Raw genomic sequence first — 288358 nt, 5'->3', positions numbered from 1 at the left:
CGCTGACCCAAAAGTCCTTGGTATTGGCATAGGTTCCCTGGGATTTCCGAGTGGTTCCCCCTTCTCTGCTGTGCTCTTCCAGGACCTCTGCTGAGGGAGGGAGGGCCGTGCCACGTCACAAGTGTGCACTGGCTCCAGGGAAGCCCTGGGACTCCGGGCTGTGCAGGGGTGTTCCCAGTCCGCTTCAAAGATGGTTGAATGGGACGCATTACCTTCCCCGTTTCCGCACAGCTCCACGCTCCCAGCTCTGCGACAATCAGGCGTGGCTGTATGAAAGGCCACTGTCCACAGCCGATATTGTGGCCTGTGAGCAGTGCTGTGGGAAAGACTCCCTGTCGTGCTGGGTTTCTTGGTGCGGCTCTGTGCTGTGGGTTCGGCCCCGGGCAGGAGTGCCCCCGCCCACCGGGGAGATGGCTGCAAGTCGTGTGTTTTTTTCTCCTTTTGGCTCCCCTTTGCTCCCCTGGGCCTGAGACAATCAGCAGTGGGTGTGGGAAGGGGTATCCTCCACGCAGATACTGAGGCATTAGCCCAGCCCGCTCCTGTTGTATCTGCAGCTGCTCCCAGGCTTCTTTTTTTTTTTTTGAAGAACTAGTCCATCTCCAAACGCCAGCCCTCCACACCGCAGCATGGCCGAGGGACTCTCAGCCGACTCACTTACTCGTTTCATAATGCAGGCTCCTGGTTTCACCAAATGCACGTTCCCTGTGGATTTAGCAGACCTTGTCTGGCTGGTGCTACTCTGGAAGTGGTGTTCTTGGTCACTTTCTGGTTTTTATCTAGTATTTTTCACAGAGGTGTTTTTTTGCCCTTTCTCACGTAGCTGCCATCTTAGGTTCTCCCATCATTTACTTCTAAGGCCTCATTGTAACTACCTTTAACATCCATATTTCTACCAACAGTCTCTTCAAAGCAATCTAGGTTTATCTATCAAGTGCCTCAAAATTCTTCCAGCCTCTACCCATTACTCAATTCCAAAGCCGTTTCTACATATTTAGAAAATTGTCATAATAGCACCCCACCCCCAGTACCAACAACTATTTTAGTTTCCTAGCTGCTAAAACAAATATAGAGTGGGTTTACTTCATCAGTGGGAATTTATTGGCTCAAGGTTTTGTGTCTAGGAGAAGTCCAAATTCAAGGCATCAGCAAAGTAATGCTGTACACCTGAAGACTGTGGTATTCTGGGAACTGGTACAGGTGATCCTTGGTCCTTGGCTTTTCTTGCACTTGGAGGCATCTCTTCCTTTCTCTTCCTGGTTCTGTTGACTTCCAGCTTCTTTGTCTGACCTTCACTCTGCTTACAGAGGACCCTAGTGCTCTGGATTAAAGCCCAACCTGCATCATTTGGGCCACACCTTAACTAACATCGTGAAGAGATCTTATTTACAAAGGGTCCACCCTCACCAGAGTGGCAACCAAGACCAAGAACATGTCCAAACTGGGGTACACAATTCAGTCCACCACAGATGGTATCATAAAATGTTCAGAATATATTGTTAGTTGATGAAAGGGAGATTATGAAGCACTAAGTAGAATGAGATCCCCATGTTGTAGTAAAATGCATATGTCTGTCTTCTAGAAGCAAATATATCAAAATGTGAACTGTTTACTTCTCCTTATTGGTTTTATTACAACAAAAGAGGAGATAATTGCACATGTTTTGGGTATTGAAGGAAGGAGCTTGGGGAAGGCACTAAATGGTGCGCATATCCCAGTTGGGCTTTGGAGGGTAGGCAGGACCAAAGAGTGAGAATAATGCCCCCACTTTTCAATTCTGCAGTTCCAAAATAGTCAATTGCCTTAGGATCACAGCTTTGGAATCAGGCAAAACTAAGTTTGCATCCTGACTATGGCCTTTAGTTACTGTGTAACCTGAACAAATCATTTAAACTCTCTGACCTTTAAAATCAGAAATGTGATATTTATCTCATGTATTTGGTAGGGAGATCAAATGTCAGTGTATATAAAGTGGCTCACAAAATTCCTGGCATAGAGTAACTGCCTAATGAGTCACAATGGTTCAATGGTTATTATTAGAGTGCAGTGAGTAGAAGTGCATGCCCTGGGCTCAGTTCCGGACCTCTCCATTAACTAGCTCTCTGTCTGTAAAATGGGAATGAAAAAGAATATCCACTTCATTCACTTGTTCAAGGAATAACAGAGATGATGCATATAAATACCCAGAAACTGCCATTAGTGAGTGCTTAGCCAATGTTAGTTCTGATTATTATCACTCAGAGTTTCTGTTTACTGAGTCCTGAGAACGATATTGATAACTATGTTATTTATTTATTTACTTTTGTTGATAAACAACTATTTATTTTAGAGGGAAAAAGCAAAAAGCAGAAAGGATCACCGGTAAGGTAATGGCATTAATGGCATATTGATCTTTTTTTTGTTTGTTTGTTTCTCCCCATTCTTTTTATTTAATTTTATTTTTGAATTCAATTTTATTGAGATACATCCACATGCCATAGATGCCATCCAAAATAGACAATCAATGGCTCACAGTGTCATCGCATAGTTGCACATTCATTACCACAATCAATTTTTTTTTGAAATGTTTAAACTCATTTCTAATTGCTCTTTATTTAACTCACAGTGATATAGAACAATTTAGCTTTAAAGTCTTCTCTCCTCCACCCCAGGTAGTTATTGATTTTTTTTTATTGAGATTGTTCAGATACCATACAACTATCCAAAGATGCAAAGTGTACAATCAGTTGCCCATGGCACCACCATACAGCTGTGCATCCACAACACAATTTTTTTTTCAATTTTTAGAACATTTTCACTACTCTAGAAAAGAAACAAAGACAAAAAAAGGGAAACTCACATCCTCCCGTACCCCTAACCACGCCCCCCTCCATTATTGATTCATAGTTTTAGTATAGTACATTTGTTACTGTTGATGAAAGAATGTTAAAATACTACTAACTGTAGTATATAGTTTGCAATAGGTGTATATTTTTTCCCTATATGCCTCTCTATTATTAACCTCTAGTTATATTGACATACATTTGTTCTAGTTTGTGAGAGAGATTTCTAATATTTGTGTAGTTAATGACGGACATTGTCCACCACAAGATTCACTGTTTTATACATTCCCATCTTTTAACCTCCAACTTTCCTTCTGGTGACATGCATGACTCTGAGCTTACCCTTTCCACCACCTTCACACACCTTTCAGCACTGTTAGTTATTCTCATTACATGCTACCATCACCCCTGTCCATTTCCAAATGTTTTGAGTTCACCCTAGTTGAACATTCTGCTCATAATAAGCAACCGCTCCCCATTCTTTAGCCTCATTCTATATCCTGGTAACTTATATTTCATGTCTTTGAGTTTACATATTATAATTAGTTCATATCAGTGAGACCCTGCAATATTTGCCTTTATGCGTCTGTCTTATTTCACTCAATATAGCACCCTCAAGGTTTCTTCATCAACCCATTTCTTTTAAGATGTTCAAACACTGTACATTCCATCCTAAGTAAACAATTATTGGTTCCCCATATAGTCATGTATTTATGTATGGTGCACCATCGCCACTCTCTATATAAGGACATTTCTTCCACAAAGACGGAGGAAGAGTCAAAGAAGGCAGAGAGGCAAAAGGAAAAGGCAAGAGAAAGAGAGAAAAACAAACAAACAAACAAACAAAAAAAACCTTGATAGCTAGAAGGTGACAAAAGGAAAGATAGCATTAACCTAAAGTAGAATAAAGAGTCAGACAACATCACCAATGCCAGGAGTCCCATACCCTTCCCCTATCCCCCCCCCATATGCATTTAGCTTTGGTATATTGCTTTAGTTGCATTAAAGGAAGCATAATACAATGTTTCTGTTAATTCTAACCTCTAGTTTGCATTGATTGTATTTTCCCCCAATCCCCATCCTATTTTTAACACCTTGCAATGTTGACATTCATTTGTTCTACCTCATGTAAAAACATATTTGTTCCTTTTATTACAATTGTCGAGCATCCTAGGTTTCCCTGAGTTACACCGTCCCAGTCTTTCTCATTCATCTTTTGTTCTGGTGACCCACATGATCCCAGCCTTCCTCTTTCAACCATATTCACAGTCATCTTTGTTCAGTGTACTTACATTGCTGTGCTACTATCTCCCAAAATTGTTTTCCAAACCTCTGACTCCTGTCTTTTTCTTTCTGTCTGCAGTGCTTCCTTTAGTGTTTCCTGTAGAGCAGGTCTCTTGTTCACAAACTCGGTCATTGTCTGTCAGAATATTTTAAACTTTTCCTCATATCTGAAGGATAGTTTTGCCGGATATAGGGTTCGTGGTTGGTGGTTTTTCTCTTTCAGTATCTTAAATATATCACCCCACTTCCTTCTTGCCTCCATGGTTTCTATTGAGAAATCCACACATAGTCTTATCAAGCTTCCTTTGTATGTGATAGATCGTTTCTCTCTTGCTGCTTTCAGGATTCTCTCTTTATCTTTGATGTCTGATAATCTGATTATTACGTGTCTTGGTATAGGCCTATTCAGATCTATTCTGTTTGGGGTATGCTGCACTTCTTGGATCCGTAATTTTATGTCTTTCATAAGAGATGGGAAATTTTCATTATTTCCTCTATTATTGCTTCTGCCCCTTTTCCCTTCTCTTCTCCTTCTGGGACACCAATGACACATAAATTCTTGCTTTTCATTTTGTCCTTAAGTTCCTGGAGATGTTGCTCATATTTTTCCATTCTTTTCTCTATCTGTTCTTTTGTGTGTAGGCTTTCAGGTGCCTTGTTCTCCAGTTCCTGAGTGTTTTCTTCCACCTCTTGAGATCTGCTGTTGTATGTTTCCAGTGTGTGTTTCATCTCTTGTGTTGTGCCCTTCATTTCCATAGATTTCTCCAGCTGTATTTTGAACTTTCAATTTCTACCTTATGTACATCCTGTGTTTTCATTATACGGTTCATCTCTTTTGCCATAGCTTCCCTAAACTTTTTGAATTCACTTATTATTAGTTGTTTCAATTCCTTCATCACAGTTGAAGTGCAAGTTTGTTCCCCTGACCAAGCCATAACCTCATTATTCTTGGTGTAAGTTGTAGTTTTCTGTTGTCTAGGCATGGTTTCCTTGGTTACCCCAATCAGGCCTCCCCAGACCAGAATGGGCTAAGGTCCCAGAAGGAAGTAATATTCAGTATCCAGTTTTCCTGAGGGTGTGTCTTAGAAAATTGGTACACCTTGTGATGCCTCAGGTCACTGTGCTGTTCTGCCTAGCAGGTGGTGCCTGTTAGCCTATAATTCTTGACTGGTGTGAGGATGTGTGGCTCTTTTTCCCCAAGTTCTGAATGAAAGGCAGGTAGTAGAGCTGGGCCCTGCCCCTTTCCTCTTAGAGAAGATAGACCCCCTAGAGGGAAGTCATTAGCATTTCAATGGTCTCTCTCTGCCTGTGCTATACCCTTGTCTGGGTCACAGAACTGGGAACTGAAAATGGCTGAGGCTTTCTCCACTGAGTCGAAAAAGGAACAGAGCTAGTCCGAGGCAACCCTCTGGCTCTCCAAGGTCAGTCATCACCCAAAGCCTCTGTCTTCTTGTTGGGGATTTGTACCTCACAGTGAGCAGTTCATACTCACTAATTAAAACCCAATTTGAAGCTCAGCTGAGCTATATTCACTTGCTGGGAGAAAACTTCTCTCTGGCACCAAGAGGCTTTGTAGCTCAGGCTGTGGGGGAGGGGTCCCGATTTGGATCCACAGTTTTTACTTACAGATTTTATGCTGTGATCTTGGATATTCCTCCCAATTCAGGTTGATATATGATGAGTGGACGGTCACGCTTGTCCCCCTGCAGTTTTTCTGGATTATTTACTAGTTGTTTCTGGTTTTTTTTAGTTGTTCCAGGGGGATTACTTAACTTCCATTCCTCTCTATGCTGCCATCTTAGATCCTCAACTATGTTATTTTTTATGAGGAACTGCCAAGTGGCGGGGTTTGGTGAGCACTGAATGTCTTCTGTGGATAGGTCCAGGAGAAGTTCTAACCTCATGGCTTATACCCAGGGTCTGTACCTTTTGCCAGTCCAAACATAGCTTCTCCATTCATTCAACCAACATTTACTAAGAACCAAATAGTTACTGTTAGGTGATAGGTTTTCACCGGGTGCTCAGAATACTGGGCATTGGTCCTACTCCCAGGGAGCTCACCTTTCTAGTTCCAAACTCACTCTGGTAAACACCTAATTTTTGGGTGGCAGAGATACCTGCAAATCACTCTCATAACCTAGGGAAAGCAAGATTTGTGCTACCTGTAGATTTGGGAATGGCTGAACAAAATCAATATCAGGAGTCTGCATGATCCATGAACATTGGGATGAGAGTTGGATGAGACTTCAGAGGTTTTCATAGTCAATAACTGCTGAGAGAGAGAGAGAGAGAGAGAGAGAGAGAGAGCGAGAGAGAGAGAGCGAAGAGAGAGAGAGATCTGCAGGATCTGCAGTAGAGCTTCCTGAACTGGGTGCAATCTCCAGTGTCATGGAGTTTGACTCTTCTTGAGTTGGTCCCTTGCCTTGATGGAGAGTTCTGACTTCAGAAGTTCCTTCCTTATTTTCAGACAAAATCTGCATCCAAAGAAACAATAGGTTTTATTTTTACTCCCTGGAACAAGACTTCTCCCTTCTCTACCAAACCATCCTTTACATGTGCCTCCCCCTACAATCACACCCCCATCTACAAAATATTTTATTCACTGAATAAATGTTTCTTGAGCTCCACAGAAAGCATTGTTTAAGAGAGGGGATGTTGGAGCTAGTGGGCAATCCACGTATAGCTTCTTGAGTGTCTCGTGGCATGTTATATGGATCAATGAGAGCTACTATTTTTACTAAGTGTCTAGCACTGTTGGGTGCTGGACAGGTAGAGGAGTTTATAAATGAGGAGACTTTTGTGGAAAGTGTGAGATAAGCACAGAATACAGTGTGCTTCTGAGCACCCAGAATGGACAGTAAGAGGCTCATTTTTTTTTTCCCCCAAAGGATACCTTAATCAGTGACTTAAGCTAGAACTTTCCCTTGCCTACCTGGGTGACTCTTCCATCCTATGTATCTCCTGTGTCATCACTTATCTGGCAATTTCTCCTTTTAAACTTCCTTTTTATTTCCATGCTTCAAATTAACCAAGACATTAATAATAAAAAAAGGGAGAACCATGGGCTTGTGGAAGATGATGACTGGAAAAGAATGATTAAACATATATATGACAAAGTGCTCTGGGATAACACGTTGTTATCCACCATCCAAAAAATAATTTACATTTCCAAGGAATCAGATATAAGATCATGGTGGGAGATATCAGGCAAGAAACCTTTGTGCTGTGTGTGCCTGTGTTCATTTCAAACAAAGGTGTTGTGAGTCAGTAATGTGTTAGCATCGAGCCGCCCTTCCCTCCACGTCCCACGTATGGCAGGATGTGCAAACGTGCTAGGGCCTTCACCTGGAGGCGGCTCTTTATAGCTCAAAGGTGGTGCTGGGAGTGGAGGAGGGACAGAGATGCCAAGAAAAGACACTGGTCCTGCTAACGAGGTGGGTGTGTCTGACACCAACCTGGAGACAGCTGCCAGCTCCAGTGGAATTTTGGGCGAAGTCCAGCTTAAAGCAAACATGCTGCCTTTAGGCCAGTGGTTTAGGGGCTTTCCAGGGGCCATGGAATCATGTTTTTACTCACAAACCCTCTTGTAGATGCTGTACGATCCATGGGGAATAATACACATAGAGTAGGCGAATAATACACATAGAGTAGTCCTTTCCTCATGGCTGTTTTACTCCAGGAAAATTTCTGATTGCAGGTAGAGTTTCTGACTCATGTCTTCCCTCTGGAGCCTGATCCCCCTCCCCCATTCCTGTGCACCTTGGTCAAGTTCCTGAACCTTTTTCCCTCTCAGATTTTCATTTGCAAAACATGGGAATCATAGTAGAATAAAAACGTTCCTTCTCTGCCTGTTAGAGCCATGGCTGACACACAGACTCCCAGCTGCCATCGTTTTCCTGGGTCAGAATCTGTCTCCTCCTCCCATCAGCTCCCATTCAGGGCTCCTCGTTGTCCATGCAGGGACCGTGGATCTGTCAATACACAGAAACAGGACGTATAATATACATATATAAAATACAAAGAGATTTGTTATAAGGAATGACGGGGCTGACAGGTCTGAATTCCCTAGGCAGACCACAGCTGGAGATTCCAGTAAGAGCTGGGCTGAAGTCACGAGGCAGCACTTCTGACATCTGGAGCCTTCAGCTCTTGCTGCTGAGCCTGTATGGGTGAGGCTTTCCCATGTTAGGGAGGGAATCTCCTTTACTTAAGGTCAACTGATTACAGATGCGATCACATCTACAGAATGCCGGTGCAGTCACAGCAAGGCCAAATTTGACCAAACAGCTGGACACCATGACCTGGCTAAGTTAACACCTAAAAGTAGCCATCACCCAGGGTGCATCTTTGTGCTTTTGACCACACTATTCCTTTTGCCTGTAGCTCCTTTCCCTATTCTGTTGCCAAGTCATTCTGTGAGACACAGTGCCAAGTTTATTTTTTCCGAAAGCGTAAGGAAAATTGTGCTTTAAGTTCAAAGAGAACTTTATGAATACACCTTCATTAAGAAATTTATCACAATGAATTGTGCTTTTTGGCCTTTTTCCAATATTGAAATTTTAACTTGTTGATGGCAGATATTTATTTCTGTGTCTTTAGCACTTTGCGTTGCACCTAACAGAGAGTACATACTTACTGCATTTGTTTCCTTTGATTTTATTTGACTCATAAAAAATAGATACTATGCAGCTTGTATTTGAGTGGGGGAAAAAACCAAACCTATAAAAAGATTAAGTAAAAATACTCCACAATGATAATGATTGTGGTTATGTTAAGATTAGTGAATTTTAAATTTTTTACATTTTTTGGTAACATAGTTACGTTTTATAATTAAAAAACAAAAAATATATCATGAGGGAAACGTTCTTGTACAAAATTCTTACAACATTCCCAAGCATACTCATTTCTATTTTAGTTTATTTATCCATTTATTCAGTAGACTTTTGTTGAATGCCTGCTACGTTCCCTGCTTTAGAGTATTGAGCAGATAAGGTAAATAACTGAAAGCCATACCAGAACACTGCCCAGCACACAGAAGGTGCCAGTGAACATTACTGAATGCCAAACTAGTGAAGGAATTAATGATAGATGCCTCCTTTTTTATCACTCAAGTCAAATGTGGTGGAACAACCCACCTGAAATACGATTAGTGGCGGAGCTGGGTGAGATTCCATGTCTTCTAATGAAATTCCCAGTTTTCTTTCCACGCATTGTGCTGCTTGCACATTCAAATATAAACAACTAGATACTATAAGTATTATTTAGCAGGACCATGAAGCAAAGGGAGGACAGTGTCTTGGTGTGGATATTTCTAATAGACGGCTGGTGGGGTTGGAGGCAGTGATGCTGAGAGGAGCACAGTGAAAATAAACGTGGGACATCAGTCACCCAGTGCAGCCTTTCCTTAGTGTCCAGATACCACATGCACATCATCTTCGAAGAGAGGACATACGTTTTCCAAAAGCCCATGGTGTGTTTAAATGAGAGCAGGAGGGCAAACTGGATGGTTCCTGGGGAGGACACGCATTTGAGGTCAGATCCATCTGAGTTCAGATCTTGGATCTGCTGTTTACTAATAATCAGATTGTGAGCAAGTCTGTTACCCTTCAGGAGTTTTAAATGTGTGCTTGTTTCTCATCTAGAAAATCTGTTTAGACGAAGATGCCCCTTTCCTTCTTTCTTGGATACAGCTCACTCAGCAACTCTCTATGTTCTGGAAAGCCCTGCGCTGGCGTGAGGCTGAAGAGTGGACAGCCCTGTCCTCCATGGGTTTATGTTCTGAAGAAGCAGTTGTCACTGGGGTGTTCCCTCACTGGTACCCCTAACTTTTCCATCATGAACTCCTCACAGTTTCTGTCATGACTCGCTCGCTCACAGAACGGCCATTTACGTGGAGGCAAGGGTGCTGTCCATCTGCTCACCCCTTAAGCACTCTGCTTACCTCATAGTAGATGTTCAATACATATCTGTAGAATGAGCAATCAGAAATTTATCTCCACCTCAGCCACTACCTCTCAGGTTATGCAGAACTGGAGAAAGAATGGAATTTGAAGCGAGAAGTCTGGAGTCTTCCTGTCTTCAGTGGCTGTGTGATTGTACAGATGTTGCCTGTGGCTTGAGGATTATCAGGCCCTCTTCTGTGAGGAAAGATAACTCTGCCCTTACAGTGCAGTGACTCAGGATAATTGGACCCTATGAAGAGAAGTGAAAAGTCTCATCAGATGCTGATGTGGGACCTTTGGTTACTAAATTCCTTGTTGCCTCACTAAACCTTTCCAGGACTTGTCCCTGGTGCTGTGACAGGTGAAGTAATTCTGGAGGTTTTTATACACCAGGGGCATTTGGTGTGGCAAGAGTAAAGTCCCTGGGAACAAAATAACATAGTTATGTTCCTGACTCTAAGTTATTGGTGCTCGTATATCTGGAATGTGAAATGCAAGGCAGGGAGAGGTGAGATGTGAGCTGTGAACTAGAGTGGGCCCAGATCAGACAGCCACTTATAGGTAAAGGGGCTTGACTTTATTCTAGAGGCAACAGGGCCCTTGGAGGTTATTGCACCTCAAGCACAAACCAGGAGAGGGTCCACTTACACATGGATCACTATCTGGTACTGTTATAATTTTGGGTACTTGCTACTCATAACCCTCCTAACATCTGACATTTGCAACATCTTTTGCAGGTTATGAAGTACTTTCACAGTTGAGGTTGGTGAAGCAGCTGTTTCCTTTTGGACTTGTTGAACTTGGTCTCAAAGAGGTAAACGACATGGCCCAATGTTAAGAAAATCACTCCTCCTTTATCTATCTGGAACATTGTACTCAGAGTTCAAGACAGCTCATATGTAACAGATCCTTTAAGAAGACATCGTGCATCCTTGGTTGACCTTACTGTCATTGCCCAGGCCCTCCCAGTTTCTTCATTCACTGCTCCTTCAGCACACTGTGCTAATCTGAGCCAGGCGCTTATCGTATTGATCTGTTCATCCAATTGATTTCAAGCTTTCTGAGCATAGTGACTGTGTTTGATCTATCTTTTTGGTTAGAATATTTCTGGGCATATAGTAGTTCCATAAACTTTGGTTGAAGTAATTGGATGAATGTCAGTGAGAACTAAGCTTTTGACCTTTAATCTAAAGCACTTTCTACTATATCATGAAGATTTTCCCATTGCTTCCTATGTGTGATTCTTATCATTGCAGTTAATTTTAAACTTATTTGGAAGAAGGTTTGTGTCTTACATTCAACCCTTTTCTGTTAACATAGCCGGTCCCAAGCTGGGTGTGTGGTGTGCAATGACTGATTGATTGATTATGATTTTGGAGCTTTTTCAGGTCAATCGCATCCCTCAGAAAATGGAATTCAGTAAAACTGGGTAGATCAGAGTCAAGCGGCTTTATAGACCCCGGATTAAGGCCAAAATTTAGAAAAAGATTTGGAGAGTAGTATGGAGGGCAGGGTAAAAAGATTCTGAGAACTGAAGATGGGACTCTCTCCTCAAACATGCAGTTTCGAGCAGAGCCTAATGCTTAGGCTGTGGAATACACAGATGGTCATGGACTTGCTGATATCCGTAGGACTCCAAAAGCCACTCCTTCCCCCTGCTGCCACCACATCACATTTTGAATATATTTTGTGGCATCTATCACATCGTTTGCCCTGATTACAGAAGCTGGTTTCCTAAGTCCCTACCCAGAGGAAGGCATTGCATGCCTTGGGATTCCCAGCTGAGCAACATGGAGAAGTAACTCTATTAAGTCTCAGTCACCTCTGCTGGATTTTCTCTATTTTGCTTTTCTTTAGCCTCATCTCATAAAGAGACCATCTCTTTATGTTCTCTTTCATCTCAGATCTGAGTCTTCTTTGCTTTGGCAGGCTTTCATCCTCACAATCCACTGGGGCATCGCTTTCTGGCTTCCTACCAGGTGATAGCTTATTTTAGAGTTCTCTGAGGTCCTTCATTCTTACCCAAGATGAGAGAGTCACCCTCTGCTCCATGTAAGTACTACAGTTGGATGTCCTAAAACTCGTGCTATAGACAGTTTTCTCAGCTATCCTCCATGTCACTGGCACCCTGTTCTCTTTGAGGCATGGACCCCGTATTGCCATGTCCTTTTCTTACAAACTTCCTTACAAATGGTCTGTAGGGCCAAGTCCATGGTCTTTTGGCTCAGCACCATTCAAGACTTTGCTCTACTGCTCCTCCAGCCTCATCTCTTTACATTTTGTTCACAAATACCCTCTGTTCCACCCTCAGTGACCTTCCTTGGTCTTCCAATGCAGCAGGCTCTAGAGTGCCTGGAATTTTCTCTGGTCCTCTGACTGCTGAATTGCCTCCCACTCTGTCAGAGCCCAGCTCTGATGTCACTTCTCTGAAGTCTTCCCTGATTTGCTGGCTTGGAGGGGCCTTAGGAGAGCACTGTTCCATGATTTAAATTAATTAAATTAATTAAATTAACCTTGTTTCATTATTTAAATAGAAAAAATACACATACCTGTGTAAGTACATGTGTGTATGCATTTGTTTTTTTTACAAAAGTGACATGTGGACATCTTTCCATTATAAAATACCCAAGGAATACATATAATTGGAATAAATGTGACAGTCCCCTCCAACACTGCCTAACCCCATGCCCCTCCCCAGAAGTAGTCCCTGTTTGCTCTTTGGTGACTATTCATTTATTTTTCTATGTACTTGCATGACTAAATTTTCACTTATGTTGGAACACATAACACACTGTTTAGAGATTATATGTTTTGCTTAATAATCTGCCTAGGAGGTATTTCCATGTCAATACAAAATGACCTGTTTTGTTCTTTTTAATGGCTACAGAGTATGCCATGCTATAAGTTATGAAACTACCTCCCTTTTAATGAACATTTAAATTGTCACTAAAATTTTGCCCTTATGTAGAGATTTAGGGGAAGTCTCACCAAATCCCTCAAAGAGCAGGGGTGCAGCAGGGTGCCAGGGCCAGCTGGGACCAGGACAGACCCTCCTCTGCTGTTCTGTCTCACCCCTCATCGTCCCAGTGGCCTCCCATGTGGGGTTTCTTCCACAGAGCTAGAAAGATGCTCACTGGTGGCTCCCACAACCCACAGCTCACAATTCCAGCACCCTTCCAGAGAAGGACCCTCAGCAGCCTGCTCTGACTCACAAGTGCTTCCTGCCCTGCACCCTGCACCCCCAATTTCTCCGGCTTCCCACCGGCTTCCCGGACTAGTCCCCTGAGTCATGGCAGTGGCGGGTCCCTGAACACAGGCTGCCCAGCTGGACCACCTGGGTTCAGTTAGAAGCAGCACCTCCTGCCACTACGGGAAATAAATGCTTCCACCGGGTAAGGGAGGAAAGCAGAGCTGACCAGACAGTAAGTGTCTGTAGCAGACTTTCTTTCCCTTATGTGAATAATTAATTAAATTATTAACATACACAAACCCCAACAATCTGCCTTCCTTCAACCTGAGGTGGTAGAAAGAGATATGGGAGCAAATTCTGTTTTCATTAATTGTATTTGACTCTGGGGAAATAATTTTACTTTCTGAGTCTAATTTCCTTATCTATAAAATGACAGTGGAAATAACATCATGCTAATTTTGTTGTGGAAGTTCCATTTAGATAGTGTACATTGGTGCCCAGCTTGGGGCCAGATGCAGTATAGATGATCAGTAAATGTTAGTTTTCTTTGATCCTTCTAGCTTCCCTCTCCTGCCTCCCCTCCACCAAAAAAAAAAAAAAAAACCCTTAAACCACACCAAACCAAAGCACAATTAACATTTCTTCCTTCTAACTACCCTTTGAGGTTAGGGAAAGTGTTGTTTTCACCATATAACAGATTAATGGCACTCAGACAAGGAAAGTGGCTCATCTATTTATTCATCCACTCAGTCGTTCTTGTAGTCATCAAGTATTAATTGAATACTGAAGGGTGCGCAAAGATCAGTAAGTTGGGGTTCTTTCCACTGAGTAACTAGTAAAGGCAAAATAGAACTTGACAATAGCACAGGTACTCTCCCTGGGGACTCCACGTTCTTTCTACCTGAATGTATGCCAGTGCTGGCGATACAGCCAAAAAATGCTTTTCCCTTTGGGGATTGGCAAAAACAGTTTAAATATGACACCAAAAGTAATCTTAAAAATATAAGATTAAATGTAACATTTTAACAAAGATTATCAGAAATGCACAAAGTTGTATCTCATTAGGCAGTGGTGCACTGGGGTTATTTTAAAGCTTAAAAATGACAAAAAACATAACAAAAAACATAATTTAAAATTAGGGAAGTAACTGATGCAAATTAAAAATTAGTGTAACTAAAGATGTCAAAGAGCTGAAGTTTGTTACACACGTATCCTGATTATTTAATGTTTAAGGTTTGCATCCTTTAAATTGTAGACATCCTGGTCCAACTCCAAGTTCATTCGCACAAGGGGGATCTTTCACCTCAGCAATGAGCAAGGCCAAGTCCCAGCCATTTCCCTAAAGTACATAAGAAGACTTTCATGCCTCAAGTTCCTAAGGAAGATGTGCAGCCCTTCTCTTTTCACATCTGTTCCCTCCCATAAATAAACAGTCTTGTTCCCAGGGTCAGAGTTGTTGGGTGACTGGCTGCTGTGTCTGCAGTGATTCATCTGTGGAAGTGTTTCTGGACATGGTGGGACTTACATGTTGATGCAGTTTAAGATACTGAAAGAGAAAAACCATCAAACAAAAATCCTATAAGTGGCAAAAGTGTCCTTCATTTATGAGGGAGAGCTTAAAATATTCTCTGACAAACAGACAATGACAGAGTTTGTGAACAGAATACCTGCTCTATACAAAACAGTAAAGGAAGCACTGTAGACAGAAAGGAAAAGACAGGAGTGGGAGGTATGGAAAACAATTTTGGGAGATAGTAGCACAGCAATGTAAGTACACTGAACAAAGATGACTGTGAATACAGTGGAAAGAGGAAGGCTGGGACCATGTGGGACACCAGAGCAAAAGACAAAGGCTAAAGACTGGGACTGTGTAACTCAGGGAAACCTAGGGTTCTCAATGATTGTAATAAAAGGTACAAATATGTTTTTACATGAAGTAGAACAAATGAATATCAACATTGCAAGGTGTTAAAAATAGAGTCTGATTGGGGGAAAATGCAATCAGTGCAAACTAGAGACTATAAATAACAGAAACATTGTATTATGCTTCATTTAATATAACAAAGGTGATATACCAAAGCTAAATGCCTATGGGGGGGGGTGGGGAATAGGGGAAGGGTATGGGACTCCTGGCATTGGTGATGTTGACTTGTCTCTTTACTCTACTTTAGGTTAATGCTATCTTTCATTTTGTCACTTTCTAGCTATCAAGTTTTGTTTCTTTGCTGTTTGTTTTTCTCTCTCTCTTTCCTTTTTCTTTTGCTTCTCTGCCTTCTTTGACTCTTCCTCCGTCTCTGTGGAAGAAATGGAGATGTCCTTATATAAATAGTGGCTATGGTGCTGAATACACATGGGTGATGGTAGCACAACAGTGTAACTACACTGAACAAAGATGACTGTGAGTATGGTTGAAAGAGGAAGGTTAGGAGTATGTGGGATACCAGAAGGAAAGAGGAAAGATAAAGACTGGGACTGTGTAACTCAGTGAAACCTAGAGTGCTCAATGTTGCAAGGTGTTAAGAATGGGGTGGTATTGGGGAAAAAATACAATCAATGAAATCTAGAAACTATAGTTAACAGAAACATTGTATTATGCTTCCTTTAATGTAACAAAGGCAATATACCAAAGCTAAATGCCTACAAGAGGGGGACACAAGGGAGGGGTATGGGAGTCTTGGCATTGGTGATGTTGTCTGACTCTTTTATTGTATTTTAGTTTAATTCTATCTTTCCTTTTGTTGCTTTTTGGCTGTCATTTTTTTCTTTCTTTTTTTCTTTTGTCTCTCTACCTTCTTTGACTCTTCCTCCATCTTTGTGGAAGAATAGGAGATGTCCTTATAGAGATAGTGGTGATGGTGGTGATGACTGACCTTATATAGGGAACCATCAATTGTTTACTTAGGACAGAATGTATGGTGTGTGAACAAAGCTAACTTAAAAGGAAAAAATGGGTTGATGAAGAAACTTTGAGGGCACTATATTGAGTGAAAAAAAGTCAGACACAAAGGACAAATATTGAACTAATAATAATATGTAAACTCATAGACATGAAATATAAGTTGCCAGGATATAGAATGAGGCTAAAGAATAGGGAGCAGTTGCTTATTATGAACAGAAAGTTTAACTAGGTTGAACTTAAGTGTTTGGAAATGGACAGAGGTGATGATAATGTTATTGTGAGAATAACTAACAGGGCTGAATGGTGTGTGAATGTGGTGGAAAGGGGAAGCTTAGAGTCACATATGTCACCAGAAGGAAAGTTGGAGGTTAAAATATGGGAATCATAAAACAGTGAATCTTGTGGTGAACAATGTCTGTGATTAACTGTACAAATATTAGAAATCTCTTTCATGAACTAGAACAAAAGTATGACACTATAACTAGAAGTTAATAACAGAGGGGTATATAGGGAAAAATATACCTATTGCAAATGGCATACTACAGTTAACAGTATTTTAACATTCTTTTATCAACAGTAACAAATGTACTAAACCAAAACTATGAGTCAATAATGGAGGGGGAGGTGGTTAGTGGTATGGGAGGATTCGAGTTTTCTTTTTCTTCTTTAATTCTTTTCTGGAGTAATGAAAATGTTCTGAAAATTGAAAAAAAAATTAATTGTAGTGATGGAGGCACAGCTTTTGATGGTACCGTGGACAACTGATTGTGCCCTTTGGATCTTTGGATGATTGTATGGTATGTGAACAATCTCAATAAAATTAAAAAAAGAAAAAAGAGATCCTGCAGCATGGGAGAAAGTGGTGGTGGTGGTGGTGGGTGAGCCAGGTGGACTCACCATCCAGATGATGGTCACTGACCACGAGCCCATGGATAAAGCCCTTAATGAGCATCTTGTTCAGCCTCAGTTTCCACACTTGTTAACTTTGGAAATAATTTTTACCCTAAAACTTCCACTGGGTTCTTTAGAGGATCAGATGAGAAAATAGATGCAGTTCCTCTGGGCAAAGTGAATAGGAATGCAAATGCGAGGGCTTACTATCAGAGAAAAACTGGAGTGAGGTCAAGGAAATTCTTGCTAAAGCTAGCATGTCTCTCATCAAGGAATTACGTGTCAGGGTTTGAAATGATGCAGAGGTGATCCATGGGCAGAAACCTTTCCATTTCTGACATTTTCTATTCTTTTTTCTTTCTCCCACTATACCTAAATAAGACACTGTATTCTGCAGACAGAAAAAAAGAAAATCTTAACCCCTCCATTCCTCTGAAGGCACAGATAGATGGTTAGAACCTGAGAATGACTTCAGCTCCTGGCAAGATCATTTCATACTGTTCAGAACCTACTCTACCCCCTGCAGGGCAAAGTTAAAAAACAGCTCTCTCTGTTTTTCCCACAAGGTGAGAAATTATCAAACAAAGATAGAGACAGAATAACACAACTGGAAGAAGACAGCCAAGAGCTCAGAGACTCTCAGGCTTTGACCTCGGAGATGAAGTTGGGAAAAGACACTGGGTGTCTGGACTGACCCTCAGGGAAGGGGTCTGTATCACCAAATTAACAGGTGAGGAAAGCCCATAGCCGTGGTGGTGCCCTTTACCCTGATTCAGAACCCATGCACTGCCATATCATTAGCTAATGAGCACTGGGTGTTTGATTATGGAATTAATCATGGTAGGAGGTGCCTGGTAGAATGTAAGAACACAGGTAGAGAGGGTGGCTCAATGAAAAGCACAATGTATTTGAAGGCAGAAGCCCAGGATTTATTTCTTATTTTATGCACTCAGTAAACTTTTATTGACTGCTTCTGGGTGTCATGCATTGTTGTAGGTGCTGGGGATGTAGAAATTGCTAAGACTAGGTCCATGAGTCTATGGGAAATGAATTCAAGAACAGACCACTGAGCACACCATGGCAGGTAGAACAGATGAGGCAGGTGCAGCAGCAGGATAGACGGGGTTAGGGGAGGGAGAGGCAACCAGAGGAGCCTTCCTGGGGAGGTTGGTCTGGAAGGATCAGCACCATTTAGCAAGGGCAGACATGCCACTGGGGCCTAAAACACTGTCCCCCTTCTGTATTCCCAATCCGAGGACATACACCCTCATTCACCCATAAACCAGAGTGTGGCCCTGACTCCTTCCTTCCCTTCATCTGACACATCCTCCACACCTGGGAGTGTCCAAGTGGATGATGGGGGCTGACTCAGAGTGGCAAGGACTAAGCTGGATCGATAGTGTGGATGGAACCACAACTCCAGGGTTTGGGTTTTCTCTGTGTATATACTGGTGACCTTCACTCTTCACCCAGCTTGGAAAGAAATGTTTTAACAATATGTGAAGCAAATTAAAAACACCCAAGGATCTGTCAAAAACAAAAGCAAAAAGAAAAATCAATAACAACAAAAAACCCCACAAAGTATTATAAAACGGGTGTGTCAGTTTGGATATATTAAGTTCCCCACAAAGCCGTGATCTTTTAATCCAGTCTTGTGGGATATTTGGATTAGGTTGTTTCCATGGAGGTGTGACTCTCCCAACTGTAGGTGGTAATTTTGATTATATTATTTCCATGGAGATGTGGCCCCGCCCAATCAGCGTGGATCTTTATTAGTTTACTCGAGTCCTTTAAAAAGAGCTACACAGGCCCAGACACCTGCTGATGCTGATGCTTAGACGTGCTTGGAGATGCAGACAGAAGGATGTTCAGCTAAGAGATGAAGCCCAGAATTTGTCCCAGGATATGCTAAGACAGGACCCCCAGGTGCTCAGAGAGGAACGTCCTGGGAGAAAGAACCAAGAGCACGCAGGAGCTGAGAGAGGAGCTAGAACACAGCCTGGAATCAGCAGGCGCCAGCCACGTGCCTTCCCAGCTAACAAAGGTTTTCCGGATGCCATCTGCCATCCGTCAGTGAAGGTATCATCTTGTTGATGCCTTAGTTTGGACACTTGTATGGCCTTAGAATTGTAAATTTGTAACTTAATAAATCCCCTTTATAAAAGTCAATCCATTTCTGGTATTTTGCATAACAGCAGCATTAGGAAACTGGAACAGTGAGTTTGAATAAAACTGAAAGAAAATGAAAAGAGGACTCGCCTTTTTGTGCAAGGGATTTTATATCCTTCGATGCATGCCTCAAAACAGCCCCAGGAAAAGGTAACATCTTTGTGTCATAGGAAGTTAGAGTCCACTCAGCTAACAAATGCAAAAACTGGACCTAAAAGGCAGGTCATCATATCTTGCAAAATACCATGCAGTTCCCAGATTAGCATCATAGCCTTGGGGAACATCAAATCATCTAACAATTGTCAAAGCCCTGGAATAAAATTGATTTTTGCCATACAAAATGTTCAGAGCCTCCCATGCAACAATCTCTTGAAAATTAGGCATGACTGAGACTGCAGACAGGTGAGCAGGACGTGATAGATAGCTCAAGAGCAGGCAGCTGCGTTTGCCCTGTGTTTCAGGGTGAGATTGTAATGAATTCTATTGTTTGACATGATCAAGGATTAAGTATTGTTGCCATGTATAGAGTGATAATAAGTGCAGCCCATGACAATGGCCTTGTTACAGAGACTGTGCCTCCCAAAGATCATCATTCCAGCTGAATTCTGAGCCCCACCAGCTCCAGCTGAAATATTCTTGGAGACACAGAAGATTGATGTCATTTTAAAAAATCTTCCACTGCCTAGCTCTAGATACTTCAACAAGCCTCCTGAATCCTAGTTTCTCTGCATGTGAGAAGCTTCATAAAGACTTGTTCCCAGGGTTATTGTCATGATCAGATGAGATGATAAGTTTTGGAATAAATGTATCAGGTGGAAGGGAAGTGCAATTGGGCACTGACTTCAAATTTTTGTGTCCAAGCATCAGACTTTTTGACCCTCAGTCTCCTTATCTGTCAGAAGGCACTAATAGGTGTGCATCTCCTAGAGTACCTGTGACGACAAAGATGCTGTATGTCAACAGCATGCCACAGAATTTGGAACTAGTAGATGCTCAAAAATGGTAGCTGATTTCAAAATTAATTAAAAGTGCTTTGTATGCTGACAAGAAGTTCACAAGTGTTAGCCCTCATTATTATTATCAAGGCACAAGCAAGATTATATCTCAATTACATAACATTAATTAATCTACTCATAATAAAAAATTACTGGAGCACCAAGAATGCACCATATTTTTCCTGGGACGATATTTAAGATAACTGAAAGAAAAGACATTAGGCCATCCCTGAGTGGCACCTTTTCGTCTGCCTAATTCCAGAGAACAAAATTAACTCACGGCGATTATAGTTAAAAACTGCAAAAACATTTAGTTTCCTTATTAGGTAGCTCTTTCAAATCGGCTTTCTTATTTGGTTCTTCACAAGAACAATGAAAAGTGGCTAATGTGACAATATTTCTTACTGGACTGAGGATCAGTCGTACTAAGCCCAGAGAATTCTTTTGAAGGTCCACAGGCATGAACCTCAGATCTTCTGATTCAAGGTGTGTGCCTTCTACATGAGCACGTCCTACCTCCCACTGTCTCCCTGCAAGGGACAGAAAGAGAGTAAACCAAAGCAAAGAGGAATTGGGAATGGATGCCTGTGATGATGGCGAGTCCCCTATCAGTGTGAGGTGTTCACAAGAGGTGGAAGAAAAACCTAGCAGGGATGTTGTTACAGGGATCAAAGCATCAGATTCGCAAGGGGAGAAAGTCATTCATTCAAGACATCTTTGCTGAGTGCTTTCTGTATGTGGGCTGCTGGGGATAAAAAGATGAGTAAGACAAACCTCCCTGCCTTCAGGGAGCCCTTGTCTTGTGGGGGCAGATGGAGGCATTAGTGGATGACTCAATGCAATGTGGATAACAGTTCAGGTCTGCAAGGGCCAAGGGCACTCTGCCGGCAGTGACGAGGCGCCCTGACCCTCTCTGAGTTTGAAAGGTGCTTAGATCTGAACCAGGTGATAATGGTCCGAGAGACAGGCCAGGCATGGGAATGCACAGCATGAGCAAAGCCGTGGCAGTCAGGAGCAGCACGGTGCAAGAGGAGGGCCACGGCAGGGCCACGATGCTGAGAGGTGCAGTGTGTCAAGGAGCCAAAAGAGTGCATGCACAGGAGCCTTGTGTTAAATTTCAGTTTTTCACCTCGAGTTCTGCTTATCTCTCTTGGATACCTTGTTTTCAAGGATCTTACAGGTTTGATGAAGAGAGGAGGAGGAAGAGGGAAACGGACATTACATTTTTTTTTCCACTCTACCAGTTCTTTTAACTGTCCACTGTACAAAAATGAACTTATAATAATGACATGGGAGGATTTTATTCTAGATTTGCTGTCACCCCCCCCCCCCCAGCACACCCTCATCCAGTCCACACACTATGGGTTGACAAAAATGGCATTCTGAGGCATAATTCACATTTCCTCCCTAAAGATAGCTTAGGTTTTTCACCTACACTTAGCTTTTGGCATCTCTTTTAAGATATTTTTCTACTTAGCTGAGAAAACATGCAATGTGCTAAACTGAGGAAAGACAGTGGCTCTCCAGTTTCAGTCTCTGAGCTTCAGTTTCCTTAAATCCTTGGCCAACTTCCCAAGAAGTGACAGATTTACATACATATATATGTAAGGTGGGTACTCAAAAATGGTGGCAGTTATTATAAAGTTTGTATTAGAGGTAAGTGGGGAAAATTTGACCCAAGACATCAGTGATTGTGCAATGAAGATTCTGAGAAAGAGGCAACCCTCATTTCTTCATTGTTATCCTTTTTTGCTATAAAATTCAGTGGTATAGCTTCCCTTAATGGGAAAAAGGCATTTGGTTTTTACTCCTCATTTTGGTCTTTCGTTTCTTAGCATCACCCCCCACATTCATAACTGTCATGTTCATGTTTTCACTTTGACATTTGAAAAATATCAGGGAATATCCATTGCTTGTTTCACACATGAGGTTGTTTAAGGGAACAAGCCCTGCTATTTCTTTGAACCTGGTTATGATTCACTTTTCTGAAATTTAACCAGAAGTACTGAAAATACACAGAAGTTATGTTTCAGGGTCTTATTTAGCCCCATATTTCCTGCAACCAATTCAAGTCTTGATTATGTTATGCATATAGCAAAAATCTCTTCAGTGAAATAGCTCCGTGTTATTCAACAGATAGTCAGAGTAATGTATTTGACACATGAGATACATGGACACCAAAGAGCTTATATGATTATATCAGTGTTCAAGCTGGGGATTAGAAATAGGCTTGAGCAAAGGAGGCTGAGCCTGGGTAAGTTATGTTTGGCTGAGCTGGGTCAAGATGGGGGGATTACCTCAAGTTTCAGGGGCAGGGAGAACTAGAGGTAAAGGACAAACTGTGTGATGATGGAGTGAGAAGCATAAAGTGTAAAGGAGGAGGAAGACGGTCTCATAATTCGTTCAGTCCACAATTAGCTGAGCAGCTCCAATGTGCCAGGCAGTGTTGCAGGCACTGGGAACTCAGTGTTGAAGTGGACAGAGGCAGTCTCTTCTGCAGCAGGTTGAATTATGTTCTCCAGTGATACGCAAGTTCTTAATCTTACTCCACATTCCTTTAGGCATGAGCTCATGAGTAAATAGGACCTCTGGAAGATGTGATTTTTAATTAAAGTGTGGCTAACTGAATTAGTGTGGGTCTTAATCCAGATGCCACTGGAAAACATAAAAAAGAAGAAACCAGAAGCCAGAAGTCAGAAAAGGTCACAGGGGAAAGCCAGAAGTCAGCAGAAACTGGAAGAGCAGACATGAGGAGAGAGATGGCCATGAGCAGGGAGGCTGAGTCACAAGTCAAGGAACCCTAAGGATTGCAATAAGCCAGTATAAAATATGTCATACTTTTAGGTAGAAAATGTGCTGATGCCTTAATCTTGGACTTACAGCCTCTGAAAGAGTGAGTCAATACATTTCTGTTGTTTAAGCCAATCCATGTGTGGTATTTGGCACAGCAGCCTTGCAGATTAGGACAGCTTCCTTCATCAAGCTTACAGTCTAGAGGAGCTCCTAGACAAATGCAGAGAATAGAGCTGGAGTGCATGCAGGGTATCTGGGGGGGGGGAGGTTCTAACTGCTTGGATGGGTTTAAATGACTAAAATAAGTAGAAATGGTTTAGAAAAGCATTCATATCTTTCAGCCAGGAGTTTGTGTTTCTTCCTTTTTCCCAAAATGAGGTTCAAAATATTTAAAGATAAACCATCTGGACCACTAGAAGAAAGGAAAATGACACGATTGCAAATGTGATTTCTCATTCATTTGGAATACAAATCACCACAAACATTTAATATCTGCACCATTTCTCCATGGGGAGACAGCATGAAGAAACTGCACAGAATTATGTTTGCAGTGTTGTAATTTTGATTGTGTACCTTGTGGCCTGACCACATCCATGGTTCTTGCTCTCTGATGTTCGCTAGCCCCAGCTCTTGCCCTGTCATTTGTGTGTTACTAGTGTCTGCCGAGCCCAGGATATAAGAAAGCTTCAGAGATAAAGTGTGTCTCATACAGAATCCAATAAACATTTAATGAATTAATGAATGAATACATAGGGAATAAATGAACTAACAGATAAAATACCTAAAAAATATTAGCTACCAACAAAGATTTTTCTCCATGAGGAATCTAAAAAACTGAAATTATTAAAAGAGAGCTTTCAAGTAAATTTTGTATCTGAAAGAATTACCCAAAATGGTCTTGATTTATTGGGCCCTCTACAACTGAATCTTACCGTAGGCAGTATGATGGGTGACTGATGCTCTAAGGATAACATCAGATATTTTGGTGTCAGAAGTAAGCTCTGAATTCTCGAAGAGCCACTTAGGGGAGCATACTTAGGGGTTAACTGTTCTCTGCACTTTCCCATCCTTGTTCCTGATAATCCACTGGGTGGGGCCTCTCTTTCCAGAGAAGGTGGAAACACACATTCCGAGGCAGGAACTCAGGCCTTGAAAATAGTGTGAGACACTGAGACCACAACCTGATCACAGGGAGAAGGACTCACCCCCATGGGTCAAGTACACCCCACTTATTCTCATACCTCTTTGCTTTGGTAGCCCATGATGGAAACGTGGGTATAATTTCTGAGGAGAAAAAAGAAAGATCCTAATTGCCCACTGAAGGTTCACTATTATGTTTAGGAGCCACCAGACACTTTCCCAAGAGGAAGCCAGTCTGAATAGCTCAACTGGCTCCACTGCATCCTTTTATAAATGACTTGATTTCCCTTCCTTGAAATGGAGAGCATTGGCAGTTTTCTTTAACACTTAGGATCGCAGAGCTCTTTAAAAATATAATAAAAAGTATAGACCTGTTCACTCCCGAGGGAAATGCACAAGCATCCAAATTGTGAATTGAATTTATTAAGGTTCCCTGTAAAGTCCATCTATGTCCAGTGGTTAAAATCCTTTAAAATCCTTTAAAGTAAAATATCCAGTAAGGAAAAAGTCAAAAGCTTTGGGTTTACAAAATGAGATCTTGTGCAAGTTACAAGATCTGTGTATGTGACGAAACATGTGGGGAGGTGGAGAGAGACTCAGGAATTTGAAGCTGACCTCTGCTACCTGTTAGATGTATGGCCTTGACAAAAATACCTAGACACTCTGAACCATACTTGTGCAAAAAAAATGACAATACCATTTGCAGCATAAAGATAAAGAGCCAGGTAGAGGGCCTGTTGGATAGTTGGTACCCAATGCATTTGTTCAATGGAAATCAAAATTGAACAATTATTTCCTGAATATATTCTCTCTTGTCTAGCTCTATGGTCATCACAATAAGAGACATGCATAAAATACTTGGCATATGGTAGGCACTGAATGTGTTTTTAAGCTGATCTCATCCACATCTGTAAGGCATTGTTTTTGCTCACAAAAAGCTAAGGAAATAATGTAAAAACATGCCAGTCCTTAAAGAGACTATAAGTATTACTTACAGGTGATAGAAATTAAAAAAAAAATGATACTAATAGTTAGCACTAATTGAATGCCAGGCCCTATGTTAGCACCCCAGAGGTCTAGAGTGCCTTCTTCAATCCATGTTGGAATGTCGGAGGTGGAGATGAGATGAGAACCCAGATGTCCAGGCCCTCTGTAATTTTCCGTTCCAGCATGTTGCCAGGATGCTGAGACTTTGCTTCTTCTCCATGGATCGAGGAAAACAAAATACCAATTAAGATACTGGAATCTCTCCTGAGAGATTCTGCATGATATTGATGTACATGCCAAAGGGACAAGAGATCCCCACTATAGTTTTAACTCTTGCCTCAAAGATAAAGACTAAAGAACTATCAGTCCAATGAAAAAGAGGCTGGAGCAACCACTGGGAATCCAGATTTTTGCTTTTTCTGAAAATTGATGTTTCCAGCTTAGTCCTGAAGCATTACTTAAACTTTGTAACCTTTTGAGAATGTATACATCATAACTGGTTAAGAAGACAATGATGACTCCCTCACCTACTCATGCAGTTTCCTGTATGACAGGAGTGAAGCCCCTTAATTGATGATGGCTCCTTTTCCTGTATCAAGGGGCTAGGACATTGAGAGCATTTGACATGCGTCCTCCCCCATGGTGTAGCCTAGAGAACACCGTAGCTTCAAGTGGAGATAGGTGGGAATGCCTGGTGCGGGATGACCCTAAAACTTTTTTTGACACACCTTTTCAGGGGGTCCCATTTATTCCTCTCCATGGCCTTATGTATATCCAGTGTTTTCAATATATCATTCAGCTCTTTCTCCATATCTTCCCTAAACTTTTTAATCTTGTATCCCACTACTTTGCTAAATTTGTTTATTAGCTCTAATAGCTGTATCATCAATTTCTCAGGGTTTTCTAGATATAAGATCATATCATCTGCAAACAATGACAGTTTTACTTCTTCCTTTCCAGTTTGGATGCCTTTTATTTCTTTGCCTTGCCGGACTGCCCTGGCTAGCACTTCCAGCACAATGTTGAATAACAGTGGTGATAGCGGGCATCCTTGTCTTGTTCCTGATCTTAAAGGATGGCTTTCAGTCTCTCGCCATTGAGTACTATGCTGGCTGTGGGTTCTTCATATATGCTCTTTATCATATTGAGGAAGTTTCCTTCAATTCCTACCTTTTGAAGTGTTTTTATCAAAAAGGATGTTGGATTTTGTCGAATGCTTTTTCAGCATCTATTGAGATGATTTGATTTTTCCCTTTTGATTTGTTAATGTGTTGTAATACATTGATTGATTTTCTTATGTTGAACCATCCTTGCATGCCTGGAATGAACTCCACTTGGTCATGGTGTATGATTTTTCTAATGTGTCTTTGGATTCGATTTGCAAGTATTTTGTTGAGGATTTTTGCGTCTATATTCATTAGGGAGATTGGCCGGTAGTTTTCCTTTTTTGTAGCATCTTTGCCTGGTTTTGGTATTAAATTGATGTTAGCTTCATAAAATGAGTTAGGTAGTGTTCCATTTTCTTTGGTGTTTTGAAAGAGTTTAGTAAGATTGGTGTCAGTTCTTTTTGGAAAGTTTGCTGGAATTCCCCTGTGAAGCCATCTGGCCCTGGGCATTTATTTGTGGGAAGCTTTTTGATGACTGATTGGATCTCTTTGCTTGTGATGGGTTGGTTGAGGTCTTCTGTTTCTTCTCTGGTCAGTCTAGGTTGTTCTATGTTTCCAGGAAATTGTCCATTTCCTCTACATTATCCAGTTTGTTGCCATACAGTTGTTCATAGTATCCTCTTATAATTTTTTTAATTTCTTCGGGATCCGCAGTAATGTCACCTTTTTCATTCATTATTTTGTTTATCTGGGTCTTCTCTCTTTTTGATTTTGTCAATCTAGCTAGGGGCTTGTCGATCTTGTTGATCTTCTCAAAGAACCAACTTTTGGTGTTATTTATCCTCTCTATTGTTTTTTTGTTCTCTATGTCATTTATTTCTGCTTTAATCCTTGTTATTTCTTTTCTTTACTTGGTTTAGGATTGGTTTGCTGTTCATTTTCTAGCTTCTTCAGTTGATCCATTAGTTCTTTGATTTTGGCTCTTTCTTCCTTTTTAATCTATGCGTTTAGTGCTATAAATTTCCCCCTTAGCACTGCTTTTGCTGCATCCCATAGGTTTTGGTATGTTGTGTTCTCATTTTCATTCATCTCTATATATTTAGCAACTTCTCTTGCTATTTCTTCTTGAACCCACTGATTGTTTAGGAGCGTGTTGTTTAACCTCCAGGTATTTGTGAATTTTCTAAGTCTCTGATGGTTATTGACTTCTAATTGTATTCCATTGTGGTCAGAGAATGTGCTTTGAATAATTTCCATTTTTTAAAAATTTATTGAGGCTTGTTTTATGTTCCAGCATATGATCTATTCTGGAGAAAGTTCCGTGATCACTAGAGAAGAATGTGTATCCTGGTGATTTGGGATGTAATGTTCTATATATGTCTTTTAAATCCAATTCATTTATCAGATTGTTTAGGTTTTCAGCTTCTTTATTGGTCTTCTCTCTGGTTGATCTGTCTATAGGAGAGAGTGATGTTTCGCAGTCTCTGACAATTATTGTGGAAACATCCATTGCTTCCTTTAGTTTTGCCAGTGTTTCTCTCATGTATTTTGTGGCACCTTGATTGGGTGCATAGACATTTACGATTGTTATTTCTTCTTGTTGAATTGCCCCTTTTATTAGTATGTAGTGGCCTTCTTTGTCTCTCATAACATTCTTGCATTTAAAGTCTATTTTATCTGAGATTAATATTGCTACACCTGCTTTCTTTTGACTGTAGCTTGCATGAAATATTTTTTTTCCATTCCTTCACTTTCAATTTCTTTGTGCCCCTGTGTCTATGATGAGTCTCTTTTATGCAATATATTGATGGGTCATTTTTTTGATCCATTCTGCAAATCTATATCTTTTAATTGTGACGTTTAATCCATTACATTCAACATTATAACCATGAAGGCATTTCTTGAATCAGCCATCCTATCCTTTGGTTTATATTTGCCATATATATATTTTCCCTCTCTCTATTAATATCCTTTAATGTACCCATATTGAATCTCTTTAGTACTGAACCTTTCTCCATGTCTCTCTCTCCTTTCTTTGTTTCTCTGTCTGTAGGGTTCCCTTTAGTATCTCCAGTAGGTCAGGTCTCTTGTTAGCAAATTGTCTCAGCATTTGTTTTTCTGTGAAAAATTTAAGTTCTCCCTCAAATTTGAAGGAGAGCTTTGCTGGGTAAAGTATTCTTGGTTGGAAATTTTTCTCACTCAGAATTTTAAATATGTCATACCACTGCCTTCTCGCCTCCATGGTGGCTGCTGAGTAGTCACTACTTAGTCTTGTGCTGTTTCCTTTGTATGTGGTGAATTGCTTTTCTCTTGGTGCTTTCAGAACTTGCTCCTTCTCTTCCATATTTGGCAGAATATGTCTCGGAGTGGGTTTATTTGGATTTATTCTATTTGGAGTTTGCTGGGCATTTATGATTTGTGTACTTATGGTGTTTAGAAGATTTGGGAATTTATCCCCAACAATTTCTTTGAATACTCTTCCTAGACCTTTACCCTTCTCTTCCCCTTCTAGAATACCAATGAGTCTTATATTTGGACATTTTATATTATCTCTCACATCCCTGAGGTCCATTTAGATTTTTTTGTTTTTTTTCCCCGTTCTTTCTTTTGTCCTTTCATTTTCCATTCTGTCATCTTCCAGGTCACTGATTCATTGTTCAACTTCCTCTAGTCTTGTACTATGAGTATCCAGAATCTTTTTAATTTGGTCAGCAGTTGCTTTAATTTCCATAAGATCATCTATTTTTTTTATTTAGTCTTGCAATGTCTTCTTTATGCTCTTCTAGGGTCTTCTTGATGTCCTTTATATCCTGTGCCATGATCTGCTTCATGTCCATTATATCCTGTGCCATGGTCTCGTCATTCATCTTTAGTTCTTTGATTGATTGCTCCAGGTACTGTGTCTCCTCTGATCTTTTGATTTGGGTGCTTGGGCTTGGATTATCCATATCATCTGTTTTTTTTCATATGCTTTAAAATTTTCTGTTGTTTTTGGCCTCTTGGCATTTTCTTAACTTGATAGGGTTCTTTTAGGATTTGTAGACCAATTGAAATCCTTGTCTCTAAGATGTCAGATCTACGGCTTTGTGGAGTACACTTTCTCTAACAAACCAGCAGGTGGCGTCCACGAGCCACCTGTTCCCCTGAAGCCAGTTCTCCCCCGCTTTGTCTTTGTGGTGAGTGGGGGAATGAGTCTTGTGGGGTCCAATTGGTATACCAAGCTTGCATGTGTAGTTGGTGTTGCCCTCCCTGTATATGGGGCGTGTGTCTGGGTGGTCGGGGGTGGGGCGGCTCTAACAATCAAATCTCCCTGGTGATCCTGGAGTTTTAAAGCTGCTGCAATAGTCTAATCCTTCAGTTCAGTCCTGCCACAGTTTGTCTCTGCCGCTGACCCACAAGTCCTTGGTATTGACATATGTCCCCTGAGAGTTGAGAGTGGGTCCCTCTTCCAGGCCGTGCACCCCCTGGTCCTCTGTTGAGGGATGACTATGCTATGTCACAGGTGAGTACATCCCCCTGGGCTGTAGGGCTGTGTAGGGAGGCTCCCAGTCTGCTGAAAGGGTGGCTGAATGGGGCATGTTAATTCAAACTGCTCTGCATTCCCAACTCTGGGACAACCAGCTGAGGGTGCAGGGAAGGTTAATGTCCACACCGGATATTGTTGTGTGTGTATGTTATTAGAAGCACTTCCATCACACTGGGTTGTCTGGGGCAGCTCTGGGCTATGGGGCTGGCGATGGGCAGGAGTGTTCCCTGTCTACCAGGATGATGGCTGTGAGAGAATGCCCCACTTTTCTTGGGAAGTTGTGGTGTTTAGTGAATTTTCTCAGCCACTGGATTATTGCCTTTTGTCTCAAAGTTCTCTTAGTTCTGCTCTTATCTTGACCTACCCAAATTGCAGGTCTTTGAGGCTTTCTGTATTGGGCTTAGATTTCGCTGATCTCAGCAGTTTGACGTGTTCATGAATGTTGTATGAAGTATGCCCAAAGTCAAATTTCTCTGCAGTGTCCAGTCCACGCAGTTCCTGGCTTTCTACCTACTTCCCTGGAGGATTAACTAAAACATACACCTCACCACTCTTCCCCATAAACTTTTTGAATTGACTTATTATTAGTTGTTTCAATTCCTGTATCTCAGTTGAAATGTAAGTTTGTTCCTTTGACTGGGCCATAACTTCATTTTTCTTAGTGTAGGTTGTAGTTTTTTGTTGTCTAGGCATGGTCTCCTTGGTTACCCCAATCAAATTTTCCCAGACCAGAATGGGCTCAGGCCCCAGAAGGAAGAAATATTCAGTATCCAGTTTCCCTGAGGGTGTGTCTTAGGAAATTGGTACACCCTGTGATCCCTCAGGTCACTGTGCTTTTCTGCCCAGCAGGTGGTGCCTGTCAGCCTGTAACTCGAGACTGGTGTAAGGAGGTGTGGCCTGTGGCTATTTTCCCCCAGTCTCTGGGATCTGCTTCTGAATGGATGGCAGGTAGTAGAGCTGAGCCCCACTCCTTTCCTCTTAGGGAAGATGGACCCCCTTGGGGGAGGTCATTAGCATTTCAGTGGTCTCTCTCTGCCTGTGCTTTCTCCACCCTTTTCTGGGTTAGAGCACTGGGAACTGAAAATGGCTGAGGCTTTCTCCACTGAGCTGAAAATGGAACAGAAATTCCCCTTCAGGGCTAGTCTGTGGCAACCCTTCGGCTCTCCAAGGTTAGTCATCACCAAAAGCCTCTGTGTGCTTATCAGGAATTCATAGCTCATAGTGAGTAGCTCACACTCGCTAATTAAAACCCCAGTTGGAGCTAAGCTGAGCTATATTTGCTTCCTAGGAGACAGCTTCTCTCTAGCACCATGAGGCTTTGCAGCTCGGGCTGTGGAGAGGAGGGGTCTCCCGGCTTGGGTCTGCAGTTTTTGCTGACAGATTTTATGCTGTGATCTTGGGCATTCCTCCCAATTCAGGTTGGTGTATGATTAGTGGATGGTCACATTTGTCCCCCCACAGTTATTCTGGATTATTTACTAGTTGTTTCTGGTTTTTTTTCAGGTGTTCCAGGGGAGCTAACTAGCTTCCACTCCTCTCTCTGCTGCCATCTTAGATCCTTCCCAACAATATAATTTTAACAAGGTGTTTTAAACAGAAACACATGTAAATCAAGATTACCTGTTGATAGTTGATGAAACTGTGACCAGAGGCTCCCAGGGACCTAAGCCTGCAGTTCTCCTAGGAGCAATGGTTTAGTAGTCACTAATTTGGTGTCCAAGTTGACTTTATAAAACATAACTACCATGGATGATGAGAGTCGACTGCATATAGGTTCAGGAGTATTGCAGTAGAATGGGCAGGATGCCTGTCTGGCTGGGTGTGGTGGTTGACCCCCAGCCCCCCTTTCTGATTTCCAGCTAGGTGAATGGAGAGATCACTTGAGTTCTCTCTCCTGCAAGGAAGAGCAGGGTGAAGAAGTGATGGGTGCAAATTTGGCACTGTGGGGCCAAATTAATGATGGGGGAGTTGCTTTTCCACAGAGTTATGGAAGCCACTGGAGTCCAGAGCCACACTGTTTGCATGGTGAGCAAGGTTTATAAGCTGTAGAAAATATTCAATCCCATTGTCTTGGGAACTGTTTCGGAAGTCTGGGAAACTTCTTAGGGCAAATAGATTGGGGAAGACCCATGATGGTGACTAAGTAGAACAAGCAGATGTTTCTTTCTTTTGTTTTAATGCTCTCTGGAGTGGCGGGTATGAGGCGTTGCATGACAAGTTAGCTCTGGGTTTCAAGATGGAGCTGACATCACACTGTCCCTGCCCCACCTTCTTCAGGGAACCTTTGATGTCATCCAGTCCATGTTCCTCTTACCTCTCCTTTCTGCAAATGCCCATGGGAGTCATTTTCTGCCTCTCCCATCTTCATTCATTCATTTACAAATGTATGCATTACAAACTACAAATATTTATTGAGTATCCATTGTATTCTAGGCACTTTGTATGCCTAAATGATAAGGCGTACCCAAGGCAGAGCAGGGGTGGGGTGGCGCTGCCTTGCATCCCAGAGAGCCACGTGGGGAGTAGAGTCCAGGGAATGAAGGATGGCCCTGGAGGCCTAGGATACTTGTAGGAAGAAGGTAAGTAAGCCTGGTAAAGGCACAGTGAGGTTAATAGAAATGGTCTCAAAGCAGATATAGGTAGTGAAGCTGAGCATGTAGGGACAGAGTAGGAAGGCAGGGGTTGCTCAGGACAGGGGAACCCATGCTACTGGAGCACAGTGAGCTAGTGGTTTCTCTGCTCACTGGAAACAATGGAGATGTGGTTTTTACTTATCCTCCTAATTGGCATCTCCATCTGCATCTTTATCACTTTCATTAGCACCATTAATTAAAATGTATGTTGCTCGACCCAGCCACTGCCCCACCCCCCCTTTTTTTAAAAGAATTCCTCATTCAGAAAGTAAAGTGTAAGTATATCATGACAGGGATATAAAGATATTCATTGTGGTACCTTGGGAATAGCAAAATTCTTCATTCAAAATAAGAATAAACTGCAGAATATCCACACCATGAATGTAATTGTAACAAAGAAAACTGCTACTTGATCAGTAGATTTTTACCCAAAATATAATGAAAAGGGAGCAGAGAATTCACATAATCCTCAAAAAGCAGGTATAATTGTTACCGGACCAAGGCAGTGAGTTCTTTGCCTGATTAGCTCAAATCACCAATTCCTGAGACACTGGGGTTTCAAAGAGAGAAAGAGTTTTATTGCTAGGTGTGAAGCAGGAGACCAGATGGCCTATCAGCCCCCAAATCTGTCTTCCTGAATTGTAATAATTCTGATACTTCTATAGTATTGAAAGTTATTCTTATACATTATACACATAATTGCTTTTTAATTTCTAGTGTATTAGAATAGCTAAAAGGAAATACCTGAATCTATTCAATGATAATCCAGTAGACTTGATTCATGATGATAATTGTATAATCATATAGCTTTAATCGTGTGACCTTGTGATAGTGAAAACCTGGTGACTGACATTCCCTTTAACCAGTGAATGGGCAGATGAGTAATAAAATAATGACAAAAAATGTATAAATAATAGGGGGGGATAAGGGCTCTGGTATAGTTTGGGTGTTCTTATTTATTTATTTTTCTTTGTCTTGGAGTAATGAAAATGTTTGAAAATTGATTGTGGTGATGAATGCACAATTATATGATGATACCATGAGCCACTGATTGTATATTTTGGATAGATAATATGGTGTGTGAGTATATTTCAATAAAATTGCATTTAAAAAATGGGTAGGTTTTAGGATAATGACACAGTAGCTCCAGATGCATGTAATTAGAGGTGATTTATTTACTGAGCATGCACAGATTGATTGCATGCGTAGTCACAGAACAAATGTAAGAAAATGGTGGCCTTATGATGATGGGTGTGATTTTTAGTAATATAGTGAGGTATAGGTGACTTATAGGTTACAGTCTAAACTACTGCACACGTCAGGCAGACCGATTTTGGTTAGATCCTGCTTTGGTTATCAACATAACTTTGGACTTGGGGTGGGTTAGTTCTAGGCTGATCCAAGATCCTTCAATAATAAACATTAGGAGTTGTATTTAGTGATTATAAGACTCTAAAGTTGAAAACCAGAACAAAATGTGTACAAATGAAGGTTAGTTGCAAGGTTTTACAATCACAAGGGCACAAAATAAAGGCTATACAATCATTATCAGAGATCAAGGCAGCTGGATTAGAGTTCAGAGATTTTAGGTATTTCCCTCTAATTAAATATACCTGAAAGTAAAAAGGAATATTTATATAATGATTCAGTCATCACAATCATCCTTGTTCCAGTTTGCTAGAGCTGCCATTATGCAAAATACCAGAAATAGATTGGCTTTTATAAAGGGGGTTTATTAAGTTACAAATTTACAGTTCTAAAGCCATAAAAGTGTCTAAACTAAGGCATATGGCTGGCGTCTGCTGGTCCTTCACTCTTGGGTTCTGGTTGCAAAATGGCTTTCTCCAAAATGTCTCTGGGCTTCTGTCTTCACTCCTCTCTCTCAGCTCCTGTGTGTCCTTGCTTCTTTCTCCTAGGGCATTTCTCTCTAAGCATCTGGGGGTCCTCTCTTAGCTTCTCCAGGGAAAACTCTGGGCTTCATCTCTTAGCTTAGCATCTCCAAACATCCTTCTGTCTGTATCTCCAAGCATCTCCAAATGACAGCATCTGTGTCAGCTCTTGAGCTCTCTTAAGGACTCCAGTGAACTAATCAAGACCCACCCTGAATGGTCGGGCTCCATACCTCCATGGAAATAATTTAATCAGAGTTATAACCCACAGTTGGGTGAGTCACATCTCCATGGAAACTCTCAATCAAAAGGTTCCACCCTAATCAAAAGACTAATAAGTATGCCCCTACAAAATTACATTAAAGAACACGGCTTTACTGGGGGACATGGTACATCCAAACAGGCACAGTCCCTTAAATCCTAACTTCTCAGTTACAACTCCTTCCTCTCATTTGACAATTCTATCAATGTTGAGGGATATCTTGGTGACAACTCTTCTAATTTCTTCATGCTGACAAGGCGCTTCAACATTATGGGGCAGAGGAATGAAACTTGTTGTTCTTGGAGAGGCCAGTACTTCTGCAATTCAGGGCTTATATCTGGCATAGGAACAATCTGGAGACTTTAAGTCCCTGAAAAACAAACTTAATAAGTAAAACTTTTATAAAGCCCAGAGTATCCTTTAGGGTGTCCAGGAACGCTGTTGATTGGGGCTTGCCATACTGTGGCAGTTTGCAATATCTGGATGAAACTTGCAGAGGAGTAACTTCCAGAATGACCTCTCGACTTGACTTGAAATCCCTTAGCCATTGAACCTCTTTATTTCTTTCCCCCTTTTGGTCAACCAATCCCACAATGCCAGGTCCAGGTTCATAACTGGGAGTCATGTCCCACATTGCCAGGGAGATTTACACCCCTGAGGGCCATGTTCCATGTAGGAGGGAAGATAATAAATTTAGCTGCAGAGTTTGGCTGAGAGAGAGAGAGAGAGAGAGACAGAGAAAGAGAGAGAAAGAGAGAGAGGCTATATCTGAGCAACAAAAGAAGTTCTCTTGGGGTAACTTTTAGGTATTAATTATAAGTAGGCTTAGTTTTGCCATTACATAAATAAGTTTCATAAAGGCAAGCCTCAAAATCAAGGGCTTGGCTGATTGAACTAGGAGCCCCTGTGGTTTAAGAGAGTATTAAGAATTCCCCAGGTGGGGAAGTTTAATATTTCTATTTTTTCTCCAGTCCCTCAAGGGACTTTGCAAATCCTTTCTCATTTTCTGCCCCCAAATACTCTGCAATTCCTCAAGGTATTGCATTAACCTGTACAGAATATCAAGATTTTATTCCCTATTCTAGGTTTCATGCCAAATAAAGCTGAATTAGGTGTTTAAACCGAACAGGCAGGTTAAATTAGTATGCTATAGAAAATTTAAATTTTGAACAAAATAAACATTTCTTCTTTTGATCTCACACAGAAGTTAAAATTTTAAGGTAGAGACAATATTTTTTTTTAACCTATATTCTGATTTACCTTAGTTTTAATCAGATCAGCTTCATTCATATCTTTAATCATTCTGGTCTCTTTTTCCATGTCCTTACAGTTGCTGTATGGTGTAATGCTGACTTTCAGAGCTGGAGAACTCTAACTCTGAATCTCAGGTGTCACAGAAATTCATAAAGTTCAAGGGAACTACCAGGTTATACAAAGAGCAAAGTGTCTCAGAATTTAGAAATAACAGTTAAAGCTCAAGAGTACATGTGGGGGGGCGGGGCAAGATGGCGGACTGGTGAGCTGTATGTTTTAGTTACTCCTCCAGGAAAGTAGGTAGAAAGCCAGGAACTGCGTGGAATGGACACCACAGAGCAATCTGACTTTGGGCATACTTCATACAACACCCATGAAAACATGGAACTGCTGAGATCAGCGAAATCTGTAAGTTTTTGTGGCCAGGGGACCCGCACCCCTCCCTGCCAGGCTCAGTCCCGTGGGAAGAGGGGCTGTCAGCTCCGGGAAGGAGAAGGGAGAACAGCAGTGACAGCCCTTATCGGAAACTCATTCTACTGATCCAAACTCCAACCATAGATAGACTGAAACCAGACACCAGAGAATCTGAGAGCAGCCAGCCCAGCAGAGAGGAGACAGACATAGAAAAAAACAACACGAAAAACTCCAAAATAAATCGGAGGATTTTTGGAGTTCTGGTGAACATAGAAAGGGGAAGAGCAGAGCTCAGGCCCTGAGGCTCATATGCAGATCCCGAAGAAAAGCTGATCTCTCTGCCCTGTGGACCTTCCCTTAATGGCCCTAATTGTTTTGTCTCTTAGCATTTCAATAACCCATTAGATCTGTGAGGAGGGCCTTTTTTTTTTTTTTTTTTTAATCCTTTTTTCTTTTTCTAAAACAATTACTCTAAGAAGCCCAATACAGAAAGCTTCAAAGACTTGCAATTTGGGCAGGTCAAGACAAGAGCAGAACTAAGAGAGCTCTGAGACAAAAGGCAATAATCCAGTGGCTGAGAAAATTCACTAAACTCCACAACTTCCCAAGAAAAGGGGGGTGTCCGCTCACAGCCATCATCCTGGTGGACAGGAAACACTCCTGCCCATTGCCAGCCCCATAGCCCAGAGCTGCCCCAGACAACCCAGTGGGACGGACGCGCTTCAAATAACAGGCACACACCACAAAACTGGGTGTGGACATTAGCCTTCCCTGCAACCTCAGCTGATTGTCCCAGAGTTGGGAAGGTGGAGCAGTGTGAGTTAACAAAGCCCCATTCAGCCATCATTTCAGCAGACTGGGAGCCTCCCTACACAGCCCAGCAGCCCAGAACTGCCCTGGGGGGACAGCACTCACCTGTGACATAGTACAGTCATCCCTCAACAGAGGACCAGGTGGTGCACGGCCTGGAAGAGGGGCCCACTTGCAAGTCTCAGGAGCCATACGCCAATACCAAGGACTTGTGGGTCAGTGGCAGAGACAAACTGTGGCAGGACTGAACTGAAGGATTAGACTATTGCAGCAGCTTTAAAACTCTAGGATCACCAGGGAGATTTGATTGTTAGAGCCACCCCCCCTCCCTGAATGCCCAGAAACACGCCCCATATACAGGGCAGGCAACACCAACTACACACGCAAGCTTGGTACACCAATTGGACCCCACAGGACTCACTCCCCCACTCACCAAAAAGGCTAAGCAGGGGAGATCTGGCTTGTGGAGAACAGGTGGCTCGTGGACGCCACCTGCTGGTTAGTTAGAGAAAGTGTACTCCACGAAGCTGTAGATCTGATAAATTAGAGATAAGGACTTTAATTGGTCTACAAATCCTAAAAGAACCCTATCAAGTTCAGCAAATGCCAAGAGGCCTAAAACAACAGAAAATTATAAAGCATATGAAAAAACCAGACGATATGGATAACCCAAGCCCAAGCACCCAAATCAAAAGATCAGAAGAGACACAGCACCTAGAGCAGCTACTCAAAGAACTAAAGATGAACAATGAGACCATAGTACGGGATACAAAGGAGATCAAGAAGACCCTAGAAGAGCATAAAGAAGACATTGCAAGACTAAATAAAAAAATGGATGATCTTATGGAAATTAAAGAAACTGTTGACCAAATTAAAAAGATTCTGGACACTCATAGTACAAGACTAGAGGAAGTTGAACAACGAATCAGTGACCTGGAAGATGACAGAATGGAAAATGAAAGCATAAAAGAAAGAATGGGGAAAAAAATTGAAAAAATCGAAATGGACCTCAGGGATATGATAGATAATATGAAATGTCCGAATATAAGACTCATTGGTGTTCCAGAAGGGGAAGAAGAGGGTAAAGGTCTAGGAAGAGTATTCAAAGAAATTGTTGGGGAAAACTTCCCAAATCTTCTAAACAACATAAATACACAAATCATAAATGCTCAGCGAACTCCAAATAGAATAAATCCAAATAAACCCACTCCGAGACATATTCTGATCACACTGTCAAACACGGAAGAGAAGGAGCAAGTTCTGAAAGCAGCAAGAGAAAAGCAATTCACCACATACAAAGGAAACAGCATAAGACTAAGTAGTGACTACTCAGCGGCCACCATGGAGGCGAGAAGGCAGTGGCACGATATATTTAAAAATCTGAGTGAGAAAAATTTCCAACCAAGAATACTTTATCCAGCAAAGCTCTCCTTCAAATTTGAGGGAGAGCTTAAATTTTTCACAGACAAACAAATGCTGAGAGAATTTGCTAATAAGAGACCTGCCCTACTGGAGATACTCAAGGGAGCCCTACAGACAGAGAAACAAAGAAAGGACAGAGAGACTTGGAGAAAGGTTCAGTACTAAAGAGATTCAGTATGGGTACAATAAAGGATATTAATAGAGAGAGGGGAAAAATATGACAAACATAAACCAAAGGATAAGATGGCTGATTCAAGAAATGCCTTCACGGTTATAACTTTGAATGTAAATGGATTAAACTCCCCAATTAAAAGATATAGATTCGCAGAATGGATCAAAAAAAATGAACCATCAATATGTTGCATACAAGAGACTCATCTTAGACACAGGGACACAAAGAAACTGAAAGTGAAAGGATGGAAAAAAATATTTCATGCAAGCTACAGCCAAAAGAAAGCAGGTGTAGCAATATTAATCTCAGATAAAACGGACTTTAAATGCAGGGATGTTTTGAGAGACAAAGAAGGCCACTACATACTAATAAAAGGGGCAATTCAACAAGAAGAGATAACAATCGTAAATGTCTATGCACCCAATCAAGGTGCCACAAAATACATGAGAGAAACACTGGCAAAACTAAAGGAAGCAATTGATGTTTCCACAATAATTGTGGGAGACTTCAACACATCACTCTCTCCTATAGATAGATCAACCAGACAGAAGACCAATAAGGAAATTGAAAACCTAAACAATCTGATCAATGAATTAGATTTAACAGACATATACAGGACATTACATCCCAAATTACCAGGATACACATACTTTTCTAGTTCTCATGGAACTTTCTCCAGAATAGATCATATGCTGGGACATAAAACAAGCCTCAATAAATTTAAAAAGATTGAAATTATTCAAAGTACATTTTGTGACCACAATGGAATACAATTAGAAGTCAATAACCACCAGAGACTTTGAAAATTCACAAATACCTGGAGGTTAAACAACACACTCCTAAACAATCAGTGGGTTAACGAAGAAATAGAAAGAGAAATTGCTAAATATATAGAGACGAATGAAAATGAGAACACAACATACCAAAACCTATGGGATGCAGCAAAAGCAGTGCTAAGGGGGAAATTTATAGCACTAAACGCATAGATTAAAAAGGAAGAAAGAGCCAAAATCAAAGAACTAATGGACCAACTGAAGAAGCTAGAAAATGAACAGCAAACCAATCCTAAACCAAGTAGAAGAAAAGAAATAACAAGGATTAAAGCAGAAATAAATGACATAGAGAAAAAAAAAACAATAGAGAGGATAAATATCACCAAAAGTTGGTTCTTTGAGAAGATCTACAAGATTGACAAGCCCCTAGCTAGACTGACAAAATCAAAAAGAGAGAAGACCCAGATAAACAAAATAATGAATGAAAAAGGTGACATTACTGCGGATCCTGAAGAAATTAAAAAAATTATAAGAGGATACTATGAACAACTGTATGGCAACAAACTGGATAATGTAGAGGAAATGGACAATTTCCTGGAAACATATGAACAACCTAGACTGACCAGAGAAGAAATAGAAGACCTCAACCAACCCATCACAAGCAAACAGATCCAATCAGTCATCAAAAATCTTCCCACAAATAAATGCCCATGGCCAGATGGCTTCACAGGGGAATTCTACCAAACTTTCCAGAAAGAACTGACACCAATCTTACTCAAACTCTTTCAAAACATTGAAGAAAATGGAACACTACCTAACTCATTTTATGAAGCTAACATCAATCTAATACCAAAACCAGGCAAAGATGCTACAAAACAGGAAAACTACAGGCCAATCTCCCTAATGAATATAGATGCAAAAATCCTCAACAAAATACTTGCAAATCGAATCCAAAGACACATTAAAAAAATCATACACCATGATCAAGTGGGGTTCATTCCAGGCATGCAAGGATGGTTCAACATGAGAAAATCAATCAATGTATTACAACACATTAACAAGTCAAAAGGGAAAAATCAATTGATCATCTCAATAGATGCTGAAAAAGCATTTGACAAAATCCAACATCCATTTTTGATAAAAACACTTCAAAAGGTAGGAATTCAAGGAAACTTCCTCAACATGATAAAGAGCATATATGAAAAACCCACAGCCAGCATAGTACTCAATGGTGAGAGACTGAAAGCCTTCCCTCTAAGATCAGGAACAAGACAAGGATGCCCGCTGTCACCACTGTTATTCAACATTGTGCTGGAAGTGCCAGCCAGGGCAATCCGGCAAGACAAAGAAATAAAAGGCATCCAAATTGGAAAAGAAGAAGTAAAACTGTCATTGTTTGCAGATGATATGATCTTATATCTAGAAAACCCTGAGAAATCGACGATACAGCTACTAGAGCTAATAAACAAATTTAGCAAAGTAGCGGGATACAAGATTAATGCACATAAGTCAGTAATGTTTCTATATGCTAGAAATGAACAAACTGAAGAGACACTCAAGAAAAAGATACCATTTTCAATAGCAACTAAAAAAATCAAGTACCTAGGAATAAACTTAACCAAAGATGTAAAAGACCTATACAAAGAAAACTACATAATTCTACTAAAAGAAATAGAAGGGGACCTTAAAAGATGGAAAAATATTCCATGTTCATGGATAGGAAGACTAAATGTCATTAAAATGTCAATTCTACCCAAACTCATCTACAGATTCAATGCAATCCCAATCAACATTCCAACAACCTACTTTGCAGACTTGGAAAAGCTAGTTATCAAATTTATTTGGAAAGGGAAGATGCCTCGAATTGCTAAAGACTCTCTAAAAAAGAAAAACGAAGTGGGAGGACTTACACTCCCTGACTTTGAAGCTTATTATAAAGCCACAGTTGCCAAAACAGCATGATACTGGCAAAAAGATAGACATATAGATCAATGGAATCAAATTTAGAATTCGGAGATAGACCCTCAGATCTATGGCCGACTGATCTTTGATAAGGCCCCCAAAGTCACTGAACTGTCATAATGGTCTTTTCAACAAATGGGGCTGGGAGAGTTGGATACCCATATCCAAAAGAATGAAGGAGGACCCCTACCTCACCCCCTACACAAAAATTAACTCAAAATGGACGAAAGATCTCAATATAAAAGAAAGTACCATAAAACTCCTAGAAGATAATGTAGGAAAACATCTTCAAGACCTTGTATTAGGCGGCCACTTCCTAGACTTTACACCCAAAGCACAAGCAACAAAAGAAAAAATAGATAAATGGGAACTCCTCAAGCTTAGAAGTTTCTGCACCTCAAAGGAATTTCTCAAAAAGGTAAAGAGGCAGCCAACTCAATGGGAAAAAGTTTTGGAAACCATGTATCTGACAAAAGACTGATATCTTGCATATATAAAGAAATCCTACAACTCAATAACAATAGTACAGACAGCCCAATTATAAAATGGGCAAAAGATATGAAAAGACAGTTCTCTGAAGAGGAAATACAAATGGCCAAGAAACACATGAAAAAATGTTCAGCTTCACTAGCTATTAGAGAGATGCAAATTAAGACCACAATGAGATACCATCTAACACCGGTTAGAATGGCTGCCATTAAACAAACAGGAAACTACAAATGCTGGAGGGGATGTGGAGAAATTGGAACTCTTATTCATTGTTGGTGGGACTGTATAATGGTTCAGCCACTCTGGAAGTCAGTCTGGCAGTTCCTTAGAAAACTAGATATAGAGTTACCATTCGATCCAGCGATTGCACTTCTCGGTATATACCCGGAAGATCGGAAAGCAGTGACACGAACAGATATCTGCACGCCAATGTTCATAGCAGCATTATTCACAATTGCCAAGAGATGGAAACAACCCAAATGTCCTTCAACAGATGAGTGGATAAATAAAATGTGGTATATACACACGATGGAATACTACGCGGCAGTAACAAGGAACGATCTCGTGAAACATATGACAACATGGATGAACCTTGAAGACAGTGCTGAGCGAAATAAGCCAGGCACAAAAAGAGAAATATTATATGCTACCACTAATGTGAACTTTGAAAAATGTAAAACAAATGGTTTATAATGTAGAATGTAGGGGAACTAGCAATAGAGAGCAATTAAGGAAGGGGGAACAATAATCCAAGAAGAATAGATAAGCTATTTAATGTTCTGGGGATGCCCAGGAATGACTATGGTCTGTTAATTTCTGATGGATATAGTAGGAACAAGATCACAGAAATGTTGCTATATTAGGTAACTTTCTTGGGGTAAAGTAGGAACATGTTTGAAGTTAAGCAGTTATCTTACGTTAGTTGTGTTTTTCTTACTCCCTTGTTATGGTCTCTCTGAAATGTTCTTTTATTGTATGTTTGTTTTCTTTTTAACTTTTTTTTCATACAGTTGATTTAAAAAAGAAGGGAAAGTTAAAAAAAAAAAAAAAAGAAAAACAAGGAATAAAAGATGTAGTGCCCCCTTGAGGAGCCTGTGGAGAATGCAGGGGTATTGGCCTACCCCACCTCCATGGTTGCTAACATGACCACAGACATAGGGGACTGGTGGTTTGATGGGTTGAGCCCTCTACCATAGGTTTTACCCTTGGGAAGATGGTTGCTGCAAAGGAGAGGCTAGGCCTCCCTATAATTGTGCCTAAGAGCCTCCTCCCGAATGCCTCTTTGTTGCTCAGATGTGGCCCTCTCTCTCTAGCTAAACCAACTTGAAAGGTGAAATCACTGCCCTCCCCCCTACGTGGGATCAGACACCCAGGGGAGTGAATCTCCCTGGCAACGTGGAATATGACTCCCGGGGATGAATGTAGACCTGGCATCGTGGGACGGAGAACATCTTCTTGACCAAAAGGGGGAAATGAAAGGAAATGAAATAAGCTTCAGTGGCAGAGAGATTCCAAAAGGAGCCGAGAGGTCACTCTGGTGGGCACTCTTATGCACACTTTAGACAACTCTTTTTAGGTTCTAAAGAATTGGGGTAGCTGGTGGTGGATACCTGAAACTATCAAACTACAACCCAGAACCCATGAATCTTGAAGACAGTTGTATAAAAATGTAGCTTATGAGGGGTGACAGTGGGATTGGGAAAGCCATAAGGACCACACTCCACTTTGTCTAGTTTATGGATGGATGAGTAGAAAAATAGGGGAAGGAAACAAACAGACAAAGGTACCCAGTGTTCTTTTTTACTTCAATTGCTGTTTTTCACTCTAATTATTATTCTTGTTATTTTTGTGTGTGTGCTAATGAAGGTGTCAGGGATTGATTTAGGTGATGAATGTACAACTATGTAATGGTACTGTGAACAATCGAAAGTGCGATTTGTATGACTGCGTGGTATGTGAATATATCTCAATAAAATGAAGATTAAAAAAAATAATAATAAAAATAAATAAATAAATAAATATCACGTATATGCCAATGACTCCCAAATTAATATCACAGCCTGGGTTCCCCCCTAAAATTCAGACTTGTATATTTAATTACCTACTTGCTGTCTCCCTTGGATTTATAACAAAAATTTGAAACAATCTGTAAAAATTATGTTTACCCCAAAATCTGTTCATACTTCATCCCCCATCTCAAAAATAACTCCGTTATTCCAGTTGCTCAGGCTAAAGCATTATCATTATTCTTGAATCTTCCATTGTTTATGCCCCACATTCAATCCTTCAGGAAATCCTCTTGGCTCTACCTTCAAATATACCCAGAATATAATTATTTCTCATCACTTTCATTGCTGGAGTCCTGGTCCAGCCACCGTCCCCTCTAACCTTCTACCGTTGTCCCCCTGCAGCCTACTTTATCAACACAGCAGCTATACTGAGTCTTTAAAAATGTAAGGTCACGAGACTTCTCTATTCAGTGCTTTCCAAGGATTCACCATCTCATTAAAGTATAAAACACAGTTTTTACTACAAGACCATACATGTTATGGTCCTCCCTCACTTCTCCAACCTCATTTCCTACTTCTCTTCCCCTCACTCCCTCTGCTGCAGTCCCACAGGTCTCCTGTTCTTGAATAAACTGGGCAGGCTCCTTCCTCAGGGTCCTTGTGCTTGCTGATTGCTCTACCTGCAATGCGCTCTCCCCAGATAGCCACTGGAATTCAAATCTCATAAAGGCAGGGTTTTGTTTTTTTGATTTTTTTCTTTATCTGTTTCATTCACTTCTGTATTCCCAGTATACATAGAACAGTTCCTGGCCCACAGTAGATGGTCAATGAATATTTGATGAATGAATAGATTCTTATACTAAACTTTAATTGGGTTATCTATAGAATTCCAAATTTGAATTTGCTGTAACCATGTTTGTGACCAAACACTGTCTCAATTGGATCTATGTTAATGCTTATATTAATCTAGATTAGTTTTAATTTGAAGCATTAAAAAGCTGATGGAAAAAAAAAAAAAGAGTACATGTGACTACTTTAAGAGTTTACAAGCTAAGCCCTAATTTTCTCATACGCATTTTTAAATGAAGCTACTTTCAGAAATAAAAAAAGATTTGACAGTTGTCTTATATTGTCAAACCATAGCAGAGGTTTTGTCCTTTCTCACTTTTACATATTTACCAGAGTTATGCTAATTAACAGGTAGAACATAATTTATATGTTTATCCTGTCTCTCTTTTAAAGTCTTTCCTTGTTGCATATGAAGCTCTGACTTATAGCTGACCAGATATACTTTTAGGGAAGCATTAGAGCAAAGCAGTGTGTCTGACAAGTAAATTTGGGTGTTTCCGTGATCTGTAGCCTTTTCTAAGTGTAACTAGAACCATGACTAAAAATATCATAGCTTGTCTAATCTGACTCATACAGATCAGTATCAGGATATAACAGTGACAGTGAGAACATTGTCAAGTCTTCAGGAATTTTTGTACAATTTCTAAATATATGATTAGTTTTTTACCTATACAAATATAGCTAATGGAAAGATTTAAAAAAATCCATTTTAATTATTGTAATACTTTCCAAACACCGCTTATGTAATATGTTAAGCTATTTTAGCACCTCACTTTTACAAAGTGAAAGAACAAATCTTTTGTAAGTCTTCCATTAAAAGGGAAGACTTTTCTTCTGAAATAAAGGGTGATAAGGTATGACATAAACATTAATAAGGATATTGTTCTGATATAAAATCTTTGTCTTCTAGACACAGTACTCAGATGGTTAAGGAAACTTTTGATTATTTTTCATTAAGAGCAGACTACAATCCACATTATTTTAAATGAGAGCAAAATAAACAGTATGACACAAAAGCTCTTTTTAAAAAAAAATTATTAACAGGCTTATCATATTTTTGGTTAGCATTGACTATGACAGACTATGGCAGGCAGAATTCACTTTCATAGACTCTCTGCAACTTTCCATCTTCATTTAGGGCTTGTAGTAAGCAATGACTACAATAAACAAAATTCATTTTCTCAAACCTTCTACAACTTTCCATATCCATTCAAGGCTTATAGTCAGTTACAAACAAAAATTCCCTTTAATCAGAAAATATGTTCATGTTTGTATGGAAAATATTAAAAATACTATCCATCCCACCTAGAGTCTTTATTTATCCAGACTGCATACAATAAGAAATAAATTTGATAACAAATTTGCAAAGCTCTTTCAACATGCATACTACCTTCCAATAACAGTATTCACGAAGGGGAGAAGAGACAGAGAGTACAAAATAATTAAAGAAGGAAGAAATTTATGCTTGGGTTTAGAACATAGCCAGGCATTTATATACTTTACTCTCCCAACACATAAAGGATTGCTTTACAATATGCCAAAAATCTCTCAGTCCAAACTAGTACTACCTTCAAAGATCAGAGGAGTCCAAGTTTGACATATAATCAGCTCTTCAATAATTAAGGGAATTATCTCCAGAAAAACACTGAAATTTTTCTCAACATTATTCCCAAGTACTAAATAATACCAGGAGTGTGTCAGTTCACAAATTAAGTTATGGCTTCTAGAAAACTAGTTCAGAGCTCTGTTTATTCAGATGCTACTTTCTTATTTGAAGGTCTTACAAGTGTCATCTCTTCTATGAGGTCTTCTTTGGTCATTCTTTATCGTCTGCTCTTTAAAATTCTTCCAGCATTTTTATTCCTTTATTACACTGTCTCATGCTATGCCCTGGTGCATGTATATTCTAACTAGAATATAAACTTTTTGAAGCTAAGAATTGTCTTCCCCACTCATTATAACATTTACTAACAAAAATATAACATTTACTAACAAAGTCACAACAAATTCAAATTCTTCCACATACTGGGGTAACAAATGGCAAAGTAATTAAAAAGCCAGATTCTTTGAAATCCAGGTAATCAAGATTACAGAAACCTCATTTATATTTCTTACCAAACTTAACTGATTTATTAAATAGGATATATTTGAAGCATCAGCATATAATCAAACTTCGCTTTGTTACTGCATTTTTTTTTTTGCATCTGTATTTGCTTTTTTATTCCTTCTATTGGAGGTTAAAAAATCTCTTTGTTTTCATAATATCCTAAAATTGTGAACAACCTCTAAAGTACATTGACTATCAAGTTCTGGAAAATATCTTGCAATTGTTTAATTTGTCCCAAGCCTAAATCAAGGAAAACGTTCCCAGAGCTCTCAAGGACCTTTCATATTACTTACTGAAATTTGGCAATTAGATCTTATTTAATTACTCCTATCCCAATGCTATGTATATTTCAATAATGATTTGTTTACTACAATTACCATTGCAAGGGTATTATTCGAAAAAATAATTTTAACAAACATACGGCCTGTTCTGCAGCATTTTTTCTATGCCTACCATTTCTAATCTCCAGACCCTGTAAAAATATTCTAACCTACACCTCCCTGGTCACTCTGCACCCAGCCCTTCCCCCACAGCTGCCCTACGTGGTTAGGCCCGGGGGTGGGGGCAGAGATGGGTGAGACAGAATGAGGTCTGCCCTGCTGAGCTTGGATTTAGCTAGAAGTAAATATCTGAAACTATCAAACTCCAACCCAGTAGTCTGGACTTTTGAAGACGATTGTATAACAATGTAGATTACAAGGGGTGACAGTGTGATTGTGAAAACCCTGTGGATTGCACTCCCTTTGTCCAGTGTATGATGGATAAGTAGAAAAATGGAGGCAGAAACTAAATGAAAAATAGGGTGGGATGGGGGGGATGATTTGGGTGTTCTTTTTTACTTGTATTTTTTATTTTTTATTCTTATTCTGATTCTTCTGATGTAAGGAAAATGTTAAAAAATGGATCGGGGTGATGAATGCACAACTGTATGATGATACTGGGAACAGTTGATTGTATACCATGGATGATTGTATGGCATGTGAATGTATCTCAATAAAACTGAATTTAATTAAAAAAAAAGTTTCAGGTGAGGGCAGTGGGATTTGAGAGTTCCTATGCCCTTCTTTTAATTGTTTCTAATTATTAGATCTATTTCACTTAAAGCTGTAACCCAGACAATTGGAAAAGGTCTTTGTATTTTCCCTGAGGCTGCCCTCTGTTAGCCTTCTGCTGCCTTAGGAACATTCCAGGGGCAGTTTCTTTGTAATTCCCAGGTTTATTTACAGTAATTACAAAGGCTAAGACTTTGAACTCTGCTGCCCAGAGGGTATTTTCTTTTTCTCTGGGACTTCAGGAGTACTAATTTATATATTTATATAAAAGCACTTATTTATTTTTAAGCAATTCAAATAGAGCTCTTTACATATTTTTTTTTTTTGCTAATTTGCTATTACCATCCAGAGGTGTGAAAATATACTTTGAACAAGCAGACAGACTCAAATAGAAAGTTAGTCACACACACAAAAACAGAAATATAGAGATATACCTTTGAGAGGGACAAATAAAGGATTGAACATGCATTGCTTTATCCTATTTCTGTCCTTTTGCAGAACAGTTTTAGAGCCATTCTCAAGCCCCATTTCTCCCCTGATTCTAAATCATGTTGAGGCCAGATAGTGTTACAGAAATAAACCTTTTTCTCATAAACTCATATCTAAAATCTTTCCAATTTTTCAATACATCCTACAGGTTCCCATTTTAAAGAATTTCTGTAATCAGTGACCAATTAGGAAAACTTGGCCAGTACAAATGCAGTAAGACATCAACTAACAAATTTAAAGACATGTAACACTTACTATATATGCATTAATGCATTAATACCTAGACCAAACACAGCATTTAACAATTAAACAGGCATTAAACACTTCCTATACCCAGTAACACACCAGTTAACAGTTAAACAGGCATGCTTAATTTCATTGATCACCAGTTGATTGTTGGATTACTTATTTTCCAGAAGTATACTCAACAATCTCAGGTCAGGGCCTCAAACTCCATACAGAGTGGTTCCCAAAAAAACAGGTAGGTGTAGAGGTCAGAGCAAGAGGGATTGTTTTGGAAACAGGACCTGCCTTACTAACTTCCTGATCCACTTTTATCTCCATGGCCCACTCACCCAGTCATGCTGCGACTTGGAACTGGAAATGGTTTCTCTCTTTGAAGCTTTTTAAAAGTGTTATGTATCCCAGGAAAGGCCATGTTCTCTTAATCTACTCTTGTGGATGCAGACTTATTTATGGATGGGATCTTTTGATTAGGTTGTTTCCATGGAGATGTGACCCTGCCCATTCAGGGTGGGTCTTGATTAGTTTACTGGAGTCCTTGAGAGAGCTCAGGGGCTGACACAAACCTGACACTTGGAGATGCAGACAGAAAGATGTTTGGAGATGCAAGCTAGGAGATGAAGCCCACAGTTTGCCCTGGAGAAGTTGAGAGAGAACCCACAGGTGCTTAGAGAGAAACACCCTGGGAGAACAAGCAAGGATGCACAGGAGCTGAGAGAGAGGAGCTAAGACAAAAGTTCAGAGACATTTTGGAAAAAGCCATTTTGGAAAAAGAACCTAGGAGCAAAGGACCAGCAGACACCAGCCACGTGCCTTCCCAGCTGTCAGAGAGGTTCCAGATGCCGTCAACCTTTCTTCAGTGAAGGTATCCTCTTGTTGATGCCTTGGTTTGGACACTTTCTTGGCCTTAGAACTGTAAATTTGCAACCTAATAACCCCCCTTTGTAAAAGCCAATACATTTCTGGTACTTTGCATTTCGGCAGCTTTAGCAAACTGGAACAGGCACCAAAAGGTCTGGAGCACCCGTAGAACAAAGAAAAACCCGATTGCCAAGCCTCTGGACTTAACAACATCTAGCAGCCACAAAAGGCTCCGGTTATCACACTTACCTGTCCTACGGGGCTCAGGAGCCTCCAGCAGCATCCCATCTGGGTTGCCAAATTGTTACCGGACAAAGGCAGTGGATTCTTCGCCAATGCGCTCAAATGACCAATTCCTGAGACACCAGAGTTTCAAAGAGAGAAAGAGTTTATTGCTAGGTGCAGAGCAGGAGATCAGATGACCTATCAGCCCCCAAATCTCTCCCAAACTGCAGTAATTCTGATAGTTTTATGGTGTTAAAAGATGGTCAGGTTTTAGGATGATGAGCACAATAGCTCCAAATGAAGTAATTAGAAGTGATCTAATTACTGAGCGTGCTCAGATTGATTACATGCTTAGTCACAGAACAAATGTAAGAAAATGACAGGCTTAATATGATGATGGGCATGATTTTTAGTATTTTAATGAGGTATAGGTGACTTATAGGTTAAAGACTAAGCAACTGTGCATGTCAGATGGGCCCATTTTGGTTAGATCCCACTTTGGTTATCAAGATAACTTTGTGCTTGGAATGGATTCATTCTGGACTGACCCAGGACCCTTCATTAATAAACATTAGGGGCTGTCTTTAGTGATCATAAGACTCTAAAGTAAAAAAAAAAAACAGATAAAATGGGTACAAGTGAAGGTTAATCACAAGGTTTTTACAATCACAAGGGCATAAGATAAAGGCTCTACGATCATTATCAGAGATCAAGGCAGCTGGATTATAGTTCAGAGATTTCAGGTATTTCCCTCTGTCACCTTAAATATACCAGAAAGTAAAAAGGAATATCGATACAATGATTCAGTCATCATAATTATCCCTTACATCCTAACTTCTCAGTTACATGATGGTTAAGTTTGTGTGTTAACTAGGCTAGGTTACGGTACCCAGATGTTTGGTCAAGCAAGCCCTGGCCTGATTGTTACTGTGAGGGTATTTCCTGGATTTAAATCCTGTTAGTCAGTTGATTGCATCTGTGGCTGATTGCATCTGCAGTCAGCAGAGAGTGCCTTCATCAAGGAGGGCAGTCCCATCCAATGAGCTGAAGGCCTTAAAGAGAGAACTGATGATTTCATCTGTCAGAAAGAAGAATTTCTATCGCTACTTGAGCCAGCCGGCTTCTCCTGGGCATTCATCGAAAACTTCATCTGAGTCCCCAGCTTGTAGCCTGCCCTGCGGTAGCTTGCCAGTCACCAGTCATGTGAGCCAATTCCTATAATAAATCTCATAATCTTTAAATGTACAGTGGGGAGAGATGGAAGAGCAAGAATTTGTCATTGTGGATTTAACACCATACAGTGGTTTAATACTCTGACCAAGTAACCTGGGCAGTCCCTGCAGAGAAAGTGAATGTTCCAGACTCTTCTGATCCATGAAGAAAATCACTGAGACTATCCCACTCACTCCCCTCGCTCTGAACAACCTTATGTTGAGAATGTTGCTTCTTGTGTAGACTCTTGTATAGGAGAGGGCTGAACTGATCAGCTTGTGTGAGTTGGACCACCTGGTGTCTTCATTTTCCAGCACAAATCCTTAAATCAACATTTGATTTCATCATCTTTTTCATCTGCATTTGGTCACTGTGAGTCAATCTGTGGGCACCGCTCACCTCTACATGTCTCTCACAATTGATACTGGACATTCAAATAACCAAGGGAAAAACTCCGTATTGGTAGGATCCTGCTGCAGTGGTTTTGAAAGGGGGGTAGTTTCATCTCCCAGGTGACACCTGTCATTTGCTGTAGACATTTTGGGTTGTCACAATTTGGGGAGGAGCTACTAGCATCTAGTAAATGGAGTCTAGGGATGCTGCTAAACAAACTCAGTGCACAGGACGTCCCCCAACAACAAATAATTACCTGTTGTCAGTAGTGCTGAGATTGAGAAACTCTGAGTTAGAGAAATTCCAACTTTGGTCCTGATCTGAACCACACGGGGACATGTTCTCTCTGGAATCATTTTGAAGCTTTAATAAACACAAGAGCTTTTGGGCATGCCCATTCATCATTTTATTTTATCTTCACTGGCATCTTGTATATGGAAAGACTCACAAGCTCCATATCTCAGATGCATCAGCCATGGAAGAGATACTCTGATACTTGTTCAGCGTGTCATATTTGTACAAAGCGTACAAATTAATAGTTGTGTTGGGGCTGGGACTCAGTTTCTAGCCCCCATAATCTGGTGTTCTTTTCCCTAGTATGCACTTTCAGACAACAGCGCCTTGACTTTTTTGCCCCAGAGTTATACCGGAATGAGCAATTTGAAATTTGGTGTTCTGCAGTGATTAAAAAGATTATTATTTGTGAAACATGCCACATGTTTACTGTCAAAGCCATATATTGCAAAGAACAGAAGGGGGAAACAATTCACTTTATATTTCAGCATCAGCTGTGGTTTATGTGCTCTGAAGTCCCATTAGCATTTAATCTGATACTTATCTTGTGGTGCAAAAATGTTAGTCTCCTAGATCAGAAAGGACACAGCTGAGGAATCTGAGCCATCTGCTAAAGAATTCCCTTGTTTTCTTCCTTTGCCTCTGATTTATATAGTGTGAACAAGGCAGTGCTGCCATTTGGATGGAGGGTGAGTGAACACCACTGGAACTGTCCGAAGTACAAATCACAGGCAAAGTGTGGGATCCTCTTCTCTAACGTGAATTGCAGATATTTCATCAGCCTGTGGCTCTGAAGTACAGAGATGGGTTCCTTAGCTTCGGCAGCAATCCTTCCTGAATGCAGGCAATCCCGAGCTGACCGTTTAGAATGGAAGAGCCAGAATTATGGATATAATAGCTGAGACTGAGAAAGTACTTTGCCTTGGTCCCACAACTAATAATTGCCAGAGGTAGAAAGAAAACTTGTATCCTGCCTACTCTACCATAGATAAGGAGTTTTAGAGATGGAATGATCTTTAAGATATGAAAGCCCCTGTAAACACGATCCAAATTATTGAATGAATGGATGGATAGACATAGAGCAAAAGATTTGTGAAACCAGTGTATGAATGCAGGAAGGTATTAAAATCTGGAAGTAATGCTCACAGCAGGAAGCAGAAGGAAGGGTCACATCAGGGATGTTAGCTCAGAATTGTTGCTGGGGAATCTCCTAGGGTTCTGTGTAGCAGGAACCCAGGGGTTCGAGGTCCAGTTGAGAAGAGAGGTTTGTGCAGACACTATAAGGGATATGCAAGTGTATAAAGAGGGGAAAATATCAGCATGTTAGAAACTGGGAGTACTGAGATGGATGATCTAGGTCTCAAATGGGGTACATATGCCATTGTGCCTGCTTTCTGTGGTGCCCAGTCTGAGAGTTCTCTCTCCAGGCAAGAGAGGGGTTTCTGATTAGCGGTTTCAAAGGGTTGTAATGCACCAAACAAATGGGAAAAAACTGTCATTTAACTATTATGAGTTTGGTTCAATTCTTTAGCAAAGGCAGTAAGAACACACACTTAAGTTAGTTTTTTTTAAACAGTTTTGCACTTTATAGTTATTTTGGGAATAAAAATTACCACTTGGGTAACAAAGAGGCTTCTCAACAATGTGTGATTTTTAATAATGGCAAAAACATAGGCAGGAAGGAGAAATTTGATTTTGATATAATTATGAGACATTATCATAAAGATTGGAGTTGGGCATTTTTGGTTAATATGTATAAATTAAACAAAAAAATGTTTCAGTATTCTGAATTAGGCTTGTGATTATGCCAGATCAGATCGTTTGATGAAACTCCAAGTCCTCTCTGTGGCACACTGACCCCTGTTTATGTCTCTGACCTTCCTGCCAGCCTCTTTGACTCACAGCATCCGCCAACCAATCAAAACAGATCACCTGGCCTTTCACGACTTCCTCGGTTTTGTCCTGACTGCACTGCCTTTCCCACACTTGATCCCAGTGAATTTCTCCTGCCTGATTTTGGTGATCAATCTTAAATGTCATCTCCCCTGATTAAAGGGCAGACATCTGATTATAGCGCAGGTCACACCGTGTTTAACAAAACCTCAACATCTCACTCCTGCAAAATAGAACACACTTACTGATTTCTTTCATTTTTACAGTTCTTTGTGTTTCTAGAGAGATCTTGTTTATGTTATCTCCCTTGTCACTCAATTTGCAATAAGTGGGACCAGTTTATTAAATTCATTTTCTAGACAGGCAGCTGAGGTCACAGCATGACTTAATGCATGCACAAGATTTAAATGCAGTTTTTCTGAATATTATTTCTATTTGGAAAGGAAGCAACGTGTAGACCAAGGTTCTCAAACTTGAGTATGCATCAGAGTTACCTGAAACACTCAGATTTCTGGTCCCCACCCCCAGAGCTTCTGATTTAGTAGGTCTGAGGTTGACGAGTTGCCGGGTGAGGAGATGCTGGCGCGGCTGATCTGGTTACCTCACTTTAAGAACCCGCAGGATGGAGCGTGGATGTCTGAAATCTAAAAGCACCGTCTGCCTTTGAAGCCCAGATCTCCCAGGTAGAGTTGTGTGACTCTGTAAAGTTACTTAACAAGCCTGTGCCTCAACTTCCTTGTCTATAAAATCGGGGAGATCATAGTATCTGTTATGTAGGGTTATAATAAAAATATTTATGTAATGCCTAGGACAATTCTTAGCCCTTAGTAAGCACTATATATGTTTTTTGTTAATGATGTTAATCCTGAAAGGTAGCAAATATAAAGCACGTGTTATTTTTTTCCTCCAGGAATGTTGTGATAATAATCACAAGAATCTATTTAATGAGCACACTGATTATTTCTATTTAAAGTAAATTATTTAGTGATAATAGAAGGTTTGGGAAATATGGGCAAGAATAAAGCAAGTATTAAATAGTATTCCGAATCCAAACACATTGGTGTAAGGACCCATAGCCACATAATTATAAGTCTATGTCTATGTCTGTGTCTATAAATATAGCTCTATCTTTGTGTTTAGCTATAGCTATCTATTTATATATCTATATTATCTCTATATAAAAGATATTTATGTATAAATGTATTTGTTTGTATCTATCATCATCTGTATCTAAATCTATATCATCTTCTGTATCTATACATCTATGTATCTATATTTATAAATCTAGTCTCCATAAATACCCAAGTGGGTATTTAGTTGAGATTGTATTGTACTATATACATAATTTTAAAGTTTGCTCTGTGCCCTTTTAGCAACTGGATAGTTATCTTAAATTTTTCTTTACATTATTTTTTACTTTTTAAAAGTTGTTTTCAGGAAACCCTGTCACATAAGTGGACTCATTGAATTGACACAATAGGCTTGTAATTTAGGTTTTGCATTTTCATTCAGTAAAAGTGTTTTTAAATGGCTAAAATGTTCCAGTCATCTTGTTAGATCTGAGAGTACGAAGTTGATTAACACACATACTCTGCCCTCTGGGATCTTATTATTAAAGTTTAATGTGCAAGGCAATGTGCAAATTGGTAAAACGGAATCAAGGTACTGTCATGTTACAGCTTAAAGAGAGGAGAAGTTGCTTTTCCAAAGGATTCATTATGTCTTCTTTGCAGAGCTTGTTTTTGAGGATGGATAGTCACTGGCCAGGTGAAAAGAGTGGGGTGGAACATGTTGGCAAATAGAACTACTTGTGCAGAGTCTCCAGCTCCTGAAAGTATTGGGTATGCTACAGGAATGCTGAGAAATGCAGTGAGACCAATGCATCTGAGAAAATAGGAGACTATGCTGTTTTTTTTCTTCTTTTTTTTTCCCTTTTTGGCTTTTCCTTATTTCCTTGTTTGTTGTCTATCTTCTCCTTCTAGAACGTGAGTACCAAGGAAGCAGGAATGATATCTGCTTGTTCAAGGTGGCATAATGCCCAGTAATTATGCCATCTTGAAAAGAAATAAGTATGTGCTTATATGTTAGCTTAGTCAAGGTGGAGCTTGGGTAGAAGTAGGCTTAGTCTAAACTATGCTGCAATAACAAATACCTGCCAAACCTCGGTGGATTTCAACAACAAAGATTAGTGTCTTATTCACACTCCATGTCTATTATGGCTGTAGTCTGCTGCGTAATGTATTCATACTGGGTCAGAGACTAAAGGAGCAGTCTATATGTGCTAGTCACATTACAGAGAGAAAAGAAAATATGATGGGACCCCAAGATGACTCTTGAAGTTCCTTTTCAAAATTAGCACGTATCACTTCTACTTACTTTTCATTGGTCAAAGAAAAGTCTCATGACTGAGTCTGATATCAAAAAGGTCAGGTGCTATTGTCACCCACAAAGAAGGGCGATTATTATTTTAAACAATATCCATCTATCACATTGTCATACAGATGAGGGTGCTGAGACTCAGTGAGATAAATTAACTTGCTCAACTTCACAAGATTGGCAAATCCTAGAGCTTGGATTTGAATCTGGGTCTTCTGACTTCCGTATAAATTATTTTTCCCACTACTGCTCATTGCCTCCACTCTAGCTTCTGCCAGTTAACCCTCCTCCAAAGCAACCAAAAATATTATATGGTGATGATAATGCTAACTTTTCTATATTAGATCAGAAATTTTAGTAAAGGCACAAGAAACTCTTCACCTCACCTGGTTTTCAGAGTTGGCCATGACATTGATTTAATAATATTCTGGAATGATCAACATCATATATAGGCCTTGAGCGACTAGGCTGTAAGAGCTATGGCTTCCTCCCTGATGCCTGTGGGCTGTCCCCAGGCCAGAGCCTCAGGCAGTTGGAGCAATAAATACAGCAGATCAGTAGGGGAGAGACTCCTTTAGGACAGCAATCCCCTTTGTAATCTTTCACTCTGGTTCCTGTGACATGGCTTTGAGATCATGTAAGGAGCTGTTAACCTCAAAGAGGGTGCCTAACCTCTCTAAGCCTCAGCTCATCTGTAACATGGATGTTAAATCCCCACTTGCTTAGAAATGTTGCAAGTAGTAAAGGAAGAAATGACTGTGAAGTTCCCAGGACACACTAGGTGTTTAAGAAATGCTTGTACCCTTCCATCTTCTTTTCCACCTTAGATATCCACTTGACCAGGCTGAAAGGAAGCTAAACACAGAGGAGAAAAGGAAAAGGCTCTGGGCTGAGATGCAAGAGTCCTCATTCTCCATTCTCATCCTGGCCAAACCACTCTGGGCAAGTCACATATACCTTCTTTTCCAGTTATCACTTTATTGCCTCTCAGCTCCAAATCCACCTTTCAATAGGTTCTCTGTGACAATGGACAGAATTCCTGTAGAATTTCTCCCTTACAGTGAGCATGATATTAAACTTTCTTGGGAAAGGGTGTTGGAGGGACCTTGAGGAGGAAGGGACTTCTCTTACTGGCGGCACGGTTGGCCAGTGGTGTGAGTGTGGGGCACCTGGTGATTTTCTGCAGCTCCGCAGAACACCTGCTGCCTTGGTGGTCTCAGCACATCCCGTCCTGGTGTTCACCTCCCTGCAGCTCTCTCAACACAGACACTGAGCCTTCCTGGCCTACTACCTGCACTGGTGCCCTCACTTCCTTGGCTCACTCTCCCCTATTAGAGGCTTGTCTCCTGGGTCCCTCTTGATGTGGACACCAGGTGCTCCAGGCCTGTCATCCACAGTGCCCCTCCCCCAACTTCTGCACACCCTGCACCTGCCCATTAGCCCAGTGACTGTGGCCTGGCAGCCCAGGTGCTTCTGTTCTGCCCAGCGAGCTGCATCACACCTCCACTGAGGTCTGAAACCCAGCCATGGAGAGGCTCCCTCCACTTTCTGAGATGGTTCTTCCCTTCATATTCTTCGTCAGCTCTAGGGTACCATCTAGAGTCAAAATTTTGTAATTATTTATATTCAACTTCCCTTGCTTAAACCATTGTGTGTTTCTCTCTCTTGATCGAACAAAGACTGATACTCCTTCTGAGCCTGAATGATCTCATCTTGAACATGAGGTAATTGCCTATCTGTCCATTCTAAATCCTTTCTGATCTCATTCTTCTATGATATTTTCATTGTATTGCAACATATGTGGATATTTTTCATTCAAACTGATGACATACACAATGTCTAAAATTTGCATTTTCGTTCTTGTTTTCACCATCAAGCCAAAGCCTAACCTCCTTCCCTGGGAAAACTATAGGACAATCATGCAATTTTAAAAAGGAACTGAAATTTATTGAACATGTATGTGTAACCATAAAGCATTTCTGTTCCCATTAGTAACATGCTTTGTGTTGGGGATAATCTGAAAAGGAACATCTGGTATTAATAACTTTGCAACATAAAAAAGATCACCAAATTACAACCCATTATATTGGGCAGATGGGCTCAAAATAAAATATATATAGAATGTACATACACTTGACACCAGTAAGATCAATTTTCTACTATATGTCTACTGATGGAAATCAAACAGTGTATAATACATTGTTAACAATAGAAAGCTTTTGGAATCAGTCTTTTCATATTTAAATATATTCAGTAATGATCATTCATGTAAACAGATGTTTTGTCTAAATTTAATATTGGAATTGTTTAGACTGCTGATGCATATGGCCAAGCTGAAAATAAAGCTACTTAACTAGGGTCTCCTCTGGGCCTTTCATCCCTCTTAAATAACACAGTCCTGCCCCTGAAACCCCACTGGGACCCAAGGTTCATGGTTCCTGGATATGTGCAGACAGACTACCCATGTACTGCCTGATAGAATTTCTGGTTATTTTTGCTTTCAAACATTTGTTCACCCTTTCATTTATTTATTAAGCCATTCATTCACACACTTAAAACTCAGTTGACTCACTCACTCATTTTTCATTTTTTTATTCACCCACTTTTCACTTATTCTTCATCATTAATCATTGTTTACTTCCTTCATTCATGAGACAGGCATTTCAACCAACTCAGTCCCCACTATGTGGGTGTTTTATTCCACTTCAGAAGTTGCACTTTTTACTAGGTTATCCCTTTACTTTAGGGCCAGGAACATGGGGAGCATGGTCTGGGTCATACCCAATATACAGACGTTACGGATGAAGATGTTACAGGACAGATGTTACAGGAGGAAGCCTTGAAATCTTCTGGCCTCTGGCAGTAGGCAGATTAGAATTGTGATTGGACCCTGAATAGATAGTCCATATTAGCATGGGTATTAAGGCCAGGCTAACAGAATGAACTTAAGCCAAGTGCATGAGAGAAGGCAGGAACTAGAATGTTCAGTTATAAAAGCAAGTCCTAGTTCGTAAGAATAGAGTATGTGGAAATTGGAGCTCAGAGTTAGGAGCAGCAGGGAAGCGTTTTGAAATGGCTCTTAGTGGAGCAGGGTCTGGGAAGGGACTCACCGCATTCAGCTGCCTCCAGTTTGCCCTCACCGGGGAGTACCCTCACAGGTCCCATATGGCAGCGGCTGCAGGAAGTCACTGGGCATCTGCTTAATTCCCCGGGGCTGCTGGAACAAATCACCACAAACTGCGTGGCTTAAAACAACAGAAATTTATTGTTTGACAGTTATGGAGATGAGAAATTAAAAATCCAAGTGTTGGGAGGATTGTTTCCCCTGGGAGGTTCTGAGGAAAAACTCATTCCTGCCTCCTTCCTGTTCTAGTTGGGGCCGGCAACCCTCGGAATTCCTTGCCTTTGGAAGCGGAACCCCAGTCTCTGACTCCCTCCTCCCATGTGTTCCCCTCTGTGTCTCTGTGTCTTCTTTTCTGGCTCTTCAAGGACATTCATAATCTGACTTAGGGCCCACCCTGATCCAGGGTGATCACATCCTGAGTTCTTTCTCTTCATTACAGCTACAAGGACCCTTATTCCAAATAAAGTCACATCCTGAGGTTTCAGGTGAACTTATCTTTGGTGGCCACATTTTACCCCACAAGTACATCCTAGGGTGTAAATAATAAACCAGGTTTGAAAGCAGTAATAGCCAGCAGTCTTATCAAGCAGAACCTGGATGGTCTGTCTGCACATATCCAGGGACCATGAACCCTGGGTCCCTGTTGGGGTTCAGGGGCAGGATTGCATTATTTATGAGGTATTTGAGAATTACAAGCCTAGACCATAGCAATAGGCCAGGAAATAGTATTCAAGTGCAAGTAGTTTCTTTGACATGGAACACTGAAAAACACCTTTAGGCCAGTCAGAATGTAAGAAAGGGCTGGAAAATAGACCAATACTAGTGAGTCATGAGGCAGCTAACACTGGGGATACCTGGAGCTTAACTCTGCAGGGGACACCTGGTATCCAGCACATCTCAGGGTTGGCCCTGCTGAGAGGCAGGGGAGCTGGGGTGTTTCTACACCATCCCTCATCAGTCATTGGGTGAGAGTTCTTGGCCGAGAAGGTGGCAGGTTAATTCTGGGGCACCACTGGCTTGTCATTCAGGTACACAAAGTGGGTTCTGGCATCGAGAGAAATTACTTAGACAAAGGAATGCCGATGCTGTGACTCAGAAGGCTCAGCAGTGTGTTCCACGTGGAAATGCTGAGGGGATACGAGCAGGGCTCCAACGGCATCTCACACACTGATTCATGATAACTTTGTAATCATGATTATTTCTTTTCTGTTTATTGTTAATAAAGTGCAAGGGACAAGGTTGTACAGAACAAAAAAGGAGGCAAGAACATTTGCAAATTGCATGACATGTAGTAGGTGCCCAACAAATGCTTTTCTTTTTCTTCTCCCACTCTTCACTTTCACAATCTGTATTATAAGTTTTTGCTGGCCTGCCAGCTTTGCCCATTGGCTTGTGAACCCTTGGGGGTAACGTGCAGAAGCTCTCAGAATGGTATCCGTCCTATAGCAGGTGCCGAGTATACTTTAGTGTTTCCCCTTCTACCCTCCCTCACCTGCTTGAAATAATTTAAGTAATGTGTACAAAATGGATGCAAAGAAGACCAAGCAATTAAGACTGGGGTGATGGGAATCCAGTGGCTTTCTTGTTAAATGTTCATTATTCAAGGCGTCTTCTCAGAGGCTCTGGAGACAGTTACTCTCTATCCGAGACTCCCCTGGATGAGCTCCCAGGGCCAAGTCCAGCCAGCAACGGCCGCATTATCATATCCAACACCGCATGCAAATTCTATAGCCTCCCTGTGTTGGACTCCAAAGGGAATTTCTGCTCCTGGGATAAGCTAAATTGAGGGCGACACTCCTTTTAGTGTCATTAGGGTAAATGAGGTGGTAATGGAAGTGCAGATTATAGCAACTTCAATAATTTATTTCCCACTCTCCCATCAGGATAGCTTTTACAAACAGCCAGCGTCCTTAATTGAAATGTAAATGAATGATAAATTATGAAAAATGTATTATGAAAAGTAAAACATGGTCCAAATAAAAGATCAGAAATGAAAGTTTCATGAAGTTGAGAAAATGAGTCTGAAATGTTAATTGCTTGGCAGGGAGCAGCTCACAGCACAGGGCACTAGGGTGTGACTGAAGGGAGGAAAATCTGCCCCCTCTCCCCCTGCCCAGTCCATGGGATTCGTCAGTGCCCTTTTGTTCTGGAAGAAGTCAGTGTGCAGACAGATCTTTGCCAAGTTTTCCTCCTGGAGATTAAATGCAAGGAAAATAAAAGGAAGTTTTAAAGTGAAAGGACGGTACTGGGGGAGCTTACCAGGATATTTTTCTCCCTTTTTTTTTTTTAAACAATCCTTTGGATTGCCTACAATAATTTAAAACTAGACAGAGAACAGCAGCCAGCAGCACAGTAGGAGATTTTATTGACCCCTGCTGCTCCCCTCATCATAGCTGGCAGGCATTGTCCTTGTCCAAACCTGAGTTAGAAAGAAGAAAGTTCACAAGATTTAAAATATCACAGCAGTTTGTTCCTCCCCATTCCATCTCCTTCCATCATTCCATGAGAGTGTCCACAGAAGGAGAGGGAGCCAAGTCCTAGCTTATGAAAGGAGCCGTTTCCTAGCCTTTGAAATCCCGTGATTCATAACACCGACGTTAGAGAGAGAAGTGCTTTGTGAAGGAAGTGCACACGTTTCCTTTTGTTGCTCTAACAACTGAGAAGCTCCGCTTCTGAAAGCAACACAGATTCATCATCTTGAAGTTCCGGAGGTCAGAAGTCCAGCATCAGCTGGAGTGAAGAAGTTGGCTGCAGGCTCGCGGAGAACCTGCTCCCAAGCCCTTTCCATCCCCTGGAGGCTCCAGAATTGCAGCCCCTTCCTCGAATCTTCCAGTACCTCTGTCTGTGTCCTCACATTCCTTCTCTGGGACTTTGGTCCTCTTGCCTCCCTCTTAGAAGGACCCTTGTGATTATATTGTGGTGCCATAGAAAATCCCAGATTCTCGATTAATCCCATCTGGAAAGTCCCTTTTACATGTAGGTAAGACATTCACAGGTTCCAGGGTTAGGACATGGACATCCTTGGAGGCCGTTATTCGACCTGCCACAGAGACTCTCTCAGATGTTACCCGTCAGTGGAACTGACTCTAGGAAGATGGCGGCCTCTCTGTGTTCACCTACAGCAACTGGATGAAGTCAGAGTAAAAGGAAAGGGAAGGCAATGGTGCAAATGCACGAGCATTCCCGATGTCTCTACCTTGGGAGGCTTCTTTTGAGACTGTGGATGAGGAGCAGATTCTCAAGTTTTTGTTTTTCCAAGTCATTTAACCTCCTGATCATCAATACCAGACATTGACAACAATTTTGATATGTTGAAATCCAAAGGTCATTCAGCAGAGTAATTTGTTGTCAAGTGGGAAGGTAGAGATAAAATAAATGCCTTCAGTGTCTCATGCCAAGTGTTGATAAAAGAACTAATCCTGTAAAGGAGAAAGGGTTTAAAAACAAGGGGCTTATCAACTGTGCATGTGGGTAGGAGAGCATGGAGGCAAAGAAAGATTCATAGAGAAATGGATATGTCTTAATGTCTTAGTGTAAATGTAAGGATTTGCCAGCTTGCAGTGAGGGCTGTCTGCTCCACAAACTTATTTGTAAACATTTTGAAGGACACACACTGCAGTCTGTTATAGGTTTGCATCTTACCCCACTAAGGAACTGGTGATGTTTGTTAAGCAGACTGTCTGAGAGAATAGTCATGGTCTGGTCTGGATTATTCCATGTAATAGATGTTTTTATCCTACATCATCTGCACGAGGACACCCACTCTTGTTTCACAGTTCTTATTACTAAGGGCAGAAAAGAATGCTTAAATGCTTAAATTGCAATCTGTATGTCTTGAGGCTTGATCAATTGATTTTCACCAACAGACAAGATGCTCAGAGTAATAAACATATGATAATTTGGGAGGCAGATGATTTTTGTTGACTGTGCCCTTTGTTTACTTACTGACCACATGATCTTGTATAAATCGCCTCACCTCTCTGCAACTATGATTTCCCAGTCGTGAAATGGAATTGTTTTGAGGAAAACATAACATAGTCAGTGGAAACACTGATAGTCACAGTGTTCTAGTTTGCTAATGCTGCTTGAATGCAAAACACCAGAGATGAATTGGCTTTTATAAAAGGGGGTTTATTTGGTTACACAGTTACAGTCTTAAGGCCATAAAGTGTCCAAGGTAACACATCAGCAACTGGGTACATTCACTGGAGGATGGCCAATGGCCTCCGGAAAACCTCTGTTAGCTGGGAAGGCACGTGGCTGGCGTCTGCTCCAAAGTTCTGGTTTCAAAATGGCTTTCTCCCAGGACGTTCCTCTCTCGGCTGCAGTTCGCCAAAAATGTCACTCTTGCACTTGGGATATTTATCCTCTCTCAGCTTCTCTGGAGCAAGAGTCTGCTTTCAACGGCCGTCTTCAAACTGTCTCTCATCTGCAGTTCCTGTGCTTTCTTCAACGTGTCCCTCTTGTCTGTAGCTCCTTTTCAAAACACCACTCACAGCTGCCCTGAGTTCCTTTTGCTTGTCAGCTCATTTATATGGCACCACTGATCAAGGCCTACCCTAAATGGGTGGGGCCATGTCTCCATGGAAATATCCAATCAGAGTCATCACCTATAGCTGGGTGGGCGCATCTCCAAAGAAACACTCAAAGAAATCTAATCAAAACTGATAACGTCTGCCCACACAAGATTACATCAAAGATAATGGTGTTTGGGGGACACAATACATTCAAACTGGCACCGACAGTAAACTGCAGAGCACCCAGCTAATGTTGGTTTATTATTGTTGTTGTTGCAGCAAGTATCTGTTTGTGAGAACTAAGCAAAACAAACAAAAAAATAAAAACTGTGAGCAGCATCAGAGACTGTCAGATTTCTGTCAGGACTGAAGTACAACTTTAAACAGTGATTTTGGAGGTTTCTGTTCCTATGGAGAAGGAAATAGAGCCAAGAACCAGGGTCCAAAATCAAAGGCCTGGGGGCCTTTGGGAAAGATCATTCTTCTAGAGTAAATGGTTATGGAGTGCGTGTGAATGGAGGAGGGGGAAGAGAAGGATTAGGGAGCAAGGCTTCACTTCTACATTTGAAAAGACCTTAGGGCCTGTGGACACTGCCAGTCTGGCAATGTGCTGATCTGCAGGATAAGATGGCTGTGATCCATGGACTCTTGGTTAGGAATGTAAAGAGTCTTACATAAAACCCCCTGAGAATGGACACAGAATAGGGTTTGATCAGAAACCAGATAGGTGGTCAAGCCACAGAGGTGGATGATCATATTGATATTTAGGATAGTGATGACTGGTGCAGATGAGAGAGGATGAAACATGCCCTTTCTCCAAGCATCCATCTCATCAGGATGGGGGTCACAGCCACGGGAGAGGAGAAGGTTGGAGAGGAGGTCAAAGCTATGAGCTTAGCTGTCACAAACCTGCGATCTCTGACAGCCAGCTGCAAATGTCTCTCTCATGTCTGTTTCCATGCACAGGAGTAATAGTTGGAATCTAGCCAGGTTGCAGTGATTGGTAGCTCAAACTCTTCTACACTCCTACTGAATATCCAACATGGAGTCTACTTCCAAAATAAGTGAGGTTTTTGTTCTCGGCTAATCTTTAGGTTATGGATAATTGGCATTTCCCGATCCCAGTGAGAAATCAGCCCTCCTGCCAGATTCAGGTTACAATTTTGACCCTTCCCCAGATCCTTTTGATAGCCTTTATCTTAGATATCTCCCTGTGTATTATTGACTTCTCCGACCCCATCGGCTAAGTGTGTACAGTGCCAGAGGTTACTCGGCAGCCCGTATTTACTGAGCACCTACTGTATGCCGTGTGCTGTGCTCAGTGCTGGGTGTGTAGAGATGAATATAACTGAGTCTCTCTGCTTCCTTTACTGTAATGACAGTGAGAGGTTCTTCTACCAGGGAAAGAGGGGAATGAGTCTCTCCTAGTGAGGAAGATGACATAGCACAGATTTTCATTAGAGTAGCTCAATGCTTGTTTCTCTCTGAATTCTCCAGGGTTTACTCCATTACACAGTGCCTCCTGAAGAAGCTGAAAAAAAAATAGACCTGCATCCCATTGACATGGGGACATTGTACTTTCCATCCCACTTGCAAAGTTTTCCAGTCATTGGCGGAGGAAGTCTACAACCAACATCACAATGGATTTGCCTCATAGCCTCACTGAATGTCCTCTTCGTCTGAAAGGGTTATTTGATGCTGGCAAAGGAAAGGCACCGGACTAGGAAAAAAAGAGAACTGATCTTGTTTCTGTTCCTTTAACTGAGACCTGTAAAGGCTAACAGTCTCATCTAAATCAGATACCATTTCTTGTCTGTTCCAGCACAATGACTCAAGCCTCTCAGCTCCATCCGTTCAGAGGATGGACTGCATCTGCAATAGAATTCTCACAAGTAACTCTGAGTCTCCGCAATCACTGATGAGTCCATCAATTTGATCAAGTCAATCAAACAGCATGGCAATCAGGATTTTTTTTTTTTTAAGGCCAGTTGAATCACTTGTTTGACTGAATTGTCCATTCAGTCAAAACAGTCTGTTGAAGCAATCTGAGCCATACGGAAGAGAAAGCGTATTCCCCCCTGGGTAATTGTTAAATGGAATTGCAAATGCCTCATTAGCTACATTTTTTGAAGTATTTTTTGTTTCTTTGACTGGCTGTGAGACTTCCTTTCTAAATTTAGTCTTATTGAGATTTTACCTTCCCCACCTTCCCACCCCAGGTCTTTATATAATTCCTTTGCTTTATTTTCATTTAAGTGTATCAGAAAAGGAAGTTTTCACAATGTGCTAAAAAATACGTGAACTTACAAACAAATCTATTCTAGCTCTTGGAAACATTATGATTGTAATTGGGCATCACCCTCATGACAACTCCTTAGCATCCTGTGAATGGAGCTCTATTATCTGCATCCCACTGACTTTTCTTTATGTTTCATGTGCAACTCTTCCCCACGCACAGTCTGTCTCCCAGACACGTCAGGGTACTTGGTGATTTTTCCATACTGTACCTGGATGGCTCATAAATATTTGCTTGGGAAATTCCTGATCGTTCAGCTCATTCTTTATAATACTGAATAAAAACCCCATTAGAGGCCACTTTAAATAAAGATAGATAGATATACTTCGTAAACCATAAATTTATCCTTTTAAGGTATGCAATTAAGTGGATTTTAGCATATTTGCCATCACCACTATCTAATTTCAGAACATTGTCATCACTACAATAGGAAACCCTTACGCATTAGTAGTCACTTCTCACTCCCTGACAATTACTAATCTGTTTTCTGTCTCTATGAAGTTACAATATGTGACCTTTTGTTTCTGGCTTCTTTCACTTAGTATAATGTTTTCAAGGTCCATACATGTTGTAGTTTGTATCAATACGTCATTTCTTTTTTTGGATGATTAATATTGCATTGCATAGAAATATCACATTTTCTCATCAGTTCATCAATTGATGGATATTTGGTGTTGCTTCCACATTTTGGTAATGAATACTGTTTAATACTGCTATGAACCTTCATGTCCTAGTTTTTGCATATACATATATTCTTGATTCTCTTGGGTATATACCTAGAATTGAAATTTGATAATATGGGTCACATGGTAACTCTTTGTTTAATTTTTTGAGGGATGCAAACTACTTTGAATGGCCACTCAAGTTCGTTTTAGCTCATGAATCAGGTTGATAAATGTTTTCTGTGGGTGCCTCATTTTGGGGAACTCAACCCAACTCATCAATACAGAGCCCATCTCTGATTCCCTTTGCTGGCAGTATCCTTGGACTCAGACACCAGATACCCTGAATGTTTGCATAGCAGTGAGGGCAGCAGATCTAATGGAGTAATATCAGATGCCTTTCCCGTGGATGAAACGTAGAGCAGTATTCCTCAAACTTAGGTCAAACCCCTTTGGAGTTTATAGAAGGATTTCTTATGGATCCCTAAATCCTGTATAACGAAATTCTTTATTCTCATTTTAGTGATAATCTTAATATAAAGACATTGTGGGCCACTGGGATAACTACCTTTGATCCAAGGACTGCCTTGCTATTTCAGAATCTATTTGTATTTGTGATAGTAATGTAACCTAATAGTAATATCTTAATTGCCATTACCTAATGAGATAAAAAATATAGGAAGCTTAATAAAATCATGACACATTGTAGGAACAGGCTTTTAAAGTGGTGGGGAGACTCAGTTATTCCACAGAATATAGCCAGGGAAGACTCAAAAGTGTTTCTGCCTTGGATATCTGGACTATATCCACATAATGCATTGTAGAATTGCTTCAACGAAACATCATTTGTCCCATTACTTTCATGTTGTTTCTTTTAGTTGTATTAGTTTATACTTTGGTTTATATTTGATTGGTAAATCTGTTTTGGCTGGAGAGCTACAAATGAGCTAGAAGTATAAAGAACAGGCTTAAATGTTTTGTTTTAAAATAAATAACATTTAAAAATTCAGGAAGCCATGAAAATTTTCCCTTTGAAAAGGATCTGTAAATTCTTAAGCTTGAATATCAGAGATTACTTCTGATGTATAATATTTATTTCTGTTAAAACTAATACATTATTTTGAGGAAAAATAAAGGAATCTAAAAAAAATAAAGGAATCTGAGATTGCTATTTTCATATTCAGCAACCTTTAGGAAGTATAAATCCTCATGGGATGGAAAGAAATAATTCATCTTTTGAATAAATCAAGGTTGTCATTTTATGTCATAAGGTCATATCAATGAATGAAATGAGGTGAATGTATTTCTTTGACATTAAAAAGAAAAAACAAATGGGAAGTTAATTTGCAGAGTAGCTCTAGGAAGTAAGTATTATAATATATTCTCATTTTACCAATGAAGAAACTGAAGCACAAATAAGTATCTTCCCGAAAGATGCACATCCTGTAAGTGGAAAAACTAAGATTTGATTCCAGGTAATGAGACTAAGCAGTCATTTTTTAACCATTTTTTAAGGATCCAGTAAAGAGTTGGGGAGGCAGATAAGCATAGGACATTCCAGTAAGTGGGGACAGACAGAGCAAAGACTCAGATGTTAGGCAGCAAAACTTGAAGAAGATGTACTTAAGGGAGGTGGAGAGAAGAGAAAATGGATGGGGAGAGGGCTGGTAGGAATGAACCTGGTGAAGAAATTGATGGATCTTGAATGTCACATGGCTTTATCCCACTGCTATCAACATATTTAAGCAGAAAAAGGAGATGGGTGATTTTCCACAGTGGTGATTTTCCACCGTCTGTGGGTGTATTAGGGTTCTCTAGGGAAACAGAATCAATGAGAGATATCTATAAATATAAGATTTATAAAAGAGTCTCAGGCAGCTGTGGGTATGCACGAGTCCAAATTCCATAGGGCAGGCAACAAACTGGCAACTCTAATGAAGAAGTTTGATGAACTCCTCAGGCAACGAACTGGCAACTTTGATGAATTCCTTAGGAAACGCTTTGCTGGTCAGCCAAAGAAGTGAAGGTCCTCTATCTGTCTCGCTTAAAAGTCTTCAACTGATTGGATTAAATCCAGCTGATTGAATTCTCTCATTGTGGAAGACATGCCCTATGTTGACGTCATCAGTCACAGCTGCCGCCAATTGACTGATGGTTTAATAAATCAGCCTTTTGGTTTATTAACCAGCCACAAATATCCTCCTAGCAACAGTTAGGCCATGTTTGCTTGACCAGACAGCTGGGTACCATCACATGGCCAAGTCGACACATGAACCTAACCATCACAGTGGGTATCTGCATTCTGTCTCATTCTTTCGACACAGCAGTTACAGTGTTTTTTGAAACATCTTGCATTAAATGTTGAATGGATTAGGGCTGTGTTGTGACCCACTGCCATTATCTTTATATCTTTAAGTTCTCACAGAGTTCTGCATTGACAAAGCAAGGTTACTTAAAGTCACTTTTTTGCTGCAATAAAAATCATTAAGTCATATTGAAAACTTGCTCATGCCTTTCTTGCTTTATCTCATTGACAAATTAGCTTTCTCTTTCCTTTGGCTGTTTTTTTTTAAATCAGATATTTAACATTTAGAGAAGTTAACATAAAAATGTCATAAGTGACTGAGTTGGAAATAGCCTTGAAATACTCATTAGACATCTGAGCACATTCCTTTTTCAAGTTAAAAAAAAAAAAAGTCAAAAAAACCAAGCAGATGTTGGCCTTGACTCTGAGTAGCCAGAAGCCAAGCTAGGATGTGACTTATTTCCAGCACTTACAAAGTCTATTGAATTGCAATAGAAGAATAGCCACCTTTACAAAAAAAAAAGAAAAAAAAAAATCAGATTCTCTTCTAGAGGAAAAGTACCTGTCAAATATTTGTGAGCATGTGACTGTCCTGCTTTGAAAATATCAAATACTGAAGTGATTTTAAATATATTTGTAGTCATACCTTACCTTTCTGAACAGTTCCCTTATCCTCAGAATGGCCACTTTCTGGAATTCCCAAGCTCCCAAGACCCTTGCTTCAATTTATGTCACTTTTGCTAACATGTGGCTCCAAATTCAAAGATGGGGACGTGAAGAGTTAGAGCAAGTTCCAGACCCAGTAATGCTGCAATTTGGCTCTGCTTGATCTTGACCCAGGTCAGAGCAACTGCTTTGGGCAAACTTTAAATGTTATAAAAATTCCTCATTAGAGATGGAATGTTATTAAATAATAATTGCCCCTGGCAAAGGTGAAGAGAGGGCAGAGGAAGAAAAGAATAGCATCATTAAGTTGGTGAGTCATTTACCAAACCATCAGACAGGGGTGTTATCAGGGAAGCATCAAATTTTGGACCAAGCAAAGGTCTAGAAAGCAAAAGCTCTGTCCAACTTTCCACGTGAATGTGTGACCTGGAAACACTGTGGAAATCAGATTCAGTTTCTGGATAAGATTCAGCTGCAACTGATCAGCTTCAGGTGGGAGGACCTGCCAAACATTAAATAATGATGTTTGGGAGGGTGAAACAAGAATGGTTGAATAATGACAGTGAATAGCATCTAAAATCCAGACTTAGAGTCAGTGAAAGGAGAAAAGGGAAATAAGTACCAGATGGATAGAAAATGTGGTTCAAGGGCACTTGTCACCAGGAATTCTACAATTCTGTATAATTTTCAGCCATTGTCTCTTGGGATAACTTGTTTCCATGTTTTCTCTATTCTCCCCTTCTATCATGTACATAAGACATAAATTGAAGTTAATCAAACTGCTCTGCATATTATCTCTCTTTTGTCTTTTCTATTTATTAATTTTAATGTTGTGCTTTCAAGAATCCTAAATTCTAAATTCCAATTCACTGATTCTCTCTTCAACTAAGTCTGACTTGTTTATATCCCTCAGAACCATTTTGTTTCTTTATTTAATGACTTTAATTTTCTCCCATTTTCATTTGTTTCTTATTTACTCTTAGATTGTTCTTATTGAGTAAACCCCATCTTCTTTGCAAAATTGCTATTCCGTCTTGTGTCTTTCAAAATTCTGTGTGTATTTATAAAGTCCTTGTAGATTTACTTCACAAGTTCTAACACAGGAGATGTGATTTGCTTCCATTTGTACTTTTTATGGTACTTCATATATTTTTATTTTATTTATTTACTTACTTATTCAATTTTGTGACCTGAATGGGAGTTCCATTTCTCCATCATGTTTTCTCTTTCCCTGTGAATTTGAAGTTGTATAGCTTTCCTGCTGCATTTCGGAGTCCTATGCCTTGCATTATTACTGGGTTTCTGTCTTTTGTCTGTTTTGAGTATTGCTATTCTTTTTTGTTGTTGTTGTTGTTTTTCTTTTCTTTATTATTATTACAGCAGTGTTAGGCTTACAGAAATATCACATGGATAGTTCCAGGTTCCCTCATACCCACCTCACACATGCAGTTTTCCCTTTTATTAACAATTTGTGTTAGGATGATACCTTTGTTACAATTGATGAAACAAAAATAATATCATAATTTTATTGTTAACTATAGTCCATAGTTCACAGTTCACTCAGTATTGTATAAGTCTGTGTGTTTTTTTATTACTTTTATTCTGATAATATATATACAACCAAAAATTTCCTATTTTATCCGCTTTGAATTATACATTTCAGTGGTGCTAGTTACATTCACAATGTTGTGCCACCATCACCACCACCCCTTACCAAAGCGTTTCCATTATCCCTAAATGTACTTTCCAGGCACAATTCAAATGAAGTTGCTGTGTATACAATTGATTCTGTAAGGCACACACACACAAAAAATTGGCATTCAAGTTTTTGCATAAATTTATTTTAGATCCAGTTCACTAACAGGAATATGGTCCAGGATCCTAGCTTCAGGCAAAAATCTTGGAAACTAGGAGAAACAATATTTTGCATTTTTGACAATATTTTTAAAGTATATGAACTGCTGGCCAGTATGAAATGTTGGACAAATGCTCTTTATAATCATAATGTGGTTGTTACCTGTGTCCTCAGAAGAGGCAAACATGGCATGGGAATGCTTGTGTATGTACGCTGCAACTAACATGCAGAATCCCAGCTCCACCACTACCTATAAGATTTGGGAATGTTGCTCAAGTTCTCGTAAACCTTGGTTTTCTTATGTTTAAAATGGAGATGAATATTGTCTATGTCAGAGAGTTATTCTGAGGATCAAATGAGATATTTGAAGTAAAGCACAGGGTCTGGTCAAGTAAGCACTCACTAAGAAGCTAATGAGTAAACAAACAAAAGAGAAGATTGTCATTTTCGTTTCAGCTGTTGCATTTTACTAGCCATGGCACCTGGACCAAACCACCTCCAGAATGGGGAGACCCACACCTGACCAGAAAGCGTGCTGCAAGGATGAAGGGGGATTAAGTAAGAGATGAAAGTGCTTTGTAAGTTGGAGGGTCCAATGCCCTTGTCAGGGCCGGTTCTGACTATAGTCATTCATAAAGCTGGATAGTTCTTGACCTCTTTCCATGTCATCAGATGCTGTACCCTTCTATTATACTGGCAGGATTCTTCTCCATTGGCCTGGAATGCCCCCCTCCCCACCTCTGTTAATTCCTAATATATCCTTTAGGTTTAATTTGATGTGATGTACTGAATCTAGAATGTTCCTCCTCTCTCACAGATTGGGTTAGGTGCCCCCTGGCCCCCATTCCCTGGTTCTTAGCTCTGACTCCACTTCATTCTGATTTTTGATATTTGCAGTTCTCTAAGGAACCGTATTGTAAATTCCTTGAAGGCAGGGTGTATTAATTTAATCTTGGCTTCCAAAACAAATTACCACACACTGAACTTAAAACAACAGAAATTTGTTCTCTCACAGTTCTGGAGTCCAGAAGTCCAGAATCAAGGTGTGGGGCGGGCCACGCTCCCTCTGAACTCTGTAGGGGACAATCCTTCCATGCCTCTCCTAGTGTCCTGGTTGCCAACAATCCCTGGCGTCCCTTGGCTTGCAGCTGCAGCACTTGGTCTCTGCCTCATAGTCTCATGGCATCTCCTCTTGTGTGTCTGTGTCTCTTCTCCCTTATAAGGAGACCATCATTTGGGGTTAATAGGATGACCTCCTATTAACTGACTCCATCTGCAATGACCCTAAGATTATACTCTCAGGTACTGGGGGTCAGGATTTCAACCTAGCATTTTCAGTGACACAATTCAACTCATAATACAAGGTCTGGCTTATTAATCTCTTTCCCTTCATGGAAGAACAGTGAGGAGGCACTGAGTTAACATTACTTGGATTTAAATTCGTTTCCACTTTCTATTTGCTGAGTATGACACATGAAAGCATGACATTTTCTCAATGGAAGCACAGACAGCAAATCCATGTGCTAAATGCCCTAGCTCATCTGGAGCCAGGGAAAAAGAGAAATGCTAAAATACCTTTTCTTGGGAGGAAATGCATATTTTGGATTTTGCCTGACATTTAGAGTGAGCATCCACACAGCCCTCACCAGTACAGATGGATTGGTTGCTAAAGCATGGGAATACTTCCGTATACTGCTTGGGAAATAGTCCCCAGCCCCTGAAGTAAACCCCATCCCACAATGCTAACCCCGTCCCCTGAAGTCCTTTCAGGATCCTTTCACTGTCCTATGATCCAGCAACAAAGGGTGACCCCTGGCTCAGCTGAAGGTCCTAGCCCAAGGTCAGTATCTCTGTGGACTGGTCAGGGCTCATGCTTGGCCAACTGGGAACTATGTTGAACATAAGCTCTGTCTTTGAGGGTCTCCATTGTCTTCAAATAATATTCCTCCCCATTCTTTTCTGATGGGAAAGAAGGGCTTTCTGTTACTTTCTGTGATTGCTTCCAACCAATGGAATGGATGCACATCCACATTTGCTGCATATTTATCATAAACCAAGTGCGCTTTTCTCAGGGATTGAAGCTCATTTGGGGCAAGATGACTGGTCCCAGGTCAGGTTCACATTGACCTTCCCGGGCCCAGGAGGTCTCATTTGTCTCTGAGCAGGAAGTCACCACAGATATCAGGGTCCCCAGGGCAGCCAGAGGCAGCTGCACCTGCAGTCTTGAGCATTACCAGCCTTGTCCTCGGATCAATCATTTCCATCCGTCTGATGTCTGTTGCGTTTTTCTCTTTCTCTGGTCTCACGCATTTTCCAGGCACTTGCTTTTCAGACCCAGGCAGTCCCATACTCCAGAGCTCCAATACCTATTAGTCACCTGCATTGGAAAATTAAAAGCCAGTATTTAAGAATTGTTATTAGGACAGTGAGCCCAATTATGTACATGCTTTTTTTCTCATTTCTCTAAACAGGAAATCAGTATGGGTTTTGTGGCATCTTTAATAGAGATTGAATGACTAGCAAGAAGGCTTTACCTGATTTGAAAGCTGAGAGTTTTTTTCAGTGTTAAATGCACAAAGTAGCAGCACACATGCACACTCATGCTTCAGGTGTCATGATTCAGTTTTGAAGGACAGGTTCATGGTCACTTACCCAGCTGTTATTGGTTTTACTCAGCAACATAAGGATGAAGATGCCTTCCCTCCCCCAAATTGTTTCCTTAGTAAACCTGTACTTCGCCTTTTCACATGCTGTGTCTTCTGCCTGGTCTAGTTACACTTGTGTTCCAACAAGTTCCTTTGTCCCACCAAGCTTATTTCCACTTCATAGCCCTTGTTTTTGCAGTTACCTCTGCCTGGATAGCTCTTTTCTAGATCCCTTTCCTCACCTTATCAACATTTCTGCTCAGAGGTTACCACTTTTGAAAAGCCCTTTTACTATTCTAACAAAAAAATCTCCCTCTCTCCTCCCCACCACCTATCACTCTGCATCTGCTGAAATGCCAAAATAGTATTTGTTTACTCCTCATGACCCTCATTTCATCAAGCAGAAAGTTTGCCTTCACCGAGACTTCCCCAGCATCTGGAAGAGGGCCTGGAACATAGTAGGTGTTCAGTGGTATTTGCTAAATGAATGTTGTTAATTTTTTAGATAGAGCAACTCTTGCAATAATAGAAAAATAACTAACATTTTCCTATTCAGTGGCTTGTTAGACAGCTGTTTTTTTTTTTTTTTTTACTAAGCATATAACCATCTAATTAGATTTGCTTGTGTTCCCATCGTGCCTTTACACCAGCCTCCTCCACAGTCCCTCTAGAAGCCCTGATCTCCATCCATTTATATTTTTTTCTCATTTTTAAAGGCTAAATTCCAAAGTCATCTCTGTCATGATGCCTTCTCTTTACTCCATCACTCCAGTGGGCACATTTCGGGATATCTATTTAGCCCATGGGCCAGTAAGCTTCATCTCTACTTTTGGTCTTGGAATTGCCCCAGTCTACAGAATGGAGCCACACCTACCATAGATAATGGACCAGGTTTTGGTATCTGCCCAAGCTGTGCCCTTCACGTTCTTCTTTAAGAGAACCAGAGAGAGTAAAGTTGATCATGTAGGGAAGCTAGAATCGAAACACATAAACTCCAGAGAAATGAGGTGGCTATAGTTTGTAACAAAGATTAAGGAGCAGAGATTCCAAGATAACTCTTCAGAGACAAAGAATAAAGCAGAAATGGAGAAACCAAGACCCAAGAAGGAGAGAGAGGCTGAAGGCTGCCTAGTTTCCAGAGTTGGCTGGGGTTTCCTCAAGGAAGTCCTCATCCTTATCTAACTTGATGTCAAAATGAAATGTTTTTTGCCTCACCTTAGATTAAAGCATGATGGCACCACACATGCGATAGCAGTGAGGGTTGTGAGCTGTCTACCCTTGAGGATTTGCAAAGTGTGATTTAGTCATGAATACATGACTCTTGCACATGTCACCAGCATTATGGATAATAAGGTTGAGAGAATGAGAATCAGAAGATGATTTCTAAAAAAGGGTTACTTTGCTTCCAGCCCCACTATCCATTACCAAAACTTTTCATTGTGAATGTAATTATCACCACTAAATTATATATCTGAATCTGATCATAAGGGAAAGTTGTAGGTTGTAGATGTGTTTCTAGAATAAAAACAAACAGGAACAATAACAACATAGGACTGTACAACACGAATGGTGAACCCTAAAGTAAACTATGGACTACAGTTTGTAGTGAAATTATATACTTTCATCAGTTGTAACAAATGTGCCACACTAATGCAAGGTATTAATGCTGGGGGAGGGGGAATGAGAACTCTGTATTTTCTGCATGAGTTTTTGTGTTTTTTTGTAAACCCACAACTTCTGTAAAAAAAAAAAAAAGAAAAAAGTAAGAGAGAAAAAAAAGGATTGCTTTGAAGGAGTGCTCCCTCCTTCTCCTTCTCCACCCTCCTGGCAGGGTATTTGGTCCTGTCATTAAACTCAGGCCTTCTGAGAGGGGTTTCAGTGGGACCATCAAAGAGCTTAAAGTGTGTGCTTTGTAGCTGGACAGTTGGAGTGGACCACTGTTGGACTCTGAGCTGGCAAATCTAAAGCCTGAGAGCTGGCTCACTGCTGTGCTGGTGAAGGTACAAAGGTGAGTTGCTGCTCTGTTGGGATCAGGTATCACTCAGGCAAAGAGGCTGCAAGCCACAAGCCACGTATGTGGGAGCCCGTGGGGGTTGCTTAGATCCCGTCCGCTGGGGTTGAAAGCAGGGTCAGCAGAGGAGAGGGTAGGGGTGCAAGACAGGGTTTCTGGGGGCTGAGGAGGAGGTAAGCGATCACCACTAAATTCAGTGTATTTGCCCCGTGTAGGGAACTTCAGCTGAAAGACCGTTAGTGATGGGGTGGAGAGGAGATTAAAAAAAAATCACATAATGAGAGAAAGAATTAGAATTGGAGACTTGCCAGGCTTAGAGAGTGAGGAGCCAGCTTTTGATGGTGACAGCCAAGTGAGAAATGTCATGTTCCCCTTAGCTCTCCTTGTCTCAGCTCTCTTCCTTCTGCACCAACCTAAGAAGGGATTTAGAAATAGCAAGAACTGCCTTTTACAGGTGCTTGCTGAGGGAGGGAAACCACAAGTCCAGCTTATTTAATTCTCCAGCCACATTTTTAATAATCTCTCCACTTTTCCTGAAAAAACATTCAAAATAGTTTCTGCTCCTTGACACCTAGTGGTTTTGACTGGTGTACCTTCCATGCCCTCCTAAAGATTTGACTCCCCTACAGTGCTTGATGTGGTATGTTTCATTTTACAATTGCCTTTTTGGTATGTCTCCCATCCCCTCCAGAGGTTTGGAATGATGACTTAGTCCTGGACTAGAACTTGTCAAATTCTACTCCTTGGGTCCATCCTAGAGCCCATGATAGGTTTGACATGGGTGAGAGGAAGCACTCAAGTACCGACATTGCCCTGGAGAGCAGGAGAGTTGGTGGAGAAACCCAGGTGGACATGGCGCCATAGACATTCTCAGGCTCACAGGGAGGATGAGAGTCGTAGGGAAAAGATACATTGTCTATTCTCCAACCCCTATGGACAGTCAAAGCCCTAATGATGTCTCACTTCCCCTGAATGCACATTACCTGCAAATAGTATGAGAACACTTTGGAGGGTTTTGCTTATATATTGTAATAGCCTTAGGAGGTGGTTTTCAGCATTATTATTTGTTGTTCAGATGAGTACAGCTAAGTAACTGTATTTATATTAACAGTGCTGGGCCCAGAGGAAGTCCTATATAATTTGTTAGTATGTATGTTGTTTTTATTTTCAACTGCTCTAAGTTAATAGAGCTATCATGTGGCAGAGAAAGATTTTAAATCTAAGTAGTTTAGATTTAGAGCCCTTTTCTTTGTTTCAAAATCGTGATTCTTTACTGCTTATTTACATCACCAAATCTTCACAGCAAGTCTGAAAACGCTGGCACTGTTATTTCAGAGCACCAGTGGTAAGATGTTCTGTGCTGTGGTGTTAGGAATATTTGGTGATCCATGGACTGCCCCACACATAATCCTGACCCAAAACCTGCACTCTGTCCACTGTTGAGAAGATTGCCGCCTGGGATGAAGGGATGCAGCTTGCAAATGAAAAGAAATGGACGTGGAGACTAACTTTGACCACTTCCCATTTGTTCTTTAGATGGTGCTTCTAGACAGACCAAACTGAAGCTGTAGAACTTTCTCTTCCTTTTCTCATCGCCAGCTATCAATCAGCCTCTTGATCAACTCTGCCTTTTTCCCATGAATATCATTTATCTTTGTCATTTTCCCTGGAGTAATTATTATGATTTCTCTTCTCAAAAAGAGCTATTACTGTCAGTCTGTAGCAAAAAAATAATTAAATAGAAACATTTCAAAAAATGTCACAACTGATTATAGTTCTAATTGTGCTTGTTCCCAAGTTTAGTACGACATTGCACATTACTGGGTAGAAACAAACCATAAATTATTGTATTTACGACATGCATTGCAGCACAGACTTGCATACCAAATTCTTATGACAGGCATAAAAGAATTATTCAGAAATATGGCTCTGTTTGATGCCAAATTTAGTGATAATTTATAGCAGTCTGAATTTCCCCACCTGCTGCAAATTCCCTCAGGTCCTCAAGTTTTGCTGATTCCCCACTGTAGAATTTGAAGAGCATCATTTACCTGTGAGGAAATTATACCTCCTTGGTGTGTCCTTCAATAATGGAATCCTTCAGCCCTTTCCAAGTCTTAATCATGGCCATATGGAAACACAGGCCATTATCCTATGTCCTGGGAGGGGGCTGAGTTATCTGATATGATGGCCAACTTCTTCCATCTCTTATGGAAAGGGGGAATGCTCCGGGAGTGGTGCAATGGAAAAACAGTGATCCTTTCTGCCTTTGGTTTGATATAAAACCAACATTCTTATAGCCAACAGAGTTACTTAAAAATATAAAGCTGTTCTTCAGTGAGCTTCATGACTTGGATCTTTGTTTGCTTATCTATAATGTGGCAATAATTATGGTGATGATTTTTTTTTCTATAGTTTACTGATCATCCACTTGGTTCAAGCTGTTCATGTGTTATATCCAGTACCCTCACTGCAATTCTGCAGAGCTGGTCACATTGATCCCATTTTACGGAGGACAAAACTGAGAGTTAGTAAGATTATGACACTTTCCCAAGGTATCATTGCCAATGAAAAAGAGCAAGCATCGATTGAATGAGAACAATGAGCACAGGGCGGTTACCTGATTCATCCCAAATCTCACAGCTGTCTGGTTTCCCATCTTTGGGAGAAGCTGTCCCCTAAAACCTAGTATTAATCAACCGAATAGAAATCCTTAATATTTTATGTGGATTGGATGATACAACATATGGAGAACATTGTTTTGGGCTCCCAGCCTCTGTGCTCACTCTGTTTGGGACCCACACTCTGATTTTCCTTTGAGGAGCCACTTCTGTCTCCTTGACTGGCAGTCCTGTTGGACATCAGTGAGTGGTCAGAGGGTGGGCCTGTGGCACAAGGTAGCCCAGTCAGACTCCCTGTCCATGGAATTTAAATCCTGACCCAGTGGCATAAAGAGCATGATGAGAATAAATGCATCCCAATTTTGGTGACATGAATAACATGCTCTTTAATCTCTGCTAGGCCAAGCCCCAGGCTGCCCTGGTTCTAGTCCTTTATTTTATTCATTTATTTGTGAATGCTTCCATACTCCTTACCATATGCCACTGTTTAAAATGCCTTACAAATATAACTCATATAATCCTTAATGCATATATTCTTTTCTGAAACCTGACTTCAGTTCTTTGAGCTAGCCCTTTTCATCCCAATAACCCCCACATAGCACTTTCCCCTTTAAGTTTGCCAGAGCTAGCCTCGATTTCCCCCAACTAAAGAATCCTGTGTAAAGACTAAATAAACTGGTGCAATGACATTGCTCCATAAATATTAGTTTCCCTTCCTGCACTGCCACAATTTAAACAATCATGAAACGGACACCAAGAATAGAAAAGAAATGATACCAAGTTAGGAGTATCCTAGATTTGTAGAGTTAGATGACAATTCAAAGGTCATTTAAGCAAAACCCACATTTTACACTGGAGGCTCAGGTGATGAAAATGCGCTCACCATGGTCATTATTCTTTCCCAGCGGATAGAGTGGGTATGAATGGGGCATGAAGTGCAAGGATGAATTAGTTATAGTTGGTGCTTGGTCTTGAAGTACTTTGGTTAATTCAGCTGAAATGAGGTGGTAGAGGGGGCCTGGGCTTAATTAAATAAATTAATGAAATTGTCATTAGAAGGTACATGGTCGAGTGGAGAAAAGATTGGACTAGCCCTTGGCTCTGGCTCAGGCTCTGGGATTGTCTCACTGGTTGAGTTTAGGCAACTCACGTCCTCTCTCCGCACTTCAGTCCTTTTGTCTGCAAAATGAGTGTTTGATGTGATAATCTCTGAGATCTCCACTTCCAATCTCTAATATTCTGATTTTATATGTTTTACTTCAAGAAAAAGCAGGTACCTTAGAGAAGTAGGGATCAATGTAATTTACCATGGATCTGGCAACTTACACAGCTTTTGACATTTTACAGATCCCTCCCACATAAATCTCATTATTAGATGCTTATTATACCTTGTGGGGTTGGGACGCATGGCATGGCATCCCAGCCACTTTAAAGGGAGGGAGTTTAATAAGAGCTGACTCTGTGCTGAGTGCTGTGTTATCCAAACAGTGCTGGCTTTGGGTCAGACATAATTAGATCCCCATTACCTCTGCCACTTGCCAGCTTTGCCATTCCTTTCCCGTTGAGATCTGCAGTCAACTGCTGGTGACCGTACATACCTCAGGGGCTATGGAAAGGTACCTGAGGGCACAGTCTGGCTCCTGTATTCTCTCCATCAATAAACATTTATCCTCCATACTTCCTGAACAATTAACAAGGTGATCACAGTCTGTGAAATAAGAGTCCTCAGTAAAGATTCAGGATTTGTTTTCTTTTAAATACACAGCATCTCGAAAGAGATAAGGAGGTCTGGAGAAGAGGTGTGTGCAAGGGCCTATGGGAGTGGGTGCAGAGTGTATGGGCTCTTGGGCTTCATGAGGATGCTCCATTGGGACCACATGCCACAGAAAAGACACGAAAACATAGAGTGCACAGGATACATGTGTCAGCAGATGCAGGCCACCTTCGCCCTTGGAAACCCCAGAATTTACGTAGGGGACCCTAAACAGTGTAGCCGTACATCAGTAATGGATGCTATGCATGGGCCAGCAACAAGAACTTCCCCTTGCAAAGCTGATCCTGCTACAGATGCTGCCAAATTCTTGGTCTGCCAGCATTGGAGACCAATGCTGAATCTAAGATATGGTATAATTACTAGCTCAGTCCAGTGGGCCACTTGGTAGTAAATTGATTATATAGAACTTATAGGCCATTACAAAGACTTTTATTTTTGCACTGAGTGATAGAGAAAGCCTTTGGAGGGTTTTGAGCAGAAAAGCATAATAATCTGGCATGTTTTACAAATATACTACTTGCTGATTTTTTTTTTTATGGGGAATAAATTTGAATAAAGGAAAACAGTAAAGAAGCTATTAAAACAATTTTGGTAGATAGTTGGACTTGAATGGTAAGAAATGCTCATATTCTAGATAAACTTTGAAGGTGGGCTAAAGAGGATTTGTTGATGGTTTAGATCTGGGGTTTGAGAGTATGAGAGAAGTTGGGGAATATCTGATTTTTTTCTTTTCTCCTTTTTTTTTTTCTTGATCACATAGAAGAGTGGAATTTCCATCTACTCAGATGGGGAGTGCTACAGAAGAGGCAGTTCTGGGGGATAAATATAGGACTTTAGGTTTTGCTGCTTTAAGTGTGAGATACCTGCTAGACATTATTGGAAATGTTGAGTGGTCAGTTGGATACTGAGTCTGGAGCTCAGGGAAAGGCACCAACTCAGGATATAATCTCAGGAGACATCAGCATATAGATAGTGTTCCAATCTATGGCATCATCGGGAGTAATAATACAATTTTTAAAAATATAACAGGATAAGATCAAGTACTGAGGCTTGGGGCAATCCAGTATTTTAAGGTTATGAGATAAGAGGAAACAATGAAAGGTAAATTGGAGAGTGGCCAGTGAGGGAGAAGTTTAGCCATGGACATGTGGCATTGGGGAAGCAAAGGGAAGAAAGTGTTTTAGGAGGAACTCTACCCGATATTGTTGATAAGTCAAGTAACGTGAGGAATGAACAATTAACCACTTGATTTAGTAAAGTGGCAGATATTAGTGACATTGACAAGAACAGGTTAGGTAAAAAGGGAACAACAGCCTGATGGGCGTGGGTTTAAGAAAGAATGAGAAGAGACAAGAGTTTTGCTCTAAAGAGGAGCAGAGAAATGGATGTTAACTGGAAGTTGCTATGGTGTTAAGGGTATTAAGTTAGGAAAAATGACAGCATGCCTTTAAGTAATGACTTGATAAAAGTAGAAAAAATATTGAGGAGAGAAGATAATTGTTGGAGCAATGTTTTATGTAGGGAATATCATGAAAAAAACTTTTTTATTTCATTTTTTTTCATGTATAAAATTGGGAAACAGTGCCTATGTGGCATATTGTATTTTCCAAGGATGGTCATGCAACATACCCCGTTCCATAAGCTCTTCTGAAATGTGACATTGCTACACCCACCGATAGAACCCGCTGCTGTGGGTTCTATGCTGCACTGACCAAGCAAGCAGCAGAAGTGACCTTGTGCTAGTTGCAGGCATAGCCCTTGCCTGGCCTGCTCAGAATCCAGCCTCCACATGGTGAGAAGTTCAAGCATGACTAAGCTCACCGTTCAGCAGCCCCAGATTAGCTGCCAGCCTGAAGTCAGAGGCCTGCAGCTGCTGTCTGAGCGGTACAGCATGCAAGGCCCCAAGTGAACAAAATCCACCAGAGCCCAGACAGCCCACAAAATCGTGAGAAAGACGAATATACATTTTCATTTTAAATTACTGGGTTTGGGGGTGTTTTGTTATACAATTTTAGATGACCAGTACACAAATTGGTATCAGAAGTGAGGAGGTTTGGTGTTGCTGGAGCAACAATTTAAAACAGGCTTCATTGGATTTAGGCCTTAAATTAAGGATTTAGGTCCTTAAAGAGACTACTGGTGGATTCTGGAAGTATTGAGCAAATCATTTTAGGAGGCTAGAGGAACATGTTACATGGTAATGAAAAGTTAAGGAAAATTTTTGCTAACAGTAGCATGCAAAGTAGAATATACAAAGAGAAAACGGACATATTTGGGTAAGAAGATTATCAGACACAATGGTGGAAGTGCCAAATTCTTTCTTTTAGCCACATATTATAGGGTATGGATAGAAAGAGATGAGCTAAAAAAGGAACTGCTCAACTTTCAAGCCAAATTTATAAGGGATATAAAAGTCCCACGACATGGTGGGCTAGAAAATACCACTGTTTCTCAGACTTTCCAGATGGCAAATAGCTACCAAAGAAAGAAATGGCCAGAGGCTCGAGATCCTCTCAAGTGTGTGGTTGTAAGACTTCAGATATATATATATAGAAGTTCTTCATAGTCTCCTCATCATAAAAAGCTTCTAGAACGCTAACAGCATTTTCCCATCGCACCCTGACTCTGAGTCCAAGCCAGAGGGAGAACTGTCTCAAAGGGACCTGCTCATGTGACTTTTCTTTCACAGACTGAGCCTCAGTAAAATTCTTTATACAATTTAGTTTGTTATTACTAATTTATTATTAATTATTATTCTTTTACCAGCAGAAGTGCTATCAGCTTGGACAATAGGAAACAGGAATAGTCCGAAATGGAGAGAAGCTTATGGACTGTGGACGTTCCATGGACAGGCAGCAGGCTGAGGAAGCTTCTCGGCTGCAGACACAGGCCGTTTCCCGAGGAGAAGGACAGTGCCTTGGATGGTGGAGGCAAGGACCGCAGAGAACGGCCCAAGAGCAGGATGGTTCCCTCAGCAAACACTGGCAACCAGTGCTCAACTGGGTTTCAGAGTCACCACGGAGCAGTAGCTAGCATGCATCTCCTATTCGTCATCGTTTTAAGGAGAATGTCTATTGAGGGAAAGATATTGAGAAGAACTGTGCTCAAGAAGATGATTCAAAGCATTTTGATCCAGTGATTCAAATCCTCCTCCTAGGAGATCAACCACATCTGATCTGATGTAGCTGATGGGACTCTGGGCTTTGAGCTGATGCCTAATGAGATGAGTTGAGATCCAGGATTCCTTGGGGGATTGGTAAATATAACTTGCATGTGAGCATCACATGAATTGTTGCAGATGATCGTATTCTCTAAATATGGCCCCAGGAATATCTCCCATCCTACATACTCCTATGCAATCCTACCTTGCCAGTCTCCCATCAAGAGGTGGAGTTTATTTCTCCACTCCCTTGAATTGGGTTAGCCCTGGGATTGCCTGGACCAGTAGAATTCAGTGGAAATGATACTTTGCCAGTTTTAGGCATAGCCTTAATTGCCCCTGGAGTTTCTACTTTCTTCCTCTTGGAATGCTCGCTCTTGGAGCAAGTTCTCTCAGAACCCAGAAGCATGGTGCTGCAAGAAGCCCCAGGGAGTGGCTGTAATGGTCCTCTTTTCAGTGGCTCCATCTGAGCTCCAGTCATGTGGACGAGCCATCGGATGTCCAGTCTAGTTGGCCTCAGAGGACTCCAGGCACAGTTACTGTCTGGCTGCACCCACGAGACAGCCCAAGTGAGAGCCACTCAGCTGAGCCCAGTCAGCTCACGGATGTGTGAGGGAAAAATAATAGATTTTGTTTAAAGCTGGTGAGTTTTCGGGCAGCTTATCATGCAGCAATAGATAACCAAGCAGCTTCCTCCACTGTGTCATAGTGAGGAAAAATGAGCTAATGAATGCAAAATGCCTAGCACATTACTTGACACAGAAGCACTTAAAAAAGGCCCTTTCCTTCCTTTTTAGTTCAGATACAGATGGAATAAAACTAAATATGATATCACAAGGACCTGACCTTTTTTTTTTTTGTTTTTAAATCTCTTTCTCTTAGTATCTAACTGCTGCTTATGGTCAAGTGAATATTCTCCAAGTCTCAAATATAAAGCTAAAATTTTGGAATAGAGTTCTCTCCTTTCCCTTATATATCTAACGACACAGGATTCTGGGATTCAGTCGTGGTGTCACCATCGCTGATGATAGAACCCTTTTGTGCTTACTATATATTTGAAATTCCTTGGGTGGATGGCACTGTACATTTAATGCTTTATGCAAGTTGCACCAAATGATATGAGGGTGGACTTTGTATAGATTTGGTAGAAAGCCTCAGAAATGGGAGGACATATTCAACCAGCATTCTCTCTGAGTCGTATCTGAAGGCACAAGAAACACTGAAGGAAAAATAAAGCATATTTTACGAGATAATGGAAACTTTTGCTCTTGTGATATATTGATATAGATACTGAAGTCTGGACTGAGTTCTCATTTTCTTGTTATAAATGGAGTTTATTTATGGAAAGTCTAAGTAAAGGCCCACTTAACCCCACCTGAGGAGTTGTCACAAACCACTAAAGGGACTCTCCCTCTCTACATAGCCATGCTACATTTTCAAGTGCTTTTCACCCAAAGGTCAGAACGTTCAGTGCCTCATCAGTTTCTCCAGCCACAAAATTCTGAGAATAGCAAAACCCAATTCTGAGAAAATATAATCCAAAGGGTAGGATTCCTTTCAGTTTGCAGTTGCTTCTGGGCCCACCTTCCGAGTGGGGACCCTCATTGCTTGTACACCGGCATCCTAAAGGACTTGATGAAGCTTATTGGGATCAGGTTCTATGAACGAGAGGCCCCAGTACTTCTCACCCAGATCAGTGCCTCTGTTTTCCCTGCAAAGCTGCCGAATCCTCATGTTACGTAAACCTGTGGGTGAAAAGACAGAAGGTTCTTGTTCAAGTGTAAATGACCGTAGATGCAGGAATCCGCTTTTGGCCGAGCCCTGGCAGGCTGAGAACGGGGCAGCAGAGGGCCACGTTCCTCGGCCGAGGCCCAGCGGGTCCTCATCCTCGTCTTCCACTTGGTGAGCCCTGTAGGTGTCTGGATGCCAGGCTGGAGGAATTCCTGGTCTGATCCAGGCTGGAAATCCTGGTGTTCTTTGTTCCAGTCTCCATTTAGTTTATTTTCGAAGGAGTTAATTCAGCTTTCCTTTTTCATTTGTTCATTCATTCATTGACCCAGGAATTTACCTTCTATTTAGGTAGAAGGCACTGTTCTGGGCACCAAGTCCACAAAACACATCTAACCGAGCCCTTTCCCTTGAGACCCTGGCAGTCTAGTGGAGTTAGGGAAAAGGGGACATGTAGAAAATCAGGACCTATCTGGGTCCAAACCTTGCTTTCCTGTGCATTTACTTAGCTGCATGGCCTTAAGCAGACTACCTCCCAGGTGCTGGGAGCTCCTGGACATACCCCCCTGCCATGCCACCTGCTGTGACCTCTGATCCAGGTGCAACGATGGCCACTCCTAAGTTCCTGATGACTTCCTGGGGTCAGGATACCACGTTCCTTCCCGGGGGTGGGCGCTCAGTGCATTTAATCACCAGGCAACCCCCAGGGGCCCACTATGTGCCAGGCACTCTCCTAGACCTTGGAATTCAGCAGCGATCAATACAGATGGAGGGGCTGGTGCATTGATAACTAGTTTCTAATGTGAAAGGGGAACAATACCCAAGTACAAATAAATATATAATGCATCAGATGGTGATAGGTGCAGAGGAGAAAGAATAAAGTGGAGCCAGGCAGAAGAAGAGGGAAATTGTCATTGTTATTGTTACTCACTGTGGTGATGGCTTTAGAAAGATGTCTACATACTCAATTGCAGTCACTAGGAAGGGTATAGCAGTAGACATGTACTTCCCCGTTAACCTGAAATCACAGAGTTGGTGTTTAATTTTCCCCAAATGGGAGGACAGTGTGCAGGTTCCTGGGTGAGGAAGACAGAGAACTTGAGCTTGACCTTGAAATCCTAAGGAGGAATGTGCTATCTGGAAAATGAAGTGGGGTTGGGGGGTGTGGAGCCTAAGAAGCAGAATGGCAGATGGGATGGTGGGGAGGTGTGAGGAAGCTTGGAGTGTCCAAGAGCCGTGGGTAGTGGCTGTGATGAGATGAGGAGTGGACAGAGCCGAGGCTACCCGGGGACCAGGTGGTGGGTCTAGCCTTCATGGGGGTCCCAGTGCCTGCCAGGCGCTGCCGTGGGGGCTCTGCCCACACTGACTCGTTGAAGGCAGATGGTATCCTCATTCTCACACAAATTTGAATTTTCATCTATATATCATAATCTTAAAAATTTACATCTATAGTTAAACAGTGTTCATAGCAGCACTATTCACAAAAGCCAAAAGGTGGAAGCCACCGAAATGTTCAGCTACAGATGAATGGAGAAACAAAATGTGGTCTCTCCGTACAATGTATTATGATCCAACAATAAAGAGGAATGGAGTTCTGATACATGCTGTAACATGGATGAACCCTGAAGACATGCTAAGTAAAATCAGCCAGACACAAAAAGAAAAATAGTATATGGTTCCACTTACATGAAATATCTAGAATAAGTAAATTCATAGAGACAGGAAGTAGACTAACAGTTACCAGGGGCTGGGGTGGGGGTGAGGAGTTATCGCTTAAAAGGTAAAGGGTTTCTGCTTTGGGTGATGGAAAAGTTTTGGTAATAGATGGCAGTAACGGTAGCACAGCATAGTAAAAGTAATCAGCACTCTGAATTGTACTCTTAAAGATGGTTAAAATGACAAATTTTATGCAATGTATGTTATACACACATACTCAAAAGCTAGGATGTATAGACAAAGCCTTCTAACTAGGAAAGTATATTTGTGTTCTTGGGTATGTGTGCAGGTTCACCCAGTCTGTCCAAAGCAGCTCCTCGTGCCCTACTAACGTCCCCCCAATGGCCCGATTGGTATTCTTAGATGTTTCCTTAAGGGCTCATTGTGAGCCCACAGTGAAGGCCTTGGATCAGGCCATGGGACACTTTTAATATCACCTGCCCAGGCCTGTTGGACTCTGCTCCAGACTCCTCTGTGAAGTCCTTTGGCTCAACTCCCACCTTGCAGCTGATCTTCAAAGCAGCTGTCCATGTCCTGTCTGCAAAGAGAATTTTAAACAAGGAGCACCGTTGTTCTTATTGTGCAGGGGACAGAGAAAGTGGCTCCGCGGGAGAAATAAGAAGTCAGCAGTGGGATGAAAGGGGAGTGAAAGAGAGCATCCCACAGCCTGGAATGGAAATAGAAAATTGTATGGGAGAAGTTGCATTGATCTATTTATGTATTTGTTATTTATTTATTATAGATCTATTGGTCCATTTATTTGCTTATATTAAGTGTTGTAGTCCCCAGGCACAGAAACCAAAGGGACACATTTTCTGTCTTCAAGGAGTGCAGAGTTTACCAGGGGGAAACAGATGTGTAAACAGACAATTATGGTATCTATTTGAGAACATTTATACAAAATTTAATATTTATGTGAAATTGTATTATGTGAGCTTTGGAAATTTATTTAACATCTTTGTATCTTGGTTTGTTTAACAGTAATATGGGGAAATAATAATAATGGATATGGCATGGAGTTATTCTGACAATTAAACAAGGCAATACAAATGAAGTATTTGGCTGTCTTTTGTGACACGGTAAGTACTCAAGGAATATTTGCTACAACAATTATTGTTATGAATATTGTGCGTTGACATATGTATATGGTAGGAATATAGAATCATAGAAGAAATTAAGCACAGCAACTTCATGATAATTGTTTGCCCTAAGAATGGAGGGAGGAGAATTGCCCTAGGGTGCGTCTTCAGGGACAATGCATCTGTAAGATTTATTTCTTGTAAAGTTCTGAAGAAAGAGACCTACTGTAAGCATATGTTAATTTAGGATGATGGGTATATGTGTTACTATGTATTTACACTTCTGCATGTTTTCATTTTTACAAAGTTGAAAGAAACCTCACAAAACAATAAGAGTGGGGTGTTGTAAGTGTGAGATATGTTACACGGCAGTCTGGGTTATGTGGGGTTGGGGGTGCTGGAGGAGGAATGCAAAAGGAATCACATTTGGGATATCTACTACATGCCAAGAACTGTGTTGGATTCTTTTTTCTATTAACTTGTTTTAAGAGAAATGTAGCAAAGATGCAGAAACATGCATGACATAAATGTACCCTTAATCAATGCTGTACTGTGAACTTCAAATAAGCCAGTTGTTCTCAACTGGTGACAGCTTTGCCCCCAGAGGACTTTTGGCAATGTCATGAGACATTTTTGTTTTCACAATTGGGGTGGGGGTGGGGAGGTGCTATTGACATATAGAAAATGGAGACCAGGGATGCTGCTAGACATCCTACAATGCGCCGGACAACCCCACAGCAAAGAATTATCCAGCCCAAAATGTCAGTAGTGCTGACCTTGAGAACCCTTGAGGTCAGTACCACTCAATCATTAAATAGGATGTTGAGAACTCTATAGCAACCCCCCTCCTCTTCCCAATCAAAACCTTTCCTTACTACCCTTCCACCCCTGTCCCTACCTTGACTTTTATGAGAATCACCTTCTTACTTTGCTTTGGAGTTTTCCCATCTGAGTATGTATTCCTAATGTATGTCTGAAGTTAATCCAGGCTCTTCCACTAACATATTGTTTGATCTTGGACAAGTTCCATGAGCTCCCTGTGCCTCATCTGCTCCATCTATAAAATGTGCTGATTGATGCTGACCGTCAGGACAAGGTGGAGCTGCCTTTATATAAAGGGTGCAGGGTGTCTGTGTACATCCTCCTAAATTGATGCCCTCCTATAACCTGAGAAGGGCAGGGGACTATGGTCTCTGGCACTTGACAGATGAGTTTCTAGATCACAACACAAGGCAAGCTATACATAGCAGCAGAGAGTAGCCAAGTAGGAGAGAAATCTAGAATGGGTGGTAGAGAGATGATGAGTATCCACTGTGACATAGAGTCTAACTGCAGCCATGGGGCTATAGTGCATCCTGGTTACCTTCTTCTACTTTTTCCCCAGGAATCAAGACCAGTCAGTTTCCTGAAGGAGCTATTCTGGATGGAGTACACTTATGATGTGTGGTAAGTCTGAGCAGCAAAAGGGGTGGACTGTAGTGGATGCTGTGGTTAGCTGCATCTACACCTCCTTCGGGACTGAGGCACTCATTCTCCCAGCAGCTGAGAGTGCTGGATGCTAACAGCTTACAGCTGAATCAATCCCTGCAAATTGCTCTTAACTGAAGGGTGCTTTCTCCTCAAGGCTATGACATCTCAGAGACAGCTTGAACCCAGTTAGTGGTCAGGGCAGCAGACTAAATGCCAGCCCCTTTTCAACGTGTAACAGCTTTGAAGGGCCACCTCATCTCCAGAGTTCACTATAGAATCTGCTGAGTTCTTTTTGTAACCAAATCTTAGTTCAACCTCCCCCTCTGCCCAACCCTGCTTCCTTCCCTCCTTTCCAGGTGTTGATCCTGAGAATGCTTCCCAGTTTACCTCCAGCACACTAAAATCCATCTCAGAGAATATGGCCTAGAAGCTTGGTTTAGCATGTAGACTCTGGCAGGTTCAAGTTCAGCTCTGACATTCTGAGTGACCTTGGGCAAGTTGCTTAACCTCTGCATGCCTCAAGTTCCTTATCTACTAACCGGGGCTGAAAAACCTGCCTCACTAGGTTGTTATGAGAATTATAGGAGATATAAATTAAGAGGTTAGAACAGTATCTGCTACTCATAAGCACTATTGAACTGGTCTCCATTATTATTACTATATTAATAATTATGATGATTTATTGCTTTTATTATGGCGGTAAAGGATATTTGTTAAGAATGGGGCTCATGCAGTCAGACTTGGTTTAATTACAGGTTCTGACACTTAGGGGCTTTTTGAGTGTGGCTTTATTAGCCTCACTGTGTCTCAATTGCCTCCCCTATAAAATGGAGATAATAACAGTGCTGAGAGAATAAATTTGTTACTGAGCCCATTCATTCAGTTCTCCTTAGGAAAAAAAGAAACTGCTCAGCTAATTAATTACTTTACAGTTCATATCTCGTTTAACTCTCATAGCCTTATTTGACAAATAATTTGTCACAACATTTTTAAGTTGCCATAGATGAGATTCAAACCCAGATGGTCTTGAGCTGGAGTCACATTATCGGTGTTGCATTACCTGCTGCCGGGAAGTCTTTTTGGATGGACCTCTCCTCCTTCCTGCCCACTGTGTCTCCCACTGCACCTACTGGGTTAGGGTTTTCCTGTCTTCCTGGTGTTTCCTAACCCCAAGTGCTGCCTACATCTTGAATCTTCTCACTCTTAATTTTCATGGTGTCTTTACCCAGTTGACTATTGGAAGGCAGGACCTCTGTTTACCACGGAATTTCCAGTTCTTGGCCCAGCACCTGGTGCAGAGCAAACATTCCACTTACTAATAATTCAGTGGAATTGTATTTCATCACCCAAATCTAAACCTTAGACTTGTTTTGTGTGCGCTTTGGGTTTCTCTTTAGAGCATCATGTTGAATTATCTTTTATTGAGAACATCACAGATGGTGATCCCCCTCCCCACCATTATTAAGATTTCTCACACATGACTCACTGTCAAACCCCTTATCTGCAGCCAACACCTATCACAAAGCTTGTCCTTTGAACTTGGGAGACATACTTTCTCCAATGCACCCTCCAGAAGGGTTTCCATAGCAACCACTGCCATTTCAAAGGTGACAGAATGTCTCCCTCCTACATCTGACTTTCTCCCTCCGTGTGCCATTCAGGTGACGCCCGGCAGTTGGAATGGGCCTCAGGTCGCCCTACCAAATGTTTCACAGCTGGCAGGAGCAGGTGCACCTATTAAATAAATTACTCAAGCTGCATAAAAGACTGGTGCATAATCTTGCAAGTCCAGGGAGAGGCCTGCTGTCATCAGTTCTACCATCCTCGGCTCAGTCACAGGGCTCATTGTCCAGGGAGAGGCGCATGGGTGATCTCCACTAATACTAGTCAATGATTTTCTTTACTCATTGTTTATTTCCTCCAGGATACATTCATCTTTATGGGGTTTAGAACACATACGAGTTGTGTAAGGACAGCCTAGAGGCCAACAAAACTCGATGGTTCAGGCACAAATGCTGACATTAGATTACCTAACTTGGGAATCTGTCTATTTCACTTACTCGCTGTGTGACCCTGGGCAAGTATCTTAACTTTTCTGTCTCTTAGTTTCTTCATCTGTTGAATTTAGATAATCATAATAATCCGATTCATAGGGCGGTTGCAAAGATTTAGCTGGGTTAGTATTGGCACAGTACCTGGTACACAGTACATGCTGAGAACGTGTTGTTTAAATGAGTAAGGGTCCTGCGTGACTTGAGTCGCTTTACATATCAAAACCAGAGTGCATCTAAGTTAAACTTCACCTTCTCTCTGGAACCTCCCCCAATAGTCTCCTTTTCCTCAAGGCACAGCCCTCAGCTTACAGGACTTGTTTATCTGTCTTCACCTTTAGACTGTGACTTTCCCATGGGTGGGAATCTTTCCAAACATCTGCTTTTTCAACATAGAGTATATTGGTGGAACTGGACTAAGGCTTCAGGAGTGAGCCGAGGAGTGGACTGAGACACAAAGGGCATCGGAGGGTTTTCCCCGTGGGGCCCCTCTGGGCGTGCAGCCTCCTGGCCCCCCCTGAAGTTCTTTTTTCACACGCAGGATACCATGAAAATTGAGTGGGTTCGTTAATCCCAAAGAATCAACTGGTAATGTCATTGAACCAAAAAGAAAATGTAGTAAAGTTACAATATTAACATTAAAAAATATATACATCTGCAATAATCATATAGGAAATGTTATTAGAATATCTTATTGTCAGTAACCACAAAGAATAAAACATCTAGGAATACAAATAATGAGAAATATGTAAGACGTAAATTACGTGTTTTAAAACAATATTAAGGGTAGACAAAAGATTCTGGGAAAAACAAACAGGAAAGCTATTTACAAAGTAGAAAAAAAAAGCAATTTTGTTCTGCGGCAAATTATTACAGACCTAATTACACATTCAATGTAATTATAATCAAAAGTCCAATAAAGTTTTGGTCCTCGACAATTTCAGTGGGAAACATTATCTAGGTTCACAATATTCAAAATACTATGTAGTTAGTTAAAATAGATGATACTAACTCCATGAACAGGTAACTAAAGGAAGTTCCTTTATATATTGAGATATAAATAAAATATTTGTAGTGTATTATGTTACATGTGTGACATATAAAACAACATATATATCATTTTAGAATAAAAACAGCAGGAAATTCCATAAAGATAGAAAGTTAGACTATTTGGAAGTAAAACTTTTTATCTTTACCTCACACAGATTACAAAAGTAAATCCCAGAAGGATTAAAGAGCCAAACATCAAAAGTAAACTGTATACATCCTATAAGAAAATGCAGATGTTTATTTTTATGGTATTTTAATGTGGTAAGACTTTCCACGTAAGCCATGAAATGTAACAATCTAAAAATGTATGTCAATTTGACAACCCCAAATTTTTAAACACAAAAGTTCTCTGTGCCAAAAGATTTTATAAACAAAATTAAAGCACATTGGCAATACTTTTTTAACACATAGTTTTATCATAATAAACAATGATGATAATATGCAAAGAGCTCCCCCCAACAATAACGTAACAAACAATCCTGTAGATGGATGAGACATTGGCTGATAAACATTTAAAACCCACCCAGCTTCACTACTGATCAGAAATCTACAAAGTAAAACAACAGTGAGCTATACCCCTTTCATGTATTCAAAGATTGAGAAAGCAAAGTAAATATTCCTCTTGTAACCTGTTGGAGGGAGGATGATTAATACTTATTTTTAATATATTTACCTTTTATTCTGAAATTCCACATCCAGGAGTACAACATTCCTGCATTATTTATCATATCAAATACCAAAGACTCCAAAACAGAATGGCTTAGTGACTAACAGTTTGTTATTGCTTACGAATCCACGAATTGCCTGTGCAGTTCACGTGGTGTGGGTTGGACGCCCTTGCATGTCTGCTTTGTGTAGGTTACACTTGCACCCTTGATAATTCTGGTTTGACAGTATCTTGTATTTGGGCATCAGTTACCTTCCTCACTGCTCCGCAGCCCTCCGGCAAGCTTCCCTCGGCTTGTTCCCGGGGCCCAGGCTGCGTCCAAAGAGAAGGAGTAGATGTGCTCACACATGTTCTCAGGCTCTGCTTGCTGCAAGCTTGCTTCATTTGCCCGGCAGACCCCATGTCAGCGTGGGGGGCAACAGCAAAGGACATGGGCCCAAGGGGTCAGAACGTGCAAAGCTACCAGCACAGTCAGCCTCCCACAAATGGCTTGTAACATCACTGTACCGTGGTCAGAGAATGTTGGAAAATCCCAGTTATTTGAAATTCGTTGGATTTTGCTTTATGGTCTAGAATGCAGAGAAATTTTGTTGCTTTTTTTTTTTTTTTTTTTTTTTAATTAATATTCCAAGTGTACTTGAGAAGGATGTGTGTTCTCAGATTGCTGGGGCAGGTTTCCATAAGTGTCCATTAAATGACTTCTTTAATGATATGTCTCAAATTTCGTCTTTCTTCATTAAATTTTTGTTTGCTTGACCTAGTAAATAATTGAGGGGTATATGATGTTGAAATGTCCTACTACGACATTTTTAATTTTGTCAATTTCTATTCTCCATATTATGTACATTGAGGCTAATTTATTAAGAGCTTACAGATATGGGATTGTATCTTACTTTCACCTTATGCATTCATAAAAATTCTTTTGTTCTTAAAGTCTATTTTGTGTGCCATTAAATAGCTAAGCCAGATTTATTTTGGTTATTATTTGTCTGGTATATATTTTTCCATATTTTTACATTCAGTGTTCCTGGAGTATATCTCTTGAGAACAGAGCATCCTGGGATATATTTTATCCTATGTAAAAATCTTGTAAGTAAAGAACTTTGTCTATTTATAATATGTACAGGATTTGCATTTTTTAAATTTTCATGTATTTACATTTTGTCCATTTTTTTTTTTAAAGATTCATCTCCCTCCTCACCTTTACTAACCTTTTCTTTGACTGAACACTTTTGTTTTATTCATTTTATCATTTCATTTAATTTTTTCTATTGTTTTTCAAATTATAGACTTCATTTTGGGGGGGGGGGGTTGGACAATCACCCTTTAATACAAAATCAATATATCTACAAATACAGACATGGGAAAGCCACCCAGCTGCTTCTGTTTTAATAAACAAGTGATGAAAACAAGGACAGATTTGCTCTTGCACAGAGAGAAAAACTCACCTGCTCAGGAGAATCCCATTCATCTGTTTTTGACCCAAAACTTCCCCAGTGGTCCCAGGGGGGCATGGTTCCTCCATGCAGGCAGCGTGCATGCAGCTCTTCCCCCACAGAAATGGGAACCTCTCCCTTTTGCTCAGCCCCCTTCCTGGGGGCTGGGGTCCAGGGGTTCAGGCTGCTGGGGGCTTCTGCAGTCCTGGTGGCAGCGCCCTTGCCGCTGGGGCGAGACCCGGTGCCGGTGCCTCCGATCTCCCCACCCCCGCCCCCTCCCCTCCAGAGCTGTGCTTCTGAGAATTTAATTTAAAAATTATAAAAGGAAATAAAAAAAGAAAACAAAAATAAGAACAAAACAAAAACCAGGAGCGAAAGGAGGTTCCACTGCTATGTGAGCTAGGCTGCTGCCCGCTCCTCCTATCCCCCCTCCTTTTCCTCCTCCTCCTCTTCTTCTTGCTATTGAGAAGTCACTATTAATCTAATTGTCATTCTTCTATAAACAACTGTCTTTTCTCTTTGAATACTTGTGCGATTGCCATTTCATTTGTGCTATTCTGCTGTTTCACGTCAAGGTGTATGGGTTTGGGTTTCTGTTTAATTATTCTTTCCAGTATGCCTGTTTCCCGTATTTGTGGACTCATGTCTTTAACAGGTTGAGAAAACTATCAGCAATTCTAACTTTAAATATTACGTGTTCTCTGTCCTCTCTCTTTTCTACTTCTAGGATGTCAGTTAGATATGAACATACATTATGAATGTGTATTCTGTCCTCAGTGATACTGGAGTCTCTTAAATTTTCCATCTCCCCATGTCAGCATTAAGCGTTCTGGAGAATTTCTTCAGGCCTGTGTTCTGTATACTAATTCTATCTTCTACAGTGTTTAACTGCTCTTTAGCCTCCTCCCTCTGTTGGGTACTAATCCTGCATTCTAGCCACCTTCTAGCAGGGAAACTAGAAAAGCTAAAGACTGTATTTTAAAGATTCTATTGAAACTAGGTCATAAATACATTCTTGCATGAAATTTAAAAAGTGGAATAGAGGTGGGTTTGTATGTTGACACTAGTTATTAGGATTGTGAAAATGTGAAGGTAACGTATGACATTCTGTTGTCCTTTCTCCAACTTCCTGGGAGCGGATAGTCAGTGTCAATGCTGGTGGCAATAGATGCTGCTTCTTGATCTGTTGCCCTAATCCTGGCTTTGGAGTTCTGGGTAGCCCCTCTCTGGCTTTCTGAAGGCAAGTGGTGACTGTGGTTGTGGTAGTGGAGGTAATTTCTTACTCCCGGAATAGCTCTAGTGGCAGCCTCTGGAAAAGTTCCAAGTGGTTTGAGGAGTCATTTTAGGCAAAACAATTATTTGAAAAGCAACTGATTCCTTACATTAAATCCTTTCTTCATGCACTTAGAGTGGTGTGTTTTCTGTTTCATGTACATAATCCTGGCTGAAGTGCTACTTGTTGTGTTTTTAATTTAGGAAAAAAACTTTATTTACAAAAGTTCTATTCATTTTTTGAGTCAGTAACTAGACTACAGGTTACCAGGGGCTGGGGTGGGAAGAGGAAATGGGTAGTTAATGCTTAATTGGTACAGAATTTTTGTTTGGGAGATAGAAGTGTTTTGGTAATGGATGGTGGTGATGGTAGCACAATATTGTAAATGTAATTAGCACCACTGGATTACGTATTTGAATGTGGTTAAGTAGGGACATTTTAGGTTGTATATATGTTAATAGAATTGAAAAAGAAAACATAGAGCTATACAACACAAAGAACCTTATTTTAAACTATGGACTATAGTTCAAAGTACAAATATGATAATAGTCTTTCATCATTTGTAACAAAGTCACGACACTGATGATAAGTTTCAGTAATGGGGTGGTATATATGGGAACTCTGTATTGTCTGGATGATTTTTCTATAAACCTAAGACTTCTCTAATTAAAAAAAATTAAAAAGAAGTCTCCTTGGTTGTTTTGGACAGTAATTCTTTCTTGATAATTTTCATATCATTCTTTATTTCTTTAAATATTCCATAATAACTTTACTTTATATTCTGTATCTGTCATTTCCAATTTCAGAAAATGTTGTTGGGGGCAGTCTTAATTTGTTGTTTGTTAATTTCTGTTTACCATTTTCTTAATATTTGGTGACTTTTGTTTGTAAAATCATGCTTGTTGAATTTAATCTATGGGAATTCTGAGGGCCCGTATTTTCCTCCCAAGAGGAATTGCTTTTGCTTCTGCCAGGAATAACTAGGTGGAACCTTTCTAAGACCACTTTAATATCATTCAGGTGTCCTTGCTTAATGCCAGAGACAGCATATCAACTGCCCTTTCTTAGTGTGGGCTCCAGGCAGCGTCCTTTCAAGTTTCTGTGTGTTCCTGACTCCTAGAGAGCCGGCTTCCCTGGTGTGGTGTGGGTTAGAGGACTTGATGAGTCACTCCAGGCTTTGTTTCCTGGTCCTGGTCTTTGGTTCAAAGCTTCAGCAATGACTCTTAGGGTATTGTTTTTGTTTCCTTTCTCTCCCACTATCCACACTGGCTTCTGGTTGTTCCACATCCTTGCTTGGAAGTCAACATAGAGGTAAGACATTGATAACGGGATGTTTCCTGTCTTTTCAAGAGACCACCCATGATGCCAGCCCTCTTGATTCCAGTGAGGAAGATTCAAGATGTGTGCCTCAGAGTCTACTCATATCCAGCAGAGTGCAGCACCCGTTAGTAACACTTTGTCTTACGTCTACTTACATATTGTTTACTTATTGTTCAGCAAATGCTGGTAGAGTCACATGTTGCCCCCAAATTCTCTTTCGATGTGAAACAAATTATATTTATTTGGAAATTATCTTTGGCTTCTAAAGCTTACCATGTGACATTGTATCATGATAGATGAGGTTTTCTTGTCTAATTTTGTTTCCTTTCTATTTCAGTGAGATGGAGAGGGCATGGTTGGAAATATGATAATACTGTGCTTATACAATGCTTATGAAATGGCTGACAGCCTTTGACATCACCCCAGAGAGAAGCTTGATTTGTAAAAGAACAAGTCAGGGAGACAGAAATGAGGACAATAGAAGTAAGAGTGTAATGAGAAAGTTTTCCTGTAAGGAAAAGAATTCTGAATATAAACAGGGAAATTTACCTATTTTACAAAATGTATTTGGATAAATTTTGTGGAACAGGCATGTATAGGTAAAAAATGTGCACATTGCTATGTAATTTAACTTGTATGACCAGTTTATTCAAACAACATAATTACATGGAACCTTGAATAGGGGGTGAGAGCTGGTTGGTTTGTACAGGTTAGTGTGGAGCCCCAATACATCCCAGAGTAATTTGGGTAGAGGATAAAAAAAAAACAAATTTGAAAAGACCCCTTGAGGGACTGGAGAAAAGTGTAGAAATATTAAATTTACCCACCTGAGGAATTCCTTATATTATTGCAAACATTGGGGATTACCAATTTAAAAGGCAGAGTCCTCAATCTTGGGGCTTGCCTTTTACTGCAAAGGAGAGGCTAAGCCTACTTATAGTTGTGCCTAAGAGTCTCCCCTGAGAACCTCTTTTGTTGCTCAGATGTAGCCTCTCTCTCTAAGCCAACTTGTCAGGTAAACTCACTGCCCTCCCCGCCTACATGGAACATGACTCCCAGGGCTGTGAATCTCCCTGGCAATGTGAGGCATGACTCCCGGGGATGAGCCTAGCCCTAGCACTGTGGGATTGAGAATGCCTTCTTCACCCAAAGGGGGAAGACGGATTAAACAAAATAAAGTTTCAGCAGTTGAGAAATTTCAGACAGAGCTGAGAAGTCATTCAGCATTATATAGATATCCCTTTTTAGATTTTAGTGTATTAGAATGGCTGGAAGGAAATACCTGAAAATGCTGAACTGAAATCCAGTAGCCTTGATTCTTGAAGATGATTGTATAACTATATAGCTTATATGGTGTGACCATATGATTGTGAAAACCCTGTGGCTCACACCCTCTTTATCCAGTGTATGGACTGATGAGTAGAAAAATGAGGACAAAAAAGTAAATGAATAATAGGGGGTGTGCCGGTTTGCATATTTATGTCCCCCAGAAAAAGCCATATTCTTTAATGCGTTCTCGTGGGCAGATGTATTAGTGTGGATTGGTTTGGAATCTATTGGTTCAGTGTCCATGGAGATGTGACCCACCCAACTGTAGGTGATAACTCTGAATTATTTCCATGGAGGCATGGCCCCGCCCATTCAGCATGGGCCTTGTTTAGTTTCCTGGAGCACTATATAAGCTCAGACAGAAGGAGCAAGCTTACTACAGCCAAGAGGGACACTTTGAAGAAAGCACAGGGGCTGGAGCTGAGACAGACATTTTGAAGATGGCCATTAGAAGCTGATGCAGACATTTTGGAGAATGCCATTTTGAAACACAACTTGGGATCAAGCAGATGCCAGCCACGTGCCTTCCCAGCTAACAGAGGTTTTCCGGACGCCATTGGCCATCCTTCAGTGAAGGCACCCTTTGTTGATGGACACATTATGGCCTTAAGACTGTAACTGTGTAACCAAATAAACCCGTTTTATAAAAGCCAGTCCATTTCTGGTGTTTTGCATTCCAGCAGCATTAGCAAATGAGAATGGGGGGTAAGGGAGTATGGGTTGTTTTGGTGTTCTTTTTTTACTTTTTTGGGGGGGGTAATGAAAATGGTCAAAAATAGATTTTAGTCATGAATGCACAATTATATGATGATACTGTGAACAATTGATTGTACACTTTGGATGATTGTATGGTATGTGACTATATTTCAATAAAATTGCAAGGGAAAAATGTGCACATGCTGTTGTTTATGAGACTACTAAATGCAGAATATCTTCCACAATGTCCAAGTATTTAGAGCTAATGTTATAATGTATAATACTTATATCACTGTAAGAGTTCAACATTCCCAGATATGAATTGGAAATTTCTTATTGACTTCTAGTAAAATTCTATAAAACAAGAGCTGCCACCAGTAGGGTCAAAGTTGTGGTCCTTGGTTTTTGAGTCAGGAAGTCCCATAGTGGTGGGAGTTAAAGACGGCATGCTATAGGCCACATGAATTAAAATAGAAATCTGAATTCATTTGTTACAAATTCTAATTCCAACCCAGGTAAATGCCTAGGTTCCTCTCTCACTAAAATCTCTCGAGTCACAACCTTAATCAAACGTTGTTTTTCTCCCAAGTGATTCCTACCCTGAATCTCTTAACTTGGAGGTAGAGTTCCCTATCAAGCTGTGTAAATCAGAATCTTAAGGAATTAAAGCTGCTTTTAATTGCCTGCTTATGATGTGTTAAGGACAAGTGTAGATTTAGAAAATAAAGCTGCATCCCCTAGAGTCAACTGGAAAGCAGGGTACTTCCTTCTCCGTGCAGTAAACTTGGATTTTCTCTTCTAGTGGAAATCTTGTAGAGTAGTGAATTGATGTCTAAGGGTATGGCTGCAAAAGCACCTGCTTTGTTTTATTACCTCCTAAACCTAGGTCCTTCCATATATCTTTCCATCTGAGACAACCCATTGTATTTGCTCTATTCATATAATTTTCATTTGTTTGAACAAGGTACAGCTGATTTTGAGAAAAAGGTTTTAGGAATGTAGCCTGACTCTAAATGCATTTGCTTCACAATAATTAATTTGAACAAACTCCAAAATTATGCTTAATAACTTTTCAGATCCCAATTAGGGCCAAATAAATGGCTTCCATTTATAGCAGAACCAATCTGATTAGATTTCTTGTTTGGTGTGCTACAAGCATGCAAAATATCCACCCTGAGGGGCACTGAGTAAAATCCAAAACTTCAGATTTATTTAACCATGATTGCATATTTATAATTTGCAACAGACTTTCCTAATTAATTTTGCATCATGCTAATGATCTTGCTTTGTAATAACTGGTTATATTAGTAGGAATCACAGCCAGATCTGGAGTCATTTGTAGTCACTGTTAGTTAGGATAGAAATAAACAGAAACAGTGAGGAAAACAACTTTCATGGACATGGCTCCTGAGAGGTAATTACCAATTCCACCAAATGTCTACCGACACAGTCCAATCAATGGCCATCATGTAGTAAGACGCCACTATGTTAGTTGTTTTACAGCTACAGTTACTTGCAACTGAAATGTTTTCTTCTGCTAGGAAAATATTATCCCAACGTCTATGGCAAGACTAGATATGAAAGAGTGTCAAATGGGTCCAGATTTTGAGGAAAAAAGGGGTATGGACAGATGATCAGGCAAATATAAGGTGTCATGGAAAGGACACTGGACAAAGAGGGTGGAGATCTGAATCTTAATAGAATCTTATTAAGATTCTATTGCTTAATAAGATTAATTCTAAGTTGGCCAACAGGCGATGCTGCTGTAAGTAAAAGAAAAATGGGTGCTGGCAGAGGGAAAGAAGGGACTAGAGATGCGAATGGGAAGATAGAGGCAGTTCAGAGTGTCCTACTTGATTCTGCTCAAATGGAGTCATAGCTATGTTTTAGAGAAGAGGCTTCAAGAAGCTCCTGGAAAGCAGCTTTCAGTTAGTTAAGTTGAGACAAGGAGGTAAACACATGATATGCAAAGATTTTCTGAATGAAAAGCTCCCAGTGTCACCTGGTATCTATAGCTATGACAGGTGCAGGGCTGTCAGCCCACAGTTAATGTTGGGTCTTCTAATCAACATCACTTGTGTAGCTGTTTTTCTAGAAAAATATATGGAATAGCTCTCCAAAGAGAAAACCTGTTGGCTTGTTGGTGAGATGTAAGGATTTTAGGCTCAAGTTGTGTTTTCAAAAGCTCCTACAAAGTCTAGCATGTGGGAAGAGTCTTGGATTTCAGAAAGTTGATAGTGTTTCTCAAGCAATCCTTCAAGAGTGGAATTTGAGGATTTCAATTGAGTAAATCAGGCTAAAGGACATATAGAGATGGGATACATTTCCCAAACCCATCTATTTTTCTAGACCCAATCTGCTCAAGAGGACTTTAAATTGACGCATGGGGGAAGCATGGAATAGAAAAACAAACAGACAAAGTTCAGGTTGAATTTGGTCAGTATCTAAGTTAATATTCTTTAGGTGCATATGTTAGTAACCTGCTTCAGATTTAAGAAAAAGAAGGAATTGAATCCATGGCTATGGGAATAGCTCGTAGTATCCAAGTTCATGGCTATCACCGAGCCGTGAGTCTGGATTGAAATAAGGGACCAGTCTGTGCTTGGTATTCAGGAAGTCCTTTTTATCAAATCAGCAGATCACCAGCCATAGTTTTTCAGTCAATGTGGTAGAAGGTATCTGCCAATAGCCACTCAATTTGGCAGCTAGACTAGTGGGCTGAATTCTTTCCATCCAGATTTCTGATTGGCTCAGCTTGGATTAGGGGCCCGTTTCTAGATTGATCCCTAAAGGGGGTGGAGAAGGAGCAAGGTCACAGTGTGTTTTTTTACATGACTTTTTTCACTGTAGCCACATAGACGACAGGAGAGTAGGGATTTATGGAGAGGCCGTGGGGCAGGAGTGGGGAGACCTAGAAAAAACTATGCGTGTTCACAACACATGGAGTCAGTGGCAGTGGAAGAGGTGCTTAGTAATCCAGCAAAGTAGGTAGCAAGACACAGGGCACAATAAAAAACATCTGAAGACAAAAATCAATTTGACATAGACATTTGAGCCCCTCTAGAATAGGGAACGGTGAGCTCTGGGCAGCCTAGTTGCCTAACCTAACTACCTCCTATCACTTAGCAAAGTCCCAGTTGGGAATCTTAGGGGCCCAATGAAGATATGTTGAAAGAACGTGTGGTTTATTGGAAAGTGGGGATAGCTTGAGAGCTTTAACAAGGAAAAATTTTAAGAAGGAAGGATAATTAGTTTGTGGAGAAGAGTGCATCAGTGGGGCTGAATGTGGAGCAGCCTTTGGCAAATGCTTTTCGCCTTGACATGAAGCAATCACCCCCTTAAATCAATCACCTGCTCAAGAATCAAAGGCGCTTCAGATGCCAGTAGCTTAAATCAGCATCCAGCCCGACTCCAGGTGAAGAAGTTGGATCTTTAATTGTCGGATTAGCAGACCTGTCTGGTAACAGGGTTCGTTTCCCTAGCTGAGATGTGTGCATTCACCATTAGATTCCATCTTTCATTAAATGCATTTTCCTTGAATCCAATTTCACCTGGTCAGATCAGTACCTTCCACTGGACATTGGTGGTTTGCAATTTCTTCCTAGTGATTCCTAGAATGGCTGAGGGCAAGCTTGCTCATTCATTCATTCATTCATTACTTGATTTTTACTGCTTCATATGTTTTACCCTGGTCAGCACATCCACCATCCTTAGAGGGACTATAATTTATTGGGGACCTTGCTGATTGCATCCAGAAGAGTTACTAGGGAGGGAGAATAGGATAGGGTCATTAGTTAGAAATTTTCTGGGATCCCATTCTTTGTGCTCACTGCTATACTTTGACTCAGCTGAAATGGCATTTCTCTCTTTTAAGCCACTTTAAATTCTAGTCTGAGTTTTCAAGCATCTAATAAATGTCTATTTTGAGCACGCTATCATATGAATATGCTATTCACACATGAGTGTCATGTGATATGCACCTTAGGGAGTTGGAGGGATTGCAAATATTTTAATTTCCTTTGGTCGAGCAAAATAAAGACTCAGAGAGCTTAAGGAATTTATTAAAGGTTATCAAGCTAATAGAAGGAAATAATGCCATCCAAAATTGTTAAAATAATCATATTTAACTCTATCTATATGTTCTGAAATTGAGTTTGAATTGCATACACACATTCCACCGAGATATTTCTAGGGCCAATCTTATCTGAACTTCTTTCTTCACTTAAAACCTCCTTCACCTTCTTATCCCAATGGTAACTTGACTCATCAGAAGTTGAATTCTTTGCTGCAGCCTCTCAACTGAAGATTAACTTCTTCTATATTCTCTGCACAGCAGGGTTTGGGGTGATGTGTGTGTCCTTTTTCCTTGCATTGCTGCTTCCAAAGGATTTTCTCTTCCCCTGCCTCCACCAAAAAAAAAAAAAAAAACCCTCCTTAGAGGAGATAATAATGGTACCCACCTCATGAATTAAGTTATTCAATTTGTTGCTGTGCGTTAAATGCTTATCAGGGATTACTACAATGTTAGCTAGTATTCATAATATTTGAATTATTATTATTAACTATATATAATTTTTTAAACAGTGTAACTATTAGCCTGGTCATATCGAAAAGCCAGGATCCTTTTCCGAAAATAAACAAAACAATTGCTTAAATGTGCATATAACATTTGGAGCAATTCTTATTCAGGGAAGCCGGTTTTATATTCATGACAAGCATTTTCAATTTCAGTATGTTTGCTTACATGAGATGCAGATTGTAATTTAATGGTAGGCTGTTTAATTATGCCTTCATTTGTATAAATTGTAATGTTGCTGCTGAATAAATGAAATAAAAATCTCTTTAATTTCCTTCTCAATATTTAATTTAAATCAATGATAAACAGTGGCCTTCTCTTTGAAACAATGTTAATGAATATTCAGAAGACTAAATTTATCCTAGGATGTAAGGTATGTGCAACATGTTGGTACCATAATTGAACTGGAAATAAGATTGATAGAGAGGAAAAAATACTATACCATTCCACTGGATGCACTTTTACCAATAGAAAAATTTACAATACGGGTTTTATATTTTCAAAGTGTTCATATAATTGTTATCCAATATATAGCTCAGGATTTAGCTTTAGAAATAATTTATACACATTCTACCTAATTATTTAATGTATTGATCAGGCCCATGTGTGCATCCTATTAAAGAATTAATAAGAAGAGTTGGGGAGGGAGGAATATGATATTGCTAAGGCTTTATATACCAGACACCATACTCAGTGTCAGGGATATAAAGATGAATAACAGAAGATGGCAGCTCTCAGTGAATTTGCAATCTAATGCAAAGGAGGGGACACATAGACAGTTTCAATCCTTACAGAATGATACATGCCTTTGTGGAGAAGAATACAGGGTTAAGTGCAAAGGGAGAAAAGTGGGGCACGATTAGCATTGTCAAAGTCAGCATCTTTAGCCATCATCTTCTCTATTATTCACTGAGTAGCGAGTCTCCACCATGTGGCAGGCAATGTTCTAGGTGATTCGTATGAACTCATCTATTACTTATAACACACACATTTGTGGAAACCAAGGCCCAGAGATGATCAGTAATTTCATCAGAAGACAGAGTGAATAAGCAGCAGATAAAGAAAGTGAACCCCAATAATCTGCCTCATAGTCCATCTGATTAGCTCTTCCATTATCCCGGAAATTTTGCAAAGTATGCTTGGGGTCTTGTCAAGAGTGACCGGACTTGGTAGGCCCCTGGGTTTGCCATGAGCATAGATTACAGGAGCTTGTTTCTGAGACACACGCTGCTAAAGGCCATGGGAACAGAGCAAAACACAATTCAAAGGCAGTAGCTACTAGAATGGTTCAGGAATTATCAGCACCACAAGATTTTATTCCACAGGTGGCCAAAGCAGTGGGGAGTCCAGGGAAGAGTCCAATATGAAGGCCAGAATTTGAAGACTCCAGGGGCCACATGGGCATGGGAGAATTCTGTCCCTGTTGAGAGCAACCCTCACTGATAAGTTGAGAACAGAGAAAGAACTGGAAGAAGCAGTTAGCAGGGAAATGGGTCAGGTCCCATTGAGGGGATGAGAGCAAACTGAGCCCATGAGGCAGATGATGCCAGTGAGGAGGGTGGTAGAGGCATTGGAAGTGTGTTCAAGGGTTACCCCGTGCCTTAAACCAGCTCTGCATGGTGTCCTGTCAACCCTGCACACGTCCACACAGGCCACGTGGCTGCAGGGTGGAACCACAGCTGATCTGAGCCTGGAGAGAACATGTGATCCTCCCAGAGCAGGAGAGGATGAGAGGCTTGTCAGGAGCTTCTCCAAGCCTGTCTCCAGCTCACCTCCCTGGCTGCCCTCCGAGGCTGTCCTGAGAGCGCTCATCGCCTCCCAGGTTCTGATGAGAGATGGGGCTTTCAGCCCTGTTGCCCTTGGAATGTAAAACCTCCCAACTGCACTTGGGAATTGGTGCCTCAGCAACGGGGTGTCTCACAACTCAGTTGTGAGTTTCAGGGTTGTCCTTTGGTTTCAGGGTTGTCCTTTTTTGCTGTCTGGGACCAGGGCCATGGAGAGCTGCCATCTTTGGTTAGTCTTCCCTTTACTATGTAAGCAATAAGCTGTCTGAATCGAAAAGTGACTGGTTGTATTTTTACTGGTTTATCCAGTAAGGTCTGGGCTTGGCCTTGCCGTGTCTTGTGTGTGCTTGACAACAATCCGTCCAGAAACTCAAACTGTCAAACTCAAACTCGTAAGCCATCCAGCTCTCCTCCCTCCTTCCAGGGCCCTGTTTCTAACCGTGGCCCATCCTTCACCCTTTGAATTGTACCCCTGCTTTCCATTCCACTCCAATGTACCCCACTGCTCTCTCATTTTCCTCCATCGTTTCTTGGCTGGCTTACTGCTACTGCTTCCTAAATGTTTTCCTGTCTTGTCTTACTCCATTCTAATACATCCTGCACACTGTGGCTAGATTGATTTCTCAGAATTTCAAAAAAGCACCGCTATACTCCTGTGTTTAAACCTTTTAATGACTTTTCCTTGCCTACAGAATAAAACTAGGTAACTTATTGCACAAGTCCTAGACCCCCGTGTGAGCTGGTGGCTGCAGACAAAGCCCAGCATATCTCCCCCCACACTCTCACAACACACCCTCTGCCTCAGGACCACCTGGCCCACAGTCAGCCTGCACATCAGTTTATTTTCCTGTACACCATCCTCTTTGCAGCATTTTGTATCCCCAGACTGCTGACAATTATTTCTCCTTTACAAGGTTTCGTGAGGATTCAATGTGATAATGTGCTTGGTACACAGAGGCCATCAAAAAATACTGGGTTTCTTTCTCATCACTGTATCTGACCCAGCCATATGTCTTCCCTGTAGTTGATGTTCATTATGTTTGTAGATCAGTTGTTGAAACAATCAAGACCTCCATATCCTTTTGGAAGCAATCACCATAAATTAGCTTTATAATTCTCAAAATAGCTAAATGTCAACAGTGAGCTCATTCTGTTTTTTTCTCCTCTAATTTCCTTGTACTTCCTCCTATTTTGAGAGCACCTATCTCCTTTTTCCCCCCTCTTCTAGAAATACTAGATAGCTTGCAGCATTTTTCCAAAGCTGTTTGTCATTGTCTTCTTTTCCTTCTAATTCCTTCACTTTCTCCTCCTTCACCTCCTCCTCCTCTTACTTCTCCTCCTCCATATTTTTTGCTTTTCTCCATTGAAAAGTAAGAGTCATTGATGATCTTTGATGCCAAGTCTCACCTCCCACCTAGTGCAAGAGCCGTCTTTCTAGAAGGCATGGTATCACATCCCTTGCCACATGCTATTGCTTCATCTTACAGGCACTGTGTGCAGCCCTCCAATGGTCAGGGGCTTAGCTGGGTGTTCTGGATCCAGGGCTAAGTAGTATCCAAACCTACGTGGTCTGGCCGTGCCCTGGGCCTTTTCCCTCACCATCTCCTTTCTCATGTTTACTTTCATGCACTGCATTAATAATTCTGGACTCTCTTCTACTTTGAAGAATGAGTTAATCTCTGAGGAGTCAACTTAGATGCCAGCTGTGTCTGATGCCACTCTAGCAGAATAACCCATGCCCTCCTGTGTTTTCCACTGCACGTCTTGGACGCGTCTGTTTCCAGGAGCACTGAATTGTATTCATACTCACTTATAGCCCGTGAGCAACTCAATGGCACGTGTCCCACTTTGCCAGAATGAGTTGCAGTTCCCTTGTCTTCTCCAGAGCAGCTCAGGGAGCGTAAGCTTAGACTTTAAGGACTGCTACATTCACTTGCTGGTTTCCGGAAGGAATGAGCAACGACTGTCAAAGGAGCTGTGAGAGCCTCAGAAACTTCCTACATCATAGAGACCTGCCCCCAGAAGGGGAACATCAGCCTGCTTTGGAACAAATCATTCAACTTGTTGGACTTTATAAATGTGTCTCTTGGGACAAAACACTGCATTCCATCCCTAAGGTGTGGTCTGATGTCAGAAGAAACTAGAATTGTGTATTTGGCTCTCAGGATAGTGGAAAAATGGCACGCCCAGTAGAAACTTTCAGGAGACACATTGGGAGATTCATGTCTGACTTTAGATGGCATTAGTGCTTATTTAAGTATACTGGGCAAGTGGTAAATCTTCAATGGACTAATAATTTTATTATTATATATTTACATATATATAACAAGATTCTGTTCCACTTGCACTAGAATGGTAACTGATTCTGGGTAGTTTCTGTACTCTAGCTCTTCATCAGTTGCTTCAGGGGAGGAATGAGTTACCTGATCGATGAGTCCTACTAGAGACTCAGCCCCTTCCCCTCTCTTGGTTCTGAGTTCCCTGGTTTTCAGGAAGAACAGGATCCATGGGAGAGGGTGTGTCAGTTCAGTTCAGAGATGTGCTGTTATCATGTCCCCTTGGCTAGCAGCCCTGAGCCCCACCCTCCAATAATGCTTTATCAGGAAGAAAGCTCTCTCCTTGGCTCCATGCTCCAGTTGTAAAAATCTACTCCTTTGTCTTCTCATCTGCTCTGGTTTCAGGCTGACTTTTCCTCAAACAGACTTCTCTGCCAGGAATGCCTTGTCTGCCAGACCAGTAACTGATAGTTTTTCAGAACAGCTCAAATACTTCTCCCTAAGGCTTTCTCTGGCCCTGTCCTCTCTCACATAAAGTTCATGACTCCCTTCTGTGTACTCCCACAAAACAGATTTCTCCCACTTTTTCTACAGTGTCCGAGCTTTCTGTCATAGTGCTGGTGTCACTGGGTGGTGATTATCTGTCACTTTCTCTCTCCTTCCCTGTTGCTCCATGAGGGCAAATACTGTCTGATTTATTTTGAAACTCAAGAGTATCCAGTGCCTGGAATATAGTGGGCACTCAATAAATGCTCTTTAGGGAAATAAGTGGAGCAATTGTTAGTGAACTCATGTGGCCACACAATTCACTTCTTTTTGTTTTTTGTTTTTTTTTTCCATTCAGTTATCATTAATGGGATTCCTACCCAATATCAGTTCCTACAGAATTGTCATAACTCTGAGCAGCTTTACTCTGCTCATGCCTTTTATCATTTTCCCCATTCCCTTTTATTAAATATAATCATATGATGATTTCTTGACCAGCCTCCAGTTCTAGGCATCACTCTCCCATGGGCTTTTTCCTTAGCTTCAATTTGCATTTTCTGAAAATCCAGTCCAACCACATCAAGCTCTGCTTAGGAATTGAATGCCGTGTGGTTAACTCTGACTCCTGCCAGCTTTGCCCATCCCCTGAAAAGGGACTCAGGCTAATTTCTGACTTACTTCCTCTGCATTTCCAAATTGGGGGCACTTATAATGAACATGATCTGAATGTGGTTTAACCCAGGCTTTCCAAGAGATTACAGTTCATGAGGAGAGATAAGTAATGGCCATAAGTCTCTGTTGGTTGCTAAAATGCAGTGCCATAAAAAAAATGCACCAAGTCCACAAAAAGACAAGAGACAATGGTTGCAGATAGTCTATCTGATGGGAGGGTGCAGGAAGGATGTGAAGATTCCAAGCATGGAGCTGAAGGCATGTGAACTTGGACTTAAAGGACTTATGGGGCTGATAGGGCCAATGTGCAAGAAGCAGGAGAAGCCTGGGCAGGGAGATTGGGGCTGGGAAGGCCAGGGTATAAAGCAGGTGAGCCAGCACTAGCATTTGTTGAGAGCCTTCCACAAGCATTTTTTTTTTTTTAATTGTGGAATATAGGGTCATTGTTTTATCTAGCACCCACAGTAAAATTCCACAAATTAACTATTATATCCACTTTACAGGTGAAGAATCAGAGGCTCAGAAGAGTCAGTTAATTGACTTGCCCAAGATCACATACCACATACACTTGAACAAGGGTCTGTCTGACCCCAGGACCCCTCACCCCCCCCCCAAAAAAAAAAAAAATCTGCAGCTGGTAGAACCAGCTAAGAGGCACTCTTGTTTTAGGAAACTCCTTCTGTATTTTAAATATCTATTGATGTTGTCTGTGATCCTAAAAGTCTAGCTCTTTCTTTTTTAAGCCACCCCTGCCAAATAAGAGCCTTCCACTTCAGCACCAAGACTGAACAGAAACCCATTCTCTGAATCTCTTTCCTTTGTTTCATCAGGGTCAGCCGGTGATTCTTATGACACTTCCTTCATTAAGCTTTCCTTTTCTTCCCAAGCCAATGTAATTGATCACTTTCTTTTCTGAAGCTACCAGGCACTTTCTTCATTTCCTTGGTATATTTCATTTCTCTTTTTGTTTCCACAGGGGCTCCTGTCACACACTTGTCCAAATCTTGACCATCTGCAGGGCAGGCAACCTTCCGCAGGTGCAAGGCAGTCTCTGCAGACTTTGCCCTGAAGCCCCCTCACTTCTAGCCTCATGCTGCTCCATCCTTCCTCCTCAGGAGGCTGCGGCCATTTATCTCACCTCCCAGGGTCTCTCATGATGAGCTTTTCCCTGGGTCTCTACCAGGCGTGTTGTGCATTCCTCATGGGAAAGGAGCCTTGTCTTTCACCCCGACACTGTGTGCGTTCAGAGGCAAGGTGTGATCTTCTGAATTAATGTGAACCATTTATTTTAAATTTATATCTTGCCTACTTCTGAAACAAGTATTTGAGGCAACCTAAACTCAAAAAGATGTACAAGACACCTACAACAGGAATTTAAAATCAAAGACGATATAAAGAGACTGAGACTACATAAGCCAAATCCCCAGGTGATGTAGTTTTATATAGCTTTTGCTGTCAAAGCTCTAAATTTAATTCTGAAATTTCTAAAAGCCAAGGTAGAAAAGAGAAAAGATGAAGTCTCACTGTTAGGATTTACTCTGTTCCTGTCTTATTGCCACCCCCATCAGCATTAGATCATAATGTTGTGTTAGGTAAGTACCAGCACATGCCTTTTTCCTCCTTGTGTTCTCAATAGGGCTGGACAATGTCCTTTATAGTTTGCTCAGCTGAGGTCTCTGCAGACTCAGTCCTTCCTAATCCCAGGGCCAATCCTGGTTATAGTTGGTGATATTTCCACAGGCATTGATGCAACATTATGGGATCTGGAATTTGTCATCCTCCCTTGCCTTGCATGTTGCTAAGGTTAGCCAACACCTGTCACCTTTCCCAGAATCCACCCCCCTGGCTATTATCTCCGAAAACAACTGTAATTCCACAGGTTTAATTTCTATAGCTATATCAGTTTAGGTTTAGGTTTATGAATTATGAAATCCAACTTGACTTGGTTAGACAGAAAATACATTTCTTGGAGGTATATCATAGAGCTGGCAGAAGAATGGCAAGACAAAAGAGCTAGGCTCACACAATGGACCAGAAATTTAGGTATTGAGGATACTGGGAACACAGAGATCTCAACCCAGGGATGGTCTGCTTAGAACACCATTGTCATTGGACTTCACCACTCTTAAATGAATTATCTCTCACTCTTTGTTTCATTTGTCTCATTCTTTCCCAATCACAAGTTAAGGATGGAGCCATTGATTGGACAGAGCTGTGGTTATTTGCGTGAGGCTTAGCTTCCAGGAGATAGGGAAGAGGAAGATCTGGTCTTCTGTGGTGGCACCTGCCACTTACAAGAATTCAAACCCCAGTAGAAAAAAGAATTTCCATGGTGGGCAGAAAATACCCAGCAGCTGACAATAAGTAGCCTTGGTTCTCCTTGGTGTGGTTTTATCCTGTCTGAATCTAGCACAACCTTACAGGACCCGGCATGCTTCCCTGACACACTTGTGTGAGTTGGGGCACACTCTTACTCAGCTCAGAAATGGGAAGGACTGACAGTGCCAGAGGCATTGCTCTGTGCATTGGGAAACAATGAAAGGCAGGACTGTCAATAGAGGGAGCTGCCCAAAGATGGAATGGGATGCTTGGAGGAGGGCATTCAAGTTGAAGCTGCATGATTTAGCAAGGAACTTCTAGACCTGTACTATCCAATGGGCTGATTTAATTTAAATTTAAATTAATTAAAATTAAAAGAAATCTAATTCCTCAGTAACACTAGCTACATTTCAGGGCCCCTGAGTCATATATGGTCACATACACTGTATTTGACGTCACAGATATTGAGCATTTCCACAATCACAGAAAGTGCTGTGGGACTGGTTTGTAACAGAGGCCTTCCAGCATCAATTGCATTGGACTAGATGGAATTAAAGCGCTTTCCAATCCTAGAGGTATAAATGAAGTGGTGTACCTTAAGTTAGATACTGTTAGGTGCTATTCATTTTCAAGAGGGGGCAAACACACACATTCCCTCACACACAACACACACATACACACACAACACACAAACAGATATCGCAACCAGGCAAGGCTTCCTGAAAGGAGATAAAAACTTGGGAGTGGCCTAAACCAGGAAATAGACTTTTTCTGTAAAGCGACAGATAGTAAATATTTTAGGCAATGTGAATCCTTACAGTCTGTGTTGCAAGTATTTAACTCTGATGTTGTAGGGTGGAAGTGGCCATAGACAATGAGTAGATGGCTGTGTTCCAATCAAGTCTGAATTTTGAATACCAGATAATATAAAGTTTGCAATCTGAATACCATATAATTTTCATGTATCATGTTTTTTTAAAACACACACACATGCACACACAGTCTATATATATATACACCATAGCATAGCTTGCCAGCCCCTTCCTTATGGGATGTATCATACTTGGAATGGCTAAGAGGCAAGGGTCCTATGGCCAGTCCCCCCAGTTTTTACATTTGCCAGAATTCCAGCCTAGAAGCAACTGGGTTATTGCAGAGATGGTAAGTACCATTGCGATGATTGTCTATAGCCCTGTTCCACTGCACCATCATCGATTAGCCCTAAATCAACACAGCTTATTAATTGAGAATGTAGACTAAGCAGCGAAACAGATCCATTTATAAATACCAGTTTCCTTACTGATTATGGCTTGTTGGGCAATTTACCGATTCCATTTAAATCTCCATTTTGTTGCTGCTGCTGTTGTTTTTCATTGTAAAATGTTGTTAACATCATATACCTCCCAGAGAATATTGATGATTAAATGTCCTTAGGAAAATATCTGGCCCCCAAATGTTATAAATGGAAGTCATTGCTATCCATGCTCATAAATACAAGAATGAGAAGAGAAAATGACTGCATTGATATCAAAATATACAAATGTCACGACGTAAGAGTGGGTAGAGAAAAATAAGTTCCAAAGAATCTAGGAAACAGAATTATATTTCTACTGCAAAGATTCCTTCACAAAGGGGTGTTTTTGAGGGCAATGCCAACTGCTAAATGTCACATAACACCAGGGAACTTGACTCAAAAGGGAAGGGGGATTATGCATTTGATTGGAACTGCATTTCCTTCGATTTTCAGGAAACCATGATTAGTTTCCTGCAAATGAGGCTTTAATTGGACCCACTTTGAACTGATGAGCAGATCATGGAAATGCTTATTGTGTCTCACAGGTGGATTTGGTCACACTTCGGTAACGAGTAGAGATTAGTCTAGGGCCCAGCTGTGCCCAGGCATTCTCCTTACTCACTCACTACTACAGGGCAGAGCATATGGAGGGACGGGTGTTTAGGTTTCCCAACCTTAGGGCAAAAATCCCCTGCAATCATTCAACTTATAAAAAGCACGTCATTAGTGTCCATCATTCATTTATTCCTCCTTTTATGGATGATTTCATTTAAAAGGATCAGTTCCTGGTTTCAGTAAACCATTTTGTTTTAAGCATACAAATAAAAAAAAGTAAACTACACTATAAAATTCATCAGAATGACATAAGATTATTAAGAAACATAGAATTCTGTAGTGAATTGTGTAGTTCGATAAACATTTATGGAGCTTAAATGCCAGGCACTGTGATTTATATAAATGATCCCAAGAATAAATAAGACACAGCCCCTACTCTCTAGAAATTCATGATTTAGTGTAAAGACTGATATGAACAAAATAATTTTGAAAAAGTGGGAAAATGATAAAGCAGCACCAAGTACAAAGCCTCAGTAGTGTCTAAGAAAAAGGTGACCCCTCGTAGGATTCCAGCTATAACTGTGTGTGTTGTTCCCTGCTTTAGGATAACTAATTCAAGGGTGACTGTAAAGTGCTGTCTGTCCCCAGCCACTCATGCCAGGCTATGGGTCCTGGCACCCATTGTATCCACCAGAAGAGGGGACTTCTTTCTAATTTGCAAAAAGTTTCAATGTGCTTGCCCAGACTTTTGCTCATTATAAGAAAAAAAAAAGTGGGGTGGGGGTGGGGAACAGCAATTAAAAGGCATGAGGGAGGGAGAGAGGAATCAATGGCAGGCCTAAAAGGATAAGATGAGATAGAGAATTCTCACCTAAATTAGTGCTGAAATGGACCTTATTGATCATCTAACCCAGGGTCGGCAAACTTTTTTTCTGTACAGAGACACACAGTAAACTTTTGGCTTTTAGACCATACAGGATCTGAAGCAGCAACTCGACTCTGCTTTACCTTCATCGTTTAAGTAAATGAATGGGCGTGGCCACATTTGATGAAATCAGGCAGCCTCCCTGCCGGCTGTTGTTTGCTGATCCCTGCATTCTAACCCATTCTTTTCTACTGTGAAGCTGAATACCTTGGCACCTTTTGAGCCCTTGACCAGTTTCTGGGTACTTTTGCATACATGATCCCATTTAATTCTCAGAAACAACCCCGTGAAGAAGTCACAGTTCTGCTTTGTTTTGCTTTCATTTTATCACCGAAGAAGTTCAGAGACATTTAGCTTGAACAAGTTCTCCTAGTGAGAGTGACTGAATGTTAGGGGTTCCCTTTTCCATTTTCAGGCACCACAATATTTCTCAACCCTCTGGAATACGTAATAGCTGCTCTATCCTGCAGAGGAGGAAATGGAGTCTTGGAGAAATTAGGTGACTTATTCGGGCTCCTTCAGTAAACTGGAGCCAGAGTTGGGACTTGAGCATAATTGTTCTGCTCTTACACTCATTCTTTTCCTAAGGGACTAGATGGGTCCATTATGTTCAAGCTTTTAAATCCTGCCTCGTTTTACATCCTGCCTCGTTACTGACAGGTGTGCATGGAAGACATCTTTCCTGGAAAGGCTGGCTTATTGAATTTGGCTGGTCCAAGTATTATTTCAAATGTGAAGTTTTAATTTAACTTTTTTAAACTATGAAAAACATTTTTCCTGAGCTGTCAAAATAAGACAATTGTCTTGAATATTGTGAGAAGCTGGCAGAGCGCCAGAGAGAACAATGCAATGCTAATTTGGTGGGTTTCCAAGTTTTCTCATACAGCTCACCAGGCAAAGATGCTATATTTTTCTTTTCTTTTTAAGCAGGAACTGAATATTTGCAACCTGAGATGACAGTTTTGGCCATTTGAGACGAGTTCATCTCCAAGTAAACCTAATTTTCAGTATCATCCAACAGTCACAATCCATTCGTTCTGACCATTAAAACAAATGCCAGAGAACAATGAGCTTCACAGTTCAGGAATTTGGAAAACTGTTGGCATGGTCAGAAGGGGGCACTGCTACCTAGCAACTGGGTCTCCTTTCTTACTTGGTGAGGATTTAGAACATGGAAAGACAATCAGACAAAATAAGCAAGCACATGCATGAGGACTTTCAGATCATATTGAGAAACAGACAAACCTGGACTTCAGTGCAGCCTTTCTGTCCACTCAATTTGATTCGATTCAGTTCAATTCAATTCATTTCATTGTAATTCAATTTAATCCTTTCAGTTCAATTCACTGCTATTCTGGATTAGAATGGTGGGGAGAAACAGAGAATAAAACAGGGGTGAATATTGGCTTTGACATCAGACCTGGATTTATTCCCAACTTTTTCTCATATAAGCTGTGTGTCCCTAAAACATTTATTTAATCTCACTTAACCTGATTGTCTTCATCTGTAGAATGGTAAAAATGATCCTTGAAATATTGAAATTGAATTTAAAGCAGGTAATATGGACAAAAAATGGCTGACTCATGCACAGTCAATATTATTAAAAATTACTTCACATCCTTTTTTGACTTTGACAGAAATAGACCGTGGAGAGGATACCCTCCCAGTGATGAAAAGAAGATGTAGACATAGTTAAGTGTTAAATTGAGGTAAAGCTATGGAGGCCCCAAGGAAAATTTGGTTGTTCTTCCTGAGACAATCAGGTAAATCTACACCTACAAGATGGTGTAAGAACTGAGCAAGCAAGGCATAAGGAGGACAATTAGGAAATAAATTAAATTAGGAAATTTTCCTAAGGAAAATTAGGAGACATTTTCGGTAGAAGGAGAAGCCTAAGACGCAAGCAGATGTGTGGCTGCAGCAAAGAGTGTGAAGAGGAGGCAGTGAGGAATGGAGCTGCAAAAGCTACACAAGCTACGTGAGGTTCTGGAAAGCCTTGGAAGCCAGGATTAGGAGGTTTTGCTTTATTTTCTGCATGATGTTGCACTCAAGGACTTGACTTAGGACAACAAAGAGTGGATTTGAAAGGCAACGGATGAAGGCAGAAGACTATTTGGCAGTAACTGCAATGGCATAGAGAGATTGTTTTTTTTAAAATGCATCCCATATGCATTATTTGCATACCTATGCACTGTTCTGGGTGCTGGGTTAGAGTGATAAGCAAGACAGACAAGATTCCTCCTTTCATGAAGTTTACATCTTGTCAGAGCAATAGAAATTAAATGGAGAATAAATAAAAGAAGACTCCGGTACTTAAAAAGTCATCAGGACAAAAAGTATCATAGAGAGTGCAATGGTCATGGCTCACTTATTTAGATCAGTGTATTTATGATAATACAAAGTCCCCCTGAATACATCCCCTTATATAAGTCTGTCAACATCTCAGTGAGTAAGAGATTACTTATTCCCATGTTAAGGATAAGGAAATTGAGCCCCAGAAAAACAAATAACATTGCCCAAGTTTCTTGTTAGAAGTGGAAGGGTCAGGAGACTAGGACAAGTCTGCTGACCCAGGGACCACTGCTCATCTTAATGCAACCCAGCACCAATTAATTAATCAGACATCTCAGGAAACTGGAACCCATTTCCTTAAATGCACCAGTTCCAAAAATAAATAGGATAATGCAAAGAGGCAGGCTTTAGAGTTAGAGAAATCTGACCTCAAAGTCCATATCTGTCAATTCCAAACTCAATAACCTTAGGGAAAATTTTAGCTTACAACCTCTGAATTGAAGGGTTACTGTGAGAAGTCATCAGTGAGTTCATATAAACTACCTAGCACAGTATTCGACACAGTATATAGCTCCATCCCCTTCATTTCCAAGAACCCACAATACAAGGAGATTTGTAGCTCAGGAGTATTATGATGGTTTATGTGGCTGATGTCAGCACAAATGCCTTACCTCAATTAAAATGACCAAGGACTTACTGTAAATGATAACAATAATGCTAATTATGATGGTGATAAAAATTATTAAAAAAAGGATTTAATCAAAAGGGGCATATTTTTTTCCCTATGGAATTACAAATATTTCTCTTGGCTATGATTCAGCATTACTTTGAAAGTGAATCTAGAGGAAATATGATAATAATCATATTAATAATAATGGCTAATAGTTATTTGGCTTGCTATATGTCTGTTGTTGTGCTAAACTCAACATTACTTCCTTATAACAAAACTCCATGGAGGAGTTTCAATTATATTCCTCATTTTGCCGATGATGAAATTGAGACACAGAAAAGTTAAGTAGTTTGTTCAAAGTGACAGATACTAAGCATGAGGGTCACTATTTGACTTTGCAGTGTCCACCCTGTGGCCTAGTGCAGTGGATGGATTCGCCTTTGTGGCTTGCCCTACATACAGTCCCTCTTTAGTTTAATGTTCTAAGCCTCCCACATCCCTCTGATTCTCTTAAACAAGAAGAAATCCCTTCCAGCATGAGCTTTCTTGATGCACAATCCCTAGATATTGAAGCACTAATTGAGAGAATGTGTCTTGTGAGTAGCGAATTATGATCTGGTATCTTCTATACTGAGCAAAACCAGATACACAATAGGTAATATATGTACTAAATGCATTTCTAATTGCAAAGATTTAAGTCATTGATGACACCTAACATTTCTAAAATTTTTCTTTTTCCTAAAATCAAAATTAACTGTAGAATACAAACATAGTGATTAAATGCTTAGCTCTGTTGTAAGGAGTGATCACTATAAGGATTTTCCATGCTGTGGTAAAACTTGAATTTAATATACTTAAGGGATCTTCAGTAAGCAGTTAGGATATGCAAATGGAAGGGTCTAACTCAGCACCCATTTTTTAAAAATTAAATTCAGTTTTATTGAGATATAGTCACATACCATGCACTCATCCATGGTGTACAGTCAACTGTTCATAGTACCGTCATACAGTTATGCATTCATCACCCCAATCTATTTTTGCACATTTTCCTTGCACCAGAAAGAATCAGAGTAAGAATAAAAAATAAAAGTAAAAAAGAACACCCAAATCACCACCCCACCATCCCACCCTATTTTTCATTTAGGTTTTGTCCCCATTTTTCTACTCATCCATCCATACACTGAATAAAGGGAGTGTGATCCACAAGGTTTTCACAATCACACTGTCACCCCTTGTAAGTTACATTGTTATACAATCGTCTTCAAAAGTCCAGGTTACTGGGTTGGAGTTTGATAGTTTCAGGTATTTACTTCCAGCTATTCCAATACATTAAAACCTGAAGAGGGTTATCTATATAGCACATAAGAATGTCCACCAGAGTGACCTCTTGACTCCGTTTGAAATCTTTCAGCCACTGAAGCTTTATTTTGTTTCATTTTGCATCCCCCTTCTGGTCAAGAAGATGTTCTCAATCCCACGATGCCAGGTTCAGATTCATCCCCGGGAGTCATTTCCTGCGTTGCCAGGGAGATTTACACCCCTGGGAGTCAGGTCCCACATAGGGGAGAGGGCACCCATTTTTGAGCAGCTTCTTTTTGCTCCTGGAGATTGTATCCAAAGTGTGTTGATTTGGAAGTAGGGTATAAGTTTCCCAAAGATGAAAATACTGTCCACGGTAATTCTTTGCCTTGAACATTACCCAGATCAAAAAGTCAGAGAAAATCAACTGAACTAATTGCCTGTGTTATGAAATTAGTTCCTCCTTGCCCAAAATGCTGTTCCTGTCTTAGACCCCATTAACTAAAGCACTATTGTTAGTTGCATCATGGATTTTCCAACTTTTTTTTTCTGGCCACTTTTTGTATTTCTTATTTTCCCAAATGGCTGATTCATCTTCCTAGATTGTTACCCATTACCAGCTATTTGACTTAGCAGTAATGATAATTCTGGTCATTTTATAAGCACCCAGCATGTGTCCTGGCAGGATTGTAGATGATTCACACACATTATCTTACTTAATTTCCAAGGCAACTCTGTGTATAATGTAATTCCAGTTTGCTAGATTTTTAATGCAATTTTATAGAGATCTATTCACATACCATAGAATCATCCAAAGTGTACAATCAGTTGTTGATAGTATCATCATATAGTTGTGCATTCATCCATCACCACAGTAAATTTTTTGAACATTTTCATTACTCTAAAAAATAAAAAAAATAATAAAAATCAAAGTAAAAGAGAACCAAAACATCTCATTCTCCCCTGCCCACCATTATTCATTTACTATTTGTCCCCCTTTTTCTACTCATCTGCCCATACACTGGACAAAGGGAGTATGAGCCCCAAGGTTTTCACAATCACACAGTAACCCCATACAGCCTGTATAGTTATGTGATCATCTTCAAAAATCAGTGATACTGGATTGCATTTCAGCAGTTTCAGATATTTCCATCTAGCTATTATAATGCACTAAAAACTAAAAAGGGATATCTATATAGTGCCTAAGAATAACTTCTAGAATGACCTCTTGACTCCAGTTGAAATCTCTGAGCTACTGAAACTTTATTTTGGTTCATTTCTTGTCCCCCTTTTGGTCAGGAAGGCCTTTTCAATCCCATGATGCCGGGGCCAGGTTCATCCCCGGGAGTCATGTCCCACATTGTCAGGGAGATTTAAACCCCTGAGAGTCATGTCCCATGTAGGGGGGAAGGCAGTGAGTTTACTTGCTGTGGGGGCTTAGAGAGAGAGAGAGAGACCATATATGGGCAAAAAAAGAGGTTCTCTGGGGGAGACTCTTAGGCACAATTATAAGTAGCTTTAACCTCTCCTTTGCAGTAACAAGCTTCATAAGGGCAAGCCCCAAGATTGAGGACTTGGCCTACTACAATGGTAGTCCCCAGTGCTTGTGAGAATATGAGGAATTCCCCAGATGGGGAAGTTTAATATTTCCACATTTTCCCCAGGCCCTCAAGGGGGCTTTGCAAATACTTTTTATTCTCTGCCCAAATTACTCTGGGATGTAGAGGGCTTCATGCTACCCTATACAAGCCAAACAGATCTTGCCCTCTATTTAAGGTTCCATGTAATTACGATGTTTGAATAAACTGACTACGCAAGTTAAATTATGTAGCATGCTACAGAAAATATAGAGTTTTCTCCAAATAAACATTTTTTCCTTTGGTTTCACATAGAAGTTGACTTTAAAAGACAGTCAGTATCATCCTTTTCCCTTTAGTCTGGTTTACCTTAATTCTAGTTGAGTCCATTTTGTTCATATCTCTAATTGAAGACTGATCTCTTTTTTCAGACTCTTTAACAGTTGTTGTATGGGATAACGCTGACAGTCATAGCTCTTGGACTCTGGCTCTGAGTTTCAGGTGTCCCACAGTTACCTGAAGTATCAGTACTGACCAGGTTATATACAAACAGCTCAGCACCTCAGGATTTAGAGATAACCATTACAAATCAGGAATACAAATCAGCTTACAATCTAGGAACCTTTACAATAAGCCTTTCCTTGATAACCTGTGCTCTCAGATTCATTTCTCAGTGTTTGCACATTATAGTTAGTCATTATTAGTGAGGCATTATAATATTTTTCTTTTCAATTCTCACTTATTTCACTAGACATACTGTCTTCAAGTTTCATCCACCTAGTTACATAACTCATAACTTCATTTCTCCTTGCCACTACTCAGTATTCCATTGTATGTGTACACTACATACAGTTCACCATTCTGTTAATCAGTCACTGTACACTTAGGCCACCTCCATCCATTGCGAATTGTGAATATGGTTGCCATAAACACCAATGTGCAATGTCCACTCATGTCTCTGCTCTCAGTTCTTCCAAATATATACCCAATAACAGGGTTGCAGGACCACATGACAACCCCACAGTTAGCCTCCTGTGGAACCACCACACTGCCCTCCAGCTGGGCTGTGCCATTCTACTTCCCCACCACAGGGAATAGGTACATCTCTCTCTCTACATTTTCTCCAGCACTTGTATCCCTCTATTTATTTTGTAAATAGTTTTATCCACACACCATAAAATCCATCCTAATTCAACAATCAGTGATTCCCAGTGTAATCACATAATTATGCTTTCACCACCACAATCTATATGAGGACATTTCCATTTCTTTCACAAAGAAAGAGGAAAGTGAGAAAAAAATGAAGAATAGAAATATAAAAGATAGAGGAAAAATGAAAATAAAACACACCACCACCAAGAATCCCACATCACTCCATTATAGCCCCTCTTATAGATAGTTAGCTTTGGTATATTGCCTTTGTTATAATTAATGGAAACATCTTACAATGTTACCATTAACTATAGACTCTAGTTTGCATTGATTGTATTTTTTCCCCTATACCATCCAATTTTCAACAACTTGCAATGTTGGCATTCATTTGTTCTCCCTCATTTAAAACCATTCTTATATTTGTTTATTTAATCACCATTATTGACCACTTAAGCTTTCACTAAGTTATACATTCCCAGTCTTTATCTTTCATCTTTCCTTCTGGTGTCATACATGCCCCTAGCCTTCTTCTTTCAACCATACTCACATTCATCTTTGTTCAGAGTACTTACAATACTGTGCTACCATCACATAATATGATACTATCCATTCCATTTCTGGATCTACGCAATCAATATTGTAGAACCTTCTGTATTCCCTCAGCATCAAATACCGTGTCTCTAATCTCTTTCTATCTCCTGATAACCTGTGATCTCAGCTCTCAAATTTCACTCTTCAGTGTTGGTTCATATTAGTGAGACTGTGTAGTATCTGTCTTTTTGTTTCTGGCTAATATCATTCAACGTCATATCTACTGTCTACCATTTTGTCTTTTGGATTTTATCTGTCATATCTTATTTTATTTTTGTTTTCTTTTCCTCCCTCTCTCTTTTTACCCTTACTGATAGTCTTCATTTCTACACTCTTCTCCAAACCTCTCTCTCTCCTGCCTTTTCCTATCTGCCTGTAGTGCTCCCTTTAGTATTTCTTATAGAGCAGGTATCTTGTTCACAAAATCTCTCAGTGTTGGTTTGTCTGAAAATATTTTAAACTCTCCCTTAGTTCTGAAGGACAGTTTTGCCAGAAATACAATTCTTGGTTGGCAGTTTTTCTCTTTCAGTATCTTAAATATATCATACCACTGCTTTTTTGCCTCCATGGTTTCTACTGAGAAATCCACACATAATCTTGTTGAGCTTCCCTTGTATGTGATGGATTGCTTTTCTCTTGCCGCTTTCAGAATTCCCTCTTTATCTTTGACATTTGATAATCTGATTATTAAGTGTCTTGGAGATGGTCTATGCAGCTCTCTTTTGTTTGAGGTACACTGTGCATCTTGGGTCTGTAATTTTGTCTTTCTGAAGAGATGGGAAATTTTCAGTGATTATTTCATCCATTATTCTTTCTGCTCCTTTTCCCTTTTGCTTTCCTTCTGGGACACCCATGACACACATATTCATGTGCTTCATGTTGCCATTCAATTCCCTGAGAACCTACTCATATCTTTCTATTCTTTTCCCTATCTGTTCTTTTGTGTGTAGGATTTCAGATGAGCTGCCCTATAGCTCCTACATCCTTTCTTCTGCCTCTCCGAGTCTGCTGTTGTATGTTTCTATTGTGTTTTTCATGTCTTCTATTGCGCCTTTCATTTCCCAAGTTCTGCCAATTGTTTTTTCAAATTTTCAAGTTCTTCCTTATGTTTGCCCAATGTCTTCTTTATATCCTTCATCCTTTTGCCATATCTTCCCTCAACTTGTTGATTTGATTTTTGAATTGATTCAGTATATTTGTTTGAAGATCTTTAATTAGTTGTTTCAACTCCTGTATCTCATTTGAAGTGTTCCTTTGGCTGGGCCATATTTTTGTTTTTCTAGTGTGGTTCATAATCTTTTGTTGTCTAGGTATCTGGTTTTCTTGATTACCCAAAAAAGATTTTCCCAGACCACAGGCCCAGGTCTCAGGAGAATGTAATCAGTATCGTTTCCCTGAGGATGAGACCCAGAAGATTGTCAGACTTTGCTGTGAGGCCTCTAGACTCTGTGTTTTCTTATCCTGCCCAGCAGGTGGTGGTTGTTAGCCCACAGCTCCCCACTGGCGTAAAGAGGTGGGGTGCCTTTAATTCTCAGTGGACCCTGTCCCTCCTGGGGCTGAGGGTGTCAGAAGCCATGCTTAAGCAGTTTCTGTTTTTATTTCCCAGTCCCTGGGGCCTGAATTCCCTGAGAGAGGGCTTCCACTTGAGCTGGGCCCAACCACCCCTTTTCTTAGGGAAGATAAGACCTTTAGGGGATTATCTCCTACACTTGAGTTTTTCTTTTGACTCTCTGACTATCTTAACTCTACCCTTGCCTAGGTCAGTGCTGACAATTGAAAATGTGTGAGGCTTTCTCTAATGAGCTACTTAGAATGAGAGAAAAAAATGGAAAAAAAAGAAAGAAGTCCCCTTTTCAGAACCAGTCCCCAGCCCTCGAATTCCCCAGGGGAAGTTCACCGGCCTTCCAGTTTGTCAGGTACCTGGTTCTGTGTGCCCCTTTTCTTGGTACACAGCCCTTTTCTAGTATTCTGAGCTCAGCCTGCTCCACAATCCTCTGTTTTTATTTATTTATGTTTTTTTTTTTTCTTTTCCATCAGCTCTGCCTCCTCTCTACTGGGAGAAACCTCTCTGTTCCTTTCCTGCTTGCTCTAGGTTAATCTGTGCTCATAGGATGTTTTCACTAGTCCAAATTTGTTAATTAAAATGGCAGTTGGAGCTTAGTTATGTTACTTCCCCTTGCTCCTAGCAGACTGCTTCTTCTTTTCCACAGGGAAGTCTTCTGACTCAGCCTGCCATGCTGGTGGGGGAGGGGCACCAACTCCACAGTTTGGGGAGCTTTACTTACAGTTCTATGCTGCAGTCTCAGCTGTTCTACCCATTCCAGACTGGTGTACGATATGGGAAAAGTTGGGGAGATTTTATAGAACAGTTCATCCTACAACCCAGACATTTCTCAATCCATACCATCACATTATCCCCACGACACTGAACTACTTCAAATGCTCAGAGGCTGTGTCCTGCACCTCTGCAAAGGCCTCCCTGCTGCCTCACTCTTTGCCTTGCAGAAGGCTCACAAGAGTGAAGTTAAAGGAAAAAGTGAACTCATTGAGCTCCCTGATTAAAAATCCTTCAAAATGTAGCTTCTCCACTGTCTGCACCATGTGGAAGAGCCCGGGTTAGCCTGTTGGAAGCTGAGAAGAGATGAATCATATCGGTTTTAGAGAAGGGGCATTGAACACAGGCGAATATGGGTTCATGGAACTTCAGATCTGCCTCTTAAAGCTGTGTAGCTGTGGGAAAGTTCTCTAACTTTTGGGGTTCTCACATGTTTATTTGTGCATTTAAATATCAGGGAGGTGGGGCAAGATGATAGCATAGGGAGGTGTGGAATTTAGTTAGTTCCCTAGAAGAATTAGCAAATATCTAGGAACAACTAGTAAATAATCTGGAATAAATGTTAGCGGGACTTCTGTGACCAGACAACATGACTATGTTTCAGTAACACTTAATTTACACAAGCAGTCAGCAGGCCACATTTGACTCACAGGCTGTAGTTTCTGACCCAGTTCTAGACCTACCAGATGTGCGAGTGAGGCGATCTGGCTTATCCAGTTGCCAATCAATCTACCAGTTGACTGTTGCTAAAGAGAGGCCAGCAGAGATGAGTTGAGCAGTGGAGGCCAGAAGAATCTGTTGGATTGCCCACAGTACCTTGAGCTGGATAAAACCATTGCATTTTTAAACATTAATTTGGCAGGGGCAAGGGGCAATTTGTTACATAGTACGCACTGACTGGAAAACATAATGCTTATGTTAACAAGGGGAAAAGCTGCTGTGAGTTGAGTTGTGTGTATGTGGGGATGGTGGAGAAGAAGCTACATTTTGAAGGATTTTTAATCAGAGAGTTCAATGAGCTCATTTTTTCTTTAACATCATCCTTGTGAACTGTTTTAGTTTGCTAATGCTGCTGGAATGCAAAACACCAGAAATGGATTGGCTTTTATAAAAAGGGGGTTTATTTGGCTACACAGTTACAGTCTTAAGGCCATAAAGTGTCCAAGGTAACACATCAGTAATCGGGTACCTTCACTGGAGGATGGCCAATGGCGTCTGGAAAACCTCTGTTAGCTAGGAAGGCACGTGGCTGGCATCTGCTCCAAAGTTCTGGTTTCAAAATGTCTTTCTCCCAGGACATTCCTCTCTAGCAAGCTTGCTCCTCTTCAAAATGTCACTCACAGCTGCACTGAGTTCCTACTCTTTGAGACAGCTCATTTAAATGGCTCCACTGATCAAGGCCCACCCTGAATGGGTGGGGCCACGCCTCCATGGAAATATCCCATCAGTTATCATCTACAGTTGGGTGGGGTGCATCTCCATGCAAACAACCTAATCCAAATGTTCCAACTTAATCCCCACTATTATGTCTGCCCCACAAGATTGCATCAAAGGATATGGCTTTTTCTGGGGGACATAATACATTCAAACCGGCACATGAACCTTCTGCAAGGCGAAGAGTGAGGCAGCAGGGAGGCCTTTGCAGAGGTGCAGGGCAGAGCCTCTGAGCATTTGAAGTAGTTCAGTGTAGTGGGGATAAAGTGATGGTATGGATTTGAGAAATGTCTGGGTTGTAGGATGAACTGTTCTATAAAATCTCCCCGACTTTTCCCATATCAAGTGCAAATGTTTCCTCCCTCCTCTAATTCTTCTAGACCCCTTTATTACACTTCAGCACCAGCTGAGGTCTTTCTTGAATCACAGTTAAGTCATGCAAGCCCTTCTCCCCCACACCTTGGGGATTGCCTAGGGAACAGGGAACACACCTTACAGATCCTTGTTATCCCACACTCAGCTGTATTCCTTGTAGTTCCATAAATGCCTGATGTACATCCTAAGTTAAGTGAGTTATCTGTCTTCATTTTTTTTTTTTTTCATCTTGTGTCTGTTGTGAAGAAAATAGGTGAAAACGATCTCCTGGCGTGAGCCCAAAGTTTGAGCACTGCCCGCCCCCAACTCCCCACCCCCATGGTCTTTGACTTTGCTGCTAAAACATCTCACAATCCAGTGGAATAAATGCCCCACAGCTGTTTCTCCCTTTAGAAATTTTTTTTTTCCTCCTCTTGAATTTTAAGTAGTTTCAGCGGCTGTGGTTTGAAGTCATGCCATTCTGCACCTGAAGGCAGGCGATTCTAATATATTTGGTCAGGGAGACATGAGTTTTTCTTTCAATCCTGAGACTCAGCACTCCAGAAAATTAGACACAAACTCAATATACAAAAATAACTCTGCAAGGAAAATGCTTCTTTGACTCCATGTCTGGATGGAGCTGGGCCTCCTGGCCATGTGAAGGAGACTATATATATATATATATATATGTACACACACACACACACACACGCGCACACACACACACACACACACGTACGTATTTGGCAGATCCAATCATTGCAAAGACAGCCACTGCATTCATGTCTAACCCTCCCAAACTGTCGTTTCCCATCAAGGGCAAGAGCTTGCCATGAAATTAAGAAATGCTGGAGAGGGTGGAGCCTGGAGGGAAGAAGGGTGATGTATCAGAATTTTAACAGGCTGGGATGAACCCTGTTGCAGCTAGTCACATATTGGGATAATTGCTTTAGAAATGGGCAAGTCATCTTTTATTCCTTATGAGATATGTTTGTGTGTTGTGTTACTGTGTGCGTTGGGGGTTGGTGTGTAGAGAAAGACTAGAAGGAGGAAGTAGGGGAGCTGGAGGAAGAAGAGAAAGATGGGAAGAAGAGGAGGAGAAGAGAGAGAAATTGAGATAGAGAGGAAGAGAGAGAAAATGTATAATGTGATGGTGGGAGGCATTTTTCCTTCTAGGTAAAGAAGTCCTATCTTCCGTTCTAAAATCTCCCACCTCATGGCATTTCCCAGGTGGGTGACTTTATGTCAACCTGACCTCTTTGTTTCCCAGACCTCTTTGTCCTACTGAATGATTGCAGATGGCAAATGGTGGTTTGAAAGCAAGGATGCATTAGCAACTTACTTTTTGTGTAAAAACACAAAAAATATGGTTATTTGTAGCTAGTAACTACTTTTATCAAATAGACAAATCTGACTCCACACGCAGCTGAGCATCAGCCTCAGTCTTGGTGCAGGCTGAGTTTAGGACCTGCAGTCAAGCCTTTCCACTTAATGCACAGAAGCAGAACACCGAGCTTCCATTCCTGGCTGCATCACTTCCTAAGTGGCCTTGAGAAGTCATAACACTTCTATGATCCATAATATGATTGATGTTATTGATCAAATCTTAGCATTTATCTCACAAGAATATTGAGAAGCTCAAATGAGTCTGGATGAGCAAATGGGGATTGTCTATGTAGATGTTTGCTATTGACATTGCTAGTAATCAGAAAGCAACCCTATTTCAGATGTGTTTTGTCTGCTGTTGCATGCCTCCCCACCATGATAAAAAGCCTCCTCATCATTGATGAAATATGTATCAGGATTCCACCTTTCGTTTGAAAGGTGTGGAAATGGAGCAGATACAGGAAGTTAATGAGGAATGGTTGAATGTGGAGGGTGAGAGAAGAGTATGTGTTTCCTGGTGCTGGGAGGAAGGGGAGAAGCTAGTTTCTCCCATGGATGTGTGGGCTTCTCATCAAGTCCTTCAGTCCATCACATACTGAAAAGTCTGGTAAACACAAGTCAGTTCTCTTCCGGATGTTTGATATCTTATGGACAGCTCTTGGTCACATTTACTTTGCGTGTAGCTATGCTTCCAGCAGTTCGATATCCCAATTCAAGGGTCTCCTCTCTGCGAAGCCCTTCTGAACGCGTGTCCCTCTCCTAAGTGGAGGGATTGCACCATTTATACCAGGGCTATTCCAGGTGCTTGGCACATTTTTGTTGAAGGAATGATTGAATGAAGATGTAACTAAAAGGCATTGAGCACTTAGGTTGAAATTCTTTGACTTTCTTGAAATGACACATTCACATATGTGAGCTTTATTTGATTTTTTGGCACCTTTTTTGGGAGGAAAGAGCTGTGACTCTTTTATTATCTGGATGAAAAATAAACACACTGCTAACAATGTTGACTGCCTTAGGTCTTCTTGCACTCTATACATGTAAGTACTGGAAGGGGATTAAACTCATTTAAGGATTTAATCCATTCAAGAAGATGAATGTGCATTACAGATGAGACTTTTGTCCTGTACTATGCCAATGCTCTGGCAGAGCAGACAACACTCTTTAGAAATTGGATATAGATGGTTACTCTGCACAGCATCTGTGATATTATGCCCAGAAAGCAGGCAACAACCAGCAGTTCTTCAAACATTGCTTATTTTATGAAAACATGCTATTTTTGTATTGGATGTATTGCAAGTAATATTATTCTATATGTTAGTTAATAAAAGGAAACATTTCTGCCTTTTAGTTTCTCTATACACGTCATAAATATTACTTTACGGTATTGAGAAAGAATTCCCCAAGTCACATTGGATAGGGTCTCGAAAGCCCATTGTCTCCGGGCTCCTTGTTTTCCAGCATGTGATGCTGGGTGTGCTAAGACTGTAGGGCTCTTACTGCTTTTTACCCAGACTGTTTCTCAGGATTGTTTGTGAAGCTGGTACCCTGGAGAGAGGAGGTGACATTTCCTCCTGGACAAAGTGCAGGTTTGTTTACTCCTTATTATGAAAGCACTGGATTCCCCAAACCCAGTGTTCCTCCGCTGGGTCGTGAACCGGCTGCACGCGTAGAATTCATCGGGCTGTGCTGTGTGCTACTTCCTTGTGTGACTCGGAGCAGGTGAACTAAAGCCAATAGGCTTGTGGGAATGAATGCTGCGTGCTTCTTCATGAGTAATGGCGGGGGCTGGGGGATGTCTTGTGTCTTCTGCCAGCACCCATAAAGCGATAACAGGCTGTTAGTTTGTAAATAGAGTAAGTTCAGATCCCCAAACTGACATGCTGTTGGTCTGAAGTGATACAGGGCATCTTTCTGCAACCTATTTCTAGAGGGTACAGTCTGCCTTGCCACAGGCCGTGGTGTGGCCTAGGACAAAGTACTTTTCTCAGATCATTAGCATCTAAGCTGAAGGACAGGGCTCAGCTAAAATGTTCTGCCGAACCACTGCAAAGAGTTAATGAAGTAAATTGAATAAAGTGCCTGGTAGTTTTTGCCATATAGACTGTGATCTTTTTAAAATGGTTTTATTATTGTGTCCTAATGTACTCTATCATCGTAAACCAATGACGGCGATTGTAAGAACTCTGCAAACTGTGAAACATCCTCATTTTTTTGTCCATTGCTTCCTCAGTGGTGGTAGCAGCGAAATCTTCAAAATGCCAGAAGGCCTGGATGTTTTGGGGGTGGGCTCAGGCGAGTGGGCGGCCACAGGGCCAGCTTCCCGCTTCACGCTTCGCCTCAAGGTGGGGCAGAATCTCGAAAGGAAGCAACGGTGGCTGTTGAAGGAGAGCAAGTCCAGCTGAGGAACTTCCGTCTGGAGCGAGGACGAACGGTAAGCCCAGGAGGAAGCCCGGACTGGGGAAGAGGCTTTGGAGCTGAGCACTTCTTGTTGTCTTTTCTGTTGCTCATGAGGAGAATGAATTGGAACCATGGACTTTCGATAGGGGAGTCTTCAGATTAGCTCGTGTCTCGCCCAGACAGAATCACCAGCCACAGCACTGGCGGAGGTCAGGGCACGAGCCTCTTCCTCTCATTACCCTTCTTTATAGACAGTCATCGTCACCCTTCATTACAGACTTAAAGATGGAGGCATCTACTGGCAAAAGCCTTAATGTTAACTTAATCCTATCCCTTGCCAGGTGTTGGCTCTGGAAGAGTCACCCCACTTCTCTAAAACTCAATTTTCTTATCTGTAAAATGGGGGAAATAATGCCTTCTCGCAGGGTGGTTGGGTAGCTAAGAAATAATGTATGAAAAATCCTCATGCTGACATACTCCAAGCAGATGACAAGTTGTTGCTGTGGCCTTCCCTGGGCCACGTTGGTGCAGATTTTTGTCCCTGCCCTTCCCTTATCCCTCAGGCCTCACCACTCCAGTGGGTTCACACTCACTTTCAACTCCTAGAATGTGAATTTCATTGACTGAGGGATTTCTCCAGAGCTGGGGAAGCCACTCTCCCCATGCACGAGACAGGCCCCCAGCAGCCCTCAGCCAGTGGTTGATAGGAGTTGGGGCACTCACGCTCCAGTAGCCAGCCTCTCGGGTGGGGTAACTCCATGGTGTTCCCCAGAGTTTCCCCAACAGATGAAGATGCAGTAGCCCACAGTGACTTAATAACGCATCCTTTTTTAGCTGGAGGAACACACTCCTCTTGTTATAAGTGCTCAACTCTTGTATTCTATATCTTCAAAATATACATATATACTTGCATTTGAATTCTCATCTTAGGTCTACCTCCAATAGAACCCAAGCCCTCAACACACTCCTTTGGAGTTTATGCAGGTTATAGGCATCTGATTAATCATAGAAAGTAAGGCCTGGAAGAAAACTCATGGACTAGAACTCAATTCTGTGAATTCTGCTATTTATGGCGTGTCTTAATGTGACCTATTGCCTTGATATAAGGAAGGCAATCTCATTCTGAAGATTTGATGAATTGCCTCTGCTGTTCCTACCAGATTTCTTCCTTTATGGCTTTGGCATCAGAAAATGGGAGGATAGTGTTGCAATAAAAGAAAGAGTTTAATTGTTCAGGGGCTGAGAATCCTGGTGATTTTGAAGTACATGAGGGTTGGGGTATGGGAACCCGCCCAAGCTGGTAGGGGTCAGGTTGGAGCAGGTTATCAATAGCAGGATTAGGAAACTAGTCAAACTTAGAAAATAGTTACCATTTGATTCAAAGAATGTTAGAATATTTTATTGACTGTATAAATACTGTACAGTATGTTATGTGGATCAGGTGATGTCCTGGCTCAAGAATAAATCAGAAAAACTACTCAGAAATATTCCAGTACTTGATATCGCAGCATATTCTCCAGTTCCTTATAATTTCAAAATCTTTACATTTCAATGGCAAACTGTATTACAACAAATGATATTTTTGATGTTCATCTTGTCAAGGAGTCTTTTATCTTTTGATAGATGGCTTATTATTTATACAAGCACTGTGATCTGACTCCTGAGACCTGACTCAAAACCCCTAAAATACCTGGATTTTATATATCTGATACTCCATGTTTTCCTTGTCTATATATCATTATTCATAATGGGCTCTAACTGAATCCTAGCAAAGATGATCCTGGACCTCAGAAGATGTGTTCAGAAGCAACTGGTTGAGAATACCAGGAAATCCATTATACAAATACGAGAGCTTCCATGCTCAATACACACACTTTTTCACATTTCACCCTCATTTCAGAAGCTTCCATTTCCTCTTCTCATTTACCCAGTAGTTAGATTCCTAAGAACTGGAGGGTATTTAATATTGTTTCAATTAAATGGATGTTCCAATTAGGTACAAAGATAAATCATAGAGATAGTGGTTTTTTTTAAAAATGTTTGCAATAAAGTTTTGATTTTCCTTTCAATTCATTCCCAAGATGATGTGTTCCTGCCCCATGGCTTTAAAAATCAAGTAAAGCCCAGTGACCCCGATTTTACATCTCTAGCCCCTACCTTGACTTTGTATTTGAGCACAGAGTAGACGCTTAATAAATATTTTTAAGTAAAATGAACAAATGAATGAATGTGACCAGTGAGCAGGTTAGAGAATTGTAGTGTAAACAATATTTATTCAAGAAACAACCAGATCACTGACAATCTGTGACCAGGTGTATTAGTCAGGATTCTCTAGGGAAACTGAATTGACAGGATATATATATATATAATATAATTATATTATATAATTATATAATTATAATGTAAATATAATGAGTTTTTATAGGGATTGGCTCATGTGACTGTGGGGATGGGCAAGTCCACATTCTGTAGGGCAGATGGCAAGCTGAGAACTCCTCTGAAGGTTTTTGCTGAATTCCCCGGGAGAAGCTGGCTGGCTCAAGTAGAGATGGAAATCCTCTCTTCTGACTGCTGAAATGGCCACCTCTCCTTTTAAAGCCTTCAATTGATTGGATGAAACTTGCCTCATTGTTGAAGGCCATCTCCTCAGTTAATTGTAGATGTAATCAGGCATAGATGCAATCAACTTACTGACAATTTGAATCCATGAAATTTCTTTACAGTAACAATCAGGCCAGAACTTGCTTCACCAAAGAACTGAACACCATCACTGGGCCAAGATGACACATGAACTTATCCATCACACCAAGGGACATGCATATGGCAGCCCACATTCTTTACGCGTGCTCTTCTCCATTGCGGACGCTTCTGTGAACAGTCTCGGTGATGCCCAGCAATATTTCAGAGTGGCACTTTGATTTCCATGAATTTGTCACATGTCAATCTGATGGTTCTGTCAGTGAGGGGAGGCACCCAGTCTAGCATCAAAGATCTATTGTTTTTCTGTATGTCCTCCCCGTGTCCATGCGCGATGGGAGGTAGAGACCCTGCTTCCTCATCCTCCTTCACTTGGCTTCCGTGCTTCTCTCACCTTGTTTTCTAGTTTTCAGTTCATTTCTGTTTTCTTCACTGTTTTTATTTTATTTACCATCCAATTTTATTTTCCAACTCTTCTTAATTTCTGTATGCTGCTTCTTTTATTTCCCTCTTGTATTTTATTTTTGTGACTTTCAATAACCGTTTGTTTCTTCTTTCATGTCTTTTAGTTTCTTCTATACTTTTCTATTTATGTTTACTATTTTTTAAAAAATCTATATTTCCTTGCATTTCCTACATTCTTATATATTTCACACATATTATTTTTACTCTAAATTATGCATTTTAAAAATAAGCTTTCATTTTCCTTTATTTCTTACTCTAATTCTCTATTTGTACTGCTTTTATATTTTTATACTCTTTTCTTTCCTTCTTATTTTTTTCCTCTTTGTCTTTCATTTTCTCTTTCTCAGTGCTTTTTCATAGTTGTCTTCATTCATTCATCAGCCTCTACTTTACTTCATCTTTTATTTATCCCTTTTATTTATTCTTTATATTTGTTTTCTATATTTCCTTTTTTTCTGCCATTTTTTATACTTTAATTTCTTTCACCTTATTTTTCTTTATTTTGTGCTAGTTTCTGTAGATACATTATTACTTTTCCTTTTGCTTTTCATAGATTTGTTCATAATTGTTAATTTTTCTAAGTTTTATGTAACGTCTTTTTTTCTTTATTTTCTTTACATTTTATTTTCTCTGTATTATTTTTCACTCCTCTATTTCTTTTCTCCTTTCCTTTTACTATTTCTTTTCCTTCTTCATGTTATAGATTTGTTTTTCTTTTTAGCTCTTTTCTGTAATACTGTTTGTTTTCTTATTTATCATTTATTTTTACATCTTTACTATGTTTAATATTAATTATTTAACTTATATTTGTGCTTATTTTACTTTCTGTATTTTATTTCATTATAGTACTTTCTATTTTCCTTTAGGTCCTATTCTTTCTTTTTTTGTTAATTTCCTTATTTTCTCCTTATTTACTTGACTAAAATGGCCTTTTTAATTTCAAAATTTCATAGCTTTGCTTTTTCTTAAATTTCTATAATTTTGATTTTTCTTACGTTGTTCTTACATCTAACGTTGTTTCCCTTTTTGTCTTGTTTTTCATTCTTTTATAAATGTAATACCTTTTCTTTATTATCTCTGTTTTATTTTTATTTTAGGTTCTTTATTTTATGATCTCATTTTTTCCTCTATGATTTTTGCATACCTTATTTTGTTTTTTTCTTTACTTATTATTATTTTGTATTCACTTTCTATTATTGTTCTGTATGTATTTTAAATACTTTCTAAATATCTTGGAGTTTATTCATTTTCTTTCTTGCTGGTATTTTTTGTATTTTTCATTACTTTTATTTTTTCTTCTTTTTCCTTATTTTTAAACTTCTCCTTTTCCTTACCTTTTAAAGCATCTATTTTCATTTCACTCTCTTTACAATCTTTCACTTACTTCCTTTATTTCCTTATTAGAATTGCTAAGTTATTACTCATTAACATTTTAAATTTCACTTTCATCCTTTCTATCTACAGTCATGTTCTATCTTTTAGGTTTTTTTTGTTTGAATTTTATTTCCCCTGGGTTTAGACTAATTTATTCAATTTATATAAAGTGAACACTATTGAGTTATGGAAAAAGTTAAGAATAAAACAATGTATTATACAACTTGAAAACACATCAGAGATTAAAATAAAAAAAAAAAGGCCTCCACAAATAGTCAGTATTATGGCACACTGAGTTCATAAAACTTACTTCTTAAGAAATAAAATAAAAAATCCAAAGGTCCATGTGGGGAGATGATGTTACTTTTAGTGATAAATCATGATAGTAGTTAGGATGACAATAGACAGCAGATAAAAAGGATATTGCATGCCTTAAAAGGTGCTGCCCCTTTTGCAACATTCTGCACAGTAATTATCTATTTTTATTTTCATTAATTTTGAGGGGGACATAATTTGTACCCCCTTGTATATAAGCAAATTGATGAGTAAAGAAATGATGTATCATATTGAGTGTTACACAGCTAATAATGTGATCAGGAAGAAAGTACAGTGGACATGTTCCTCAGTACTATGTGAACTTATTTTAATCATAAGTGTATCACACAAATATATTTCGGCTTTGAAAAAAATAAGGATAACTAAAAAGAAGCAAAGGCCAAGATCTGGTGATTCCCAAGACAGTAGATCCACACGACCAATACACACACAAAAAGAAGCTCCTTTTCTTTTTTTAATTAAAGCAATGGGCTCCTTTAGGATGAAGATTTGAAATGCGTGTAATCCTCAGAGAAAGGGCATGTGTGGAAATAGGCCTCTCAGACACCACCAGGAGGAGCAGTCTTTTCTCTATTTTGTGGTTGTTCATGAGTCTCAGTGTTTGGTATTTTGGGAGGGTAGAGAAGACTTTAAGTTATCTTCTCCCACACATGAAGTATGTGAGCAGGATGTAACAGCTAAAGGATCTCACAGAGGGTTGTCAGTCTAAAATCCAACTCCGAAAAGAACCGTCTGAAAAGTTTTTTCTCTGTTTGACCGTGTCACCTTTGAGCTCCCCATAATATCATAAGGTGTACTTTAAATGAAGCAAAGCTGAACAGGTTGAACTGACTTCAGTGGGGGCAAAGTGTTGGTCAGATCTCACGGGACGGAGTAGGGAAGGTGGTATTAGGGTGCTTCGGGGTCAAGGACAGTAAATTGCTGCTTTGAGGCAGAGAATTGATCAAGAGAGGACCAAGTTTGTGATGTCAGGCTCGTGGGATGGTGGACACAAGGTGAGGCCTCAGTGTGAGTCTTCATAAATAAACTGTTGGGGTTTTCTTTGTCATTGTTTTTTATTTAAGCAAGCTGTTGGCTCAGGCGAGCAGACTGTTTTCTCTGATAAATTAACCTGTAGATTTTTCCGGAAGCAATGAAGTTTTTTATTGGTTTATGGTGCTATTTTCCAAGAAAAAAAGCTTTGACTGAGGCATTCGTCATTCACAGTCCACAGAGGGGGGTCTAGAAAGCATCTTGTGAGACATAGTAAGATTTGAAGGTTTCTTTCTTTGGAAAGAGCTGTTTTTCCATGAGCATTTGATAAAGGTGGGGGAAGGGGATCATAGCCACGCACCTCAGCCTGGGGCTACGGAGATGCCAGATGAAGAGCTCACGACTGATGCCATGGTGCAGTCTGGCGAGAGTCTGTCCTGTGTCCAAGAGGCCGTGTGTCACCGGGCGGAGAGCCCAGGGCAGACAGACGAGCCGTGCCAGGAAGTAGGATGGTTCCCTCGAATGCAAACATCCACCTGCCATGGGAGCCAGCAGAGGAGCTGCAATGGGGATGTTGGCTGGGGGCAATCTGAAATGGGATCCAAAAAGGGGGAACCCAGTGTGGGTCTTAGTACAAGCAGCACACCTGTGGAACGATCTAGAGAGGTTGGGTAGCCCAAGGATGGGGCTGCCCTTAAGAAGTCTGGTCTGTCCATGAATACAGAAGGGTTGAGGAATAGAAAAGGCATTTTCACTTCTGAATCAAAATGCTAATTTAAGTCTTAAAGTGACAATGAATTGTTTTCGATATTACGATTATTATCATTGCTGGGGAAATCTTAGGGCCTTCTGAACGTTTTACAAGGGATCAGAGGAAGACATTCTAGAAACGTTTTAAAGTGACAGTGGGAGACAAGAACACAACTGTGCTTTGATTCCTCAGCACACGTCATTGGAAGGTAACACTGGGAAGAGGAAGGAGCCGGGTGGTTTTGAATACTGTCTTCTCTGTCTCTGAGGCTTCAGTAGTTAAATTGGATCATTTCAAATCTAGAGATGAAGCTTAGATACCTGCACAAACTTTGACTCAGAGCAGTTTATTATTTGAAGCTCTAGGAAATGCTGTGAAAGGCAAGTCCAGGGTGACGTCAGAGCCTTGTGAACAGGATGTCATCATCATGGAGAGCTTAGAAAACTCTCAGTGAGGTTCTGATTGCAAAACACCATCCTGGTAAAAAGTCAGAAGGAAGGAAGGATCCCATGGCACTCACCCTGTGTACCTCAGAACCCCATAATTGTAAAGAAAGGAACCTGGAGCCTGAAGACCCATAGAGAAGATTAGCATAAAGCAGACTTGGGTTTATGCCCTGGCTCTGCCAGCAGTAGCCCTGTTACTGTGGATCTTTAGCTCGGACCTGTTAATTGTGAGTTTCCTTATTCATAAACTGGAGTTAAAATACCCAGTAACCCAGTGCCTTTCTTACTTGACTTGAAGTGGTTTCTCTCAGTGAGCGAGAGAGTCTTAACATGATTCAGTGGCATGAATCCAGTCTTTTCTAGGAGGTGACCCACATAGCATTGAAAGGGGCCCTGGAATGTGGTTGTGATCCTCGCTATCACACATGAGCTTTGAGAATATTCTGCTGGGTAAAAGCTGCCAGACACAAAAGGCCCTATAGTTATGATTCCATTCACATGAAATGTCCAGAATAGGCAAATCCATAGAGACCAGAAAGGAGATTTGTGGTTGCCAAGGGCTGGGGGGAGAGGGACAATGGGAAGTGGCAGCTAATGGGTACAGTCTTTTTGGGGCGATGAAAATGCTCTGGAGCCAGATGGTGGTGATAATTGCACAGCATTGCGAATTTGCTTAATGCTGCTGAGTTGTACGGTTCAAAATGGTTAAAACGCTAAATTGCATGTTATATATATTATACTACAAGTTAAAATAACAGCAAGAAAACAAAGGCAGCCCTGGGTCAATTCTCCCACCGCTGAAAGGTTGGAAACCGATATGCTCTGAAGCCCCCGTGAGACCAACTCTGGAGGGGCTGCTCCCACTGTGAATGTTCAGTGTCTGTGATGGTTCCTGAGGCCAAAACCTTCTTTGCAGTCAACTAGAAAGTCTTTTCCCTCTTTTTCTGAGTCATTGTCCCATAGAAAGCCCCAGATTCCCACTATTTGTGTCCTCTTAAAACTATTGACAAAAGCATTTGATGACCTCAAGGCCACCAGGGTGGCAGAGCAGAGGCAGCCACACCCTCTGCTCAGGCATCCCACCTGCCTTGTCAGGGCTCCTCCAAAGTCCCATCCTTCCTGGGGTACCTGATTGTGCTTTTCTTCATTTGGCAATTGCAGGGGCTGCTGGAGGTTTTGGACAAGTTTTTCTACTTTTGGCATCAGTTGGGGTGAAGGTGGGGTGTAGACGTACCTCAACTCTGTTTCTCCCTTGATGAATAACTTCACCGACAGGTATGGAAATTCACGGTTGTGACCACATTTGCGAGGGGAGGGGTACAGCCCGCCTGCCCCCAGCGGCCACGTAGAAATGACTTGCTGTGAGGGAGGTGGTGCCGATTCAAACCCTCAAATGACCCAGTTCCAGCCTTCCCACTGTGGACACACCAGGCGTCACTTTAGTGACCCAATGGGGGCGACCGAGATCCCTAAGCACAGTGCGTAGCATAGTCCATGCTCAAGAGTAAAAAAGTCCCATTATTATGATAAACTGTGACTCGTCACTTCTCCTTGTCTGTTCCTTCGTTCTACATTCCCCTAAACATCAGTAGTAAATCCCAATGGGCTTGTTTGCTTCTCTTTGGGCACAAATGAAATCAAGGGGCTACAGTGGCTGCACCCCACTCCCCTGACTAGTTTGGATCATGGGGGAGGGAGGATGTGGGTTATTGAGCCAGGAGAGAAAAGCCCCGAAGTCGCCTGAGGTCTCTGGTCCAACAGGGAGGAAAATGAAGAGCCTGGGGCATGCCATGGTGCAGACAAAGTTCTCAGGATGCTACTTCCCTGCAGACCTGAGAGGGAGGATGCTCTGCTCTCAGTTGTTCTTCTGCTGTCTGTCCTCCGTGGTGTACGTGTTCAGGGAGTGAGGCAGACCCCACTTGCCTTTCCAGTGAAATGTCCACCCAGATGGTCCCACCCCACCCTGCAGCAAGGCCTGAGGGGCGCCAGATTGGGCATCCATAAACCTGCCCCTGTGTTCATCTCCATCACCATGTGGGAACCATGTGAATTAGGGAAATCCTCATGTCCTCTCCCTGAAGCCAGTGACTTTTACCTGTCAACTAAGAATAGAATGCCTATTTCCAGGATTACTTTAAGGATTCAAAACAATATATATGTGACATCCTTTCACTTCCCATAATCACTGATAGGCAGAGAGTAAAATGCTTAAACATGGCATGTGTCAATATTTATGTTTTATGGTTAAGTGCATTGGGCAGTGGTGGCACAGATGCACTGTGATGACAGGACAGTATCTTGGAGAACAGGAGACCACCGTGCAGGCCCTCCCGCTGCGGTCCACAGGGCTGGGAGGAGAGGACGGGGCCTGGGTCTTCCCGTTCACCGTGCTGTTTGCTGAGATGAAGGATTTCAGGGGAGTGTGAAATTCTGCTTGGTCCTAAACCAACCTCGCCACCTTGAAAAAAAGGAAACTCCTGTACCAGAAGATGGAACATTTTATCTCAGATGGAATCTGAAGTATCTAATACATTTATCTCTGTGACAGCAGGTGCCCCACTGATGTGAAAGCACACTGAGGAGTGAATAAATGACTATCATACCTATTTCTACTAGCCGATGCCTTAGGGGAAAGGACAGAAAGCTTGAAGACCTGGAATTTGAAAGACAGAGACAGCTTTAGGAGGAGCAAAGGACAGAAGACAAGAGCTGAAGACCAACTCCTTCCTGGCTGGCGGGCACGGTGAGATGCCAGCCGGATTCGTTCCAGACAGCTGCCATGTTGAGAGTGCTGAGTGCGCAGGGAGCATCAGCACATGCTATATTGCATTTATTAAAGTGGCTTACAACCTCGACCTCCTTTAACAAATATTGTTCAAGGGTATGGTAGGCAGGAATATAATGAATAAATAAATAAAAAGGCAAGTCCCTGCCCTCACAGAGATGGATATATTATGTTTGACAGATGAGAGAGAATGAACATATAATTGTGTGCTGTGTCACAGGGAAGAAATTCCGTGGCAATGAGGTGGAGCAGATTAAACAGATGGAGTGACATGCAGTGGAAGGAGCTGGACTTTTTTTAAAGGGTGGCCGGAGAAATTCCTGAGGGGGCCACATTTGAGCAGAGACCGGATGGGAATCAGGGGAGGGTTCCTACATGTGTCTGTAGGGGAGAAAGTTCCCAGGGCTGGGGAGCGAGTGTGAGTTCTCCTGGTGACAGATCCTAAAAGCAGCAAGGGGGTCAGTGTGGCTGAGAGTTTCAGCACCTGAGGCTGGGGAGGGGCAGGTGTTGTGGGGCCAGCCATGCAAGGTCTAGAGTCCCTAATGAGGATTTCAATTTTTTCTCTGAGACGAAAACATGTTTTCAAGCGTTTTAAGCATAGGCGTGACATGATCTGAACTTCAATATAAAAGGAACCTTCTGGGTGCTACAGGAATAGAATGAAGGGGGCAAACCTGGAAGGGGAAGCAACTTGAGGGGGCTATTGCCACTTCTAGGTGAGAGATGGTAGTTTGAACTCAGGAGGACAGGACTGAGAGCTGATTTGATTCTGGATATCCTTTGGAGATGGCATGAGAAGAATGTTCTGGAGTACTGGATAGATTATGAAGATGGGAGACAGAAGAGAGTCAGGGATGATTTCAGAATGTTTGACCTGAGCCCCTGAGAGGGTAGGGCAAACATTAGCTAAGTGGTGAATGCAGTTAGGGAGGAGAAACCAATAGCAACAGATCCAGATTTTGTGGGGACCAATGGCTTGTGCAATTTGGCAGCACTCTTAAAGAAAAAAATATTACAAAAAAATGAATTCCCACTGAGGCATTGGGGATTGGAAGGGATCCATGGAAGTGAGAGCCCTGGAGCTTAAGCCTCATTAGCTCCACACTTAGTCTGCCTCTGAAACCACAATTTCAGGTTTGGGCATTTAAACTTGTGTTACTATCAAATATCCAAATAGAGCTGCTATTTGACAGCTCTTTGTTTGAGTCAAGTTGGTCAGTTTTCATGTGACAGTCTTCAGCAACTAGAGGGCATTAAAGCTCTGACACCAGAGTGAGTGTAGAAGATGAGAAAGCCAGAAATGTGAGCCTTGGGCACTCCAAGCTTTGGAGGTCAGGAGGAGGAGGAGCCAGCCATTAAAGTAGAGGAGAGCCAGCAACCTCCAATTTTGAGCAATCCACAGGTCAACTCTTGGGCCATAAGTGGAACTCAGTTCAGTAAATCATACCCACCCTATTGAAATGCTTTATTTCCCTGGCTTCCTACTTCTCTGGTCACTTCTTATCATTTTACTCTTTGGCTCTGCTTCCTCTGAAATAGTGCTGATTTCTCCATTATACTCTGTCCCTACATAATTCCATCCAGTTCCACAGCCTAAAAGTGGCATCAGCACCTACCCAGGACTCAGGTTTCTCCCCCCAGCCCTCACCACTCCTGAGATCCAGACTCATTTATACAATGTCTTCCATGACCTTTCCACACACGATATAAATGCACCTCAAACTTTAATGGTCCAAAATAGAATTCTTGCTTTCCCTCCCTGAGACTATTCTCTTTCTTCCCCATCTCAGTAAACAACTTCATCATCCACTCATTTACCCAAACCCAAAACCCAGCAGGCTTTCTTGATCATTCTTTCTTCCACTAAAAAATGAAAATCTGCCAGTAAGTGGTCTTTGTTCTGCCTTTAAAGTATCTCAGAGATCCGTCTACTTCTTTGCACCACCACTGTTAACACAGTGGTCTGAGTCACTGTTGTATCTCACCCAGACAATGGCAACATAACACAATAATCCTGCTTCCACCCAACTGCCCTAAAGCCCATACTCCACACGGCAGCCAGGGGAATCACTCAAAATATCACTGGGGTTATGTTGTCCCTCTCCTTAAAACCCTTAAATAGCTTCCAGTTTCACTCACAACAGTGCCAAATTCCTGGCCATGGCCAAGACACTCCTGGCATAACCAATGACCCATCTCTCTGCTTTTAGTCACTTACAGACATCCCTACTGCCTGTGCTTCCACTACTTTGATCTTATTTTCATTTCTTGATCAAGTCAGCCAAGGAGATTTCTGCCCAAGAGCTCTTGCCAGCGCATCCCCTTGACTGAAAGTCTCATCTCCCCAAATATCTTAGCTCAAATGCCAGGTCCTCAGGGAGGTCTCATCTGGCATCCAGTAAAGTGGCTTTTCCTGCCTCACCCCATCGCTCTGCCATGCTATCCCCTTTTATTGGAGTAATAGAATTTATCCATTTCTAAATGTATCTCCTTTAGCTCTTTGTTGCTCATTAACTTGTTTATTGTCTGGGGCCGTCTCTGCTTTTCTTTCTGCTGACTTCCCAGAGCTTAAACACTGAATAAAATAGAAATTTAAAATATGTATTTAACAAATGCACAGCTATCAAGTGGAAGAACTGGAAAAAGTTCAAACTGTGTTAGTCAGACATTGATCATTTTTCAACATAATGGACACTTTATGTGGCACCAGAGATATATTGGAAGGAAAACCCAGTTGTCCAACTTAAAGTCAGGTTTGGAGATATGCACTGTGCCGGTTTGAATGTATTATGTCCCCCAGAAAAAGCCATATTCTTTGATGCAATCTTGTGGGGCAAGCATAATAGTGGGGATTAAGTTGGACCGTTTGGATTAGGTTGTTTGCATGGAGATGTGCCCACCCAGCTGTGGGTGGTGACTCTGGTGGGATACTCCCATGGAGGCATGGCCCCACCCATTCAGGGTGGGCCTTGATCAGTGGAGCCATATAAATGAGCTGGCTCAAGGAGAGGAAACGGAGTGCATCTGTGAGTGACGTTTTGAAGAGGAGCAAGCTTGCTAGAGAGGAACGTCCTGGGAGAAAGCCATTTTGAAACCAGAACTTTGGAGCAGACGCCAGCCACGTGCCTTCCCAGCTAACAGAGGTTTTCCGGACGCCATTGGCCATCCTCCAGTGAAGGTACCCGATTACTGATGTGTTACCTTGGACACTTTACGGCCTTAAGACTGTAACTGTGTAGCCAAATAAACCCCCTTTTTATAAAAACCAATCCATCTCTGGTGTTTTGCATTCTGCAGCATTAGCAAACTAGAACATGCACAAATAAAAAGGCTGGTAAAAACTAATGTATTAATTGCAGCCAAATGATAAGTAAAGCTCACATGGGAGCACAGAGAAAAAGGGCTTATTCTGTCTTGGGAAGATTGAGGAACTTTATGGAAAGAAGTTACATCAAGTCTGGGACTGTCAGATGGGGGTGAGTTTTCAGAAGAAGGGATTGTTTTGGTTTGGGGACCCATTTTAATCAAAGGGAAAGCACGTGCAACGTCCTACGTTTAAGAGGGAGGCTGGCCATTTATGAGCATGTTTTTCGTTGTTTCCCATCAGAGGTCAGTAACAATGAGGTGAGTCTAAAATTGCCACACTAAGCAAAGGATCTGGAAAGTGACATGGTGAGAGGATAGGGCATGTACCAGGGATATAAACAATCCAAGCAGGAGTGACAGCTCAGTGGGAGGCCATTGGAGGCTAAGTGCAGGGGAAGCAGACAGGAAGAAGACGTGGGTGTGGGTCAGACCTTATCAACGACAAAACTTTGGAAGCCCATAAGATTTCCTTTGCGACATTTGCCTTAAGTCTCCCCCATAGGGACAGTGCAGAAACTGAGAGGTTAAGGTGGCCTTTGTTGTAATAGGCTCAGCAAAACCAGGCCAGAACTCACAGGGTTACAAGGAGCAGGGCAAATAGCATCTGGGGTTTCTGTCCTAGTGCTGCCTCTTTGTTGGGAAATTCCAAATTCCAATCATAATTCTGGCAGCTTGTGGCCTTGCTGTTGTCTGATTTGCTTTGTATGTTTGGAGTCAGCCAAATCCCCATAATTTGTAGTCTAATTTATAGAATTTATTTCAGTCCTACATCCATGTAGGAACATTAGAAGCATTTTGCTTCTTCTAGTAATTTCCTATTGCACTTTTAAGGAGAGGGCAGGTGTGAGGGCTGGAAAGTAGGCAGAAGGAGGTTGTTAATCATAACGCTATGATCTCCAGTCCCTGCTCTGCCTTTCGCTGGTTCTGTGCTCTTGAGCGGGGGCCCCAGGTCCCCACTGGATCCCAATTTCCTAAACATGAAATGAATGTCTGGATCAGATGCTTGCCAAGCTCCTTTCAGATTCTGATGTTCTAGGATTCCAAGTACAATTGCCCAGATGCTCCTGAAAAATGTGAGCATATGGATGAATTTCTGACCTGCTGGAATACGAGCTGCCTCCTTAGTTACCAGGCAGAATGAGCTCATTACCCAGGATTTCACAGATGCTTCAGGTCTTCATTAGGCAAACTATTTGGATCCCAATTTCTTAAAAGCTTTTCAAAATATTTTGCTTTGCCCGCCCTTTGATTTCTGTGCCCTTCAGCCTTGAATGGGGGAAGGGTAAAATTAGGAGATAAAAAGCAAAACACTACCAGCACTTGCTAAGAAAAGGAGACTGCCTTAAATTGTTCTCTCTGGAAAGTCTTGCAAAGGTATCAAGGTCCAGATTAAGGAATATTAAAGACCCCCTGCTAGGTAACCAGCTCCATGCCAGATATTGGAGTGTCAAAGGTTAATAACACATGGGTCTTCCAGGACCTTACAAGTCAATATGGAAAATGGACATCAAGAGATTAGAGACTCCTAAGTGTTGAGGCAAAGGTAATTGTGATCTCACAGGGGGTCAAATGGCCCTACTCTCACTTGGGTGTTCTGATGTCTGCCCAGGTCCCATCCTGTCAGGATGATCAGATGAGGTCATGTGTGCAGGGTGCCATGCAAATTGGGGAAGGGACAGCTCTTAATCATTGTCATTATGATATATTAATTTTGCAAATTTTCTCAAAATATATGACTATGTAAACACATTGCTAATGCCCCTCCCAAGGACTTGGAAGGTGCCCATGCAAATGAGATGCCTTATAATTTTCCCGGTAACTATACCCAGGGATAGCTACAAAATTGCAGGGTCCAGTGCAAAATGAAACTGTCCTTTCTTCTTAAAGTAGCAATGAAATGTCATTAAAATGTATTATTGGTTACAAAATCTAAAAGGACAAGATTGGTACGTAAATGACAACATAAGCTTGCAAATTGCAAAAATACAGTATTTTGGTACCACAAGTTTATATAATACAATGATACTAATACTTTATTAATGGAATTTTTATCAATTATAATAATTTGTCTGGCTTGCCATTACTTTCTTTTGGCACTGGGAACAAGTTCTGGTTTGAATGGTAAGGACTGTCATTTCTGAAGACCCACCACATGTCACACACTCTGATGGACAATAGGGCTCTACAATGACAGATATATCCTTGACTTTGCAGAGTTCACAATCTACTGGGTGACAGTCAAATTAACCAACAGATAAGGTTCAGAGAGCTGCCTGCTGTGACTGAGATGAGCTAAGATTACCACAAGAACCCAGAATCAGGAATCATTTTGTTGTTATCACTGTTTTCAGCACTATGTCCCAGCATCTAGAACATATAGTAAGTGCTCAATAAATATCATTGCATGCGTGAATGATTAAATGAATGAATGAACAGACTAGAGCACAATTCTGGGTTCACTTTGTCATCAGCTATTGGGTTCTGTTGAGTGCCTTTACTGTGTCAGGCACCAATCCAAATTAGGAAATTGTTCCAGTGCTAATCTGGGCACAAAGAATGCTGGGATCTCATTGATGAAAGCCAGGGCACTGCAGTGATCCTTCAGTCATGGTGGGCAAACAAGGAAGGACTTCTGGCCATGGACTGGAGAGTGGAACCTCTGGCAGCAATTGGCTTGCATTCCATATACAAAAACCCTTGGCGTGTGAGGATTAGTGATTGAGTCTAAGACAGAAGCTTCAGAAATACCTCCTAAATCTTTTCTGTTTGGTCTAGAAACTTGACCGGGTGGACAGGGGTGATGCCGAAACTCCAGGGGAAAGATCAGAGATCACTTAAATCCATGTGCATGAAGCATGAGTTGCACTGATTGGCTCCCATGAGGCTTTGTGGTAATGTAGACCTTGGTTTGACCCATGGATTAACAAATTTTGTGCTGTGAAATGGTTGCTAAATAATCTCCATAGGCCTCAGAGTCTTCAGTTGTAAATTGGGGACAACTGCATTGGCTTAGCCTGGACTTCTCTGAGAGCAGAACTTGAAACAAAGGCTAAAGTATAAATATTTTATTTGGGAAGCAGAGGTGTGGACAGGAGCAAAGCTGTGAAGGAGAAAATGCCAAAGCAGAGATGCTTTACGGAGTTGAGAGACTGGTTCCTTGATCCCAGGTAACCACTTGAAGAGCCTTTTGAAAAGCATCTCAGGACCTCTGTTCAAGAGAAGAAATGAGGAAGCATATATTCAACATTTCTTACCTCTCCCCTCTCACTCAAAGCTTCCCTTCTTGGGTTGCTAACTACCCTTCAGTCCTGTTTGCTTGTAGATGAGTGCCTGGGGAGTCCTGTGATGTCCCCTGCAACAGTGTCAACACAGAAGTCACAGGAGATGAAGCAAGATGAGCCAGGACCTAAGGCAAGGCACTGGCAGGCTGCACCTGGCAGGAAAGACCACTGCAGAGGTGACTGGAACCAGGAACAGTTGATGTGGAGAGAATTTGAAATGCTACATAAGACATATTCGATAAAGGACCTATTTGCAGGTTTATTCTGAGTATTAATGTTCAAAAACAAAGGTAAAAAGGAATCATCTAGTACTGACTAAATGTTGGCTTCTTGCTCTAACTTCTCCCCTTCTGTCCCCAGACACCTTCCTCATTCCTTACAATTAAGGTCAAACTCCATTAGAGGAGCAACCCTTAGAACCAATTCTGAACTGTTTACAGATGATGGAGCCAAATCATTCAGAGTAATTACAGGACCTATGAGTTCATCTTTCTTTAAAGTGTGTCATTAATAATCGACACATTTGCTGCATTTTAATAATTTTCCAATAACTGTCATCCTAGGAGCTTCTATTAAGGCTGTATCACAGTGGGCTCATCCACATGAATGCTCTCCACCTCAGTGACAATGCCTTCAATCCAATTAGTCTGTGCAATTTAATTTGTTCAGTGCAAATCACAGGAGTTTAATTGAATTCAATTAGACACAAATCAATAAAAGTCAATTCCAAGTGATTAGTTTCCACATTCATCAATAGAATTCAATTACAGTGAATCTAGAGATTTACCTGAATGACTGCAGAAAACCATGGTATCAGGTTGTGGTGGGCATTTTGGGTGGTGGGTCTGGACTCCTGATGAGCTGCTGTCCCTGTTGGAGCTGGGGGAGTACTTAGGAAAAAAACAGATACAAATTCTACTCTGTAATTTTAAAGAACTTCACGAACAGAATGTTCATCTTCCCAACACCCAGAAAAAGTAGGTCAGATTAAGTTGATCTTTTAAAGTGAGGCTAATGCTGGCTTACACTGGGTGACTTTCTACATGTCCCAAGCGTGTTGGGATGTTGAAGTCCCTCTGATGACAGTCATGTCTCCACTGCCCATGAACCCTCATCTCTTACCTCCACCATGGAAAGAGCTCCCAACAGGAGCTTGCTTCAGTTTTTATCCTCTAGCTCTCTATCTTGATAGAGAAGCCAGGGTGCTCCTTTTTACAACATAATCGTGATAACTAATTTTATGGATTGCTTACAATGCATAAGGTACTGTTTTAGATACTTTATATATTAACTTTTAAAAAATTTAGAGCTATCTTATGAATTAAGTGATATTACTATTTCCTGTTCCCTAGTTGGAAAAGTAAGGTGCAGAGTGGTTAAATAACTTGTCCAAAGATACAAGGGAAGTAACTGTCAGAGTTGGGATTTAAACCCAAGTTCTGGAGCCTGTGTGTTTATCCTAAAGAAATCATGTCACTGCTTAATGCTCACTACTGATTCCCCATCAACATTTAGAAAAAAATCCAAACTCCTTGTACAAGTTCCATCTTTGGCTGATGCTGTCTCTCTGCTCCCATCTTCAATCACCCCTCACCTCATCTCCTTTGGCTCAGCCAGATTCACCACCCCGGAGTATTCAAACCCCTGCCTGTCAAGTTTATTGCCACCTCTGGGCCTTGGGGTGTCTTCTTTCCAAAATTCAGACAGTGTGGCCCAGGCAGGAAAGACATGGCATACTAAGACACGATAATTGTTAAGAGTTCAACAAAGAGAATATTCACAAAGTTATGAGCAGGTTAAGGAAAATAAGAAAGGTAGGTGAATCTCTCTAGGATTGGCCAGAAGGGAAAGTCATGTCTACCATTATCTCTAAAAGAGTAAGGCAAAGAATCATTGCCAGAACTTGACACAATCCCTGTAGCTTTTGGGGCTGAGCATTTGGAGAAAGGTGCCTTACATTGAAAAAAGCAGTAGCTGACCAACCTGGGCAAAGGAGGGGATCTGGGGGCACAGTTACCTTGCCTCATTCTTTTCCCTCCCACTGACCTCATACTCTTTCCTCCCAGTGTCAGGCCAGAGAGCCTCAATGATGTGGCAGGAGGAGGTGGGTTGGAAGAGTGAACACATGCACAATAAATGGGCACCATGTGTCTATGGAGGGGCAGACAGAGAAAGTTCAGCATAAAGACTTTCTTAACCATCCTTTTCTACGAGAGGCCACTACCCTGGTTCAGTGAGTCTCTACTTAAATATCCTGCCAGACTAGACAGCAACCATTCACATAGTCCTCTTGTAATATGCCATGTTGAATCAAATTATTGCTGTACCAATTTCCCCACTGTTTCACCCTGACCATGAGTCCCTCAGAGATGCGAATGACTTTCTGTGACTTGTGGCTCGGTCCCTAGATCAATGTCTAGTATTAAAGGAGGCATTCAAACAGGGTTCTTGATCTCATGAGTGAATGTTTAAAAAGAGGACAAAGAAGGAGATGAATGGAGCATGCTTCCATGCATTTAACTCAACAAATATTGATAGAATGCATAAGTACTGCCCACGGCTCCAGAAGTTTAATAAAAAATTATACACATTCCCAAATTTTGAGCAGCACCCACCAAAGCAGAGTTCATGTACTTGTGGTTCAACATCCTGGAGTCAGCCCTGAAGTTTAGCACCCAATCTTCAGAGTACAAAGCACTATAATGCACAGTCAAATAATTGAAAGGGACTTTGAATTTGTATTTTCTGGGAAGCTTATTAAAATGCACATTTCCTGGCCACACCTCTAGAACTTCTGTTTCAATACATCTGCTGTGGAAATTAGAAGATTTTATATATATATATATATGTATATATATATTTTTTTTTTTGTAAATTCAATTTTTTTTTTTATTTTGGCTTTTATAAAAGGGGGTTTATTTGGTAACACAGTTAACTGTCTTAAGACTGTAAAGTGTCTATCAACAAAGGCTACCTTCACTGGAGGATGGCCAGTGGTATCCAGAAAGTCTTTGTTAGCTGGGAAGACTCATGGCTGGTGTCTGTTCCAAAGTTCTGGTTTCAAAATGGCTTTCTCCCAGGATGTTCCTCTCTAGGCTGCAGTTCCTCAAAAATGTCACTCTTAGTTGCTCTTGGGGTGTTTGTCCTCTCTTAGCTTCTCTGCAGCAAGAGTCTGCTTTCAACAGCCATCTTCAAACTGTCTTTCATCTGCAGCTACTCTCTTAGCTTCTGTGCATTCTTCAAGTGTCCCTCTTGGCTGTAGCAGCTTGCTCCTTCTGTCTGATCTTATATAGTGCTCCAGTAATTTAATTCAGACCCAACTGAATGGATGGGCCAACACCTCCATGGGAATTATCCAATCAGAGTCATCACCCACAGTTGGGTGGGGCACATCTCCATGGAAACACTCAAAGAATTACAATGTAATTAACACTGATAGCTCTGCTCACACAAGATTACATCAAAGATAATGACTCTGGGGGGACATAAAACATTCAAACTGGTACATTCCATGCCCTGGACCCCAAAATGACATTATCTTTCCATATACAAAATACATTCATCCCACAACAATATCACAGAAACTTAAATCATTTCAGTAACAATAAGATCCCATCAAAATCAATTATAGGCATGGTCAGTCCTAAGGCATAATTCTCCTTTAGCTATGGATCTGTGAACTTAGAACAAATTATGTGCTTCCAATATACAAAGGAGGGACATTCATAGGATAAACATTCCCATTGCCATAAGGAGTATGGGAAAACAAGGTTAACAGGACCAAAACAGTTCCTAAAACCCACAGGACAAACTCCATTAGATTTCAAAGTCTGAGAGTCATTTTTTTTTTAAAAGAGCCTGTCAGGCTCCAAATGCCAAACCCTGGCTTCCCCAGACTGCTGTGCAGCTGCAGGTCTTCCAGCCAGCTTACTCACTCGTTTCAGAATGCAGACTCCCAGTTTCACCAAGTATACGGCCCCTGTGGAACTAGGAGACCTCATCCAGCTGGCGCATCGCTGTAACCGGTATTCTGGGTCACTTTCTGGTTTATATCTAGTGTTTTCTCACGGAGGTGTTTTTTTGCCCTGTCTCACCTAGCCGCCATCTTAGTTTCTCCTCTGTAAATTCAATTTTATTGAAATATATTCACATACCATACAATTACAATTATCCCTGGTGTACAATCAATTGTTCACAGCACCATTATATAGTTGAGTCACCACATTCAGTTTTTGAACATTTTCATTACCATACACAAAAAAAGAATAAGTATAAAAGTTAAAGTGGAAAAGAACATCCAAAACATCCCATTCCCTCTCCCTCCCTATTATTCATTTACTTTTGTCCTCCCTTTTCTTTTCATCTGTCCATACATTGTATAAAGGGAATGGGAGCCACAAATTTTTCATAATCACACAGTCACACAGTGTAAGCTATATAGTTATGCAATTGTCTTCAAGAATCAAGGCTACTGGATTGCAGTTCAACGGTTTCAGATATTTCCTTCTAGTTATTCCAATACACTAAAAACTAAAAAGGGATATCTATATAATTCATAAGAGTAACCTCCAGAATGACCTGTCTACTCTGAGATCTCTCAGTCACTGAAACTTTATTTTGTTTCATTTCGCTTCCCATTTTGGTCCAAGAATGTTTTCTCAATCCCTCAATGCCAGGGCCAAGCTCATCACCATGAGTCATGTCCCACGTTGCCAGGGAGTTCCACACCCCTGGGAGTCATGTCCCACATTGGGCGGGATGGGGGGCACATCTGAGGAACAAAAGACATTCTCTTGAGGTGACTCTTAGGCACCATTTTAAGTAGGCTTAGCCTCTCCCTTGTAGTAACAAACTTCATAAGGGCAAGCCCCAAGGTCGAGGGCTTGGCCTTCTAATTTGGTAGCCCCCAATGCTTGTGAGAATATCATTAATTCCCCAGATGGGAAAGTTTAATATTTCCACATTTTCCCACAGTCCCTCAAGAGGGCTTTGCAAGTACAGCTTCATTCTCTGCCAAAATTGTTCTGGGATGTATTGGAGCATCACACTAACCTGCACAAACCAACCAGACCTCACTCCCCAATCAACACTCCATGTAATTATGTTGTTTGAATAAACTGACCATACAAGTCAAATTATATAATGTTTTACAAAAAATGTAGAACTTGCACCTAATAAACATCTCTTTCACTGGTCCCACACAGATGCTGAAGCTTCAAAAACACTGTCAATATCATCCTTTACCCTTCAGTCTGATTTACCTTAGTCATAACCAAATCCATTTCATTCTTATCTCTAATTGAAGTCTGATCTCTTTTTTCAGACTCTTTAACATTTGCTGTATGGGGTAATGCTGATATTCAAAGCTGCTAGACTCTGGCTCTGAGTGTCAGGTGTCACACAGATACCCAAAGTTCCAGGGACTGACCAGGTTATACACAAACAGCTCAGCATCTCAGAGTTTAGAAATAACGATTACAGCTCAGGGATAGATGTAACCACTGTAAGAGCTTACAGTCTAGAAACCTTTACAATAAGTCTTCCCCTGATAACCTATGCTCTCAGACTCAATTCACAGAGTAAGCACATTATATTTAGTTCATATTAGTGAAGCATTATAATATTTTTCTTTTCATTTCTGGTTTATTTCACTCAATATACTGTCCTCAATGTCCATTCACCTCACAACTTCACTCCTTCTTGTAGCAGTTCAATATTTCATTAACAGATCACCATTCCATTCATCTGTCAGTGTACACTTAGGTCACCTCCATCCACCGCAAATCGTGAATACTGACAAAATAAACCCTACTATGCAGACACAAATGTCCCTTCATGACCCTCTTTTCAGTTTTTCTGAGTATACACCCAATAACCAAGTTGCAAGACCATATGGCAACCCCAAGCTTGGCTTCCTGTGGAACCACCACACAGCCCTCCAGATGCGCTGCACCATTCTACTTCCCCACCAGTGGAGATTAGGTACATCTCTTTCTCCACATTTTTGCCAGCATTTATATCCCTCTGTTTGTTTTTTAGATGGTTTTATTCACACACCATTCATTCCATCCTAAGTAAACAATGACTGGTTCCCTATATAATCACATAGTTATTCATTCACCAACACTATCATATAAGGACATTTCCATTTCTTCCAAAAGAAAGAGGAAGGGGCAAAAAAGAGTAAAGAGAGAGAGAGAGAGAGAGAGAGAGAGAGAGAGAGAGAGAGAGAGAGAGAGAGAGAGAGAGGGAGAGAGAGAGAGAGAAAGGAGACAACTACAAAACAACAAAAGAAAAAATAAAATTAAAATAAAATACAATTAAAAATTCAGACAACACCACCAACACCAAGAATCCCCACACCCCTCCCTTATATCCGCCTCTTATAGACATTTAGTTTTGGTATATTGCCTTTGTTACAATTAGTGGAAACATATTATAATGTTACCATTAACTATAAACTCCAGTTTGCATTGATTGTATTTTTTTCTCCAATACTACCCCATTTTTAACACCTTGCAAAGTTTACATTCATGTGTTCTCCCTCATGTAAAAACATATTTGTACATTTAACCATAGTCATTGACCACTCTAGGTTTCACTAAGTTGTTTAGTCCCAGTGTTTGTCTTCTGTCCTTCCCTCTGTCATCCTACCTGCCCCAACCTTTCTCCCTCAACCTTCGTCACAGCCGTCTTTTTTCAGTGTACTTGCATTATTGTGTTACTGTCACTCAATATTGTGCTCCAAACCTTTCTCTCCTGTCTTTTCCTATCTGTTGTAGTGCTCCCTTTAGTATTTCCTATAGAGCAGGTATCTTGTTCACAAACTCTCTCAGAGCCTGTCTGTCTGAGAATATTTTAAACTCTCCCTCATTTTGAAGGACAGCTTCACCAGATATAGAATTCTTGTTGGTAGTTCCTCTCTTTAGTACCTTAAATAAATCACCCCACTTCCTTCTTGCCTCCATGGTTTCTGCTGAGAAATCCGAACATAGTCTTATTGAGCTTCCTTTGTATGTGATGGCTTGCTTTTCTCTTGCTGCTTTCAGGATTCTCTCTTTGTCTTTGACATTTGATAATCTAATTATTAAGTTTCTTGGCATAGATCTATTTGGATCTATTCTGTTTGGGACATGCTGCACTTCTTGGATCTGTAATTTTATGTCTTTCATAAGAGATGGGAAATTTTCAGTTATTATTTCCTCCACTATTGTTTCTGCCCCTTTTCTCTTCTCTTCTCCTTCTGGGACACCTATGACATGTACATTCATGTGCTACATGTTGTTTTTCAGTTCCCTAAGAAGCTGCTCATATTTTCCCATTCTTTTCCCTGTCTGCTCTCTTGTGTGTAGGATTTCAGATGTCCTGGCCTTCAGTTCATGAATCTTCTCTTCAGTCTCTTTAAATCTGCTGTTGTATGTCTCCATTGTGTTTTTTCTCTCTTGTATTGTGCCTTTCATTCACATAAGTTCTGCCAGTTGTTTTTTCACACTTTCAATTTCTTCCTTATGTTCGCCCAATATCTTCTTTATATCCTTCATCTCTTTTGTCATATCTTCCCTCAACTCATTGATTTCATTTTTGGATTGATTGAGGAGTTTTGTTTGATTAATCATTAGTTGTTTCAATTCCTGTATCTCAGCTGAAGTGTAACTTTGTTCCTTTGACTGGGCCATATCTTCATTTTTCATATGATGACTCAAAATCTTTTGTTGCCTAGGCATCTGGCTTCCTTGATTACCCCAGTCAGATTTTCCCAGACCAAATGGGCCCAGGTCTCAGGAGGAGGGGGTAATTCCCAGAGCAGCAGGTTGTCAGACTTTCCCGTGAAGCCTCTAGACTTGGTGCTTTCCCTACCCATCCCAGCAGGTGGTGCTTGTCATCCCACAGCTCCCACCAGTGTAAAGAGGTGCGATCCCTTTACTTCACAGTGGAACAGTCCTGCCCAGACTCAGGGTGTCAGAAGCCAAGCTTAAGTTGTTTCTAGTTTGTTTGCTTTCCCCCAGGCCCTGGGGTCTGAGTTCCCTGAGGGAGGGTCATCACTTGAGCTGGGCCCTGCCCCCCTTTTCTTAGGGTAGATACACCCTCTATGGAGTTATCTTCTACACCTGAATTCCTCTTTGTCTCTCTCTCTCTCTTAACTCCATTCTTGCCAATTGAAACTGCCTGAGGCTTTCTCTAATGAGCTGCTTAGAATGAGAGAAAAAAAATGGAAAAAGAGTAAAAGCCCTTTTCAGAGCCTGTCTCCAGGCCCTCAGTTTCACTGGTTGACCATAATTTTACCCAGTTCTCTGTCTCCCCTTTTTGGGGGCAGCTCTCTGAGCTCAGCCATCTCCAAAATCCTCTGTTTTTATTTAGTTATGTGTATGTATATCTATAGATAGATAGATGATAGGTAGGTAGATAGATAGATTTTTTTTTTTCTTCCTCAGCCCTGACTCCTCTCCTGGGCGGAACACAGATTCCTGTTTTCTCAGGGCCTATCTGTGCTTGTATGTTGTATTCAATAGCCCAAATTTATTAAATTAAAACCACAATTAGAGCTTGGCTGAGCTGCCCCTCCCTACTCCGACAGGGACTGCTCCTTTCTCACCCAGCAGAAGTTTTGCAGCTCAGCCTGCAGTGCTGGTGATAGGAGCACTAGTCTGCAGTTTTTATTTAGTTTATGCTATGATTTTAGTTGTTCCACCCATTCCTGACTGGTGTACAATGTGTAAGCAGTCACGGATGTCCCCCAATAATTGTTCCAGACTATTTACTAGTTGTTCCTGGCTACTTACTAGTTGCTCTAGAGTACTAACTAAATTCGACACCTCCCTGTGCCACCAATTTGCCCTGCCTCAGAAGCCTATATTTTCTTAAGCTCCCCTAAATGATTCTGATATTCACAGTCATCACACCACATTTCAAGAAATGCTCATCTGGACCAGTCCCCCATCCACTGTTGGAAATCCGTCTATATAATTTTTGTGGAAGGCTGGTTACTCAGCTTCTCTAAGTGATACCAAGTTCAGTAGAGTATGCCGTTGGCATTTCTAGTCTTAACTTGTGTGGCACTGACTCTTGAGTGAGACTCTGAAATTGCATGACATGCACTTTCAATGGAATATTCTGATAATTTTCAGCTGAAGGCATTCCTAACTGAAATATTTCAGAGTATCAGTCAGGAAATAATGGAGGTTTAAACTAGACATTGTGTATCAGGGGTACAGAAGAATGGTTGAATACATAGGCCATGAAAAACTGAGTAATAAGCTTTTGAAAGGAAGGTGTATAGGATCATGTGGTGAAAGTTATGACTCTTACAAGGTATTTCTCATTTGTTCTTTCATCCATTGAGTCATTTGAAGGATTCAGGATAAAATGCAATATTAGACTTGGTCTAGAGAAGGTAAGACTGAACTGATATTAGCTTCCTCTAACTCACACTTGCTTCTTCTGGTCTAGTCATCCAGAGCTATATGAAATACATTGAATTTTCTAACATTGCTCAAATACTTGAAAATAAATATCCCTGTTTTATAGATGAAATATTTGCAGACTTTTATATCACTGCTTATATACCAGTTTTCACTCTTCTTAGCACAAACTTCATTCTTCTGAGATTTTACACTTAGCAAACACCCCTACCTGAACTCCAAACCCAAGGTAGAGCATGAACAAAGGGGAACAACACGTACTTCTTGAACTTGGGCATCTGCTTATCAATCAGATTACCTCCAAGCATCAAGAGATTTTACCCTGAAGCAGAGAAGATAGTTGGAATGTTAATTATTTTCAAATATTTGCAAGACTGCCATGAGGAAGTAGAGGAAATGTTTAACTAGAAGTAGAAAAAATTGCATTCAGTAATAGCTTTGTCTTTGTTCTACTGTGACCTTGGGCAAGCTGTATAATATGCCTGGGTCTCTGTTTTTTGGAGAAAGTGATAAAACATCTATCTTAGTTTCAGGTGAGGATAAAAATAGTTTGGATTTGCAAAGTGAAATGTGCTGTATGCATGTGAAACAGTTTTTTAAATTTTATTACCTTTTTCTTTTTGAAACTCCAAAATGCAGGAAAGGAATAATACAAGATATTAGAGAATAGTTGTTGGGTCGATGTAAAATTGAGCTTTCTAACATTTGAAGCTGCCCACTAACTGGCTGGACGATCTCAATAAAATGTGAGCACCTCCTCACAGTGAACGTAAATGGAGAGTCTAGACAAATTTGTCCATGTTCCCATATTGTAGTGATCATTTTACACAGGTAAAATTTTACATTATTTATTGTCAGGTAGGTTTCATACTGTCTTCTCTTCTTGTTTCATGATACATAGAAAAAGTAGGCAACATAGTTAAATTAATGAGCTTGGTTTTCAAAACATGAAAGATTCAGTATGTTGGGGAGGTAATGTAGATTTTTTAAAAATATGTTCAACTTAGTGTGTTGATACCAGTGATATGGGGATTTATGGTATCAGAGACTGATTAATGCAGTTAAAACTTTGTATTAGGAGGAAAATGACGAGCGATGCTGAGCAGGAGAGGCAAGGATGGCTTTATTGCAAAGCAGCAGACATCAGTAATGATATGAATAAAGGCAAGGAACGAACTGGTGGTACAGGAGCTGGAACATCCCAGCAATTATCTGCAGGGCTCAGATAAGAAGGCAACCCAGAAATATCATAAATGTGCATGCCTAAACTCCTGTTCTCTACTTCCAGAAATAGTATAGAAAGGTAGAATACGGTTCGAGGAAATATGCTGGGTAAACAAATATTCGGGGATGTGCTGACTGGTGTGGTTACAGAGATGCAGGTGGAGAAGGAAAGTTAAGCCAGAGAGGGGGAGGTCTAGAGGAAACATGAAGCCTTGGGTGGGACTGAGAATTGAGGACCTCGTACAACTGAGGGAAGGGGGAGTTTCAAAAAATGAGAATTGCCTCTCCTTGTTCATCCTTCTTAATTCCCTGCTAGAGAGACAGTGAAACATGGTGGCCAAGGACATGATTTATCTTCTGGTGTCACTATTACTAGATGCACTTTGCTTTGGGAAAGTTACTTGACTTCTCTGAGCTTCAGTTTTCCTATCTGTAAAGATGGGAATTCCACTAGCATATACAAAAAAAGATCTCATGTGGTTTAACAGAGATTTTAAAGTGTTTAACTCAATACTTGACCCATGGTCAGCACTCAAAAACGCTAGCTAAATAACAATAATAGTAATAATATTAAAACACCAATAGTAAGAAAATTCAATTCTAGGTAGTGTAAATTCCCTCTGAGTTGTGTTTTATAAGAAAACATATTTCCCCATATTTCTGTGAAATTATGCAACAACAAAGCATTAGCCTTTATGGATGGTTTCATAGTTCATAAAGACTTTTATAAGCATATCACATATCAGAGCAACTCAGTGAGTTAGGTCTTATTATTAATAAATTTCCTCATTTTAGAAATGAGGTAAGTAAGGCCAAGAGAAGGAAAGTACTTGATCATGGATGCATTGATAACAAGGAAGAGGCCAAAAATTCTTACTTGATGTGCTATTTTTCCCAAGCAGTAACTATAATTATATAATGGATATGGATAAGAATATGGATATGAATATGGACAGATGATATAGGTATAGATATAGATATTTTGATTTACCCTGTGATCCACTTTGGATACACTCCCATATTAAGATATCCATGGCTCTCATGCTTTCTTCCTGTATCTCTCCCTGTATTCACTCAATCACATGACACAGAAAGTGAGCTCTGCACTGAACTTTAGATAGCATTCAATATAGCCTACTTACATATGGAAATGAGAAAGGAAAAATTAAAGGACTTTGTCAAGGTCACTCAGCAAGACACTGACTTCCTTTCTGAGAGGGACCTGTTTTCCTTCACTTTTTATAACTGCTTCTTGCTTCTTTCATCAAAATTGAACTACTGATTCTTACTATTTCATATCCCAGTTGTCAGCAAGTAACTCATATTCAGAAACAAAATATATATACTTTTTACTGCCCAATAAGCAACCATTGACACCACACTGACATACCCCTAACTGGGCTACCATGATTTCCTATATCTCAATTCATAAGCTAAGAGGAGCAGAAGGCCATTGAAGCTAGCATAGCTTAATATTTTCTTTGTTCACTCATTTGTCCATTTATTCATTTTATAAACATTTACTGAGTATCTAGTATGTACTCAGGACTGTTCTAAGCAATGTGAATATAGCAGCAAACAAATCAGATAGGGTTGATATTCTCATGGACCTTACATGCTGGGGAGGGGAGACAAATAATTAATTAATTGCTTAATTAATTCAAGCTATACTAAGTTTTTAGAAGGGAGCAGGTGCATGCACATATGCATGTTGCTCTGCACAGAGAATGTGTTCTTCTGAAGGTGAAATTTGATCTGATATTTGAAAAATGAGAAAGAATTAGTAATTTGAAGAGCCAGTAAACAAAAGTACTGCAGGTATGGGACACAGCCCATACAGGAATTAACTTTTTGTGTTCACAGAACAGAATGGCAGTCAGTGTGTGTGGATCATGGTGGGACAGTGGAGGCATGTGTAGAGCTGAGTGAGAGGGGTAGAAAGGGCCAGATCATGTGTGGCTTTGTAGGCAGTGGTTTAAATTTTATTCTAAGTGCAAAAGAAAGCCACTTAATACTATTTAGTAGAGAAGTACAATGATATACATTTTGTGAAAGAAAACTGTATCGGATAAGACTAGAAAAAAAAAGACCAGTTAGGAGACTATTGAAATTGTACATGTGGGACATGGTAATTTCAACTAGGAAATAGAGGTGATTGTAGCAAAAGAAGACAGGCTCAACATATGTTTAGAGGATAAAACCTTTAGCACTTTTCAGTGGACTGCATATTGGTGGAGAAGTGGAGAAATTGAGGTGTTTCTTAGGTTTACTACTTCAGCCATTGCCAGAATGATGGAGCCATTGAACTGAAGTGAGATGTCTGGTGGGAGGAGTAGGTAGCAGGGGTGTAATGGGATAAACGACTGAAAGAAAACATTTTAGTTTTAGTGGAGAAGAGAAAATAAAAGCCAGATTGGAATAGTTGAAGAGTGCAAATATAAGTAGGACCTTAAATATAAGCATACAAGAAATTTTGTAATGTTATGGAGACTTTCTAGTAATGAGCTAGAAATTGATAGTGTTGTAGACAGAGGGCAGCTGTCAGCAGAAAGCTCTTGAGTTGGTAAATTAGTTCCTTAGCTTCTGAAACAAATGCCAAATGCTGTACAATGGGTTGTTTTAACAGCAGGAATTTATTGGCTCACAGTTTCAGAGGCTAGAGGGTTTTCTTTCTCCCAGAGTCAGTATCTTCCGGTTAGCCAGCAAACTTTGGGGTTCCTTGGTGTGCCGATTTGGATGTATTATGTCCCCCCTGAAACCATGTTTTAATCCACATTTAGATTAGGGATATTTAGATTAGGTTGTTTCCATGGAGATGTGACCCACCCAATTGTGGGTGGGACCTTTAGATTAGATTATTTCCATGGAGGTGTGACCTCACCCATTCAAGGTGGGTCTTAATTAGCTTAACATAGTCCTTAATAGAGCTCACAGAGAAAGAGAGCCCAGAGCTGACAAAGACCCAGACACTTGGAGGTGTAGACAGAAAGATGTTTGGAGAGAAGCAAACTGGAACAACTGTGATGATAAGATCTAAAGTAGGCTCACGTGAAGGCCAATGAAGAGCTTCAAAAATATGTTTTCCCAATCTCTTTCTCCTTTCCTTCAGGGATTCTAAATGATTTAAATTAGGCTTATTTTATATATGTATTTCCTTATGTATAATTGCTATTATACATATTTATATAATTTCTTTTTATGCATAATTGCTATTGATTTATGTCTAAATTCACTGACTTGTTTTTTCCTGCTGTTAATCTCATTCAAGGGATTTTTCACTTCAGATATTGTACGTAGGAGTTCTATAAAAAGAAATTGCTTCTTTTTCTGTAATTTCCATTTCTTCTGAGCTATCCTATTTCTTTATTCATCATTACATATTTGAATTTACATACATTAACATACTCATTATTTGGACTTTAATGTCTTTGCCTGTTAATCCCAACCTCTGGTCATTTCAATGGGTTCTCATCGACTAGTAACCAGGATATATAGTTTCTACAATTAAGGGGGGGGGGGGGGCACTATTTAATGTAACAATTGCTAATGACATGAACAGGTAATTTTTAGAAACATCAAAAATGACAGACACTTGATATGGAAAATGCACTAGAAATCAAGGGTATAAAATTCAAACTCTTAGATACAATTTTCAACCCATAAAATGGGGGATTTATAAATGATTGAAACAACTTGAAACAAATCGTGTTTTGGTGGGGAAATAAGTTCACTAATATAAGAAGAGAAGAGAAGAGTACCAACTCCAAAAGTGTTTTTGGAAAGCAATGCTCTCACCTTTTGATTTATAAATTCCTTTTCTTAATCGCTACACTTGGCAAATGCTTAGTCTTTCTCTCACACCCTTTACTCTTACTGGGAGAGGAGAAGAAAAAAGAAAAAACGAGATTGAAAATTGTTTCTGGCTTTCTTGGAGGGAAAAACAATCTTACGGTGCCTGTTGTTAGGGTGCACATATTGTAATCCACATGCAGGAGGAAAGGGCTATAGATCAAACTCTCCTAGTCTTTCATGTTTATTTCTGTTTGTCTTAGGTGAGCTAAGCAACTTTAGAGAAAATAGTGTCAATTGTTCCTCTAAAGAATTTTATATGGCCCACTGCTTTCCTCTCATCTGCTGCTGGCATGCATAACGCTACCTATTAAACTAATTAGTTGTGATCCTTTGGTATAATTAATAAGCAATAACCATACTGTTGTTTGAGGATGTTAAAATTTTAATGGTCTCTTGTTATCTGTCTCACTTGAATGCTGAGGAACATAATGTTTCCACAGAGTCATAAAGTAGCCAGGATCACTTTTAGCTTTATTGTTATTGCCAACTCTAGTCTATGTTTTGACTGTGGTATTAAACCATTTCCGATAATAGAGATAGTTACAGGCACTGGGTAAGAAATAGCTTTGACGTGAAAGTGAATACAAGGTGATTACATTTATTGCTTGTGTCTTCACAGTTAGAATGGGGAATTTAGGGTAAGGAATTGTCCTGAGCTTAAACTCTTCTGGCTCTTCAAGCTGATTCATGACCCGGAAGACTCAAGTTTTGTTCTGGCATTCATTAATCTACAAGTAAATTTAGGACACCTGCCAGATATTCAAATTACCTATAGGCTGGGACAAATCAGAAAGTCTAATTCACTCCTTACATGTCTACTTGATGAGTATCCACTCTGAGCTGGAGCCATGTCCTGAAACCTGAGGACACCGTATCTGTCTTCTTGTGGCTTTCAGAGAATCAGGGATTCTCAGAGTTGGAGCTAATGTTGAAGGATGTCTATGCTAATTGAATGCTGGAGTAGTGACCCAACAACCTCACTAATGGCTTTTCAGCCTGAAATTGGGCATCCCAAGTATTGGAGAACATATTATCCCTAAGTCATCCCATTCCATTTTTGCTCAGTTGTAGATTGTTAAGCAATATTTAATGAACTACATTATGCTTTGTTTTGTTTTAGCTTACAATTTTCTTTCAAACACTCCGAGGGTTGTGCTTCTATGTTGCAAGAACAATATTCAGTTCATATGCCATCCTGGTTTTCCACTTTCCTGTTTATTCTTCTCTTTCTTACGCAATATGCTCTCGACTCCCTTCAAGACTCTTCTTATTTGGGTCTGTATTTAGGTCTGTGTGGCTTCTAAAGTCCAATGCCTGAAACAGAAAGTTATCCTGGTAGGATCTGTCAATAGAGATAGTGACTATCAACTCCCATACTCTAGATGCCTTTTTGTTTTTTTATTTATTTTTAAATTTTATTTTATTATTTGGGGAGGGGATTCTGTTCTGTTTATTATTTTTTTTATTAGAGAAGTTGTGAGTTTACAGAAAAATCATGCATAAATTACAGGGTTCCTATATATCACCTATTATTATCACCTTGCATTAGTGTGGTGCATTTGTAACGATTGATGAAAGCACATTTTTATGATTGTAGTATTAACTATAGGCTATGGTTTACCTTAGGGTTCACTGTTTGTGCTGTGCAGTTCCATGGACTTTTTTTTTTTTTTTTTTTAGTTATTTTAGTAGCTTATATACAACCTAACATTTCCCCTTTCAATCACATTCAAATATATAATTCAGTGCTGTTGATTACATTTTGAAATGTGCTACCATCACCACCATCCAGTATCGAAACTTTTCCATCATCCCAAATAGCCTTAACTCACTACTCCCTACCCGTACTCTGCCCCCTGGTAACCTATTGGTTTGGTTTGCTAACGCTGTGGGGCTGCAATGTAATAGAAATCGGTTGGCTTTTTCAATGGGGATTTATTTGGTTACAAAGTTACAGCTTTAAGGCCATGAACATGTCCAAATTAAGGCATCAAGAGGAAGATACCGTCTCTGAGGAAAGGCTGCTGGCATCCGGGGTTTCTCTGTCACTTGGGAAGGCACATGATGACATCTGCTAGTCCTTCTTTCCTGGTTTTGGTTTCAATGACTGTCTCCAAATGTCTCTGGGTGTTTCTCTGTAAGCTCTCTGAGCTTTTACTGTCTTTTAGCCTCTTCACAAAGGATTCCAGTAAAGGATTAGGACCAACCTAGAATGGGCTGGGTCACATCTCAATTGAAACAGCCTAACCAAAAGGTCCCACCCACAATAGGTCTGCACCCACAAGAATGGGTTAAAAGAACATGGTCTTTTCTGGGGTATATAACAGATTCACACCAGCACACCTATATTCTATATTCTGACTCTATGGGTTTGCTTATTTTATTTATTTCATATCAATGAGATTATATGATATTTGTCCTTTTGTGTCTGCTTTTTTCACTCAACATGATATCTTCCAGGTTCATCCGTGTTGTCGCAGGTATTGGAACTTCATTCCCTTTTATGGCTGAATAATATTCCATTGTATGTATATACTACGTGTTGTCTGTCCATTCTTCAGTTGATGGACACTTGGGTTGTGTTTTTTTTTTTTTTTTAATTAATGTAAACCAAGATCACATTAGAACAAAAGAAAAACCAACATATGCACATGTGACATGGAACATAGTCATACAAAACAATCACATCAACTGTGCCTTTCAGGTTGAGAGGGCTCTTGACTGGGGTATGAGGGCTTCCTTGAAGGGATCGGGTTAGCCGGTCCTGACAACAGGGGCAGACTACAGGGATATTTTAGAGAGTGGGGAACTTCTGAAAATGTCTGATCCCAATGATAGAGGTGAACAATCCTCTCTGGATTATTCTAAAAGCAAATAATAATGATCAGGATACACTGATCTTCCTGGGACACACAAGGTCCTCTTGTCGTCTACAAAGACTGCAGCCCACTGGGAATGAAGACATGAGGGCATCTAATTGAAACAAAGGACAGGAGCAGCTCATTATTAGCTATTGTTCTTATGGAAGCACTCAGCTAAGAGTAATTAATTTTCCCTGGAGAAACTGGGAATGGCTTCCCAGAAAGTGAACAGTGCTGGTAAAAACTAGCTAAAATATGTTTTGTACTTGCATTTTATCAGCAGTGAGCTAAGAGCAATGCATGTTGTATTTTATTTCCCAAACTATAATGAATAGGTATTATTACCTTCCCTTCTTTAAAGATAAGGGACGAGGTGGTTTCAGGAAGTTATATAACTTGCCAGGGTTGTACAACTAGCAAGTGACAGAGCAAGGTAAGAACCTGGATAGTTTGACACAAGTATCTTCATTCACTACAACAGCATAATAACCCTGCATCATGCATGGCTGGTCAATAACCAGTGGTTTATATGATTGCCATTAACTCTCAATTTAACTGAAATTAGTTTTGATGGAGACATATGGTTCGTAGGATGACAAGGGGATCTCTGCCAACAGAAAGTAAAATTCCTCCAGAGGTTGGTAAATTGCTTTCATGTTGACTTTCTGGATTTAAGTGTGTTACAGAGCCTTGGCACTCAGTATCAGCAGCCTCCACATCATGTGGGGGCTTGTTAGCAATGCAGAAGCTCGGGCCCCACCCCAGAGATGGTGAATTTGCACTGTAACAAGATTCCTGGGTATTTTACATGCACATAAAATTTGAGAAGTGCTGCTCTAAAGCACAAGTTGGTAGGCATAGCCCCTAATGAGACTGTGATATACAGGGACGGTAAACACAACAGTATCCCCTTTCCAACAGGCTCATGTTCCAGGAAATTAGGCCCTGGCCACAAAGGGACATGGAGTTGAAGGGATCAAGGTTTAATTTAATTTATTTTTATAAAACTATGATGAGTTTATGCCACTACCACTAAAACTACTAATAACAAAACAACCACAGTTAATTTAATTTCTGATAATTATGAACCAGCCCCACCGAGGGTGCTAAGGATATTAGAGGTGAATTAGACTTACTTCTTGTCTTCAAGGGGTTCATGGGGAAGTCACATCACATGGGATTATAGCTCTTGGTTCACTTATCCTTTCCAGAGATATATAATGAACGCTATTGGACTGGAGAGAAGGGAAAACCCACTCTACTCACAGACGTCAGGGAGGCAGGGATGATTTCAGAGATGTGCCATTTGAACTCGAGGTTGAAGGATGGGAGGAGGCATCTGTGATAACCACATGTCAGTGAATTCATACCACTCCTCCTCTCTCTCCTTTTCTTCCTTTCTCCTTCCTTCTGCAGTTTCTTATTGAGCACCCCCTGTGTGCATTCAAATATACACATAGGTAATGGCTTACCATAGACACCTACATCAAGAAGAAGATCAAAAACATGGTCTTTGCCTTTATTAAGTTTCCAGCCTAGGGAGAGTGACAGTCAATAAAATATAAACAAACGATGAATATATAATAATAGGTTGTTATAAATGATAGGAAGAAAACAAACATCACCCATAATAGACACCAACATAGTGTTAGATAGGATGGTTGAGATGAGTGACATTTAAAATGAGAAAAGAAAATGAAAGGGAGTGAGCTACATGGAGGATAGGAAAAAAGTCCTTCAGGCAAAGGGAGAGTTAGATGTCAATGCATAAAGGTGGACAGAGTTCAAAAACTGAAACAAAGCCATGGAGCCTGTCCCAGGGTGTGAGGGAGATGATGTTGGACAGTTAGCTCATGAGGGCTGGGTCACAGACTACCTGTCTATGTACCTGTAGGACCAAGGTACAGAATCTGTAGCAGGTGAAACCCTTCTATGTTACTCTATGTGAAATGGGAAGACACTGAAGAAATTTGAGAAAAAATGATTTCCCGAATCATTTTTTATTTTAGAATGACACAAGGTGGTGAATGGATAAGAGGGAGCCAGGAGAGAATTTGAGAATAAGGTCGGTTTAGAGGCTGTTCTGTCAGGGCATCTACCTTTGCTCCCCATCTAATGTCTTCCCAATTACCAAGTAAAATAGTCAAAAGCCCTCTGGAATGATGTCTGTACTTTGAAATATTAGTCTCCTCAGGGTCCTGACACATGAGCTCACCACTGCAGTGTGGTGTAAGCTTTGTGCTATGTGCAATCACAGAGGTTGGCATTGTCCAGATATTTCTCCTTTTACTTAGAGAGAAAAAGGGACTTGCATTTATGACTTCGCCTTTCTCTACTCCATTCCACATAATGCCCTTCCACACCTCCTTCCCAAGGGAGGGACGTTTGCAAAACGGTTTACTTAAAGGGCCAAATTTGACTAATATGTAGGGTTATTGTGCCTTAAAGGCGGGAACCAGGTACAACCCTTCTTATTTGTTCATTTATTCAATAAATATTTTTGACTGCCTGCTATGTGGTAGACTGTATGAGCCCTGGGGTACAGCAAGAATGAGTCAGGCAAGATTCCTGCTTTAGGAAGCTACCATTTTATTACTGAAAACATAATTTCATGCACTGACAACTATTATAAAAACAAAGGAAGATCAGTTGGCAGGGAAGGCAGGGAGGTGAGGCAAGGCTCTTTTGAGGAGGTGGCATTGAGAGGCATGAATGAAGTGTGGGGAGGATCATGTGGTGGTCCAAGGAAAGAACATCTCAGACAGAGAAAGTGCAAAGACCCTGTGGTTGAAAAGAGCTTGTTAGGCCCAAAGAATAGCAGGGAGGGTTTGAGAGAGTGGCACAGATGTAGAGCAGTAGGACATGTAATCTGAGGAATAGAGTGGCACCAGAAAACGTTTGGAATTTCTACCATGATAAGGAGTTTGGATTTATTTTAAGTGTGATGGGAAGCCATTGGAGCCTTTGGAGCAGGACTGCTAGGAGATATAATATGTATTTGTAAAGATTACCCTGGCTGTGGAGAATGGTCTGTAGCCATGTACAAGTGGAAGTATCAAGACACTACTTAAGAAGATATTTCACTATCAGTCCAGAAGGTGATGGTGGCTTGGACAATGATAGAAGTGGTGAAGGCAGAAAGATGAGCTCCCATTAGGGATAATTTTGAAGGTTCTTGCAACATGATTTGCTGACATGTTGGATATAAGGTGAGAAAGAACAAGGAACCGTGGGTGACTCCTAGGATTTTGTCCTGAGCAACTGGGTTAGTTGGGCCATTTACCAAGGGAAGATGAGCTTCCCTCATGGATAAAGGGAGTTGGTGGGCCTAGACTTGATTTTTTGTTTGTTTGTTTGTTTGAGATGCTGATTTGGTCACTAAGGGGAGGGATCAAGTAAGCATGTAGATATGAACCTGGAATTCAAGGGAGAGATCAGGACTACAGTATGGGTATATGGCTCTTGTACTTAATGTTATTAAACTCAACAATTTCATAGGAAGTGCATGGATACAGAGAAGTGGGCTAAGTTCGTATGCCTAGGGCACTCCCATGTTTAGATCCTGGAGAAAGAACAGCAATCAGGCAGACACTGAGAAGGGTTGGCCATCGAGGTAGGAGGAAACCTGGAGAGAGAGTGTTCCTGAGACCAAGGGAAGAAAGTGTTCCAGGAAGGGGGGGTTGGCAATGAGGAAGGGGAGATGATTGCAGAAGTAAAGTCCTTGAGACGTGTACAAGGGAAAGGATCCAGTGCCAACAAAGAGAGTTGGCCTCAGTTGGCATCAAGCTAGATCATCAAGTACACATACAGGAAGGTAGATTAAATGAGCTCCAATGGCCCTTGGCTGATGGATTCTAGATTGGTGGAGGGAAATAAGGAAGTTCTCTTCTGAGTGCACATAAGAAGCTGTGGAAGAATAATGCCCCCTACCCACACACCCACCCATCCCACCAAGATGTCCAAGACCTTGGTTCTGGAATCTGTTAATATATTAGTTTATATGGTGAGGGGGAATCAAGGTTTTATATGGAATTAAGACTGCTAATCAGCTGATCTCCAAATAAAGAGATTATTTTGGATTATTTGGTTGGGGGTCATTGTAATCACAGGGGTCTTTTAAGTGTTGAAGAGGGTTGCAGAAGAGAGAGTGTCAGTTTGATGCAGTGCAAAAAAGACTTGGCTGGCCATTGCTGACTTTGCCAAGGAATGGGGCAGTCTCTAGAAGCTGAAACAGATTCTCCCCTAGAGCCTACAGAAGGAGTGCACCCTGCCAACCCCTTGACATTAGTCCAATGAGACTCATTTTGGACTTCTGACTTCCAGTACTCTAAGACAATAATTTAGTGTTGTTTTAAATCACAAGTTTGAGGTAATTTGTTACAGTACAGTAGGAAACTAATAGAGAAGGAAATCATCTTCTTGAAAAGAAAAAGTGGAGGGGACATTTGGAGACTTGAGGAGAAAGGAAAAGATATGAAACACACACTCACACACATGTAAACACTCGTATGTCCTCACACAGACACAACACATGGACAGAAAGGCAGACTGGTAAGTAGACAGATATAGATACAGGTTTAGGCATAGATAGATATAGATATAGATATAGAGACAGATAGAGATGGAAATAGATATATAGATAGGCTATGGGTGTGGTTATGGATGTAAAGATACAGAGTTAGAGTTAGATATAAATTGTTCTGTTCCTCTGAAATACACTGGTTGATACATCATCCATGGGCTGATTTTCTTTGACACCTGAGTAGTAATTTCCAAAGGGACAAGATTATAATGATAGAATCAAGCCTTGGGAATGTCATTCCATGCCTTGGGCTTTCTGGGAACCTAGTATCTCTGTGTGGTCCTTATACTTCTATGTAGAACTGATGTGTGCCTTTATAGAGCTATGTAGCTTACCAAGTTCGGTTGTCACTGGAGTGGAAATTAGGGTAAAAGCCTTTTTGTATTAAATACAGAAATTCTTACTAAAATTTTAGGTAGATGCATATCCCTTGAGAAAATCTGGACATAGTACTTGGTTGATCAGTGATTCAAGGATGCTAAGCCATGACCGAATTTTATTTCATAAAGATCAGTACTGCTTCTGACAGCTGTGTGCTGATTAATGAGCTCTTCTCTCCAGTCCTGGGGTCCACAGCCAGCTTGGATTTTCCAGACCTTTCCTCATCGAGTCTTGGGTCACTACTTCTCTGGAAATGCTAATATGGCTGGCTGGTTCCAGATCCCTTGCCTTTGAGTACCATTTGATCAATAATAGATAATAATGCTTTGCTTATGTCAGTCACAACTATAATTATTTATATATATTAACTAATTTAGTTCTGTCAACCTCTCCATGATCTCAGAAATCTTAATGTTACAGCTTGATGAATAAGGGAGCTAAGAACTAGACAGGTTAAATTGCCCAAGGTCACAGAGCTAGCAAACAGGAAGGCCCAGCTTTTTTGATTCCACGGTTAGTAACGTTAGTCAGTAAGCTATAAGAACAGTAATACCAAAGCAAGTACTTTTACATATAACATCTCTGTTTCAAAGTGAATTTTAATTACGCAGGGTGAGACTGCTCAAAAGCAGTGCAATTATTTGATTTCCAAGAGAATGTTTGTTCTAATTTTGCATTACTACCCTGAGGATTAGTGAGGCAATAAAATTATAAGGGGGTGCTATAAGTCACCCTAGCCATGATCTCTGAATGATTAAATAATGCAACAGTCATTATGCATTCCTACTTTTTTGATTACTTACCTTTCTAAGAGTTTTCACAGGCAGCAGTTCAGCAGAAGCTCCCCCATCCTGAGATGCACATATGGCAGATCTCTGTATACCCATTAGACTGATGAGGCCACTGATGCCAACGGTCATTATGGAATATAGGAACTCACAATAATTTCTATTTACAGGGATGAAAAATATGTAAATCTTGGGTTGCCACATGTCCCCTTTATCACATCTCCTTCCCATAACCCTGGAAGTTATCACTAATCCATCAGAGGATTCTTCTGCCAAGCTCAGATGCAGCTTCCAAACTTTATATATAACCCTTCAGATAATTATTACCATCAAACAGAATTGGACACACAAATCAAAATGCATCTGCTATTCTTGGCCTACTGTGTGCTTGGTATTGGGCTGGGTTCTTATACATGCTGTGTTATTTAAACCTCGTGACAGTTACATAAGTGGCAAATTGTGCACTGTTCTGAAGTGTGGCCAGAATGAGGCTAGACTATAGGTGTTTGATCCTTCAGCCATTTGTATTGTCATTGTCAGCGGTTTTATGGAATGCAAACTTCAGCTAATGTGAAAAGGCACTTTCAACCTTAATTTATAATTAGTGCTTAGAATTTTAAAAATAGTAAGATTATTGGAAGGAAAATAGAAATATTATTTTAAGCATTAGATGTGCCTCTTTCCTGCTTAAATTAATAAACTTTCTCAATTGGCATGATTTCTAACTACATAGGGCATTGTATATGGTACTTAACCTTTTTTTTTTTTTTTTTTTAATATGGGGGCACTGTGGTTCTCCAAGCCAATGTCCAGCACATTTTAGATGGTGACCAGAAATGGGTGATGATGTCAACAAATCCGATGAGACCTGTTGCAAGAAAGTATATCCTCAAGGGAGACATGACCACTGCCCTAGCTGGTCAGAAACACATTAGAGATGCCCCAGTTGAAATCTGACATTTCAGTTTGTTTGATACAGTCTAGGCTGCCTTGGGACAGCCGCTGTGAACTCATCCCTGTCCCTGGGCTGTAGAGGCCCAGGAGAAGAGCAAACACGCATTGAGCACTGTCTGCCAGGTGCTTTAATACAAAGTGCACTTGGACTTGATCCATCGATAAGAGACAAAGAACCGGCCAGCTCAGACGCACGTGTAAAGAAAGCTCAGATTTCTCAGATACTTTATGCTGGCGTCACGCCCCAGTGTAAGTCATACCAGAGTGTCATGCAGAGAACAACAGAGAGACAGAATGATAGTCATTTCTAACGCAGTCATTCATTTATTAAAGTAGTATTTATTTCTTTACAGGGAGGAGGGGTTGTGTACGTGTGTGCACGTGTGTGTGTATACACATGCCTGTGTGCACCGTGGGTGGGGCTGGGCTGTGTAGTAGTATCTTCCCTTGCACAGGGGATTTTTAAAGATACCATTTATATATTTTTTTCCTTCTTCACTTCATCTATTCAGGTATGGAAAATAGAAATTCACCTCTACTATTTCAATACATCTCTAATCTTATTCAATCCTTCAGAAATAGCTTCCCACTGCCATTTTAGCTTATTCCTTCATGTCCTTCTTGGAGAAACCACGATTTCATCAGAGAAGGTTTCACTCACTTAATCTGACCCATACCCCCAACCCTTCTAATTACATCCTGTACCCAGGCTTACTAGCATTCATAACTGATATAACCTGCCATCTATTTTCATGATTATTCATTGTTTTACTATTTGCTGCCTTATATGCTATCATATTACTGTCATGAGAATAGGTGTGTGACACTTGCATAGTTTACATAGCAAGCACTCAGTAATTATTGCTTACAAGAACAAATAATTGATTAAAAACATATACTTTTATAGCTAGGAAATAGACTCAATGTAATTACATAGGATACTACCAGTTGCAGAATTCATGCATGGCAGAGACTGAATTAGAACCTGTGTTTTTCATGGTTCCAGAAACACATTTTTTCCTTTATATTATGGTACTTTCTTTCGGACCTTCTAACTTCATTATTAAGAAGAAACCCGACTTTGATAGGTACTGGTGAGCCGGATCAGGAAAGGAGACCCCATCTGGTGCACTAACCACATTAGACCCTCAGGTTTTTTCCCTTAGGGCGTGACCTGCAGAGAATGTTTCTTTTTCTGGGAGCTTGTAGTGAGGCTGGGGGATTGTGGCAGGTCCATCCTGTGGCATGTGGATGGAAACAGCACCCGCCACTCCCAGGCCAGGTCCCAAAAATGTCCCTGCAAGCTCCCACATTTTCTCCCCTGTGCCTGTGCTGTTGGAAATACAGCACTCCAAGATAGCAGCATCGCTCAAGGGCAGGATTCCGGGTTCCGTGGCCACTTTAGAGCACAGCTGCCTCAGAGACTGTCCAGGGGGGACAGAGTGTGAACTGGGGGAGAAATAAACATTTGCTGTGCTATGTTGTTCATCGTTCTGCCATTATTTGTTACTAATGCTTATACTAATCTACTCTGATACACCCATGTGCTTTATAGGCTGGTGATTGGACTCAAATGAGAGTTGAATGGGAAGGTCTCTCCGAACCCTAGATGAATTTATACATTAAAATACTGTCTTTAAAAGACTATCAATAATGTTTCATTATCTGACAATAATCCATTAGTTTTTAGAGATGAGGGAGCTGGGGGTGTCAAATGTAAATAGAATTGCAGAGAACTAATCACAAAAATTTATGGGCAGGAAGCTTGAGGGAAATGTGTGGCCCCTGCTCCCCGTGTGACTTCAGTATGGGTGATGAGACTCAGATGCATTCCAGAACGGAAAATGGGGGGTTGGTCTGGATCCTGGGGTGGGGGGGGGTCTGCTCTACAGCTGCAGTGCTGGACCACATTTCATCCTGTGGACCTTTGGCATGACAGGATTGTCTCTCATTGCTCATTTTTAAAAAATGGACTTTTTTTTTTCCACTGCTCACTAAGCCCATCATCTCCTTATAAAAGAATAGACTTTTGGATGCAAGACACTTAAAAAACCCCTGGAGATTGGAGCCTTGGAAGGCAACTGGGGAAAGCTCTGGACATCTTATGCATCCTCACATTGTTGCAGGCACTTTCCCAGGCTTTACAAAATACTTTTCCAGAACTCATGAAGCTGGTGAATAGCATATATTCATATATTGGATTCAAAAGTGGTGTTTTTTCCCCATGTCCTCCTCATCAGTGTGGGGCAGGAGGAACAGAAAGATTTAAGGACTGGAAGTGTTGTGTTAAGCATTGGGGAAAAGAACAACAGTCAGCACATCTGAAATACTACCTCTTGTTTCTTAAAAGTATATTTAACCATCTAGAGAAGTAGAGCGAATTCATTCACTGATTCATCAACTACTTGTTAATAATGACTGATAATACCCGGTCTAATCCCATTTCAACTGACACCTTGATAGCTGCGTATCTTAAAATATGGTGATGCTGTAATAAGTGACCTCAGATGTAAATTATGCATTCAATAAGTGAACTATATTGTCAGTTTCTAAAACAAGCAATTAATTGCTTGACCAATCAGTCATTCAACATATAGGGCACTTGGCCTTGTCCCCTGCACTAAGCTGTGGTGGATCCTCTCAAATAGCTACAGATTGACAAGCATCTACAATGCATAATATACTACATACGTGTGTGTCCATGTATGTGTACATACATATGTATATATACATTTATATATAATGTATTTTGATTTTATCAACAATTTCCTTAGAGTAGTTATTTTCCTAGCTTTAGACGTGAAGAAAACGAGCACAGACAGGTGAGTCACTTCCCACAAATCACATAGTAAGCGATGGAAGTGGGGGTAAACCCAGGCCAGCCCAGCTTAAAAATTTGAACTATTTCCACCATACAGAGTGGTTGACAAACTAATTGGCAGAGTACTTTATAAGGCAGATTTTAAAATCAAGTGGAGATGCAACTGAGGTGCGGCGTGAACCTCCCTAGGGAGGGCCTGGGTCGTCCTGTGCCTCATCCCAGACTCTTCCTCTCGCCTGGGGTGTGGTGTGGAAACCAGGCACCACATTAACTCATTCCATCCTGTGGACTTGGAGACACCATCTCCCTCCCACTACTATGGAGGTGCACAAGGTGCTGTGAGCATTTTGCCAATTCATAGATCCTAAGTTTTTTTGAATCAATAATGCAAAAAACTTAGTTTTATATTGCTGGCAGGCATAGATCATTGCCTTTAAAGAAAGCTTATTGAAAAGGCCACCAGTCTTTTCAAACTTCTCTTTGGCTAAGCCCACTGCTTCTGTGACACTCCTTGGTTTAACCTGCGATACAGAAGTTGCCGTTTCTAATGCAAAATGCTTCTAAGTTATGAGTATCTCACTCCATTAAGTTTGCAGGCTGCTGGCTAAAAGGGTCTGCCTCAGAAAGGCTCTCCCTGTTTCTAGATCTCCTTCTGGTAGCCAGACCTGGTGTATTAGTTAGGGTTCTCTGGGGAAACAGAATCAACAAGAGGTATCTATAAATATGAGATTAATAAAAGTGTCTCACATAACTGTGGGGATGCATGACTCCAAATCCTGTAAGGCAGGCAGCAGACTGGCAACTCCAGTGAATGTGTTCGATGAACTCCTCAGGCAACAAACTGGCAACTTCAACAAACTCCTCAGGAAACACTTCGCTGGTCAGCTGAAGAAGAAGTGAAGGTCCTCTATCCGTTTTGCTTAAAAGTCTTCAACTGATTGGATTAAATCCAGCTGACTGCATTCTCTCATTGTGGAAGACACGCCCTTCGTTGATGTCATCAGTCATAGCAGCAGCCAATTGACTGACGATTTAATAAACCAGCCTTCTGGTTTATCAACCAGCCACAAGTGTCCTTGCAGTAATAACTAGGCCAGTGCTTGCTTGATCAGACCGCTGGGTACCATCACCTGGCCAAGTTAACACATGAACCTAATCATTCCACCTGGAATCTGTGTTTTGAAGCATTGCTAAGAGCTATCTGAAGCCCAGATCTCCTCTATTCTCCATGTGTTTTACCTTTCCCCTTACACTACAGACTTGGACAGAATGTGGTTTTGGTCTCAAGATATGGTAAGAGATATTTTAACTAAGTGTGTCTCTGCTGCAGAACCGGGATCACCTACCTTCAAGTCTAGTGAATTCATGTCTATTGCTAACAGATTACTACAATTTAGGAGCTTAGAGGAATGCCAGTTTATCATCTCACAGTTTGCATGGATCAGAAGTCCAGCATGGTGTCAATGGGATCTCTGCTGGGATGCCACACCTCGAAACCAAAGTGTTAGGCAGGACTCTTGTTCTCAATGGAGGCTCTAGTTCCTCACCCAAACTCACAGGATGTTGGCAGAATTCATTTCCTTCCAGTTATAGGACTCAGGTCCCTGTTTTTCTGCTAGCTGTCTGCCAGAGACTGCTCTCTCAGCTCCTAGAGGCTGCCCACCGTTCCCTACCACCTGCCCCCATAGGTAGTTCCCAATATGGATGTTTTCTTTCTTCCAGGACCATCTTTCTAATGTCTTCTCTGTGACCAGCCAGGGGTAACTCTTTGTTTTAAAGGACTCATGTGATTAGGTCAGGACCATCCATTTAATCTCCCTGTTTCAAAGTCCTCTGATGTGGGAACTTAATCAAATCTGCAAAACACTCTCACAGCCTTTCTCTCTTTTGTAAGACTTCAATAGAAATTTAGGGATAGTCTAGAGTCATTTGAGGTTTTACAGAAGGCTTAATCTCTGTGGACTTAATGAATATATATTTTTGCATCGTTAAACAAACTAAAAGTCTCCACCAGTGTTTTGTTTAAATTGTTAGTTTATAGAAAGCATATAGAGCAGTGTCTGTCACATAGTAGCTCCTTACCAACTTCAGCAATTGTTGCCTAACCTGGGCCGTGCCTTAGTTTTCTCATATGCGAACTGGACGTGCATATAACTGGCTCATCAGCTCATCCAGGTGTGATGTTTCACGTGGTGAAGAGCAAATATGACAACACATGTAAAGCTGTGAGTGGACACTGGCATAAATTAGTCAATCAAACCCTGGTAGCAATTATCTGGACTGTTTTTCAGTTAAAGTAATGTGGAACATAGAATTTACATACAGCTTTCATGTTCCCTTTTAATTACTGTATTATGAATACTTTAACAATGAAAATTTGTTACCCCTGAGGCAAAGTGGATGGATTTAAGTTCAATTCAAGGCCAACCTAACTTTTCAAATATCTTACATTGGATAGTGAGACAATCAGCTGGTAAATGTAAAAGATGGCAGGTGTTAAAATGTCAACAATTAGCTGTCCATGTTCTTTGGGTTATTTCCCAGAAGATGTGGCATTGAGTGGGCTGGAACGGATGCCTCTGTTTTTAGATAGTTTCATACTTGATCCCCGCTTCTTTTTCAGAGAGGTCCTAATTAGATAAAATGCTAATAAAGCACTTAACATTTCTGGCCATAAAAATGAAACTGGGAACTACATTTTGAAGTTCTTTGAATGTCTCAGGGAGCTCCACTAACATTTGTGAAACTCCCCGATCTTTCCATCATGGCCATTCGACGGTCTTTAGGAAAGGAATATAATTATTTCTCATTGACATTGAAGCACCTGAGGAAGGGCATGCCAGCAGCTGCACACATCCTCCTTGGATTTCAGCACAGAACTTTCTCCCTTGACTCACCCAAAGCTTCCTCCTCATCCATTCATCTCTCTGCACTCCAACCAAGCAAGTATTAATTAGGTGCTCATTGCCTAATGGTGTGTGGTAGGAAGAGGATGTGTTTGGAGGCCAGAGAGAGCTGCAGTCAAACCCTTCTGTTCTCTAACTCTGACCTGCGGGATGATTTTAATTGTAAGGTTGTGCTGAGAATTGGATTTAAGTTACAGAAAGTGCATAGCAGAGTCCTTGTCATGTAATATGCTCAATTCGTGGTAATTAAATATAAAAAGCTTTTTATATATATCTAGCAATGTTCTTATTTCCCAAGAGCACAATCCAGTCTCTCTGACCTTTGCTTGTTCCTGACCCCATAATTTTGCTTATTGATCTTTCCTCCCTGTTTCAGTATTCCTGTGACTGCCATCTCTTTCAACCGCTTTACTCCGTTTCCAGATACTTTCCATTTTATCAGATCTTAAGGTCTAAATCAAATGTCTTTTTGTATTACACACTTCTCACAATCCTCCACATTTCTCCCAGGTGTGCATTCATGTGTGTGTGTGTCTGTGTTTGTTTTGCATGCATGTGTATGACATTATCTATAGGTAACTGTATTTTAACATGCTTCTTTATAAAAATTTGTTAATTTACACATCCATTAAACATGTACTAAATATCTGTTATGTACAGTGTGATGGTTAACTTCATGTGTCAAGTTGGCCAGGTAATGATGTCCTGCTGTTTGGTAAAGCACTGGCCTGCTTGTCACTGGGAGGATCTTTTGTAGATAGGATTTGCATCTATAGTCAGTTGATTGCATTTACAATCAGTAAAGAAGATTGCCCTCAGCAGTGTGGGTGGTTTCCTCATCCCATCAGTACAAAGGTATTATACCAAAGCATCAATAGTAGGGTGATATAAGTGGTCTGGGATTTTTGTTTGTTTGGAGAAATGAGAATGTTATCAAGTTGATTGTGGTGGTGTATGCCTAACTACGTGGTTATACTAAGAGCCATTGATTGTACACTTTGGATGGATTGTATGGTGTGTGAATAAAACTGTTAAAAACAAAAAAGCCAAAACTGTATGTTTTAGAGGTCAGAAGAAGAATCTCTGCCTCAACTTCAGTATTGGCTCTTTTTTATTGGAAAAGTTGTGGGTTTATAGAAAAATCATGCTTAAAATATAGAGCTCTCATGAAACAACAGTATTGTAATTATACTATTAACTACAGTCCATAGTTTACATTAGATTTCACTGTGCTGTACAGTCTTATGTATTTTTTTATTTTATTTTGAAATAAATTCAAAGTTATAGGAACAGTTGCAAAAACAATACAAATCCCATACACAGAACTCCAGCATACCCTGACCTCCCTCCCCTGATACCCCAATCCACCAACTTTAACGTGCTGTCACACCGCTATTTCTTTCCTTCCCTCTCTCCCTCCCTCACTATCTATCATCCATCATCTATTGCTCTGTCTTCTGAACATATGACAGCAAGCTGCACACATCCTTGAACAAACACTATAATTCACATATACAATTCCCATGAACAAGAACATTCTTTTATGCAATCCCATTAAACGCAGCTAAGAAGTACAAGAGATTCAACATTGATACAAAGCCTACATTCTATATTTCCTTTTTATTTATTTTTTTTCCTTACGTCTCAACTGTGTCCCTTTGAGCCTCCTGTCCTCCATCTTCAGATCCCATCCAGGGTCATCCTTGGCATTCAATTGTCATCTATTTGACTGTCTTTTTTTTGTTGTTTGTTTTTTGTTTTTTGTTTTTTTCAGTTGTGGAAACATATATACAGCCTCAATCTTCCCATGCCACCTCCTCCCTAGCATTCCATTAGTGGGATTAATTACAATTAGAACATTGTAATGCTATCTCTTTCCCACCATCCATTACTAGAAATTTTCCTTCACCTCAAACAGCAACTCTACATTCATTTCTTAACTCCCCATTGCCCCTTCCCCCATTTCTCTTAACCGATACTCTACTTTTCATCTCTATGGTCATATTCTCTGATAATTTCTTTGTGTCTACTGTGGGGCTTAAAATTAACTCTTAACTCCATAACACTCTTGTTTTTCTTTGATACCAACTTAACTTCAATAGGACACATAAACTATGTTCCTATACTCCTCCATTCCCCCACCTTTATATAGTTCTTGTCAAAAATTAAATATTTTACATTGAGTTCAAAACCACTGATTTGTCATTAGAGTTTGTGTATTTTATATCATGTAAGAAGTAAACAGTGGAGTTACAATTAAAAAATTATTGACTTCTATTTGTATTCCATTGTGGTCAGAGAATGTGCTTTGAATATATTCAATTTTATTTTTTTAATTTGAGGCTTGTTTTATGTCCCAGCATATGGTCCATTCTGGAGAAAGATCCACGATCACTAGAGAAAGATGAGTGTCCTGGTGATTTGGGATGTAAGGTTCTATATATGTCTGTTAAAATTCTCTATATCTCTTTCTCCTTTCTTTGTTTCTCTGTTGGTAGGGCTCCCTTTAGTATCTGAAGTAGGGCAGGTCTTTTATTGGCAAACTTTCTCAGCATTTGTTTGTGAAAAATTTAAGCTCTCCCTCAAATATGAAGGAGAGTTTTGCTGGATAAAGTATTCTTGGTTGGAAATTTTTCTCTCTCAGAATTTTAAAGATGTCATGCCACTGCCTTCTTGCCTCCATGGTGGCCGCTGAGTAGTCACAATTTAGTCTTATGTTATTTCCTTTGTATGTGGTGAATTGCTTTTCTCTTGCTGCTTTCAGAACTTGCTCCTTCTCTTCAGTATTTGAGAGTCTGATCAGAATATGTCTCAGAGTGGGTTTATTTGGATTTATTCTATTTGGAGTTCGCTGGGCATTTATGCTTTGTGTATTTATATTGTGTAGAAGGTTTGGGAATTTTTCCCCAACAATTTCTTTGAATACTCTTTCTAGACCTTTACCATTCTCTTCCCCTTCTGGGACACGAATGAGTCTTATATTTGGATGTTTTATTTTATCTATCGTATCCCTGAGATCCATTTCGATTTATTCAATTTTTTTCTCGATTCTTTCTTTTGTTCTTTCATTTTCTGTTCTGTGGACTTCTAGGACACTGAGTCATTGTTCAATTTCCCCTAATCTTGTATTATGAGTACCCAGAGTCTTTTTAATTTGGCCAACCGTTTCTTTTATTTCCATAAGATCTTCTATTTTTTTATTTACTCTTGCAATTTCTTCTTTATGCTCTTCTAGGGTCTTCATGTCCCTTATATCCTGTGCCATGGTCTTCTTCATGTCCTTTATATCCTTTGCCCTGTTTTCATTCCTCGATTTTAGTCCTTTGATTAATTGTGCCAAGTACTGTGTCTCTTCTGATGTCTTGATTTGGGTGTTTGGAATTGGGTTCTCCATATTGTCTGGCTTTATCATATGCATTAAGATTTTCTGTTGTTTTTGGCCTCTTGGCATTTGCTTTGCTTGATAGGGTTCTTTCAAGTTGCAAAAAAAAAAAAAAATACCAATCTAATTTTTCAGAAATACAAGTTGGTGGCTTACACTTTCTCTAACTAACCAGCAGATGGTGTCTGTGAGTCACCTATACCCCACAAATTAGTTCTCCTCAACTTCATCCTTGTGGTGTGCGGGGAAATGATTCTTGTGGGGTTCAGTTGGTAAACTCAGTTGGGTGTGTTGCTAGAGCCGCCCGCCCTGAATGTGGGGCATGGCTCCAGGTGGCTAGGGAGGAAGGGCAGCTTTAATAGTCAAACCCCCCAGGTGTTCCCAGAGATTCAAGGCCACTGCAAAAGTCTAAGCCTTCATTTCAGTTCTGCCCCAGACCTTCTCTGTCACTGGCCTACAAACCACTGGCATTGATGTAATGTCCCTGGGTTTTCCGAGTGGGCCCCCCTTCTCAGCTGTGTTCTTCCAGGACCTCTGCTGAGGGAATGCTGTGCTACGTCACAAGTGCGCACCATCCCTCAAGGGAAGCCCCAGGCCGCCGGGCCGTGCAGGGGTGCTCTCAGCCTGATGCAAAGATGGCTGAACAGGGTATCTCCATCCCCCACCCCCTCGCACAGTTCCTCTTTCCCAGATCCAGGACAACTGGCGCAGCTCTGGGCTGTGGGCATGGCCCTGGGCAGGAGTTTATCCAGCACCTCCAGGGAGCCAGCTGCAAGCAGCGGGGCTTCTTTCTCCTTCCAGCTCTCCCCTCCACTCCCCTGGCCCTGAGGGCATCTGCAGCGGACTCTCCTCCACACCAGACACTGAGATGCCAGCTCAGCCCACTCCTGCCGTGCTTCACTGTGTGGTTCCCACCGTTGCAACTGCAGCCGCTCCTGGGTTTTTCCCTTTTTTTTTTTTTTAAAGAACCAGTCCATCTCCAAATGCCAGCCCCCGGCTTCCTCACATTACAGCGCAGCCGCGGGTCTTCCAGCCGGCTTACTCACTCGTTTCAGAATGCAGACTCCCGGTTTCACCAAGTGTACGGCTCCTGTGGTTCTAGCAGAACTTTTCCAGCTGGTGTATTGCCGAAACCAGTATTCTGAGTCACCTTCTGGTTTTTATCTAGTGTTTTTCATGGAGGTGTTTTTTTGCCCTGTCTCACCTAGCCGCCATCTTAGGTTCTCCCCCAGTCTTATGTATTTTTGAACTTTTATTCTAGTGTCATATATACAACTTAAAATGTCCTCTTTTAAGCACATTCAAATATATAATTAAGTGGAGTTAAATACATTCACAGTGTTGTGCTACCTTCAGCACCATCCATGACAAAAACTTTTTCATCACCTCAAACAGAAACTGCACCAATTAAGCAATAATTCCCTATTCCCTATTCTATTTCTACCTCTACCTTTATAATCTCTATTATAGTTTCTAACACTATGAATTTGCTTATTCTAATTATTTCATGTCAATGAGATCATGCAATATTTGTCCTTTTATGTCTGGCTTATTTCCCTCAAAGTAATGTCTTCAAAGTTCATCCATCTTGTAGCGTGTATCAGAACTTCATTCTTAATCAGTTAAGGCTGAATGATATTCCATTGTGTGTATATATACCAAATTTATTTATCCATTCATCTCTTGAGGAAAGCCTGGGTTGCTTCCATCCTCTGGCAATTGTGAATAATGTCACTGTGAAGATGGGAGTGCAAATACCTGTTTGAGTCCCTGTCAATTATTCTGAGTAAATACCTAGAAGTAGAAGCACTGCATCATAGGGTAATTCTAAACTTAACTCCTGAGGAACTGCCAAACTGTTTTCCACAGTGGCTCCACTCTTTTACATTCCCACCAACAATGAACAAGTGTTCCTATTTCTCCACTTTCTTTCCAACACCTATTTTCTGTCTTTTAAATAGTAGCCGTACTAGTTGGTGCAAAATGGTAGTCCATTATGGTTTTGATTTACATTTCCCCAATGTCTAATGATGTTGAATATTGTTTCATGTGCTTATTGACCATGTGTATCTCTTTTGCAGAAATATCTGTTTAAGTCTTTTGACCATTTTTAATTGAGTTGTTTGTCTTTTTGTTGTTGAATCGTACGATTTCTTTCCATGTTCTGGATATTAGGCCCATATTGGATTTGTGGATTCCAAATACTTTCTCCCATTTTGAAGGTTATCTTTACTTTCATGATGAAGTCCTTTAATGCACAAAAGTGTTGTTTTTGTTGCTGTTGTTTGTCTGTTTGTTTTTTAATTTTGATGATGTTCTCTTTATCTGTATTTTTTTTTTTTTTTGTTTGTGTGCTCTAGGAGTAAAGTCCAAGAAACTATTGCCTAAAAACAATGTCATGGAGAGGCTTCACTATGTTTTCTTATAGGAATTTTACAGTTTGGGGTCTTATATTTAGGCCTTTGATACATTTTGCATTAATTTTTGCATATAGTGTGAGGTAGGGAACCACCTTCATTCTTTTGAATATGGAAATCCAGTTCACCCAGCACCATTTGTTGAAGAGACTGTTCTACAAATCCACTCTTACCAAAAATCAGTTGACCCGAGATGTGAGGGTTTATTTCTGAACTCTCAATTTTCTTCCATTGTTCTGTATGCCTATCCTTGTGCCAGTACCATGCTTTTTTTATTACTATAGCTTTCTAATATGTTTTGAAATTTGGAAATGTGATTCCTCCATCTTTGTTCCTCTTTTTAAAGATGTTTTTGGCTATATAAATATTTCCATATAAATTTGATGATTGACTTTTTTCCTTTCTGCATAGAAAGCTGTTGGAATTTTGATTGGCATTGCATTGAATCTGTAAATCACTTTAAGTAGAATTGGCACCCTAACTATATTTAGTATCCCAAACCATGTGCTTGGATTGTCCTTCCATTTATTTGGGCCTTCTTTGATTTCTTTTAGCAATTTTTGTTGTTTTCTGTGTATAAGTCTTTTACATCTTTGGTTATATTTTTTTTCTTAGGCATTTGATTCTTTTAGTTGCTATTTGAAATGGATTGTTTTTCTTGATTTCCTCTTTGGATTGTTCATTACTAGTGTATAGAAACACTACTGATTTGTCCATGTTGTTCTTGTAATCTACCACTTTGGTGAATTCTTTCAGTAGCTATAGTAGCTTTTTTTTTTAATTTTTTTTTATTTTTTCTGGATTTTCTCTATGTAGGATCATGGTATCTTCTTATAAGGGAAACTTTACTTCTTCTTTTCCTATTTGGTTGTCTTTTATTTCTTTGTTTTGTCTAATTGCTCTGGCTAGGACCTCCAGTATAATACTGAAAAACATATTGTCCATTCATTATTTCCCTGATATTCTTCAGTTATTTCTTTGTGTTTTACTTTATCTCTTTGAGCATACTGAAGATCACTTAAAAAAATCTTTGTTCTGTATACCCAAAGTCTGATCTTCTTTGCTGATATTTTCTGAATTTTTATCTTATTCCTTTGGATGGGCTATCCTTTTCTGTTTCTTTGTCCATCTTGTAATATTTTCTTTCACATTCTATGTTTTAATTTTTTAATATGTTAACTCTAGGATTTAGTCCCTGAGCTGTCTGTTCCTTAAGTTTGTATCCAGATAGTGACATGACAAAGATTACCTTGAGTGCCACGAGCTAACAAAAACAAACAAACCAAAGCAAAAAAAAACATGTTTCAAATCTTTGCAAATTGGCTCTGCTTTGGCTGATGCTCTCCTGCAGAGTTTAGCCCTCCTACCAAGAAGATTATACGAAGGTGAAAGTGAAGTGCAGGATTCTCTCCATCTTCTCTGAGTCCTCCTCTTGTCCTAGGCTTGTGCTTCCTCCTTGACTTAGGAATTCCTCTTTTTACAGGAATATGATTGCTTGCTCTACTCCCTATGAAATAGACTCCCCCTCCCCACCCTGGGTGCTCTATTGTATTTTTTAAAAGCAGATATTCCTTTGTCCCAGGCTCTTTGTCTTAATTGTTTCTTAACACTGCTTTAACTGTCCACAGGCTGATCTAACCTACAGGGCAATTTCTCAGAGAGCAAGCCAGTTTCCTTGTTTATTGTTTCAGTCTGCCACCCAATAGATTGTCACTGGCATACAGCCACCTCAGTGTGTGCATGAGGGTTACTCTGCTCCCTCTGCAAATGGTTAGGTATCCTCATGGGAACACATGCCAACTCCACAGGAGGAGAGAGTGGGAGAGGGCCTAGCTAAGCACCACAAGCTTCTCCCACTGTTTTTAAAGCTACATGTCTTTGATTTGACACTCACTCAGTTACTGTAATCCTTTATCTGTTTTCAGGAGTTTTGAGGAAGATGGCTCTCCAGTTTTTGCCAGTTGTCCTAAGATTCTGTAGGGAATGGCACCCTGGAGTGTTTTATGCCGCCACCTTGGTCAACTAGCTGCTGTCATTCTCCTCAGCATTGGCTCTACTGGAATTTCCAGCCAGCCAGTTTTCCTTGGGGAATTTGGTCCCTATCACCTCTGTTGGAATTTCCAGCTTGCAACCTGTGCTATGAGTTCTGACTTGCCAGGTCCTGTGGTCACATTCACCAATTCCTTATAATAAATTTCCTAATATATCATGTTAGTTCTGTATCTCTGAAGAACCCTAACTAATATATAAGCTACTGGAAACATCAGTGGTAAACTAGAACTGCAGATGATTCTCTCCTCATACAACATTAAGAGCAATGATTAATTTGCCATTAAGCAAAGACTTATTCAAATGATTAATTAGCTTAAAAATTTTATAAGCACTCTCAGTGAGAAATATATAGGATACCAGTTGAGTATTAAACATAACACAAAGGGGCTAGAGACATTTACCTTTAGATATAAAGGATGTGTAGGAATTAGTATATGTGTTTTCTAGAGGAGATTTGACGATGATAGTGGCCACTGCATTTCAGTAAATGTACTTGTGTTTGGAGAAGAGGGGCTTGAGTGAAAGGGGAGAAATGGATGTGGGGAGATAAATTTTCAGTGGATCGGGTGAGAACTATCAAAGTTATATGCGTAGAGAATATTTAAGGACCCAGTAGGCCTTGGTGGTTGATTTGACATGCAGAATAAAGGAAAATGAAGAGTAAATAAAGAATGAACTCTGGGTTTCTGCTATGAACATCTTGCCAAATGACTGCCCATTTCCTGAGATAAGGAACATGGGATAAAGAAGACATTTGGGATAAAGAAGATGGATGCAATTTACATGTTGAGTCTGAGGTCTTGAAGCATAGTTGCAAGCCTCTATATGACAAATGGAGTTCAACAGAACTTTAGCTCGGGAGAAAGTTTTGACTCTTAAGGGATGAAAAACTTAACTAAAAGATTGAGGGAAAAAACCTAAAAGTCCCACTGTCGACCTGTGGTAGGCACTCTTAGTGCTTCCAATATCTCCAAGATGCACGGAAGTCCACCTGCTTAACCCCTCTCATTAAGGTAGTTACATGAGTTAGTTCCCAGCCGTTGGGTATGTCAAGAGGTGATACGTGCCACTGCTAGGCTGAAGCATTTAAGGCCTGGTGCTCTATTCTCCATGATCCTTTCTCTTGTGAGAGCAACTGTGAAGAGACAACTGGGATGGGGAGAGACACGATGTCAAAGCAGCCTGCATTCCAGAGTGACCACATGCAGGAAACCCAACCACACCTATTGGCTGGACCCGCAGCAGACATTGTGAGCACAACAAATGAGCTTTTGCTGAGTTAGGCCATTATGGTTGTATCATGTGTTATTACGGAACTGCTTAGCCCACCTGCCTGATCTAACACCTTTGCAACAATTGGAGATATCAGTCCCGACATTAGGGACTTCATAAATAGGGGAAAGCAATGGCATCGCTGCTGTCTTTAGGAAACAGAGGAATAACAGGTGTCCAGATGCAAGCAGGGAAGAATATGTGTAGCTGATTCAAAGTGACTAAAACACGTTAAGCACAGATGAAACACTCCATGGAATTCCAAGAACTTGTCTGCTTCCCAGAGTGGGCTGTTTTCAAGAGGCATCGTAATGTTTAGAATTTTTTCCTATGCATCCAAATATTTGATGTGGCAAGATCCTTGAAGAATTGAGTATTCTTATTAGCTGGAGGAAGAGTAACTTTTGAATAAGAGAATGGCTTCAAAGGAAAGGATGTTTCTGTAAGAACACTGTAGATAGATAATTAGTGTGGCTACATATACATTTGAGTGGTGTGGTTTAAATTATGTTTTTAGAGCACATTTTAGCAGTTATTTATTTTTTTATCATTTTTAAAGTCTCTTTTGCCTCAGCTGTATCTAATTGCATCATCACACTTAACATCCTGGGGGTTGTGCCCTGAATCTCTTTCTAGGTTCCTAAATCAGTAAAACTCTAACACTTTTCCTTTAAAGGATTAGAGACTGAGCAGAAGCAAATGGTGCCTCTTTCCCATTGCCTAGATCCTATTCCATGCTCTTTCTTACAAATGCATATCATTTGCTGCTGGGATTCCCAGCCATCAGAGAGTTTTGTATACTGTGTTGCCAGGTAAATCACACCTAGATTTCAAAGGCAGCACAGGGCCACTCCATTCAAATATCAACAGTTTATTCATTGGCAAATCTTCTCTGAAGTTTATGTTTCTCTGGTGATCAGAGCTATATAGAGAATTCAGAAAGCCCCGTTAGTCATCCCTGCATGATCTTAGGGGAAAACCAGCCTTCTCCAGGGCGTTCAGGCCTACATTTTTGCTAGTCAAATCCCCCTCCTTTCCTTTCTTCCTTGGTTCCACAAATATATTTTGTGTGTCATCATGTGTTTGTCAGTTACAGATACTAGAAATTTGGCAGTGAAGAAATTAGATTAATTACTGTAATGGTTCACACGTTCTACTGAGGTCATTCAAGATAAGTTCATGAGGACACTAAAGCAGAGTAAAGTAAATTGGTCATGAAAGACTTCTCTGAGGAGGTGGCATTGCACTTCACCTGAATATTGAGAAGGGAGCAGCCATGCAAAGATGTGGGGGGAAATCAGATGTATTTTTCTTTATAGAAGAAAAGGAGAAATAGGAAAGTGGAGTAACTCTTTGCTAATTAATTTAGATTTCCAGAAAAGTTTTTACCTCATTTAACAAATCCCAGGTTTAAGAGCAGAGGAATGAGTAGGAAGAGCTAGGGTGGGTTCTTGACTTAGAGAAAGGGCTTTTGCTTCCGAGGTTGTAATAGCAAAGGAGGATGCTGAATGGGTGGCCAGTAGACACAATCAATTACTCATTTGTGGGGAAAGCCTAATGATCTGGCCAGCTGATCACTGCTGGCTATGTATCTAATTTTAATTATAGCATTTAGCTGGACACTAACTAACCCCTATGGCTAAGGCCTTGTTAATTCAACAGTATTTCAGGGATGGTTAATTTAACTTTCCCCAAAACTGATTGAATTCATAATCTTTTTGAAAGTATACAAGTAGTAATTTGACATTCTCTTTATTCTATTCTAGTTGATTTTCAGAATTTTTCCCTTTATGGAAAATGTTTCAGAACTGCAGGCACGTATTTGCATAACACCTGCAAAGAAACCTTGAAATGCATCCACCACAAAAAGCCTCCACAGAAATTCAATAAGGTTAAAATTTCCTTATGAAAAGTGTTAAGTAGGAGTTTGTAAAAACAAGTTGGACTAGAGAGGAACAAATGCATCAAGAAAATGATACCTTAATTCACACAAGTGAATGTGAAAGTACTTTGGGTGGAATTTCAGATAAAGGAAAGTCAGGTAAAACTAAAACTAAATCAAGAGGAAGAAAACCTGCCTCTCTGAATCGGTGTTGGAAAATGCCATAGAGCTAAGAATGGCTGCTTGATCTCCTGCAATAAGAGAAAGGAAGAGAGGCAGATAGAGAGGGAGAAATGGAAGGAAGGAAGGAAGGAAGGAAGGGAGGGAGGGAGGGAGGGAGGGAAGGAGGGAGGGAGAGGGGGGAAAGAAAGAGAAAAAAAGAAAAAGAGAAAGAAGAGAGAATGACTAATGAGCTCAGGGGTATATTCATATATTAATTTAATTCATTGAATATTTTGTATGCATACACTAACTCATGGACTCTAAGTTACAAGAATGTAGCAGTGAAGAAGAAATTTTACTCCCAACCTTAGTAGTCTCATAGACTTTTATGGTTTAATAAGGAATCAAACAAATACTCTGGGCTAAGTTTTAAGAAGAAAAAAAATATTGGGTTTGGGAGAATGTACCATAAGGGTATTTGACCAACAGGGTGAATAGGACTGTGTGTGTGTGTGTGTGTGTGTGTGTGTGTGTGTGTGTGTGTGTGTGTGTCTGCATGGTGGTTAAGGCTGGGGGTGAGGCGAGTGGAGAACCTCAAATAAGTCCAGTAAGTTAGAAGTATAGACAACCCAGGGACCAGATCCTGAAGGGACTTACGTGCCCATTAGGATATTTTAAGACTGAAATTTAAGGCAATGAAACATCATAAGCAAGGTAATGATATGGTGAGATTTATATTTTAAAAAGATCCTTTGGGCTCCAGAGTAATTTGTCATGACAGTGGAGGCTGATCTTATGTGGGAAGGAAAAGTAAAGTAGAATTTATATAACATCTCAAGAAAGTTAACTCCAGAAGGACCAAAGCAGAACAAATATAATTTATGTAACATGGTCCAGGCTTGAAAGAAGAATGGAAGGATTGTGAGTGAAACTGCAAGGCAGGTACAAGAGTTCATGCAACTCACTGATCATGTCAGGTGAGGGGCCACATGAGTATTTTAAATTTTTAAAATAAATATGTTTTGATGATCAAGAGCCAATATAATGTGAGACTATGTACAATTGTTTAGAGAAATTGGCACTTAATGATATCAAGTTGAGTAGAAGTATTAGTGTAACTCTTACCAGAATTTATAGCTAGCTGTTTTTCCAATCCCCCTACTTGCCAACACCCTGGGTAGTGGACATGATATCATTTGCCTTTTATAAATCAACAAACTGCAGAATCACGCTAGTGGAGTGATCAGGCAAGAAAGGAGATGGAAGGGTCAAACTTTTCTTGAACACCTACTCAGTGCCAGCAATCTTTAGGGATTCCAAAATGTAAGTAACTTATTCAGAGTCTTACAGGTAGTAAACTAAAAAGCATAGTTACCATACCAAATCCATTGAATCTGAACTTCCATTACTTTGCTTTCAAATCTAGATCTCTTTCCACATATTGTTTCTTCCTAGATTCAGAAAGAATTCTGCTACGTTTAAGCAAATAACATATGGAATAATAGTGACTACTACTTACATAGCATTTACTATGCCTCAGACACTATTTAAATATTATATATATATTCTTTATAATTCATTTAATCCTCACAGTGACCCAGAATTTGGCAGTATTGTCACCTCCATTTGCCAATGAGAAAACTGAGTCACAGTGACTTGTACCAGGTCACATAGCTAGAAAGAAAAGAGCTGGGAATTGAATCTAGATAGAGTCTAGCTCTTAGCTGCTAGGCTACACTGTCCTTGTGTGCACGAGTGCTCTATCAAGTGTGGGGAGTGTTCTGTTGAGGGGATGTAAGATATTTTACTGAGAACTTAATCTTATCCATCATACATTAGAGACGCTGGACTTAAAACCAGTCATGTCCATAGCCTCCCCCTCTTCCCATCATCTAAAATGTAGGTCATAGGGACTTAGCTCCACCCAAGCCTGTCACCAAATCCAGTCAATACCATGCCTTGATCTGCTCCTCTAATCCAATTTCAGAAAATAGGAATACAGTCAAAGCCTTGGAGTTCTTGATTTGTTTGTTTCTTTGGTTTGGAGTCAGCCCTGTCTGGGCTCGTATTCTACCATTGCCACTTACTGGCCATGTAACGCCCGTCACATCACTTCTCCTCTCTGTTTCTTGGATTTCCGATGAGTAGCATGGGGTTTATTTTATAACCTGGTGTGGTTAAGAGGACTAAATGATTTAACATTTTTAAGGCACTTAGAATGGCACCTGGCACGTAACAAATGCTGCATATGTGCGTTATTTTATTACCTCATTGGAGGCTGAGCTAGAGACTCATCTTCACCACACTTCACTTCTCATCAAATACCAGTTCTCTCTTTCCTTAAATCGGAGGTGAGGGGTGAGAAGAAGACTTGTTGCAGGGTCAGGTTGCAGGAGTAGTGAGGGACCATGTCAGGAGGCCAACACAGGTTCCTAAGGACACATCTGATATACTTGTACCTGTGCAGTGCAGTCTCTTGAGGCTCTTGATTATATTGTCAGAAGAACATTTAGTAATAACTGCAATTCATCACAAGCAGCATGGCTGGTGTGTATTGTATTAAACACGGCTCTGCATGGCCAACAGCCAAGTTACTTGATCCACTTCATTAATTCTCAGAGTGGGACCATTGCCCGAAGCCACATTAGAAGACATTTCTGCTTCCCCTATAACCTCAGCCCAGTGGCCTCTGAATGTTGCCTGTGCTCCCCACCCCCGCACCCCAGCAGCTGGACCTCAAGATGTGGTCTTTCCAAGACCGAGAGGAGGGATGGTTTTCTAGCAGAGTACAACCTTAGCTGGGAACGACGAGACATAGCTATGCCACATGTTGGCTGCATGGCCCTGGGCAAGTCACTCCATCCCTCTTATCCTTAGTTTTCCCAAATACAAAAGACTGACATCTGCTCTAGCTCCCTCCTGGGGGCTTGTGGGGACCCAATGATCTGTGAAAATTGTTGGAAAAAAAAAAAAGAGAGAATGAATCTCATGCAATTTCTTCACTTATTAAACAAGCACATTTTGGGGTATACTGATTTTTCAACTTTAAGAGCTGCCTATGGCATTAGAAACACACACACACACACACATACATAAAGGAAGACATGATCCCTCCCTTTAAGAAGGGGAAAACCTAGCTGGGGTTTCTGACAGGCAATGTAACAATTCAAAATCAATATGAAAGGCTCACTGATACGGTAGCTTCTAACTGCCCCTCAAAGGTTCAACTCAAATATCAACATTTACATTTCACCTTCATGATCATTTCCATGAAAACAAGTTTTTTTCAACCCTGAATACTGAAAACACATCCTGATAGCTTGCAAACAATCATTTAAAAAACAATTCACTTTGGTATAATTTGCTTTGCAATTTAGGGGAGGGAAACAAGCAGCCCTCTTTATCTGCCTTCCCCTACAGGATGGAGGGCTTGGGTTGTTGTCATTGTTCTGGATCGCTGTCACACAGGGGTCAGGTGGGCAGTGTGCTTTTCTCCTCATGAGAGATGCAGCCTGAGCTGGGGTGGGAGGCTCAGACCACAGGCAGGGCATCCAAAGACATTTCCTTGAGCTTTGGGCAAACAGATATGGAGGGTTCCAAAACTAAAGAAGACAGAGGAGAGAGGAGAAAAGCATGCGTGGGAAGAAGCTGACTGCTATGCACCACATGGTCCTTCCTGCAGGGGGATTATGGGTGGATGACATTGAGGACATTGGTGGTTCCTCCCTTTTTGTCAGGGCCTGATCTGAGACCGCATGTGGGATTCCAGAGGGGAAGTCCCAAGGAGAGAGAAGTAGTGTAGACAATAAGGACCAAGCATTGTGATTACCCCTTGGGATTACAGAGCTTTGCTGTTAACTCATGGAAGGCAGAGCATCAAACAACTTGGATGCACCAGCCTTTGAAGGCTTGTTCAAGCACGGGTACCCCATGGAAGTCCATATTTCTACAATAGGTAGTCAAAAGAGAAGATTCAGGGTATTGAATTAATGGAATGCAACTTAGAAATCATGAAGCCATGTTACTCTGCATGCTGATAAAGCAGGTAAGCCCAACAAAGTTAAACTTCCCCAAGGAAGTGTGTGGTTGGTCAATTCTCCACTCCTGGCAAGAACTGGGGTCTCAGTTTCCTAATCCAAGTTCTCTCACTCAACTAAAGATCATTCACTATGGAAATATTTCCTTAACCTTTAGCATGCCCTGTTTACATGGGGTACCAATAGCAGAATCTGATTTCCTGATATATAAATTACTCAGGAATTTTCCAGTTCAAAGTGATTACCCAGACTAAGGAGGCTCCACACAGAGAGTTATGGGACCCAGATGCCTGAAATCCAAAGCAGATCAAGTTAGAACACCTGATGTTATGTTCAGAGGGGGTCCTGGTTATGGATAATTTTTCCTCTCCTTTTGACATCTGCCTCATCTCTTGGGGAAATGCTCCGCAGAGCACGCCAGCTGGTTTTTCAGATGGGATGTGTCACGACTCAGGTGGCATGCATGGTTTAACAGGGAAAAATAAACAAATGAAGCAATAAACAAGCACCAACCTGCCCATCTTTTCACTGAGAATCTCATCAGCAGGGGCTGCTATCTGTAGGCTCCCCATCAATCACCGATTTCCATGCCACAGCTTTCTCCCACCACCTGGTGATGTGAAATAGTTAAATAAACTGATGGAGATATCTAATTTATATCTATTGCTGGTATTATGGCTGTGTTACTTAATATGTTAGGGAAATTGCCCATACTACACCTGTCACAGGTGAAAAATCTCCATCGGCATGCATAATTCGTGACTCTCCAATCCTAAAGAGAGAATTGTAGACTTGTTATTAGTCAAACACCAGGTTTCACAGTGACATTTCAGATATAATTGAAGACTCTGAAAGAGGCACCTGTTGAGAAAGTCTTTTTCATTTGCTGCATATCCAAGTCTGCCTGTCACTGGTCAAGGGAAGTGATGCTTCTTGATTTCAACCCCTAGCACGTCAGCAGGGGGGGGAGGTGCATGGCCAATTTAAGTAGACTGGGTATGAGGCGATCTGAATTTATGCTAAAATCTTGTTTTGTTAACCTGGAAAGTTTTGAACTGTACTGGTTGAGTATTTTGTAGAATGTCCCTCAATTTGGTTTTGCGTGATGTTTTCCTCATAGTTAGAGGGGATTATGGGTTTTAGTTGGGATTGGAAGTAGGGTGGGAATTAATTTACAGAACATGCGGAATTCGTGGGCTCAAACCTTCGTATCTAGGTATTTTCCACTGAACCTCACTGACTCTCTAGATTGCAGAACTTGGATAAGTTACATAACTTCTCAGGGAATTCAGCTTTGTCCTTTTGTCTACAATGTCTTCACTGTCTGAACTGTTCACCTTCCATCCCTCTTTGTACAGCTACCCTATAAATGTGACCTTTTACAACTTTCTTTATTATTTTGCTTTCATTGAGGAAAAAAAATGAATTACTCAAGAAAATACTTTCATTGTAAAATATTTAAACAATATAGAAAAACCTATAGTCTTCTCTTTAGCATTAAGCATCGTTAAACTGTTAGATGTGCATCTTTTGAGACCTTTTCCTATGCATTTGCATAAATATATATCATAGGCAAAATTAATATTTACCGCACAGTGTGCAAATTATTCTGATCATTACTTTTTCTCTTTCTTTATTTAAATATTTTTTTTAATTTAAAAATAGCTTTAAATTTATAGAAAAATTTCAACAATAGTACAGAGGGTTCCTTTTTATGCCACACCCAGGTCCTATATTGTTAGCATATCACGTATGGCACATTTGTCACAATTAATGAACCAATACTGAGACATTTTTTACTAAAGTCTGCCTTTTATTGAGATTTCCTTAGTCTTTCCCCAATGTCCTTTACTGTCTGAAGGTGCCATCAGGATACAATGTTGAATTTAGTCCTCTTGATTCCTTGAACTTCCCTGAGCTGTGACCATTTCCCAGACTTCCCTTGGTTTGCTAACCTGGAAAGTTTTGAACTGTACTGGCTGAGTATTTTGTAGAATGTCCCTCAATTTGGTTTTGTCTGGTGTTTTCCTCATAGTTAGAGGGAATTATGGGTTTTAGGGAGGAGGGCACAAAGGCTAAATGCAATTCATCATACACAGAGCACATACAATCCACATGACGTATCTGTGGATGGCAACTTTGCTTACCTGATGTTTGCCAGGTTCCTTCCTATGATGTTACCTTGTCTCCACCTTTCTGTACTTCACTCTTTGGAAGCAAGTTACTAAGCTTAGTACACACTTAAGGGATGGGGTGAGAGGGGCTGTGCTCCACCTCCTTGAGGGAAGTGTGTCTACAGGAAATTCTTCTTGTGTGGGAGATTTCTCTTCATTTATTTGTTTAGTTGATCATCTATTTTTATCTGCATGGACTCATGGATACTATTTTATACTTTGGGTTATAATCTCATACTATTTATTTATTTTGTTGCTCAAATTGTCCCAGCTTTGCTCATTGTGAGAAACAGCACTGTACCTAAAAAGGAATAAATGCTTACCGATTGTGGAGAAGAAAAGAATTTATTCATGATCTTGCAAGAACAGGTGCACAACCAAAATGTGGGGGTTGGTGTCCAGAACAATAGACCCAATACTATTTGTTCCTTACGCCTAATCTGGGAGTCCCTCCCCTGTTTCTCCAGTGGCTGGATACTCCAGAGGTTACATTCTATTCAACAGGCCTAACTAGCCCATGCAAATTTGAAACATGCAGCTGGCGCAAATTGGAAATATTTGAAAAAGTTTCCTGGCCTGAACTTGAAACATTTGAAACAAGGAACATTTGAAATAAGTCTCCACCCCTGACTATAATTGTTATGCCCATATAAGGCATTCACACCACTTCTATGCTCTTTCCTTTGTTCTTTACCTGCAGAGTCAGTCTGAGCTAGTTTGGTAACAGGTTATGAAGCTATTTTAGGAACTTCTACCCCTGAGTCTCCACCTTGCAAGGATAGTGGGCAGATAAACAAGGGGACTGGCCACCGATTACAGCTTGGCTTCTTAACCCTCTGCCGTTCCACCGAGCTGCCCCCACCCTGTGTGAAAGCTAAACTTAATCTAATTCTCACATCATTGGGAGCTTTATCGGTTGGCTCTTTTGGCACACCCCATTGTTTTGATTTTGTGCATGTTCTGGCTTTCTGGCACTGTAAGTTATCCCAGGTTCATCTTGTATATTCTCTGTGTCCTAGAATCCTTTTATTGCTCTGGTTCCTTTTATTGGAGAATGAGTTTAGATATCAAATTCTGGGTGCCAGGTGTGCTTATTTATGCCAGCACGTCTGCCTCTAGGTCCTCTCAGAAGATAGAGCTGGGAAATATAGGTACATACACACATCTATTTTTAGATCTATATCTATCTTTTGGTAATTATGTTACATTTAACGTGAGTTCACACCAATGTCTCTAGCTCTAATTCAGTACTGCATTGTTCATTCAAGCCTTTCCCTTTTGATTATCTATAACTTCTCACGCCAATGGTGGGAAAATTGTTCCCATCATCCATCCTCACTTTACTTATTTCTTCACTCCTGGTACACATGTTCAGCAGTTTCGGAATTGTTAACCTGTTCCCCATGAGAAGCAGCTTGACCAACTACAGCGCCATGCATGGTTCTTTTTGTCTTTAAATTCCCAGTTCAAAGTTACTTAGGTCAGCAGTTCTTTCCCCCCTCACATTCCTCAGTGAGGTTATGGGATACATTTGTAATGAAGTTGGTTTTTTTTTGTCATAGTCTGCATTCCATCAAGAAATCGTCGACTCCCTGGTTGATTTTTTTTTTTTTTTTTTTAAACTGGCATACATGAAGGCAGACTCATTGTGCTGTAAAGTTTTCCTGGAGAGTGCCATGTGTCCACCTGTACAGTACCCTGCAGATTAGTTTCATGGCCTAAAGAAACCACCGCGCTTCCCCTAATGAACCCTTGCCCCTTCACGATCCCTACAGCCTCTGATCAGTTTGCCATGTCTATAGTGCTGCCTTGTTTCAGACAGTAATCTCCATGGAATTACACAGTGTGTAGACTTCTAGGTCTGGCATCTGCACTTAGCAGCATACATGTAAAATTCATCCCCATCATTCTGTGGATTAATAGCTCATTCCATTCCATTGCTGATGAGTGTTTCAGAGCATGATTGCACTATAGTTTGTGTTTGCATTCACGATTGAAGGACATCTCAGCTGCTTCCAGCTTTTAGAGACTGTGAATAAAGCTGCTATAAACATTCACATGCAGATTTTTGCCTGAACATAAATTTTCAAATCTTCACCTTTTCAAATATAGATATATACTCTTAGAACCATCCCTGACATTAACTAAAACCTAAGTGTTAATATATTATTGATCATAAATATTTTTCCTCAATATGTTTTGTGTTTTTGAAATATAGAGGTCAAATGTTTTTCGTGGCTATTTTTCATATATAACACATGTCACATGAATTGCAGACTGAAAACAAAATTTTGCTGAATCGACTTTTGTGAAAGTAAAAATTTTATACAATTATATAAACTCTGAGATGTTATGTGAAATCTTGAGCAAATTTATATCTCCTATGCCGGTTGAATAAGAGTGGGAAAATGCTGTTAAAATACCAATCTTGTTTTTATTTTTGTTTCAGTCAACAAATATTTATTGTGTGCCCTCCAAGGTAGAAGGAACTGGGATGCAAAGAAAAAAGACATATGATCTATTTTTTTGTTTTGTTTTGTTTTTTTAACAAAAGTTTATGCTTTATGGAGAAAAACATGCCTCCCAGACCAGTCATGTGCAGAGATGAAGGGGGGAAAGCATGAAGGGGAGAAAGCATGGAAGCAGAAGAAGCTACGTGCAGCTGGAGGAGCCAAGCAAAGCTTCATGGAGTAGAGCTATTTGAGATACGCCAAAGGATCCCTTCAGCCATAGTAGCTACTAGTGGTTTATAAGGCACTGTTTGCAGGTGAGTTCCTGCTCTCATTGGACTGACAGACAGAGGATGCACTGAAGGTCATCTGTTGGATGAGTGGAGGGAAGTGAGTTCATTCCAATGAAGAAGGAATGTGTACAAAAGGGGTGGAAAATCCACTCCAAGTATCTGCCTGGTTTTTAATATGTGTCCATTTCCTCTAATAAGAGTAGAGATGGCCAGAATCTAAGGATTGGCATTCACAACTTCAACACTAATCCAAGTACAATAGTGTATTGGGTACTTATCTGAGATTTGAATTATATATTTTATCACCCATGATTAAGGCACACTCCAGGAGAATAGTCACCCTCTAGTCATCGCAAATTTTCTAGGGCCCAATCCTTATTTTGCCTCCTGTCCTAGTTTGTTGTGCCTAACCAGGAAGGGTTAAACTCAGGATCCAGTTTAACCCTTTCCCCTCCAAAGTGCATAACCCAAATTAGGAAACTGTCACCCAAGCATCACACTAGGGGTAGTGGTGAACATTGGCATCTGTCCAGCAAGTGAATCCCATTTCTTGCTGGATTTAATTCCATGCATAATGGTTTTTAGCAGAAGGTCCAAACCACCGCTAACTCTGCGAGAAGTTACATGCCTGCTTTCTCAGGCTGCTGGACGCCTAGTATTCAAGGACACAAGATGGCCCAGAGAGTCAGGCGAACCTGAGCTGGGACTTTGATTCTGCACCTTGAAGCTCTGCAGCATCCTTTCTGATGAGAGAGGGCAGCTGCTTCCCGTGGCGACAGCAGTGGTAGATGTTGCTGCAGTTTCCTCGACGGCACCATTGTCAGCTGGGTCAGCAGCTCTGTTCAGGCCTTGGAGACGCAATGATGGAGGCTCCATGGGACAAGCTGGCTGGTATTGTTCCTGGAAATGTAACCTCCCCATCTAATAATGTGGCCTTTGCAGAGCTTCTGGGAACTCTCTGGTAACTTCTAGTAGATTATTTTCTACTTTAGTTAGCTCAGATTAGTTTCAGTTGCTTACAGCTAAAACTACTGAGAAACAACAGCTCTTTAAAAAAAATGCCCCCAGTTTTTACTGTGAAAAACTTCAACCTACAGAAAATTTAATAATACAAAAAATACACGTATAAATTTCACCTAGATTAGTCAATTTTAGCATTTTACCACATTTGCTTTATCTCTCTTGATTTAAAAGGGAAATTCCTGACATTATGACACCCATCCCCAAGTATTTTAGCAAGCATCTCTGAAAAACAAGAATACTCCCCTACCTATTCCTTAACATATACAGGAAATTCAACATTGATATTCTTGAACGTGCTGTTCCTACATTTCCTCTCCAAATTTGTGTCCATATTCATCTTTGTAATCATGACTTTGCAGAAGCAAGAGGACTGGTATGTGCTACATAATAAATGCTCACTGAATTAAGTTACTAATGTTGATAAGAATTTTTTTCCATATTCAAGTAACAGGTATTTAGAAAATACCTGGAAACATTTTGTTTCCATGTCGTAGTACACGTCTGTGAAGTAAGCTTCAAGTTACCTTGAGTATCGACATGAAGAAGCTGAGTCTAAGAAAGATAGGATGCCAGCCCAGGGCATGACACAGCAAGGTATAGGACCTGATTTAGAGCCCGGTTTCTACTCCAGGGCTTGCACACCATCTCAGATTCAGAGTTGATTGCAAAATACACAACTGCCTTAGAAAATCAACACCCAAGTCAAGCCACCCCATTTGATTTATTCAACACTAGTTACTTCTGAGAGTCGGGAAGAGTATAGATTGGCAGATGTGGAGGAAGGCAAAGCATTGGCACTAATGAGTTAAACCTCAACAGCTTCGAGAACCCTCACTATGCCACTTAAGGAGTCAGGAACCTTTGAAGGACAAGCTTGGGAAGAAAGAACTGCAAAGAAAGCCTGGCTTGATATTGTCAAAAAACTCATAAATGTTTCATAAGGACTGCACAGAAGAGGAAGAAGATAAAACCTCTCCAAATGACCTCTTTTGATTTTCTCATAATGGGGAGATTATAAATCCAGATGAAACGTCAGGTCAGAATGAAGACCTGCCTTTTGAAAACCTGAAAATGTCTTGTCAAAATCCATTTTCTCCTATCTGATCCTGCACGTCCCCTCTGCTCTCTGCACTTGAAGAGAAAGAAGGTTATCAGATTGTCACAGCAAGGGCAGCTCTGGAAATCTCCTGGGAGCAAAACCCACTCACCCCACGCAGACAGCTTGGCTGGCTGAACTGATTCTCTGTTCGTGGAGAGGAGCCCACTAGGGCCGGGCCGGGCCGGATACCCCAGCAGGCTCTGAGCAGTTGCCCCTTCAGTACAACACCCACCAGCTCTGTGACCACGGCAACGGCATCAAGCCTCAAATTTCTCTCGGGCAAATGCTGTGAATATTATAAACATTAAGTAAAAGACTATGGACTGAAGTTTTCCGTAAGCTGTGCAACATCTCTGAGAAACATGTATTTATCTATTTATTTTACCAATAATTAATTTTCATTATAGAAAGACAGAAAATATAAATAAGCCCCAAGAAAACAAAATGATGGTTCCCCTCAGAAGCAAACATAACCTCTTGTGTGTGTCTAGGAAAAATCTTTCTGATGTAAGAAGGTTCTGGAAACAGCATGCATTTCTCTCCAAAATGCTCTTTTCTAACTATTTTTGTTCTCTTGATTACACACAAAGGATAGTACCCTTTTATTACATCTGTATCTACATTTATACCTATATCTGTATCTCTATGTGTATGCACACATAGATAGATACATATAATTTCAGTGTATGGGTTCACACCTAAATATGTTTAAGCTGTATATCCATTGTATATATTTTGTGTATGTTTTACTATATAATGACTTAATATATCCATATATACATATGAGAATATATGTATATTACAAAGAGTGTGTGTATATATATATATATATATATAAAACTTTATATAAATGCACAGAAATATACACACACATGCACTTTGCATACTGTGCATGGTGATCAGTGTGCTTTATTCCCCCTTCTACACTCAAAACACTCTAACCCACTACTCTGTTTTGCTCAATACCTGACTAAGTGGACACGGAGCTCCTGCTGTGTGGTCAACAAGCTTCAATGGCCCAGCACACCCTTCTCATTCCAGGTTCATCCAGGTGGTCTGAGGTGCAGCATGTGCCTGGAGGGAGAACTTCTGCATTTATGTTCTCGTTCAGGGAGCTCTTTAGGCTTACGGTGACCTCCCGCTTCCCTCCATCTAGTAAATCCCTCTCTGTCCTTTGATGAAGTGTCTCTGAATTCTCTAGCACTTGGTGAGGACCTCACTTCTTTGAACATTTAGGACCACGCACATTGTGTATGCAATCCTGCATCGCCTTCTAGTAATGCTTGCACAGGTGACTCTTCATTTATTGAGCACATGTACTGCCTGTATCTTGCCTTCCGGCTCAGTCCCTCCCTGAAGTCAGGGGCCACAAAGCTGTCTCTTTATATCATCATAGGGCCTAATATGGTGCATTACACATCAAAAAGGCTCAAGAAATCAAGATGCACATGAGAATGAGTTTGAGATAAATGAAAGAAAAAATGTGTTTGCATTTTCACCTTATTAACAATAATCTGACATAACAAAATAAGCAGCAAACTTTGAGAATTTGTTCTTGGGTTTACTGTATATTTGAAACTCCCAAGGATAGTATATAAATCCGTTTAAAATCTGGCTCCCACTAACTTTGCAGATTCATTAACTGCTGCTGCTCCCAGTGCATCTTGTATGATTCCGGGAGCTCAGACTGTCTCCTCCTCACCTTCATGTGCTCTTATCAGCTGCTGTTTCTCTTCCCTGGTATCTCGTTCGTCACTGAGACCAACCTCAATGCTGCCTATTTTGTGAAGGGTCCTCTGACTCCCACAGGCACAGTTAAGGCCCCCTTCTGAGATCTCAAAGTGTTTAGTCTTACATGTGGTAGGTGGGCAGGGTATTATAAGTAGGTAACTTTTTATGTGACGGTGAGATTTTCAAAGTCGAGAATGAAGTATAATTCAGATTTCCCCAGGACTGAAACTTAATGCCTGTATTTTGTGGTTCTTCACTACCTCTTAAATCTCAGAAGCAAAATTGCATCAGGTAAGAGGATTTTGATGCAAGGACCAAATACTCAACACAACATGGCAACCTGTATGGACTTAGGCATATAACAAGAAGTCGAGAAGAAAGACAGTGGCAGGGTTACTTGAGTGACTCAATGATATCATCGATGACTCAAATTCTTTTCTAATTTTTACTCCATCATCCTCAAAAAATCAGTGTGATTCCCCTCATTGGCACAGAACAGTTGTATTAGTTCCAGGCATCAATAGAGATACAACCACATCCAGTGAAAAAGTTGAAGGACATTTTCTGCTCTAAAACCATTATTTCTTTTTTTTGGGAGGGGGTGGTGGAGGTAAAACTTCCAAATTCCAATAGATTCCTCAGAAGTTCCTGTAGTAAATGCTTTAAATATCCGACAATATTCCTTTGGCACTTACCTCTACACTTCAAAGGCTCCTTACTGTAAGTACCTGGACTCTTTGCCCAGGTCAAACTCTTGTCCTGATCTTGTGAACATGCTCAAGGGCACTCACAAGTTAAGAATTAGAAACAATAAATAAATGGGCAAAGGATTTGAACAGAACCTTTGCCAGAGGAGGTATATGGATGGCAAATAAGCACATGAAAAGATGCTCAATATTATTACACAAAATTAGCAACACCAGATGTGAGTGAGGTTATGAAGCAATTAGTGTTTGTAGGCTTTGCTGGTGGGTATGAAAAGTGGTACAGCCACTTTGGAAAACAGGTAGCAATCCCATGTAATGTTAAAAATATACTTACCATATGACTCAGAAATAACGTTTCTAGGTATATACCCAATAGACATGAAAACATATGTCATATGAATCCTGTACATAGATATTTACAGTTGATTTATTTATAATTGACTAAAATTAGAAATAATACAAATGACCACTACCTGGTGAATGTATAAACAATCTGTAGTAGTCCATGCAAAGAGTTATTACACAGCAGGACAACGGAGCACGCAAGTGACACAGGCAGCAGCAGGGATGGATGGCAAATGCACCGTGCTAAGGGAGGGAAGCCGGCATCATAAAGCTACATGCTGCGTTATCTCGTTTGAGGGAAATTCTGGAAAAGGCACAAGTATAAGGCCAGGTAAAGATAAATGGTTTTCTCGGGCTAATTTGGGATTGGGATTGACTACAACACTGCACAAGGGAACATGTTGGTGGGATGGAAATGTTCTACGTCTTGATTTTGGTGATGCATGCATTTATCAGCATTTATAGAACTCGACACCTGAAAAGGGAAAAATTTACCTCATGCAATTTATGCCTCAGTACAGCTAAATTTAAAAAAATAGACTGTAAATCAATTATATTATTTCCCTCAACTATCAGCAATTACAGGGACAGGGCAAGTATAACTCTATTCAACAGATATTTTTAAGTTCTCCTGTAGAATACTGTTGTTGTTTTTTTCATTAAAGTTAGTAACTGAGTGATCATTCTTCTGTCTTCCTCTCCACGTTGAAGGGTTATGATGATAAATGTCTTATTAATATTGGGATCTCTGTATCATGCATGTGTGTGTGACAGTTAGAACTCAATAAATATTCTTCGCATGAGTAAATAAATGCCATAATCTACTACCTATCTTTCTGCTTCATTGACCCTTGTTCTCACAATAAGTCTAACTCTTTTTACCCATGACCATCCTTCAAATAGCGGAAGACAGCTCTTGTATTTGCCCTGTGTCTTCTCTTTTCCAGAGTCAATATCCTCAGGTCCAGCACCTGGCTGTATTTCTATATTACTCAGTATGCTGGTTGTTATCCTTTGTACATGGTCCAGATGGCCAATGGTCCTCTTAAAATTTAGCAACCAGAACTGAGCACAATTCATTAAGTGAGTATTTATCCATCCGTCTTTTCTCTGCTAGCTGCCCTGTGCCATAGAATGATGAATAACCCTTACTCACTGCCCTCAAAGAGGAGAATAAAGTTTTGGTAACTTTGGCGATGAGGATGAAATAAAAGGAAAAACTGTGTCATCAGTCTAACCCTGGGAAGACAATCCATTTCTTTGCCCTCCCTGCTCCCTTCTATTATCAAAGAGTAGTAAGTCTGTACCCATCTACATTATAATGAAGTACTTTGGGTATCAATTGGCCCATACACAGCAATGGGATTTCAAGAGGAAGGGGAAATATTGTAAAGTTTATTTTCCATGTGGTTCTCTATCATCATAGTCCTCTCCTCTGCATAAATTTGCTTTCTTTTTTCTTCTATAGAAAAGGTACAGTCAGGTGGGCCTGGGGGTCTCCTGGCTTGGAAAGAGGTACTGTTTGCCTTACTCCTTAAAGGGCCAAGCAGGGAAATAGGGTAACGCCCAGAGGGGCTAAGTTGTGATTGAGTCCAGCTCAGCAGGGGGGATGTGCTTCCTGGGGTTGGGGCCAAGACACTAACAAGTAAGAAAGTGGGTGCTGAGTTTACTCTCTTTTGCCAAACTGCCAATAGTAATGATGATTCCCTGGCATAGGGGCCATCACCTAACAAGGCAGGTGACAGCAAAGTCGCCAAAATGGCAGATTGAGTAAATGATGATAGAATTAACAAGCTAAGGGAGTGATTAGAAAGACTATTTTGGCTGATGAGAAATGAGTTATTTTTGAAGCTACTGAGCCTGAGCTTTCTACGACATATTCCAGTTAGGTTTCTGATAAAAATAGGACCCCCAATTAACTCTGAAATTCAGAAAAGAAACACTTTTATAAAGTGTTTATAATTATAAAGTGTGTAATATAATTATGTAATAATCATAAAAGTATAATTGTTTCCAAAATATTGCACAAGACATAATTATACCAAAACATTTCTTTATCTGAATTTCAAACTTAATTGGGTATCCTATGTATCTGTTTGCTAAATCTGGCAACCCTATTTCTAGTGGTGAGCAAAGGCATCAGATAATGTGCCTTGAAGAATGGTTTAGAGTCAGGTGACTGATTTTCTAAAAAAATTGATTAAGTGATGGAGTCAGATGGACATAAGTGGAAATATCATACCTCCTGTATAAACAGATCATTGGGCATTCTAGAGATAAGTAGAAGAAAGAGAGAGACAGATAGACAGAGGGTGTGTATGTTTCATGGTGATTCTCTTAAAAGCAATTTCTGAGAAAAGAATTTGAGGCAAGTGTTTTTTTGGGAAGCTGATCCTGGAGGTACTGATAGGGGAGTAGAGGAGAGGTATTGGGTAAGGAGAAAAGCCAAAACAAGCACTGTTTTAATGAATAGGTTCTTGCTGCCCGCTAACAGGAGCTCAGTCCTATTGGGGTCTGTGGGAGACAGTGTAAACCCTGCTTCAAAATCATCCCAGCCTGGAACAGTTGGCTGAAGGTGGCTCTGAGGACTGTATTCCTTTGCACTCCAGACTGCCTGGTACAGAGGAAGAGAAAGCCCTCAGATGGAAAGCTAACAGGTGTTGCTTCCACGAGAATTCTATCAGAATGTACGGGAATGATGACTGCCGAGGGAATATCTGGGGAGCTCTAACGTCACCTGCCACAATATATTTATTAATATGTAGACATAAAGATACATGGCTAGATCCTGCTAAAACTTTCATGCTGTTTGTTCATCCATGTTTAGACCATACCATATCCAAATGAATTTTATTTGTTTGTGATCTTGGTTTGTTTTTCTACCAAGATGGAGTCTGAACACAACCAATTCCATGAGGTGCCCTATACTTCTAAGTCCCAAATTTCCCCTTTGGGTCTCTAGTTTCCATTGTCATCTCCACGGTTAGTCTCATGACCAGCTGAGACAAACCTTGATGATGCCCTGCTGTATCTCTGCACATCAAGACCAACTCATTCTCCCTCCAATATTTTCTCTTCAAATCTACTGTTGTATGTCTGTTCAAACACCAAGAGGCCACTAGCTCCAGTCAGTGAATTGTTAATGGTTTGTACCCGATGACTTTATTGTAACCAAAGTTACACTCGGGGAAAAGTAGCTAAAATGAGATCATGTGAAAGAGCAAAAAGGGACTATTTTTAAATTCCAATAAGAAATCAAGAAAATAGAAATATTAGTGATCCATCAAGAAGTGGATATAATTTAAAGCCCTTGGGTTAATTTCTGCCACAAAACATTTTGTGAGTTCAAAAATTTCATCACTGTAATTCAACTGTTGGAGAAAGCCTGTAATGGGCTATATTTATGAAAGGGGCTGAATTGTAACCCAAAGGTAGCAAAGAAATCCCACAGTGTCTGTGAAGAATGAGCTTTCACAGATGCACTTGGGGCTCCAGTGTGTTGCAAACGCTGTAATGTGAGTTACCAAGATAGTTTTATAGAGGTGATATTTTTAATTTGAAAGGGAAACTTTCACCCTCTTTAAGAAACAACAAACTGTACAGCACCAAATAAAATTGGTACCTTTTCTGAGACTTCTTTTCCTTTTATTGCTTGGCTGCCATTATCAGGGGATATTATGCTGTTTTTCAGTTGGGAAGGGCTGCAGCCATGCCCAGTAACTCTTAGTACACAGTGTGCACTCCCAGAGCTGGGCTCCAGAAGGGGGACTTGATGATTTAGCAGCGCCTTTGACATTTAACCCCCAAATGTGCTGGTGATTATGTGGACCTCGGTATAAGTCACAAAAACACCTCTTCTTCTCAGGTCTAAGATCTTTATGAGCAAATGTTGGGTTAATATTTGACTTTGGCTTTTCTACCTTGAAGAAGGCCCCTTGAAGGACTTCGTCTAATCCTTAATCCTTGTCCTCTGGATGTTCTAGCTCAGGGCTGCCAGATTTAGCAAATACCAATACAAGATGCCCAAATTAATTGGAATTTCAGATAAATGAGAATATATATATATATGTGTGTGTGTGTGTGGTTGTGCATGCATGTGTGCATATATGCATTATGTACATTTTATATATGTAAATATATACCCACAGAAAATATGGGTATATATGTATGTATTTGCATGTATATGTGTGTATGTGTATATATGGAATATATTATGTAATATATATTGTCATATATATTATATGTCTGTGCATATTTTTAAAGATATTTGTTATTAGGATTTTGCTCATGTGATTGTGGGGGCTGGCAAGCATGAATTCTGTAGGGTGGACCAGAGGTAGGAAATTCCTGTTAGAGTAAAATTCTTGGTTCTGGGTTTCTTAGAGAAGACTGGCAGGCTGGAAACTCAGGAAGGGATGGAGGATGTAGTCTTGAGGCAGAACTTTTTCTTCTTCCTGGAACCCTCAGTTCTTTGCATTTAAGTTTTCCAACTGATGGCATGAGGCCCACCCATATTATGGAGGGTGATCTCCTTTACTTATAATCAACTGATTGTGAATACTTATCAATCCCATGTGCAGAGTATCTCCACAGTGGCATCTAGGCCAGTGTTAATCTTGTAATCCCCTCAATTCATGGGGGTCATGGCCCGGCCTCCACCCTTATGTTGTCCTCACTCTAGAAGATCCTGAAACATCAGAGGACCCTGCGGGACAAAGAGGCATCCCAAGCCCCTTGCCCCTGACTCATCCCTCATTCATAGCTTCCTTGCCTCAAACTCTGAGTGCCTGGGAGCCTCAGCACCTCCACAGGCCTTCCCTTCACAAATTTAAATGACATCCCAAGGACCAAATGCATTTTCCTCAATTCTCTTAATAGCAAAATTATCTGCCTCTACCATAGTGCTAATTCTATTACTTTTTATTCTATTCCTAAGCACTCCTTAATTCTCTACTCACACATCTCTCAGCTCTGTGTGTGGGCTCTTTCATGGTCTTCCCTTACCTGGTGTCTTTTTATTATTCTCATTTATTCTTGGGATTTGGGAAAGGGAGAGTCTTTATTGTCATCACAGTGCTCAGAGCCTTTGTCCTTGCCAAAAAGCATAAAAGAGAATCACTTGTCCACTGCCCCCTCAGATGTCAAGATTCCTTACCATGGGGTATTGTCTCCAATTATCATCAGGAATCTTTCCACTTGGGAGACAATATACTCTTTGGGTATGCTCACATAATGGGCAGCCAGTAAATTTTCCAGATCAAATCAGGAATGAAAGGACTGTAAAATCTCCTCATTTACTAGGCCTTTTTTTAGGAACAAAACCTGAAGTCTAAATAGAAGGTAAACCATTTAGTCTACCATCCAAGTGTTTTAATACCTGCATAATTTGTCCATTAAAAAAATTGTCCATTTTGGGTTGTGTGTTTATTACCAGCATAAAAAGTTCAAAAAACCATAGAACTGTCAACACAAACAGTGGACCTAATGTAAAGTATGGACTATAGTTAATAGTATATTTATAGTAGCATTGTTGCATCAACTGTAACAAAGTTATCATCCACATGCAAAGTATTAAGAATAGGGAAATGTGTGGGTTGCAAGGTACATGGGAATTCTGTACTTAATGCATGAGTTTTCTGTGAACCTAATTTTTTGAAACTATAAAAATAAAAATGAAAAAAGAATACTTATAAATATGTAGAAAATATAGAAGTGATTGACTACAAGTTCTACTTCACACTATGAATTTACCCAACATTGATTAAGTATAGCTTTGAAATCATAGAAATCAAGGTGCAGCACAGAATTTCACACACTTGAGATTAAGACTCTGTGTCGAAGAGCGATGGGTTGTCCACCACACTCTTTCCTTCACCTGGGGGGTGCAGAGCTCCACTGTGTATGTTGCCCAGCCTCCCCCAAGTCCCAGGAATGAGGGCCGCCGGGATGCACGCTGGGTCTGCCCTGTCATACTCTCTCACATACAGATCCTCTGCTCTCCCCCCAAGCTCAGGCTAAAGGGGAAGGACTCAGAATCTAGAGGAAGGGAGCGCCACAAGGGAAGTCTCTTCGGAGAGCCTCCCGATCTGGAACACCCATCTTGGATGGCAATGTGAGAAAGAACTTTTACTGAATAAAGTGTTTCTTATTCTTTAGGGAAGCCAATCTTCCATACCAATAGAAAACATGTATTCACTCATTTGTTCATTAACTCAGGAAGTCAATAAATAGTTCATAAGAAATATGCCGAACAACCACTGTGTGCCAACTCTGCAAGTCATCTACATTTGTAAATAGATCAGATGCATGCGCTGCCATCACGGAACTTGCCATTTACTAAGGATAGAGACAAAAAGAAAAAGGAAGCATGTGCCCTGTGATACATGTTCTGAAGGGGACAAGTGGGGCAAAAGTCCTTCTTCCTGAATATCTACACAGATGTGGTGGCCGTGGCTGAAGTTTCTCAGGAGGTGATGCATGAGCTGAGATCTGGCGGAGGAGAAGGAGCCGGCCATACAGAGGGTCAGGGAAGAGTAGGATGGGCAGTAGGCAGGGAAGTTTGGTGGGAAAGGAGCCCCAACTGGTGGGTCATAGTGAGAGAGTAGGACAATGGGTGATTGGAAATAATTGGCAAAGGCCAGGATTTGGGGGATTTAATTTAAGTGCAGACATGTTTGTTTGCCACTTGAAGGAATGTAAGCAGGGGTTTGGCATAAATGGTTGATAATTCGAAATTTCATTTGGGCTGTTGTGTATAAGACAATGGAAGTGCAGTTAAAAATGGGGTATTTCAGTAGTAAGAGCGATAGATGCGAAGGATGACTTAAAGTATGGAGGTAGCATTTAAGGTACAGACAAATGGACAAATTCCAGACATAGATTGGTGGTAGAATTAACAGGGTGAAGTGAAGTTTGGATATGTGGGTGCCACAAAGAGGGGAGTCCATAATGAATTTCATTTTTCATAGCTTCATTAAAAGGCTCAAGGGTGGTACCCTTGACCTTTCCTGGGTTGGAGATAAGATGGGAATATTAGATATTACAGGAGGACCAGGTCTGAAGATAAGAAGCTGTTAACAGTCAGTTTTGGACTTGTCATGCTTAAGATGCCAGTGAGACATGTCCAATCAGAGATAACAGGTAGGAGGCAGGCATGAGGGTTTGAAATTCAGTGAGAGATTCGAGCAGGAAATATAAATATGGAAACTGGGAACATAAGAATGTATTTAAAGATATGAGAAAGAATGAGATCACCTATGAAGAGAGAACAGGAAAATAAGAGAACTGAGGTTTGAACCTAAGGAAATGTCAACATTCAACAGAACATAATAATGTACAACATGTGCCTTTTTTTTCCCCAGTTCTTTTCTGTAACTCCTGTTGTTCCAAGTCTGGATCTGGTGCCGTTTCTCTATTCTCCTATACCAGCATCGTGTTTTAGAATGTCCATATTTATGCTCTGCCGTGATCTGAGATCCTTTTTATGCTTCTCTGCACTCCCAGATATTGGTAGGCTGCCTGTTACACCACAGACTCTCAACAGGTATTAGTTAGAAAGATGAATGGATAATATTTCATGATCATGCCCAAATTTACAGTCTTATGATGTCATGCCCCCTTTTCTAAATTATGGATTCCTGAGACAGTCCAAAATCACAGGTACCAGAGCTTAGCTATAAAGACCCACATAATAAAACCTCATTTCTGTTCTCTGCAGTTACTGTAGAAACTTTGAGAGCCTTTCCTGAGACTGGTATGTCTAAAAAGCACCCAAAAGTTTCCTGACAGTCTAGAGCATTCCAAGTTGCTCATTTAAATTCTCCAGTCTTTTGACAATAAAATTTTTAGTAACACCCAGGGAAATATGCTTGGAGCACTAATTGTACAGTGAAGGGGGAAGTGGCTACGATCTGCTTTAGGCTGAATTACTGGAATTCAAGAATTCATTAAAATCTCTACATAAGCCCTGTTGAGGGGAAAAACACACCCTCTGTGTAGTTAGCTCTGTTCAAATCATTCACTGGAGACATAAAGGACCATTACCTCTTTTATGACTTCCGTTATAAACATCACCCTTGGTGAAATAAATAGTTCCGTTAGCCCCTCTCTCTGAAAATCTATCAATCTGTCTTTCTTAGGAGACTAGCAAAGACCATAATATATTTCCTTTGTGAAAACCTGAAAATTTAAGTTTCCTTCATTCAATGAACATCTAGTCTATGTCAGAGTCTGTGCTAGAAGTTGGAGGTACACAGAACTCACAGTCTTGTTATTCCAAGCAATGAGTGCAAAGTATGGGAACAGGAGAGCGAATGATCTGACTGCATTTGGCTGCTTATTTGAACCTTCCCATGAGCTTGTGGCATACACGTTATGACACTTGTTTAACAGAGGAGGAAACTACAGTTCAGGAAAGGAAGGGACGTGCTCCTTCCAAGACCCACCCTTCCACCTGGCTACCCCAGTGCTCATGATTTTAACCACACTGTGCAGGGCTTGTGGTGTCTCCCTGCAGTGCTGCTGATGCTGATGTTTTGTGCAATGCTTTCATCTTCATTTGCTCTGCAAACATCGCAAAAGTGTTATCTTACTAATTGTGTGGCCTTGAGAAATTGCTTACCATCTTGCTCTTTCAATTTCTTTATCTATAGAATGGGGATGAAGACAACGATATCTGAAAGTAGGTTATTTTAAGAATCGATGAAACAATCATATGGTGTCAAATAGAATTACTTATTTATGGCAAGTGATAGCCCACCTCAAAGTGGCTTATGTTTAAACAAGAAATAATTGGTTTACGTACATTTACATAAATTTCTTGGTTTACACAGATACAAATTATACAGATGCAAGTTGTAAATGTAGTCATCAGTGTCCATATTTTAGCCAACTACTTCTGGTTATGTTCTTTATCCTCAGTTTGTGCTAACAATATTGTTAACTTCTCACAACAGCATAGATGGAAAGGAGGAGCATTTCTTTCCAAGAAACTCCAGCAAGTAAAGCCTTGCTATTAATTAGCTGGATTTGGTAATGAGTGTCCACCCCTGCGTCTGTCACTGCAGCCAGTGGATGTGCTGATCACCTTAGCAAGTCCTGACTAACCCTGGGATCTGGGGTGGAGCATGATTCCACTAGAGAGGTGCAATGGCTTTTGAATATAGCCCACCATAGAAGTGGGAAAACTGGAGCAAAATTGATTAAATGAAGGGGGCAGTACACTATAATTGACTAAGCTGGTGTCAGATATATACATATATGTAAATATATATTTGTCAATGCTTTTAAAAAAATTATCCCACATTTCCTCACTGTACTTCCAGGGGATTTGTGGATTTGCAACTCCACTCTCCCTTCTGGAAACTTTCAGGAGGCAGCCACAGCCCTGAAAATAGTAATACTAATGCTAATAGTTACTGCTCATATTTTTACATAGCAAACAGTTTCCATGGCACTCTCACACTTGGTTATTCAACCCATTTTCAACATTTATTTGCTGATGGTCAAAAATATGCCAAATACTCTTCTAGGTACTGTTTTCACTACTAGGAACTAGGTACTGTTTTCAATACTTTTCTCCATACTCTTATTGGTGCTAGGGATAAAACATGGGATACAGCAGATGAATCCTGCTCTTATGGTACTTACATTCTAGTGGAGAGAAAAACCAAGTAAAGAATCAGATAAATGCTTTCAAATAAATACAGTGCAGACATTAATATATGGGAGTCACATGAACTGACTCCACTGATCCCTATTTTATGGATGACAAAAGTGAAGTTAAAAATATTAGTTCAGATGTTCAATCTTAACATCAGTAATAAACAAGAGAGCTGAGAGAGAAGCCTTTCCTTTCATCCCGTACTCCTCTCTCTAGTGCCTTATAAGAGATTGGCTGAGCTCCTTTGGTGCCTGTGCCCTAGCAACTGTGCTCATTTCTTTTTCAATATCCTGGGTTTGATAACTGGCACAATTCGTGAGTGAGTGAATCCTCCCATCGTCCTGCCAACGAAGGTCTCCGTTAGTCTCCAGCTCACCTTGGCATTCTGCACCCCTGTCCTACAACGTTTAATCAATGTGCTAATTTCCCTTAATCATCTGCTTTTGCAACTGACCCAGGCTTCGATAGCAATCACCTCATCACTCCATACTGGAGTATCTGAAGGGTACATACAGATGCGTAATTTTTCCTTTATTTTTATTCAAGTTAACCGACATGTTGGTATGGGTAGGGGTGAGGGTATGGCTGGAAATACAGAGACAAACATAGAGATGTGACTGTAAACTCACGCATATACACATATACATTATACATATATGTACACATATACATTAAATCTTAAATATTAATAGTTATCCTTAGGCTTGTATGCGGGATTACAGTGTTGTTTTCTTTACAGTGTTTGGTAATTTCCAAATTTTCTATAACCCATGTAGGCTTTATTAATTTTTGTATTGCTTTGAGAGTCAGCAAAAAATAAATATGCTATTAAAATGTTAATTAAATGTATAGAAACTTTTATGAGAACCTTCTTGGCATAAGTAATAGAATGCAATTATTGATTCTTTCATTTCCTGATTTTTTCTGTCTCTATCTCTATATTTATAATTATCCTTATGCCTTTCTCTATTTCTCCTTAAGTTGGGAGAGAAAGGAGAGCAAGAACTAATGTCTTTTGAACACCTCCTACATACCAGGCACTTGTGATAATTTATCTCCTTTAATTGTCATAAAACAACACAATAAGGAAAGCAAAGTTGTCAGAAAGATCAAATAACTTATAGCTAACGAATGTATAGCTAATAACTCATGGCTAGTGGTATATAGTTAGTAGCTCATAACTAGTAAATAGAGAAGACAGCATGAGAAACCCTGTGTGCCAGTTTGAATGTATTATGTCCCCCAGATGCCATTATCTTTGATGTAATCTTTTGTGGGCAGACCTATCAGTGTTAATTAGATTGAAATTCTTTGAGTGTTTCCATGGAGATGTGCCCCACCCAACTGTGGGTGATGACTCTGATTGGATAATTTCCAAGGAGGTGTTGGCCTGCCCAGTGGGTGGGTCTGAATTAAATTACTGGCACAGCCTTTGGTAACAAGATCAGACAGAAGGAGTGAGCTTGCTACAGCCAAGAGGGACACTTTGAAGAAAGCACAGGAGCTGCAGATGAGAGACAGTTTGAAAATGGCTGTTGAAAGCAGAGTCTTGCACTGGAGAAGCTGAGAGAGGACAAATATCCCAAGTGCAACTAAGAGTGACATTTTTGAGGAACTGCAGCCTAGAGAGGAACGTCCTGGGAGAAAGCCATTTTGAAACCAGAACTTTGGAGCAGACACCAGCCACGTGCCTTCCCAGCTAACAGAGGTTTTCTGGATACCATTGGCCATCCTCCAGTGAAGGTACCCGATTACTGATGTGTTACCTTGGAAACTTTATGGCCTTAAGACTGTAATTGTGTAACCAAATAAACCCCCTTTTATAAAAGCCAATCCATCTCTGGTGTTTTGCATTCCGGCAGCATTAGCAAATTAGAACACTGTGTCTCTCAAATTCCAGTATGTGCCTTCCTCTGAGAGCAAATTTCTGAAGTACTGGTTATAATTTTAGTAAATCTAGAAAGATAAGGAGGCTTTTAATAGACAAAAACTGTGTGTGTGTGTTTTTGTGTGTGTGTGTACAAAGGCACACTTGCCAACATGGACGCACTCCTATGAGTGCACTTGAGAGCACAGCATGGTGATATAGATCAAAATAGAGAAATATATGGAGAGAGTAGCACTCCATATACACAGGAGCAGTAAATAATTTCTATCAGGATTTGCTGATTCTAGGATATTGCTTTTAGAAATATTGGCACATGTGGCTCATAAGGAAGAGTTCATCATCAGTTGATCACAAGAGTCATAATGGCCAGTGGAGAAAGAGAGGAAACTGTGTCCCAACAACCATAAGGCTATAGAACCAAATGTATCAGTGGGCAAAAAGAAGTGAAGAAGGCTGAAAGACTGATGCAATTTTGATGAGTGGTGGAGAGAAACTAAATTTCAAGCAAATGGGGATTCAACTCTCATTTTCTAAGTGCCTGCCATGTCCAGGAATTGTGCTGTGTGCTTTTAAAATGCCATCCTCATGAGTTAGACAGTTATTTCCATTTTTTTTCAGACAAGAAAACTGCAAGAAGGTGAGATGAAGGGACTTTCTTGACTCCTTATAACTAGTAATTAACGAAGAAGTAAGTAACTTCATAATAGGGTGTCTCACTGAGAAGTTCAGGCATAGGAGAGAGAAGGGAGATGAAATGCTGAGGAATTTTCAGGTGAGAAATGTGTGTGTGTGTGTGTGAGAGAGAGAGAGAGAGAGACAGAGACAGACAGAGACAGACAGAGATAGTTTAAAATAGGTGAAGTGATGGTAGAACAGTAGATATAAAGGATATTCTGGGCAGAAAAAAAAATTAATAGAATGTAAATTACTGGAGTGCCTGTCCACCACTCAGCTATACAATCAAGTCAAGCCTTGGAGATTTCCTTTACTTTTCCCTTTTCAATGGTTCCTCATTTACTCAGCCATTAGTCCCCATAGAATTGGCCAGCCTAATAGCACTTGCATTCTCTTCTGTCCCCTTGGGTTGACCCTGTTCCTTCCATCAGCATCTTCAGCCTGTACTATTCCAATAGGTGTCCTCCCTCTTGTCCCCCCACCACCCAACCCTCCCTCTGCACTATGCCGCCATCTGTCCTCTACAATAAAGTCAGAATGAGCTTTCTAAACTGCTAATATGACCATGGCATCTGTTTGCTAAAAATCTTCCATAACTTCCCCATTCTCCCTGAAATTAATGCTGAACTATAATTATTCCCTGCCAGAATCAAGCCTCTCCTCTGCCTTTGTTTGTGATGCTGGGTTGCTAGACTGCCCAGGCACCCTTGTCTTCAGGGAAACATTTTCTGATGTTCAGATTTAGCTTACGGGCCTTCCCTACTAGAAAGCATGGATCAACTAACTTCTCAGGTAGAAATAAGAGTTCTTTCCTTTCTGCCTCTGTCTCAGTTAGGATTTCCCTCACAGCAAAGCATGATTCAAGAATTTGGGTGCAGATGGTTTACGTGGGAGCTGATCTGGGAAGCTGGAGTAATGGAGAACAAGTCTCAGAATTTGCCTCCAAATGGCCAGAAGCTGGGTCATCCAGCCATCCGCTGACTCCTTCTCCCATGTGATGGAGGTTTAACCATGAAGAAAAGGAATCCCTGGTACTTCCATGCGCCTCCCGGCTGCCTGGTCACGCCTGCTGAGGAAGCTCCTGTGAGGATTTGAATGCACACTGGGCTCTTGAGTTGGGGAGCCATCAGTGTGCCCTGGAACGATCTGCCACAGCCGCCGTCAAGGTGGGCTGAGCACACAGGGCTCCAGGTCCCGCAGCGTCTGCTCACACTTCCGACAGCCCATGCAAAATTTATAGCACAGCACATACAGTGCCTTTCCACCATTTTTGTGCTTAAATGTCTTTATTTTGAAATAGATTGATGTCAATTACTGATAGTTTTCTTGTTATGGCTGCAAATCCAGGGCCTAAGACAGGCTAGTGGCTTACTGGGTAATCAGTCAATGATTGCTGAAAGAAAGGGAAAAAAAGATAACAAAGAAATAATAATAACTACAGAACTCTGGTGCTTGCTCTGTGACCAGTACTTTGTAAGTACTAACTTATTTCTAATAGCAATCTTATGGCATAGGCACTATTATTTTCCTTCATGTTGTATGGATGAGGACACTACAGCAGCAGTGAATCTAACTTCCCCAAGGTTGCACGGGTAAGAATGGATATGTCTAGACTTTGAACTTCAGCAGTCTAACTTCAGATTCTAGGCTGTCATCCAACATGCTCAACTGCCAAGCAGGAAAATGAGAAGTTTTGGCCAATGGAAAGGGGATGCAACAAATCATCTTCAGTCACTATAGAATTAAGGAACAATGAGGTGGTGAGAAGGTATATTGATTGAGTTAGAAGTATGATTGAGAAGCTTGATCAACAGGACAACTAGTCTATTTAGTTAGACTAAGTTCAAAATGGCTGTGACAGAGAATTTGTTATGGAGTTCTCCAGTGATAAAGGGAAAACCGAATCCCACCAGGCTCTTTCATGTCTTTCTCCAGACCTGAGTGGCTACCTTGAAACACACTCTTTAAAAGCTTAGGGAGCCTTTCAGCTCTGGGGATGCTGAGTTAACTGTACTTCTCCTTTTCTTGAAAACCACATGTCTAGAGGGAGAAGAACAACAGGCAAAGGGTCCGACAGCATAGTGCCATCCCTGTCCTAAAGTGGGTATTTATGAGAGACCAGGTGATCAGAGAAAAGCGAGTCTCTGAGCCTGCTTGGTAGAATCTGAGAAGGTCTGGACTTGAGCAGACGCTTGGGGGCAGAGTATGGGCTTGTCAGTACACCAGAGTTTCTTCTTCTCTGGAAGAGTATCTGTCTAGTTCTTTAGGGTATGAAAAAGCATGACACACTTGCTTAGGGAGCTGCAAGGATTTGCTCTAGTGTAAAGTGTGTGTGTGTGTGTGTGTGTGTGTGTATGTGAGTGCGTGTTGTGGTGGCTGGATCCTCCTGAGATGGACAAGAAAAAGAAATAAGAAATAGAGGTGCATAGGTTAATAGTGGCCAAATCGTAAAGGCTTTGCGTAACATTGTGAGGTGTTTAGATGCTGAAGGAACAAATACATATGAGAATTTCAGGAAACCTGGGATGTAATTTTGATGCCACTGGAGAAGTATTATTTCATTGTAGGAAGACTGTGTATTTTAATGTTATGTTGATCTGTGTTTTATTCCCTTCACTATTAGTTCTTACTTGCCTGGATAATTTATTTAATCTATCTGCCCCTTAGTTTCTTTTGTGGTAAAATGAAAGTAATAATAGCTGCCTTTTGGTGCTGCTTTGAGGATTAATAATATAATGTATGTAAACTTTTTGGAACATAGTAGCTTTTTGATTAATTTTGACATAATGTTTAGCACAATAGTCTTGTATAGTCATCCAAGAAGTAGTCTTATGTCTCAGTTTGGGTTCTCCCCGAACAGAGTGTAAAGTTATGCAGGTAGTTTATTTTAGCAAATAATCCCAGGAAATAGGAGTGGGTAGCCTGGAAAGAATGAAGGAAGATTGCAAGAAAAGCTAAAGCAAAGATGAATTATTGAGCTGGTCCCATTCAGGGCAACTAATGCTCAAGCCCAATGGGACCTTCTAAGAAACCATTTAGAATAGGCATCAGAATGATTCACCTGAGGTGTGGGGAAAGAGTGGCGTTTGTCCACTAGATTCCATTCCCCATTGACCAACCTCACCTCAGGGCTATTAATCCCCTCCTGTTTTCTGATTTTGTATATGATCATAGCAGAGAGGCCACAGGTGAGAGCAAGACAGGTGTGGCATAGCTCATGTGAGGAGGCATCGGATGAAACCTATCCAGCTGGTGGATGCCACAGTGGTCGGATCAGAAGGCAGGACCAAGAGACTGCAAGACAGGATTTCAAAGATGCTCCCACACCCCACAAGTGCCGTTCATAAAAGTTCTTCCCAAAACATAGCGATTTAACAGAAAAAAACATCACATTTTGACCAGAAGATTTAGGGAAATACTAGAGAATCATGGAAAAATAGGAAGCTATCTTTTTTTTTTTTTTTTTTTTAATGAGGGAGAAGCATGATCCAATGTGATTTTGTTTCCTGGTTACAAACTTGGTCATATTTTCCACTCCCTTCTGGAGATTCCTGCACTTTTCCTTTCAGCTTTGATCAATAATGTACAATATACACTAATGATTTTTTTTTTTTTTTTTTTTTACTTAAAATCCTCTAAGTGTGTGAGGCTGTGAGGTATATAAGAGGCAGCACTGTACTTTAGAGTGTCAAGAATCAGGATGCCTGAGATTTAGATTTTGTGAGCTCCGTGACCTTGGTCTAATCCCTCGTCCTGTCTGAGCCTCACTTCCCTCTTTTTTAAAAGGGGAGGATTTTATAGACTCTGACCTAGTGGAGTAAAAATAAATCCTGCAGCATGGTTCTGAAATTGCAGGGGAACAAGCACACACCAGCCGTACTCCTCTTTGTGCTCGAGGTGCAATTCTATAATCGTATTCAGATCCTAATCCACTGCACACAAATGAGTCTGGCAAAATGCCTCCAAGCTCCTTCATGCAGTCCTTTTCAAGAGGAAAAACATTTTCACACATTAAAACAAGAAACACATATGAAACACATATGGCCTGGTGACCAGACTGTTTATTCACTAAACATTTTCCTCCCCCCAAGAAGCCCTTTGCAGAGTCCCTGTTGCGAGTTATCATTCAACATCTTATTACGTGAAGTCTGAGCAGCTATGACTCTGGCCTAATGGGGTTGCAGCCGATCTATTTTGAGGATGGAGTCATTAGATGCTAATTGTACAAAGAGAGCCCAAGTGAATTCCCACCTCTTCTTTGCTGCATTCTTTGGCCCTAGACAGTAATAGCTAAATCCATCTATCTCCATAGCAACACAAGAAGCTATAAAGAACCAACAGAGCTGGACCGTGCTAGAGAGAAAGAGTCTGGAGGCAGAAAGCAGTTGCATTTTTAACAGGATGAGTGGCAACTTCCAGAATGGGAACAATGCCTGCCCAGGAGAAGATAGACTAGGACACTGGGTACATCCCAGAGGGTTTGGCAGCTACTTAAAGGAACCCGGGATAGAAGACAGATGATTGGCCGTGCAGGAAGAGAAAGTGATAGGTAGTAAGCTTCTGAGGAACAGTTGCTGAAATGCAGGAAGTTTCAGAGGAAGGGGATAAGAAGGGGCTCAGATGTCCTATACTCATTCAGGGAAGATATCCTGTGTATGGCCTATTGCCTACCTTGTAATAATCTACACCCTGGGAATATAATAGCAAGTAAGACAGACATACAGACCTTTCTCCAATTCTCATGAGGCTTATGCTTTTTCAGGAAATATAAGCAAAAAACAAGTTAGTAGGAAAATATATAAAATAATTACAAACCTCAAGAAGTGTTGTCAAAGGTAAGAAAATGATAGGATACTGAATAAGAAAATAACAAAGACAGGTATTTTCATTTGGGTGGTCAGAGAAGGCCTCTTTGAGGGGGTGACTGTTCAGGTGAGTTGGGAATGCAAAAAACAAGGATGCAAAGAGTGATTTGAGAGCATTCTGGTCAGAGGCAAGAGCATGCATAAGAGCTTGTGAAGGTGAAATCTGCAGAGTATCACTTCCAAGTCCTCTTGGATTTGTGTTGACTGTCATCCATTTTTCCTTTGCCAGAAGATACATGTCATTGGTTTTGAGGGGAAATAAAATCATGTCTAACTCAGAAGTTATTTTGCTTGGCTGCACCTTGGCAGGTGCAGTCAGAAAACTGGTTTAAATAGTTTTTAGGAGCAAAAAAATTTTCACTCATGAAAAAGTTCCACACACTGTGGTTTCCACATCTATGGCATGATGCTGGAAGGAAAGTGGAACCCTCCGCCCGCCCCCCACCATGACTTTTTGATAATTAAGGGCAGTTACAACCATCTTGGGGTCAGTGGCACTGGACAAAGTTCAGACCAGCCCTCGCTTCTGCCAGCTGAGATGCCAGAGCTGTCACCTCCAGGCAGTGCTCCAGGTTATTGTCCTGAAGTTGCTCTGTGTGGCCTAGATACAGTGAGGTGCAAGGCCGTTCTATCACCATTGCTTCCAGGGGCAGGAGGCCAAAGGTCCCAGGTTGCCAGTGACAGCTGACAATCTCAGCTCCTCCACCTCTAGCTGGTAGTGAGCTAGTAGACAATAGCAGGGAACAATGTGTCAAATGAGGTGGAGGAAGGGAATGGCTGGAAAATACCAAAGATACAGGCTGGTGCCCAGGTTGGCCTTTAGGACTCTCTGGAGGATGCTGTGTGTGAGGGTTGGGTTTGTTTACGGGTCAAGGATGCTAGGATGTATTCTCATCACATATCTGGTTTTGGCTACCAGAAATCTCAATATCCAATTTATTTCTCTGTGCATTCCAATTTCTATCCCATTCTAAATCTTTGCTGCAGTGTACTGAGAGAATATTATGTAAATAAAATGCAGGAGTTGTTCTAGGGAAAAAAATAATGTCGTTGCCATGGCTTCAGAATACCCTGACTGGCAAGGAAATGAAAAACTTAAAAAAACAAACAGACAGAAATTCATCAGTGGAAAAGTAGAAAAATGAGCATCACATAAGACATGCCAGCCAGAGATGGCGAAGATCTATCCAGGGAGGAAAACCGAAGAAGAGAAGGCAATTGGAAGGTTTTAATCACCGTTTTTCTTGCCAGGTATGTGTTGAAATTGGGAAGGATGAAAGTTGAGTGAAACTTTGGCAAATTCTAAAAGTATTCCCTGGTTTAGGGCTGGGGCTAAAGATAGAAGCAGACAGTGCAAAGGAGAGGGAAACATTTTATTTGGGGTCTTATCACCCTGGAATCAGGAGGTCCCAGGGCCGGGGCTCAGTGAACGCCTCACAGTAGATGGCATCTGGAATGCCTGCTGGGCACGGGCAGAGGCGCTGCCTGGTGTGTAGACCAAAGCCCCCTCATAGGGGACTCTTTGATTGGAGGGCCGATGATCATAAATCAGGACCTGCTCCAGAAGCATCATCAATGGCTCTGATTGTAGTTATTTTCACTATCTTTGAAAAGCAGCATTAGCCCCATGGAATGGGAAATCTTTTGCTATTCACCCCCCTCCTGCCCAAATAAAGCAGCTAAGCCAACAAACTGAAGGCTTTTGCATAGAAGAACTTTTCAATTTTATTTTTTAATTTCCATTTCACTAAGTGGGTGGGTTTTTGAAAATGTAGAGGAAGAGCTAGAGAGAGAAAGAAAGAGAGACAGAGAGGGAGACTGAGAGAGATCACCTTGTAAGAAGGAGAGGGTTATGGAGTGCAAGGAAACCCCTCACCGCTGTGGATGGGCACAGAAGAAAGTCACCAGACACAGGCAGGCTGCCATCAGAAATAGAGGACATGGGGCGAAACAGGACACGGAAAGCTGATTTGTCAGTGGAAATTGTTCAATAATTAGAGAGAAAAATGTCCTTGAACATACTATGATCCTACATTGCTTTTCAGTTACCAAATGCTGGAGAATGATTGGAAAGTTGATACAAATGTATTATTCAGTCATGAAGGTTGGGTTTGAAAGGAAGATTCTCAGAGAAGCCCAAGTGATCAGTGAAGGGATGCAAACATAACCCATTAATGTAATTTTAGAGTTCGTAATACTTGATTCAAAGCTTTCTCTTTTAGGAAATTTGTCTAAGGACATCATTGGGCAAGGATTTGTGTGTGTGTGTGTGTGTGTGTGTGTGTATGTGTGGCTCTGTTATAATTTTGTATCACCAGAGGTTTGTTTCAGAGAACAGAATTCATGTTATTTAATCCAATTCTGATAGGTTTCAATATAGGGCATGAGAGATAGATCTAGCGCCCTCTGAGGGGCTGGAGGAGTCTTGAAAGCTGACACCAGTTCACTCGCCCACAACATCAAAGCAGGCGGAGCTCAAGAGCTTCAAGCCCCAAACTCTTCCCATCTCAAGAACGCCTGCAGCAGTGGGGCAGGTGATTCTCTAGGGTTTGCTCAGGAGCTGAGTCAAAGATCATAGCTGTCTGCACATCTGCTTTCAGTGAACTCCAGAGAATCCTGGCTTTTCCCTCTCTTCTATCTTCCAAATCACAAAAGTGCCTCTCGTTGGCAGAACCTAATATGGAGGCACAGAAGGAATAGGTTTCTGTGAAATGAAATGTCTGGATATTCCTCTGTGATGCAAAGGAGACCTGAGTAAGGGACTGTGGTGATGATGAGCTGACGACAGAAGACCCAGCCTACGTGTTTACCACAGACTTTGCTATAATGTGGAAACTTGGTAACTACCTAAAGCTTCCACAAATGTGCATTAAATAAATACTTGTGTATACATCAACACATGGCCTTTAAAATGATAATAGAGGTGTTTATCGTGTTTGTGTGTGTGAGAGAGAGAGAGGCAGAGACAGAGATACAGAGAGAGAGAGGTACAGAGAGAGGGGTGGGAGAGAGAGACAGAGGGAGGGGGAGAGAGAGACAGAGAGAGAGAGAAAGAGAGACAGAGAGAGAGGTATCCAAGATAGATTGGCGGCTTAGCTAAGAAAAGGACTCTTTGGCAAGGACTTGCACGCAATTGATTTATTTGTCAGGGGCTCTAACGAAGCACTAGTAGACTTGCAAAGTGAGACAAGAAAGGGAAAAGGCAGGTAATTTAAAATGTGCTATGGAGCAGGTTACTGCACTTTTGTGGTCTTGGGGCTGAAAGCCACTGGGACCTCAGGAAGACAATGGAGAACTTGCACTAGAATTGTCTAACCTTAGAGGTATTTGCAGTGCAGTGCACTGCAATGGCAAGTAATTGGGCAGTGAATATTGTGGGGATATTGACAAATTCTGCTAAAAATGTTAGCCTCTTCTATGCCCTCTTCAATCTCTGTTTTAATGTAACCCTGAATATCTGATAAAATATATTTCCATTCTCTGAACATTGATTGTAGTAATTGTGCCCATTAACACTTGTTAGGATGCTTAAAGCACACTGCAATTTTTTGTGATCATGCTATGACCCCCCCCCACCTTTTAATTCCAAGCCCCTAGAGGACAAAGATAGGGTACCATTGCTCTTTGCGTCCCCAGAGAAACTTTAAGATGCTTCCTTTTGTATTAAGTTCCTTAATTAGATGAATGAATGAATGAATGAATGAATGATTCATCTACTGAGGCTTTTCTCTGGAAATTTTGTCCTCCTTCTCCCCTTAATCTCATCATTATTCATTCGTATCCATTATTCATGGCTCAGTTAAGCACCAGAATAGAGCAGAACGCCTGTTACATACTTCATTCATACTCTACAGCTTCCTTCATGTCTCCAGGGATATTTTATACTTTTAAATTATTTTCATTTTTTTAGTTCAAATAGTTCATATGTTTGTTTAATTTGTTTAAGTTCACTGAACTGTAAATATTACAAAGACAAGCTTATACAATGTTTGCTTATCAGCATCTCCCCAGTGCCAGCTGACATATCTAGCATTTGAGATGTTGATATATTGAAAGATTGTTCCTGATTCTTCACTCCTTCCCTGGAATGGGACAATATGTCCAGCCTTTGCCAAATGACTTTGCAAATCTTCCCAAAAGAGTTGGCAGATTATACTTCTTCATCTCACTGACTTTGGGCTTGGCCATTTGACTTGCTATGCTCAATGGAATGTTGTTGGTTGTGGTTTGAACAGAGGTTTACAGTGCTTGTGCAGGCTGGCTTGGCCTCTTCTACTTCCAACTGCAGAGAGAAGAGTATACCTCAAGTAGACTCTGATCTGAGAATAAGAGCCATGTGAATATCCCGTCCCACAGCCTGAAGGAGACCTACCCCCAAGCAACCCAAAAATCAATGATCATTCAGTAAATGCTTGTTGCTGTAAACCATTGAGATTTGAGTAATGCAGTATCACAGCAGAAACATAAATGACTAATACAGCAGGCACTGAATAAGGTTGAAAAACCTAACTTCAATAAGACAAGGCAATCTCTTTGGCAAAGATATACAGGGTCACAATATGCACTATGTGAAACATTAACTTTTTCTATAGAACATTGGCTCGCAAACGGGTGTGAGTACAACTTCCAAGCATTTTTCCTTTCCTTTTTTTGATGTGAAATTTCCTTGACTTCTTTGATTCTAATTTAAAAAATGGATGTTTTCTAAAAAAAAATAGATGTTCATTTATCATTTTTAAAAATTATTTTCTAAGTAGAACCTCATTTGCTGATGAATTCTAATTATGCCTACAATTCATTTCTTTGGCAAAAGGGTAACTGGGCTTCCAATGAGTAATTAACAAAATGCAGGAGCCTTTAGGTCCAAGAAGAATATTGAGATAGTAAGAGAAATCCCAAGGGCTTTGAGTAATAGTCAACATAATAGAATATTCTCTATACATCATCCGGGAAACCTGCCAGATTATCCACTAATGAGGTTTGAGATATGAAATTCATATCCATTTTCTGGTTTTAATATTCTCATCAGTATAACTGGATGGCTGGAATATAGTGTGGATTTCATACTATGTTTGGTGGTGACTTGGGCATTGCATAGCCAGAGGAAAAGAGGAGATGGAGACAGGTGGATTGGGTTGATGGGGAAAAGTTCTGCAACCTCCAGTCTTGATTCAACCAGATGGAAATATACTTTTCATTTATTTTTATATTGTGACTATGGATTTTTTGTTAAAGAGCTCCGTGGCTAAAGACATGGTTAAATCCATTAGCCTAGAAAATTCTAAATGTCCTTTCTTCTCTAAAATTCTTGGAGGCTCAAACAAAAGTACAATGAAGATTTGAAGGTTTCACACATACAACAAATTGAAGATGAAACTATGGTTTTGCTCCTCTAAGTTTCTGCTTAAATTTTACTTTGATTAAATAAGAACTCTTATTCCTTATAGCAGTCTTTCTCATTTCATTTCAGCTTTTGTCTTAGGTGTGTAATAACCCTTCCTCCAATTTATTAAGTCAACACATGCCCCAGAAATGATGTAGACGTATTATTGTTTTAGGAAAGTCTGTAAGCAATTTCAATCTACAATTTATGCCATATCTTAACTGGTAATAACTGTGATTCATTTTAGAAATGGCTGCTATAATTGAAGCATTAAAATTCCAAATCAAACTGCTATTCACAACTATTAAACAGAAACAGTACATGTTTTGAAGATTTTTTTAATAGTGAAAATTGTCCTGTTAGCTATTTGCTTTGTCTAAAGAACATTAAATCTCACTGTGACAGGTTCCAACAGAGAAGAGTTTCTCTAAGGTCATAGCTTAATCAAACATTTGTTAATGAAAATTAATGAAAGGAACATAACTTTCTTAATTCAAAAAAAGTCTTATTGAAGATATAAAATATGTAAAAATGAATTTAAAGTTAAAATAAATTGACCAGAGATGATGAGGCCAAGAAGTTTTAATCAAGTGGTGCAAGGAAGAGTCTTGACTTGCCTAAAGAAAAAGAACTTACATGTGCATGAAGCAAAAGCATGACCTAATCAGTGGACCATATTTGCCTCCCCTATTTTAACAATGTTCTGTTTCACCTTGGAAAGTCACTTAATGCTTCTAGGTATCAGATCTCTCATCTATAAGCTGGAGTGGTTGCACTACATACACTGAGACACTCGTAGATCTGAAAGGTATGAGTATGAAATGAGATTCAATGAATAAACAGGTGATATTTACTCCACCCTCTACAATGAACATCTTATCAAGTCCGTGATTTGCCAAAAATCTCTTAACTGTGTCCCTTTAACTTTCAGCAAAAAAGACTACACATCTCTCTTGGCATGGGCAGCTTTACAATACAGCTGGAGGGATTTAAGAAAATGGGTCTTTACTTTTGGATAGAGGCTTTTTGTGAGCCCTCAGAGCAGTGAACCAGGCACTTATTTTCTGTAATCTTCAATGTTATTACCTAAGCACTGGCAGAAATAATACCAGTTTGGAGGTTTGTTGTGAGGAATGAAGTAAATAATATAAAATGACTTGCCAGCTATAGGGGCTCAACTAATTGTAGCTTTTGATGGTATAATTAAAAGGTTAATACTGTAAGAAACTTTACAATATCATCCATGTATTCAGAATTATTGCAGGCATTGAAGTTATTTCATTGCTTAGCAATAACATTAAACAGGACATATTGCCTGACCTTGATTAAAAAAGCACAGCTCAAAATTTCTTAGGTAGAACGAAGAATTTGTGAGCTCGCCTAAAGAAGAAGGGCAAGAGAATCAGCTGAGCAAGGGATTCTCTGCCATCGGTAATAATTTTTCCATCTTTCATTTTTGCATTGTGTTCCATTCATTGGCTTTATCTTCCCCCACTCCTTTAGCCACATGGTGGGCCTTGGCCACTTCCAGCTTCCCATTTCAAGCCTTCAAGTTTCATGGCTAGAAAGGAGTGGAGCTCCTTACTCCTAGGTAGAAGGGGGATAATTCTGCAGAAGTACTCAGATTAACCAAATTTGGGTCATATGTCCATCCCTCAGAACAATCACTGTGGCCAAGGAGTGGGAACACTTATTAACCCAGTGAGAGCCAGAGATCTACTTTCCATTTCTCTGCCTAGAATGGGAACCTGGGAGGCAGGGAGTTCTGCCATGGGTTTTGAGGGGCCAATTTTTTTTCACCTTCAAAAATTATGTCTACACAGAGAAAGCCATTGCATGAATGGGTCCCAGCAGCATTTCTGCAGTGTCCACCAAGCCTGTCCAGCAATAACCAGTCTATATCAATGTAATTCCAAATCCAGTCTTTGCAGGTGTTTCCTATCCCTAATATTTACTTTCCCCCATTTTCAGCAAAACTAGAGTGTGCTTTCCTTTGAGCCTCTGCAGGTAACACTGATGGACTGCACACAGAAGCTAAGAATTTCTATGGGGAACACCCTGGGCTCTATGATTCTAGACACAGTTTGCTCCTCTCTTGCCCAAGGGCCTTGGACAAGGCTTTTCATCTTTCTGCCACTTAGTTTCCACATAGGAAAAATGACAACTTTTCAAAATAAGGTGTTTCCACTCTATTTTCTATAAATTTTATCTATATTTTGTATGATTCAAAGAGCTAAATCAGAACTTTTCATGAACACATTTTCTAATATTATTTTCTTTCTAATTGAGAATCTACTTAAAATTCTCTCTCTCTCTCTTTTTTTTGTACTTTAAAAGTATTTCTTCTTTAAAAATGAAATACTTCTTCTTCTTCTAAAATCAGCTTAATACCTGGGCCACAACCATGCCATCATTAATTACTATTATTCCCTGGAAAATACTTTCTAATTTCTCTCTCAACAACTGGATCTAATGTGGTATGCTGATACGGGCTTCCTCTTCATACTACTGCAGTCTTTTATGGCCTCACCTTTTTCTTTGTCCTATTGTCTCTTAGAACTGGCTTTAAATTTTTAAAGTTTTCACAATTCTCATAGAAACAGGACTCAAAAAAAAAGGAAGAACATACCATGTTCATGGATTGGAAGACTAAATATAATTAAGATGTCAACTCTACCTAAACTGATTTGTAGACTCAATGCAATACCAATTAAAATCCCACTAATTTATTTTGCAAAAATAGAAAAACCAATAATCAAATTTATATGGAAGGGCAAGGTGCCCCAAATAGCCAAAAAATATCTTGAAAAAGAGGAACGAAGTGGGAGGTCTCACACTACCTGACTCTGAAGCATATTACAAAGCTACAGTGCTCAAAACACCATGCTACTGGCATAAGGACAGAGATACCGACCAATGGAATGAAATTGAGTGTTCAGAAATAGACTCTCACATCTACAGACAACTGATCTTTGATAAGGCAGTCAAGCCAAGTCAACTGGCACAGAGCAGCCTCTTCAATAAATGGTGTTTGGGGAATTGGATATCCATTTTGAAAAGAACGAAAGAGGACTCCTACCTCACATCTTATACAAAAATTAACTCTAGTTGGATCAAAGACCTAAACATAAGTGCTAAGAGCACAAGACTCTTAGAAGAAAATGTAGGGCACTATCTTAAAGATCTTGTAATAGGAAGTGGTTTCCTAGACCTTACATCAAAAGCACGAGCAACCAAAGAACAAATAGATGAATGGGATCTCCTCAAAATCAAACACTTTGTACATCAAAGGACTTTGTTAGAAAAGTAAAAAGGCAGCCTACACAATGGGAGACAAGGGTTTAATATCCCAAATATATAAAGCAACCCTACAACTCAACAACAGAAAGACAAGCAACCCCATTAGAAAATGGGCAAAAGACATGGACAGACACTTTTCTGAAGAGGAAATACAAATGGCTCAAAAACACATGAAAAAATGCTCAACTTCAGTGGTTATTAGAGAAATGCAAATCAATACCACAGTGAGATACCATCTCACACCTACCAGAATAGCCACTATCCAAAAAACAGAAAATAACAAGTGCTGGAGAGGATGTGGAGAAAGAGGCACACTTATTCATTGTTGGTGGGAATGTAGAATGGTGCAACCACTCTGGAAGACAGTGTGGAGGTTCCTCAGGAAGCTAGTATAGATTTGCCATATGTCCCAGCTATTCCATTGCTAGGTATATACTCAAAGGAGCTGAAAGCTAAGAAACAGACATTTGTAAGCTGATGTTTATTGCAGCATTATTCATGATTGCCAAGAGATGGAAGCAGTCCACATGCCCATCAACAGAGGAGTGGATAAACAAACTGTGGTATATACACATGATGGGATATTATGCAGCTGTAAGACAGACCAAAGACATGGAACATATAATAACGTGGATGAAACTTGAGGACATTATGCTGAGTGAAGTTAGCCAGAAACAAAAGGACAAATACTGTATGGTCTCACTAATATGAAATAACACTAATGAGCAAACTTTGAGAGTTAAAAGCTGATAACACAGGCTACGTGTTCATACAAAACATACGCCTGTGTGTTCATAATAGCATTATTCATAATGGAAAAAAGTGAGAACAACACAAATTTCCATCAACAGATGATATGGATAAACACAATTTGGAATATCTGTGCATTTTAATGTTATTCAATCATAATACAAGCTACACATAGATGAACCTTGAAAACACTATGCTAATTGAAAGCAGTCAGATATAAAAGACTATGTATTGTATACTTCCATTTACTTAGCAAATTCACTTGTTTTATGAACAAATCCATAAAGATAGAATATAGATTGGTAGTTGGAGGAAGCTAAAGGGAGAAGCAAAAGGAGACTCCTAAAGGATTTGGGGTTTCTTTTTCGCGTGATAAAACTGTTCTGGAATTAGATAGTGGTGATAGTTGCACAGGTTTTTGAATATAATAAAAACCACTTAACTATGCAATTTAAATAGATGAACTTTATCATATGCAAATTGTCTCAATTCAAACAAAACAAAACAGAACAAAGTTGCTAAATAAACAACGGACTTAATGAAGGGTTAAAGGGAAAAAGAAGCATCTGGGAAGACATTGCCCCCACTATCAGCATCACCACTGGTATGATGTGTGGAAACACCAACTCTGTAATAGAAGAGAAAATGTTTGGGTGAAATAGAGCCAACACATAATGAGGAATGAATACCTTAAAGAAGGTGTTGCTAAATCTGGCAGAAGTCTACCATGGCTAATTAATATAATTATTGTTAAAAACCAAAAAGACTGTTAGGAACAATTTCTGATCCTCCCCAGCCCCACCAGTAGATCTAAATAAAGTACCCAACTCTCTCTGAGAAAATGCCATCATTATCCCAAGACTAGATTTTCACATGGCATGAATTAAAATAACCTTAATAGCATTTAGTTCAATTTACATGCTTCTTGGGAGAAAAACACACTATGAAAGAACATGTACATTGCAAGGTTTCTCCCATCCCATGCTATGAATTATTTATAAGCAATGGACATTTTCTGATGACTATTGATATATTTCAGATCAGAAATACTAGTTCTGTCAAGAGTTACTCCATGGTACTAACCTCTCCTGCAAGGAGCAAATGCTGACCATTTTAGAAAACCACCAAGGAATCAGTAAGCAGTTGAGACTTCGAATTTATTTGAAGCACTAGATTTTATTCTTGAATTTTTATGTTGGTGTCCTCTTTTTGCTATACCTTGAAAATTTCCATTTTAGGAGACATTCAAAACAGCAACTCAGCTGGTGAGCTAAAAATGGGATTTGACTCATCTGATATAAAATGCAGTTAATACAGATACACTTTCAGAAGTGTCCATAAAATAAGGTTTCCTTTGGCTCTCATTGGCTCTTTCACACTATATCTTTGATATCAAGGAAGTCAATTCTGCTATTATATTTTATTATTCCAAATTTTTCAGCCTGCCACATTTTATAGCATTAATTATAATTCATCTAGAGACATATATTACACATGTCTCTCTCTGAAAGACATTTTCTATCCTCATTCAAATATGCATGTTGATAAAATTGACATGGTTACCAGGAAATGAATTCTTCACTCTGTTATGGTTCAGTTTATCCTTCATGGCTTATTAAATATTTCTTGACTTTATAAGGAGAATAGAAATAGTTTGATTTGAATACATTTGTGCCTATTATTTTTAATCATTTTTATAAAAATGAAAAAAAAATGAAAAAAAATCTTGTTATAATTTGAATCTGGAAAATTTTAAATAATGAAGCAGCTTCAACAGGCAGCAATAAAGGAATTTTCTAGATGTTGGTTTAAAATCTTCATGACATCAACTGAGTTATAGAGTAAGCATCATGTAGACACTGGTGACCTAGGGGAATCCATATCCCTGGTTCATACGTCACCCTGTAAGGTCACAAGGTGACTTGGCACAGCCTGAAGGTCATGGGACCTGGCAAGGCAAATCCAGGCTACTATGAGCCACCAACTGTCTGCATCCCTTAGAGGGTCAACTACCCTGAATCCCAGGGGCCATGGATGGAAAGAGGATAGCATCATGTTCTGGTTGATGCCACACAGTAGTTTTGAGGAAAAGAGAAACAATCTAATGTAATGGAAATATTTTCTGTGGGACCAAATAAACACATAGGTATTTGTGTGTGTTTCCTGATGATCTTAGAGAAGCCCAGTGGGAATTTTTAAGAGAGAATCTCTCACTAGGATCATTAGGAAGGAACAAAAAGCAAGGGGTCATTATCATCTATTGGACTTCAGTTTCTAAGGAACACACCCTCTTTATCCTCTAAAAAAAATAAAGAGAAAGAAGGAAGGGAGGGAGGGAGGGAGGGAGGAAGGAAGGAAGGAAGGAAGGAAGGAAGGAAGGAAGGAAGACAGGCACTGTAAAGCCAGAGGCTCCCTGTCGACGGGCTCACTCTAATGGGCCACTCTGGGGGGATAAAATGCCTAACAAAGACTGGCTTGGGTGAGGTCCCTCCTCAAGGGGAACCACGGTCAGTGGAGGCATCTGTGAGTCTGGGACGGGCACAGGGGCTGGCGTGGGGTGAGAGCTCCCCCAGAGCAGGCCGGGTAGACCAAGGAGAAACCCTGTTAAGAGCCCCATTTTGGTGCAGTGACACCGTCTGACGCTCCACAACTCAGCATGTGATCAGCTCACAAGGGTTTCCATCACGTCAGCGAACCCGCCCTCCCTGCCGGGTATTGGGCTTGTTCTCCCCAACCCCGGGTCTAAGAGAGGAATTAGCACAGCAGTCACCATCTTGGTTTCTGGAGTCAGACCATTTGGGTCCAAACCCAAGTTCTGCCACTTGTTAATTCTGCAAGCTTAGGTGAGTTTCTTAACTCCTCTATGTCTCCACTTTCCTCAAGTGTAAAATGAGGATAATAAGCCCTTACCATGGGGCTCGAATGAGGATCGAAGGGTGGAGGCCACTGTGGCTCCCTGCTGTGCTTTGACATGGCAATCCCTGCCCTCACCCAGTGCCTCCACCCGTCAGCGATGTGACTGTGGGCCCGCCATCTTCCATGTGCCTCTGTTCACTCATCTGTAAAATGGCAATAAAATACTTGCCCCGTAGGGTTCCTATGAGGATTAAATAAAAATAACAGAGCAGTGCCTGGCAATATAGTGACTGTTCGGTAATGTAAAATATTGCTAACCATACAGCAGAACTGCTCCAAGGCAGGCTGCACGGGTCCTCCGTCCAGTTCTCCACTTTTTAGCTGCGTTTCATGTTAAACCCCTCAGTTTCTCCATCTGGTAAAGGAGAGTAACTGCCTCAAGAAGTCGTGTGGGATTAAATGAGTTATAGGTGAAGCTCTGATCACCACCTGGCGAAAAATAAACATTTGAAAAATGTTAGTTATTATTCTCACTGTTGTGATGAGGAGGAGGAGAAGGAGAGGGAGGAGGAGGACAAGGAGGTAGAGGAGGAGGAGGAGGAGGAAGAGGAGAGAAAGAGGAGGTGATGTGAGTGAAATTAATGGCATACAAAGTGCTCCAGATTCCCATAAAGCAGATGGTTTGGCCGCCCATAGGGAAAGCTCCCATAACGTCCTTAGAGCCCCTTTGTGGGCAGACAGACTGGGGAGGCCCTGCCTCTATGGTGGAGCCAGCATGGGGCAGAGATGAGGGGACCCCAGTAACCTTGGTAATATCAACTGTAAGAAAATATGAAAACCTCTCTATGATCTCTCTAGTGTATTTTTTTAAAATTCAGTTTTTTTTTGAGATATATTCACATACCATACAATCATCCATGGTGTACAATCACCTGTTCACAGTACCATCATACACTTGTGCATTCATCACCCCAATCTATTTTTGAACATTTTCCCTACACCAGAAAGAATCAGAATCAGAATAAAAAATAAAAATAAAAAAGAACACTGAAATCACCCCTCCCCCCATCCCACTCTATTTTTCATTTAGGTTTTGTACCCATTTTTCTACTCATCCATCCATACACTGGTTAAATGGAGTGCGATCCACAGGGTTTTCACAATCATACTGTCACTCCTTGTAAACTACATTGTTATACAATCATCTTCAAGAGTCAAGGCTACTGGGTTGGACTTTGGTAGTTTCAGGTATTTACTTCTAGCTATTTTCATATATTAAAAACTAAAAAGTGTTATCTATACAGTGTGTAAGAATGTCCACCAAAGTGACCTCTTGACTCCATTTGAAATCTCTCAGCCACTGAAGCTTTATTTTGTTTCATTTCACATCCCTCTTTTGGTCAAGAAGATGTTCTCAATCCCACAATGCTGGGTCCAGATTCATCCCTGGGAGTCATATCCTGCATCACCAGGGAGATTTACACCCCTGGGAGTCAGGTCCCACATAGAGGGGAGGGCAGCGAGATCACCTGCCAAGGAGGCTTAGCTAGAGAGAGAGACCACATCTGAGCAACAAAGAGGGACTTGGGGAGATTCTTCAGCACAATTATAAGCAGGTGTAGCCTCTCCTTTTCAGTAACAAGCTTCATAGGGGCAAGCCCCAAGACAGAGGGCTCAGCACATCAAGCCGTCAGTCCCCAATGTTTGTGAGAACATCAGCAACAATCCAGGTGAGGAAGTATTTGAACAAACTGACAGTAGAAGTTATATTGTTTAGAAAATATAGATCCTACACCAAAATAAACATCTCTTCTCTTGGTCTCATATGGAAGTTGAAGTTTGAACACCATCAGTTTCAACCTTTATCCTTTGGCCCGATTTGCTCTAGTCTTAACCAGGTGTGCTTTATTCATATCTCTAATTGAAGTCTGGGCTCTATTTCACCTTTTTTTTTTTTTTTTTTTTAACAGTTGCTGTATGCGCTAATACTGATATTCATATCTGCTGAGCTCTAGCTCTGAGTTTCAGGTATAACACAGGTATCCAATGCTCCAGAGACCAATCAGGTTATACATTAAGAGTTCAACATCTCAGAGTTCGGAGATAGCCATTACAATTCAGGAATAGATTTGACTGCTGTAAGAGCTTACAATCTAGGGACCATTACAGTAATCATTTCCCTATTAGGCTGTGCTCTAAGATTTAATTCTGAGTTTACACATTGTAGTTAGTCCATATTGGTGAGGTACTATAGTGTTTGCCTTGGTTTCTGCCATACTTCACTCAAAATACTGTCTACAGGATCCATTCACCTTTTTTGTGTGTCTCACAGCTTCACTGCTTCTTGTAGTTGCTCAATATTCCATTGTATGCGTACAACACAGTTAACTGTATAGTCTTTTAATTGATGAACATATGATATCTTTCCATTTCCATTTATTTAGGTCTTCATTAATTTGTTTCAACAGTGTTTTGTAGTTTTCAGTGCACAAGTGCACATCTTCGGTTAAATTTATTGCTAGATATTTTTATTATTATTGATGGTCTTCAATTAGAATTATTGATTTCATTTGTGGCTTGTTCATTGTTAGTTAATAGAAATACAACTGATTTTTGTGTGTTTATCTCGTACCCTGCCATCTTTCTGAGCTCATTTATTTGCTTAGTAAGGTGTGTTTGTGTGTGTGTGTGTGTGTGTGTGTGTGTGTGTGTATTCTTTAGGATGTTTTGAATATAAGATCATGCAATCTACAAACAGAAATCCTTTTCATTATTCCATTCCAATCTATGTAACTTCTATTTCTTTTTCTTGTTTAATTCTCCTGCTAGAGCCTCCAGTACAATGTTCAATAGAAACTGGTAAGTACAGACATCCCTGTCTTACTACTGATCTTAATGGGAAAGCTTTCAGTCTTTTACCACTCAGTATGATGCTAGCTGTGAATTTTTCATAGATGCCCTTATGAGGTTGAGAATTTTCCATTTTGTTCCTAGTTTGTTGAGTGTTTTGTCATGAAACCATGCTGGATGTTGGCAAACCTTTTTACTGTGCTAATTTAGATGATCATGTCATGTATGTTTTTGTTTGGTTATTTTATTAACATGGTAGATTACATTGATTGATTTTCATATGTTGGATGACCATTACATTACTGGGATAAATTCTACTTGGTCACATTGTGTAATCCTTTTCACATGAGTTTGATTTTATTGAGGATTTTTGTGTCTATGTTCATAAGGGATTTTGGTCCTTGGTTTTCTTTTCTTGTGATGTCTTGTGTGTCTTGGTATTAGGGTAGTACTCACCTGATGGAATAATTTAAGATATTTTAACTCTTCTTCTACTTTTGGAAGAATTTCTGAAGGATTGGTGTTAACTCTTCTTTAAACATTTGGTTGAATTCCTTAGTGAAGCCATCTGGTCCTGAGATTTTCTTTGTTGGAAGTTTTTGTTTACTAACTCCATGTATTTACCTCTTATAGTTCTATTCAAAGTATCTATTTCTCCTTGAGCTGATTTTTGTATTTTGTTTCTCTCTAGGACTTTTCACATTACATCTAGGTTATCAACAGTTTTTGGCATGAAATTGTTCATAGTATTTTCTTGTAATTCCTTTTGCTTCTATGAGGTCATTAGCAATGCATCCTCTTTCATTGCTCATTATAGGAATTTAGTGTTCTCTCTTTGATTATTCAGTCTAGTAAAAGACTTTTCAATTTCATTGATCTTATTAAATAATCAGCTCTTTGTCTTGTTGCTTCTCTCCATTGATTTTCAATTCTCTCTTTTATTTATTTATGTAACAATCAATATTATTTCCTTCCCCTTACTTGTTCTGGATTTAGTTTGCTCTTCTTTTTCTAGTTTCTTGAGGGGGAAGGTTACATTGTTGATATGATAAGTTTCTTCTTTTATGTATTTACAACTATATGTTTTTCTCTGAGGTTTGCTTTAACTGTACTCTATACATTTTGGAATGTGGTGTTTTTATTTGCATTCATATCAAATTCTTTTCTAAATTCTCTTATAGTTTCTTTGTTGATAAATTGTTTATGGATATGCTATTTAATTTCTTCATATTTGTGAATTTATCAAATTCCCTTCTGCTATTGATTCCTAATTTCATCCTATTGTGTTTGGAGAACAAATTTTTTATGATTTCAATCCTTTTACATTATCAAATAATCATTATATGACCTGATTTATATTCTTTCCTGGAAAATGTTCTCTGTATACTTGAGAAGATATATATTCTGCTGCTATTGGATGGAGCACTCTACATACATCTGTTGGGTCTAGTTGGTCTGTAGTGTTGCTTTGTATTTCCTTGCTTGTCTTCTATCTAGTTATTCTATTCATTATCAAAAGTGGGATACCGAAGTGCCAAACTGTCATAGTTGAATTGTCTACTTTTGTCTTCAATTCTGCCAGTTTGTGCTTCAGATATTTTAAGACTCTGTTGTTAGATGTGTGTGCACACTTACATATAAATCTACCACTGCTAAAGATTTCTGATATATTGGATTTTCTGTCATTATAAAATATTCTCCTTTAACACTCCTAACATTTTTTAATCTTAAAGTCCAAATTATGTATTAATTTCATCATTCCAGCTCTCCAATAGGATTTGTGCCTGTCATTTTTCTATTTGTTACTATATAGTTCATGTCTTTTATTGTCCTTACTTCCTTCATTATTGCCTTCTTTTGTGTTAAAAAGATATTTCCTCATGTACCATTTTAATTTCCTTGTTGTTTCTTTCACTGTATATTTTTTAGTTATTTTCTCAGTGGTTACCCCTGGGATTACAATTAACATATTAATTTATAACAGTCTTGTTCAGATTAATACCAATTTGATTTCAGCAATAAACAAAATCTTTGTTCTTATAAAGGAGGGGGGCATAGTATCAAATATATGCAATTAACATCATAATTCTCATCTTAAAAATTTTATACCTATTAACATAAAGTCATAATTATTGATTTATGTATTTGTCTTTTAAATCATATAAGGAATAAAAAGAGTCTTGAACCAAAACAAACAAAAACACAACATAATGTTTCCTATTGTATTTACCTATGTAGTTACTTTTATTTGTGTTCCTTATTCACATGGATTCACATTACTCTCTAGTATCCTTTCTTTTCAGCCACCAGGAACCCCTTAAGTATTTCTTGTGGGGCAGGTCTGCTAGCAACAAAATCTCAATATGTATAAAACTACGTTTTATCTTGTACTGTCTTAATTTCTTCTTCAATTTTGAAGGATAGTTTTGTTAGATATAGAACTTGTGATTGACATTTTTTTCATGAAAAAATGAGTGAATATAAATATGTCGTCTCTGAATATGTCATCTCACTGTGTTTTGGCCTTCATGGTTTCTGATGTGAATCTGCTTTTGATCATACTGAGAATCCATTCACTAAGAATGTGAAGAGTTGTTTTCCTCTTTCTCTCTTTGTCTTAGGCTTTTGACAGTCTAAATAGTATGTTTCTAGATGAGTTTATCCTATTTGGATTTTACTGAGCTTCTTGGATATGAAGATTCATGTCTTTCCTCAAATTTTGGAAGTTTTCAGCATTATTTCTTCAAATGTTCCTTCTTTCTCTTTCTCCCATTCCTCTCCTTGTGGGATCTCCATTATTCATATTTTTTTAGACTTGATAGTGTTCCACTGCCCTCTGAGCCTCTATTCTGTTTTCTTCTTTTATCGTTTATTGTTGTTTTTCTTATTGTTGTTGGTTTTCCTGTCACTCAGACTGGTTATTCTCAGTTGACCCAACTTCAAGTTTTCTGATCCTTTTTGCAACCTGTTTAAATAAACTGTTAAGCCCCTCTAGATAATTTTTAAATTTAATTTCTTGTAGTTTTTAATTCCAGAATTTCTATTTGGTTCCTTTAAAAATTTTTTTCTTTATTGATATTCACTTTTGTGTGAGACATTGTTTTCTTACTTTACTTTTTTCTTTAGACATAGGTTTGCTTTAGCTCTTTTAACATATTCAAATGAGCTGATCTGAAGTCTTTCTAACAAGTCCAAGGTTTATATTCACTCCCCACCCCCAGCCCCCATTTATGGTTCTTCATTTCTTTTTCTTTGCACGCCCTTTAATTTTTTGTTGAAAACTTTGCATTTAAATTAGTATCACATGGTGGCCCTATCCCATTCAAGATGGCAGAGTGAGATGCTTCAGGGCTCTGCACCCCTACAGAAGCCTTTAGGCAAAAACATTTTTCTCAAACCCCCAGAGAACAGGTAATGGACTTCAGTAACAGGGTGGGTGCCAAACCAAGATAAAGGCTATTAAAAAAGCAACAGGATCTCCTGATGCTGGGGCTGGCACCTCCCCCACTCTCACTGGTTCAATTCAGTGCCAACCCATGCTCCCAGTACAGAAACCTAGTCCCAGTTCCACAGGGAGCAGAGTAACCCTCATGAACATACTGGGAGTATATATGTCTGGCTCAATCTACCTGTTGGTAGTAGGAAGGACTCACCATCCCTGAACTTGCCTGTGTGTAGAAGGCAACTCACAGAACTCTCCTACATAAGTCTGTGGGAGTGCAGTCAAGTTGTGCTGCCTGGAGCAAGGGTTTGTTGCTGAATGATATAGAGTGCAGTACCCAGGACCTTGGGGAAACTCCTTCTTTGGGAAGAAGGGGCATTCAGAACTGTGTACAGGGAATGTCTATGGCCACATGCTCATGCTCAACATAAGGCACATGCACAGAAGGACTCAGGAAGGCCCTTGTGCTTTGGTCTGGAGCTATTCTCTAAACTGATTCTGCGGATAAGCCCTGAAGGAGAGCACTCAGCAGACCAATCTGCAAAGACTGGGGAGGTAGTTTCTTTGTTTCCTTTTTTGTTTGTTTGTTTGTTCCTAGAAATCAAGGGAAGTTTTGTCATAATACTAGCTATATACCATGTAAGGAACAGATCTCAGGGTCTAAATTCCAGTGATAACATCTTAAAATATCAAAATGTCCAAGTTTCAAGTAAAGGTTACAAATTATACAAATAAACAGGAAGTGATGACCCAGACAAAGGAGAAGATTAAAATATTGGAAACCATTAATGAGGAGAACCAGATCAGGGACATACTAGACTAACACTTTTTTTAAAGATGGTCCTAAATATGCTCAAGCTAAAAATGCTAAAGGAAAGCATGAACAAAGAACTAAAAAAAATCAGGAAAATGATAGATGAATACAAAACATAATATCAGTAGAGAGATGTGAACTAAGTAAAGGAACCAGAGGGAACTGAAGATCATAGTAACCAAAATTAAAAATTCCCTAGAGAGTTTCAACAGCAGATTGGAGCTGGCAAAAGAAAGAATCATAGATTTTGAAGATAAGACAATTGAAATAATCCAGTCTGAGAAGCAATGGATACAATGTTGGAATCCCAGAAAGAAGAAATTTAGAAAGGGGCAGACAGAGTAGTCAAAGAAATGGTGGCTGAAAATGTCTCCACTTTAATGTAATTCATCAATATTCACATCCAAGACACTCAGCAAATGCTAAACAGGATAAACTCAAATAGATCCACACCACACTGCGTTAAATCAAACTGTTGTGTACCAAAGATAGAGAGAGAATTCTGAAAGCCAAAACATAGAAGCAACATTTCACATACAAGGGAGCCTCAATGAGAATAAATGCTGATTTATCATGTAAGCCATGCCAGGTAAGAAGGTAGTGAAATAACATATTTAAAGTGCTCAAAGCCAAAAAAAAAAAAAAAAAAGAAAAAAAAAATGCCAACCAAGAATTCTATATCTGGCAAAACTGTCTTTCGCTGATGAGCTTGATAAATAGATGGATAGACAGATAGATCAATGGATAGGATAATATGGCAAATGTGCCAAAATTTTTAAATTGGTGAACCTAGGTACTGGGCATGGGGGTGGGGGTATGCTGGAGTTCTCTGTGTGGAGCATGTATTATTTTTGAAACTGTCCTATAAGTTTGAAAGTATTTCAAAATAAAAAGTTAAAAAATGCAATATGAGAAGGCTAATTAACTCAGAAATTCCACTACCAGAAATATAACTAAGAAATAAACAGTGTGCAAAGATACATGAATGAGGGTAAGCTCAATGTTCATCAGTAAGGGAGTTTTTAAGTCATTGAGGTTAACTTAATTTTTTTATATTTATTAAAAACTATTCCCTTTTGGAATAATGATAGATTTATAGGAAGTTGCAAAAATTGTACAGAGGTCCCATACACTCTATACTTGGTTTCCTCCAATGGTAAAATCTTACATAATAAAAGTACAGTTTCAAAACCAGGAAATTGATATTGGGACAATTCACAGAGCTTATTCAAATGTCACCATGTTTACACATAACGTGCACACACATGTGTTTATTTTTATGCAGTTTTAACATTTGCATGGATTCATGCAATCCCATCACAATCAAGACAACAGAACTGATTATGGAAACATTGCATTTGGAAACTTCTTCCTTTGGCTATTTCTAACCTGTATCCTCTCTCTTAATAAAATTATAACCATAAATATATTATTATGTGGCTAACGATTGGAAGCAGATTTCCTTAAATACCTGAATCCAGTAAATTTTCCACTCTTTGTTGAAGGGCTCTGTGGGTATGTTGGGGCATGCTTTTTTTAAATTAACTTTATTTATCAAAAACTAAACTAAAACAAAAAAATTCCAAATAAAACATAGCAATATCCTGAAATAACATAACAACATTTAACATTCTGCAAGGCAGTTTAAAACTCTGCCTTGCCTTCAGTTCCTGCTTGCATAAATCCTAAAAGTCTCCTGTAGGTGAGAACTAAGGGTCTTCTCAGGTATTTTCTAAGCATGTGCAGAGCCCCTTGAGATGCCCACATGGTCTTCAAAACCCCAGGAATTTCTTTTTGGAGATTTTCAAAGCCCTTATGGACATTTCATTCCTCAGGTCTTCCTTTTAAGTTTTGTGATTAGTCTATTGTTTGCCCCAACTGTTACTCAATGCCTCAGGCAGCCACTAAGTTAAACAGTTGTTTGTAATTATTTTCCACAAATATTCCACAGAAAAAGACTCTTTGCACTAGGCAAGCCCTGAGTTTGATCATATACAGACCACCTTGCAAGTGGATCTACTAGGGAACCACCAGAGAAGTCAAATGATGATAATTATATTAAGGCAGGCACGATGGGGCTCCAGACACACTTTGGGCCCTTAGTAGGCTGTCAGGCTTCTGATTTTCACTTCACATGTGAGCCATTATTTCTGAGCTGGAGAACAGAATTTGAGACCAGGGTAAGTTAAAATACTACAAAGCTCACTGTTCTTACTTAGAAACAGCAATTTTTCTTGATTAAACATGTCCCATGTTACTTCAAGCCTTTGGCTAATATCCAGAGTTATGAAAAAGTTGATTCAGGTAATTTTTTATCTGTTTGTTTTCTCCACTATTTTCATTGGCATCATTCACTATGTGTATGGTTTTATGCATTAGTGATCAGTAATCAATACAAAGCAAATTTTCTACCCTCATTGATATGTACATTTTAGTGAAGATATCCATTTAAGGTGCTAGATTGATAAACTTTACATGCAGAAACACAGGTTAGCATGTAAATAAATATAATCATAGATCAACAGAGAGATTCTGGCCTATTTCTTGGATAACTGTATGTGTGTGTGTATTACTGTATGTGTAGGTTTGCCTATATTCAAAGCTTCAATCAAGGAAATAAAATCTGAAGATGCCAGAAACAAAGAGGTAGTATACAGATGTGAGGAAGACAGAGATGCTGTTTAGAGAAGAAAGGAGACATGCCACAAGGATTTCAAGACCAAAATGTGGTTGTGCATAGATGCAACAGGCTCTTACATTATATAGCTACAGCCAAAACTGTATACCTCACATGATGCAAGGACTGGAGTACATGATACTTGTACATAAAGAGTGACCTAAATATATGTGCCTGCAGGCCCATAGCCATGAATGGGAGAGATTCTCAACAATGATTACGGAGAGTGAAGCCCGTTCTTCATTGACTAAATTATTATTTTAATGGAGATGATCCAATGAGAGATAACCATGAAAATAACCTTTGGGAAGGGCTTCATAACTGAGGAAATGTGTTGAGACAAGTATGGATAATGATTTTCAGAGCATATGAAATCACAGATAAGAAAATAAAATGAGGAAACCTAGATCTTCTCCAAGAGACAATTCATATCTGAGAAATGTACATAAATGAATCAAATAATGAGGAAACCAGAAAAATCCACACAAAAGACATTTTACAAAACAAATTATCTATAATATAGAAAAGACTCAAAGTCACAAAAGGAAAGCAAAGACTGATGACTAAAAGAAACCAAAGAAATATAACAGCTAAATGCAATTCTTGGTTCTGAACTGGATTCTTCTCCTATAAATAACATTTATTGAGAAAGCTGGAGATTACTGTAATCTTACTGATTATAGTACTGATTCTTATTGATTGAAATATTTATCATCTATTACAGAATGCTTGAAGTGTCTTTGTAAAAACATAGTTGCTGCTTAATGCTTTTGATTTTCCAAATTTCAAAAGGATACATTTCAAAATTAAAATTTCATAGATGCTTCAAATCTTTCCAAATGTCCCAGATTTTGACCTTATTTCCAATATTTGTTCCTTTGTTATCCATGAAATAATTGTGATTGAAAGGTTATAATTTGTACTTCCCAGAATATGTTGATAATATAGTAAATAATAGATGAAAAAGCATTTTAGCATTTTCTTATATCTATTCCTTTTAGTATGATATTATGGATGCTTAAAACACTTACTCTCTCACTTTGTAAAATAAATGGTTAGCCATGTTCTACTTTCACATACCAAGTGATGAGGACCTCACAACTAATTGTAATACAACTCTGGATTCAAAATGTTTAAATTGTTATATTATTTTGATCAATCTCAGATCATACAATATAAAGGAGTTATAGACTTAGATTTGCTCCTTAGTTTTCAGAAAAAATAAACATTAGAAAGCAATAACATATAAGTTGATGAATCGTTAATCTTTCCAACTAAAATACAATCTAGCATTTCTTTTTGTATTTTTAACCATTTTTTTCATTCCTTAAATACCAGAGTCCATTACTTCAATCAAATATCCAATCTTTTATTCCTTTTGTCCTGCTTAAAAGGTAAAGGCAAGCTAAGATTATTTTACATTTGGCTTCTCTTTGCATTGTTTTCTTGACAGCTATAAAAATCTGTCTTTGAAGTATAGTGTTCACTGGGTATGTATGCATAACTTAGGTTGCATAATTTGATAACAAAAATAAAAAGTCCATTATTCCATGTGCAGTCACTGTTACTGAGATCCATTCTCCTGCAATGGCTGCAACCTTTGGCGCTGAATGACCTGCATGTAGTTTTCTTTTGTGTAAATCCAGCAATGAAAAATTCCTTGTAACATTTCTAAGATATTCACCATAGCCTTTCAGGGTTCTGCATTTGGGATGCCACTGTTCTTTCCCCTGAACATTAGCAGGAGAAGGTCTACAATTCTATTTAGTTTGCAATGCTCCATTTAGGATTTCCTGTTTGCATTGAGCAGAAGCTGATCATACCTTCCCGTCATGTTGGCTGCCGCTTTTGCAAGTCCCATTCGCTGCCTCGCATGGCAGTTTCCTCACCCAGTTCAGCCTTGCCAGGCTCCTGAGGTGAACCTGATGAAGCCAGACAGAGTTAGCAGATACTTGGAGGCACCAGCACAGTAGTGGCTCCAGGATTTCTGTATGAATGGGGTTAAAAGCAGAAATGTTGCTTGCTTTTCAAGTCACTGAGCTTGAAGACGGTTGAGGTTAAGGTTGCAGGGAGATTTGCACTGAAGCTGTGTTTGGACAAGAATGATATTTTTATTGATTATCAGTTAGACGTAAATTTTAAAATGCAAAAATTTCTAAAGATATTTGTATTCAATTTTTATGTAATTTGAGAAAACACCCATCTTGGGTGAGAACACTGATTGCAATACCAGGCCATCAAGAGTCTTACAAGACCACTTGCTGTTGTTTCTGCCAGCAACTGTTATCTGGAATGGATTATGTGGTACCTAATCAGGTAACCAGGTTACTGATTAATCACAAATTTTCCCCTATCCCTGTCATCCAATGCCATCTTGATTTTCCTTCAAGAAAGAACTTGCAAATTCTTCTTCCATCCGAGACGGAGTAACATGAAACAGACTTATCCTCCCATCTCAAAAAATTTAAAAAAGAGTACCAAACTGGATAAAATAAATAAAACAGTGCCTTTCACAACATTGGACATCAGGCACTGAAGAACTGTGATTCCTTAAGGATGGAAAACAAATGAGGTAGGCCCTATGATTGCTCCAACTTCGTGCCTGGAGAGAGATTCCAGGCCACTGCAGACGGAAGGGAACCCAGAAAGAAGTTGGAGGCCTCCACGATTTGAGAAGACAGGGAAGAGGATCACTGATGTGATAAGTGAACAGACAAGGAGTTTCTAGATACCTGCAGATGGTCTTCTTTGAGTCTTCAACTGAATATTGATCTGCACTTGTGTGTGAATAAAGTTATCAGTGGGGAGTGAAAGAACAATCCAAAAGGAATAGAGAATGCCATCTTTGGGCTCAGACAGGCAGAGGAAGAGCTCCTGTTCCCGTCAACTAGATTGGATAGCCTGAAATCATCTCATGTCCAAAGAGGATTAGATGCAGTTTGTCTCAGCAGTGACACAAAATTAGCCCTAGAGTCAATTCTGTTCTGGCCCTGCCTCATGAAGCTGAAAAGCAAAAAGGATCAAAAGTATCCAAAAGAATCAAAGTACTGGCAAATTAACTGAAATCCAGAGCAAATCTCAAAAATATTTATAGGCATACAAAAATAGCCATTTCCAAGTAAGTAAAACTCAGATCAAGCATCCATATTAAAATATCAGGCATGCAAAGAAGCAGGAAAATATTAAGAATAATGAAAAGAAATATCAGTCAATTGAAACCTACTCACAAATGGCTCAGATTATGGAAGTGTATTTGACATGTTCAAGAAGACAGTTCAGACTTAGCTTGAGCTGCTATCTAAAGCAAGGGTAGTTTGTGGGACCGTGCCCTTAACTTGTGGAACCTGACCTTATTCAGAGTTAAATTCAGAAATGTATTGTAGTTGGTGTCAGAGTTATTGCACTCAGAAATAATAAAAAAGAACCTGCTGTTGTTGAAGCACAACAATATTCCATGTTATTGGTGAGCAGAGAAATCACTTCAGTAGGAATCATGCAGTCAGTAGTAAGATATTCTGCTTCCAGTTGTGTCCATTTTCCGTAAGTGGATTCCTCTTGCTGTGGAATATTATTCTGTTTGACTCTTAAAGTCCTAGTCTAATCCTAGACCAAGACCCTCCAACCATATCACTTGGAGAGCCATGAAGAAAACCTTGTTTAACTAATTTATTCATTAATTTTATTTATTTGTTTATTCATTTGCCAAAATTTTTTGAAACATGTCCAAAGTATCAGAAACTTCTGGGGACTGGTGGTTTGGCCTATCACCTACTTTTCCACATTCTAGTATACATCATATTCTTCTTACACAGAAGATCCTACTTGCAGACATTTTTGCAGCTAATACATGAGTTGTTCTCTCAAAATAAAAACTTCCTAAATTCCAAGTCTTCAAGTGCTTAGGTAGACTATTTGTAAGTTGTATAACCTCCAGAGCACATTTTTGTAGACTTCTGTAGAGCCATTTTCACAACTACCTACCAGTGTGATCATAATAATGAACTGTCTTTGAAGGCTGGCACACACTTTTCAAATCACCTTTTGCCACCAATTTTCTCTGTCGAAATAAGTCTCTACTTATTTTGCTCCTGTAACTTTTATTTGAGCTGTTACTATTTTGGTCTCTGTCTCCAAGAAACTGACTTCCATTTGGTGTTTTGAAAGGAATATATTCACTCCTGCTACGTCAGCCTTCCCACCTCAACACAGTTGTCACGTTGGGGAGTATAGCTGTTCTCTTGAGTTTGTTCAGTCTTTCAAGGAAGCAGGAATCATGTAGTCTTCCTCACCATGCCATTTGCAATGAGACTGGAGAAGAACTGTTTACAGGGCTATGAAATGTTGGCTATAAACAACTCTTGCCAGTCCCACTGTTCAGACACCAAGATTCTGTCAATGGGCCTGGAAGCTTTAGGCTTGAAGAGTGGCAAAGGCAGAGAAGCATCACTTCTGAGTCACACTCACCTTGAGTGACTGCTTGCAGACTGGAGTGGTGCTGGTTGTCATAATAGAGTAACATCTATTACCATGTGATTGGAAAGCAACAGTAGTAGTTGATAATGGCACTTGTTAGTAGTATCGATAGTAATTTTCATTTTTCAAAGTAATCATGGTGCAATTATTCATAAAATTCACAAAACCTGAAAAGGAATTGCATATAAAATTCTGTAGTTTACACAACAGAATTTTGGATCGAAAGCTTGGTTTTAGGATTTGTATCTACCACTTGCTGCCGTATTACCTTGGAAAAGTCACTTAATCTCTGGAATTATGCTCTAGACTACAAAAAAACAAGAGATTTGTAATGCACATGAGACAATAACATGAAAACATTTTGTAAACAACTGGTGGCAAGCAAAATGTAGCTGTTATAGCTATAGGATTATAGGTCTATTAACACTTCAGACATTTCACAATCCATGTGTACATACCTTTCAGCAAATGAGAGATATTGTCCATGCTCTGATTGGAAAAAATTCTTGATAACAAATTAATTGCATTGTTGAGCATTTCAAATTAATAGGAGGCAACTCCTTCTGCCATCATAAAATTTTGACAGATCCAAGTATCTTCTACTCTTTTGCCTGGTATTTTATAAATTCATACTGACCATACTGCATAACAGACCTGTAGATATTAGGATATTAGATGGCAGATGGTAAAGACCACCCTATCCGACTCTTTTACTCTTCAGTTTTATATTCCCACTCCTTTCAACTATGCCTCAGAGGAACAGGGTGCCTTGATAAAGAATATGACTTAACATTATTGTGAAATTAATTAAAAGCAATATTAGTGGAGGAGGGAAAGAGAGGGGAAAGCTAGTGAGGCAACTTTTTTGTCATCTGATGCTCTGGCCTCTCCCAGCAGTAACTTTACATTAGACCATGTACTCAGTGGCTCTCACAAATATTGTACAACCGTTACTCTCAACTGAACTTTTGAAGCTGAGGGATGGAATCAGGTAAAGATTATACTCCTTAATGAAAACATGGCGAGCAGCTATTTCATGTGGTTGACTAAATACAATACTTATCTGCCCCAAAAGACATTTGAACTAGGAGAAGCGTTGGCATGCTCTTGGGACAACGGAGAGTTCGACCAAACATTTGGTTCAAATGTGAGCCAAGAACCTGTCCAAAGGCAGAGTTCATGTTTTCCTTGGAAAATTACTCTGACTCTCCAAAGCATAGATAGATAATAGATGCAATTTTTTGCACACGGATTTTATGTCAGTCACTTTGCAAAAAAGTTGTTGCTAATCCTCTCAGGCATTATTTCATTCTGTTTTACAGATGGGTAAACTGTAGGTCAAATAGGTATCGTGAATTGACCCAGGACACACAATGGTGAGTAATGGGGCCATAATTTAAGTCGCTGGGCTCCCAACCCTTATGTTTTCCACTATACTGCACCACGCAAGCTCTCCGTGCCATTATTGGTGATCTCAGTGGAAAATACAGGTATTCTAATTAGCAGCCATGTGTTTTGTTTGTTTTTTCATTCTCTGTGTATCACTGGGATTTGAATCTAATAAGCACCAGCTTGCTATCAAACTCAGGAATCTTGTGACTTCCCGCTGGCCTGGGGACTTATATTTCTGCATTATCACCATTTTGGACAAGCATTTTCCTCTTCATAAACCTAAAGAATGAGTACAATAGGTATAGTCACTGAAATGGTGACCCGTGTTGCAATTCAGAAAAGTTAATTATTTTCTTCAAATTATTTCCCACAATTCCCCATTCTCCTTTATTCATCAGTAATGAATGGGGTTGTATCACAAACCAATGATGTGTTCTCTTTGTAAGCTACTCTCAGAGCTGCATTGGCATCTCTTTGAACCTGCTTCAAAGTTAAATCTCTGTTGGGCTTTTGTGCAGTGCTACTTTTTCTGATAGAACACAATTCCTTTGGGATTTTTAAATTGCAAGGCAAACAAAAAGATGCATCTTGGGGGACATAAGATATTTCTTTATAAAGAAAAGTGCTTTCTTTATAAAGCACTTTTATTCTACCTACATACTTTTCCATCAGATCAAAACAGAATATTCTAGTATATCTGGTTTATTATCCTCCATGGTAGACTTGAGTTTTCATGGTCAACTTTATTAAAGTGATAGAGCAAGCTAATCTAGTCAAAACAACAACAACAAAAATAGCCACTGGTTGTTAGGAATTTTATGACTGCCTCATAGATTCAGATGAGATTAATCCATGGCCATCCAAAGCATCAACTGATGCTGTGAGAGAATCTCAGCGATGAATAGGAGCTTAGCAGTCATCAGGTAACACCTGCCTATGCTGAATATGAGGTAAAGCCTCAGAGGGGTCAGGTGATTTGCCCCAATCATGCTCATGCAAGTGACCATTTAAGAAATGCATCAATCCTGCTTCTCAATTCTGTATTATCCACAGTGAAGCAAAAACATGAAGACTAAGGTGATGGGAATCCAAGGTAGGCAGGAAGGTGGCTGAGATGAACAGCTGGAGTGTGGGCAGGAAAACCACAGAATGACTGGATTTGGGGTCAACTAGTTATCAGAGTTTTGAAAGTGAAGTTAAATATCGGAAAGAGTAAATCAAGAATATCCTGAAAATCTCATGCTGCAAGAGAATCAGAATGCACCTTACGAGTAATGCTTTGTAAGATATCTTTGCTTCCTTTTCCAAAAATTGAGGTAAAATTTACACACACTAAAATGCTCAGATCTTAACCTTGTAGACCACTGGATTTTGACAAATATATATACTCTTATGACAAACACTCCAATCAAAATACAGATTGATTTCACAACTCCAGAAAGTTTCTTTGTGAAACTTGCCACAAAATCCTTTCTCTGCCTGCTGTATATGGGAGTAGGCCCATGGCTGTGGATCCACTGACACTGTGATGTGATGCACCCCCACATGTTGCTGGATTGATAGAACCTTGGAAAGGCTTGTTAAAGGCACAGCTGAAGCACCAGCTGGGAGTCAATACTTTATCAGAATGGGGTAGCATTCTTCCAGATGCAGTATACATTTTGAATCAAAGTCCCCTATAGGGTATTGTATCATCACTAGGAAGAATGAATGATTTTGGGAAACATAAGTGTGAAAGTGGGGTGTCCTGCTAAACAGAACAAGTGACCCACTTGGAAAATCCGTGGGTCACTTGCAAATACAACTCTGGACTCTGCAGGCATAGAGACCCCAGTTACCAAAGTGAGAAGATATCTGCCACGGAACACAGCATGAGTCCCATGAAATCATACTCTGTGTCTGCTCTCTTTGTATTTTGGCCTCTTTGTGCCAAGGAATGAGCAGATAACAAAAGCAATCAATATCATGGAGAATTGCTTACCCTAAAGAAGGGTTAGAGCTGATGTTACAACATGGGAGCAGAATGGAATATGTTTGGAGATGATCCCCTTGGGCACCTTTTGGTACTTCTTCACCCAGTGAATGGACAAGTACAGCAATACCAGCCTGGAAAGAGCATGGATGAGGATCTGAGCTATACAATAACCTGTCTTCAAGGTCAGCGAAGGTGCTAACTGAGAGCAAGGGGAATACAGAACAGGTGTTGGCATTGGGAGATGATAAGTGTGTGAGTTGCAGTCCTGAGACCAGTTGTAGTGAAGCATCCCTGCTCCATCCCACTAACCATCCCCATTTAAATGTTCCTTAGGAAGGGAGTCAAAAAAGATCCTGTAGGAGCTGCCTCCAATGCTTATTTGATGAAGATGATCTGCATGGCACAAAGGTGAACTGTGATGAGCCCTGGGGTGGACCATGCTGGTTCTCTTTGAATAAACTACTTGTTGCCCAGCTACTTCCTTCTCCTCCCTTTTTAACTACTCTAAAAAACACTTATTAAAAATTCCTGCATGCTTATCTCAGAATCTGCTTCTTAGGGAACCCTAATTTCAACATGTATTTTAATTTTACAGCAGGTAAATTTTTTACAGGTAATTTTTTTCAAAAGTATTTTTAATTTTAGCTACTCTACTGTGCTTGAAGTAGCATCTAGTTTTGGTTTTAATTTACATTTCTCTGATGATTCACAGTCACAAGTACGTTTTCATATGATTATTGGTCAATTTTACATATTTTTAAAGTATCTATTTATATCTTTTGTTATTCTTTAAATATTAGGTTGTTGTTTTTTAATTACTGAATTGAAAGAGTTATTTATAAATATTCTGATTCAAAACCCTTTGTCAAATACATCTATCATGGATAATATTTCCCAGTTTGTAGATTACATTTTCCTTTGGTTAATGGTGTTTTGCAAGAGCAAACATTTCTAATGTTTATGATACATAATTTATTCACCTTTCTAAATTTATGATTTATAATTTTAGATCTGAAAAATATTTGCCTACTCCATGGTTGCAAATGTATTTACCTATGTTTTTTTTTAATGGAAACTGTATAGACTTCACTATTTAGTTTAGATATAAAAGTCATCTAAATTAATTTTTGTTCATTTTATGAGTTAAGGATTAAAGTCCACTTTTTATATGAAAAGCCAGTTGCTTTGGCCACCTTGCTGAAATATTTTTATTTCCTCATTGGATTTCTTGAATCTTTTGTTTAAAATCAATTGGTAACTTCTGGTTTCAGCTCCAGCATGTGAAAAGAAGACAGTTATCTTTCCCTTCCTCACCACAAAGAAAAAGCTGGACAAACTGAAAACAAAAATTTTTCTTAAATCCATTAGAGAATAGAGGTTTCAGGGAAACATGTCACCCCAGATTCCAGAGAGAACTGTGCATTCATAGAGATGTAGCAACTGTTGCTGAAGCTCAAGGCACTGGAGCCATAAACTTCAGGAACACTTAAATACAGGGTTTTGATGAACTTCTGGGGGTTAAGTGTGGACTACTGTGAGAGTGGGAGCCTCCTCGAGGCTGCAGTGTGGGTCTCTCTCTGGCTTTCCCGCCAGGAACCCAACCAGCTTCCCTCAGTGAGGATATGGGAAAGATCCCCCTGTGGTTCTGGCAGGGGGGTGGGAAGAGTAGCCATCGTGAAACACGTCAAGAGCCTTCTCCACCACAAAGGTCTAATCTCCAGGGGAAAGGACTCATCAGCAGGCAATTCTGAAACCTTAAGCCAGCAGGGGACAGGAAATGCCTCCCAACGGATGTTGGTCTTCTTGCCTCTCCTTAGGTGGGGGAAAAAACAGTCAACAGGGAAATGGGTTTCAAGGAAATAGATTGGAAACATGGCAGCCAGGGGAAAAGGCAGGGAAGGAGTTAAAAAAAAATCTTTCCTATTGGAAGAGGGGCTGAAACCTGTGAGAAAGGCAGAAGATTCCAATTAGAAGATTCTAGAATGTACTGCCTCTCCCACACTTTACTGCCACACCAAGAGGGCATCTGTTTAATAACAGTGGATTACACCTGAATAAGTAGTAAGGCTTCCTTTTCTAGGAGCAATGAATAGTAAAGCACCAAAGCTATAAGGGGCACCAGAAACAAGGACATTAATTGGAAGCTTCCAATACCTACAGCTACTGCAAACACTAAACACAGCAAAACTAGCCAAATTGGCATAAAAAATCACACTCATGAACTTTTACCTAAGTTCCTATAACCCTATGTATCATATACAGCTTTCAACAAAAAATTACAAGGAAAACTAAAAGATCAGGGTAAAAAAAATCCCATCCTAAGTACATAAAGCAAGCATGTGAACCAGACTCAGATATGATATAAATATTGGTATTATGAGACAGGGAATTGAAAATAACTAATTAATATGTTAAAGACTGTAATGGAAAAAGTAGACAACATGAAAAAATAGATGGGATGGGCAATTGTAGCACAGACATGGAAATCACTAAGAAAGAATCAAAAGGAAATACTGGAAATGAAAAATGACTTTGATGGGTGTTCAGTTTGCTAAAGCTGGCAAAATGCAATATAACAGAAATGGGTTGGCTTTCACAACAGGGATTTTTAAAATTATAAGCTTACAGTTCTCAGGCTGTGAAAAATGTCCAACTCAAGGCATCGAGAGGCAATGCTTTCTCCCTGAGGACTGGCTACCGGCTAGCAAGTCATGTGGCGATATCTGCTGGTCGTTCTCTCTTGGGTAACATTGCTTCCAGCTTCTGCCTTCAGTGGCTTCCTCTCTCAGCTTCTTGGGACTTTTTTCTGTGAACTTATCTCTTTTCTGTTCCAGTCTGCTAATGCTGCCATTATGCAAAATACCAGAAATGGATTGGCTTTTATAAAGGGGTTTATTAGGTTACACAGTTACAGTCTTAAGACCATTAAGTGTCCAAGGTAAAGCATCAAGAAGAGGGTATCTTCACCGAAGGATGGCCGATGGCGTCCGAAAGCCTCTGTTAACTGGGAAGGCACATGTCTGGCATCTGCTTGCTCCCAGGCTGCATTTCAAAATGCTGTTCTCCAGAATGTCAGTGTCAGCTTCCAATGGCTGTCTTCAAAATGTGTCTCTCAGCTGCAGCAAGCTCCTTCTGTCTGATCCTCTATAGGGCTCTAGTAAACTAATCAAAACCCACACTGAGTGGGCAGGGCCACACCTCCATGGAAATTATCTAATCAGAGTTATCACCTATAGTTGGGTGGGTCATGTCTCCATGGAAACAACCTAGTCTAAAGGTTCCAACTTAATCAACACTAATACGTCTGCCCCCACAAGATTGCATTAAAAGATCACGGCTTTTTTTGAAGGACCTAATATATCCAAAACTGTCTCTCTTAGCTTCAGTTTGTACTTTTTCTGTGTGGTTCTCTGTGCATTTTATCCTCTTATAAAGGATACCAGTCAGAGGATTAAGACCCACCCTGGGCATTCCTCAACTGAAATAACCTAATCAAAAGAACCCACCCACAATAGGTCTTCATCCACAGGAATGGATTAAAAGAACATGACCTTTTCTTTTAACCAGCACAATGTGCTCATCAGTAGACTCAGCAAGTCCAAGGAAAACATCACTGATCTTGAAGACAGCTCAGTTTCTCAAACTGAAATGTAAAGAGAAAAAAGAATGAGCAAACTAGAACAGAATAACCAAGAATGTGAGATAGTTTCAGAAGGGTAACTTACATATAATTGGAATACCAGAGAATGAGACAGAGAGAATGGAAGAGAAGAAATAAATAGGTGGAGTAATAACGGCTGAGAATTTTCCAAAATTAATGACAGGCATCAAGTAAAGATCCAGAAAGCTCATAGAATAACAAAGAAAAAAAAATGTCAAGAAATACACCTTGGCATATCTTACTTATACTAGAAACCAAAGAAAAGGAGAAAATCTTGAAATAAGCCAGAAGAGGAAATAATTTACTACAGAGGAACAAGGATAAAAATTATAGTGCGCTTCTTGTCAGAAACCAGGCAAGCAAGGTACAGTGGTGTGAAATCTTTAAAGTATTGAAAGAAAAGGGAACAAAACAAAGCAAAAATCCACCAACCTATAATTCTGTATCCAGTGAAATTATCCTTCAAAAGTGAAGGAGAAATACCTTTTCAGAAACAAAACAAAAACTAAAGGAACAGATTACTTACATTAGTTCCTGCAAGAAATGTCATGTTCTCCAGGAAGCCGGAAAATTATATATATGTAAGAAATTTTGATCCATATAAAAAAGTAAGAGCATCTAAGATGGAATAAATGAAGATGCAATAAAATATTTTATTTTTCTTATTGATTGACCTAAATTATAACTATTTGCTTAATGTTCTAAAAATAGCAATGAATTGGGTGATTATAGCATATGAATAAAGGAAATGACAATGTCACAAGTGATGGAGATAAGAATTGAGAATACTCTGGTAAAAGGTGCCTTTGTACAGGTGAAACAGTATAATGAAATTGAAAAGAGGAAAATAAAGGAAGTTGTCAAAACCAAAAGCTGGTTATTTGGAAATATCAATAAGATTTATATACTTCTAGCCAAGAAAGCAAAAGAGAAGAACAAATTACCAATATCAGAAATGACAAGGTGATATTTCTACTGATAACACAAACATTAAAAGGGGATTATAAGGAAATATTAGGAAAAACTCTATGCTCATAAATTTGTAACTTAGTTGAAATTGACCAATAGCTTGAATGACACAAACTACTGAAACTCACTCAAAGATAGTTTTCCAGAATAACCATATACCTATTATATGTAAGTTAATAAATTAAATAAATAGTTATAAACCCTCCAACATAGAAAGTAACAAGCCTAAATGGTTTCACAGGTGAATCAACCAAATATTTAATGAAGAAACAATGCCAATTATCCAGGGAAAGGATATAGAATAGCAAACAAAATACTGAAAAGAAGAACCAAGTTAGACAACTCATGCTACAGATTGCAAAACACACTTGGAGCTACAGTAATCAAGATAGCAAAAGAACAAACACGTAGATCAGTGGAATAGCATAAGATCCCAAAAAGAGAACCGCATCAGTATAGTCAACTATTTTTTGACAAAGGCACAACGGCAATTCAACAGAGAAATAATGGTCTTTTCAACAAATAGTGCTAGAGCAAAGTGGATTTCTTAAGAAAAGAACAAGTGAACTCACACCCAAACCTTACACTTTATACAAAAATAGAATCAAAATGGATCATTGACCTAGGTGTAAAAACAAAACTATAAAAATCATTAAAAAACAACAGGAGGAGGCGGGGCAAGATGGCAGACTGGTGAGCTGTATGTTTTAGTTACTCCTCCAGGAAAGTAGGTAGAAAGCCAGGAACTGCGTGGACTGGACACCACAGAGCAATCTGACTTTGGGCATACTTCATACAACACTCATGAAAACGTGGAACTGCTGAGATCAGCGAAATCTGTAAGTTTTTGCGGCCAGGGGACCCACGCCCCTCCCTGCCAGGCTCAGTCCCGGGGGAGGAGGGGCTGTCAGCTCCGGGAAGGAGAAGTGAGAACTGCAGTGGCAGCCCTTATCGGAAACTCATTCTACTGATTCAAACTCCAACCACAGATAGACTGAGACCAGACACCAGAGAATCTGAGAGCAGCCAGCCCAGCAGAGAGGAGACAGGCATAGAAAAAAAACAACACAAAAACTCCAAAATAAAAGCGGAGGATTTTTGGAGTTCTGGTGAACATAGAAAGGGGAAGGGCCCTGAGGCGCATATGCAAATCCGGGAGAAAAGCTGATCTCTCTGCCCTGTGGACCTTTCCTTAATGGCCCTGGTTGCTTTGTCTCAGCATTTCAATAACCCATTAGATCTCTGAGGAGGCCCGTTTTTTTTTTGTTTGTTTGTTTTTTGTTTTTTTTTTTTAATCCTTTTTTCGTTTTCTAAAACAATTACTCTAAGAAGCCCAATACAGAAAGCTTCAAAGACTTGCTATTTGGGCAGGTCAAGTCAAGAGCAGAACTAGGAGAGCTCTGAGACAAAACACAATAATCCAGTGGCTGAGAAAATTCACTAAACACCACAATTTCCCAAGAAAAGGGGGGTGTCTGCTCACAGCCATCATCCTGGTGGACAGGAAACACTCCTGCCCATCGCCAGCCCCATAGCCCAGAACTGCCCCAGACAACCCAGTGTGACGGAAGTGCTTCAAATAACAGGCACACACCACAAAACTGGGCGTGGACATTAGCCTTCCCTGCAACCTCAGCTGATTGTCCCAGAGTTGGGAAGGTAGAGCAGTGTGAATTAACAAAGCCCCATTCAGCCATCATTTCAGCAGACTGGGAGCCTCCCTACACAGCCCAGCAGCCCAGAGCTGCCCTGGGGGGATGGCACTCACCTGTGACATAGCACAGTCATCTCTCAACAGAGGACCCGGGGTGCACGGCCTGGAAGAGGGGCCCACTTGCAAGTCTCAGGAGCCATACGCCAATACCAAGGACTTGTGGGTCAGTGGCAGAGACAAACTGTGGCAGGACTGAACTGAAGGATTAGACTATTGCAGCAGCTTTAAAACTCTAGGATCACCAGGGAGATTTGATTGTTAGAGCCACACCCCCTTCCCTGACTGCCCAGAAACACGCCCCATATACAGGGCAGGCAACACCAACTACACACGCAAGCTTGGTACACCAATTGGACCCCACAAGACTCACTCCCCCACTCACCAAAAAGGCTAAGCAGGGGAGAACTGGCTTGTGGAGAACAGGTGGCTCGTGGACGCCACCTGCTGGTTAGTTAGAGAAAGTGTACTCCACGAAGCTGTAGATCTGATAAATTAGAGATAAGGACTTCAATTGGTCTACAAATCCTAAAAGAACCCTATCAAGTTCAGCAAATGCCACGAGGCCAAAAACAACAGAAAATTATAAAGCATATGAGAAAACCAGACGATATGGATAACCCAAGCCCAAGCACCCAAATCAAAAGACCAGAAGAGATACAGCACCTAGAGCAGCTACTCAAAGAACTAAAGATGAACAATGAGACCATAGTACGGGAGATAAAGGAAATCAAGAAGACCCTAGAAGAGCATAAAGAAGACATTGCAAGACTAAATAAAAAAATGGATGATCTTATGGAAATTAAAGAAACTGTTGACCAAATTAAAAAGATTCTGGACACTCATAGTACAAGACTAGAGGAAGTTGAACAACGAATCAGTGACCTCGAAGATGACAGAATGGAAAATGAAAGCATAAAAGAAAGAATGGGGAAAAAAAATTGAAAAAATCAAAATGGACCTCAGGGATATGATAGATAATATGAAACGTCCGAATATAAGACTTATTGGTGTCCCAGAAGGGGAAGAAAAGGGTAAAGGTCTAGGAAGAGTATTCAAAGAAATTGTTGGGGAAAACTTCCCAAATCTTCTAAACAACATAAATACACAAATCATAAATGCTCAGCGAACTCCAAATAGAATAAATCCAAATAAACCCACTCCGAGACATATACTGTTCACACTATCAAACACAGAAGAGAAGGAGCAAGTTCTGAAAGCAGCAAGAGAAAAGCAATTCACCACATACAAAGGAAACAGCATAAGACTAAGTAGTGACTACTCAGCAGCCACCATGGAGGCAAGAAGGCAGTGGCACGATATATTTAAAATTCTGAGTGAGAAAAATTTCCAGCCAAGAATACTTTATCCAGCAAAGCTATCCTTCAAATTTGAGGGAGAGCTTAAATTTTTCACAGACAAACAAATGCTGAGAGAATTTGCTAACAAGAGACCTGCCCTACTGGAGATACTCAAGGGAGCCCTACCGACAGAGAAACAAAGAAAGGACAGAGAGACTTGGAGAAAGGTTCAGTACTAAAGAGATTCGGTATGGGTACAATAAAGGATATTAATAGACAGAGGGGAAAAATATGACAAATATAAACCAAAGGATAAGATGGCTGATTCAAGAAATGCCTTCACGGTTATAACGTTGAATGTAAATGGATTGAACTCCCCAATTAAAAGATATAGATTCACAGAATGGATCAAAAACAACGAACCATCAATATGTTGCATACAAGAGACTCATCTTAGACACAGGGACACAAAGAAACTGAAGTGAAAGGATGGAAAAAAATATTTCATGCAAGCTACAGCCAAAAGAAAGCAGATGTAGCAATATTAATCTCAGATAAAATAGACTTCAAATGCAGGGATGTTTTGAGAGACAAAGAAGGCCACTACGTACTAATAAAAGGGGCAATTCAGCAAGAAGAAATGACAATCGTAAATGTCTATGCACCCAACCAAGGTGCCACAAAATACATGAGAGAAACACTGGCAAAACTAAAGGAAGCAATTGATGTTTCCACAATAATTGTGGGAGACTTCAACACATCACTCTCTCCTATAGATAGATCAACCAGACAGAAGACCAATAAGGAAATTGAAAACCTAAACAATCTGATAAATGAATTAGATTTAACAGACATATACAGGACATTACATCCCAAATCACCAGGATACACATACTTTTCTAGTGCTCATGGAACTTTCTCCAGAATAGATCATATGCTGGGACATAAAACAAGCCTCAATAAATTTAAAAAGATTGAAATTATTCAAAGCACATTCTCTGACCACAATGGAATACAATTAGAAGTCAATAACCATCAGAGACTTAGAAAATTCACAAATACCTGGAGGTTAAACAACACACTCCTAAACAATCAATGGGTTAAAGAAGAAATAGCAAGAGAAATTGCTAAATATACAGAGACGAATGAAAATGAGAACACAACATACCAAAACCTATGGGATGCAGCAAAAGCAGTGCTAAGGGGGAAATTTATAGCACTAAACGCATATATTAAAAAGGAAGAAAGAGCCAAAATCAAAGAACTAATGGATCAACTGAAGAAGCTAGAAAATGAACAGCAAACCAATCCTAAACCAAGTAGAAGAAAAGAAATAACAAGGATTAAAGCAGAAATAAATGACATAGAGAACAAAAAAACAATAGAGAGGATAAATATCACCAAAAGTTGGTTCTTTGAGAAGATCAACAAGATTGACAAGCCCCTAGCTAGACTGACAAAATCAAAAAGAGAGAAGACCCATATAAACAAAATAATGAATGAAAAAGGTGACATAACTGCAGATCCTGAAGAAATTAAAAAAATTATAAGAGGATACTATGAACAACTGTATGGCAACAAACTGGGTAATTTAGAGGAAATGGACAATTTCCTGGAAACATATGAACAACCTAGACTGACCAGAGAAGAAATAGAAGACCTCAACCAACCCATCACAAGCAAAGAGATCCAATCAGTCATCAAAAATCTTCCCACAAATAAATGCCCAGGGCCAGATGGCTTCACAGGGGAATTCTACCAAACTTTCCAGAAAGTACTGACACCAATCTTACTCAAACTCTTTCAAAACATTGAAGAAAATGGAACACTACCTAACTCATTTTATGAAGCTAACATCAATCTAATACCAAAACCAGGCAAAGATGTTACAAAAAAGGAAAACTACCGGCCAATCTCCCTAATGAATATAGATGCAAAAATCCTCAACAAAATACTTGCAAATCGAATCCAAAGACTCATTAAAAAAATCATACACCATGACCAAGTGGGGTTTATTCCAGGCATGCAAGGATGGTTCAACATAAGAAAATCAATCAATGTATTACAGCACATTAACAAGTCAAAAGGGAAAAATCAATTGATCATCTCAATAGATGCTGAAAAAGCATTTGACAAAATCCAACATCCCTTTTTGATAAAAACACTTCAAAAGGTAGGAATTGAAGGAAACTTCCTCAACATGATAAAGAGCATATATGAAAAACCCACAGCCAGCATAGTACTCAATGGAGAGAGACTGAAAGCCTTCCCTGTAAGATCAGGAACAAGACAAGGATGCCCGCTATCACCACTGTTATTCAACATTGTGCTGGAAGTGCTAGCCAGGGCAATTCGGCAAGACAAAGAAATAAAAGGCATCCAAATTGGAAAAGAAGAAGTAAAACTGTCATTGTTTGTAGATGATATGATCTTATATCTAGAAAACCCTGAGAAATCGACGATACAGCTACTAGAGCTAATAAACAAATTTAGCAAAGTAGCGGGATACAAGGTTAATGCACATAAGTCAGTAATGTTTCTATATGCTAGAAATGAACAAACTGAAGAGACACTCAAGAAAAAGATACCATTTTCAATAGCAACTAAAAAAATCAAGTACCTAGGAATAAACTTAACCAAAGATGTAAAAGACCTATACAAAGAAAACTACATAACTCTACTAAAAGAAATAGAAGGGGACCTTAAAAGATGGAAAAATATTCCATGTTCATGGATAGGAAGGCTAAATGTCATTAAGATGTCAATTCTACCCAAACTCATCTACAGATTCAATGCAATCCCAATCAAAATTCCAACAACCTACTTTGCAGACTTGGAAAAGCTAGTTATGAAATTTATTTGGAAAGGGAAGATGCCTCGAATTGCTAAAGACACTCTAAAAAAGAAAAACGAAGTGGGAGGACTTACACTCCCTGACTTTGAAGCTTATTATAAAGCCACAGTTGCCAAAACAGCATGGTACTGGCACAAAGATAGACATATAGATCAATGGAATCGAATTGAGAATTCGGAGATAGACCCTCAGATCTATGGCCGACTGATCTTTGATAAGGCCCCCAAAGTCACTGAACTGAGCCATAATGGTCTTTTCAACAAATGGGGCTGGGAGAGTTCGGTATCCATATCCAAAAGAATGAAGGAGGACCCCTACCTCACCCCCTACACAAAAATTAACTCAAAATGGACCAAAGATCTCAATATAAAAGAAAGTACCATAAAACTCCTAGAAGATAATGTAGGAAAACATCTTCAAGACCTTGTATTAGGCGGCCACTTCCTAGACTTTACACCCAAAGCACAAGCAACAAAAGAGAAAATAGATAAATGGGAACTCCTCAAGCTTAGAAGTTTCTGCACCTCAAAGGAATTTCTCAAAAAGGTAAAGAGGCAGCCAACTCAATGGGAAAAAATTTTTGGAAACCATGTATCTGACAAAAGACTGATATCTTGCATATATAAAGAAATCCTACAACTCAATGACAATAGTACAGTCAGCCCAATTATAAAATGGGCAAAAGATATGAAAAGACAGTTCTCTGAAGAGGAAATACAAATGGCCAAGAAACACATGAAAAAATGTTCAGCTTCACTAGCTATTAGAGAGATGCAAATTAAGACCACAATGAGATACCATCTAACACCGGTTAGAATGGCTGCCATTAAACAAACGGGAAACTACAAATGCTGGAGGGGATGTGGAGAAATTGGAACTCTTATTCACTGTTGGTGGGACTGTATAATGGTTCAGCCACTCTGGAAGTCAGTCTGGCAGTTCCTTAGAAAACTAGATATAGAGTTACCATTCGACCCAGCGATTGCACTTCTCGGTATATACCCGGAAGATCGGAAAGCAGTGACACGAACAGATATCTGCACGCCAATGTTCATAGCAGCATTATTCACAATTGCCAAAAGATGGAAACAACCCAAATGTCCTTCAACAGATGAGTGGATAAATAAAATGTGGTATATACACACGATGGAATACTACGCGGCAGTAAGAAGGAACGATCTCGTGAAACATATGACAACATGGATGAACCTTGAAGACATAATGCTAAGCGAAATAAGCCAGGCACAAAAAGAGAAATATATGCTACCACTAATGTGAACTTTGAAAAATATAAAACAAATGGCTTATAATGTAGAATGTAGGGGAACTAGCAATAGAGAGCAATTAAGGAAGGGGGAACAATAATCCAAGAAGAACAGGTAAGCTATTTAACGTTCTGGGGATGCCCAGGAATGACTATGGTCTGTTAATTTCTGATGGATATAGTAGGAGCAAGTTCACAGAAATGTTGCTCTATTAGGTAACTTTCTTGGGGTAAAGTAGGAACATGTTGGAAGTTAAGCAGTTATCTTAGGTTAGTTGTCTTTTTCTTACTCCCTTGTTATGGTCTCTTTAAAATGTTCTTTTATTGTATGTTTGTTTTCTTTTTAACTTTTTTTTCATACAGTTGATTTAAAAAAAAAGGGAAAGTTAAAAAAAAAAAAAAAAAAAAAAAACACAACAGGAGAAAAATCTATGTGCTCTTGGCCCTTGGAGTAAGTTTATAGTTAAAATGCCAAAAGCGTGATCTGTGAAAGAAAACACTGATAAGAGGACCTCATTAAAACAAAACTTCTAAGACACTTGTAAAGAGAAGCCACACAAGAGGACAGAGTATTTTCAAAACACGTATCCAATAAACGATGATATCAAAAATCTAGAAATAGTACTGAAAGTTCAACAATTGGGAAATACTCCAGTTTTTTTAATAAATGAGAAAAAGATCTGAACAGACAGCTCACCAAAGAAGATATGCCATTGATAAATAAGCACATGAAAAGATGCTGAACATCATCTGTCATTGAGAAACAATGAGATACCACTGCATACCTATTAGAACGACTAAGATACAAAAACCTGACAATGCCAGATGCTGACACAGATGTGGGGCAAGAGGAATTTTCATTTGTTGTTGGTGGGGATGAAAAACAGTACAAACATTTTGGAAGGCAGTTTGTCAGTTTCTTGCAAGGCTAAACATATTACAATATGATCCATCGATTCTATTTCTACATACTCATTCCACTGAATTGAAAACATATCCATACCAAAACCTGTGTCTGAACATAACAGCTTTTTTCATAATTGTCCCAAACTGGAAGCAACCAATATGTCCTTCAAAAGGTAACAGGATGAGGAGACTGTGGTACATCCATACTGTGGAATACTATTTTGTTATAGAATGAAACCAGATAACAAAACATGAAAATATGTGAATCAACCTTAAATGCATACAACAGGTTTAATAAGTCGGTCTGAAGAGGCTACATGGTGGATGATTCCAATTATATGACATTTTAGGGACATTTACCAGAGATGGTAAATAGTTCAGTGATCAACAGTAAAAATGTAACTTCAATGTGGAGAAACTGGACAAACTATTCCAGCCAGCTGAGCAATGTTAATATCAACAAGTCCTGCTGGAAAGAGCACCCTTGATATGATGTGACGGGTGTGGCACTTCATCTTCATGGTCTTCCTCAAAACCCATAACCCCTGCCTCATCACGAGAAAGTCATTTGACAAACCAAAGTTGAAGACGCATTGTAAAATACCCGAGCAGTACTCCTCTAAACTGCCAAGGTCATAAAGAAATAGTAAAATCTGAGAAACTGTCTACAGGAACTTAAGGAGACGCGGCAATTAAATGTTATATGGTATCCCGGATGGCATCACGGAACAGGAAAAGGGTTTTTGATAAAAACTGAGGAAATCTAAATAAATTATAGACTTCAGTTAATAATGTATCAATTTTGGTTCATGGGTTATGACAGCTATACCTTTTGTAAGATGTTAGCAGTAGGGGAAATGGTATGGATTAATATAGGAACCTGCTGTGCTACCTTCACAATTTTTTGTAAATCTAAAACTTCCTAAATTGAAAATATTATTTAAAAATTAAATTATGTGAACCTAGAATTAAATAAATTATATTAATTTAAAATTAATTAATTTTAAAAAGTGAAAAAAATCTGTTTGATTGTTTAAGCATGGATCTATTCCTGGACCATGTCTTTTGTTATCACTGATTTTTTTGTCTATGTTTATGCCAGCATAACAATATCTCAAACAGTATGGATTTATGTAAATAGATTCATCCAATCTACTACCGTATTCTTTTTCAATTCATATATATTTTATAATCAGCTTCCCAGTTTCTTCAAAAGAATCTGACAGGATTTTATTTGGGATTGCATTGAATCCATTAACCAATATGGGAAAAAAATTACATCTAAATAGCATTGAGTCTTCAATCAATGTACATGGTATATATTTTTCCATTTATTTCTCCACTTAGTTAGGTATTCTATAATTATTTTCTGCAATTTTGTTTGTTTTACAATATAGTGGCCTTGCAGATATCTTTATCAAACATCCTCCTAAATATTTTAGGTTTTTTAAGTGTTATTTAATTTAGTGCACATTTTATTTTTCTGTTATCTAATTGTTTTGGTGCTAGTCTATATAAATATAATTAGATCTTGTATATTGAACGTGAATCTTGAGACCTTGCTAGATTTACTTTTATATAGTAGCTATTTTTATAGTTCAGTTTTATTTTTCTACATACACAGTCACGTATTCTGCATATAAAAACAATTTTACTTTTATTTTCCCCAAATTTTATGTCTTTTATTCCTTTTCCCTGTTTTATTTAACTGGCTAGTCTGACCTTCGTAATGTAGAATAGATACTGTGAGATCACCTATCTTCCCCTAATTCCAGATCTTAGGAGGAGATTGTATAGTCTTTCATCATTAAATATGAAGTTTTTCATATCTTTTTGTAGATGTTCTCCATCAGATTAAAGAAATACTATTCTAGTCCCACTTTGACTCAGAGACGCCATTGTGTCTTCTTTACAAATTTATTTTTTGATCATTATTAAATGTCCCTTTTTCCCTAGTACTACTAGTACTTGTCTTTAGGCTATTTTTTCTGATATTAATATAGCCACCCCAGGTTTCTCTTGCTTACTATTTGACAAATGTAACTTGTTCCTTTGTTTCACATTCAATCTTTCTCTGTCTTTATGTTTAAAGTACAGTGCTTGTAAAATTCACACTTCCCCTTGAACCATTTATTTTGAAAATATGTGCTTTTTATTGGAGTGTTTAGTGAGTGTATATCTAATATATTGATAAGGCTGATTTTAATTCTATTTTCCAGCTATTAAGTTTCTGTGATGGTTCGAATCTGTTATATGCCCCATAAAAAGCCATGTTCTTTAATGCAGTCTTGCGGGGCCAGACCTATTGTGGGTGAGACCTTTTGATTACCTTATTTCCATGGAGGTGTGGACCCCGCCCATTCAAGGTGGGTCTTGATTAGTTTACTGGAGTCCTTAAGAGACCTCAGGTGCCGACACAGACCCAGACACTCGGAGATGCAGACGGAAGGACATTTGGAGATGCTAAGCTGAGAGATGAAGCCCAGAGTTTGCCCTGGAGAAGCTAAAAGAGGACCCACAGACTCTTAGAGAGAAATGCCCCAGGAGAACCAAGCAGAGAGCTGAAAGAAGCTAAGAGGGACAGAAGCCCAGAGACATTTTGGAGAAAGCCATTTTGAAACACAACCCAGGAGCAAAGGACCAGCAGACACCAGCCACATGCCTTCCTAGCGGACAGACATGTTCTGGACACCATCGGCCTTTCTTCAGTGAAGGTATCCTCTTGTTGATGCCTTAGTTTGGACACTTCTATGACCTTAGAGCTATAAATTTGTAACCTAATAAATCCTCTTTATAAAAGCCAATCCATTTCTGGTATTTTGCATTCTGGCAGCTATAGCGAAACAGAACAGTTTCTATTTATGTCAAGTCATTATCACCATCTTCTTCTCTTCTTCCTCCTCTTTCTTCCCCTTCTTTCTCTTTCTCCTCTTACTCCTCATCCTCCTACTTCTTCAGTATTTGCTTTTAATGATTATTCAGTGATCTCCTTCATCAATACTAAAGTTTTGAAGATGTAAGCCTTTGAAAATGTAAGCCTATCATGAAGCAATCTGAAAATTGTGAGGATGATGATTTTAATGATTGTGAGGGTGATGATTTTCAATGTATCAATAAATTGCTCTCCTTGCCTATTCAGACCTTATCACAGGGATGATAATTACGATAGAGGAAAACATAGGTGTTTATCACATACTTTGTGTAGAGGGCAAACAATATCGCATTGCATGAATTTCAGAAATACAATGCAAATGTTACCTACACTCTGAACACTTTCCTGAGCAAACACCTCTTTTGCTAATTGTTAGTTGCTCCCTCTTTTGAATTTCAAAATACCTTAATAATAATAGTAATAGTAGCTAATGAATATTAAGGTCTTAGTTAGTACCAGAAATGTAATATTCATGACAGGTGTGCCAATTTGGTGTACTATGTCCCCCCAAATGCTATTATCTTTGATGCAATCTTGTGGGGGCAGGCTTATTAGTGTTGATTAGATTGGAATTATTTGATTGAGTGTTTCCATGGAGCTATGACCCACCCAACTGTGGTGATGACTTTGATTGGACAATTTCCACAGAGGTGTTGCCCTACCCATTCAGGGTGGGTCTGAATTAAATCACTGGAGCCAAATAAATGAACTGATAGAAGGATCTCAGAGCAAATGAGAGTGACATTTTGGAGGAGCTGCAGCCCTCAGAGACATTTTGGAGAACGAAACCCAGGAGCAAGCAGATGCCTAGAGAGGAATGTCAAAGGAGAAAGCCATTTTGCAACCAGAACTCCAGAGCAGATGCCAGCCATATGCTTTCTCAGCTGACAGAGGTTTCCTGGACACAATTGGCCATCCTCCAGTGAAGGTACCTGATTGTTGATGCCCTTACCTTGGACTCTTTATGGCTTTAAGGCTGTAATTGTGTAACCAAATAAACCCCCTTTATAAAAGCCAATCCATTTCTGATGTTTTGCATAATGGGCAGCATTAGCAAATCAGAACAACAGGTAATGGATAAGCAAGGCTATATCCCCTTTGGTGGTTATAGAAACTAACATTCCAAGAGCATCCAATGCCACTCACCAAATTAATGGTGGAACTACAAGGTAAATTCAGGTTTATTTGCATGAGCTGTTAGCAACTTTGTTAAAGTATATCTCTCTATTGAGAGTAATATATATTTAATTATAATGGCATGTATGTAATTGTAATGAAATTAAAATATTCCCTCTCAGCCTTTATTTTGTGTTACTTAAAAGCAGGTGTACCTTTTATTTATATTTTTAATTAAAGCATCTAATGCAGTTTCTGTTATGTGATGTGTTCAATAATTATTGTAAAAAGCAAAGAATAAATAAATGAATATTGGTGTTCAATAATTTGGCAAGATTATTAGTAAGATAAACAATTGCAATTGGATACATTTCTAATAATCTTTTGATTTAAAAAATAGTTCATGAGTAATAACTTAGAATAAACTTTTAAGGCAGATTTATTAATTAGAAAAATATCTGGACTAAGTTCCACATTAGATTATATCTTGATATATCATTTGCATTTGCTTCAATATCATATCATTGTGTGTAACAGTATATTGTCCATAGTTGGTGCCCCCAAAATGTTTGTTATTTGAATAAAGACTGTGTCATTAAGACAGAAGAAATATGTGGACATGTTTTAGAGAATTTTAGTGATAAATTTTAATTTGTGTTACACAATAAAATTTGATATGATCACAGATGCCCCCCTCCCCATAAAATTTATAGTTCTCTCCATTTGAAATGTACTCCACTTTCTCTGCCTGTGAATTATGTCCCTACAATTTATAACTATGTTTCAAAATTGTAATGTCTTTCAGGATGGTTTTATTATTGTGTTTTATTGTTATGTTTGTGTTTTCTGGGTATGGCCAATGAAGAGATCACAGCTTTCATGACAGAAGCTCAACAGTTTCTTCCAAAACTGAAGGAGTGTGGAACAGAGCCTGATTTTAGTCAGAAAATAATCATTTTCTTTTGTTTAGATATTTAATCTCATGTATGCCAAGAATGTTTATAGAAATATAAATATTTAGATAGAAAAGAAACCCTAGAGGCCATCACATCTGGCCACTGTGCTCAGTTTGCTTACCCATTCTCTATAAAATTATTTCAACTCTTTTACAGGGTCTTCAGATCTCCTTTCTCCTAAGATGCAACTATCAGTCTCAATAAAATTTCATGTCAAAAACAGAGCCAGACAGAGAATTTATCTCATCTTTCCAGCACCAAATATCTAAATTTTCCTGTATCATTATCCCAACCTTCTCCCTTTCTGATGCAATGGAAAAGGTTACTATCCTCAAAGTTAAAGTCATTTTTCTCTTGTGTGCTCTGGAAGCCATTCCCTTTGAAATTATCAAGAATCTATTGCTATAATTTGTCTTATATATTGTTCATTTGACCTCCTGCTGTATATTGGATTATTCTTCTTAACCTTGAATATGCTTAAGTAAACAAAGAGGACTACAGTTCCTGTATAGCAAAGAAGCCTATATTAGAAGAGCCATAGAATGCAGAGACAATATTGCTATCACCACCAACAACAACCACAACAACAGCAACAGCAACAAACCATGTTTAGACTTGGGAGGGCCACTTAAAGCAGAAAGAAAACACAATGAATCCAACCACTAATGGAGGATATTAACATTACATGAAGTTTTCACTTAGGGAATTCCCCAGATGATGCATTTTTCTGAGGTGCTAGAAATAAAAAAAAAAAAGTCAAAGAATGAGGAAAAGCAAAATGTCAACAAAAAAATTAAAATACAGAAAACAAATGTAAAAATATCAGTCTTAAACCCAAGTATATCAATAATTACATTAAATGTAAATGGTCAAAACTTTACAATTAACAGGTAGTGATCACCAGCACTCATGATATTCTGTCTATAAGAAGTGTACTTAAAAAATGAAGACTGAGATAAGTTGATCATACAATGGTAAAAAATAACTGCTATGGAAACAGTAAACATAAAATATTGTTATCAAACAAAGAATATTGTAAGACAAGGAATCTTGGCGAATAGAGAGGTATTTTGTAATGATAAAAGGCTCAATGATAAGGGATCCATAAAATCTTAACTATGTATTCACATAATAACAAAGCACTAACATATAAAAATTAAAACTGACAGAATAAAAGAATGAACTATTGAAACTAAGGAAAATTACTTATTTTGATGAATATAGACATACCATATTCATTTGGTATGTCTACCATATTTGGTATGTCTACCATATTCATCATATTTGATGAATATAGACATACCATATTCATCAACTGGAGAGTCAGCATTTTTAGATTTCAATTTTTCTCAATTTGGTCAGTGAGTTCAAATAAATCTCAAACACCAATCCAGCAGGTTTAAGTTTTTGGTAAGAATTGACAGACTGATTCTAAAATTCACATGGGACACAAAAATCTAGACTAGCCAAAGTGATTTTTGAAGAGAAAGAGCAAAGCAGGAAGACATATAGTATCTGATTTCAAGCATTTCAGTAGATCTTAAGTAATCAGGACAGTGTTGTAATGGCATTAAGGATAGAGGAATGCATCAATAGAGCAAAATAGAGATCCAGAAATAGACCTATTCTTTTAGGATCAATTGTTTTTTTAAGGATCAATTTTATTTTAGGATAAATTGTTTTTTTTTCCAACTCTTTAAAGAAAAAAAATGAAACTTTTGTTCTGAATGTAAAATAGAAATCTAAATGCAATTTCCAAACCTCATAAATAATCAAGCCTTTTCCCCCAAACTCAATCTGAATTGCAAAAAAATGCCAGCTGGAACTGACTGTTTCCTTTCCTTCCCCCAGGTGTGGAGTTCAGGAAAGTGGGGTGGTATTAGGGTAGGAAAGGTGGTGGCCTGAGTTGCAAATGGGAAGATTTCCTAAAGAAAATTCACAAATGAGGAGGAAAGCCCTGGAAGCCAGACAAGGTGGTGAGGAGGATCCTGGATGGTGAGGAGGATCCTCTTGGTGTTGTTGGGCAGGCTCAGCCAGGCTCAGCCAGGCTCAGCAACTCTACCCACTGCACAAACTTCGCTTGCCTGGTTCTATCTGGCACATGAATGTCTTTATGTCCACTGACCTTTCCAGCCAGCTTAAATTCACTATCAAAACTCTTTCTCATGAATAAACACTCCAGGAATTTTTTGAGCAGATGCTGGCCAAAGTCATTATCCACTCACCTGCTATAATGCACTGGGGCATCAAGGTCATCAGTGCAGACCACAAGATCTCACCCAGTGAGATGTTCTGCCTTCCTTTTGTTGTACCATTCAGACACATGTCCACTGTGATGAAGGCTGACCATAAGTCAGACTCCTCAAATTTGCATTTTTAACCATCCCATTGGTGCATACCAAAGGTGTTCCTGGGTGATAGTGTGGTACTAGGTCAGAAGGAAACACAAATGTGCATGCTCATTTGGACACCGGCATATTCTTGATACAGGAATGCTGCTGAATATCTTCTACATATTGGTTTTCACTCCTGGTAGTGGCTCAACACAAAGAGGCAACAAGTATGGAACAGATTCACAGGTGCATTGGGATTAATCTCCATGGTAAGAACGAGTCTGAAACAAGCATACAGCAGCAGGGAATGTCGTTTCTTTTCCAGCTGTATCAGCAACCCAGGAACCAGATATACATTCTTCAGCATAACCCACCTGCCTGAATTCACAGCTGGTTATAGTGCCTTATATGCTTTGTTAAAGCCTTATGCCAAGACAATTGTAGCAGAAGTAATTTGCATGTTCTGTTCACCTATAAGATCTTTAACATGTCCACTAGCATCACAACCACGCACTGAACACAATTAGGATAGGAGTATTTGGCTTTACTTCCATATCCACAATGAAGGTCAGGTCTAATGGCTGCTCAGTGATGGACATGAAGGACTCTCCCAAACATGTGGGCCAAAGACCATGACCAAGTGGTGGTCATGTTGGAAAGTCAGGATCAAGAGAGTGGTGGATGGCTTGTCTGATGGTTGTTGTAAGTGTGTCCTATTCCAGAGGTAAGGCAGTCTATTCTGAGGAGTTGCTGTGTAACCAGATGCCAAGTTGTTTATCTGCCTCAACCTTTTCAATCAGATTTTTAAGGGCCAAAAGAGTAAAAGCTGCTGTAGGTAGTGGAAAGGGGAAGACCTTGCTGAGACATCACAACATCTGTCTCTTCAACTTTTCTTGGCACCTCAGTGGCCTCTCTCCTGAGGTTCTCCAGAGAGGTTATAATCATGTCATCACCAAAATACAACCTTTCACCTCATTTAGAGATAGTGTCAGAGCTTTTCCTAGCTAATGAAAAGTTGGCTGAAATTCCCCCTGAAGATTAAGAAGATCACAACACTTGTCATCCACTTAAGGACTTTCTGCTTTTTGTACTTCATTTAGACACTGACTTTGTAAATTACCACAGGTTAAAGTGAAGTTTACGAAAATAACCTGAGTACAGAGGTCCAATGGGAACGGAACAGTTGGATCGCTGGTGGTCAGGACAATGATAAATCGGGGTGACAAATTTTTATCCTTGTCACCAAAGGTCATCACTGCTCTCCTTCCTGTATGTGAAACACCACAGTTAAGTATTGGATTCAAAACTTGATCATATCTTTCCACATTCAGGACAGGAAGTGGGTTACCAAATCTCAGGACACTCTCTAAATTCATTCTGAAGGTGTCATCCAAAAAGCTGGTGCATATGATACTTTGGTCCTTGTACTCATTCATGGTAAGACTTTGGTCTGTCCAGAGGGATCTATGATTAGCAGATACCTGTTAAATTGTTTCAGCATGATTGTGTTTCCTGTGTACAAGTCATCTGCAGATAAGGAGCTGACTTGCCAGCAAAGATGTTTATCAGTATTGAAAAGATATTCAGTCATTTGTAATGTCTGTATTGAACTGGATATTTGCTTGCTGTAAGTGATTGGACCAGGTAGTAAACAAGCCCTGATGCATCTGCTGATCAAAATAACTCACGAAAGCAATGAACACAGCTGACAAGAGACAGTACAGTCCCCAGCAAAGGTGAACATCTGGTTTTTGAAAAGTTTCCTTAATTTTGCTCCATTGTTCATGTTCAGCAGACAAAGTCCTCAGAAGAGCAGTATTCTGGTTTACTTTCACTTTGACAGCAGCTAGGTCTGCTGTGATGGTGTGGACCTCTGATATCAGGACTGTGTATTCCTCCTTGTGGTATGTGATGCTGGCTTTCAGGTCCCAGATCATGTGCTCCAACTCACTGGCTTTCTGCTGGCTGTCCTTGGTGTCATTTTCTAACTTCCACAGCTCATTACACAGGGGCTCCACCCCGTTTAACATGTCTGCCTACTTAAGCTGTGAGATTGTGCATTTCTCCATGGGAACTCAAGCTAAGGAGGCTCAACTTACAATTTCATAATTCTAATTTGGATTGGACATGTAATGTTTCTCATCTTCTCCCTTATGGCATCATTGATCTTTACATTGGTTGGGATGATGTTTTCTCTTATGATGATGGAACAGATCTGCTTCCAGTCCCACCTGTGTTACTTTCCCCACAGCAAACAGATGGACCCCAGGGCCAGCTTCTCTGCAGCAAGTGGGTTGGCCTTAGACTGCACCTCCACCAGGTGCTGCTGCTTGATTGATTTCAGGGCATTCTGGGTCTCAAGGACTGCAGGCTCCACAGTGTCGAGATCTTCTTTGAGGCTCATTTGTTTGTCTTCAGTCACTTCCTGCTGTTTGTGCAGCTGCTCCCGAATTTCTTGACTCAAGACCTTTTTCTTTTTAGCTCCTTGTTGTTCTTTAGCCATCTTTTTCAGCTTATCATTAGTTGGACGATTCTTTACTTCCAGCTCTTTATCTTCAAGTTATGACACAGCCCATCTATCTGTTCGCTTGTTTCTTTTATTTTTTTAAGCCCAACATTCAAGTGTATCTGCTGTTTCTCTAGCTCATTCCTCTTATCATGAAACAGGCTGGCCTAGTGATCAATGAAATCCAAGTAGTGACAAGGGATGATAGCCATCATTCTGCCAAGCATTGACCTGGAGGAGAGTTTGAAGAACAAATACACAGCTATGTAAAATAGCTTCCCAATGTGAGGGCAGCTGTGGTGGTTTATCATACACACCTGGCATAGAATCAGGCGGAACATAGTTTGGCTTCTCCAGGCCCATCTTACTTGTAAGTTCTTCGCCAAGTTGAAATAGTGCTTTGGTGGGCCAGCCAAAATTCAACACACACATTGAAAAATGTCAGTGAAGTAGCTTGCTTGGTCTTTGTGTCCCTTTGAAGATGGATTCATGGTCATAACAAAAGTGTTTTAGTACTTGATTTTTGGCCAAGGTGCTGTATTAGTTTTTCATCACTGTCATAACAAATCACTACAAATGCAGCTGCTTAAAACAATGCCCAAGTAGTTCAGCACAGTTGTGTGGGTCAGAATTCCAGGCACAGCATATTTCCCTTCCAGTTCACTCCAGTCAATGTCAGAATTCAATTCCTTGAGTTGTAGCACTGAAGTACCAGTTTCTTGACACACGAACCCTTTATCTTCAAGCCAAAAGATGCACATCAATTTCCTCTTGTGCTTCAAATAAGTGACTTCCCCTTCAGCCTCAACTTTCTGACTTTCCCATCTGATACCAGCCTAGACACATCTCTGCATTTCAAAGCTCATGTTATTTAGACTAGGCACACCCTGATAATCCAGGCTGATTTCAGCATCTACTGTCAGGGGATTACTAACCTTAATGATGCCCGAAAGGTCTCCTTTGCCATAGTATGAGGCACCCTCCTGGGGGTAACAGCCGGGAACAAAGGTCTTGGTGCCAAAATTCTGCCTACCACAAAGCCAAAGCAATTCACTGGGGAAGAGGCTTTTCAACAAATGAGGCTAGAGCAAATGGATGTGCATAAAAAATACAATGAAACCTTCCTCTTGCACATTTATTCAAAAAAATAATAAGATGTGGATCATAGAACTAAATGTAAAAATTAAAGCAAGAAAGCCATAAAGATTTTAGAAGCATACATCAGCAAATATCTTCATGATGAGAATAGGCAAAGTTTTACTAGGTAAGTCAAATAAAGCATTTGACGTACAAATTTTTAAAAAGATAAATTTACTTAAAAATTAACATATTTTGCTTATGCGAACACATACCATTAATGAAATGAATAGAAAAGCCACAACTGGGGTAAGATATTGACAAAACATTTCTCACAAAATCTTTTATCCAGGAGATATTAAAAATCCTACAACTCAAATACATGCAGATAAGTGTTCCAATTAAATAATGTGCAAAGACAAATGATGTTTACAAAAATAGGTATATTAATGGCCAATAAGCACTTGAGAAGTTACTCAGCATCAGTAGGCATCAGGGAAATGTATATTAAAACCATAATGCTACACCTCTATACGTCCAGTAGAAGGGCAAAACATAAAATAAAATAAAAAAGGAGTGAACAGATGAAAAGAACTAACAATTCCAAAAAGTTCACAAGGCTGTGAAGGAAGTAAAACCCTCATTCAAAGTTGATAAGAATGAAAAATCTTACTACTCTTTTGCAAAAATACTTTATATTTTCATATATATCTATGTTTACATATGTATTCATGTATTAATGTCTATCTGTAGCTGTATCTTTATGAACAATTGATTGAACAATTCCCCTTCTAGGTAATTGCCCAAGATAAATGAAATAGTATATCCATAAAATACCTGTATATGAATGTTCATAGCAGATTTATTCACAATAGCCAAAAAGACTGGGAAAAATCCCTGAGGGTTTATGTTCTCAAGATCTCTGACATTGGCTCCTATCTCTGCAATCACTCTCTGTTTTACCTTCAACAAACCAGGATATAAAGTATATATAACTTTCATTAATCCCCTTAAGAATCGACTCTTGTGACTTTTATCAAAGGGTTGACTCTTTTTTCTAATCCCCAGCTGTTTTTTCTTCTTACTTCTCTCAAAAATTTCCACAGAAGCATCAAATACTTCAAAAACAGAATTTTAAGAGAACAGATTTGTGTTCCTTTAAGACACTACGTTTGTGGCAATTTGTCATAGCGGCCATAGGAAACTAATATAGGAGGCAAAAAACCTTCTCTGCCATGAGGTTAGCAATAGTATTTCTTTCTCTTTAGTAAAATAACTCTGGAGGCAGCATGGAAGATGGATTTGAGAGGCAGGAGTGGAAGTGACAATAAAGAGCTAAGCTGATAAAGTGGTGTATGAATGGAGGGGAAGGAGATGACACAGTAGGTAGTAAGGAGTATAAATCAAAGAACCAAGCCTGTGTAAGATGACTCATATATGGGCTCTGCTGTTCATAGTTTCTACTTTTACCCACCATTGATTTCAGCACATCAGCTTCTAAAACTCAGCCCACATTGTAAAATATTTTCAACAGGAGATTCATTCAAAATGAGAGTGTGAATAGTTCCTAGAGTTTTTCATTGAACTATATTTGTTTTGTGATAGGAAAACTATTTTATTTCTTTTCAACTATGGATGTGCCCAATGAGGAGAAATTGAAATCTCTGTGTGTACACTAAGGACCACCTTAGCTAGTTTTACTGACATATCGTTATGTCAAGTTGGATTTAAAGTCATTCACTGCAAGAATGTCTCATTTAAAACTCAGCTGGAAGAAGTTTTTTGTTCTTTGTCTTCTTCTTTTCCCTATAACATTCCAGGGAGTTTTCTAATTCTACACAGAATTACCCAACGTATAATTCCTACCACCAGGATACTGTGTAATTTGTTTTATTTGCTATAGTATTTTGGTAGTTATAAGACATATTCTGGGTGTAATTTGGGTTCACTCTTCCAGATTGAAGCAAAATGCTATAATGACCACCATAAAAGAGTTTCAGTGGGAAACTCTTTTGTACTTTTGATGGGATGGACAAACATTTCTTCTTTAATGATAAGCTGAAGAGGAGTCTGATTTCATTGAGTAAGATATATCATATACAAAATTACTTTAAAAATGAATGCTAAATGAGATAAAGAAAGATGACATTAAAAACAGAAGAGGGTGAAGGGGCAAGATGGTGGCATAGAGAGGAGTGGAATTTAGTTAATCCCCTGGAACTAATAAACAACCAGGAACAACTGGCAAATAATCTGGAACAACTGCTAGGGGACAACCATGACTGTCCACACATTGTACACCAACCTGGATTTGGTGGAATGGCTAAGATAGCAGCATAAAATCTGTAAGTAAAAGCTGCAGAACTGCGCCAGGAGTCTCCTCCTCCCCTCCATGGCAGGTTGAGCTGCAGGACCTTGCTGTAGGAGAAAGCAGCAGTCCCAGAGCAAGTGAATATAGTTCAGCCCAGCTGCAACTGGGGTTTTAATTAACAAGTGTGGACTGCTGAGTACAAGCTACAAACATAGACAAACCCCTAATGAGCAGACAGAAGCTATTAGAGACGACTGACCTTAAAGAGTCAGAAAGACCAGGGGCTTTCTCTGGCTAACAGGCAAGAGTAGGGGGCTGAGGATTGGCTATGAAGGGGGTCTTTCTTTCCCTTTCTCTCTTTCTCAGTCTTAGTGGTTCAGTGGAGAAAGCCTCAGCCATTTCCCATTCATGGCTCTCTGACCAAGACAGAGGTGGAGATAATAGAAGCACCAATGCAAATGCAAAAGATAACTCCCTAGGGGGTGTATCTTCCCTAAGAGGAACTTAGATCCCAGACCCCAGGGGGAAAACAGCCAAAACAGAAACTGAAGGGGCCACACCTCCTTACACCAGTTGGGAGCGACAGGCTGACAGGCACCACCTGCTGGGCAGGTTAGGAAATGCACAGTGGCCAGAGGCCTCACAGGAAAGCCTGTCATTCTTCTAAGATACACCCTGAATACAACCCCATTCTGAGACATAAACCCATTCTGCTCTGGGAAAGTCTGATTGGGGTAGCCAGGGAAGCCAGATGACTAGACAACAGAAAACTACAAATTACAATAAGAAAAACAAAGATATGGCCCAGTCAAGGGAACAGACTTACACCTCAATTAAGATACAGTTGAAATATTGTTTCACTTTAATGAAACAATCAATTAAAGGTTTTCAAAGAAGTGTGCTAAATCATATCAAAAACCAAATCAATGAGCTCAGGGAAGATGTGGCAAAAGAGATAAAGGATATAAAGAAAACACTAGGTGAACTTAAGTTAGAAATGGAAAGTTTGAAAAAGCTACTGGCAGAATCTATGGAAATAAAAGGCATAACACAAGAGATGAAAAACACAATGGAGACATACAACAGCAGATTTCAAGAGGCAGAAGAAAATACTCAGAAACTGAAGAACAAGAGAACTGAAATCCTGCACACAAAAGAGCAGATAGGGACAAGAGTGGAAAGATGTGAGCAATGTCTTGGGGGGTTGGATGACAACATGGAGCACACGAAAGTACATGTCATGGGTGTCCTGGAGGGAGAGGAGAGAGGAAAAGGGGCAGAGACAATAATAGAGGAAATAATCAATGAAAATTTCCCATCTCTTATGAAAGATATAAAATTACAGATCCAAGAAGTGCAGTGTACCCCAAACAGAATAGATATGAATAGACCTAAACCAAGACACTTAATAATCAGATTATCAAATGTCAAAGACAAAGAGAGAATCCTGAAAGCAGCAAGGGAAAAGCAATCCATCACATACAAAGGAAGCTTGATAAGACTATATGTGGATTTCTCAATAGAAACCATGTAGGCAAGAAGGAAGTTGTTCTAGTTTGCTAATGCTGTCAGAATGCAAAACACCAGAAATGGATCGGCTTTTATAAAGGAAGTTTATTTTGTTACAAAGTTACAGTCTTAAGGCCATAAAGTGTCCAAGGTAAGTCATCAACAACCGAGTACCTTCACTGGAAGATGGCCAATGGCGTCTGCTCCAGGGTTCTGGTTTCAAAATGGCTTTCTCCCAGGACGTTCCTCTCTAGGCCACAGTTCCTCAAAAATGTCACTCTTAGTTGCTCTTGGGGCATTTGTCCTCTCTTAGCTTCTCTGGAGCAAGAGTCTGCTTTCAATGGCTGTCTTAAAACTCTCTCTTATCTGCAGCTCCTCTCTCAGCTTCTGTGCATTCTTCAAAGTGTCCCTCTTGGCTGTAGCAAGCTTGCTCCTTCTGTCTGAGCTTATATAGTGCTCCAGTAAACTAATCAAGGACCACACTGAATGGGCAGGGCCACACCGTCATGGAAATTATCCAGTGAAAGATCTCACCTACAGTTGAGTGATCACATATCCACAGAAACATCCAATCAAAAGTCTTCAACCCAATCAACAGCAATATGTTTCCTGCCCACACAAGACTGCAGCAAAGATAATGGCATTTTGGGGGACATAATACATCCAAACCAGCAGAGAAATGTTGTGATATATTTAAGATACTGAAAGAGAAAAACTGCCAAACAAGAATCCTATATCCAGCAAAACTGTCCTTCATATATAAGGGAGAGTTTAATAACCTCTCTGACAGACAATGAGAGAGTTTGTGAATAAGGTGCCTGCTCTGCAGCAAATACTAAAGGGAGCACTACAGGCTGATAGGAAAAGTCAAGAGTGAGAGGTTTGGAACACAATTTTGGGTAATGGTAGCGCAATAATGTAAGTACACTGAACAAAGATGACTCTCAGTATAGTTGAAAGAGGACGATTAGGAGCATGTGGGACATCAGAAGGAAAAGGAAAGATAAAGATGGGACTGTATAACTCTGAAACTTAGAGTGCTCAACAAATATGATAAAAGGTACAACTATGTTTTTACATGAGGGAGAACAAATGAATGCCAACCTTGCAAGATGTTAAAAATGGGGTGGCATTGGGTGAAAAATACAATCAGTGCAACTTAGGAACTATAGTCAACAGAAACATGGTATTATGCTTCCTTTAATGTAACTAAGGCAATATAGCAAAGATAAATGCCTTTAGGAGGGGAACATAAGGGAGAGGTTTGGGGCTCTTGGCATTGGTGATGTTGTCTGACCCTTTTATTGTACTTTAGTTTAATTCTATCTTTCATTTTGTTGCTTTTTAGCTGCCACTTTCTTTTCTTTCTTTTTCTTTTTCTTTTTCGTCTCTACCTTTTTGACTCTTCTTCCTTCTTTGTGGAAGAAATGGAGATGTCCTTATATAGATAATGGTGATGGTGGTAAATGCATAAAAATATGATTATACAGAGAACCATCAATTCTTTACTTATCACTGAATATATGGTGGGTGAACAAAACCATCTTAAAAAAAAAGAAAGCGGTTGATGAAGAAAACTTGAGGACACTATATTGACTAAAATAAGTCAGACACATAAGGGCAAATATTGTATGGTCTCACTGAAATGAACTAATTATAATATATAAACTCATAGACATGAAATGTAAGTTACCAGGATATAGAACTAGGCTAAAGAATGGGGAGCGGTTGCTTATTATGAGCAGAATGTTTAACTAGATTGAACTTAAGTGTTTGGAGATGGACAGAGGTAATGGTAGCATGTTACTATGAGAACAACTAGCAGTGCTGAATGGTATGGGAATGTGATGGAAAGGGGAAGCTTAGAGCCACGTATATCACCAGAAGGAAAGCTGGAAGTTAAAATCTAGGAATGCATAAAACAGTGAATCTTGTGTTGGACAATCTCCATGATTAACTGTACAAATATTAGAAATCTCTTTCATGAACTAAAACAAATGTATGACACTATAACTAGAAGTTAATAATAGAGGGGTATATAGGGAAAAAAGTATAACTATCACAAACTATGTACTACAGTTAGTAGTATTTTGACATTCTTTCATCAACAGTAACAAATGTACTATACCAATACTCTGAGTCAATAATGGAAGAGGGGAGTGGTTAGGGGTATGGGAGGGTTTGAGTTTTCCTGTTCATCATTATCTTTTCTGGAGTAATAAAAATGTTCTTAATACTGAAAAAAATTAATTGTGATGGATTCACAGGTGTATGATGGTACTGTGGGCAATTGATTGTGCACTTTGGATCCTTGGATGATTGTATGGTTATATGAAAAATCTCAATAAAATCCATTTGTACATTTAAAAACAAAACAAAAACAAAAGTCAGAAGAGATAAGCTATAAAGGTTGAAATCATTATGTCAGTAGCTCAAGCATTTATAGTTCTTAAAATATGAGCATAATTTTATATAGGTTTTATATTCAATCCTGTGATAGTTATTTTGTTAAAATTCATTTTTAATTACCAAATTAATGAGGGTTCCTATTAGACCCACAAAAATGAGGAGCTTAGCCACGGCTCTCCTGTGCGTGGGGTGTTCTAGCTATTGATGTGTATGCTCTGAAACCATGGCAACAAATTCACTCTGTTTTATTTTTTATCTCCACTTCTAAAGTCTCTGCCACAAATAACTCCTCTTAACACTCTTTCCCACTATCTCATACTTTCTGTTACTTACGGCTTCTAGTTAGTCTTGTTTTGTGTCACCTCATGGATTTTTACTCACTCCTACTCAGAGCCATAACTAGCGATTTTGTCACACAGGATGATCAGCATGAAGCATGAACTTCTTTCAGTGGAGATTCATAATTATGTGGTGGGTTTGGAGGACTAAAGAGGAAGAAGATGAGTAGTCCTCATGTATATAAAATGTTCCCTGAATAACTAGTCCTTACTCTTGGCCTTCTTTTTCAAGCCTCAGCTATTTCTGAAAGTTTCTAAAAAGCTTAGGACTGAGAATAGGAATGTGATTACCAACAGGGATAAGGAGGGACTTAGGAGATGTGACTGTTGAGAAGTGGCCAGGCATAGAAATGAAGGCAAGCTTTAAAACCATGATTTAGAGGGTCTTTGCAAAGCACTAATTGTCTTAGTGAAAAACTTGTTTTAATTATTTGCTTCTCTTTGTAGTTTTTGTTTTCTTAATCCCCTTTTGCATCTCATATATTCAGCCTCCCAAGAAAGAGGGTCTGACTGGGTCATTCAATCATGAACTCTCTCCTGCATTATATCACATTATATGCTGTCTGCAAATATATCAATATTCTTCAGGTTGGGGTATCTGCCTCTGATCTATACACCAAGGTTGGTCACGTTGCAATGTCACATGTTATTTAAGTGTTAAATTTAAATTTTCTCAGGTGTGATTGTGGCACAGGAATCAAAGGTAGGGTGTTTCTACTTAATTACTTATTTCATGTCAGAGCAGAGCATGAAATAAAAGATCATCATCTGAAACCAAGTCTATGTATTCTTTACAATCCACTTCATGTTCCATCTCTTGTACCTGAGACAACAAAAAATTCATATTAAAAGTCTCCAGTAGTCCTTTTAATGTATCCTAAGTAGGTATATACAGAGCTTCTGGTAGCACCACCCCTGCACCCCAAAAATAAGTAGAAATAATGGAGAGGAAAAATCCTTTGGTTCATTGGTAAGCAGGACACTGGGTTAGCTGCATTGTAAAACCCTGCAGAACTTGCAGGCGTGCAACAAAATATTAATTGAGCACTTATGTTCCAGAGAAATTATTATGTGCCAGGGAAACAACATGAAATTTTATGTACATGGTTGTTTCCCTGAAGGTGCTTAAGGGTTAGCAGAGAAAGCAAACTCTCATAATGAAATATAAAAAGGCCAGGGGCTGTAAGTACATCCAGCAGAAGTAGCTGAAAGAGTCAATATATGTCGTTTGAACTAGATACTTGGCAGGAAAGATGAGAAACTGAAGCTGACTCAAGACCAGGATTTGCCTCCTTTTAAAACATGACTAAGTGTAATCAGTGATGATGGGGTTGACTATCAGTACTTTGGAAGATTCTATTAACGCTCGGTCTAGCCCAGTCTGGAGGAGTTAAGGTTTTGTTCACAAAGCTCTTTTAAGCATAACTTCCCCTCAGGTCTCCCTCTAACTCCAACTCCCTTCAACAAAACGCTCACATGGCACTGGGACAGGGAATAAGGCAATCTTTTTCAGAAAGAATAATCAATTAGCATGGTTTACAACTTTTAAACTTTGTCTAGAGAGTTTTGTGCTTTTATTTTTTTCAAATACTTGGGCTCATCCCATTTTCCTAAGCAGACCAGGGATACGTCTGTCTCCCTATCATGTAAAAATTGAAACATGCATTGCTCAGGTTTCCCACCTCCATCCCTGTTTGCAGAAAGTCTGTAACCTACCTTAGGAGCACATCCCCAGGCCTTCTTTAAGAAACAATTGGTTGGAAATGAAAAGAACAAAAGAACGTCAGCCAGCCAATGATCTCTGAAGAAATGAGAAAACTAATTTTGCAAAGAAAATAGCCCCCTCAAGTTCATTGATATTATTTTAGCATTTACTTTTCACATAAATGATGATAGAGCAGATTCAACATGGGTCAGCTTTTCAATAGAAAATTGTTTACTAAATTGGAGAAGACTAGAACAAGGTAAAGAATCCACAGTGTAGCAGAAGTAGAAAAGCATTATTATTTATTATTACTAATGTAATAATAAGTAAATAATTACAGTTAATTTTATTAAATGAAAAGGTTATGATGCCAAATTAATAGAGGGCAAAATCAGCAAAATCATCCCTTGGATAAAATTGGTTCTTTCTTAGTATGATCTCATCAGTGGAATTAATTAAAACGGTCTGATAGCATTTTTTCAGGCCAAACTCCCCATTAGATGTTATGTCTATAACTAAATTGTGCATCTATAGATAATCTTGTTTTTTTTCAGACACAGAAACTTGAACTCCTAGAAATAATCTTGACCCAAAGTATACAGTTAATGTTTATCAGAGTCAGCAAACACCACCTTATATTCACTTCAAATAGCCTTGCTCTGGAAGAGTGTTACCGTTATATTTAGATAAGAAATTGTGAGGATAAATATTTATTTCAGGCAGTCTGACAGAGAGAAAGCTAGGCCTTATTTTCCTGAAGTTTTCTAACTAATAAGAATATTAACATGTTTTTGGAATATAAGCAGTGCATATGAATACATGGAGAAAAATAGAGTATAAAAAATTTCAGTTGTGGAAGAAAGTAGATTAAAATAATCTACCCAAAAGATATTATGAAAAGTGAAAAACAAATAAGTTTTAAAATGATGGGATAATAAGAAGCAAAAGAAACAAATAGGTGAAAAGATTTACTCCATTATTAAGAGAACACTTCAAATATAAGTACACGAAAAGTTTAAAAAAATAAAGTGCAAAAGGATACCTAGGTAAATGTTAGAAAATAAGCTGGAGGCTCTAATAATTTTAACTAAAAACATTTTTAGGGTAGAATTGATTACCACATAGAAATAGAATTTTAATTTATGAAGACTATATAGCAATACTCAAAGCACTTGAATTTAATATGCACACACAGAATTACAATGAGACATTATGAAATCCAACAAAATTGTAGAATATTTTATCACATATCTCTAAGTAATTAAAAGATTAATCAGACAAATGGGTACTAAGAATAGCAAAGATTTGAGAAACAGAATTACGATTATGGGTTGAATCATGCCCCCCACAAAAGCATACTGAGTTCCAGACCCCTAATTCTGTGCATGTGAAATCAATTATAAATAGGACCTTCAAGGACTGTATTAAGGTGAGGTCACATCACCCAGGATGGGCCTTAATCCAATATGACTGGGTCCTTATAAGCAAAGGGAATTTGGACATAGCAGTAGGAGTAGCAGGGGACAAAAGGAGACAGATGGCATTTGACAGAGGTGGAGATTGAATTAGGTTTTCTGGCAAGACTCTCTGAGAACACTACAGACTTCAGAGTATGGCCCTGCCAACACCTTAACTCTGGACTCCTAGCCTCCAAAACTGTCAGACAATAAATTCCTAGTGTTTAAGTCAACTAATCTGTGTACTTGGTGACAGCAGCCCTGGTCAAGTAAAAAATTATCAAGCCTCTTCTAAGGACAAAGAAAAGACGTCACCTCATCATCAGGGCTTACACTTTATTCTGAACATATCTTTAGAATAGGCACCACATAGAGTGAGTTTTCTTACCTTAATGAAATTAATGTAGATGCTGTTCCAAAGTGATAATTGGCATTATCCATTTTAATTAATATTAAAAATAAAATCTAGGATTTACACTTCCCAGACATACGGGGTAGCTGGATGTTCCTTCCCACCTGAAACAACCAAATAGTCAGACAAAATACATGACACAGTGGCTTTCAAGATAGTGGGCACCAGACAGTGAAGGACAGAAAACACATGTGGTGATTCCTCTGACTGCCCAAGCTTACTTCATTGAGAGAGTCGACTGATGGAAGGGGAAGGAATCCAGGCAGAGCCTGGTAGGATCCTTGAGTGAGGAGATGATACGGAGGATCTAGGATGCTCAGCAGAGCTAGGACATGCAGAACAGCAAACCAGAGAGGAGAGATGACAGAGAGAGGACTCCACCTGTCTGCAGCGGTGTCCCTTGAGCATTCAGCGTGGTACCCATTGGCATAAGCAGACAAGGGAACTACCCAAGGGCAGGGGAAGGACCATCCAAGAGTGTTAGAGGGAACTGTGCTCAATGGGCACCCAGGGCTGGAAAAAATGCCTGTTCCTATGCGCTAGAAAGGAAAATCTCATAATTCACAGGGTACTAGATACCAAAGAAAGTAAGAAAGGGTCTTCCTGTACTGGTATGGATTGATTAATCCTGGACAATTCTTTTCTTTAGTTCCACATAAGAAATGAAAGCAGGACTCAAAAAGATTGAACTGTTTCAAAGCAATACAGCTTATGGAAACGTATAAGAATGAAAAATATCCAGGACCCAATAAAGTGAAATTCACAATCTCTGGGAGAAAAAAAAAGAAAAGAAAGGAAAAAGAAAAAGAAAATTATAAGTATGAGAAGAAGCAGGAAAGTATGAACCACATGAGAATGAAAAAAGATCAGCCAATCAAAACTGACCTAGAAGTGTTACAGATTAGAGTTAGCAGAGAATACTAAAACATTTATTATAATATATTCCAGATGTTTAAAAAATAGAACCATAAAAAGAGACATAAAAAATGCCCAAATAGAATTTCTTGAGCTGAAAACTACAACATCCCAGATGAAAAATACACTGGGTGAAATTAATGGCAGATCAAACATTGCAGTATAAAGTTTTAATTAACTTGAAGGCTTAAAAATAGACTCTAACCAAAATTAAACAAGAACAGAGAAAGAATAATTAAAATAAAATGTATGATAACTTCAAGGAACGATGCTATACAGGTAACTAACTTCACTGAAGGAGAGGTTAGAGTAGCAGCAAAAATTTTTTCATGAGAAGTTAGTCTACAAATTTTGAAATTGGATAAAAATTATAAATCTATAATCTGAGAGGTTCAATAAATCCTAAACACAAGGTACACGAATGAAATGATACAACACATATCATAATCAAATTGCTCAAAAACAGTGACAAAGATAAAATCTTAATAGCGATACAAAGATAAGGATAACAGTGGGTTTCTTCTCAGAAACAGTGGAGCAACATCTTTAAATTAGAGAATGGGAGAAAGAGAAGGAAGGGAGGAAGGGAAGGAAGTTAGGACTTCATCACACATAGAAAAGCTGCAATAATTCATCACCCACAGGCCTGCTACAGAAATGTTAAATAATATTCTTCAGGCAGAAGGAAAATGATACCAGATGGAAGCAGTGACCTCCATAAAGGAATGAAGAACAGAATGGTAACTGCATGGGTATGTATTTAAGATATTTTCCTAATTATTTAGATATATTGAAAAAAATAAATGACTGCTTAAACAAAGACAATAAAACTGAATTGTTTAAACATATATAAACATATACATATGTAACACATAAAAATAAAATGTTTGAGAACAGTAGCATAGAGCTAGCATGAGGGAAATGGAATTATGTTATTATAGGTTTCTTACGCTGTAAATGAAGTGGTACAGTACCACTTGAAAGTAGATTTGATAACTTAAAGATATATACTATAACCCCAAAAGCAACTATCATATAACAAAATAGTTACCAATAATAAGCCAGTAATGGGGATAAAAATGAATCATTCAAAAATATGCCATTAATCTAAAAGAAGGCCCATGAAAGAAAAAGAGAAACAAAGAGTAAATGGGACAAATAAAAAGAAGCAGGATAATAGGAACAAACAAACAAAATCAATAATGCTGAATGTAAATGGTTTAAATCACCTATTAAAAGCTAAAGATGCATGAAAATGTGATAGTCCCTATATGTTGCTTTTTAAGGTGAACATTGAATATAAAGAATAAATGCTTAAATTTAAAGGATAGAGAAAAGACCAACCATCCTAAAACTAGTAACAAGAAACATGCAGTAGCTATAATAATATCAGATGAATTAGTTTTCAAAGAAAAGAATATTATTAGGAATAATGAAGGGCATTCTGTAATTATAAAGGGATCACTTAACCAAGCGGAGGACATAAAAATCCAAAATATTTGTGCACCTAGTAATAGAGATTCAAAATACATTATGCAAAAACTGATAGAACTGCAGGGAGAAACAGGCGAATCCAAAACTGAAGTAATAGATTTCAATTTCCCTCTCTCAATAACTGATAACAAGTAGGTTAAAACCAGCAAAGATATAGAAGATTTGCACAAAATTTTCAATGAACTTAACCAAAATAACACTTTATAGAACACTTCACTGAACAGTAGGACAATCCACATTATTTTCAAGTGCACATGAAACATTTGTCAAGATATCCTAAGTGATAAAACAAGTCTCAACTAATCTAATAGAATTTAAGTCTTACAAATATTGTTATTTGACCAAAATGGAACAAAATCCAAAATCAATAACATACTTGTATCTGAAAAATCTTTTAATATTTGAAAACACTTCTCAATAAACCATGGGTTAAAGAAGAAATTGAAGGGGTCATTAGAAAGTATTTGAACTGAATGGAAATGAAAATACTATGTATCAAAATCAGTACTGAGAAAAGAGACAAAGATTTTCTCTTAGCAGGAAAAGACAAAGATGTTTGTTCTTTTATGAAACATTGTCCTGGAGTTTCTAGCCTGTACAATTGGGATAGAAATATTAAACATTTATTACCCAGATTGGAAATAAAATGTAAAGCTATGTTTACTTGTAGACAATATGGCTGCCTATGTAGAAAACCTGGTGGGATCCATAAGAAAATATAAAAAAAAAACAATATGCAAAAATCAATTGTTTCTATATGCTAGCAATGAACAATCAGGAATTGAAAATTAAAATACCACCTTTAAGAACACCAAAAACATGAAACACTTGGGGATACATCTGAGAAAATCTGTGCAAGCCCTCTACACTAAAAATTTGTTTAAAAAAAAACATTGCTAAAAGTAATTTAAGAAGACCCAAGTAAATTTGGAAATGTACCTCATTCATAGGTAAGATAATGCAATATTTAAGATGCCAACTTTTCCCCAAACTGATCAATGGATTCAATGCAACTCCTATCAAAATCAAACAAGGTTTTCTTGTACAAATGTAAAAGCTCATTGTAAAATTCATATAGAAATTCAAAGTACCTAGAGTAGGCATAACAAATTGAAAAAGAAGGATAAATTTAGAAGGCTACCATGACATGATTTCAAGCATCAGTATTACAAGGCATCAGTAATCAAGGCTGTGTGGTATTGGTGTTTAGATAGACAAATAGAAGAGAGGGGAGAATTCAGAAATACTCTCACATATCTGAATAACTAATGTTTGATAAATGGCAAAGTCAGTTCAGGAGAGAAAGAATAGTCTTTTTAACAAATGATGTTGGAGCAACTGGATATCTGTATCCTAAAAATGAACATGAATCCATATCTATCATCATATTCAAAATTAACTCAAAATTTATTATAGATCTAAATATGATATCCAAATTTATAAATCTTCTGGAAGAAAATCAGAGAACATACTTGTGACTTTGCATTAGATGAATATTTCTTAGCTATGACACCAAAATTATGAGCTATAAAATATTAAGAGAAAAAAAAGATTGCTATATTGGACTTAATCAAAATTTAAAATTTCTGCTCTACAAAAGCCAGTTAGAATGAAAAGAAATGCTACAGACTAAAAGAAAATATTTGGAAGCATATATCTGATAATAGACTTGTATCTAGAATATATAAAAAGCACTAAAATTCAACGTGAAGGAACAATGCAAATTGTGTGAAGAAGAAATATTGATAACAAACAAGTACATGAAAAGACGCTTAATGTCGTTATCCATTAGGGAAATGTAAATTAAGTCCACAACCAGATACCACTGCACAATGATTAGAACATGTAAAATTTTTTAAAACTACAGTTTATACCAAGTATTGACAAGTATATGGAGTAATAAGAATTCTCATTCACGACTGGTAGAAATATAAAATGTTACAAACACTTGGGAAAGCAGTTAGGCAGTTTGTTCAAGTGTTACCTATGCATGTATTATGTAAGCCAACTGTTCCGGTTTGCTAATGCTGCTGTTTTGCCAAACACCAGAAACAGATTGGGTTTTATAAAGGGGGCTTGTTTGTTTGCAAAGTTACAGTCTTAAGGCCATAAAGTGTCCAAGGTAAGGCATCAATAAAGGGTACCTTCACTGGAGAAAGGCCATTGGTGTCCAGAAAACCTCTGTTAGCTGGGAAGGCACTTGGCTAGTGTCTGCTTGCTCCCAGGTTGCATTTCAAAATAGCGTTCTCCAAAGTTGCTCTTGGGGCATTCTGTCCCCTCTTAGCTGCAGCTCTTCTTCAAAATGTCACTCTCAGTTGCTCTGAGCTCCTCTGTCTGTGACTCTTTACATGACCCCAGTGATTTAATTCAGACCCACCCTGAATAGGTGGGGTAACACCTCCATGGAAATTATCCAATCAAAGGTCTTGCCCAGTTGATGGAGTCACATCTCCAAGGAAACACTCAATCAATAGGTTCCAACCAAATCAACACTAGTATGTCTGCCCCCACAAGATTGCATTTAAGAATATGGCTTTACTGGGGGACATAATATATACAAACCAGCATACCAACCATTCAACTCCTGAGTATTTATCCAACCTACAGAATGCAAACGTTCAAAATACTGTACACAAATATGATAGCCCCAATCCAGAGCAACTTAAATGTCCATAAGCAGTTAAATGAAATAAACAAATTGTGTCTATGCATACAATGGAATACTATTACTGAGCACAGTAACAGCATGGATGAATCTCTATGTAGTAGTGCTGAGTAAGATAATTCAGACCCCCCCCCCCCAAAAAAAAAGGGTACCTACTGGTATGATTCCATTTATATAAACTTCTAGAAAATGTAAAATAATTCACAGTGACAGAAAACAGGTAATTGGTTACCTGGAGATAGGGGTGGCCAGGAGGAGCAGATAGAGGGATAATAAAAATGTACCTGGAAGTTTTTGGGTGTGATAGATGTGTCTGTTATCCTGTTGGAGTGATTGGTTTATGAATGTGTATACATGTCAAAATTTGTGTACTTAAAACTTACAGTTTATTATATATCAATTGTACCTACATAAAGCTATTAAAATCTAAATGAATCATATATCAAAAAGAAATAACAATTTAAGATGTGTTTAGAAGTAAATAGTAAGGAAAACTATATTAAAACAATGAAGGGCAACTAAATTAAAAGTTTGAGGGAAATTTATAGCACTAAATGCTTATATTAGAAAAGAAGAAAGGCTTAGATATTGATGAGTAAACATTCAACTTCAAAAGTTAAAAAATAAAAATGGGAAAAAGCACAAAATAGAAAAAGGAAATAATGAAGTTAAGAACAAGCAGAAATTAATGACATATAAAGCCAAGATGTAAAACAGAAAAACACAAAGTTAAAAATTGTATTTTTAAAAACTGAATGAAATAGCTAAATCTCTGAGAAGACTTACCAAGGAAAAACAGAAAGAACACAAATAAACATGATGAGAAATTAGTACAGATCAGCATTAGTGCAACATTAGTACAGATCAGCATTAGAACAGATCAGCAGAACATGAAAAGACAGAATTATCATGAACAATCTCATGCCAATATATTTGAAATTTTCAAAGTGCTAAACACTTAGAAATTACCACTTATCAAGTAATGTACCACAGTTGGCTCAAAAAAATACCAACTGTATATCAGACCATGATAATTAAAGTAATTGATAGTATTAGGCATTTAAGTATTTGCTTAAGTAAGGGACACAGCAATCAAAAATTTTGCCACAGCCAGAAAATTTTATAGGTGATTTCTATTTATTATTCAACAACATAAAAATAATTTGAGAACACAAAAAAGGGGGAACTCAATTCATATTATGAATATTAATATGTATTAATTAATGGTTTCACCTATATATCAAAATAGAGAAATATTTCCTTAAATTGTGTTAGCATCTATCTTCCCATGACCTTTTTACTGGTTGTAAGACCTACGTTCTGCAACCAGAGAGAATATGAGCTTTCACTTGCAGTCCCTTTAAATATGTGAGAAGAACTATTTTATCGTTAAGACTAGACAGCTTCCTGTTAAAATGGTTTAAGTCAAACCAGAAATATTAATTGACATCTACACATAAGATGTAAGGAAATAGTGTTCTTATACAATAGTCAGTTTCGTAAGAAAGCCCTCAAACAGCTAAGACTTGCAGAGTTTCAGTGGTCCACTGGGAATGCTAGCTTATAAAACTCATAAGGCTGTCCTCTTTCTTCCTTATCCGCTACTAACCCTTCCCC

The 288358-nt window shown here is 39.8% G+C and overlaps 1 pseudogene; it reads right to left on the bottom strand.

The window, feature by feature from the left end:
• Positions 1–267535: 267535 nt before the first annotated feature.
• On the bottom strand, positions 267536–269196 carry LOC119508912 (annotated as a pseudogene).
• Positions 269197–288358: the final 19162 nt, after the last annotated feature.

This window comes from Choloepus didactylus, chromosome 14, assembly GCF_015220235.1.
Source record: "Choloepus didactylus isolate mChoDid1 chromosome 14, mChoDid1.pri, whole genome shotgun sequence".
NCBI lineage: Eukaryota > Metazoa > Chordata > Mammalia > Pilosa > Megalonychidae > Choloepus > Choloepus didactylus.
The sequence above is the reverse complement of the archived record's forward strand: the minus strand, read 5'-3'. Positions and strand labels throughout refer to the sequence as shown.